The 207,341-nt window shown below is 39.5% G+C and overlaps 1 protein-coding gene and 1 non-coding gene across 4 annotated transcripts; both read left to right on the top strand.

The window, feature by feature from the left end:
* Positions 1-29,245: 29,245 nt before the first annotated feature.
* Positions 29,246-175,490, top strand: PPP2R5E (protein phosphatase 2 regulatory subunit B'epsilon). 3 transcript variants are annotated; one of them, XM_046647464.1, is made up of 14 exons: positions 29,246-29,834; positions 32,243-32,403; positions 108,524-108,720; positions 131,871-131,972; positions 138,293-138,385; positions 154,868-154,998; positions 155,117-155,176; positions 156,180-156,288; positions 157,688-157,741; positions 157,846-157,896; positions 159,671-159,790; positions 163,495-163,622; positions 165,693-165,794; positions 170,723-175,490. In XM_046647464.1, the coding sequence occupies exons 2-14, from the start codon at positions 32,247-32,249 to the stop codon at positions 170,820-170,822; spliced, it is 1,404 nt and encodes a 467-aa protein (XP_046503420.1). In that variant the 5' UTR covers positions 29,246-29,834; positions 32,243-32,246; the 3' UTR covers positions 170,823-175,490. The 3 variants fall into 3 exon arrangements, with proteins under 3 accessions (XP_046503420.1, XP_046503421.1, XP_046503419.1); XM_046647465.1 differs by having other exon boundaries at positions 32,240-32,403; positions 165,693-165,779; XM_046647463.1 differs by having other exon boundaries at positions 32,240-32,403.
* On the top strand, positions 40,669-40,730 carry LOC124231195 (U7 small nuclear RNA). Its single transcript, XR_006886420.1, has one exon. It is a non-coding gene; the product is annotated as a U7 small nuclear RNA (small nuclear RNA).
* Positions 175,491-207,341: the final 31,851 nt, after the last annotated feature.

Below are 207,341 nucleotides of genomic sequence, written 5' to 3'. Positions count from 1 at the left end.
CTAGGGATTGCCGGAGATCTCGGAGAGGACCGGGGCGGGGGGAACTTTCAAAAGGCCGGTCCTGCGACCCGGAGGGGAAATGCCGGAGCTCCGCCCGGGCAGCAGACAAAACTCTCTGTCTGCCATTAGCAGAGGGGCCACTCCCAGCATTCACGGCTCCGGCAGAGGCCCGGAGAGAAGCCCTGAGGGCGGGGTGACCCCCAGCTGCCGTTGCCCACCCCATGAGGCTAGGGATTGCTGGAGATCTCAGAGAGGACTGGGGCTGGAGAGAGTTCCAGAGACCCAGCTTAGTAGCCTAGGGGGAAACCCTACAGGCTCACAGCAGCCTTAGGGAAAGCCTCTGCACAGCACCAGTAGAAGGCACCCAGCCGCCAGCCACAAGGCTGGAAGACCCCAGGGCAAAAGCAGCATAGCTAGGTGTACTAACCACAGACTGTAGAAGATGCCAATAGCTCTCCTGGGACCTATAGAGGACAAGTGAGATTTGGTGGGTGCCGACAGCAACGGAGCGACAAATATAAGTGATCCCACCCCTGGCTGCTGGAAAAGCCCATAACACCGTTGCAGACCCCAAGGAGAGAGCACATCTAGGTGGGCTGCAACAGTAGGCACCTGCAGCCTGAAGCCCCCCTGTGACGGCCCCCACGGCAGAGGAGGGAATCCAAAGGGCCACTGTGGCTACGAAGAGGGGCCCAGGCCCAGTTAGCAACTACGGACAGGGTTCCTGGTTGGTGAAATATAAACAGCTGCTCCTCCCACTGCAGCAGCTGAAACAAGTGAAAGGAGCAACTAAACTCTATTTCCATGCGGAGGCACAAATCAACAACATCAAGCAATATGAAAAAATACATTAAATCTCCAGAACAGAAAGAAAGCAACAAATACACAGAAAACAATCCCAAAGAAAATGAGATGTATAACCTAAATGACGATGACTTCAAAACAGCCATCATTAAGATTCTCAATGAGTTAAGAGAGAATTCTGACCGACAACTCAACGAGTTCAGGAGCTATGTCACAAAAGAGTTTGATACGATAAAGAAGAACCAAACAGAAATATTGGAAATGAAGAACACAATAGAGGAGATTAAGAAAAATCTAGATGCTCTGAACAGTAGGGCCGATAATATGGAGGAAAGAATTAGCAATTTGGAAGATGGCAATATAGAATTGTTGCAGGCAGAGGAGGAGAGAGAAGCAAGACTTAAAAGAAATGAAGAAACTCTCTGAGAATTATCAGACACAATTAGGAGATGCAACGTAAGGATTATAGGTATACCAGAGGGAGAAGAGAAGGAGAAAGGGGCAGAAAACCTATTCAAAGAAATAATGGCTGAGAACTTCCCAAATCTGGTGAGGGAGATGGATCTTCAGGTGACAGAAGCCAATAGATCTCCAAACTTTATCAATGCAAGAAGACCAACTCCACAGCATATAGTAGTGAAGCTAGCAAAAGTCAACGACAAGGAGAAAATATTAAGGACAGCCAGGCAAAAGAAACTAACCTACAAAGGAACCCCCATCAGGCTATCAGCAGATTTCTCAGCAGAAACTTTACAGGCTAGAAGAGAGTGGAATGATATATTCAAAAATCTGAAGGACAAAAATCTACAGCCGAGAATTCTCTACCCAGCGAAAATATCCTTCAAATACGATGGAGAAATAAAAACTTTCCCAGATAAACAAAAATTAAGGGAGTTCATTGCCACAAAACCTCCTCTTCAGGAAATCCTCAGGAAAACCCTCATTCCTGAAAAATCCAAAAAAGGAAAGGGGCTACAAAACCAAGAGCAGAGGAGATAAGTAGAAGGACAACAACAGAGAGTAGCAGCTCTACATCAGAACAGATTAAACCATGGGACGAGAAACAAAGGAAACTGAAGAAAACCGGAAAACAAGACACAAAATGGGAGTGGTAGGCCCCCACGTCTCAATAATCACTCTAAATGTAAATGGATTGAACTCCCCAATCAAAAGACACAGAGTGGCAGGATGGATCAAAGAACAAGATCCAACAATATGCTGCCTCCAGGAAACACACCTCAGCCCCAAAGACAAACACAGACTCAGAGTGAAGGGATGGAGAACAATACTCCAAGCTAATAATGAACAAAAGAAAGCAGGTGTCGCTATACTAATATCAGACAAGGTAGATTTCAAAGCAAAACAGATAAAGAAAGATAAAGAGGGACAGTATATAATGATAAAAGGGACTCTCCACCAAGAAGACATAACACTTATAAATATATACGCACCCAACACAGGAGCACCAAAATTTGTAAAGCAACTCTTAATAGAACTAAAAGAAGACATCAACAACAATACAATAATAGTAGGGGACCTCAACACACCATTAACACCAATGGACAGAACATCCAGACAGAAAATCAACAAGGAAATAATAGAATTAAATGAAAAATTAGACCAGATGGACTTAATAGATATATATAGAACACTTCATCCAAAAACAGCAGGTTACACATTCTTCTCAAGTGCACATGGAACATTCTCAAGGATTGACCATATTTTGGGAACCAAAGCAAACATCAATAAATACAAGAGAGTTGAAATAATATCAAGCATCTTTTCTGATCATAACGCTATTAAACTAGAAATCAACTACAAGAAAAAAGCAGAGAAAGGTGCAAAAATGTGGAGACTAAACAACACGCTTCTCAACAAACAATGGATCATTGAAGAAATTAAAGAAGAAATCAAATATTATCTGGAGACAAATGAAAATGAGAACACGACATACCAAATCATTTGGGATGCAGCAAAAGCAGTCCTAAGAGGGAAATTCATCGCAATACAGGCTCACCTCACTAAACAAGAAAAAGCTCACGTAAGCAACCTCAAACGACACCTAACGGAACTAGAAAAAGAAGAACAAACAAAGCCCAGAGTCAGTAGAAGGAGGGAAATAATAAAAATGAGAGCAGAAATAAACGATATTGAAACAAAAAAGACAATAGAAAGGATCAATGAAACAAAGAGTTGGTTCTTCGAAAGAATTAACAAAATTGACAAACCCCTAGCCAGACTCACCAAGAAAAGAAGAGAGAAAGCGCAAATTAATAAAATCAGGAATGACAGAGGAGAAATCACAACAGATACCAATGAAATACAAGAGATCATAAGAGAATACTATGAAAAACTATATGCCAACAAATTGAACAACTTGGAAGAAATGGACAAATTCCTAGACTCCTACAATCTCCCCAAACTGAATCAGGAAGAAATGGAGAATCTGAATAGACCAATCACAAGTAAGGAAATAGAAACGGTAATCAAAAACCTCCCCAAAAACAAGAGTCCAGGACCAGACGGCTTCTCTGGAGAATTCTACCAAACATTCAAAGAAGACTTAATACCTATTCTCCTCAAACTGTTCCAGAAAATTGAGAAAGATGGAGAACTCCCTAACACATTCTATGAAGCCAACATCACTCTGATCCCCAAACCTGACAAGGACAGCACAAAGAAGGAGAACTACAGGCCGATATCACTGATGAACATAGATGCAAAAATCCTCAACAAAATTTTGGCAAACCGATTACAGCAATACATCAAAAAGATTATACACCATGATCAAGTGGGATTTATACCAGGGACACAGGGATGGTTCAACATCCGCAAGTCAATCAACGTGATACACTACATCAACAAAATGAAAAATAAAAACCACATGATCATCTCAATAGACGCAGAGAAAGCATTCGACAAGATCCAACACCCATTTATGATAAAAACCCTCAGTAAAATGGGTATAGAAGGAAAATACCTCAACATAATAAAGGCCATATATGATAGACCCACAGCCAACATCATACTCAATGGACAAAAGCTGAAAGCCATCCCTCTGAGGACAGGAACAAGACAAGGGTGCCCACTTTCACCACTCCTATTCAACATAGTACTGGAGGTGCTGGCCAGAGCAATTCGGCAGGAAAAAAAAATAAAAGGAATCCAAATAGGTAACGAAGAAGTAAAACTCGCGTTGTTTGCAGACGACATGATCTTATACATAGAAAACCCCAAAGAATCCACAGAAAAACTATTAGAAATAATCAACAACTACAGCAAAGTAGCAGGGTATAAAATTAACGTGCATAAATCAGTAGCATTTCTATACACTAACAATAAACTAACAGAAAAAGAACTCAAGAACTCTATCCCATTCACAATCGCAACGAAAAGAATAAAATACCTTGGGATAAACTTAACCAAGGAAGTGAAGGATCTATACAATGAAAACTACAAGACTTTCTTGAAAGAAATTGACAATGACATAAAGAGATGGAAAGACATTCCTTGAACATGGATTGGAAGAATAAACATAGTTAAAATGTCCATACTACCTAAAGCAATATACAGATTCAATGCTATCCCAATCAGAATCCCCAGAACATTCTTCACAGAAATTGAACAAACAATCCTAAAATTCATATGGGGGAACAAAAGACCACGAATTGCTAAAGCAATCTTGAGCAAGAAAAACAAAGCCGGCGGAATCACAATCCCCGATTTCAAAACATACTACAAAGCTACAGTGATCAAAACAGCATGGTACTGGTACAAAAACAGGTCCACAGATCAATGGAACAGAATTGAAAGCCCAGAGATAAAACCACACATCTATGGACAGCTAATCTTCGACAAAGGAGCAGAGGGCCTACAATGGAGAAAAGAAAGTCTCTTCAACAAATGGTGCTGGGAAAACTGGACAGCCACATGCAAAAGATTGAAAATCGACCATTCTTTTTCACCACACACCAAAATAAACTCAAAATGGATCAAAGACCTAAAGATTAGGCCTGAGACAATAAGTCTTTTGGAAGAGAATATAGGCAGTACACTCTTTGACATCAGTTTCAAAAGAATCTTCTCGGACACTGTAACTCCTCAGTTGAGGGAAACAATAGAAAGAATAAACAAATGGGACTTCATCAGACTAAAGAGCTTCTTCAAGGCAAGGGAAAACAGAATTGAAACAAAAAAACAGCTCACTAATTGGGAAAAAATATTTACAAGCCACTTATCCGACAAAGGGTTAATCTCCATAATATACAAAGAACTCACACTGCTTAACAACAAAAAAACAAACAACCCGATCAAAAAATGGGCAGAGGACATGAACAGACATTTCTCAAAAGAAGATATGAATATGGCCAATAGACACAGGAAAAGATGTTCATCATCGCTAATCATCAGGGAAATGCAAATCAAAACTACACTAAGATATCACCTTACCCCCGTTAGATTGGCAAAAACATCCAAAACCAAGAACGACAAATGTTGGAGAGGTTGTGGAGAAAGAGGAACCCTCATACACTGTTGGTGGGAATGCAAACTGGTACAGCCACTATGGAAAACAGTATGGAGATTTCTCAAAAAGTTAAAAATAGAAATACCCTATGACCCAGCCATCCCATTACTGGGTATCTATCCTAAGAACCTGATATCAGATATCTCAAGAGTCCGTTGCACCCCTATGTTCATCGCAGCATTATTTACAATAGCCAAGACGTGGAACCAGCCTACATGCCCAGAAACTGATGATTGGATAAAGAAGATGTGGTATATATACACAATGGAATACTACTCAGCCATAAAAAAAGACGAAATTGGCCCATTCACAACAATGTGGATGGACCTCGAGGGCATTATGTTAAGCGAAATAAGTCAGTCAGAGAAAGACGAACTCTATATGACTCCACTCATAGGTGGAAATTAGTATATTGAGAAAGAGATCTGATCGGTGGTTACCAGGGAAAAGGGGGGGTGGGGGGAGGGTACGGAGGGGGAAGTGGTGTACCCACAACATGACTAACAAAAATGTACAACTGAAATTTCACAAGCTTGTAATCCATCATAACATTAATAAAAAAAAAAAAAAAAAGAATGGGGAGCAGAAGAAGAAAAAAAAAAAATCACCAATTAAAAGAGACCCTTGCATTGAAAATAATTTAAAAATGAAATCTTTAAAAAGATTAAAAAGTAAATAAGATTGACTTAAAGACATAGGTTAAAAAATAAAAGGATGAGAAAAAGTATACCAACCCACAGAAAGGGAGAAAATATTTGCAAGTAATATATCAGATAAGAACTTGTATCCAGAATATAAAAAACCTTACTGCTCAAGAATAAAAAGACAACCCAGTTTTTTAAATGGTCAAAAGATCTGACTAGACATTTATCCAAAGAAGATATACGAATGGTCAATAAACACAAAAAAAGATGCTCAGCATCACTAATCATTAAGGAAATGCAAATCAAAACCACAATGAGATACTACTTCACACCCACTAGGATGGCTATAATCAAAAAAATGTCGAGGGGAGCGGGCCCCATGGCCAAGTGGTTAAGTTTGTGTGCTCCACTTCATCCGCCCAGGGTTTTGCTGGTTCGAATCCTGGGCCTGGATATGGCACCACTCATCAAGCCGTGCTGAGGTGGCATCCCACATAGCACAACCAGAAGGACCTACAACTAGAATATACAACTATGTCCTCAGGGGCTTTGGGGAGAAGAAGAAGAAGGAAAAAAGAAGATCAGCAACATATTAGCTCAGGCCAATCTAAAAAAAACAAAAGAAATATATCAGGAGCCGTCCCATGGCCAAGTGGGTAAGTTCACGTGCCCCACTTTGGTGGTCCAGAGCTTCACCGGTTTGGATCCTGGGCACAAACATGGCACTGCTCATCAGGCCATGATGAGGTGGCATCCCACATAGCACAGCCAGAGGGACCTACAACCAAGAAGATACGATGTACTGGGGGGCTTTGGGGAGGAGAAGGAAAAGAAAAGATGAAAAAATGTTGGCGAGGATGTGGAGAAATTGAAAGCTTCACACACTGCTGGTGGGAATGTAAAATGGTACAGCTGCAGTCTGGCAGTTCCTCAAACAATTAAACAGAGTTGCCATTTGACCCAGCAATTCCACTCCTGAAGAGAATTGAAAACATATCCACACAAAAACCTGTACATGAATGTTTCTAACAGCATTATTCATAATAGCCAAAAGGTGCAAACAACCCAAATGTCCATCAGTTAATGAATGGGTGAAATATGTTATATCCATACAATGGAATATTATTCAGCCATAAAAATGAATAAAGTATTAATACATGCTACAACTTGGATGAATCTTGAAAACACGCTAAGTAAAAATAGCCACAAAAGAGTGTGTATTGTATAATTCCATTTACATCAAATGTACTGAATAGTCAAATCTTTAAAGAAAGAAAGTATATTAGTGGTCACCTGGGGCTGGGAGGTGAGGGGAAATGGGAGAGTTGGTGGATGATAGCTAAAGGGTATGGGATTTCTTTTTAGGGGTGATGAAGATATTCTCTTTTTTTTCTGCTTTTTCCCCCCAAGCCCCCCGGTACATAGTTGCATATTTTACTTGTGGGTCCTTCTAGTTGTGGTATATGGGGTGCTGCCTCAGCATGGCCTGATGAGCGGTGCAGTGTCCATGCCCAGGATCTGAACCGGTGAAACCCTGTGCCGCCAAAGCAGAGTGTGCGAACTTAATCACTCGGCCATGGGGCCAGCCCCGATAAAAATATTCTAAAGTTGGTTGTGATTATGGTTGCACAACTCTCTGAATACATAAAAACCATTGAATTGTACACTTTAAATAGATGATTTGTATAGTATGTGAATTATATCTGAATAAAGCTGTTACAAACAAAAAAAGATATGCCAGACAAATAGGAACTCAAAAGTCAGAACGGCAATTTTAATAGATAACAAAAAGAAATTTAAGGCTAATGTAATGTTGATTCCAAAACCAGATGAAAATGAAAATCAAAAAAGTTAGGTCCATTTTCTTTATGAATATATATTCACAGTTAAGAGTATTAAGCTAAGTGAATGCAATGGTGTATTTAAAAAAAGACAAGACCACATAAAGTTTATCTCAAGAATACCAAGATATATCGACATAAGAAAATCTATCACAGTGATGGACAAAAAGGAAAAAAATCATCATGATTATTTTAATTGATAAAGAAAACATGGTAAGGTTTCACACCTACTTATGAAAAATGTAAACATCAAGCTATGGATAGAATAATTTTTTAAACTTGGTTGAGGTTTATATATCAAAAATTTACAGAAAATGTTATTCTTAGTGGAGAAATGTTAGATTAAATACATCCCTTTAATACCAAGGCTCAATGAGGAAGCCCATTGCAGTCATAGGGATTCTGGCACGTACTACAAGGAAAGAAAAAACTATAATGTGTAAGAATTGAAAGAGAAGAGGGAAAAAGTCTCCTTTGCAAATGATGTATACCTAGAAAATCCAACGACCAACATACTATTTGAACTATTAAGATTCAGCAAAATTACCAGAATAAGGTCAGCCTGTGAAAATCTAAAGAATATCATTTCACAATAGCAAAAGTTTAAAAGTAGCAAGGAATTAACCCAGAATATACAAGATCTATTTGGAGAAAACTTTAAAATTCCAATAAAGGCAGAAAATGATCCAAGAAACATTTCATGCTTGCAATGAGATGACGATATTACAAAAGCGAACGTTCTAAATTTAATCTGAAAAATCAACATAATCCCAACCAAATTCCACTTGGGTTTTTTGGGGAACCCAAACTTACTTTAAAATTTGTTTGGAAGAATAAGATTCACAAGTAACTAAGTAATCTTTAAAAAGATAAGGATTTTCCCTAACAGGTATTAAGACATTTCACAAAATCATTGTAGTGAAAACTGATATGACCTCAGAGTAATGCAAATGAACAGAGCTCAGAGACAGAGCATGGATATATGGCAACTTAATATTTTATAAAGGTGACATAATGAAAAAGGGAGCATCTATTAGATGGTATTGAGGATACTAGCTCACTGATACAGAGAAAAATGGCACTAGATTCCTTAAATGATAAAAGATTAAAACTATAAATTTAGTGTAAGGAAGTGTGGGAGAATCTCTCTGTGACCTAGAGGTGGAAATGACTTGCTAAACTTCAAAAGTATGAAGCCTAAGGCAAAACAAAATGAATTTGATTATATCAAACTTGAGCATTTCTGGTCACAAAAGATCAATAGGTAAATGACAGAATGGGAGAAAAGATATTTGAAATCAACAAGTGATTAAGTTTAGACCATAGAAGGAACTCCTGCAAATCAATAAGGCAAGCACCACCAATGGAAAAAATGAGCAAAGACCATGAAAAGGCAAATTGCAGAAGAAAGCGAAAAGGTTGTTAAATTCTGTAGTAACTAGAGAAACGGAGACTTAAAACCATCACTTCATACCTTTTAGAATCACGGAAATTAGAAACTTAAACGACATCAAACCTTGAGGGCAGGCGGGCGTCTCGGAACCCTCGTGCACTGCTGATGGGAGTGGAGACACACACTCTGGAGAGCAAAAGCATCTGTGTGCGTGTCACATCTGACCTAGCAACAGCACTGCTTGGTGTAATATCCCAAAGATATTTTCATACAGGTCCATACCGGGCACGATTTGTGATGTTGTGAAGCTGGAGACCACCTGGATATCCATCCCTGGGAGACAAGGTAGGTAAAAATGTGGGGGAGGTACACCATGACGTATTCTGCAATGTGTGCAAGCCACAGACTAGAGGTACACTTAGCCATATGGCTTGATCATAAACATAGAGTACCCAATGAAAACAGTAAGAAACAATGCCTCACTGGGGAAACCATTTATATAAATTTAAGATATACCAAAAACAATTCACATTTTCAAGAACATACAAACAGTTATCCATATTAATCACCATAGAATGGTTGCCTGGTACACCGGCAGGCGGGGAGGGGAGAAGGGAATGAAAGTGGGTTTAAAAATAAAAGAGGGAGGGAGAAAGAGAGGGAGGAGGCAAAGAGAAAAGACAAGAAATGTTAATAGGAAAGACAAAAAAATCACTTTGAAAGGATGCTACAACTCTGTTGGAGAGTTTGATGACTAATATTAGGCACCTGGAATACCATGTGTCGGTGTCGCAATCCAATGTACACATCAGGATAGATGCGGAGAGGGCTGATGGCCACTCTGAGTTTATTGTAACCAGCGTTTCAATATATACATAGCTTACATCTGTTAGACATACACAGGTGTTCTGGATGAAATAATTAGCGAATGCCAAGAATTCTTAGTGATTTCTCAAGGAGCCCTCCCTCGGCGTCTGTTTTGATATTATCATGTTATTGCTGTGCTTGTATATTTTTATCTCGGAGCAGGCAAGGTCTCTTAGGCAACGGTCCCTCCTGCTCCCGATATCGATATTGTTTCTCCATCTGTGCCCCCGGGCGGCCGCCCCCTGTCTTAGTTTGCCCCCCGCCCCGGGGCGGGGGGGGGTCTTACCCGTCATTGGCTAACTGGCCTTCTCACCGCCGGGTCACAGTTTGTTGGCAAGCTTTTTCCAGTGATTATCAACCCTTCCTGTGTCAGGGGCGGTTACACCATGGGAATGAAAAGGGGTGGGGGATAACTTTCAGCTCCAAGGAGTGAAAAATTGTCTAAGAAAAGAAATGCAGTCATAGTACACTACTTGACCCAGGGGTGAATGATATTTATGTAGTCATAATAATGTAAGCACAATATTGATTTAATCAAAAGTTGTAAAACTATATTGGGAGCTGGGAAGGGCAGTGGAGGGGTGTGCAAATGCTTAGTTTTCCTCTTCCATAGTAGGAAGTTAACACTCTTTCTATGGGTAAATCAAGAAAATAGCAGTATATGCATATTATTTAGAAGCTTGTAAGTTAATACCAAACAGCTAAGCGTTGAAAGTGGTTCCCTCTGGAGAAGAGAGAGGCAGAAGAGGAGGGACACGGAGTTGCTGTTTTTGCTGTTGTCCTTTGGCTTTTGTTATATACACACCTTTGGGTAGAATATTAGGATATTTTGGCTGCAAATAACAGCTCAACTCAAATTAGCCAAATGAACATATCACCTCACCTAAGTTCAGGAGTGGAGTATTTCCAGGATTGGTTGTTAGCATGAATGCAAATTCTTTCCATTTTTCTGCTCTGCCAATCTTCCTCTTGTCAGCTTCGAGTCCACAAGATGACTACCATCAGCCAATGATCACATCCACACTCAACAACGTCCGATGGAAAAGGGACTGTTTCTTTGCCTGTGATTCTTTTTATTAATGATCACACACATGCATTTTCTGAGAAGCCTCACAGCAGTGTCATTGGCTGGAAATTCATTATGTGCCCATGGCTACAAGAGCCACTAGTAATGCTGATGACCACCGACTGGCCCAGTCATGATTCGCTGCCTGTGGGGCTGGAGATGACATGCGCCTCTGAAGCACACGGGTTCATAGAAGGGTACACAATTAGGTTGGAGCTGATGACTAGCTGTCGAGAAGTTGGCCAACAGTGTGTTCTACGGGTACTACTTGACTTCAATTGTGTGTAGTGTTACTTCAAAATATTTTTCATTTTGACATTGAATCAGAGAAATAAATTTAAGATATTTGTGAAGTAATAATTAACTTGCATTGTTTTACTTTTCTTTAGTAAATACGCATTAAGTGCAAACAAACTATTCTGCCTTTGTTGGACTATTGTTTAGAGGAGAGGTTGACATTAAAAAAAATTAAAAGGAGAAGCTAAAAATGTATCAAATGATTTTTGTTGTCCTTTTGGCAAATTTTCTGTAATCTTCTGCCACTGCAATCAGCAATGTCATAGTAAATCAATTTACTATTCAATTACCGACCCATTAGTAAATCCGTCTCTTGGATCCACAGACCAACTCTCAGTTGTCTAGCTTTGAGATTATTCATACATTATGTCTTTTGCACTTTTGGTGCTACCTGGGTTGTGTGCGTTTCACTACCCATTATCTTTTTGATCACATAAAGTGTCAGAATTAAAATCATATAAGTTTGTAGTCCCATCACCTTTCATTCCTCCCACTTTGCACTTTATGTATAAGCCAGAAGAAACTACTTGAAAGCCCTGAATGCACCATGAATATAATGCAATCACGCATTGCATTGTTTTCATTATCTGAAAACATGGAGACCAGAGTATGTGACAGAAACTGCTAACTGTCTCCCATTATCTGTTCTCCTTTCCATAGTTATAGAACCTAAAAAAAGGGGGTGGGGTTGTGATGCCCAGAATAAAGACTGTATTTCCCAGAGTATTTTACAACTGTTTGTGGTTTGAAGACTATGATGGGGTGATGAAATGTATATGGAAACTTCTAAGAACCTACATAAAATGACAGTTGTTGAGTTCCCTGTGCTCCCTCTCCTACTGTCCAGAATGTGGATGTGATGGCTGGAGCTCTAACCAATATCTTGAACCACGAGGTTGAAGGCTTAGCTTCTAGAGTCCTTGGCTAAAAGTCTGGGCTTTTAGAGGTCTTCTAGAGAAAGAAACAAACTGCTCTATTGTTTAAGCCACTGTTATATTAGGTCTCTGTTACAAGCAGTGGATAACGTTGTATAAACTTTTTAAGATTGTTGGCAACATTACATAAGCTGATACATTTAAAAGCCCTTAGAACAGTGTCTGAGAATAAAGTAAGCACAAAGTGTACATTTATAATTATATATATATATACTTATATTTAAAATTTTATACTCTAGCCATGCTTTGGTAAGATTGTTCCCTCTGCCTGGTGATTTGTTTGGCAAACTCTTATCTCTCCGTAAGACCCCAATCAACCATTTTCTCCCCTGTGAACCTTTTTCTGTTCCCCACCTGGGGAGTTAATTCTTCTTTTGCTTTATACGTGTTCTTAATCTTGTGTCTATTTCATAGCAACTTGCACATTTTTGTTACACATTTGACTCCCTACTAAACCATTCTTTCTCATTTAAAAAAAAATGGAATTCTCTTTCAATAAACATAAAAATCTCATGGCTCATATAGATGCCAATACTGTCTCTAAACCTATTACAATATTCAGCATGACAATCCTGCAGCCCACCTCCTGCATTCAAAGATCCTGATGCACCACTCCTGGAAGAGAGGTATGCTTCCTCCCCTCCCCTGGGCCGCTCAGCTGACCAGCCGAGACAATATCGATTGGGCTGGGCACTGTAGTAGATGATGCTGGAGAAAGAGGTTTGGTCTCTGCCCTCAAAGGGCCTGCAATGTGCTAAGTGAGATAGAGTCTCAAATGATAATAAGATGTACAGAGTGCACAAGTAGGAGGCATGCGGAAATGATTCGCTTTGTTCTCAAGCACAGGTTAAGAAAAGATGCCTGGAATGGATTTTGAAAGAAAAATATTTCACCCAATCTTTCACCAGAGAAAAGGGAGAAAAGAGCAACAAAAGATAAAACAGCCAGAAGGAATAACATGTGCAAAGGCGCAGAGGCATAAAATACGTGGTTGATTTTAGCCATGAGCATTGACCCAGGTATCCCCAAGTTTCTCTGCAAACACATTCACGAAACATTTCTTAGGGTGAGTGACCACTGCAGATGGCTCATCGCATTGCTCATGTCTTGATTTTTCACTGTTTTAATTATGAAGACAATGTTTCCCTGAGCCTGTTTTCTAGACTCAGTCCCACTAGGTAGTGACTGAATTGTTAATATCACTGTTCTGGAGAAACGCTCCTTGGTGCCAGTGCAAGGCCCCGCCGCTGAGTCGTCCTGCAGTTGTGTGCGTTCAGGAGCTCTTCCTTCTAAAGGCTGATTCTTTTCTCTGACATTCAGAGCATCTGCAAGACTGCCTGGTAAAAACTTCTAGCCATTCAGCTCTTGTTAACAGCAGATATGTCAGTTTCCTACCTTCTGTCTTTCGTCCCTAGCCTAGGGGCAATGCTGCATTCATTTAACAGGAGTCTGGTTTTTTCAGTTCCAGTAACTTCCCCATTGATTATATTAGACTATCTGTGTGAACCAGCTGCCTCTGCCTTCTCTTCTCGAGGACAGAATAAAGGCTCTATATTTCCTTAAGGGCTTTACAAATAATGTAGCTTGGCCCAGGAGTTGAATGAGATCCTAATAGGAGGTTGAACCAAGTGCTCTTTCCTGAGACCCTCAGTAGCTGTGACTCCCACAGGGTCCTAATAAGCGTGGTGTGGCTGTGCTGTCATTTGGCTGGATAGAGCTGCAGCACTCTGCCTGGCAACTCCTTTTAAGGTTGGATTGAATTTTCTACAGCCTTGAAGGCTGTTCCAGGTCCAAGCACCATCTGTGAACACCTGCCAGTGCAGTTTTCTCTCTGCTTCCGTTGTACTTGACTCACATACCTCTACTGTTACATGTATGACAAGCTGTAGATTTTTGTTTCCATTTCTGGCTGTTCTATCAGGTGTATGTAGCCATCAACCATTATTAGTATTGACCAGTGCCAAAGAATTGAATTAGTAAGAAGTGAGTGTACTGTCTTGTGAATACTCATTCTCTTCACGGAGCCGGCTTACTTGACCGTGGAACCTTTGATGGATAAGACCCAGGTTAGAGCGCTGGTTCTCAGCATCAATCTGGCCATGCAAATATCCTCATTAATAGATGCTTAGCTCCTCCTTGATGAGGATGGCTCGTTCTCTGCACCAGTGTGTCCTTTTGTTCTTTACTGCTGCAGCTATTTTAATGCAGTCAGTCACGGCCTCTAGGCTCGAATTTTGCCTCTAGGTTTGATCCCCTTCCAGGCATTGCTACCTGAGGCAGTGTTAGAGTAATCCTCACCAACAACTTTGTGAGATGGGGACCATTAATATCCCCATTTTACCTAAGAGGAGACAGAGGTAAAAATATTTATGACTCCGAAGCTGCATCAAGAAGCAGTGTAAGAATGGGAAGCATTTGGCTCCTGTTATGACCTGAGCACATCCTCAGGGTTGTATAGAGGCGGTAACGTGATGAGGTTAGGAGGGTGGACACAGAAGCCACATTGCCTGTGTTGAATCCTGGCTGTGTTACTTATTCCCTCCGTGATTTTGGAGGGCAAGTTACATAACCTCTCTGTGCCTTGGCTTCCTCATCTGAAAAAAATGAGGAAATTAATAGTCTTTACCTTTTAGGTTGTTATAGGAATTAAAAGAGTTAATACAGGTGATGCACTTAGCATAGTGCTTGGGCCATGAAAAGTGCTCAATAAGTATTAGCCATTATTATTATTATTATTATTATTATTAAAACCAAGTTTGCCAGGTAGTAGAAGTGAGGTAAAATGAGGTCTAGGGTCATTAGTCACTGATCACATGATTTCGTACTTGCACAATCCTTTCCAGTGTTCAAAGAACTTTCATATCCCTTACCCTCCGTGATTCCATCACCACAGCACACTGTTGGCTGGTACAGTCAATTGTGCCATCTTCATTTCGTAGATTCATTCATTCAGCTCTATTTATTGAGGCCTCTTATGTGCCAGACACTGCTATGATCTGAGAATTCAAAGATGGAAACTTATGGTTCCTGCTCTTGTGTTAACAAGAACTGTCTTTGGGAGTTGCTTTTGAAGAGACATTTTACTTTCTACACTTTGTTTGAATTTATGTGATAAAAATATATCATTTTTATGATCAGAAAAGAAAAAGTTGTGGTGGCTGGAAGTCTAATGGGGAGGCAGGCATGCAAATTATGATAGAATTGTCATTGTGGGGTATAGACAAGTGTCAGCGGACATATAGGAGTTCCAGGAGGAAGGTCAAAGTAGTGGCATTTAAGGCATCTTGAGTAGGAGTTTGCCAAGTAAATGAAGGGAGAAGGGTGTTCAAGTAGAGGAAGCATGAATGAGAGTGGTGTGTCTTGAGGAAACTACATAACTTTCAGTATTGCTGGACATGAAATGAGGGACAAATTATGTCAGTTAAGGCTGGTTAGGTAAGCAGGAGTCAGATAATGAAGAAATGTACTAGAAAGAGGTGTTCCGAATTTGCCTTACACGTAATAGGTGCCCATGGTCAGATCTGTATCATTCAGTTGGCAGTGTGGACAAAGGGAACTGATAATTTTCTAAAAGGCTAATGCAGTCAAAGCAATACCAATACCAGAACTCAAGTCTTTTGAGCTGAGTTTAGCGGGTTTTCCATTAAACTGTGCTGACTCCTCTACAGAGGAGCAAGATATAGAAGGTCCCACTATTTACTATATTGATCTGCCAGTGTGAATGTAAATTCATGACTAAGACAATGGGAAAAGATTTCACATAATCACTAAGCAACCTAACCTTGTCTTTCACCTCTTTTGGGGGATGTGCCTACTAGTAGATACTTTTCTCTTGAATTCCATCTCCACATCCGAATGGAAGAGAGTTTACCATTCATTTATTCTTCAGATATGTGCAGAGCATAATTTCCACTGAACAATTTGTTCTCGGGCCCATATCCTTTAAAAATTCATGCAGTTTTTGTTAAGTCGAGATTTAATTTCTGTTGATACAGTGTAATCCCATTTCCTCCAGTTCCTTTCATAAGATTAAATATCGAGTCCAAAGATGTCTGGACTGCAGGCTTTAGCAGGAGAGCTTGCTTTCTCTATGGGACAATAACTACCCTCAGCTTGAATACGCCTCTCTTTGCTTCCACACCACTGGCCTCATCAAAGGGCATCAGTCAGCCTAATGTGCAGCAAGCCGGCCCGCAGGGAATCTGCCACTGCCAAAGACAATGCTTTTTCTTCCAATGCTCTCTGCCCAGGGTCCACGCTGTGTGGCAGAAGAGAAGGGAAATAGAGTCCTGCACTATTAGGCCCCTCGCGTGGCTTTTCCTCCCTAAAGCACTGTCCCATTAATCTGGTAGGACCTTATTAGCATTCCCAGGGTTCCCCTAAGCTACCCAAATCCTCATGGTTATGATTCTGTGTTATCATCAGAGCTTTCATCTGAATTCATCCTGGGGATGGTATCATCATTCTGGCAAAATTCATGTCATTGAATGTCTCTTTGCCATCTGTGTTCTACTTCCTGCTTACTGGAACAAGAAGTGCTAAACTATTCTCTCTCATCAATGACAACACCCACTTCTGGGGTTAAGTTCAATTTTTTAAACTATACCCAGCAACATGGTCTTTTATTCATGCGCTTAGTGATTCATTTATCCATTTTTTCCAAGAGTTTATTATATGCCAGCCACTGCGCTAGTTGCTTTAGGCACAGTATGGAACGAAACAGATAGATCCTTCATCATGAATCTTTTGATCTAGTGACCCTGATATTTGAGGAGGGGAGTGTGTTAAAAGTGAAGAACAGCTTGTTAACTAAGACTGGGAGGAAATGTAAGCGTCTACAGTTGCCAACATTGTAATTGATGCATCTTAAGGAAGAAGTTTAAACATATTTTAATGGTTATATATGAGCATGATTGCTATTTTCAGTTTAATTAGAGGGAAGGCAATATGCCGCCTCTTAACATATTGCAGTAGAGTCCATGAGAGTGGGGCTATTTGTTTAAAAGTTAACATGGTTCCTAAAAAACTAAATATAGAATTACCATATGATCCAGCAATCCCACTTCTGGGTATAGATCAAAAGAATTGAAAGCAGGATCTCGAAGAGGTATTTGCACATCCACATTCATTGCAGAATTACACAATTGCCAAGAGGTGGAAGCAACCCAAATGTCCATGTACAGATGAATGGATAAAGAAAATGTGGCACATACATACAATGGAATATTATTCAGCCTTAAAAAAAGAAGGAAATCCTGTCACATGCTACAACATGAGTGAAGCTTCAGGATGTTATGCTTGGTGAAATAGGCCAGTCACAAAAGGACAAATACTGTATGATTCCACTTACATGAGATATCTAGAATGGTCAGATCATGGAAATGGAAAGTAGGACGGTGGTTACCAGGGGCTGGGGGAGGGAGAAATGGGGAATAGTTGTTTGATGGCTATAGAATTTCACTTTTGCAAGATAAAAAAATTCTAGAGATCTGTTACAGAACAATGTGAATATAGTTAACACTGTTGAACTGTACACTTAAAAATGGTTGAGGGAAATTTTTATTTTATGTGGGTTTTTAATTTTTGCCACAATTAAAATAAAGATAAAATAAAAAGTTTTAAAAAATTAACATGGTTAACATGGAAGCAACTGTGAGTATGATAGAATGGCTGGTGAATTGGGGTCAATTAGAAGGTCGAGGTTGCAGAACAGGCACCAACTTCTTACTGTGTGACCTTGGGCTTGCATTGAACTTCTAAGCCTCAGTGTCCTCACTGGTAAAATGGAGATCATGTCACCTACTTCAAAGAGTTTTGCAAGGATTACACGAGGTGATGTGTGTGTGAGCTGGCAGACCCTGAAGCACTGTTCAAATGGACGGCATTTTGATGATGATGGGGGTGGATTTCTCTGTTGTCTGGCTTCACCACTGTTGTGTCCGCCATGTCTGGGCATGGTGGGATGTGAGGCACCAGCTCCACCTTCTTTCTTCCATTTGTTCTGCTATTTTCTCCACTTCAAGGTTGCAGATGTTAAAAGTGGGATGCCTAAACTGGTTGCTGACCTTCTCACCAGCAACTCTTCTTACTGACTTCTCTCCAGGAAAGTTCTGCTTGTCTCCCTTTTCTTATTTTAGTTAATCATAGAATTGGACAGATTAAATACAGACAGATGAGAAAATTGAGTCGCAACACAAGATAGTGGGCTAACTCCTAACGAGGGCACTTAGAGTAGCTAGGACCCCAGCTGGCTCTTGAGGGAAGGAGAAGGTTAGAATAAACAAAACAAGGGGAATGGAAGGAAGGGTTGACATTCCAGGTGGGAGGGAACCTCATGAGCAAAGTTTGTAGGAAAAAATAAATAAGGAAAACTTAGGGCACAAGGAGACACAGGCCTGCTTGAATTGATGAGCCTGAAAGATGAGAAGGGAAGAGATAATGGGGGGTGGGGGGTGGGGGGGGGTTCAGTAGCAGGCCGAAGGTACTGGATTTTATGCAGGGAGGGCTCCAGTCACTTCAGTTTGAGAGTAGAGGAATGGGCTGTTGAAGGTGGGTTTTAGACAAAAATAATGCATGGGCTTAATGAAATTACAATACGATCTCAATGGGTTATTTAGGAGAACTCTACAAAATCATGCTGAAATTCAACCAGACAAATCATCGAATGAGAATAAGTAAAAAAAAGATTTAAAAGTGTAATGAAAAAGGACTTGCCTTCTCAATAAATGATGGGGGAAAATTGGTTATTCATAAAAAAATAAACTTGGGTTCCCACTTCACACCATATGTCAAAATTAATTCAAGCTTGATTTTTTTTTTTAAAGATTACCTGAGCTAACACGCGTTGCCAATCTTCTTTCTCTTCCTCTTCTTCTTCTTCTCCCCAAAGGCCCCCGGTACATAGTCGTATATTCTAGTTGTGAGTGCCTCTGGTTGTGGCATGTGGGACGCCGCCTCAGCATGGCCTAACAAGCGGCGCCATGTCCGCCCCCAGGATCTGAACTGGCTAAACCCTGGGCTGCCCAAGTGAAATGCGCGAACTTAGCCACTCCGCACGGGGCCAACCCCTCAAGCTTGATTAAAGAGTGTAGTGTAAGAGAAAAATAAAGCAAAAATTGGAAAATAATATAGATAAGTGTCTGCTCTCAGGATGGGTAGGATCTTTTGGAGCAACAGAATCTCTTACACACTGCTGGGGGGATTGTGAATGGCCACAATCATTTAGGAAAGCAATTTGTCCCTATCTTGTAAAGTTGAAGAAGCATATACCTTACAACATGATTCCACTTCTAGATGCACACATGAACTTGAGAAACCATAGTACACAAGGAGATGTGCCCATGAATGACCACAGCACCATTGTTCAAAATAGTAAAATGCTGGAAACAATCTAAACATCACAAAACAAGAGGATGAGTAAACTGCAGAGCATTTATAAATGGAATGCCAGATAGCAGTGAAAGGGAAGGCTCTAAAGGATTCGTATCAACACATCTAAGTTAAAAGCACATCAAGTTAAGTGAAAAATTAAGCTACAGAAGATAACATACAGTATAATACCAATTATATACAATTCTAAAACATGAAAAAAGTTCTTCATGCCGTTTAGGAATATGTACATATTTAGTAAAAGTTTGACATCATGGGAATAAAAAGCACCAGATTTAGGGCCACTGGAACTTCTGAGAAAGAAAGGATGTGACAGGAGAAAGTTACACAGGAGGCTTCCACTGTGTTGGTATGTATTTCTAGAGCTGTGTGGTAGGTACATGGGTATTTATTATATTAGTCACTGTGGTGCTCTGTAAGTCTAAAATGTTTTGTGAAATAAACTTTAAAGGTAATACATATTCCTTATAAAAAATTAAAACAATATTTAAGTATACTATTTAATATTTACCACTTACCTCCAACCCATGCCCAAAGGTATTCCCTGTTAACAGTTCCAAGTATATTCTTCCAGACCTTTTCTGGATATCCACATATTTCATACATCAGGTTTTTCCTAACACAGTAAAGCACTACTTGACCTATAATTCTGTAGTTCTTGCTTTTTTTCCTCTTAATATCACAGACACCTTTCCATGTGTGTACATGTACATCTCCCTTATATTCAATGGCTGCATGGTATTCCATAGTGTGAATGTGCCATAATTTACCTATCCCCCAACTGATACATATTTATGTTGTTTCTATTTTTTGTTATTGAAATTCTGCATTGAATATCCCTAGTGAACCTGAGAAGTATTTTTGTTCTAAAGATTTCTAGGGGGAGAAATTTTTACAGGAAAGCGTTTCTAAGAATTTATGCTTAGCAACGAAAGAAACCCCAAAGGAAATATGGTCTATTCCTTTACGTAAAGTCAATATATAAAAAATTCATATCAGTAAATCACAAAAGCACAAACTATAACAGAAAAATAAGCAAAGAGCACCAATAGACAATTTGCAGAAAAAGAAATATAAATGACTACTAAAGACATAGAAAATATTTTAACTCTTCTAGCTCTGTAGTTAAATAGATGAAAGTTATAATTCATTTCAAATTTTTGGCCTATAAAGTTAGACAAGATGCAAAAGGGTGTAATGGTGTCGGCAAGCAGGACTTAATCAAGAGATTAAAAACATTCATCTCCTTAACCTATTAATTCCACTATTATAAATGTAATTTGAAGAAATAATCAAAGATGTTGTCAGTGGACAATCCTTGTGTGTGTTCTGGGGCAACTGTTCCTTCTCTTCTTTTTCTTGCTCAACACACAGAGACAGCAGAGAGCCCTCAAAATTTATTTTGAGCAACGTGACTCTGATATCCTGACAACCGATTGGACCAGGCAGGGGTACCTGACCTAAGCTGGGCCAGGAATCGTTTTCTAGGAATTTCTAGCCTCACTTTTGGCTGCTTGCTTAAATGCAGACAATGCAAACGTGAGAGCTTGGTCTGCCATTTTGCGCCACGTAGCCTGACCCTCAGAGAAAGACCTTCTTTAGTACGAGAAAAAAATGGAGCACAAACTCAGCAAGGGACGGAGACAAAAAAGACTCGAGGGCTTTCCCGTCCTGTTGCTGAGGCTCAGTGCCTTCCTGCCCAGAATTCTTTTTGCTGAGGAAGGTTAGCCCTGAGCTAACACCTGTGCCAATCTTCCTCTGCTTTATACGTGGGTTGCCACCACAGCATGGCTGACGAGTGGTGTAGGTCCACCTTGGGATCTGAACCCATGAACCTGGGCCGCCAAAGCAGAGTGCACTGGACTTAACCACAACACCAGGGGGCTGGCCCCCCAGAATTCTAATAACAGTTCTCCTCTTTGCTTATTCTGGCTCCATTAAGTCGCTGGTAAGGCTCCTCTGCTCTGACTCCAGAGAGAGAACCGCAGATTCTACCCTTAAACCTCAACACCCTCAATATCCGCAGAGAGTGATGGGAAGAGAGGATCCTAACTTCCAACTCAGAAGGTCTACCGGGGTGGATGAGAAGGAATGGAGGAAGGACTTAATACTGGTTGAGCACTTATTAATAAGATGAAAATAATCTATGTGACTCACTTTGGATAGTTCCTGGCCAGTAGTAAAGAACACCATACACAAACACACAAACAAACCAAAAAACAGGGTACCAAGCTAGGAGTGAATGAAAGTTCTGAGTGTCACAAGGTTCTGCTTAAATATCACCTCCTTTTTTTCTTTTTAATTTTTTTCCATTTTCCCCTCCTGGTCACGAGGTAACACACTGGGCTCTGGGTTTCCATAACAATTAGCCCGTGATCATGACATCTTGTAGTACACCAGAGTGATAGTACTTATCATGTCTTATTCAGATTTGAGTTTCCCCAGAGCACACAGTAGTTACTTAAATGTTTAGAATGAATTCATGAGGGAATGATTAAATAAAATAACAAAAATTTAGTTAGGAAAGTTCTCTGATTTAAGTGTTTGAAAGGCTTATTGAAATGTACTGGCCGTCATGATGGTGAGGACTTCTCATGAAGTTGAGCACTTGCCATAGTTTGCCGACAAAGTCAGTGAATTTCAGTTAATTATAACTTTTTTCCTCTAAAGGGTCAAGACAGAATTTTATACGTTGATGGAGTCTCTTCCAATACTTGTCTTTCAAAAATACTTTTTCATAAATACCTTGTTCCAGTGGCCAACTGGTTTGTCAACTGGGTCACTTACCTTCCAAATCTGAGAGCATAAGCTTTCTTGACTTAGAAAAACTGTCACCAGAACATTTTAAAAAATGGGAAGTGATTACTGCCATTATCCTTGTTTTCAAAGCTCTGTAAACCTAAATTCTCCAAAAAAAAAAAAAACACTCTTCACTAAGAAGGTTGATTTGGATCCACAGTGCACCCTAACTCTACAGCAAAGTGCGCTTCTCACCAAAGACAGAATAGGGGTTCTTTCTTATTTTGGGAAGAGAGAAATATTAAGGGAAATGAGCAGGAAAGGCTTTATGTTTTCTAAATATTTTTCACAGCACTATATACAAACCAGATTGCGGAGAACATTTCCAGGGGTAAAATACACAATAAAACAGATCAGAATTGCAGAGCGTGTGTTCTAATCTTGACTTTGGCCCAAGTTCTGCACTTATGACATGTATGACTTGGAAAAGAAACTGAAGCTATCCGTATCTTAGTTTCTGCATCTGTGAAGGGGATAAAAGCACCTACATCAGTGGGTTGTTTTGAGGATTAAACAAGATAACACATGGAAAATGTCTGCCACGGTTCCTGGCTCATAGTGTTCAATGAGTGGGGAGATCATAGTGATGGTGATGGAAGGCTTGGCCCATTGTTTCTATTTTCTTTATGACCTTGTATAAGACATTTAACCTCTTACTAGTTAATTAATAAGTTAATCTTATTAGTCTTCTGTAACATGGAGAAAATAGTAATCTTATATTCAGTTACTTGTACATATCATTAGCAAACAAAGACTGAAAGACAGAGGTAACTTCGTACAGCGTGAATTGGAAGAACTGGGTTCAAATTGTGGCTCTACTAGTTACTAGCTACGTGACACTGGACAACTTCCCTGATCCTCACTTTTCTTATTTATAAATTGGGAATAATACATCTCTACAGAATTAAGGTTCAGATGAAATAATGCATCTGAAAGTGACCTAAATTGCCCTGCGCATGTTTGTAGTTATTACCACCAGCATAAGATTGTATATGTTGTCCCTACTGGTTTATTTTGTTGTAGTAACACTGTGCTCAGATTTAAGTTTTCACCCATTTTGGGTTTTCTTCCCCCTTTAGGACATTTTAGCAGTGATTTACCCTATGTTCATAGATTTTACCCAATTTCATTGATACTTTAAAAACAGTGTTCTCCCTCTACGATAGATAAGAACCCTAGATAACAACATTCAACCATAGACTGCATTTTCTAAAATATGGCCTTAGTGTTTGGAGAGACACAGTAAAAATAACCTATTGAAGAGTGCTGCAGCATGCTAAGAATAAAGCTTATTTTCATGTTTGGTAGGTCACTGCCCTCTCTTTCCTCACGTAGGTGTGTTCCGGGGCACTTAACTCTGCAAGTGTAATTCTCAAGAACGTCTGCTTCACGTCTTAAAAAAAACCCAACAAATAAATTCGACTTGATGAATTACATTAGGAAAGAATTCTTGGCAGGGTCTCTTTAAATGACTTTCTTTCATGCTTAAGATTAGATTTCATCTAAAGATTTCATTTCGTTCAACCCTTAGGAAACCCCAGACTCACAGCCTAAGAGTAACTGAGGCCTGGGGAGGTAAGTGACTTGTCTGTGTATTATTAGTCAGGATTCTTTTGGGTGTAAGTTATCGAAATTCAACTTCAAAGTAGCTGAAACAAAAAACGGAATTTACTGGCACATATAACTAAAACTAGCCTTGGACATAGCTGAAGCCAGTAGCTCCAATCATGTTGTTAAAACTTGGCATTTGCCAAAGTTTCTTCCACCCTACTGGCTTCCTCCATGATGGAGGAGTGGGAGGGAGACGGTCATAAGTAGCTCCAGCTGACATCACTCCTATGGTTTATGATCCAAGGGGAAGAAAGGCACCCTCTCCCAGCATTCGCAGAGCAAATCTTGGGGAAGGTCCAACTGACCCCTTGGGGTCACGTGCCCTTCTCTTTTGGGGGATGGAAAAGGCAAGCAGCATGGTTAACAGTCCCACCAGGATCTCATAAAGTGAGGGGTGTGGTCCTCAAAGGAAAAGGGCATGGGTGGGAAGCATATGTGCACCGCCCCAGGCTAGGCCAGTACCAAAGGCAGGGCAAGGCCTCGAACTCAGGGCCTCAGTCCTACTGCAGTTCTGGAGGTTACAGTGAGGAAGAGAAATAGGTCAGCTTAGAGCAAAAATAGAGTCTCTTTTAAAGGAATACAAATTAGAAGCGAAGATAAAGCTCTGAAATGTTGTCAGATGACCTTTTTTTTTTTTACTTTCAGAAGTATATGAATATTGTAGAATGCAAATCCTTGTTGTTGCTAATCAATGCTGCCACACACATCCCATAATTTAGTGTGGAGGTGGATTGAAAGACATGCTTCTCGTGTCCTTGCTCCTTGTTTTCTTCCTGTCACAGTGGGGTATGCCAGAATAAAATTTCAAGGAAAAAAAGGCAGAGAACGTCTTAAAGAAAAGTTTCTAGATGGATAAAAACTATTAAAATAAGAAGCAAGTGGATGATTGTGGTAATAACTAGTATTTATGGAGCAGTTGACATGAGCCAGACATCGTAGTAAAGCATAGCCTCATTTCAATCTGATGACATCCTGAGGAAGTGTCGGTGGGCTTATTGACGGGCCAGGAGACCACGGCTGTGATGGGGGAGTACTTGCCCCAACTCCTGCTGTCAGAGCTGGGATTCCACCTGCAGTATATCTGATTCCAGAGTCTGTGTTCTCCTCATTGAGCTTAAGTACGATGAATGATAGCTTTAGTTCACTTAATGGTGTAATTTGACTATTTTACAAGCAAAATTATTGCTTGTGGTACATTATTGTGTGTTTTATCCTGGGTGAAATAAAATGCACTTGAAGCTGGCTTTCTCCTTCCTCTGTTTTTTGTTTTCTGTTTTCAATTCTCCTTCCCCATGAGTGACATAGGGCCCCTCTTCCTACCTTGACCCATCAGTGACCTGGGGCCACTCACTGGTAGGTAGAGAGCTGGAGCACCTAAAACTTTTAACTCTCAAGCAGTCATTATACACATTAATAACATGGAAAGCCATGAATAACCTATTACCCTTGAGGCGCCTCTGAAAATGTAACTGCACCTTTAAATTGTGACCCAAGAAAATGTCACTTCTCAGGGTGTTTCCTGTGTTGATAAATGTGGCCCAAAGAAATGTTACACCAAAGTCCTTTGTCCACATTAGCTGAGTGTATACTCCCTTTATTGTTTTTCCTAAGAGAGCAGCTGTCATTCAGGTTCTTTCACTGTTCTTCCCTCTTGGTACACAACCAGCTCCGCGTCCCCTCTACCTCCCACCCACAAGTTGGGCTGGTCTACCGCTGAGGATGATGTCTTATTAGCATAGGTCTTTTCCTCCTCTATTGGTAATTGGTTTGATGATGCTTCTGCTTATTTTCTTAGCCCTTCTCCTTTCACCAGTCAGGCACCATTCGATAGTCTATGTCTTGTAGTCTGATCACATGGCCAGCCTGCCAGTAGATTCATAATAAGCGCACTCTTGATACCTGGGAAGTGAATGCTATCAGTGCTGTCCATTGATAGCAACGGACAGTGTTTTGTCACTAAAATGGCTTCCCAGAAGGCTATAATGTATTTCTTTTCGTATTATCTAGAGTAGTGGTCTCTGAAATTTTTGATTATTCATTCCCATCAGTATACTTTTTAGGAGCAATTCTTAACCAAATATGTGTATATTTATTTATAAAGCTTATACACAAGCTACCATGATAAGCTTATAACAATCACAATACATACCTAGGGTGAAGTTCATAGTTAATGACAGTGGATATAAATCCACATTCAAATAATCTTCTTGATTAAATTGATTATTTTTTAGGCAAAATTTAGTTGATTAGATTATGTTAACTTTGAAATGTGGCTGTCAAAGATCTGATACCACGAGAAGCATCAGTTCAGTCATTTGCTTGTTTTCCTGTGGTTTCTTTGCAAAGGACTCTGGCAAAGTCACTTGTCCCTTTTCTATGAGTTAGTTTAATTAAACCTAGATAATATAATCAGTAAATCCACTTAATTGAACCCAGCAATTGCAATAAGTCACTACATGTTGATAGGACTGGCACCACTGCCAACTCCTGGAAATATGTAACTCCCACTTTTCCTTGAGGACATCTCCTATGCTGTTCTAGGCCAAGGGATCATTCCATGTTCTGAGTGCAGGATCACTCATTCCGTATATAAATTATTAGTTGACCTTAATGCCTTTCTTTTTTGATTAGAATTAAGCATAAATAGATGTCCTCAAATTTTCTTCTCTTACGTCCCAACTGGGTTGCCTTGCACTATTCCTGGAATATAAATACCCTTGGGATGCATGGAGGTCCTATAGAAACTATTGGTCCCAGGAATAATTTCTCACAAAGGCAAGGATGTTTCCATTTAAGAAGACCTGCTCATTTCAGTTACTCAGCCATTTTATAGAAAGTGAAATAGTTTTGAAATGAATTGTCCTTATAGAGATGCATAATTTGCAAGCAAAATCCCCACTCTACAAAATGTGAAATGTTCTAAGCAACAGCTGTGAGCATTTCAAATGTGCACTACTCTTTAACGGTTCAACTGTTGCCAAGGGAAATTGAGTTGGCTTTAAAATCTTCCTTGGTTTTAATTCTGCATTTACTGTCAATTAAGATTGAGCAAACAATTTCTGCACGGCTGGGGCACTGAACTTTTCATGAAGACTGGTATGGGAAATTGAGATGTGTAAATGTAAGTTTCTTTTTTTCTTGCTGGGAAAAATTCACCCCGAGCTAACATCTGTTGCCAGTCTTCCTCTCTCTTGTTTTCTCCCTCCCCAAAGCCCCAGTACATAGTTGTATGTTCTAGTTGCAGGTCCTTCTAGTGATTCTATGTGAGCCATCACCACAGCACGGCTACTGACAGACGCGTGGCATGGTTCCCAACTGGGGAACCTAACCCAGGCTGCTGACGAAGCAGAGTGTGCCAAACTTTAACCAGTAGGCCATCAGAGCTGCACCATAAGTTTCTTGAAGGTAGGAAATAGATGGGTATTCTAGCCAGTTTTACAGGTGATAAACTTTTCAGAGCAAAAATGGGTACTATCTGTACAGTGGCCAATCATCTTGAGTCAGTAGGGGGAGCCTGCTACCATCTAAGAAAGCCACCTTTTCCTGTTTTCCATTTCAGTTCAAAACAAGAATATTTTTTTATCTTTCATGACATCAAAAAATTTTTTCCCATTTAAGAACCATTTCTGGTAGTGCACACAGAAATTTGCAATACTTGAGTGTTACCACAAACAGGAAAAATGCAATGCATTTTTTTGTTGTCGCTTGTACATATGGTAATTAGTTTTATTTATATATAGTTCTATTTCCTAACTGTATAGAAAACATGATATAATGCTGATGGCAAAAACTAGGCCACAGAATGACATACATAATATTAAAAAACAAAACGTTAGAGGGAAGTGCACCAAAATACTAACAGTGACTCTCTTTGAGTTAAGGGATTATGAATGTTAATTTTTTGTCTTTTTTGTTTCATTTTCCAAGTTTTGAACAATTGGTATTCTTGACTTTTGTAGTTAGCATTAAGAATTTCTTTCCTCCTTTTTTTCCCCCTTCAAAAGGACCACCACTGTTCTAGGCCAAGTAGCGTGCTTTCAAACAGAGCAACAGTCCAGGAATATTCTCTGGAAATGCACCATTTGGACTAGTGCTCACCAAGGACGCAAACACACCTCTAAATATTTGATCAATTCTAGCTACAGTTAAGTGAGGTCTTTTCCATAAACTCTTTCGTATCCAACTTGCAAATTAAAAGCTGCCAAGCTCGCAGTTCGGAGTTGGGCCTCCCTGAGCTCCGTGGAGAGGAGAGCGGATGCGGTTGATCTCAATAGCTGATTGAGCAGCGCAGACAGCGTTCCCACCCGCATTAGCCACACTGAGCTGGCCTCAGCCAAGGCTTGCAGGAGCTTCAGGGAGCTGATACTCAAAACAGAGGTTGAGGGAAACGGAGACGAGGTGACAGAGAATTCGAAGCGACACCCAGCCCTTGGCCGGGCCCCAAGGGTTCAGATTTCGGTGCCAGGCCTCCCACGAGGTTGAGCGGAGAGCGGCTGCTGGGCTTGCACAGCGGGCTGCAGAGCCCGTCTGCACACGCAGTGGCGCCCGGGTGCGGGCGGGGGCGCTGGTTCCGGACCTGAGCTGGACTCCTCCGGTCCAGAAGGGCCGCCCTAGCAGCCGAGCGGAGCGGCATCAGGGCCCAGGGGGCGCCCCCACCCCTAGCCGACCCTTGCCCTTGCAATCCTCTAGCTGAAGACGACCGACGCCCAGAGAATCCGCACTGCGCGGGAACCCAGCCCAACGATCTGCCAGTGGCACACACTCCGGATTTCAGGAGCTCCTCTCGGGCCTGCCGGCTCCGGCGGCTCTCCTCTCTAGCCCACCTAGGCGCCCGGCGGAAGCGGCAGTATCGCGGCCAGAGAGCGCGGCTGCATCCGGGTCCCTCTCGCCTCAGCCCAATCCTCGGCCTCCTCTCTTCCCACCCTCCTGTTTCTCCGCCCCCCCGCCGCCAATCCCTGATCGGCTCTCAGCCGAACATGCTGGCATGGGAGTGAAGGCGGGCACCGGCCAATGAGGCCTCGCTTCCCGTTTGAAGCCGCCAGTGAGTGGGCGCCGGGGGCGGGCGCTGCTGGCCAGAAGGTTCGGTTGCGCGTGTGCCATGGACTCAGCCGCCCGGTGATATTGACAATAGGAGAGAGAAAGGGGCATTGACGGAAACCCACCGCGGGTACCGAACGGCGGCTCTGGCAGCGGCGGTTTCAGCTCCAGCGGCTCCTCCTCCTTCTCCTTCCTTCTCCTCCTGCTGCCGCTGCAGATCCAGTCTTCCTCCCTCCCTTCCCCCCCTCCCCACGTCGTCGCCGTCGCCGCCGGGTCCGGGGCTACGAGCAGAGGCGCCGCCCGCCGGGAATGTGAGCGAGGAGCCACCGGCGGAGCCGCAGCGGGGTCGGTGCCGATTTGATGGGACGGGCCCGCGGGGGAGGATCGTGAGGACGCCGCCGCCGCAGCGCTGAGGTTCAGGTCCGGCCGTGAGGCCTAGAGGCGCCGCCGCCGCGGAACCGGAGGGACGCCGCGCCGGACAGCCGTCGCCCCGGGCTCCCTACCGCTGTCCGGACCTCCCCCCGCACGTCCCAGTCCCGCCACCCGCCCCCGCTGCGGCCCTGTCTCTGGCCTCCCGCCCCTCGAAACCACAGATCATCTTCGGATTTTTCCCCAGAAGCTTCAAGGTAACTTCGTCCCTCCAGCACCACGGCTCGCCCGCTTCCCTCCTCCTCCCCATTCTCCTGGGGAACCTGCAGGGCACCGGCCCTGGGAAGGCCTGGCCCGGGCAGGCGAGGGGTGCGGTGGGGTGGGGTGCAGGAGAGGGAGCGCCCGTCCCACTTGTCTGATTTACCTGCAAATGCTTCTGATGATGCCTCTCGTTCACTCTGTCCCCCTCCCCCCTTTTTCTCCACCTTCCAGCATTGGAGGCCTATTCTTGTCCCCCTTTATCCACTGACGGGGGCGGGGGAAAAAGGGGGATTGGTGTAGTGAGGAGGATTCTTTAGCGGCTTATCTTCTCCAGGGCTTGGGGTGGGGGCTGGGGTGGAGGCAAAGGGAGTATCTGAGCATCCCTACAGACAAACCGCTTCCCTGCCTTTCTCCTCCACCCCAGTACCCTCTTTGGATTATCCTGAGCCTTGGAAATGCCCCGTGCCCGCTGCTCAGAGGATGATAAAGCTTCGGGCGCCCTGGTTCAGGGCGAAACCTGTTTCCCCGGGCTTTGCACGGACCCGCTGCTCCTGCACGTTCAGTTCTGCAGCGCTTTGGGGTTGAGATCCTTGACGTTTGTTCTGGGCCGCGGGCATAAGGGGCAAATGATTTTTTTTTTAAAAGTTAGTACCGATAAATCATCTTTAGAAATGGGAGATGGGGAATAAAGAAGAGACAGAAAGTGTGATGGAGGAATAGGACTTACTGAAATCTTGTGTTGTTAGGGTTAAATGAAATCTGAATAATTCACATACCAAATTGGAAAAGCAGCCCCTAAATTTACAACATACAAATGTGATGTGGAGCTGCTTGCTGATGCAGCCTTATGAAAAATTTTAAGTGATCTTACTTCTTCTATAGCTATTCATAGTTTGCAATTTCATTTTGAATCTGTCACATTTTAAGGCTAAATTAGGTATATTTCTAAAAACTTTTTTTCAAAAAAAGAAGCAAGGAAGACTTCAAAATTCCAAACCTCAACATCATGTGGTGTTGTTTGTTTTTTGTTTATGTTTTTTGTTATTTTTACTTTGTTAGAATTCAGGTAATCCAGGTAACTTTTTGTTCTTACACGTTCAGAAAGAAACTCTTACTCTTTTATTTAGAGATTGAAAAACACTTGTCTTATGTATTGGAATGACAGGTGAGTAATTGCATTTCAGCGTTTCCCCCATATGCATTATTTCTATTTGAGTCTGCCATTAATCTTGCCTGGAGCCTCAATGCCATGAAAATGATGGCATCTGTTTAAATTGGTGAATGAATTTGAGCTTAGTGCTTCTTACTTTTAGGAAGTAGCCTTCATTTCAATAATTTGAGAGGGTTAAAAAAATCCAAAAGAACTGTTCAGTTCCATCAGTTTGATGGAATGAAAGTTAATTTTTGATGATGAACTTCAAGGGAACTCAACTTGGTTGTCTAAGTAGGCTGTGAATTTATGTTTTCATTTCAACTTTGGTGCACGATTTCATCACAGTTTTGTTTATTAAAGATTTAATAACTTAAGATGGCTCCATTCAAAAAGGAGACTTCTTTGAAATGATTTTAATTATGCCTTTTATGTGTTCTGTTTAAAGTAATCTACCCTGTCCTCATTTGCGGTGTGGTGTGGTTTATCATAACTAACACAGCCCATTGCATTAAAAGTCATGTCTAGATAGTTTCAGTAATTGTAGATTTCACCTTGCTGTGATACACTGGTGTAGATTCTTGAAGTACAGTAAGGGTTTCAACTCCAGAGCCATTCATAATATTAAATATCTTGGGAAAATGTATCAATGGAACTTTTCCAGCAGCAGGATAGCTCCAAAATTACTTTAGGAATCTCAAGTTGAGAAGAGCTTTGCAGTTAGAAAATAAGTAGATGGCTTAAAAGAGTTCTTCAAGTCTAAATGAGCATCTTTAATGCTTCTCATAGCAAGAGCAGTACAATACATTAGAATTACAATATTGCTTATATGGTAGTTATATTCTATTTTTCACCAAATTTTTGTGTTTTCCCATTGAACATATGATTTTTTTTTCTTTCTTTCTTTCTTATTTTTTGATGAGGAAGATTGACCCTGGGCTAACATCTGTGCCAACCTTCCCCTATTTTGTATGTGTGATCCACCACAGCATGGCTTGATGAGTGGTGTGTAGGTCTGTGCCTGGGGTTCCGAACCTGCGAACCCTGGGCTGCCGAAGCAGAGCGCGCAAACTTAGCAGCTCCACCACCAGGCTGGCCCTAAGATGTGGCTTTTCTTGACTGACTTTTATTTGCTTTCTTTATCACATATTCCGTCTTCATGAATGTTGTATATAGGAAATTTAGAATTTGTGTAACTCACACGTATGCTTCCAGCTGGGGACTGTGTTTATGATACCTCTTTCTCTTCAGTAGGGATATGTCCTCAGCACCAACTACTCCTCCATCAGTGGATAAAGTAGACGGATTTTCTCGGAAGTCCGTCAGAAAAGCCAGACAGAAGAGGTCACAGAGTTCCTCACAGTTTAGGTCTCAAGGCAAGCCTATTGAGTTAACACCTCTGCCGCTGCTAAAAGGTAAGGCTCGTAACCAGGTGACAGATTCCTTTTCAGTTGATCTTTTTATATCTCTATATAAGTTCCTTTTCGTAGAGTTTCCTATTTGTTAAAATTCTGTATTGCAAATTGAAAGGATGGGAGATTTCAGACATGTTGATGTTAGAGGTGTGTGACCAGATACACCCACTTTTCCTTTTTAAAGGGCTCAGTTTAATATAAGTTGCTGTGGACGAATGAAGAGAAACTTAGTATCAAGAGAATCTCTCACACTGATAAGTAGAAAAACTGAATGCTAGAGAAACTTTAAGATGTGTGGGTCTGTTTTTCATTTTTCCTCCTGTTGTCGTTTCGATATATACTTTGTATGCAACAACCACCACAAATTGTACAGACTTAGTCACAGGAAGTAGAGCTAGTCGAAGCGATGGTGCCATTAACTTACATATGGAAAATGATGTTTGAAAGAATTCATTTTTAAAAATCAAGAAAAAATAGTGAGTTAGTAATTGATTACATGCATCCTTGTTTTCAGATAGTACAAATAGAAAACATATATGATTATACATGTTTAATACTACTCTTCTCTTTCCTTTGGACTGAATTAAGGACAAGGTCTTAATATAAGAACTTTTTTCTAAATTAGACCTTTCAACTTTGTTTGGGTATGTAGATACTTTTTGTTCCTTTTAATTTTCATCTATTTTGCTCTATGAACAGGCATTTTTTGAAATGTATCGGATCATAGCATTTGTAGCATGGAAACTGTGAGGGTAGATTTTTGTCTGCTAAATACTTTAGAGTAAGGAGAATGGGGGCTTGAACAACACAATGCACTTTAGTGGCTCAGAGGAAATTGGAAAACCTGGTTTACTAGTTCGTTAATGAACATTTCTTTCTGTGACAGTTTATGAAATAAAAAGACATTATAAGAAAAACTGGAGCTTGACTAGAAAAGATCCTCAAAATTTAACCTAGGATATTTCAAGCTTTTATTTTTCCCATGTGAACTTTTTTCGTTTTAGGGGAGAGAGATTCATAAATGAGATTCCAATGTTTATACTTGAAATTAGTGGAAACTAAGTGAATACTGATTACTGTAAGGATGGTATATCTACTGGTTAGTAAAGATTAGCTCTTATGATTTGGGGGGAGAAAATTTTGGCTAAAGCTATTTTTCTGGTAAAAATGAAAATAGTCTTTATGAGGCTTTGAAAGAATAATGAAGGAAAAACTCTAGGGATAAAACTAACCATGCTTGAAATACAAAGTTGGGAGGCATATTGAGTTTTTTAGTAATTTATTTAATCTGAACTAGACATATAATAGCTATTAGCATCTATATCTGGCAAAGGACTTTATTCTGAGTAAGCAGATTAAACTTTTTTAGAGTTAGAAAGAATTTTAAACTTTTTTGTTATATTAATTTCTTGGTGCTCATGGTAAACATTTAAATTAGAACTTAACTGACCACTCATCGCCAGGGTATTGGTTTTGTGGGTAGTAAAAGAGGCATGCATGAGAAGAATTTGGCACATGTTTTAATATTTTGTTTTTCCTTATCTCATTTTTTTTATTGTGATAAAATATGCATAACAAAAAATTGACCATTTTAACCATTTTTAAGTGTGCATTAAGTGTAGCATTAAGTACATTCACAATGTTGTGCATCCATTACCACCACCCATCTCCAGAACTTTTTAATCTTCCCCAGCTGAAACTCTCTTCGTTAAACACCAATTCCCCATTGCCCCCTACCACAGCCCCTTGACAGCTACCCTTCTACTTGCCGTCTCTGTGAATTTGACTGCTCTAGGTACTGCATATAAGTGGAATCTTACAATATTTGCCCTTTTGTGACTTGCATATTTCACTTAGCATGATGTCCTCAAGGTTCATCTATGTTGTAGCATGTGTCAGAATTTCTTTCCTTTTTTTAGGTTGAATAATATTCTGCTGTATGTATGTATCACATACTGTTTGTCTGTCAATGGGCACTTGAGTCGCTTCTACCTTTTGATTATTGTGAATAATGGTGCTGTGAACATAGGTGTACAAATTATATGTTCAAGTCCCTGCTTTCACTTCTTTTGGGTGTATACCCAGCAGTGGATTTGCTGGATCATATGTTTAATTTTTTGAAGAATTGCCATACTGTTTGCCACAGCAGCAGCACCATTTTTTACGTTCCTGCCAGCAGTGCACAGGGGTTCCAGTTTTTCCCCATCTTCACCAGCACTTGTTCTTTTCTGTTTTTTTGGTAATAGCCATCATCATAATGTATGTGAAGTGGTATTTCATTGTAGTTTTGATTTGCATTTCCCTAATGATTAGTGATGTTGAGCATCTTTTCACATGCTTATTGGCCATTTGTATATCCTTTTCTCATTTTTTAGTGAAGTGTGGTAGTATTGAAAAATTTCCAAGAATTCTGGTCTCCAAGAATACGATATTTGTGAACTTGTGTATTTTGCCAGCATGGGAGAATTGGAGAGCAACAGGACCATATAATACTACATATATACACAAGCTTAATTCCAGACGGACTAAAGTGATTCTTGTGTAGTAAGCACGTTCTGGAAAAATATTCTGCAAAGTATTCCATAAATTAGGTTTCTAAATCTGTAGAATAACAAGTACAATCAGTTATAAACTTCAGAAGTGTGTATTTGCTCTTGATTTTTCTAGTGAATGGGAAGAGTTTGTTGAATGACACCTGTTTTCCTTATAATGGGTTGACTTTTAGTTGTATGTTGCCTCTCACCAACTTTAGGAAGTAATTTATGGAATGTGAAGAACATACAGGAGCAAGTTCTTGTTTTTCTTTTTGTCATTTCCTTGGGAGAAACCAGAATCAATTATATATACATGATAATGGATATTGATTGAACTTCTGTAGTATTTCTTTGACTAAATGGGAAGGTTTGAGTTAATTTTATTTGGGGGGTACAATATAAATTGTAGTTGAATTTTGTGGGTTGCTTTAAAGAATAAAGTAAAAGATATGTCCTCAAGATCTTTAATTTTAGAGGAGTTTGAAAATGGAAATTGTATAACCTTTGTGATTATGTAACTCCTCTTTTTAATCTGGAAGTAGGTATTCATTAATGATCACTTATTTTCTGTGTGTGCACGATCAAAATGTTTATTATAGGCATCGTCATATTTGACTGACTTATAAGTAATACTTAGCATTTTAAAAGTGTCTTCACTTGCAGAACTGTAATAAAGTGAAAGGAAAATTTCATCTATTTTGACCTTTTTCTAATAGGTGGGGTTTTGAGATTTGTACCAATGTTATTTTCTGTAGAAAGCAACACCAGCGGGTAGTTCTGTGTAAATATACGGTGAGTGACCTGGCTTTTCCTCAGCTGTGTATGTATATGAAATTGCAGGATAAACCTTGAAATATAGACGTTGAAATCTTCTCCATCTTTATATACTTCTGAAAATGTTTTCAAAGAGTCCTAAAGTTTTTGAGCTTAAAAGACTCGTACTCGTTTTACTGATGAACAAAATCCAGTAGAAGTTTAGCGCCTTCTGTGCTTGGTCACAAGCTAAAGACGTGGGTGCTTGCCTTGTGCCCACACAGCGGGACACGAGCCGACTGCGGCAGTGATGTGGGTGAGGCCCGAATCAGGACCATCGAACTAAACACTTAGGCAAATAGACACACATTTATTATAATACTAATAATACTACTAATAGTGAGTGGTGGTGGTAGTAGTAGTAGTAGTGTAGTAGTGGTAGTAGTGGTGGTAGTAGTGGTGGTAGTGGTAGTAGTAGTGGTGTAGTAGTGGTAGTAGTGATAGTAGTTGTGGTGTAGTAGTGGTAGTAATGGTGTCTGGTTAGGTGGTTTATGTTCTCTCCGCACCCCACCCTCCTGTGCCATATTTCCTTCTTTCTTTAACTTTAAAAGATTCTATACGTTTAGGTTTCAGTGATATGTTTTTGAAAATGACCAGCTGTTTGAAGATGGGATTATAGTGAAAGTGGCATCATTATCTTTAGCCTCACAATTCCTTACATATTTCTGAGGCATTTTGCCGATAGTGTAGACATTTGGTACTAAACAGTCCCTAGACTCTGGTGACTGGAGGTACCTGCCATTCAGCAGAAAGACACTGCCTCGTGGTGTTGAAACCTTTAGATCAGTAACATTGTGTTTCTATCACATGCCTTCTCTAAGGAAAACATTTGTTTTTTAAGCTCTAGGCTTATGATTCAACTTACATTTTTATTTTTTAGGATGACAGTGTGTGAGAACTTTAAAAATTCCAATTTAAAACTAGTTTTTGTGCTTTTCTAATTACCGGATGGGATAATTCTTCTCTTTCATCTGTATCCGTTTTGTGTAGTGTAAAGAAGAAATATACAGATATAATTGCCAATTTTTATAATGGCCTAGTGCTCTAAAGTGTGTTTCTAATGATGCTAGTCTCTTAAGGAATGATCTTCTCTATTTTACTGCTTACCATCCTCCTTGTAGGTTGTGATGAAGTGTCGCGTGGGGCAAGTACATGGACTTTGTTGCCTGCAGGAGACCTAGCTCACTCACTAGCTGTGGTTCCCAGGGGCAAGTGAGCTAAGGTCAGAAGGCCTTGGTTTCCTTGTCTATCACATGAGGATGATAATAATAATCAATAGGTGTGGCAGTGCCACATTCAGTAAATACTGGCTATTGCTATTTAACTGGGATTTCAGAAGTTAGAATGTGAGTAATGTGGAATTATTCACTTTTATATTTTCTCAGCAAAAAGTTGAAATTGGAAATTTCTCTGAAAATTATGAAACAAGCCTAGTTTTGCAGTCATGAACCTTTTTCAACCAAAAATTCAAAGAAACAGTTTGCAAATGTATTGAGTTTAGTAGACTCTTCGACATCTTTATTTAAAGGAGATTTTCACCTACTGCATTGGTATCCTGCCACATTTTTTAGTGTAGTGCTTTTTATTTTTAACATTTTTTTTTTTTTTTTTTAAAGATTTTATTTTTTCCTTTTTCTCCCCAAAGCCCCCCGGTACATAGTTGTATATTTCGTTGTGGGTCCTTCTAGTTGTGGCACGTGGGACGCTGCCTCAGCGTGGTCTGATGAGCAGTGCCATGTTCGCGCCCAGGATTCAAACCAACGAAACACTGGGCCGCCTGCAGCGGAGCGCGAGAACTCAACCACTCGGCCACGGGGCCAGCCCCTTAACATTTGTTTTTTGAATAGCGAATGCAGTTATATTGTTTAAATTTCGAAAGATGTGAAAGGACGTATAGTGAAAAATCTTCCTCCCGACCCAGTTCCCCTAGTTCCCCTTCCTGGAAGCAACTGGTCAGAATCATCTTATATAGAAGATAGAGACATTCTTAAGTCCTTGATTGAACTTGAGATGCATTGAGCAGCCTGAAATTAAGTGTACATTTTGTATGTGTATGTTCATTTTTTAAATGGGAGAATTTTCATAGCGTTTTTCAGATTCTCTAAGGGGTGTCTGAATCAAAAAAAGTTAAGAACCATCGATCTAGTTTGTAGCTTAGATTCATGATGTATGTTCTTTAGACAACTAAATTGTAATCTGAGTGTGTGTGTGTAGTTTTATTTGTATTTATTTATTGTTTTTGTGGTTTTAAAAATTAATCATAAGCTTTGCTTTTGAACTGGAAGAACACCCCTAAGTTAATAGTTGTGAACATTCAGCTTCACAGCCTTTGAAACAATGTGGCAGTATTTTTCTTTATGGAAGGAAATTATAAGATCTTGCACAAAACCAAGTGTCAAGTTACAGCATTTTCATGTGTGAAAGATTATACTCAGTTGTAGTGAAGAGGTATTTCATTCACTTTTAGGCGGGAATATTTTTCCTTTATATAGCCTAATAGTTTGTCTCTATAGCAGAGAGAAAATTTCCATACAGAGTCTTATGTGGGCCAAAAGATGTTGAGAGTCTGCGTTCCTGATTTTTTTAATCATTTAAAGTAGGGTAGCCATGTGTATTCGTATCCCATCCCGTCTGAGTGTGATAATTCCTGCTTAGTTCTTCACCAAGGTTCACGGATTTCTGATTGGGGATAGGGTGTGTGCATCGTGGGTGGACTGCAGGCTTCTCAGAACCTCCTAAAATTATGTTATGTTTCTGTATATGTGGGTTTGGTTTTGTTTTTTGAGTTCATTGCTTTCATCGGATTCTCAGAGATTTAGCCCTGCCATTCCTGTTCTTTCCCCATGGTTAAGAGTGTTTGGCTTGGAGTGAGAGACTGGGAATGGTTATTGCTATTATTATTTTCTGAGTAGCATGTTAGCCGTGTGTGTGCACATATGTGTTGGACACTTCACGGTGAACACTGTCAGCTATAAACAGAAGTCATCATAGTGTGGGTCTCAGCAGGATGTCACCCAACCAGGGCGTACAAATGTCAAAGTGCCAGGTGAATCTTCTCATAAGGTGAGGTCCTTTCCTACCTAGAACTTTCTTCCTCTGACTTCGTATTATTCTTCAAGTTTCAGCTCAAATGGGCCCTTCTTAGGGACCATCCCTCATGACTTTTAAAAATAGCCTTCTTTGAAGTTCACTGTCACTCGTTTCTTGCGTTGTATTTATAATCTGAAACAGTTCTATCTTTGTTTACCTGTATGTTATCTGTTTCTCCTCCTCCTTTAGAATGTAGTCTTCAGTGTAGAGACCTTGTTCTCTTATCTTTAGGGCCTCCATCAGTGTCTTGTACTTAGTAGGCTTTCAATAGATATTTGTTAGTAAATTAATGCACATTGTTAGTTAACCTCTAGGTTATTAGTAATAGTAGTATAGGCGCTTATTTTTTCTTTCTAAATATTAAAAATTTTTTCCCCCCAAATCCAGACTATGCAAATTTTAACTTTAATTTACACAAAATTATAAGCTTGTTTAATGACGATTTTATTTTTAAAGGATCAAATTGCTGAGTGTTCACTTAACATCTTGAGAGTAGCTTTGTGTTCTGGGAACTCTGCGCGTTTCCGGTTAGCAGGAGCCCTGTCCTGCGGAGGGAGGATGGAGTGGGTTTTGTGTGTGACATACTAAGAGGGATTCCTTTTACTTGGGGGATTCATCACTTTCGCTTTGCAGAAGTTAAGATGTTAAGTCAGTGAAATCCCTTTTTTCTGCTGTTTGGGGACTGAATCATGGGCTCTTCCGATCGTCAGATTTCTTTCTTTTTATAGTTGAAGAGAGGAGAGCATATCTGAATATTTTAATGGGCTTTCAGAGCAGGGTTTTTATGGTCAAATTTTCTCTTGTCTTTAAAACTTTTATAATAATGTTTTCTCTGAATTAGATTTTGCAGTGCTTGAAAAAGAACAGTAAAGTTTCTAGATATTTCAAATGTGCTAACTAAGGTAGTTCTTTGTTTTGTATGCAAATAATGACATCCTCTTTTACTACTTAAAAATACTTTTCTACCCTTTATGCTTGAAGATTTTATGAGAACAAATATGGGATCTTATTTTTATGTTACAGTAAAATTAAGCAATAACAAATGTATTAATTGAACAATATTATTATGGTTATTATATTATTACCTAATATACAACAGTATATACCTCATGTATATGACATATGTTACTTAAGGGAGGTAGGTGGCCTCCCTGCAGTAAGAGTGGAGGCCCTGGGGTCACACACACTTGTGTTTGAATTCTGGATTCACTCACATCTGTGTGACTGCTAAGCATTTTGGGTTTTTGTCTCCAAAATTGGACGAGTATTAGAACCCACCTCCCAGAGTCAGAGTAAGTGCCACAGAGCAGGTAAAGCATTTAGCTCAGTGCTGAGTATATTTAGGAGTTGAAGAATATTAACTCTTAATTATAGGAAAAAAACTGTATAATGGAAAATGCTTACCAGTGTTTTTCAGTTGATTTTTATTCCTTTAATACATTACATGGATTATTTCCATTTAAGGAAGAAAAATATGGAGTATGTGGAGCTTTGAGAATTAAACTTTTAGAGCAAAAAGGAGAACTAGTTCCTAGAGAACAATCTCAGCCCTACTGTTTAGTTAACGTCAGTTGCAAACTGACTTCTCATTTCAGGTATAAGAGCTTCAAGTGGCTAAGTTAATTATTTTCAAGGGATATTTCATTTGTGGAGAGTTACCAGGTAAAATTATGGTTAGATAAACTTATTTTGGAAGTCGTCTACTAGGACAGGATCTCCATTTTTTGTAATTTACTCCAGTCTGTAAAAGTAACATACATATCTGTGTATACATTGTATACATGTGCAATTATACAAATATATAATGCACATTAAGAACATACACAGAGAGTGTTACAGCTCTTTTAGAATTTGTCTAGTAGGTCTTCCGGTTTTTTCCGGAAGGCCACCGTAAAAAAAAAAAAAAAAAAGAACATACACAGAGAAAGTTAAAAAGGGTGACTGAAAAACAAAATGTCTAGATATCCTAATGCTTAATTTTTGTACCTCCTTTTGCCTTGCCCATGCTCCCAACGCATGCATTGGCGCTGAGCACATCTTTATTTTCAGATTTTGCTTCCAAGAGAGAACCTTCTCTTCAGGTTTTGAGCCGTGTTAGTTTTTGTAGCATTTTGTATCAAGGCAGAGAGAGGTGTGAAGAGTTGAATGAGAAAACTTTCTTTACCTTCTTGAGTTTTTGTCCAGGCTTTTTAATGTATTGCTCCTTAAAGAAGCAAAATCTGAATTGAGAATTTTGCCGGTTTGAGGAGTATCTAGATGGTTCTTGGTTGAGGTGTCTTATCTTACTGTCGATGGGTGGGTTTCAGAGGGCCCTTGACCCTCTTGAGATTCCAGGCAGTGTTTTGTGTCTCTGTGAGATTGCCATTTTTCTGGGCGGGGCATTTAGAGCCTTCATCAGGTTCTCAAAGTGGTGTCCGCACAGGCTAGGAACCGCTGCCTTGGGTTGTGGGCGTCAGTTCCGTCACTCATAGCAGGGCGAGAAAATTTGTCATACATTCCCTTTCTGTAGAAGGGAGAGCTCATGGCAAGAGGTTTCTTCTGCATGTCTCTCCTGATTTTTAGTTCTTTTTGATACCAAACAGAGTTTTAAGAGGCATTTGACGGTAGAAGTTACTACATGACTCCAGTGTGGTGGTTTGGAAGTTTTTGATCAGTATCATTTGAAAAATTAAGCTAGGGGAATAGGACTACCAGTGGTAAAACTGAGCATGCCTATCAAAAAGCTTTTTTTCTGGAATAGCTATGGACCTGGAAGAAGTCAGGAGGAGAATCTTAGGTTATCTTTGCTCGTGAAGAAATAATTTAGCAACTAATGAAGGAGAAGAGAAGCGGCGTCTGTTGGTTTTGCTGTGTGCCAGGCGATGGACTACATGGTGTCATGTTGAAGCTTCTTAATAACACCAAGGGCAAAGGATGTTTGCTGTTAACTGACGGCCAAGTTACTCTCCCACTCCAGCAGAGAGAGCCGGGGTTGGGACCCCAGGCGCAGCTGGTTCTGAAGCCAGCGTCTTCCCTGTCATGCGCGTTAGCAGTAGATGAATACAGGGGAGCGCTGGAGCTAATGGCCATCTTGCTCGTGGTGTGCTGGGATGATTTACTAAATCTTACTGCCTCTTGTAGGAACTCTGAAAACTGTGAGGAGACTGAAGTGATGAGAAAGAGAAGAGGGGGAGCCACCAGGCTGGCAGCAGCGCTCTGGGTGGTGATGGGGAGAGGCCTGGCCGAGCGGCACGCCTCGGACTCAGCTCCTCTTTGGGGCCAGGCGGTGCCTCCAGCAGCAGGCAGGAGGGGGAGCAGGCACCTCACGACGGTAGGGCGGGGCAAGATGCAGCTCTGGACTCCTGTGGGACTCAGATGCTGTCATAGTAAAGGCACGGCCGCCCTGGGGGAGTTAGGGTTTGGTAAAGTGGTGGTGTTCTGGCAGTGGTGTCCTTTCCCATTCGTCTTTCCAACTCGGGAACTCTCTTATTGTAGGAAAGCTTATTCAAGTCTGGGTGACAGTGTTAGCTTTGTGAGCTGAGGTCGGTTATTTATCCTCTTTGGAGCTTCAGTTCCCGCTTTTGTAAAGTGGGACTTGTGCTTCGCAAGGTGGTGGTGAGGAGTGAGATTCTGTGGGTGAGCTGCTTAACGTGTGGTCGGTTGCTTAATAAATATTCCTTTCCGTATCTTTCTGTCATTGGTCTTTCTCTCAGTCACTCCTGTGGACCTGTTTCAGATTACATACACAGTGTTGTGAGGGACAAGGTCTGGCAAGAGTTCATCCAGTTGTGTAGGCACCATGGAAGACTTTCATCTTACGGTGATGTTACGTTTTAATTTAATTAATTCGTGGTTGCTCGTGCCTGGAACACTGTTAAAGTAAAATGTTAAAACATTAAAAAGAACATGGAGAAAATTGGGACTTGGCACCATTTCAGGAAAAGCACTGTTTTCTAAGAAGGAAGATATAGGCTTGGGAATTAGCCTTTGACTGAAGTGCCCCCAGGAGACAATGTGTGGAGACGGAAGGGATGCTCCTCTGCCATGCCTTATAAGGAAGCACAGTGAGGATCCAGGGAGTTCAGGCCCTACGCAGCTCTCTTCCATTATCAGTTTGGACACCACAGCTTTTGCATGCCTTGCACATTGTGGACGTAGAACACTTTTCTTTTTGAATGAATGAGTATTTTGAAATCAGGGACATTTGTAGCAAAAATGAAGTTTCTTTTGAGGGTCAGAAGGCTACTTCAACCTTTGTTTCATGAAGTTAATTTTTCAGAAAGATAGCAATCCATCAAAAGGGCTGGTGTTTTTCCCTAATTTGTGAGCAAAAGTCAAAGGGACTTGAAAGCAGATTGATACAAGGGACTTTTCAAAAGTAAAAGGAAGGTACTCTAGTCTTCCCTGTCTTCTGTGCATCCATCTACATTTGCTTCTTCAACTCCGTCTGCAAGTGATATGACTGACTGGTGTTTCTAATGGTAGCCTGTCATCTGGAGATAATGTTCATTTCCCTTTAAGAAAGCCTAAAGTCGTTTTAATCAAAAACAGTTAAGATGAAGTTCTAAAACTTACCTGCGATGTGGCTGGATCTAGGGGAGATCCGTCTGTAAGGTTTCAGGTCTGAGAAACTTCGACATAAGCTTGGGCTGCTGAGAAAGCTTTGCACTTTACTACCTAGATTTAGTTATTCCTTAAAGATTTTTGCACAGAGCCATATTTTGTTGTATTTAGATTTCTATCTTAACATTGTAGAAGGAATTTCAATTAATGGTGGACTTGATTTAGGCTTTCTGGTTTGGTGGGATGTTCTAGAAATGGTGTATGCTTTAGACACGCTTGGGCCTTGGAGTGGTAGACCTTGTACTCGCACTCCTGAATTATGGTGAGGCTTGAATGAAATAAATTGTGTGCAAATGTTTTTCAGCATTTGTATGTAGAAAGCAAACAGCTATGAAAGGAGTCTGCATATGACCTACCTGAATAGTCTCCTCCAAGGGCCTTAAATTCTCATTTTTGTAATTGTTCTGTGGGCTGTGTAATTCAGTCCATTCATTCGTCAGATTTGTACTGAGCAGTATGATGCACCAGGCGCTGCCCTGGAAACACAGTGATGAGCAAAACAAAAAGGTGGACGAGGTTCTTCTGCTCAAAAGGCTGTTGTCGTTGGAGGTCAGAGCCTGATGGGGCTGTTTAGGTTGTTGGGGCCAAGTCATTCAGGCGGGGTTCAAGTCTGACCTTGATCCCTAGGCATTTGTACATCTCCATAATATACTGTATAAATCACCCATCGCCCCTACATAGTCATGAGGAATGATATTTTCCCTCATGTTTATATATATTTTTGTGTTATGCTTAAACTTTTTTTCTCTGTGATGATTAATAGCTTTAAAATTACTTTGAGATAGTCTTATGATTAGAGTTGGAATTTAAAAAAGTTCTCTTGTCCTGGTAACATGGTACTTGTCATTTCATGATACTGAGCTTTCTTTGAAGATTACTGGGAGATTACCTTGAGATAGTCTTATTGTTGGAGTTGGAGTTTTTTAAAAAGTTCTTCTTTCTTTTCAGGGTAACATCGTTCTTGTTATTTTATGATACTGAGGTTTCTTTGAAGACAAATCACTTAATCATTGCTTGCTTTAAAAAAAAAATTACCAGTTTACTTTCAGACTATACATGAAATGTGCAAAATGTAAAAAACATCAAGTCCTTTTAAAACTAAGTGAAATCTGTCTGTTGGTCTAGCTGTATGCTCTATAGATGGCGCTGTGATGATAAAGTGCGTGGTCTTAAGTTTTCATATGTTTTAATTCACTGTTCATGAACTGCTGCTTGGAATAGTGGGGGACGTAATACAATAGATTTAATTCATTAAGAGAATAAAGGTTTAGAAGATTAGAGCTAGAATTACTGTGAGTACCAACTGAAGTTGATTAAATGGGAATGCAAGCAACAGTAAAACCACAGTTAGGCAAAGCAATTAACATTGGCGATGTTATGGTTACTGTGAAGATTAGAAAAATAAATAATTGAAAGTATTTTAAATTTGACAAATTGAATGAAGTTAAAAATTGAATCCACCTCCTTGTCACTTGCTAATTTTAAAATTTCTCGAGCTATTATGATTTAAATTACTGAGCGTTATCTGTGTTGCATTCTGTGGGTGGTGAAAATTGAGTGGAGTGAGTGCTTTTCAGTACCAGTGCTTGAAGCAGAACTGGATTTGTGATGGTTTACAGAAGGAGAAGAGTATCATCTATGATTATCTCAGACTCTGACTTGTAGGAAGAGTCCAGCATAATAAATAAAAGGACTATAGAGTTTGGAGTTTTTGACAGTCAGTTCTTAAATGACCATTCTTGTACCTCAATGGTTAATGAACTTCAGAATCATTTTAGAATCATTTCATTGTTAGTCAAATAATGTGCATTCCTGTGAGTACAAATCTATATTTAATATTAACATAATCTTGGCGAAATTGTCATTCTTTACAGTTTTACTTAATGGAATATTAATTTTCTTTTGTTTGTTAACGTAGGTAGGACACTACACCTGCATTTCTTGGCTACAAAGACATGCCCTTCCTTTTTCCTTTGAGCAAGGCTGTTTATAATTCTGTATTTCAGAAGAGAATAATTTCTTCACATTAGTGTATGATAGGTAATAATTGGTTCTCATTTCTCTCCATACATGCAAGGATAATTGAGCAGTTATTTTCCTTTTTCTCAGTGAGGTAGCTGTGAAGTTTTGCTTGACTCATTTGGAGAAGATGAGAGATCAAGAAGCTTTCCACAGGGCGATTTTGAGGATTAAATGAGTTAATATGTAGCTAACGCTTAGGGCAGGGCCTAGATCGTGGTGTTATGTAAATGTTAGCTGTCTTTGTCATTGTTGCTGCTGTTATTATTACTTATCTATAAATACTACTTATTGTCTGTATTTTAAGACTTGGGTTTCAAGCGGATCCTGTAAAGATGATCTATTTTTTGTGTACTGTGTTTATGGAAGTGGGTGTTTGTGTTTGAAAATCCGTTAAGTCTGTCCACAGACTAAATTGTTTAAGTAAAACAATATATTCTCTGTAGTACATTTGCTAATGAACTTTAAAAAGCACTTAAAAAGAATTTTTGCAAGAGTAACATTTGGAAGCTGTCAAAGTCAGTACTTACTGAACCCAAGAACTAGTCCAACCAAGTCTGAGCTGCATTGCTTTGTGACAGCTGTTAAGGCATTGTGTTCGCCTGGCTCCCCCAGCTGGTGTGTGTGCTGCACTGGGGGAGACTGGGGAGTCGGATGTGTGTGGTGACACTGAATGCTGTCACTGTGAAACATCGGGAGGGACTGGTGGTGGTTGATAAACATAGTTAAGAGATTGGTAGATGCTACCTGGACAGAGAGGAAATAGCTGTCAACCTAACAATCTTTCATTAAATGGGAGCATTGAAAAATCTTAAAAAAAAAAATCCAAAGAGGTTGCCAGGAATTTTATGAAAGTATCTTTCAACCAGGTGGCTTAGAATATGAATTTCATATGTTAGAAATTTTTTCTTTGTGAGTTTTTACCTAAAGCTATTTTTACAAAGTGAAATTATGGATTTGTTGTGCACATGTCATTTTGATTAATAGTGAAACCGGTAGTCTTTGTTCCGACCTAGAAAGGTTTTATTTTTCCTTTTTGTCCCTCATGCGAAGTTATGGTTATTACAATGTCCAAACTACTCATTTCTCATACTTACCTCAAGATAATGAGTGTCGTTATTGCCATGTCTTCAGTTTCTATCGCGACAAGAAAATGTATTCAACCCTAGTGGATTTTTTCCTTTCATAATGAAATCAAATAAAATAAGTGACCGTGAGTGAAAATACTCACAAACGCAGCATGTCTGTGTATTTGAAGTAGGTGTATGATGAGGGGAGGGAGCCAAGGTGCCAAGAAATCACTGGCTGTGCAGAGTGCAGTAAGCGTGGTTGAATTGGTATGTCAATCAGAACTCTCTCTCCCAGCTTATCTCCTTGAGCTGGTGGATGCTGATGTTTCTGTTCTATCTCGAGTTCTTACTTTTTATCCTAAAGATTTTAAATACAGACTCAAAGACTGACCAATGAAAGCTTCAGTCAAGGCCGAGCGCTTTAGGTGTTTATACTGTTTGACTTCTGCTTTATTGAAGCATTCCCCTATGGTTCATCTTTTTTTCCTCTCCCATCTGTTCAAAATTTTTTTAAAAAACAATTTATTTTTTCTTCTCTCTGTATTTATCCTTCCCTTAGCTGTTTTGCAGGTGGGTTTACTTAGGGCCATATAGAGCTACGGCCAGGTCAGAAATCCAGAGGTGGTGTGAGACACTAGGGAGACTGACGATTATGCCACACAGATGTCGCACGTCCAGCAGGGTAGAGTTATGGGAAGATGATAGGTTTGTGAGTCAGCCAGCCAGTCTTAGAATTCCATCCAGTTTTCCTTGCAGGCCGGGTGACCTTAGACAAAAGACCTTCTCAGAGCCTCAGTTTGCCCATCTGTATAAGGGTGATAATATTGTCTGCCTTGCAGTATTGGCTTGAGAGGCAATGTCTGAATGCCTAGCTCAGTACTGACACATGGTGGGCGCTTGGTAATTGACGGTTGTCATAATATTTGCATCCTTATGGTCAGGGACCAAGTCCATTCCTGGTTGTATTCCCATTGTCTAGGTGCCCCCCTCGCCTCTTCTCTGCTTGGGGAGTACCTGTTGAGTGAAACCATCCTTTCAGGTGGGAAGGGAATTCTTCACGTATGTAAAGCAGGGCTGACTTAAATTATCACTTCTTACTCATTCTTTTTTCTTTTCTGATTTGTATCTTCAATGTTCTTTTAAGGAATTTTTTTTAAATGAAGAGAATTTGTGTCATGTCATTGTGTAATAAACTGAATGTAGCTTTAAAGACAAAGGTTTATGATTATCACTGCTCTGGTGAGCCAACAAGGTGCTGCCTTGGACAGGGCAAAGTATCTGAAAGGCCATCATTATCAAAGGTTGCCAAGCGGCATGAACGGCTCTGGGCCGAAGTTTTCTTTCCTTTATCCTCAGTCTCTTTAGCTGTGACCGAGAGCTGGCAATGGCTGGCGTGTAGACGTCCATTCCAGTGAGTACTTACTGAATGAATGAATGACTGAATGAATGAATATGGTGATTGTTCACATATCAGAATTTGAGTCTGTATTGGGTAGTATTTATTTGATCAGCTTTGGAGAGAGGAAATAGCGTGCAAACATTAAGTGAATTTTAGTGCAGTCTTGACAGTTAAACCAACTCAGTTTCCTGTCACATCTCGGGTTTAGAAGAGACAGATCTGCTGGTTCACAAGAGTTGCTGCTGGCACTAACCTGGAGCTTTGCTGCTCTCCTTGAAAATAAGAGAAACTTTTCACCAGGCTGGAAGCCAGGACGTGAAAAGCATTACCTTTGTCTAGTGTCCTCTGTGTGCATATGTGGACCTACATGAGTGGGAGAGGGAGCTGTGGGAGAGAGTGTGATGTTCTAGTCCTTTCTCCCGCTCTGGCCCCTCTGGCCTTGTAGGGATTTATGTCAGCTCAGAGGCGCTGGTTCCAGCTCATCATGATTAATGAAAGAGAAGTGCTGTAAAAGGTACTCCTCTGGTCCTCTGTAGTCTCTCTTTCCTCTTAGATGGACTCTTCTCTTCACCCAGTCTGTCTTTACTTTTGTTTGATGTGTGTTGCAGGAAATTTAAAAAGCTTATTTTAATTCTAGCCTTAAGCAAACATAATTAAAAAGGAAAAGTTTCTGTTTGCTGTTGCAGGAAGCCTTCCCCCGTCCCACTCCCATCTTCCACCCCTCCAATCGGTACTTTTTTTTAATACTCAGGAAGAAGTGAATTTTAGGTTATCCATTTTTCCGTCCCTTCATTAGTGAGTATAATTAAGAGGTGCAAGGATTTGATGTGGTTTGCTAAATTTTTAAGTAACATGAGAAACACGCTTAGTGGTTCATAGTTTTGAAAATCTTTGTGCAGTATTTGGGAAGATTTTCTTTTACTAGAAGCCTATTTTCTGGGCTCTTCATTTTACTGTGCATAATTTGATAAGACTCCATCTCTCTCTCTGTCCTTGTCCTTTGTACTTGGAGGAGACGCAGTGTATATTCTGGATAGACAGTGTGTGACCCTGGGGGCCTTTTGTACGGGAGCATATCTTCAGAAACAGAGGTAATCAGGATCTGTCTCCAGGAATTTTCTTTCTTCCCAAAGACTCATTTCCACATGTCAAATATAAACTAGGCCCATAAACTCTGGCCAGTGCTTTCATTTAACCATCCAAACAGTTTCTGTTTCAGTTCCAGAAAAGGTAATTTTTCCCCCACCCATTAAATGCTTAGGTTTTCTTTCGTTTTTTTTTTTTTGAGGGAGAGTGGGGTCATTCACTGCTGTTGAGTTCTCTTTGTTGATAATAGATGAGCTATTTCGTAAATCAAACCAGTTGGCATGTAATAAATCCTAATGTTAGATTTTTATAGAATTTGGAAAGCTCTGAGAACATGTATGTGGGGAGGATTCTGCTTAATTCATAGGGGTAGCTGGAAAGAATTATAAATGTTTTAGTTTTAAAAATTGCAGTGTCAGACATATAACTTTAAAAGAGAAATGGTCTAGAGGGATGTACAAAGAAACTGTAAACAGTGGTTGTCTTTGGGGCATAGGAATGGAGGGTTTCACTTTCTACCTTGATGTGAAAAAAAGTTAATTGAAAAATAGAAAGGTAGTCCTGTGTCTGTTTTCCAGACTAATAGAAGGTAAGCACTACTGGGAATAAAATGATCCGTTGAACATTGGTGATCATTAGGTTAACCTTTGCATAATCAGTTGTAACATGAGGAAATATATGTAGGACTCTTTCCATGTGGCATAAATGCTCATACTTCAAGTAATTAATAACCAAATTAGTAATCAGATTAATAATCAAAGTATTGTTTGCTGTATATATGTTTGTCCTTCTGTCCCTTCATCCACCTGTCATCCATCTACCCAACTGTCTGTATCAGCCAAGGAAGAGAAGTCCAACTTGTGATCGCTTCAGTATCATTGGGTTCTTTTCTGTGAAGAAAGAGCTTTAATTGCTCATCTGTCTAGATAACCTTGTAAAAGCATTATTTTTGATGTTCAGCAGGAGGGTAAAGTGCTGAGTAATTTTCAGAAATGGGGTGTGGGACATTGAAAAGATAAATTCTGTTGGTGTGAAATCTTTTATTCTCACTCTTTTCTGAGATTCTTATCATGGTGATTTCATTGCACAAAGAACTCAGCTCCCTGCCTGTCGTACCACACTTTAACGAGCCACAGTAATTTGTGACTTGGGCTCTCTCCTGTTCTAATCAGCTCATCAGCTCATCAATATCATGCCCATTCTGTATCAGTTTGCTTTAGAATTGAAATTTTGTATTTGTGTAATGCCATTAGAGAAACCAAGAGAGCTTAGTGGTTTGCATTCGATTTAGGGGATGAAAAGATATTGAATCAGCTTTTGCTGCTTAACAAACCATTCCAAAACTTGGGGGTTTAAAACAACAGCCGTTTATTTAGCTCACCATTCTGTGGTTTGGCAATTCACACTGGTTGCAGCTGTGTGGTGGTCCTGGTCTCCGGTGGACTCGCTCTTGCACCTGCAGTCAGCTGGCATTTGATGGTCTGACTGTCATTTGGCTGTGGCTGCAGGAGTGTCTGGGCTGTGTGAGTCCCATCCCCCAGCAGGTTAGCCTGGGCTTCTCTACGTGGTGGGTCGTGGGGTTCTCTAGAACAGAAAGAGATGGCAAGCGCAAATGCTTAAGTACTTTTCAAATCTGCTTGCAGTGTGCTTGCTGTTATCCCGTTGGCCAAAGCAAGTTACAAGGCTAGCTGAAATTCCAAGGGTGAAGAAAGACTCCACTTCTTTGTGGGAGGGGCTCTGAAATTATGCTACACTGGCATGAATTCAAGGAGGGAAAGAATTGAGGGCTATTTTTACAGTCTGCCGCAGATATTCTGAGGACTCCAAATATTGGCTCAATGGATGTTGTCTCTCTTTTGGAGTATATCTAGAGTCCAGCCACTGCTCACTGCTTCCTCCTTTGCCTCATAGTCCAAACCACTATTACCTTTGCCTCCTAATGGGTTCCCTGCTTACATGCTTGCCCCTGTGCTCTGTACACCAGCCAGAGCAAACTTCAAAACAGAAGTCAGATCATGGCCCTTCTCTGTTCAAAATCTTCCATTGGCTTCCAGTCTCATTCAGAATCAAATTTAAATTCCCTACTGAGACTGTAGGACTTTACGTGATACAGCCCCTCCTCTGGCCTTGTATCACTCTGCTCCTCGCTCACCTTGTTCCAGCTGCATTTCCCTCCTTCCTGTTTCTTGCACACACCAAGCATGCTGCTGCTTCGGGGCTTTGCATTTGTGGTTTTCTCTGCCAGATATTTAGCATGCCTCCCTCCTCCGCTTCTGTTCGGTCCCTCTTTGTATATCACCTTCTTAGAGAGGCCTTCATGGCAGTCTATACATAAAATAACCATCTTTCCTAGCAGTCTCTGGCTGCCTTTAGTTTGCTCCACAGTGCTAACCACTGCCTGACGTTTGTTTCTTTTCTGTTTCCTCGGGTTAGAACGTAAGCTCCCTGAGGGCAGTGACTCTGAGGGTTTATCTCCAGTGCCTGGAACGGTGCCTGCTGCAGCGTAGATGCTCCCTCAGCCTCAGGGGAGTGACTGCTCTGTGCAGTTCATCACCTGTTCTGAGTGGGGGCTCTTCCCGAGAGTCAGTGGGGCCTGTGTCCCATCACTGCTGCCTAGAGGCAGCCTGTCTCTGCCCTTTGCCTGATGCTCAGCTGGACTAGTGTGAGGATATTTAATGAAGTGTTCATCTTATTCCTCTTAAAAAAGTTTAAATGATTTTAATTCAATGATTTGGGGATCATTTTTCTTTTTAAATACCTATCTTCGGGGATTTAGAAATATAATCATTCTATCATATGCTGATGGTTTATGTAAATGCATCAATATGCGTACACGTTTTTCGCAGAGGGTGGCACACAGAGGAAACCGTCCAGGCTTGACATGGAGGCTCAGGTAGTTGCTGTGGTGGTAATACCTTCTTCTTGTACTCTTGAAATTCCTTCAGTCCCCCAGCCTCTTCTTCTCAGAACTGTGTACCCAGTTTCTCAGGTCCCACTGAGCAAGGCGTCCTCTGAGCTTCAGCTCACCTTGGTGTAGAGTTACTGTCCTCCAAGTGTAACTGGTCTCTCCAGTGGCTTTCCTATACCAGCTGCTTCTCAGGCTTTGAATCTGGATTCTCTTAGTCCACAGGAGTTTACCGTGTGCAGGTATGTGTTTGTAACATGTAGTCAAACCTCTAATTTGGAAGAATGAGCTGGGATGGGAGTGAGTAGGAGGAAGGGCAGTCTGGCTTAGTGAAACTTCTGAATCACGGAATATTTAAACATAGAGGCAATTATATGATTTTTAAATTATAGTGCATGTGATGGGCTAGGATGTAACTGGGACATAATGAGTCGTGTAAACTAAGGCAGCAGTAATGGAAATATTTACAATTCACAACAGGTCTACAGAATAAGCTACGAATTTTAAGCAGCAAAGTCTATGTAAGGATTATTTGACTCAGAATTTGGAGGCTAATCCAAAGAACCTAGGAATCAGTTTCTTGAAACTTTTGATTTGAAAATGTTAGTGACTTTTATATTAAATTCTCCCAGTTTGTAAGTACCTAAAAATGTGCAGGTGCAGATTGACTTGTACTTGGTTAGAGTCACATTCTTCAAGTTTAAAATGGAAATTTCAGGGCCTGCCTGGTGGTATAGTGGTTAAGTTCACATGCTCTGCTTTGGTGGCTGAGGGTCACAGGTTCGGATCCTGGGAGTGGACCTAGCACTGCTCGTCAAGCCGTGCTGTGGCGGCATCCCACATAAAGTAGAGAAAGATGGGCACAGATGTTAGCTCAGGGACAATATTCCTCATGCAAAAAGAGGAAGATCGGCAACAGCTGTTAGCTCAGGGCCACTCTTCCTCACACCCGCCCCCCAGCCCCCCCCCCCCAAAAAAAAAAGGAAAGGAGCTGAGATGTGAGGTTTTATCGCCCTGGCTTCCATCCTTCTGGCCCGTTCAGGTAATCCTCTTTGGAAACATCTTCTCCCATCCCAGAAAGTGGATGGATATGTGTTAATTTTTGTTACCCCAAAGCTGGTTGAGTTGGAAAGCTGGGAAGCAAAACATGAGGGGGTTTTAAATAATTGACTGGAAAGAGAGTGCTGATAAATGACAGCAGGGATTGTGGAACTGTTCTGGACTCTGGCTTCTTTTGGCAGGAAGAGGCAGGGTCAAGAACATGTACTTTGGAGGCAGACAGGCTACGATTTAAGTCTAGTTTTGGCCATTTACTGTTTGAGTGATCTTAAGTTATTTAACCTCACTACATCTCATCTTTGCGATTAAAGAAGAGGGTGCTGATAGAGTCTGTTTCTTAGGGTTGTTTTAAGGCAGAAATGAAGTTGTGTGTGGGAAAGCCTTAGTACTAGAAAAGGCACATAGTATATGCTCCTCAGATGTTAGGTAATACAGAGAGAAGGCACGCCTTCTCAAGAATCTAGAAAAATGATGGTACCAGAAGGGCTGAAATGGGCCCTGGGCACAGTCTTGTGTGACGTTTTGGCCCCTGTGAAAATGTTGAATACACGCAGTTGCTTTGTGAGAGGGACAGATGAAGGGTGACGGGCAGAGGGATGGAGATGCCATATAGCACTCACAAGGACTGCGGCTGGAGTGGTAGTGAGTGGGGTGGTTTGGCGAACGGTGGGCAGGGGCATTCACGTGTGCACAGTGGCTCCAAAGAGAGGAGTGTGAGGTGTGTGGGAGGGAGCAGCACGTAGCTGGTAGTGGGGCTGAGAGCCCCCGGGGCAGGAAGAGACCACTGGTGTGTATAGGAACCTGTGGGGGACACTGGAGCAGGGTGGAATGACGGCTGTCGGGCTTCACTTCGGCAGTCACATGTGATTCCGAAGGCAACTGGGAGCCACTCAAGCTACGCCTCGCCAAGGGGCCATGATACAAACGAAGGCTCTGGAAGAATAGAGATCTTCCTGTTGGTGTAGGACAGATCCCTGGGGTAATGCGCAGATTATCCACTCAGGTGCCCCTAGGCATGAGATAATTACCCTTGCCACAATCCTGCAGTTTCTTTGAAGTCTTGTTTTTTACTTTAAGAATTCAGAGATTTTTGCGTTTCTTAATATATTAACTTCTTTTCATTCTAAAAATTGATGTTTTTAGTAAAGTTAATGGCTCTTGGGAGGTGTGTCATATTTATTGTATGGCTTCTGGAAGGCACTTGCGCTGTCCTCCTTGGATTAATCTGGGAGCAGGGTGATTAGCAAGTAGGGTAATGGGACTGCCTCGGCAGAGGGGCTTGGGAAGGGGCTCCTAGCCACAGCCCGCAGGCAGCCTGCAGGAGCCCATGGTGCCCCTCATTACGCTTCTTCCAGGCCTTATAGGCCCCAATCCTTTCTGTGAGGCATCTTGGGAGTTTCTGAAAGCCCACTGACAGTCCTGTAGTGCTCACTGCTTCCCATCTTTTCTTTCTTTTCCCGTGGCCTAAGATCCCCAACTTCTGTTACTGCTTTTTCTTTAAACAGTTTTATTGAGGTGTAATTTATGTATCATACAATTCTCCCATTTAAAGTGTTCAATTCAGTGTTTAGTATAGTCACAGGTTGTGCAAACATTACCACTGTCAAATTTTAGAACATTTTCGTTCCTCCAAACTCTGTACCCGTTGTCCGTCATCTCTTATTCTCCTACTCCCCACCCCTGCCACCCCTAGCCCTAGGCAACTGTCATTTCCTTTCTGTGTATAGATTTGCCTATTCTGGACGTTTTTGTAAGTGGAACCATACAATATGTGGTCCTTTGTGACTGACTTCTTTCACTCAGCATGATGTGTTCAACATTTGCCAGTATTGTGGCATGAATCAGTGCTTCAATCTTTTTCATGGTCCAGTAGTATTCCATCGCAGCACTTGTTTTTTGTTTTTTTTTGTTTTTGCTGAGGGAGATTTGTCCTGAGCTAACATCTGTTGCCAATCTTCCTCTTTTTTTTGCTTTAGGAAGATTAACCCTGAGCTAACATCTGTGCCTATCTTCCTCCACTTTGTATGTGGGTTGCCACCATGGCATGGCTGACAAGTGGTGTAGGTCTACACTCAGGATCTGAACCCACAAACTCAGGCCGCCGAAGCAGAACATGCCAAACTTAACCGCTACATCACAGGGCTGGCCCCTGCACCACATTTTTGTTTATCCATTCAACAGTTGATTAACATTTGGGTTTTCACTTTTTGGCTATTATGAATAATGCTACTTTGTTTTTGTGTGGGCATGTTTTCAGTTTTCTTGGGTAAATACTTTCAGAGTGGAATTGCCAGGTCATATGATAACTCTATGTTTAACTTTTTAAGGAACTGCCAAACTGTTTTGCAAAGTGGCTGTACCGTTTTGTATTCCCACTAGTGATGTATAAGGAATCCAGTTTCTCTACATCTTTGCCAACACTTGTTATTTTTGTCTTTTTGATTGTAGACTTCCTATTGGGTGTGATTTGCATTTCCGTGATGGCTCATGATGTTGAGCATGTTTTCATGTGCTTATTGGCCATTTGGATATCTTCTTTGGGGAAATGTCTCTTCAAATCATTCGCCCATTTTTTTTTTTTTTTAATTAATGTTATGATAGATTACAACCTTGTGAGATTTCAGTTGTAGATTATTGTTAGTCATGTTGTGGGTACACCTCTTCCCCCTTTGTGCCCTCCCCCCACCCCCCCTTTTCCCTGGTAACCACCGATCAGATCTCCTTGTCAATATGTTAACTTCCACCTATGAGTGGAGTCATATAGAGTTCGTCTTTCTCTGACTGGCTTATTTCGCTTAACATAATACCCTCGAGGTCCATCCACGTTGCTGTGATGGGCCAATTTTGTCTTTTTTTATGGCTGAGTAGTATTCCATTGTGTATATATACCATATCTTCTTTATCCAGTCATCAGTTTCTGGGCATGTAGGTTGGTTCCACGTCTTGGCTATTGTAAATAATGCTGCAATGAACATAGGGGTGCAAGGGACTCTTGGGATTTCTGATTTCAGGTTCTTAGGGTAGATACCCAGTAATGGGATGGCTGGGTCATAGGGTATTTGTTCATTCGCCCATTTTTGATTTATCTTTTTGTTGAGTTACAAGGGTTCTTTTTAAATTCTTACTACAAGTCTCTTATCAGATATATGATTTGTAAATATTTTCTCCCATTCAGTGGGTTGCCTGAGTTTTCGCTTTCTTATAGTGTCCTTTGAAGGAGAATAGTTTTTGATCTCGATGAAGTCCCATTTATCTATTTTTTATTTTATTGCTTTTGCTTTTCTTACTGTGTTTTAATCCCTAGCTATTTTGCAGAATGCTAGGCTAGGAGCAAGAGAACCTGGGTTTTAGTCAGTTTCGCCACTAATGAACTGGTTGACAGTGGGCAAGTCACTGTCTCTTTGCCCCTCCTACACCAGTCTGTCCTCCACAAAAGAGATCTTGTCCTAGAAAATCCAAGCTGATCATGTCACTTCCCTCTTCGCAAATGACCATCCATCGGTTTCCTATTGTCCATAAAGGGTAAAATGTGAACACTTAAGTTTGGAATTTGAAGCTGTCTCGCGAGCTGGCCCACTTGATTTCTTTAGCACCTCCCCTCTAGACATGCGGAGTATCTCAGCAATGTCTAAACCTGTGCTGACTCTCTTGCCTCCTTTCAATCTGTCATACCCTTTTCCTACTTCATGACTCTCGTGGGCTTTGCCTTGACTAAGAATGCCTTCTCCATCCCCTGCTCTTCTTTATGTAGTAAACTCCCTGCTTCCTCTTTGAAGATCTAGGCAAATGTTCCTTGTTGTGCCCATGCAGTGCCTGGCACACAGTACATGCTCAATAAATATTTATTAAATGAATAAATGAATGAAACACTACCTTTTGTTGAAAGCCTTGCTGGGCTTTTTATACAAAGTTCTTGTCTCCTCTCTTGGCTTCCTAGAGTGTGTACTCTTCGAATCTGTCATAAAACTCCTATACTGTTTTGTAATTTATTTGTAATATCTTTCTCCCTCACCCAGTGATACCCTAGGAGGCAGGTGCTGTGTCCACTGTGTTCCAAGCTGAGTTTCTGGCATGTGCAGTAGGGTAGTAGTATGGGGTCAGTGAATGTTGCCTGTGAATGGATGAATTTCTTGAGAGGGTCTGTAAGGTGAAAGAGGGGATGTGTCAGGTCTGGATTGCTGGTTCTCAGCTTTCCTGAGCCACTTTAGGTTAAGATTGTAGCGTGTATGCAGAAGGACATGAGGAGTTAAGTCCTCAGAGAAAGTTATCGTCCACCTTGCAGTCCAAACTGACAGAGACTCTTCAGAGACAGGCTGGCTCCACGAACACAGCCTCCCTTGCCCTATTTTTTTCTTTTAAATTTTGGGAAGATTAGCCCTGAGTTAACATCTGCCAATCCTCCTCTTTTTGGTGAGGAAGACTGGCCCTGAGCTAACATCCATGCCCATCTTCCTCTACTTTATATGTGGGACGCCTCCCACAGCATGGCTTGATAAGTGCTGCGTAAGTCCGCACCCGGGATCTGAACTGGCGATCCCCAGGCCGCTGAAGTGGAACATGTGAACTTAACCACTGCGCCACCGGGCTGGCCCCCCTTCCCTGTGTTTTGAGTGTGGGGAAGGAGTCGGGAGAGCAGAGCGAATGGCGCAGGGTTGAGTGTGTGAGCAGGTCGTGATTATTACTATTCCATAATACCCACGGTTTATGTGGATTTCCTCAATTTTAAAGTCATTGCTACCAAGTTTAATTGTCTCCTTTATCTTAGAGGTGTACAGCTCCTTTTGGTATCTTTGGGAACTTCCTTGAGCGTTACCCGATTACATGATCCTACTAATGCTATAGGATTTCTTCCACCTCTAAGATTTCATGGTTTAAGACTTTGTCTTCCCCATGAAATATTTCCTGATTACTTTAGTCCTCAATAATCTTGATCTTCTTAACCTAAGTCGTGAGAGACATATTTATGTGTACCGCAGCATATCATTCATTCATTCAGCAAACACTGTACTAGGAACTTGCTAGATGCTGAAGTGACAAAGATGACTCAAACAGCATTTCTTGAACACCTGTTTTGTGCTACGCCCGGGGGATGAAGTGTGACTAACACAGGCAAGGCTCTTGCGTTAGACAGGTTCTTGCTTTTCAAGGGGTGTTGGTTTTCTCTCCCTAATTAGTCTGTAAGGTATGCTTTTTGTATTTCATTCCCCCGTCATCTTAATACAGCAAATAAATAGTTCTCAAGAATTACTTGATTGACTTCTTGCATGGGGTTCTTTTGATTGCCAAGAAAACATGAGGGCTGTTTGGTGAAGTCAGAACTTCGAAGTTTATAATCTACACAATGTGTGCCGGTCTCAGGTAGTGTGGTAGGAATAATCTGTGCCTGTGGCTAATTTGGTTTTTTTTTTTTTAAAGATTGGCACCTGAGCTAACAACCATTGCCAATCTTTTTTTTTTTCTTTCTGCTTTTTCTCCCCAAATCCACCCAGTACATCGTTGTGTATTTTAGTTGTGGGTCCTGCTAGTTGTGGCATGTGGGACACTGCCTCAGCATGGCCTTATGAGTGGTCCCATGTCTGTGCCCAGGATCCGAACCTGTGAAACCCTGGGTCATCAAAGTGGAGCGCGCGAACTTAACTGCTCGGCCACAGGGCTGGCCCGCTGTGGCTGATTTTTCATTTGGAGGAAAAATTTGGAAGAGTTTTTCAGAACTTCTCATACTCTCTAGCTCTTTAAACAGATTTTATTTTGAATAATGAATTTATGTATTCAAATTTTGGACTCAGGACACTGGCATGTGATTTTGGTACTGCATGCTTAATCAGAACTTCAAAGAGTTTTTCTGTTTTGTTTTGCTTTGCTTTTAAAACCAGGGCTATGCCCTTCTTAGTAAAGCAGATTTTTGTTTGTTTGTTTGAGTTGATTGGGTTTTTTTCCAAAGGGTTTTTCTCACATTCTGCTGTCTGAACCTTTTTAATAAGGGCTTTCAAAGCCCTTATGCAATTCTTATGGTTTCATTATACCTGAGAGGAGAGAGACAATTTATGATTTTCAGCTGTGAAACTCATTAAAATATGTAATGCATTAAAACACTTTTGGGGAAGAATAGTAGTAGGGAGTATTGAAACAGAACATCGTGTAAAACAATTGTCTTCCTTGCATCGTTTCAAATGTGATTTAAATGTGCTGTTTTTTGCCTTAAGTACTTTCACGATGTCCCCTCCTTGCTCTGGAACAGTTGTTTTCAAACTTCGCTGTGCCTGAGAATCACCTGAGGAGCTGGCTCCACCGTCGATTCTCGTCTGCACACCCCAGTGGTTCTGATCAGTGGATCTTGCCTGGGGATGTGCAGGCCAGATGATTTGGATGCCGTGAGCCGCAGACCGGACATTGATTTGGAAGCTTCACAATGTTCCTTTCTAACCTCTTTTCTGAGCACTCCCCCAGCACAGGCCAGCTGGCCTCTTCCCAGCCTCCTGCCTCGTACCGCATGGTCTTCAGTGGCCTCAGCAACGCTGCTCTGCTCATTCCCTCAACATGGAAATGCATCTCCTGTCTCTTTAGGGCTCAGCTCAAGAGGTGGGCTTCCCGAGAGGCTGTCTCTGCTAGTCTCGCCCACCCTGATGGTGCCTTCCTCTATACTCCTCTGTATATGTGGAAGTTTTTCCAAAAAATTGCCAATATTTGAATATCAGGAGCTGCTCATAAAAATCTGGGTTTCTAACAAACTGGGCCACTATTCCTTCATGATAACTATTGGTTGGAACTGATTAGCAGCATTTGTTACTTTCTAGTTTGCAAGTCTCTCCCATTCCTGTTATTTCCTTAATTCTGGACAAGGGTCATTTTATCTTCACGTTTGTGCTACTGCCTTATTTTCATTGAGCTGGTTTTACTTGTAAACTTTACCTATTTGGCTCTTGTGGGTATTGAGTATATAGTTCTTGATTTATGGTTCATATTGTTCGTTGGACCATTCTCGTATGTTTCCCTGCTTCACTAGTATATCTTTCAAGGCCCCCATGTACAGCTTCACAGCTACCTGCATAATATTATGGGCTAGCCCTCTCTCTGTCTTTTAATGTAAAAAACAATTCATTTCTCTCAATAAGATTTTAAGTGCCTTGAAAGTAGAAATAATGTTAGGTGTTTGTGTTCTCCTTAACACCAAGTAACTATTTATATTCAACTTATGTCTTCTAATTTTTTTATCAATTTCATATAATAGAAAAATATAGTGTACTATTTTATCTTCTTTTTTTTCTGCTTTTTCTCCCCAAATCCCCCCCAGTACATAGTTGTATGTTTTAGTTGTGGGTCCTTCTAGTTCTGGCATGTGGGATGCTGCCTCAGTGTGGCCTGATGAGCTGTGCCGTGTCTGCGCCCGGGATCTGAACCAGCGAAACCCTGGGCCACCGAAGTGGAGCGCATGAACTTAACTACTCGGCCATGGGGCCGGTCCCCTATTTCATCTTTTATTAGGAAAAGATCTATACCAGCAGAAATGATTTAAGATTAGCTACAGTCTTAAGTTTAATGAATGTTCTTTTCTAATTTTTAGAGTTCTTTTTCTACTAGTGCTTTATTTACATTATACTTTAGTAAGTTTGTGACAAGTAATGTTTTAATAACCATTGAAATTAAAGTACTACTGGTTGAATATCATCTTATGGAATATATGGTTGCTAAAGGAGATTTTCATGTAAAGATTCCAGTTAGAAACCTTGGGCTAAGTTTTTCTGAATCTTGCCCCCAAAAATGTATAGATTGTTCACATCTGAATAGTTGAATGTGTTTTTTAGTCTTTTTCTAAAAAAAGAGGCCAGGAAACTTTTTTAAAGTTTCAAAAGTCATGTATTTATTGTTGTAGAAAATACAGATGAACGATTACAAAAGGACATAAATATCATCCCTCCTCTCAGCTCCAGAGGTGATTACCGTTTCCAACATTTTGGGGTGTATTCTTCAAGCTTTTTTTTTCCCGTGAGGTGATGGTGGCTATATTTGTATGGGCTCATGGTCTTGAAAATAATTCTAAATTTATTGGTAAATAGACCAAAAAAACTTTTTTTGGAAGGGTTTCTAAGGACTAATTCTATTCTATCTAATCTATTATTATTGTAACTAATCTAGTAAAAGTTTAACAAGTCATCACTATGAAAAATTTATATTAACTTGCCTTTTTATCAAGTCAAATTGAGTTACTGGCTTATCCAGTTCGGAGTGCTTCTCCTGGTCGGATCAGTGCTTGTCAAACCACAAGACAGAAATATAAAGAATACAGAGCAGAGCTACTAGGGTATCAGGTAGTACTGCTTCTGCTTCAGGAAACCACATATCCATTTTTGGAACCACTTTTTTTTTCCTTTATGTTGAAAACTGAGCCAGAACATTTTTGCTTGTAGTTTGAGGAAGGAGAGTGTTCATGTTCAGCTTCTTTGCGTTTTGGAGAAGGATGGTGTGTGATGTAACGTGTACATTTCTCCAGTTCCTGTCTCATCCTTCCAGGCAGAAAATCCAGATAACTGCTGGCTCTTGCCAATACAAAGACTGCTTGTGTTCACAGAAGGAGGATGCTGGAGTGGCAGAGAACAGGCCTTGGAGACTGGCTGCTTTCTACCTGTGTGTGTCACTTAATGAGACTTCAGCCCCTTTGAGTCACAGTTCATCTGTAAAAATGTGAAGAAACCCAGACAGGAAAGATTAATTTGACAGATAAATGAGATAACCACTTTCTCCTCCAGTCCCCAGGCCACCCGGTTTCATTCCCTACTTCTCCATGCCCCACCATGAAGGTGCCTCCTTAGTGATGGCCACAGGCAGGAATCATCCTGAGCTTCCTGCCCCGTCTCTCATCTTGTATGCATCCCTGTACATTTCACTCTTAGTTTTTCGGAGAAGCTGTTCGTCTTCCTGTTCAGCAAATTCATTTTTCTGTCTGTGTCCTGGATTTATCTCTGGTGCTCCTAGTCCCTGCTCCATTGGTCATCCCTTCTGTTATCCTGGGTCTCTTCTTCCTCTTCCTTTTCTTGGTGAACTGACAAGGTGTGGCTCAGATGTCACCTGCAGGGAGCCTCCGACTTCCCTGGCCTCAGGGAGGTGCCCCTCCTCTGTACTCTCACAGTATCCGTGGCACTCTGATGGCACTCTTCTCACAGTGGCGTTTGGGGTTTATTTTCCTGGTTTCCTCACTACAGGGTAAGCTCCCCCAGGGCCAGGACTGTATCTTGTTTGCCTTGCTTAGGGCCCAGGTGAATGAGTTGAATGAGTGGGATGAGTGGTGAGTGAATAGCTTTAAAAAAATGTTAGTCATTTTCATTTTAGAAACAGTATCTAAAGTGGATTAAGATTATGGACTCTGGGGCCAGACTGCTCAAATTCATACTCAGCCACTTGTTAAGCATGTGCCCTCTGGCAAGTGCCTCAGTCGTTTCTTCTCTCAAATGGGGCTAATAATAATAGTATTTATTTTTTAGGGTTGTTGTGAGAATTAAGTGACCCAGTAGATGAGTAGTGCTATGAACCTTGTGGCGCACAGTGATTGCTCACTGTGAATTAGCTCTTTATTATTATTACTGTTACTATATTTCATAAGCATCAGGTGCCTTCTGCTGATAATCTTCTACTGATAATTTTGATTTTATAAAATCTCAACATGGTAACGTTTATCCTTCCTCCAGATGGTATTTGATTGTTTTAGAAGCATTTTTGTTACATCACATTTCACTTGGTCCTCATGGCAAGTGAGGGAGTGAGGAGGATGTTTTATCACCCTCATTATTTACATGAGGGAAGATATGGGTGGTGGGAGGTGGGCCAGTACTTCCTGTCTCTGGATCCTGTGGCCTCTACTTTATGTTGTGTTGATGGTTCCATTAAAAATAAAGCAAAACTTAAAAAAAATAATTTTAGACTTACAGTTGCAAAAATAGTCAGAGAATTCAAACTGCTTCCCCTAATACTAACAATTTACATAACCACCACCTCCATTTTTTTTTTCTGTTGAGTATGGTTCAGTTTTGAATATTGTTCGCCACCATCCTTTTTTAAAAACATATTTCTTGAGATATAATTCACATACCATGCAGTTCACCCACTTAAAGTGTACAATTCATTAGTTTTTAGTATATTCACAGATTTGTGTAGTCATCACCATAGTCTAATTTTAGAACACTTTTCTCACCTCAAAAAGAAACCCCATACCTGTTAGTAGTCACTCCCTCGTTCCTCTCTGTACCCCTTTCCCCCAGGCCCAGGCAACCACTAATCTACTTTCTGTCTCTCTGGATTTGATTATTCTGGACATTTCTTGTAAATTTCCCACCATCTTTGTATCTCGTTAGCATTTTCTATGCAGACCTGGAGCCACACTGCCTGGGTTTACATCCTGGCTCTCCCCCTTACAAGGGTCTGACTGTGCACTTGTCGTTTATTTGTCTCTGCCTTGGTTTCCTAGTTTGTAAAGTGGGGGATAATAATGGTATCTACATTTGGGGTTGTAAGAATTAAATGAGTTAACGGGTGGAAAGCGCTTAAAATTGTATCTGTCCCTGATAAGTGCTGTCTAAATTTTAGCTGTTACTGTACCAGGATCTGTCATAGTCTAATTAATTCATTTTGTAGTTTTCCATATTGGGGTATTTATTGTTTCTGCATTGTTAACAGCTAACCTTATAAGTTTCTAAACGTTACTCAGGTCACTGTTAGTATTGTGTCCTAAATCCTGAATTTAGAATTTAGTCTTGTAAACTATTTCCTGTCACAATGACTTGGTGAAAGATAACTGCAGCATTTGGCAGTGTAATTATGCATCTTCGTTTGGTACCTGGGTTTATTTATTTGAATGAGAGATAGTGCAGCTATCTTATTTAGTTAAAGAGAAATCTGAGACGTTGATTTCTGAAAACCAAGTTATACTTTCATTAAAGTCAGTTTGTTTTTTAAAAAGTTGCATTTGAAACTGATTTTTTTTAACACCTTTATTTCTCATAGCCTTCCAAGATCAAAGAGGGGATATGTGCCTATAAGAAAAATTCAGTGCCCAAAACATGTTCACCACCACCACCTCCATAAATGGGAAAACTCTGAGGGTCTATTTAAATGATCTGCAGGATAGCAAAGTGAAGCGTGAGAAATGTCTGTTTCAAAGAGTTATCATTGTCAAAACAATTTTCTACATAAATGCAAATCAAATCTAGATTAGGCCATATGAGAAGGTTGTGAAATACCAAGTAAGACACTGGAGACGCTGGGCGAGGAACCAGAAGTTCTGGGACCAGGACTTGCAGCCAGTCAGTTGGATGATCTGGAACGTGCCACTTCTGTTCTTTGGGCCACAGTTTCCTCATCTGTAAAATGAGACTATGGGACTAGAACTGTTAGTCTCTTAAGGCTTATCCAGAGTGAAAATTCTTTATGTCTCATAACAACAAACGAGGTACTAGCAAACGTGGATCAATTCTCTGTGCGTTACTAAGGGAAGGAAATGGAAGAGAAATCTCTAAATTTGTGTTTTTGCTGCTCTTTTTCCCATTCTTCTTATTATTGCCATTGCCCTTCTAGTTTCACAGTGAGGTGGCTATTTTATGATTTGTATTTTTGCATTTCTGCTACATGTATTCATCTCTTTTAAAGGCAGCTCTGACCTGTGATACCTTCAAAATCTTATTAAGATTTTAGTTACAGGTGCTTGGCTGGGCAGTGGAGCTCAGGACTAAAATCAGCGTTCCCTCTGTGGTGGTGGAAATGGAAGCTGGCATGTCCTGTGTTCCAGTGTGTCCTGAGGCCTTTTTATGAGTAATTGCATTTCTTAACAAATTGCCTATGAAGATAAATGCTTGTTTATAAATTATTTTTGTGACTAACTTTGATTTTAAATTTAGAATTGTAGTTTTATAGGGGAAAAACATTGGTATCTGACACACAATAAATTTTTGCTTAAGATTCCAAATATTTACTTTAAAGAGCCATTCTATTTGTAACTAGGCAGTTTTATATTTCGTATTCTCTATCAGTGGTTCCCAATTGTGGGCTCCAAAAGCTGGAGACATATATGAAATTATTATAAGGGGTTCAGTCAATTTATGAACCCCTAAGCTGCAGACTAAATAAATAATAGGCTTTGGATGTAAATGTACTAAGGTTTTTCAAATGTATGTTGGTTCTTGTGATTAATAAAGCACAGATTTATTTAAAAGCATTTACTGAGTTCATAAAAATCTTTTGTCGTTATATTTTAAAAAATGATATCAATGATACAATTACTACCATGTAAAGGTCCAAGAACACTTACCTTCCAAAGGTTCGTGTATGTGAAGCTTAGAAAACATTCTCTACGACTATGCCAAGAGGTTAGCGATATGGTCAGAGAAGCTACTTGATAGTATACATTTGTTTAGAAGCAGGAATATATTAAGTATTTTCTGTTTTAAGTAAAACTTAAGGAATTTAAGCAATCTTTGTGTTTTCACTTAATAAAAACCACATTATTTGTCTCTTTAATGGATTTAGGGCAGTGAGTCTTAAGACAAAAAGACAGTCAAAAAAGCCCTCAAGATTTGGTTGATTCTAACTTAAAAAGTGATCTAACTTGTAAGGAAGATACTAACCTTCATTCCTGACAAGATGATTAGTTTTGTTGACTGAATTGCCATCATGCTTAAAATAAACTACAGAAACTGAATTCATTTATTGGCAAACATTCACTGAATGTATTATCTTCTCCTAAGTGAATAAGAAAATGAGATGGATTGATATTTGTGACTAAAGAAATATTGAACAAGAGAAGTGTGGTCCGAGGTGACGGTGCTGACGTGAGTGCGTTTCTGGCTGTGGCAGGAGCCGGGTTCTAGGACAGCCTTAGCTGCCAGCCAGTTACCTTTCCAGTTTCCAGGTAAACTTGGAGCAGGCTTATGTGTTTATGCCCAGGTACTTAGCCCGTATCCTCTTAGTTACCTTTGCCGGGGAGGGATGTGGGTTATCCGGAGATGGTGTTTGTCGAGATAGAAAAGGCTTGTGGCCTTTTGATGTGGAGCCAAGCTTTCTGAAATCCCATGGAGCTGGTCTTCAGATCCAGGGTTCTAACTGAATGAAGACCAAGGTTCTTTAGTCTTATTCTTCTTTCAAGGGAAAGGAACTACTGTTACACTCGCATTTATGCATCTCTGTATAAAATGTTTGGAAATGGTATCTTCTGTGTGTTGTATATTTGCGATAACTGCCTTGAATAAAGGTTAAAATGTCATGGAAAAATGGGAAAACTTAAGCAGGAGGAAATAGATATAGTTTGTATTTAGTAATTTAGAATGTTCCGTTTAAAAGCAGTTAAACTGGCTGGAGCTGCGGGCGGGGGAGGGGTGCTGGGGTGGTGAAAGGCTGCAGCCACTATGGTGAGTGCCAGACATTTGATTTTGAAGTGTTTGCTCATTTATTTTAGAACCAGAAAAAATTTCTTGGAAAACTACCTTTTTTACTGTGCACCCAGATAGGATAGTTTGTTCTTCCAAATCTAGAATTGAGATTTTAATTTTTATTGTCAGTCTGTCAGCTTTTCAGACGTTGACTTCTTTGGTTATTCATTCAAGATTTAAGTGGGAGAGGAAGAGCTGTAGCAGTAGGTTTGACCATTCAGATCAATAAATTGAAAAGGAAAATTAGAATCATTTAAATTTGACTGCATATGATCAGATACTAATAAACCTTCTACTACATTAAACCACTTTTCTCTGGCTATGTTCTTGGTTGTTGATTGGTTAATGGTTCAGGGGACAGCTGGGTGAGGTTTCCCGCCCCTTTGAAGTTGGTTTGGCAAATCAAACTAAGCCTTAAGTGACTGGCTCAAAGTCTCAGCAATGTCGGTATAATGCTGGTGGACATGTGGTACACACCAGTAATTCCCAGTGTGTGCTGTAGAAGTAGCCACACAGCTTGATTTACGGAAAAGGTGACATTTACAAAAGAAAGATTGGAAGCCTGAAATTGGGAAAATGAAGCCAGCCCAAGTCTAAATTTAGGTCTGTGTCTTAACTGCTTAAAAAAAACGTGCCTGTCGAAAGAATGAAAACAAGCCGTTGTATGTTCTTCCACACTTTTTTCTTTGTCTGCATCTACATATGTATATACGTGTTTATTTTTACAAAAATGGGATCATACTCTCTCACTATATATATATGTATATTTGAACATTTATGTCCCACTTTTGTCATACTGTTACTTTTTTTAATGGCTGTACAGTCTTCCAAGGTGTGAATGTACAGTAACTTACTTGAAAGCATTTCCTTATTGATAACATTTGAAGTATTTCCAGTTTGTTGCCGTTGTAAATATGCCATGGGAACTGCTTAACATATCTCTCTCCTTGCGCATAGGTGAGTGTATCTGTGGGATAGATTCCTAGCAGTGGAATTTTGAGTAAAAAGTAAGAAGTTTGGTAGATGCTGCCAAATTGCTTTACAAGTAACAATGTACATTCCTAGCGAGGGTATTGGAGAATATCTGTTTCCCCACAGTCCCTGAATGTTCTCAGTCCTGTTAATTTTTTGCTAATTATGTGAGTCAGAAAGTGGTATCTTATTTTTCTTTTTAAAACTATAGTTTTTAAAAATAACAACCTGAGTTTAGGAGTTGGAACCTCATGTCTTCTGAATAGTTGACCATCATTTTTGGTTAATCTGATAGAGGAAAATTAAAAAAAAAGCCACATTAGTTAGTGAGACCATAAGCTTTGCTTTCACCATAGTTGAAGAACCTTATGTCATGCTTGGCTGGTTCAGATCCCTAGAGGACTTTATGATGTTGTTACCCTTCATGTTTGGTGATGGCATAAGTATTTCTTTCTTTCTTTTTTTTAATTGTGGTGACATTGGTTTATAACATTATGTAAATCTCAGGTGTACATTGTTATATATTTTGATTTCTGTGTATATTACATCATGTTCACCACCCAGAGACTAATTACCATCCATCACCACACACAGGTGCTTAGTCACCCCTTTCGCTCTCCCCTCTCCCCCCTTCCCCTCTGGTAACCATCAATCCAATCTCTGTTTCTCTGTGTTTGTTTATCATTGTTTTTATCTTCTACTTATGAGTGAGATCATATGGTATTTGACTTTCTCCCTCTGACTTATTTCACTTAGCGTAATACCCTCAAGACCCATCCATGTTGTCACAAATGGCCAGATTTCATCCTTTCTTATGGCTGAGTAGTATTTCAATGTGTATATATACCACATCTTCTTTATCCATTCGTCCCTTCATAGTTGCTTCCAAGCCTTGGCTATTGTGAATAATGCTGCGATGAACATAGGGGTGCATATATCTTTATGCGTTCGTGTTTTCATATTCTTTGGATAAATACCCAGCAGTAGAATAGCTGGATCAGATGGTAGATCTATTCTTAATTTTTTGGGGAATCTCCATACTGTTTTCCATAGTAGCTGCACCAGTTTGCATTCCCACCAGCAGTGTATGAAGGTTCCCTTCTCTCTGCATTCTCTCCAACACTTACTGTTTCCTGTCTTGTTAATTATAGCCATTCTGATGGGAGTGAGGTGATATCTCATTATGTTTTGATTTGCATTTCTCTGTTAGTTAATGATGTTGAGCATCTTTTTATGTGCCTATTGGCCATCTGTATATCTTCTCTGGAGAAATGTCTGCTCAGATCTTTTGCCCATTTTTTAATTGGGTTAAATTTTTTCTTGTTGAGCTGTATGAGTTCTTTGTATATTTTGGATATTAACCCCTTATCAGATATATGGTTTGTGAATATCTTCTCCCAATTGTTAGGTTGTCTTTTTGTTTTGTTGATGGTTTGCTTTGCTGTGCAGAAGCTTTTTAGTTTGATGTAGTCCACTTGTTTATTTTTTCTATTGTTTCCCTTGGTCAGACATGGTACTTGAAGATATGCTGCTAAGACCCATGTTGAAGTGTGTATTGCCTGTTTTCTTCCAGAAGTTTAATGGTTCCAGGTCTTACATTCAAGTCTTTAATCCATTTTGAGTTAATTTTTGTGTATGGTCTAAGATAACCATACTTGGTCTACTTTCATTCTTTTGTGTGTGGCTGTCCAGTTTTCCCAACACCCTTTATTGAGGAGACTCTCCTTTCTCCATTGTAATCTCTTGGCTGCCTTGTTGAAAATTAGCTGTCCATGGATGTGTGGGTTTATTTCTGGACTCTTGATTCTGTTTCGTTGATCTGTGTGTCTGTTTTTGTGCCAGTACCGTGCTGTTTTTGTTACCATAGCTTTGTAGTATATTTTGAAATCAGGGAGTGTGATACCTCCAGCTTTGTTCTTTTTTCTCAGGATTCCTTTGGCTATTTGGCGTCTTTTGTTGTACCATATAAATTTTAGGATTCTTTGTTCTGTTTCGTAAAAAATGTTGTTGGAACTTTGAGAGGGGTTGCATTGAATCTGTAGATTGCTTTAGGAAGTATGGACATTTTAACTATGTTAATTCTTCCAATCCAAGAGCAGGGAATATCTTTCCATTTCTTTGTGTCTTCTTCAGTTTCTTTCAACAGTGTTTTATAGTTTTCAGTGTACAGATCTTTCGCCTCTTTGGTTAAGTTTATTCCTATATATTTTATTCTTTTTGTTGCAATTGTAAATGGGATTGTATTCTTAATTTCTCTTTCTGCTACTTCATTGTTAGCAGTATTTCTTTCCAGCGAGCAAGGCCAGCTGCTTGCGTACAACTTGCCACCCTGCATACAGAGAAAGCTGACTTTGAGTTGGCTGCCGCTGCAACTTTTTTCAGGTGCTTTTTCTCTGAATACCAGTGATTCTCCACCAGAGGCATTTTTTTGCGCTCCCCACTGGGACATTTGGCAATGTCTGGAGACCTTTTTAGTTGTCACAACTCTGGGGGGGAGGGCAGGAATGGAGGTGGTTACTACTGGCATCTAGTGGTCAGAGAGGCCAAGGATGCTGCTAAGTATCCTGCAATTCACAGAACATCTGCCCACAGCAAAGAATTACCTGGCCCCACATATCAGTAATGCTGAGGTTGAGAAACCCAGCTCTACACAAAGAAGTCAGGGTGTTCAGCCTTACAGCTATCTAATTCTTTTACTTAAACCGATTCTGCTTCACTTCTTGCAGCTACATGGCAGGCCTATCTTTAATATAGAAGGATTCCTTACCTAGAGTGGCTGGCAGGTGATTCTGGCTAATTTCGGCTACCTTTGAGAACTGTGTTGTTACAATTTCCAACTTTTCTCATGTTTTGCTCACAGGTAGAGACAGGCAGAGTTAGGTAGAGCTTGGGAAAGTAAAGCCTGGTGTAAAGACCCAACTTCCAAGTTCTGGTAAGGATTCTGGTAATTTCTGGCCCACAAGAAGTGGCTATTATTATTTTGCTAGTAAGTACGTTCCCACTCAAATAGAGAAGTAAAACAAACACTTACCTCCTTCCCCCCAAAACAAACAAACAAAAACAAACCACCTGGTGAAGAGGAGAGTCCACGGTAGTTATCCTTCTTCCCCGCGTCAGCTTTGCGCCTGACCTGGGCTGGCATGAAAGGAAACTGACGGGTCTGTCCTGAGCGCATTTCCAGTGAAGAGGCTGGGAGAGTCCAAAAGAACATTTTGAGTCATCAGATACTTTTAAAATGCCAGATTCTTTCCGTGGGGCTAATTTAAACCTATTGTGACCCTTCAGAAATCTTCACAGGAGGCCTCAGAGCCATCATAACGTGGCATCCCGCTTGTTTAGTGGAAGCCTTTCTAAAGGGCACCTTTCTGTTTGGCTACATTTCTTATATTATCAACCATCATGTCAGAGAAAAAGAGACAGAAATTTTTGGGTCCTTAACAGGGAAGCACAGCTGCTTGGGGCAGAGAGTCTCGTGAAGTAAGTTTCCCTTTGAGTAAGAAGGAATTCTCCCATTGGAAAACAAGGTATATTCTTCTTCTTTCTTCCTTTTCCCTGACAATTTAGGTTTAGGCTAAGCCGACGAAGTGTATATCAAGATGTAAAAATTTAGTGTGCTCTTTAAGATACACTTGTACTTCTTGTTCAGAGGTAGTAGGTTGTAAGTTGATCCTGAAGAATAGAGAATGATGGAGTTTCTTTTATGACCACAGAGTAGATCGTCTGCACTAGTCCAGGTCTGAGGGAATGGGAAGTCTCCCCTTTGTGTTCTGTTGTCTTCCTTTTTCTCCTTTGTTTCTTTCGTTGTCTTAGGTTAGTGCTCCTCCCAATATGTGATGCAAACCTCAGTGTAAGCCACATGTGTAATTTAAAGTTTTCTAGTAGCCAGAATAAAAAAAAGTAAAAAGAAACAGATAAAATTAATTTTAATAATGTTTTATTTAACTTCATATATCTAAAATATTATAATTTCAATATGTAACCAATATAAAAATGAGTTATTTTACATTCTTTTTTTTATACTAAGTCTCTGAAATCTCATGTGTATTTTGTATATATAGAACATCTCAGTTAAGACTAATCATATTTCAAGTGCTCAATGGCCCCATGGGGGCTGGTGGCTACCATGTTGGACAGCACAGTGTTATTTTCCTTAGCTTTATTAAAGTATGATTGGAAACTAAAAATTGTATATATTTAAAGTATACAACGTGATGTTTTGATATACGTCTTCTTTGTGAAATTTCCACAATCAAACTAATTAACGTATCTGTCACCTTACATGGTTACCATTTTTTTTGGTGATGAGAACACTTGCGATCTACTTTCTTAGCAAATTTCAGGTATACCTTATTTTTAATTATAGTCAGCATACTGTACATTAGGTCTCCAGAAATTACTCGTTTTATAGCTGAAAGTTTGTTTTCTTTGACCAACGTCTCCCCATTTCCTCCATCCCCCCTGGACAGCACGGTCTTAATTGGTCTGTTGTAATTCTGCAAGAATTTTTACTATTTAACTAGTTATAGGACATTCAGACAAAGGTGTTCATACACTAATACATATAATTTAAGAAAAAATATTTTCGTGGTTGATAACCTCAACCATTGTTGTTTAAGATAGTCAAAATCTGTTGTGTTTCAGCATTGTAGTTGTAAATTGGCCTGAACTTCACTGTATTTGTGGCTGTGCACATGCCAGTTTTCCACTGACATGTATTCCGTAAAAAACAGTCATATAGCTGAGAAAAGGTCATCCAAGGACAAAGAAAATGACTTTTACTTGAGTTAAATTTTTATATACTCTAATGGAAACATTCTAAACTTCACTGTCATCAGGAAGCTTGTTGATAATTGAAATGAAGAATTTTGGCATTTGGTGACCAATGTGGCGCGTGCTGCTGTATGAATCCATGAAGAAGAAAATGGGCTCTACTTTAAGACTTTACAGATTGAAGATAGGATTAAGTTGGATTTAAACTTAAACTTCAGTAAATGAAACTCTGAGTTTTGAGACAAATATAGTCTGGGTGAGGGTATCTGAGAGGCAGTGACACTTTAAAAGAGAATCAACAATATTTTATGCTAATTTTTTACGTTCTTTTTTTAAAGATTGGCACCTGGGCTAACAAGTGTTGCCAATCTTTCTTTTTTTTTTAAGGATTGGCACCTGGCCTAACAAGTGTTGCCAATCTTTTTTTTTTTTCCTGCTTTATTTCCCAACACCTCCCCGCCTCCCCACATAGTTGTATTTCCTAGTTGCAGGTCCTTCTAGTTGTGGGATGTGGGACGCCGCCTCAACGTGGCCTGACAAGCTGTGCTGTGTCCGTGCCCAGGATCCGAACCCTGGGCCGCTGCAGCGGAGCGCGCGAACTTAACCACTCGGCCACAGAGCCGGCCCCAATTTTTTACTTTCTAAATATTCTGCAGTGAGCCTATACTATTTTTATAATCAGAAATAAACTCACCCTCAAAAATTAAAGAAAAAAACTAAAAGAAAAAAGAAGCACAACATCAAAAAACCACCAGTTGTACACAAAAGTGAAGAGGTTTGAAAACCTGGATTCTAATCCTGGTTCTGTCATTAACCATCTACATGATTTTGGGCAAGTCAGTTAACATCTCTGGGTCTCCATTTCTTCAACTGTAACACCAGAAATTAAAGTTGTTTAGGTTCTTTAGGTCTTTTTGGTTCTAGAATTCCATGACAGTTTTCCTGTAGGACTTTGGGGAAGCTTTTAGAAGGCATATGTAGCCTGAAGAGAGTCTAGGAGCTTCTCCTGAAATCATACTCTGATGAGTATCTAGTAATCGCCTGCTAAGTGCCAGGCAGTGTCCTTTATTTAGTTCTAAAGGGTTTGGAAAAAATTGTCCTAAAAAGGAGTGGGGATTGAGATGGGGGTGGAAAGAAGGAATGAAGCAAAAAGATGAGAATGAATAATAGAAATTAAGTGAGTATGTACATGGTGCTGTGTAATTTGAAAGATGTTTTCCTGTTTAGTATCCCATTTACTGCCATTTAATATTTTGGAGACATGAGGGAGTATATAAGGGGGTAGTTGGGAGCCTATGAAAGACAAATGATTGTAACAAAACCCTGAGAGTACTGTAATAAAGCAGTATTTGGGATAATCTAAGAAAAGAATATTTGGGCTGAATTTGTGAGAAGAATTAAGAAAAAGTGATTGTGTTGAGATAACCAATGTGCGGATGGAACCCTGAAATTAAGCTTGAGTTTTAGAAATAACAGGAAGGATTCTTTGACATAGTAAATATATAGAGGGTATGCAGTTAAGTTTATTACTGGGTTTAGAGATGTTTTGAAAGCTGAATGACCAATTTGTGAAGTAAAAAGGATTAAAATGAGGAATTTGTTAAGACTCTGGAAACATAGATATTTCTCCCAGGTTTATATAGCAGTCTCTGAAATGCTTTTCAGAAACCGTTGGATTGATTTCCAAATGCCCACATCGTTGGCACCAGTCCTGTCCGTTTATGCACACTCACCACTGTGCTTCCCTTGTGCTTTTTCATCATTTTCAAGCTCCTTTTTTTCTTCAAACGACTAAGCTGAAGAAGAAAAACATCTGTTGCTCTGGAGAAAGACCAGACAGAGGAATTTAAAAGAAGGGCAGGATAAATTGTTTTAATTCCAAGTCTGATTTCCTAGTGGAATATGTCACTTTTCTCTTATTTTAAAATATCTTTTAACAACTTGAGTTAACATTTATTTTCACTTTCAAGTAATGTGTTTAGTTGGTGGCATGATGGAAACTGAGGCAGTGTGTTAAAATTCTAGGATACTGGTTTTGTATTACTTTTCTGGACAAATGGCTTTCGCTGATTCTTCCTAAGGTAGAAACTGTGCTTCTTAAAGGGTCTGGGTACAGGTGTGGCTTACTGGGCAGCTGTATTTAAAATCAATTATTTGTTACAGAAACACGTGGGTTTGAGACAGCTCGGCTCTATTCATGTTATGTACTGGTCTCAGAGGTGCTACAGGGACACAAATATAATTAAATATAATTCCAAGAAGGCAGATATTATTGCATCATGTAATCTAGTTAAGTGCAGTAAGAGAGGTACGAGCGAGGGGCCCTTGCAGTTCAAAGAAAGGGAGAGATCACATCAGGCTGAGAGAATCACCAGGAAAGGCTTCATGAAAGAAGTGACATTTGAGAGGGACCTCTGAGGATGGACGGAGATAGAGGCTGGAGGGCAAGGGATGTTTGAGGAGGCCAGATCTGAGGGAGTGAAGGCTTATGTGGAGTCCTTTAGCTGAAACACAGGTAACAATTTGATGGGGCTTAGAGTTTATATGGGATGGTGGGGAAGGAGGAGCCAGGAAATCAGAAATAGGATAGGAAGGAAGATGGGAGGACAGGGAATTGGAGTACTGTGGATCTCAGATATTCTTTGCAGTTTTATATTTTGATATAACCCAAACAATGGTGTTGGTAAATACTTTGTGATGAGATTTTGCAGTGTGTAATTTAGTATACATCTCAAAATAGGAATATTGGCTTATATCGATCTTTATGTATGAGTGTGTGTGTGTAACTCATGCTCGAAAAGAGTGTTTCTTCTGGCATTTCTTAGAGAACCTATCATTTGTGCAAATGTTTCCACTTACGAGCGTCATGGAAAAAAATTGCTTCCTGGTGGAAACGTTTAAAGAATCGGTGTGTGTGTTTGTATGTGTGTGTGTGAGAGAGAGGGTGAGAGAGCGAGGAGAGGGCGAGGAGGAGAAAGGTGAAGAGGAGAGGAGAAAAGTGAAAAGTGGGTTGGGACGAGTAGGGCTGGAACTAAATGTAATTAGGGCCCGTTTTTCAGAGGAAATGCCTTTGAGGGGGTTCGCCACCACAGAGGTTTGTCAGTGTGTGTACAACCACACAGACTGCAACAAATTAATTCCAAGTTATACATTACTAAAAATGAAAACACCTGTAGGTTATATTTTTTTCCTACCTTAAAAAAAGGTAAGAAAAACATGGAAAAGAGCATTTGTGTTTCATAGTTCATCTTGTTGCCTGTATATTTTTATTTGAATGCCATAACAGTCCCAGCTTTTCTGTGAATCAGAGAGATAATCAGGCCAAAATTGTACAAAAGGAATTGATGCTTCATTTGGATGGAACATTTACTTTTATAAAAACAAGGCAGGTGAAAAGGCTATTTAAAGAAACGAACTGTTGAGTTTGGACATAATAATTGCTTCAGGAGAAAGGTTTTTTTCCATTCTCTTAAAGTTCTGAAAGGTTATTTATTTTTAAAATAAGTGCTTTTGCATCGTTCCTTCATATGGGAGTGCTGTCAAAGTGCACCCTCTGTGGAGAGATGAGCAAACGTGCTCAGTTTGCTGTGGGCAGCTCATCTTTGCTGCCTCGGTCTCCTGCAAATTTAAAAGAAATGATTGGCTTATATGGTTTCATTGTGCATTACTGAAATATTAGGATAAAAAAAAGTGAACTTCGTGGTGCCCTGGTCGTGTTTTTAAACCTCTTTTACTGGCCTGAGAAAATTGTGAAGGATTTAGCAAAAATACTTGGCTTAGATTTAGAACCTTGTTGTGTCTGGCCTTCTCCATCTTTTGAGTAGGTTCTGAATTCTTCTCTTTGGTTTGAATTATAACATTGTTTCTTGTGGTTCTGAAAACTATCTGTAATAGCCTCATTCTCGTCATTGCCTCATTCTTAAGAAGCTGCTTTTTGCTTTTGGGTAATTGTGGGTGTTTGACGCAGTACATGCTTAGGACAGGAGAAAAAATATTAATGGTTGTGTTGATGCAGGCTAGATCTTCCTGGAAAAGGGAATAATTAGAAGTTCTTGGTGTTCTTCTTTATACTTGTGTGTGTGTGTGTGTATGTGAAAGAGAGGGGAGGGGAGGGAGATCTTATCCCTTCGGATGCCTTCAGTTGTCCCTCGCAGACTCTTGAGGCAGTGTTTCCAGGCTAGGATTTCCTCCGATCTAGACCTGCATTTCTGGTTACTCCTTGGGCCCTTTCACAGGCACTTCAAATTCAGCGTGCCCCAAATCTCCAGGATCTCCTCTTTCAAGTTTCCCCATTTGGGCTCCGGAGTCTTTCTGCTTCTAGCTGCTTACTGGTTTTTTGAGTCTGTCCTGTCCTCTCCTTTCTCCATCACTGCTCTGCTCTTTCATTTCTTGCCTGGCGCCATGCGAAGCTGCCTTTCAGAGCTGCCTGTGTGAGCTTTCTGTATCACAGCCCTCTGTAGAAAGCTCCAGTGGCTCCCCTCATAGAAAATGGAAACCCTCTGATCTGACCCCTGCCTGCCTCCCCTTCACATACAGTGGGCGCTAGCCACGGGGAGCTGCCTGTCCCCAATGCTCAGGGTTGTTGCTCCTTGGTGCCCTGGCACATGCTGTTCTCTGGGCGTGAGGGGCTTCCGTCTTCTTGTGCTTCTGGCCCACTCTTCTTGCTCTCTCAACAGCTGGCTCAGATATTTTTCCTCGGGGAGGGAGAATTAAGTGCCTTCTCCTCCTTCCTGCTGAGCCTTGATCAAATCTCGTGTGGTACTTATCACATTGATGTCATAATTAGGTAAATGTCTGTCTTCTCCACAAGTCTGTGAGCTCACCCTATTCAAAATTGTAACCCTGCCCCCTCCCCTTTTCCCTTTCCTTGCTCTGCTTTTTCTTTTTCCTGTTGCGCTTGTCGCCTTTAACATCCTATATAATGTTCTTATTTATAATTTTGCCTGTGCCCTCATGCTAGGACATAAACTCCGCCAGAGAGGGGATCTTGGTCTCTTTGGTTCACTGCTGTATCGTCAGTGTGCGCAACAGTGTCTGATAGGTAGGGAATACTCAGAAATATTTATTGAAGGAATATGTACTTGTATGCCAGGGCCTAGCTCACAGCAGGCATTGGATAGACTGTTGATGAATAGTTTATTCTGGTAGACTTTCTAGGGGCTGTATTCCTGTGCCCTTGTCTGGTACTTAGAAGTAAATATAATTAAGTACTTTTTAGGATTTTTATGCACTCAAATAAGTTTGTCCCTTTGTAACGAATTATATTCTATATATCTCTATATTTATTACTCTCTCTGTTTATTAGTTTCAGATGTCCCAGTCAGCTAGCTGTGTTTTGTGCCCTCTTATATTACCCCCCTTTCTTATATAAACGATAACACAACAACAAAACAACTAAGAAAATATTTCACAAAGCTCATGCTTTCAGAATACCGTCAATATAGAGTCCCAAATCAGACATGTTGCATGGCAGCAGTTTTCAAACATTTTTGGTCATATTAGCTTGAAAGAATTTTGTGAAACCGTGAATTTTTGCATTGATTCTGAGAAGTTTTCCTTGTATGTTTAGATAATTACATAGTGGATAATTTCCAGGATATTGTAAATATTGACATTTAGAGAATGCTGGAAAGAAGCTGGGTGATGGGTACATGGGAGTTTATTATACTGTTCTTTCTACTTTTGAGTATATTTTAATATTTACATAACAAAAAGTAAACCAAGACAAAGCAAAAATTCTCTAAAAAGTATTCCCATATGTATATTCTGGTTTGAGACCACAGTTCTTTTTTTTTTTTTTTTTTTTAAAGATTTTACTTTTCCTTTTTCTCCCCAGTGCCCCCTGGTACATAGTTGTGTATTTTTAGTTGTGGGTCCTCCTGGTTGTGCTGTGTGGGATGCCGCCTCAGCATGGCCTGATGAGCAGTGCCATGTCCATGCCCAGGATTCGAACCGGTGAAACACTGGGCCACCAGAAACGGAGTGCGCGAACTTAACCACTCGGCGCCAGCCTTAACCACGGTGGCAGCCCTGAGACCACTGTTCTTTGATGCTACTAACACCATTAGCCGTAGTGCTCTTAACAAAATAAGGCATCCTCTCAGGTTGAACCAAATGAAATTGCCAATATATGTCCATTTTTGACCTATAAAAATGACAGTTTCATATGATTTAACCTATTTGACTGTATGTATTGGTTTTCCCTCCAAATCACTTTCATTTCACTAATTGGAAAAGACCTTGGTGGCTCAGGTAGAGTTTGTTTTAGGCTTTTTAATCCTTAAACACTATCTTTCGTAGGATTTGTCAAAAAGAATTTTCATTTGCTGTCAGTTTGGTGCTAGGTGCTATATAGGCTGAATTAAACATGCAGCCACTTGTTAGCTTATTGTACCAAAGACAGCAGTTATGCTTTGTTCAACTCTTTATTCCTAAGTGTGGGCAAACAGACTGGTCAGTTCATTTAGTGAGGTGCTAAGTGAAAAGAAGAGAATGTTGGGGCCCAGACACGTGGAGCTGTCACCTGAACAGTACTTGGCAAGTTGACTTTAGAGAGCAGTTAATCTTCTAAAGAGCCCAGAGTGTGTCTCTGTGTGTTTGTGTCTTTATTGTGAAGTATGAGAAGAACAGACTGGAGGCAGATACCGTTCTTAATGTTTTCTTTAGATCTAGAGAAGGGAAGAGGTTGAATCTGCCGTCATGGTAAATCAGCTGTGGAGACGAGTTCTCGTGGATTCTCAGTGACTGCTCAGTGCAGGCTACGTGCCCTAGACCAGTCCTTCTCAAAGGGTGCTGCCCGAGCCAGCGGGGCTGTCGTCACCCAGTTTCCTGGCCTTCTAGTTATATGTGTTAATTTTATATATTTTCATTTAACAGAGGATATTAAGCATTTAATGTATTTTTGTCTAGTTAGGTATCATATGCTATCAATTACCACTCTGGCTTTTGTGATATATCAAACTAGCCTCTGAATTTCCCTTTTGGACAGCTTAGTAAAGAGCTTTGCCCATGGTACAATTTGCTTTGATATACTTCTGCCTCACTATAGAGAATCTCAGAAATATGGTATGATTATTTTGTGGTAACTCACAAAAGAATTATGATGCTCAGAAGTGACCTTGAATTCATAGTAATTTTTATGTTTTGAATGGGAAAAAGAAAGCTTCCATGGTTTAGAACACTAAGCCTTATGATTTTAGTTTCACCTGAGCTTTGTGGATTGACTTCCTTGGTCACTTCTGGAGTGGGTTTCAAGCTATAGGTTTCATGTAGGTACCATGTTTGTGTTTTCCAAACTAATAGATGGAATTTGGGTTCTGGCAAAGATTTTTCTTTTTTCCTTCATGATTTGTGATACACATATGTATAAAACTCAGGTCCCATTTAGTTAATATATTAATTTTACCTTTATTGAAAAGTACAAGATTACACAAAAATAGAACTGTCCTGGAAAATCTAGGAGAGTATTTTTCTGATTTTTTTGCTACCTATAGTAAGGAATTCATTTCACATCCTGACCCCAGTACACACACACATACACACACATTAATGCAAGAGTGCATATGTAGCCAATATAAAAGTTAAATTAAGCAGAACTTATACTTACTGTGTTAGGTACTCTTGTTTCTATTATGTTCTAGTCTGTCTCATTTTAAAAAATCTGGTGTTAGAATCCTCTAAATTGAGTTTGAAAAAACAATGAAATAAGACTGTACATATGGCGTAAGTGCCTTCTAGAAGGAATTTTGGAGAAATATCACTTCTCCCATTAATGACTTGTATAATCTTTCTTTCTTTCCTCCATGCCTCCAGTATTTAAGGGTTACTCTCAGGGCCGGCCTGGTGGCGCAGCGGTTAAGTGCGCACGTTCTGCTTCTCGGCGGCTCAGGGTTTGCTGGTTCGGATCCTGGGTACGGACACGGCACCGCTTGGCAAAAGCCATGCTGTGGTAGGCGTCCCACATATAACGTAGAGGAAGATGGGCATGGATGTTAGCTCAGGGCCAGTCTTCCCCAGCAAAAAGAGGAGGGCCAGACCCTGTACTGACTGCCTCAGGCAGGTACAGTTCGTGCCCCCTAGAAGGTTATATTCATAATAACAACAATTAACAATAATAACTGTCACCGAGTCACCCACAGGAAGATTGTAGTAAAATGAATGCCAATAGCTACCACTTAACTGCACGCCTGTTACTTGGTAAGTGTTGCACATTCTGTTCTCTGTTTCTCATCACAGCTTGCTGGTAGAGTGGTATAATTTTCCCATTGGTTGAGGAAACTGAGACAACATTTAGTCAGTGAGGGAATCAGGATGCTACTCCAAATGTGTCTGATTCCAGTATGCATTTGCTTTCCATTGGACATTCTGCTTCCTTCTTCACCTTAACCTCTCTGGGTTCCAATTTCCTCATTCTTGAAAAGAAAAAAAGGTTGGATGTTGACTGTTCAGTGGCTGGGGATCAGCAGTTTTCATTTGATGTTGAGCAAGTTGTTTGAAAATGGTAGTCTTAGTGTTCAGTTCTACAAGATAGGTATCTACATCATAAAAACCTTCATTCAATTTGCCCTTTCTTTGGTTTTCTTATTAGTAGTTTCAACAGATGACCAAATGTTGAATGAACCAAATGTTAAATGAAACTGAGCTATGTCTTTTTTGTTGTTATTGTTTCCACATTTGAGGTGGGAAAGCAGCCTCAAGTGAATATTTGAAGGATCCCAAAGCTAAATCATATTGATTCTTTTGCCCAAGTTTTGCTTAAGAGCAGGATCAGTTGGAATTCGTTGTTTCTCTTGTGTAGACTTTTGGGCTTTAATTCCAGTGTACGTGTTTATTAAGCGCTTTTCAATGGGATTCGGTAGTGGATAGACAGAGACTCTTAGCCTTATGTCTACTCTACATTTATACTTTTCTTTGAAAGGGCCTGCCTTAAAATGACGATTTGCACTTATTTGGCATTGATTTTTTACAGATAATGCGTCTAACTTCTCTTTCCCTCTTTTTCCTCATTCCTTTTTCTCGCCTTCCCATCTCCATTTTCTGTCACTGCAGTTTTTTTCTTTTACGTAAATGAATCAGTAAAATGATAGAAAAGACATGTTATCACAAAGATTATAAAGCAAACCTTTGGGCAGCTATCATGTAACTAGACCATTCTTTCAGAAAGCTTCAACTTTCCTTTTCTTCTGGAGCTTTCATCTGTTGATCTATTTCCTTCTTTCTTCCTCTGTCCTCTTGCTTTCCTCATTCTTCTTTTCCTCATTCTTTTTCCTTGATTATTGTAAAGATTGAATAACAGTAATAACTGCCAGCATTTATGGAGTGTTTATCATGTGCCAGAGTTGTTCTAAGTGCTTTGCCTCGATTAGCCAATTTCGCCCACACACGATGAAGAAAGAGCAGGGGCTCTGGGGCTGGCTTTCTCCCTCACTGCCAGTGTGACCTTGGGCAAAATACTCAGTCTCTTTGCATCTTAGTTTCTCTATTTGTTAAGTGGGGAGTTGTGAGATGACTTCTGTAAACCACGTAGAACCGCCTAGCTCTCTATACAGGCTCAGTAAATATTAGCTGCTCTTTTTTTTGTTATCGTTAAAGCAGATTGGCAGTTCCTGGGATGTATTGAGTGCTCACTAAATGGTAGTTATTCATATTATTTAATATTATTGCATTGTGTATTTGCTTTTAGATGATGCATTGAGTTTGGCCGAGGCAGATGTGAAGTAGTAGTATTCTTACATGCGGCCTTAATTTCTAAATGAGAATGGTTTTCTTCTATGAAATGGTGCAGATGTTGGTACTCCATGGCTGTGATCCAGATATTTAGTAGATATTGTGGACCTCATAAAGGAGACTCCTGAGAGCAGCCCATGGAATTAAATGGGAAGTGGAGAGAAGATTTGGTGCTTGTAAATAAGCATTTAAAAATGGAGATGTATTGGATTTTTTTTGGTGTGTGTAGTAAAGTCATAAAACAGACTCTAATTTACAGTCTAAATGATTATCTTTGTTCTTTAATTTTCAGCTATTAGTGGACACTGATTAGGTATAACAAAGTAGCGTCTTATTCAGTTAGATTTGTGTTAAATATATGATCTTATTCATGAATACTTTATGACTACTAATTATTCATGAGTTTGAAATCAGTGGAACTTCTAAGAAAAGCTGGAAACACAGTGACCACCAGCACTGTTGTGTTGAGTTCTGTATGCTCATAAAGAAAAATAATACAGTGACGTAATGAATGAATTGTCAAAATTCGCTTTCTAGTAAATATACCAGTATAGGACATTGAATGCCTTAGAACTGATAATCATAACATGATTAATATTAATATTACTTGGGTGAATAGTTGAGTATGTTTTAGAAGTCAGAGTATGATATGTGATATTTGAATAAGTTCCAGCAGAGATTTGAAGCTCCCTTATCAAAGGATATTAATATAAGCTTTAGTGGGAGGAGCAGTGGGCTTCTTGTAGCCTACGAGACATAGATTTAAATGTGGTCCCTGTTCCTTACTATGTGTATAATTTTGATCAAATCATGCATCTTTGGTGCAACTCAGACTCCTCAATTGCAAAATGACTGTCAAACCTAGCCAGCCCAGCTCATAGGTTTGTTAGGATCATTAAGTGAGATAATACATTTTGAGAATGCCTTGAAAAACTTGAGTGCTGTACAAATGTAAACTACACTAGTTCTACTTTCAAATGCAAGGGCATTGTTTGGGGAGTGTTTTGGCTCCAGCTTGGGTTTATGGTTTTAATTTTATTGTTTAGGTTCATCAATGGCAAGTATAAGCTTTAAGTATCATAATCCTCTCTTTTTTTGACCACTAATTGAAGTGAAGAATGTGTGCATTTGTGTTTGACTCTATGGACATATGCATATGATAGCAGTGCTGTTCATGACGCTATACTTAAGCATTTGTCAGAGTTTCCACTGTAAACTTCTCTTTGGATGTTTTTTCATTGAGCTTGGCTTTCCTGTGGGATAAAATTATAGGGCCTGAATGTTTTTGGATGGAAACTTTTCTTCTTTTTTTAATAGGGAATGAATGTATGCTATTAAAAACTGTCTTTTCTTGCATTTTATAACATTTTATCATGAGTTTTAAAAAATACATGTATTTTTTCTTTCTTTAGTGATTAAAAAATGTATTAGATATTGTGAGTCCCTACTCATAAAGTTTTCCTTTGCTGTTGTAGTTTTTCCTCTTAAACTGATCCTTTTTTTTAAAATCTATTTTCCAAGTTAAAAGAATGTAAATCATTTTTATAAGCAAGTTATAAGACATAAAGAACAATGGTATCTTGAACATCTGGATACCTCTCCCAAATTAAGAAAAAGTAAACTGCTTATAATTTGTAAGCTTTCTTTGACCTTCATCAGTGAAACTATTCGTTGGTCTTTGTTTTGAATTTTGGTAAATTGTTTTAGAGACAGGCCAAGACTTAGGCTGACCCTTAGAGGATATCATGCAGAACCTTGTGTTCTGGTCTCAGATGACTGGATTGAGTGGCCACCTGACCCAAGACCATCCAGTCGATAGGCAGGCCTTTGGCCTAGGAGGTAATCTGGCCGAAAGGCTCTACCCAACAGAGATGATAGTGACTTGGTGTACCAATCAGAAGCTTTAAGCTTGAATTTGACGCAGAGCAGTTGAAGGCAGAAATGGAAACTGAAGACGCAAGAAAGAAAAAGAGTCATGTTAATGGTGGGGCCGTAGAGTAGGATTCCATAAATTCTTGCTGTTGTGTGGTTCTGCCTTTAACAATGCTTTACTCTTGTCAAGGCCACCTCCAAATCTGATGGACATGTGTTTATCAGCAGCATTTGATACTTGTCCACATTGCTCCTTTTGGAAACATACTCTTCTTTAGCTTGTGCACCACTCAGGTTTTCTTCCTACCTCTGGCTGTTTGTTCTCATTCTTTTTGCTGGTTCTTCCCCCTCTACTCAACCTTGTATTTGTTGGATGTTTTTTAGGGCTCCTTGTGCTTTACTTTCTGTACATTTGTCATTGGTAATCTCATCTATCCCATTGGCTTTAAGACCATTTATATGCTGTTGGCTCCCACATTTCTGTCTCCAATTCTGACTTTCTTGTAAACTTTGGTCTTGTATGTACAGTTGCTGACTGGACATCTCCAGGTGTGTGTCTCCCAAACATCTGTAAGTTACCACATTCTCAGTGGAATACTTGATTTCCCCCACCAAACTATTTCTTCTCTTTTACTTAATGACTCCTCTATTCACCTAGCTGTTCAAACCAGACAACCAGTAGTCATCTTTGATTCCTCTCTATTTCTTACTCTCTTTTCACCTTCATACCCTTCCCCCATAGTAGCTGCTATCAGTAAGTACTGTTGCTTCTGCCTCTAGTATATGTCTCTCATTTGTTCACTTTATCTCCAGTCATCACAGCAGTAGCCTCCTGTATAACAGTGGTCTCTTAACTGGTTTCCCCACTTCTTTTGCCTCTTTCCATTCATTCAACTCATAGTGACTAGAGTGATCTTTTAAAAACGCAAATCATATGCTACATCTCTCCCTCAGGCTCAACACTGCCATGGTTTCTCACTGCATCTGGGATTCAATCCAAATTCCTTACCTTTGCCTTTCAGTATTCTCTTCTCATCTTAGCTTTTTTCACGTAATCTTTCTGACATTACTACTTAAAATTTAATATTAAAATCAAATGGCTATGGGTTAAAACTCCCCTGCTTCTAAAAACTTGAATGGACTTGATTTCCCCCCCTTTATCTTGTTCCTTTTTCCTCTCATTCCTTCTCTTTATTTAATAAAATCTACACCAAAACCAAATCACAACTAGCTGTATCCCAGGCCCCCAAGTCTTTGGTTTCGTTAGAGACCTCTCAGACCTCTTTGAGAAAGAACTGTTTGGGTTGTTTCATTAGCATCGGGAGACTTCCTTTAAGGCTACAGGAGCGGTTTTTCCACTCATGTGTCTGTTGTACACAGCATTGGAAGTGGCTTAGAAGCTTTACTTCTTGTTTTTGGTGACACTTCACCTTCTTGGTTCTCTGTCCTGTCCCACACTGAGCTTTCTGCCTCATCGTTGAGTTTTCTTTATCTTGTCACCAGCTGCCCATGGTTCCATTTTTAACCTTCTGTTCTTAGTTCTCCATTTGCTCTGTCATTGAGCTTATCTTTTCCTCTGAGTTTCTCTTTTATGGGAAAATTCTGAAATCTCTATTCTCTAGGTTAGGCCGTGTTTCCAGTATTATCTCGAATCCATCCTCCCTTGGATGCCCTGGAGTTATCTCACTCTCCATTGTCCCCAACACTAAAATGTGTGATCTTCCTTGATAAACTAACTTCTGTCTGGTGATTCCATTTTTACCGGCAGTGTCATCATCTTCCCAACCTGGAAACATTAGTAATCTTTGACTGTCTTTCCTTTCCCTTACATCTAGTATGACAAAAAAATTCCTTTATTCCCGTCTTCTAAATGTATCTCAGACTTCTCTTCTTCCGTTCTACTGCCATCAGCTTAGTGTGGGCCCTCATAACTCTTCATGCTTGGTTTGGTGACAGTGTTTTGGCTGATTTGATTGCCTCCCTCCATACCTCTCTAAAATACTTAGTATGTTTGTTCCTACCCAACGTATCTCTTTTGTCAGCTACATGAAACCCAGATTACTTGCATTTTTTAAAGTCCTTCGTGGCTAGATTTGTTCCACTTCTTCACTCTGGTTTCCTACTTCTTGCAGCCAACTGTCTCCTCTGCCCAGCCGTGCATATCTTCTCATATTTCTCCTATAATGTGCTTACTCTTACTTCCATGCCATTTCTGTCTAAATGTCTCCTTATCTTTTCTTTGTTTATTACTTGTCCTATTCATGCTTTCCCAGGTCCCATTGCCACCTGGGAGTAGTTCAGCCCACTGGATGTCTTCTTGACCTTAGGCTGTGCCGGTGATAACATGAGGTTGAACAGTCAATTTAACTCATCAAAACATTTGAGGGAGCAGCCAATGTCAGGTGTTGCAGAACAAAATGAAACAGCGAGACCTCTGTGTCATTACATTTCCCTGAAAATTAAATTAAATCCAAACAGAAAAAATGTTGAAGTCTTTAAAGTGAGGCAGCTTACGTGTAAACGAGAATGTTGGAAGGTCAGAGAAGACTTGGAATCATCATTTTAGAGACTTGATACCAACATAATGGGGTCTTTTAAATATTAACAGAAGTAGCAAGCCAGTTAGAGAATCTGTGTAACCCCGGGTAGTTGCACTTTGCTTGGTACAAGGTGGAGATAGATGACTGAACTTGTGTCGGCCTCATTCTACATTAAATACTCTGTTAGGAAGATTAACCCTTCCAGGTGGTCCCTCTAGTGTATGTTGTAGGTATTGGATGAAAAAATAGAAGTGGTTAGTGATAAGCCAGTTCATATTACTCTTTAGCACAGGTGACACAGAGTACAGGTGCCAGATTGCCCAGGCCTGAAGCTCAGCAAGGCCCTGTTCTAGCTGTGTGACTGAGAGCAAGTTACTAAATATCTCTGGGACTCAATTTCCTGTATGTAAAATAAGGATAATAATGCCTAGTGCACAGCATTGTGGAGAGGATTAAATAAGTTCATACACGTAAACTGCTTAGATCAGTGACTGTCTCAGAGTTGGTGCTTACTAAGTTTTTAGTTTTATTATGTATGCATGATGTGACTGGGAAGGGATGACTCATTCCAGATTTTTCAGAAAGAACTAATTATTGTGAAACAGGAAATGGCGCTTCTGAATGTGTATCTTTTTCTTCATACCTGATCTATCCTTGGTTACTCTTGCTTATTTTGGTTTGTTTGTTCATTAACAGCTATCTTTTGACATTGTTTATAGTGTTGCAGATCCTAAAAGGGCAGATTGTCTCTGGGAGATCATGGTATTTTCAGTAGACAATAGATGGTGAAAAATACTCTGGTGAGGGTTGTGTGAATGAGGTTCTCTTGGCCCATCTGGATCTATGAACAATCTCTAGATAAGGTACCTGGTTTCATTGGAAGTTTGAAACATACACATTTTTATCTGTGCTCTCCATTCCCACAGAGAGTCTGGTGCATATTTTTCCAGGTTTATGTAATGGGAGAATTTCTGACATCTAGAGGAATGTTATTTAATACGGACTCTCCTGAGCTTGCTACCCTTGGCCCTTTTTGAAGAGACATTGTCATTCACATGCCATGCTTGGTAACTCTCAAGCCTTTGGACTTCAGGGAGGGTCAAGAAGTGGCTCAGAAACTATCGCTTGGTCAACTTTGTGGTATCAGGGTGCACTAATGGTACAAGCAAGCAATGTAAATAGTTGGAACTTCACAGTAAGGTATTTTCTCTTTTTATCAAGATGAGCTTTCTTTTTCAAGACCTGTTGATAAATGCTTGCCTTGTTATGCTGTGAAAATAGAATAAGATGTGGCTGAAGGGGCTCCAAATGATTTGCCCATTTTATGTCTGAAATTCCTGTTGTTAAAATTAGGCCGTTGAATGAAGCCATTTTGTTATTGTTTCTGCGAAGTCTTTGCAATAGTATACATATGCTTCTTCGTGGGGGTAAACTTAGCCCTTTAACAGCTAAGGTAATCGACCACCACATTTTCAGAGGGAAAGGCAGACTTTTGTGGGTCTGGAAAGGTCATGAGCACAAGATGTGATCATGGTGAAAATACTGTGTGCCTTGGAGATTGGAGGCGGGCAGTAAAAAAGGGAAGTAGAGGCTGAGGAGGACACATTCATTGCTCTGATCTCCACATTCCTGCTGCCGCATTCATCTCTCCAGGTTAATATCAAGTAAAGATTCCATTTTGTTGTAAAATTATCATACCTTCTGCTTCTGTGTAAGGAAGCTGTTTCTACACCATAGTTATTGAGCCATGCTAATAAAATGGAATATCTTACAGCCTCAATTTTCTTATCAGTAAAATAGGAATATTAATGCCTACCTTGCAGGATTTTTGCAAGGCTTTAATGAGAGAACATGTGGAAGGACCCTGGCTGAAATGTCGTAGGGCCTCACCAAGTGCTTTTTCCTTTCCTGTCTCTTAACTTGGTCCATGAAGCTTGGGTACTTAATTCCATTTTTCTTGAATTTTTTGCTTTTGTTTATATATGTTAGTCTTGCTTCCCACCAGACTAAATTTACGAACAAGTACCGTTTCTTTCATTCTCTGCAGTATCTGCTCTTATAGTACCTTATACCTTTTCTTCATAGTGCAACCTGTTTTACTTTTGTATTTATTTATATGACAAGTTAATTAGGTTTTCTTCCCTTTTGGTCTGAAGCTTCATGAAGGCTAGGATCTTGTTTGATTTTTCTCAGAAATGTATATTTAAGACCTAGACTAGTGCCTGCCATGTAAAAAGTGTTCTGTAAATATTTGTGGAATGAATGAATGAATGATTGATGGTTAAGTTAAACATAGTAGGTTCTAAGCAAACACTTGTTCTGGGAAGGTTGAAACTCCCTATCATATTCCTTCCAGACTTAGCCTGAAGCCTTGTAGGACGCTATAAAACGTTTGCAAAAATTTACCTAAGACCTTAGATCTTTAAATAGCAGGGTGTGTGGAAGAGAAAAAGGGTTCACGGAATACTTTGAAGTGGTTCAGCACTTAATGTTAGTTTAGTGGGAGGTCAATAGTGTTATGAATATGTTATTGTAAATAACTTTTTAAGTGTAAGTTACTATTGCTTTTAGCTAGTATTTATCAGTATTAACATCTGTGAATATAATTATTAATTTAAAATTTAGACTCGAAGGACAAAGTTGTCAAACATTGCTTCTTTTTCTTTCCTTTGCAAACTTTGCGTAAACCTGATGGTATCGGAAGGAACTTTGGGGACGGGTGAGATCTGGGTGTGTCCTGGTCTTGGCAGTTCCCGTCCAGATTGTTGAACTCTTCATAAATTCTTACCTTTCTGTCCCAAATACTCTGCTCTGTCACTCATTCCTCCAAATGCTCAGCCTCTTGGCCCTGCAGGGTTGTGTGTCTTAACGGCGGAGTCACTTTACGTGTTGAACCGAGGCAGCACCTTCCACCTTTCCCCTAATCACATTACAGTCTTATTTTGAACTAATCTCACTGGATATTAGTAGGCTAAGTTCAATATTATTTTATTCAAATATGGCCTATACAACTGGACACACACACAAATGGCACAAAAGGGAAGAAAAGAAACCCTATATGTGCCAGCTGTTTATGTTGTTCATTTGTTAAGTATTTGTTTAAAAGCTGACGTTTGTCGAACATTTTCCCTGTGCCAGCTGTTGTGTGAGACATTTTGTGTGTTATCTCATGAAATTCCCGAGCTATCACTGTGACAGAGCTATTCGTCGACTCATTTTGCAAAGGGTACTAAGGCCCAGCAATGCTTTTTAACAACAACAATTTAGCAGCTAAAGTTTGTTGAGCACCTGAAGTGTTCCAGACATTGTTCTGTGTGTTTTTATCCGCTCACTTAATCCTTAAGTCAACCATATGAAGTTGATACTGTTATTATGCTCCAATTTACCTATGAGAAGGCTGCGGCACAGACACTCACCTGTGCTTTCCCAACTAGGAAGTAGCAGAGCCAGGCGTGGAATCCAGGCAGTCTGATTCCGTAGCCCATTGTCTTGGCTGCCGCACCACAATGCCCCCGGTTGCCCAGCTGGTACACGGTGGAGCCTGCTAGGAACCCAGGCCCTTTGACTTCAACGTCTGGGCCTCTGTGGCCCAAAGGACACCCTCAGCCCCCTGGAAGAATGCCAAATGGGTTTACATTTTTTTCAAGTTCTCAATTGTGCTGAAAGAAATTGAATTTGGCATTGTAAGTGTTTCTGTGATGTTGCTCCAGAATTACAACTGACAGACTTTTGAGATAGTGGACTTAGTTGCCCAGCTTAGTTTTAATGTTATTGCTCTTATAACGCCAAATCTTATTTCTCAAATTTGGCTGGCTTTTTAAGTGGAAGATACAGTTATATAACATGTCTTCTGACAGGAAAAGTCATTTTTAGTATAACTGAAGAGAGGATGTTTGTACTACCCAGTGGCGGGTCTCCCTAAGCCCTAGGGTACCACATTGGGTGTAGAATGCTGAATTATGTCCAGATTCAGAAAAAAGGCTTGTGCTTAGAATTGCATCATTAGCACGCATATCTTTAGGTCTCAGTGATTCTTCCTGCCTTGATGACAGACGTTTGTGGCAGGAAATCAGTAGCAAAGAAGGGACTTATGTTGTAAATATTCTGACTCAAACTGCTATCATAGCTTACTATTCAGTGTTTTAAAATGCATTTCTGCTCTGAAGGTGTTAAGTTTTCCAGACACATTCTTTGTCTTTTTGAAAATCTTTGTATTACTGTTCTTTGTTTTAATTTTGAAGTCATGCGCTCACAATTGGACATACTTGTTTACATGCATACATAAATACACATGTAAGTTTCTGTTCTCTGTGGTTTTATGCTTGACAGTACTGTTTTTATACACACTAGGAAATAAGTTTTAGAGTGAATTTCATTCTTAGTATGGTGTTTCAAATTTGAATTTTGGATTTCCTCAACCCTTATATTTATATTTAGTTTATATCAAGTAGATAGTATCCTTTGTATGAAGCGTGGGCGAGTTCTACAATCACTGGGGTGTACTACATGCCATCACTGGATTTTCTAGCCCAGATTATGATTTTAATTATAAATGTACTTTCTTTATTACTCTTGGGATTAGAGGCTATTCCACTATACTCCCCCAGTCCTGTGTCACTCTCAGGAGCTTAAGGTCTCATATTTAAAACTCCCGACTGAGGTTCAGAAATAGCATCTCTAAGCTGGCATTGCAATGTTGGATTGACTCTTTTTTGTACTTTAAATCTTTAAAAAAAAAAACAGTTTAATGCTGTCTTTGGTGTCAACCGTGAGTTGTGAAGTAACAGACAGTGATGTTAATGTGATATCTATCTATCTAATTTGTTTTTAAACCTCATATCATGCTATTAAAATGGCTGCAGGTTCATCCCATTCTGAACTGATTCACATTGATGTTAATCCTCAAAACAAATGGAAAGTAGACAGGCCATTTTTATCCCTTGTAGAGGTAATCTCTGGAGGAGAGCAGAACCCTTAATTAACTGAAATACTTGAAAATAATGTGTTCTCTTATTGCAGGTTTTTTTTTTTGGTGGTGGGGGGGGTCAACCAGAGGGTAAGCGCTTGCTGAAAATCTGTAAGTCCATTAATTTATTTCTTTACCTTATAACCATTGCGTAAGTAAAAATAGTCTTTTTGAAGATTTTTGTTGTTCATACTTTTTGAACCTGGCTGAAAATTGGGCTTCAACAGTGCTGACTCTCGAGCACATCCTGGAAGTTTGTTCTATTAATTCTTTTTTATCAGATTATGATTTTATGGTTTACTTCTTGTCTTAAAAGCCAAGTACGGAAGAGAAGACAAATTATGGTTATTTGAGAGTTTTAAATAGATGGCCTTTGTTTAATTGGAGTTTGATATTATTAGAATAAAATTTCAACAAAAATTTAATGTTTCTAGAAACTTCAGAATTTATTTACTTATTTTTTGATGAGGAAGATTGACCCTGAGCAAACATCTGTTGCCAATCTTCTTCTTTTTTTGCTTGAAGAAAATTGGCCTTGAACCAGTCCTCCTCTCATTTTGTATGTGGGATGCCACCACAGCACGGCTTGGTAAGTGGTGTGTAGGTCTGTGCCCAGCATCCGAACCCGCGAAACCCTGGGCTGCCAAAGCGGAGCGGGTGAACTTAACCACTACGCAGCCAGGCTGGCCCTGAGAATTTATTTTTTAAATGGTTTTAAAATAATTTTTTAAAGGTGTGCCAAAAATAGTAAATGTAAGTATTTGCTACACAGAAAATAGTTTTAATAAGAGTATAAAATAGGGAACTGATTCCATACCATATCTTGTAGATACTTGATAGATGTTTGTCAAATGAGTGATAACTGTTGGTGAAAAGCAGTTTCCACCCTGCAAATGGCTTTCTTGTTTAATCCTCACTCAACCCTTTGAAGTACATTTTATCAGTTTCACAGGTAAGGAAACTAATGCTCAGAGGACTAAGTGGCTTGTCCAGTGTCACCCAGTAAAGGTGCAATTCTAGTTGAGAACCAAAATCAAAGCCAAAGTCCTTCCAAGTGTGTCACAAGGCCCAAGACGATCTCCTGCAGCTCCTCGTCCCTCGCCCTTCTGACCCATCTCCCCACTTTCCACTCAGCTTCCTGCCATGTTCGTGTCCTTGCTGATCCTCACATTCACCAGCACGCTCTCTGCTGCCACAGTACCATGGCACTTACTATCTACCCCTCTGCTCAGGCACTTTTCCCCCAGACACCCCTTGGCTGACTGCTTCACCTCCTTCAAGAATTTGCTCAAATTCCATCTTCCAGGTGAATACTCTGTTTGAAATCATACTTTCCAACCCCGGCATGCCTAGTCCTTGCCCTGCATACTGTTTTCCCCCATAGCACATAACATATAATGTATTTATTTATTATCTTTAGTTGCAATATTTGTCTCCTGCTAGAAGGAAAGCTCTGTGAGAGAAGAGATTTTTGTCTCTTTTCTTCATTGTGGTATCCCAGCAGTGCTTGGACCTCAGTGGGTGTTCAGTGACTAGTTGGTGAAGGAATGAATAAATGAATGCAGAGCCTTTGCCCTAGACTTGCCCACTTTTCATTTATTAATGGTATACTTGACAAAAGTATCAGGTTAGTTTTGCTGTGGAGGGCATTCCAAGTTAGACTGCTTCATCTTCATTTTGAATATTTTTCTCTGTTGTATTGTTCTCTCATTCTTGACTAGAAGCCATTTTATTTATTTATTTTATTATTTTTTTTTAAAGATCGACAGCTGAGCTAACATCTGTTGCCAATCTTCTCCATTTTTTTTTTCTTCCTCTTCTCCTCAAAGCCCCCCAGTACACAGTTGTGTATTCTAGTTGTGGTCCTTCTAGTTCTGCTACGTGGGACGCTGCCTCAGCGTGGCCTGACGAGTGGTGCCATGTCTGTGCCCAGGATCCAAACCAGCGAAACCCTGGGCCTCCAAAGTGGAGCGTATTAACTTAACCACTTCGCCGCGGGGCCGGCCCCATTTTATTTATTTTTAAAAGTCAGCTACATTTTTAAAATAAAGTCTTAGACAATAACGCATTGTTTTATTGGATATTAATGGGGGAAATAGTTCAAGGAACTAAGGAACTGTGCATTTTTAAGTTGGGTTTTTGTCAAGTAAGCTGGCCTTTTTTTTCTTTTTAAATTCATAAATGTATCATTAAAAACCATCCTAGTTTTTTATTTTTGTTTATTTATTTCCAGCTTTTTTGAGATTTAATTGCCATAGAACATTGTGTAGGTTTAAGGTGTACAAGGTGCTGATTTGATGTGTGTCTGTGTTGCAGAATGATTACCATGCAGCCTTAGCTTACACCGCCATCATGTCACGTAATTACCATTTCTTTTTTGTGGTGAGAACATTTAAGAGCTACTCTCTTAGCAACTTTCGAGTACATAAAATAGTAGTATGGACGTAATCACCATGCTGTACTTTAGATCCCCAAAACTTACTCGTCTTGTAACTGGAGGTTTATATTCTTTGACCATCATCTTTCTATTCCCCCCCCCGCCCCCCACTGCCAGCCCCTGGTAACCACCATTCCTGTCTCTGTTTCTATGAGTTCAGCTTTTTTAGATTTGACATAGAAGTGATAGCCCACGGTATCTCTCTTTCTCTCTCTGACTTATTTCCTTAGCCCATCCTACTTTTCTTCTCTTTTTTTTTTTTTGAGCAAGATTAGCCCTGAGCTAACGTCTGCTGCCAATCCTCCTCTTTTTGCTGAGAAAGACTGGCCCTGAGCTAACATCCATGCCCATCTTCCTCTACTTTATATGTGGGACGCCTGCCACAGCATGGTGTGCCAAGTGGTGCCATGTCCGCACCTGGGATCCAAACCTGCCAACCCCGGGCCGCTGAAGCAGAACGCGCACACTTAACCGGTGCACCACTGGGCCGGCCCCCCATCCTAGTTTTTTAATTTAGTTTTTCACTACGTGGTGCTGTAAAGTGAGATATTCCTCTACTATTGCAGGGTATGTGATTATCTTCTCAGCTTTAATGGTCATCTAAGTACAATTGGAACTAGTACTGTCTTTAAGGCTAGAATTCTGTTTTCTGTGCTAATGGAAAAATGTTGAAACAAAGGACTCATATGGCCCAGAGATTCCCAAATAGAGGCCCATGGAAAAGTTGTTACTGGTACTGGGCAAAGTGAAAAATAAGTAGAAGAGAAAGAATATCGAGGAAGAGAATGCATGACTCTGTGTGTGTATATGCACGCATGTGTGTGCGTGCGTGTGTATAGGACTGCCACGCTCCTTTTTAAGGAAGGATTGTCTGTTGTTCTGAGGCTACCGTTTCTCTTCTTTTATTATTCAGAAGATCCTTTTTTCTGTATGAAATTATGGTGAAAATAAATGATGGCTAGTTATTATTTTAGTGCCTTTACCTGAAGGAAAAAAAAGTCAACCTGTTCTTTTTTGTAGTTTTACTGGTATGTAAAATCCTCAAAAGAGGGAACCACTGACAGAGGTACTGTAGAACACTCTGTAAATCTTGCAGCCCCCTTTTTTGGTATAGTCCAGCATGCTTCAGGAATTAGTTGTATTCAAAAGGCCCTGGTCTCTATCCTCGTGGTGTCTCCATCTCTGGAAATAAGCCTTTAGGAAATGAATTAATAATAGAGAGATTGACTATGTCAGTCAGAGGCTTTGGTGGCTTCTGGCCTGGGGGTGAGTTTGGTGGCAGGAAAGTAATCTACACCTATAATTAGATCAATTATAAACTGATCAATTTTAAAATGTTTTATTTCTGGTCCCGACAAGTTTCAGTGACTGCCTTGGCATTAGAAGATAAAGCATGAGGGATAGCTAATGAAGGATTGGAAACAGAAATATTTATTAGATGTGTGTGGGGGGGGTGTTCACTTGCACGTGTTTCTGTTTATTCTGATTGGAACATTTTGTCAAAATAATGTGAAAGCCCTGATTCCTGTAATTTTGCTGCTTAGGCCACTAGTCTGCCTCAGTTTTGACCTTTGGGTTTTGCTTATAAATTGGAGAGCATGGGGGCTGGCCTCGTGGCAGAGTGGTTAAGTTAATGTGCTCTGGTTCCGTGGCCCAGGGTTTTGCCGGTTCAGTTCCTGGGCACAGACCTAGCGCTGTTCATCAAGCCATGCTGAGGTGGCATCCCACATGGCAGAACTGGAAGGACCTACAACTAGAATATACCACTATGTGCTGGGGGGGCTTTGGGGAGAAGCGAAAAAAAGGAAGAAGATTGGCAAGAGATGTTAGCTCAGGGCCAATCTTTTTTTTTTTTCTCCAATGGAGTTCATAATCGTTTACATCAATGTGAGATTTCAGTTGTACATTATTTCTTGACTGTCACCACATAAGTGCTCCCCTTCACCCCCTGTGCCCAACCCCCAACCCCCTTTCCCTGGTAACCTCTGAACTGTTTTTTTTGTCCAAGTACTTGTTTATGTTTCCACATGTGAGTGAAATCATCTGGTATTTGTCTTTCTCAGACTGGCTTATTTTGCTTAGCATAATTCCCTGTAGCTCCTTGCATGTTATTGCAAATGGGATGAATTTGTCTTTTTTTCTGACTGAGTAGTATTCCATTGTATGTATATACCACATCTTTATCCAGTCATCAGTTGATGTGCACTTGGATTGCTTCCATGTCTTGGCTATTGTGAATAGTGCTGCAGTGAACATAGGGGTGCATACGTTACTTTGGATTGTTGATTTCAAATTGTTTGGGTAGATACCCAGTAGTGGGATGGCTGGGTCATATGGTATTTCTATTTTTAGTCTTTTGAGGTATCTCCATACTGTTTTCCATAGTGGCTGCAGCAATTTGCATTCCCACCATCAGTGTATGAGGGTTCCCTTCTCTCCACACCCTCTCCAACATTTCTTATTTTTAGTCTTAGTCATTATAGCCATTTTAACAGGCGTAAGGTGGTATCTTGGTGTAGTTTTGACTTGCATTTCCCTGATGATTAGTGATGTTCAACGTCTTTTCATGTGCTTGTTGGCCACCTGTATATCTTCTTTGGAAAAATGTCTATTCATCTCCTCTGCCCACTTTTTGATCAGGTTGTTTGCTTTCTTATTGTTCAGATGTGTGAGTTCCTTATATATTATGGAGATTAACCCTTTGTCAGATATATGATTTGCATATATTTTCTCCCAGTTGGTGGGTTGTCTCTTTGTTTCGATCCTAATTTCTTTCGCCTTGCAGAAGCTTGTTAGTCTGATGAATTCCCACTTGTTTATTTTTGTTTTTGTTTCCTTTGTCTGAGAGGCCATAGTATTTGAAAAGATCCTTTTTAGTTCGATGTCAAAGAGTGTACTACCAATATTATCTTCCAGGAGTTATGTAGTTTCAGGACGTATCTTCAAGTCTTTGATCCATTTTGAGTTTATTTTTGTGTAAGGTGTGAGATAGTGGTCTACCTTCATTCTTTGGCATGTGGCTGTCCAGTTTTCCCAGCACCATTTATTGAAGAGACTATCTTTTCTCCATTGTATGTTCTTGGCATCTTTGTCGAAGATCAGCTGTCCATAGATGTGTGGTTTTATTTCTGGGCTTTCAGTTCTGTCCCATTGATCTGTGTGCCTGATTTGTACCAGTACCATGCCATTTTGGTCACTATGGCTTTGTAGTACATTTTGAAGTCAGGGATTGTGATACCTCCAGCTTTGTTCTGTTTTTCTCAGGATTGCTTTAGCAATTCAGGGTCTTTGATTGCCTCCTATGAATTTTAGTATTCTTTACTCTATTTCCATGAAGAATGTCATTGGGATTCTGATAGGGATTGCATTGAATCTGTAGATTGCTTTGGGTAGTATGAACATTTTAACTATGTCTGTTCTTCCAATCCATGAGCAAAGAATCTCTTTCCATCTCTTTAAGTCATTATCAATTTCTCTCAGTAATGTCTTATAGTTTTCATTGTATAAGTCCTTCACCTCCTTGGTTAAATTTATTTCTAGCTACTTGATTCTTTTAGTTGTGATTGCAAATGGAATTGTATTCTTGAGTTCTCTTTCTGTAAGTTCGGTATTGGGGTATAGAAAAGCAACTGATTTTTGTAAGTTGATTCTGTACCCTGCAACTTTACTGTAGTTGTTTATTATTTCTATTAGTTTTCCGAAGGACTTTCTGGGGTTTTCTATATATAAGATCATGTCGCCTGCAAACAGCGAGAGTTTCACTTCTTCACTCCCTATTTGGATTCCTTTTATTCCTTTCTCTTGCCTAATTGTTCTGGCCAAAACCTCCACTACTGTGTTGAATAAGAGTGGTGATAGTGGGCATCCTTATCTTGTTCCTGTTCTCAGGGGGCTGGTGTTCACTTTTTGCCCATTGAGTATGATGTTGGCTGTGGGTTTGTCATATGTGGCCTTTATTATGTTGAGGTAATTTCCTTCTATCCCCATTTTCTTAAGAGTTTTTATCACAAATGGCTGTTGGATCTTGTCAAATGCTTTCTCTACACCTATTGAGATGATTGTGTGGTTTTTATTCCTCAATTTGTTGATGTGGTATATCCCGTTGATTGATTTGTGGATGTTGAACCATCCCTGTGTCCCTGGTATGAATCCCATTTGATTGTGATGTATGATCCTTTTGATGTATTGCTGAATTCGGGTTGTCAAAATTTTGTTGAGAATTTTTGCATCTATGTTCATCAGCCATATTGGCCTTTAGTTCTCCTTTTTTTGTGTTGTCCTTGTCAGGCTTTGGTATCAGAGTGATGTTGGCCTTGTAGAATGTGTTAGGAAATGTTCCATCCTCCCTAATTGTTTGGAATAGCTTGAAAAGTATAGGTATTAAATCCTGTCTGTAAGTTTGGTAGAATTCCCCAGGAAAGCCATCTGGTCCTGGGGTTTTATTCTTTGGGATGCTTTTGATTGCTGTTTCAATCTCTTTCTTTGTGATTGGTCTATTCAGATTGTCTGTTTCTTCTTGACTCATCTTTGGGAGGTTGTAAGAGTATAAGAATTTATCCATTTCCTGTAGGTTATCCATTTTTTTGGCATATAGTTTTTCTTAGTATTCTCTTATAATCCATTGTATTTCTATGGAGTCTGTTGTTATTTCTCCTCTTTCATTTCTGATTTTGTTTATTTGAGCTTTCTTTTTTTCTTTGTAAGTCTGGCTAGGGGTTTGTCAATTTTATTTATCTTCTCAAAGCATCAGTTCTTTGTTTCTTTGATCCTTTCTACTGCCTTTTTTGTTTCAGTAGCACTTATTTCTGCTCTGATTTTTATTAATTCTCTCCTTCTGCTGACTTTGGGCTTTGTTCTTTTTCTAATTCAGTTAGGTGTAATTTGAGATTGCTTATTCGGGATTTTTCTTGTTGTTAAGGTGTGCATGTATTGCGATGAATTTCCCTCTTAATACAGATTTGCTGCATCCCATATGAGTTGGTATGGTATGTTATCATTTTCATTTTTCTGCAGATATTTTTTGATTTCTCCTTGAATTTCTTCAATGATCCATTGCTTGTTCAATAGCATATTGTTTAGTCTCTACATCTTTGTCCCTTTCTCAGCTTTTTCTTGTAATTAATTTCTAGCTTTATAGCATTATGATCAGAGAAGATGCCTGTTGTTATTTCAATTTTTTAAAATTTGTAGAGGCTTGCCTTGTTTCCCAACATATGGTCTATCCTTGAGAATGTTCTGTGCGCACTTGAGAAGAATGTGTATTCTGCTTTTTTGGATGGAGTGTTCTGTATATGTCTATTAAGTCCAACTGGTTTAGCTTTTTGTTTAGTTCCACTGTTTCCATGTTGATTTTCTGTCTGGATGATCTATCCATTGATGTGATTGCGGTGTTGAGGTCCCCTACTATTATTGTGGGTTTTTCTTTTAAAGATGTTATTTTTTTCCCTTTTTCTCCCCAAAGCCCTCAGTACATAGTTGTATATTCTTAGTCGTGGGTCCTTCTAGTTGTGGCATGTGGGACACCACCTCAGCGTGGCTTGATGAGTGGTACCATGTCCACGCCCAGGATCCGAAGTGACGAAACACTGGGCCACCTGCAGTGGAGCGCATGAATTTAACCACTCGGCCACGGGGCCGGCCCCTATTGTGTTATTTTTGATATCTTCTTTTAGGTTTGTTAATAGTTGCTTTATGAACTTTGGTGCTCCTGTGTTGGGTGCATAGATACTTATAAACATTATTTCTTCTTGATGGAGTGTCCCTTTGATCATTATATACTGCCCTTCTTTGTCTGTCTTTACCTGCCTTATTTTGAAGTCTACTTTGTCTAATATAAGTATTGCGACACCTGCTTTCTTTTGTTTGCCATTAGCTTGGAGTATCATCTTCCACCCCTTCACTCTGAGCCTGTGTTTGTCATTGGAGCTGAAATCTGTTTCCTGGAAGCAGCAAATTGTTGGATCTTGTTCTTTAATCCATCTTGTCACTCTGTGTCTTTTTATTGGAGAATTCAATCCCTTTAAATTGAGGGTGATTATTGATGTATAAGGGCTTAATGCTGTCATTATATCCTTGTTTTCCGGTTTTCCTGCATTTCCTTTGTTTCTCGTCCTTTGTGTTTTGGTCTACCCATTGAATTATGTAGTTTTTTATGATGTATTTCTTTGTTTTTTCCTTGTTTATTTTTTGTGTCTCTGTTCTGCTTTTTAGTTTAGTGGCTAATACAGTTTGTATTCAGAATCTCATGTATAAGATAGTCCATTTTCTGATGGCCTCTTATTTCCTTAGTCTAAACTGATTCAGTCCCTTCCCTCCTCCCCTTCTAAGTTGTATTTCTATCTTATTCCAACTTGTGTTGTGAGTTTGTGGTTAAAGTGACAAGATTGTCTTTGTTTTTGGTGTTTTCCTTCCTTTTGGCCTAATGCTTTAGTTGAATATTTGATATCCTATTCTGATTCTGTCTACCTATTTATCTCTTTACTCTGTGTTTTGTGACCCCTTCTTCCCTTTTTTTCTTTTTTCAGGTATGAGGGCCTTCTTGAGGATTTCTTGTTGGAGAGGGGGTGGTCTCATGGCTACGAAGTCCCTTAGCTTTTGTTTGTCTGGGAAAGATTTAATTTCTCCCTCATATCTAAAGGATATTTTTGCTGGATAGGTATTCTTTTTTTTTAAAGATTTTATTTTTTCCTTTTTCTCCCCAAAGCCCCCCCGGTACACAGTTGTGTGTTCTTCATTGTGGGTTCTTCTAGTTGTGGCATGTGGGACGCTGCCTCAGCGTGGTCTGACAAGCAGTGCCATGTCCGCACCCAGGATTCGAACCAACGAAACACTGGGCCGCCTGCAGCGGAGTGCGCGAACTTAACCACTCAGCCACGGGGCCAGCCCCTGGATAGGTATTCTTGGCTGAAGATTTTTATCTTTTACGGTTTTGAATATGTCGTTCCATTCTCTCCTAGCTTGTAAGGTTTCTGCAGAGAAATCTGCTGAAAGCCTAATAGGGGTTCCTTTGTAGGTTATTTTCTTCTGCTTTGCTGCCCTGAGTATTCTTTCTTTTTCTTTCCTTTTTGCCAGTTTTACTACTATATGCCTTGCAGTAGGTCTTTTGTTTTGTTTTTTTTTTAAAGATTTTATTTTTCCTTTTTCTCTCCAAAGCCTCCCGCCCCGGTACATAGTTGTATTTTAGTTGTGGGTCCTTCTAGTTGTGGCATGTGGGACACTCCCTCAGCATGGCTTGATGTGCGGTGCCATGTCCGTGCCCAGGATCTGAACCGGTGAAACCCTGGCTGCTGAAGCAGAGCATGTGAACTTAACCACTTGGCCATGGGGCCGGCCCTGCAGTAGGTCTTTTTACATTGACAAATCTAGGAGATCTGGAAGCTTTTTCCACACATATTTCCCTGTCTTTCCCTAGATTTGGGAAGTTCTCTGCTATTATTTCTTTGAACATGCTTTCTGCTTCATTCTCTTTCTCTTCACCTTCTTGAATACCTATAATTCTTACGTTGCATTTCCTCATTGAGTCAGATATTTCTCGGAGACGTTCTTCATTTCTTTTTAGTCTTAGTTCTCCTCCTCTGGAGCATTTTAACATGTCCATTTTCGATTATGCTGATTTGCTCCTTTGTGATGTCTACACACATTGATTCTTGTTTATAGTTTCAATCTCTTTTGTGAAGTAGCTCCTGAATGTGTTGAATAGTTTCTCTATATTCTCTTTTACCTCATTGAGTTTTTTGATGATAGCTATTTTGAATTCATTGTCGTTTAGCTTACATGTTTCTGTGTCCACAGGCTTTGGGGAGAAGAAAAAAGAAAAGGAGGAAGATTGGCAACAGATGTTAGTTCAGGGCCAATCTTTAAAAAAAAAAGAATTCCTCTTAAAAAAAAATCGGAAAGCATGTATTTATCCATTTTGGGGAAAGGAAAACTGGAGAGATCCATGAAAGAATATTAATAAATACATGTTGATTGTCCAAGCTGGGAAGAATAATTAATATGTTGATATTATTTAAAACTTTAATTTACCCAGCTACCATTGTTCAGTAGTTTAAGGCTGATTTTATGCTGTTTAAGTTTAAAACATGTAAATACTGGTAGAAAAGTCTGTCAAGTTTTCCTTTATCTTTAGATTACAGCTTTTCTTAAATAACTAACAATGACAGTTTATCCATAGCTCCAGTGGTGGCAGTGGTTATCAGTTGCTGTTGTTTATCACAATCATCATTGTTATTGGGTGGGCTCTGGACTAAGACTACCTGGGTTTGGATACCAGCTGTAGCCCTTTCTAGCAGGCGGTGTTGGCAAGTGACTTAGCTGTTCTGGGCCCCAGTTTTTTCATCTGAAAAACCGGGATGTTAATAGCGGCAACTCCTAAAGCCTTCTGAGGATTAAGCGGGATGATGTATGTCAGGAGCTTAGTGCAGTGCTCTCCAATAGTAAATGTTCATTATCATTGTCGTCCTTCTTTGTACCTTGAAATATCAGTGCTGGCCTTCTCTGCCTTTCAGTGTGTTGTTTAATTAATACTCACGCCTTGGTCTCATTCTTTTGATACACTATTTTATCTATGTTGCCATTCTATGAGACATGTTTTGCACCTATAAAAGATGTGTGTGCTAATCATCAATGAAGTGTATCTCGATCTTCCTGATAGATTGGAAGGAGTTCTGAATGCAGCCAACTGTACATTCTCTTATTTATAGCTGAGGCCAAGAGGAATGTTTGCAGTCTGGTGGCTGTTTCCAGGAACCTTCCTTTGCTTGGAAACGGAAAGGTTTCACTGTTAGCTTTAAATAAACTGAGAGAGAAAGAATTTGAAAGGTAGAGAAGATGAAAGAAGGATTTTACAGTTATTACTTTAAATACAGTGCTTTTCAACCATGGCCACACATTGAATTCACCTGAGATGCTTTATGAAATACCGATACCTAGTGGTGGAAGCAGCACGCCACCAGCAGCACCACCACCATCAACAACAAATGGTTTTGAACCCACGACTTTGAGTATAGTAATAAAGTAATTGGAATGGTCCAGTGTTTAATACTTCTTTCAGCTAACGTGGTTAGTCTTGGGTTAGTTTCTTAATATTTGTTTATTTACATTGAAGTATCTTGTGTAATCAGTGTGTTATACTTGGATGCAGTTCATATGATGTGAAACCTAATTATTTGATTCATCATAAAGATTTATGTTGTCTCCTTGTTTTGTTGAAATATTGGTTACATCTGTGATTTTTTGGGTGTCAAAAGCAATTCCTAATGGAAGCATAGTTCTACTAATAAAATAGGATTCTTTTTAGTTTTCCGGAAATATGTGCTACAAAAAGGGAATGCTGCCGATATCTGTGTTTAGAAGTAAAGTTGGTGGCCAGGATTTGGATAGACCCCATGGCCAAGAAGTTAGGCATTTTACCATATGTGCTTGCATACCATGCTTTAGTCCTTTGAGGCTAAGTCAACTTAATATTTTTGTACTAAGCTCCCCTTAGCACTGAGACTAGTTTTCTTTAAATCTAGGCTCATTGCCTTATGCAAGTAGAACTCTCACTGACTTTGCTGAAGTTCTGGAGGGTTGTGTGTGAGGGACTGACAGCATACGTGGTTGGGGATTTGTATACCTTAGTGAATGTTCTAAGGGATGAGGTAGAGGGGGTCAAAAACCACATTTACATCCTCAAACTATGGGTACCTTTATTTTTTGTGAGAATTGGAGAAATGGATAGAAAAGGGTAATATCTTAGGACTGTTTCAGGTGAAAAGCGTTACTTTAGAAAGATTTTATTTCAGATCTTTTGAATTGATGTAACTGGTTATAAATATTGTTCATTAGGAGCTCAAATAATGTTACTGCTTAGCTTTCAATGCAAACTTGAGGGTTTTATAGAAATATTTATTGACTGTATTTCCACATATGTTTTAACAGCATATGTGTAAATAAGTTACCAGCCCCATCTTTTTTTAAACCAATCTGCCTTCTTCCTGTGATATTGTGGCTAATAAATATCGTGATGTGGGCCTTCTTTATTTATTTGGTTGGCATATTTGCAAGTGTGAATTTAACATTCTGGTACAACTTCAATTGACTAGAGTCCCAGAGCACCAAATCCAAAGGGCACAGGGCTCGTGTTTTATTTTCTCTACCTTTGCTACTTTTTGCTTTGCAAAGTCTTGACTGAGTCAGGCCCCAAGGGAAGATGGGCTGATATTGGACCCATGATCCTGTGCCCCACACATCAGATGGGATGGAATAATGGAAGCTTTTGACTGGGGAGGAATCAGCTGCTTTGGCCAATTATAAACAAACAAATAAACAAATAATAAATAAAGAACCTGCCCTTGAGATCATAGTGATAGGGAGGGGAGTTTTGTGTGTGTGTGTGTGTGTGCATGTGTGCATGTGCATGTGATGGAGGGGCACTGTGGCTAAAATATATATACTTTCCATTGACTGTTCTTTAGATAGAATAAGAATCTTTTGTCTCTTAATCTGAACTTGCATCCTCCCTCTACTGTTGAATTTTTTTGCCCATTTTTCCATTACTTGTTACTCTTGTAAATTTTAAAATTATTTGGGTATGAACACCTTGGAGGTTGGGAGTAGTTATTTTCCCGAGCTTATTGATGAAAATGTATGGGAGGAGGCTGGGAGATGGTTATAGAAAAGACACATGGGAGAAAATGACTAATGCTCAAAAAGAAAGAGAAGGACAATGCAGAGAGAAGTATAGCTGCCAAGTGGATTCAGCACTTAGCTAGCTGGTCACTACGTTATTTTCTTGGGTGAGAAACAGTTCCAGAGCAATGGAATCTGACCTTATGGAATCTTATCAAGCTATGATAATTGGATCAGTTATTCTCTCTTTAAACAAATACTAACATTGGATGGTTTGGTGGTTGTGCTAATGACCTTCATGGTATTACATAACCACTTATTGATTCCTCATTTTTTATGGTTGTGATTCTGTGGGATCCCTCTCCTAGGGGCAGAGACAGCCTGTGCAGGCCAGAGGTTTCCATTAGAAGAGAGACGACACAAGCATCTGCTGCCTGGTCCACTTTGGGATTCAGAGATGATCTTTAATTTTTCTAGTTTAGATTTATTTCTAAATGTTTATAATTTGTTTTTTTTTTTCTTTAAGTTACTAAGTGCTTAGATTTTCAGGTGGCTTGGAATTTGGGAGGTGGGTAGCTTCGAGTTGTTAAAATCTGATGTTACTGCATTGTAGTCAAACTATTGCTTGTCTGATTTCTTCTTTGTGACATTTATGAGATTTTCTTTATGGTCTAGTACCTGATACTTTTTATAAATGTTTCTTTAAAAAGAATGTTTGTGTCTGCTTCTGGCACTGGTTCCATAGACATTATATTTATATCACTGAAACCTTCTCCACTACTCAGAGTGTGTTCCTTCTTTGATCCTGGCCTGTACTACGTTTTCATATTCTATCTTTTCATATCCCACGGGGACTAGGGAGATGAAGATGAGGAGGTTGGGAGCAGCATAGCTATGTGGGGCAGTCTGAGGGCTAGACATTAGAGGAAGAGCCCTTTGCTTGGACTGTTGCTAGTTAGGTGATCCTTCAGCATGAATGAAAAAAGTAATTTTTAAAAAATTGTTGCTATAAAGGAATTAGCTATTTGAGGACCCTCCCCCCCTTTTGGTTAGTCTTGACTACTTAAATTCTTTAATTTTAGGAAAGGAGATCATGTTAGAAGAATTTGGTCTGTGATAAAGGATAAAGCACAACTTGTTGCTCTATGTGTTAATCTCTGGGGAATGGGCTAGAAGGGTCCTGCATGATCCTTTATGAATGGGGTATGTTGGAAATTAATTTGTTGATTTATTTCTGTGTTCTTGCTCTTTTCTCTATGCACATACCCTGTTTTATGGGAAATGGTATTATTCTTGCCTTTCACTGAGTTGGAATGTTGCATGGTGGTGAAGAGTTCAGACTCTGAAGCCAGTCTGCCTGGGTTTGGATTCTGTCTCCACTACTTATTAGCTCTAAGACTCTGGGCAAGTCACTGAATCTCTCTGTGTCTTGGTTTCCTCATCTGTTAAATTAGAAATAGTACCTACCACATAGGCTTGTTGTCAGGATTAAATAAGACATAATATATGTAAAGTGCTTAGAATAGTACCCAATAAATGTACCCAGTAGTACTCAATAAATGTAAGCTATTGGCAGATGGATAGTCTGCTTCACATTTAGCTATGACATTATATCAATTTGGATAAATAAAGACTAAATTTCAATTGCCTAACATTAAAAAAAAAAAGGACTAAATGTTAACTGCCTGAATTTTTTTAAATAGCCAAATATATGGATCTCTTGAGTATTGTTGCAGTGACCACAAAGATTAATAGTTGTTGTCACTGCTTAAATGATTGTTTGCTTTTTGGAGGAAAGGCTGTCATTTATAGATGCTTTCATAATTCATATGTGCTGAATTAAGGCGTTCTCCGTGTAGATTGTCTGATTTTTAAGCTTTATTAAAGTTACTATATCAAAAATTGGATTAATTCAAATTTTTCCTGAAGATTTTAACTTTAATGTTACATTAACAAGCCTTTTCTGGTTCCCTGTGTAGCATCAAAACTCCCATTCAGCTTCAAGGTATGGGGTCTGATTTAGAACTTAGAAGACTTAAGTAATTAACCGTGGTGGTCCTGAGCATGTAATTAGCCGTTGGTTAAGGATACGTAGTCATATGCATAAGCAACCTTGTTTACTTTTCATTTGTTTATATATTTATTTTAAACACCTGAAGCAGGAAGCAATTAAAGAGAAAGCTTGGTCTGACTATAAGAAATTTAGTTCTTTTTTTTTTTTTTAAAGATTTTATTTTTTTCCTTTTTCTCCCCAAAGCCCCCCAGTACATAGTTCTATATTCCTCGTTGTGGGTCCTTCTAGTTGTGGCATGTGGGACGCTGCCTCAGGGTGGTTTGATGAGCAGTGCCATGGCTGCGCCCAGGATTCAAACCAACGAAACACTGGGCCGCCTGCAATGGAGCACGCGAACTTAACCACTCGGCCACGGGGCCAGCCCCAAGAAATTTAGTTCTTGTAGTCTAAAGCTGAATACTTTGAAAGTGATTAAGTCTAGGGGCATAGAATAAGACTTATCTCATGGCTTAACTCAAATCCCAAAGTCTTTGACTGTAAGATACATTAGGCCTTTGGGGACCTATGGGGGTGGTGGTGGGAGGGGAAACTCATTGGTTAAGAATAATTTCTAAATTTACAACTTGTTTTTGCTGAGAGTTGCAGTGATGCTATATACCTTCAAAAATACTGACTACTTCTTGACCCCTTATATCTGGCAGAGAAATCCTGTATTTTCAGATATCTTGTCCACTCTCCTCTAGGCTGACCCCAAAGTCGATGTCCGTAGGCAGTGTTCTGGGGGAATTATCCATGAGGCTCTGGGTGTTTGGGCTAGCACTTGGGTTGTGGGATATGAGGAGGAGAAGAGGGTTGTGGAGAGGAGTTGTGTGGATCCTGTGAATAGGAATCTAACCCTCATTCCCTTCTGCTGGGGCTGCTGGTGGCTATAAGGTGGGTGCCATTGGCTGTTGCACTTACCTCCAGGGAGCAGGTGGCCCACACTGTGAGGCTGCAGTAAAGCTTTTACTGGGAGTCAGGCAGCTGAGGCTGGTTGTGAGTGACTGGCCAAACATTGTTCAAGTCCCTCTTGAATAGTACAAAGGGAATATGGGAATGTGGTTAGAGACCCAGGAGCTGTTCCCAGCTCCATAACTTAATCACTGTGAGATCTCAATGATTGTCTCTAATTTTCCTGTTGAAAAATGGAGAATAACAATATAATGTCACCTGCTTACCTCTAAGAGTGTTCTGAGGATTAATGAGCTAATTGCCTTTGATGAAGGCAGCAGACCCTACTCTGGTCATAATCTCATTCCCTTTCCAGGAAAGCTCCAGTTTGGGGGAGTAAAAGAGTAGAAGGAAAATAGGAATGGAATGGGCTATCTCCAATTTAGTTGGCGTGTTTCAGGTCTAACTATAGATCAGATTTCTGTTGTAGCTGGGGAATTTTAACCTAAAATTTCTACATATTTTTTAGAAATGACACCAAACCAAATGTCTGATTTGCTGTTTGTGGGAAAAGAACAGGTGTTTATTCTGAGACCATATTAATGAAGATGTTAGTGGTTTTTTTTGCACTATAACGGAAGAAGATGGGTCAAAAGAGGGAACATAGATTTAAGTGGAGTTTGCTTTTATTGTCCATTACTGATGTGCTCTTTTTGAGAGAATTGGTATTGCTTTGTTTTGTTGATTTTCCAAGTTTCTTTGACAAAGAAACTTCATAGATATCAAGCCAAAACAAAACAAAAAATATAAACACATAGACACAACAGTTGCTTTAAATACCAAGGATGTCAGCATGAAATTAAAATGAATCGATTGACATTTCTGCTTCGAAATTTTTTAGTAAAACTAATTTAAACCAACAGTGAAAACTTCTGCCTTTACCTTGTAATGGACAGTGTGACCTTTTTCAGTGCTTTTGGCTTAAGGGTGTTGACATTGAGGTGGTTTTGGTTAAAATTGCTTCAACTCGCTAATGGCTCTTGGGATTTTGGTCAATCTTTGGTTGTGGACTAGCAAATGCTGTCAATTGTGTTGGTACCATGTAGTTTTCAAACACAAGGTCTCTAAAGTAGTGGATGTTGTATCCCCTCCCACCCATGTGTGACTGTTAAAAAGAACACTGTTGTCATGTGAATTCTTATTTTTTTGAGCTTGTTTTTGAAGTAAGTTTCACAGAGAATTCCTGTTACCTAGAAATTGATGACAGACTTACACCATTTCCTTTTTTTTTCTTAGACGTTCCATCCTCAGAGCAGCCTGAACTGTTCCTAAAGAAACTTCAGCAGTGCTGTGTCATTTTTGACTTCATGGACACGCTATCTGATCTTAAAATGAAAGAATACAAGCGCTCCACTCTTAATGAACTGGTGGACTACATTACAATAAGCAGAGGCTGTTTGACAGAGCAGACTTACCCTGAAGTAGTTAGAATGGTGAGTTTCTTTTTTTCGCCGCGGACACTTTTAAGCACCTTCCATAGCGACTCACAGGTGTATTTATTGCCGAGTCAGGTCACTGGAGGTCCCCTCCGCAAATAGGAGCCAACCTTCTGAGAGCTAAGCATAAGTAGTCGGCGCAATACGGAATGTGAAGAGCATGATTTCATGAGAATGAAATCCAGAACTTTTCACCTACGGCAGTACTGGAGGAATCAGTGACTTCAAAATGTGAAGCCAAGATTGCCAGGGTGTTACTGGATTTCTGGCATTGGGAAAAGAAAAGACACAGGAGAATCAACCAAAGTTTTAGATCTGTGTTCGAAAAATAATCAAGCCTGTTGGATATCTTGATTTTTTTTTCTCCCTATTCGTTGTGGTATATTAGAAATGGCTTTAAGCTTAATAAAATTGTGATTTGTAGAATCCAGTTAAAGCCTCTCGTGGCTTTATAAACTAATTATTATCTTTAGAATCTGAAAATCAGGGGTGATGTCTTTCGTTATTTTTGAACAGTGTCTTGCACTTTTTGCGGTTGTTAGGAGTTATGAGAAGAAATATTATTAGCATAATGTAAGCAATTATGTTCTTATTGTGTCAATAATTATATTAGTTTTTCAAAAGCCAAGCCAAAATATGATTTTCTGTTAGATTTCTGTGGGAGGGTTGCTTTCCTTGGCATCCTAGAAGATCTTGGATCTAGAGAGGGCATGCCATTCGAAGAGGCAGGGCTGGTCTGCGAACTCCTGCAATTGTGCTGCAGAGATCCAGAGGGCTCAGAGTGCTACTGGGAAGCCCGTTGGGGAATTTGGCCCACTCTCTGTGTACTGCTGAAAATATATCTAACTTTTCTATTTAACTCTTACCATTTGTATTCAACAAATAAAGAAAGGAGACCCCTGTGATGGAGTAGATATGGTTAAAAATGAATAGTTCATATTTGGGAAGAGACCTGAATTATCACAACTTGAGAAACTATGACTGATATATGAAGCTCATTTCAAAACAATGTCCAGTGGATTCCTCAGGTCCATATCTGAGCGTTGTTGCATTTGTTGTTAATTTACAGGGATGTAGTGTGCTAGAGTGTTTTGTAGATTAACTATTAACATTGTGGCTCTTGAGCAGTGGTTCTCAACGAGGGGCGATTTTGCCTCCCAGGGCACTTTAGCAATGTCTAGAGACGTTTTTGGTAGTCACAACCAGAAGTGGGAGCGGGGTGCTTACCACCGTCTGGCAAGTAGAGGCCAGGAATGCTGTTAAACATCTTATAATGCGCAGGACAACTCTCATAACAGAGTTACAGCCCCAGTGTCAATTGTGAATATCCCAAATGTGAATAATGCCACTGTTGAGAAACCCTGCTCTAGAGTTTGCATGCTGTCTAAACCTCTTAACCTGATACTTAGGATCTTCTCTAGTCCACCTGCCTTCTGCAGAGCACGGTCCTTTGGTGTTAGCCTACTCACGTCCTAAGCCAACAGAGGTATCCACTGTTAATAACTTTCTTCTGTATCTTTCCATGAATAGTCTATGAATATGTAAGCATATACAAGCATATACGTATAAATATTATTTTTTGTAAACACACAGATGCTGGCATACTGTACATACTCTCTGTACCTTGCTTTTTTCACTTAGCAATATATAATGTATATTGGTACATATAAAGCTGCCTTGTTAATTTTTATAGCTGCATAATATTTCATAATGTGGATGTACCATAATTTATTTAACCGATGCCCTGTGAATATCCTTGTACACACATCACTTTGCCCTTGTGTGAGAGCATCTGTGTATTTGTTGATTTATTTTTTAATAGCCTATATCTTTTCCCTGTTTCTGGACCTTCATGTATTCCCTGCCCCCAGCCTCTAATTCTGATTCTCCCATTCCTTTCAAGACCTGGCTTAAAAATGCTATCACTGTTTTCTGAAAAGCCCAGAGTTTTCTCCTTTCTTTAGTTTCCTCTGCTTCTTGGTAACCTACCCTTCTGGAATTTGTTCATTTGCTGCTTTTTTCTCCTTTCACACATTTATCTAATTTTTCTAATTAGACCATAAGCACCTCTAGGCGGGAGCTGTGCCCTGCACGTCTCTGAGGCCTCTCTGAGGCCTCCTAGCCCAGGCCTACCTGGAGATTGTTGAACGAGTGAATGGATTCCCACTTAAAATGTGGGCATTTCAGGCTCTCAAATTACAGTGAATGTATTGGATGTCATTGGGTTGTAGTCCGTTTTTAGACCCAGTATTTGGCTTAATCCAAAAGTTCTTTTATTCCTATGAACCAGCTTGGTCTTAAACCAGCTTTAGTCTCTTAAAGGAGACCGTTGTCTCTTCTCCCTTATCACCTTCCCTTATGTTCCCCCTCAACCAAAAAAATTAAAAAAGACTCCTGTTGTGTGTGTGTGAATGTGTGTTTGAAAATATACTTGAGTCCTACCTTAGGAGGTGTTGGGTCTGTAGCATGCATGCTATTCTAGGGTATTAGAAAATTAACTTTCTAGATGATAGTTTAGGGTTGTCAGAAGCGTAATTTATTTTTCATATCTTGTGATTTGTTAAATTGCTAACTACTGATTTTACATGGTTCTTAGACAATCTGGGGCATTTACAGAAAAGGAGGTAGTGTGGTAGAGTAGAAGGAGATAGGACTTTGGAACCACACACACCTGGGTTCAGGTGCCAGGTCTGGCCACTCTTCTTTGCTCCATCACCTTCCTGGAGCCCTCCATCTTTGGGGCCCTCAGTTTTCGTGTGGTGCTAAGAGGTACGTACAATCAGGGAAGGGTGGTCATAATGCCTCCTACCCTGCTCCATAAATAGTCCACCCAAGGACAATTGTTGTGCTTGTTTGTACATCAAGGTTCTTACCACCTCAGGTACACGTACGATCTAGTGACCGGGGTGCTAAGTGCTCTGTAAGAAGGGTTGGAACCAAGTCCCCACTTGGTGCCCTCTGCTCCCTTCCATTTTGCCACCTGTGAGCTCCTTGTATATAGAAATTCTGGTGCTACCACTGCTCACTTTTCTAATCTGTACTGTACTTGCCTTTTGGCTATTTTGTGAGGATTGGTGATGACGTGGATAAAGCTCTTAGACCAGTCCCTAACGCATATCAGGCAGTCAATAATATTATTATTGTATTTTGATGATTTTGTTATTAGATAGTTGATTTTACAGTCACTGGTAGAACCTGTTTGTGGACTTAAAATGCTCTATCAGCTAGATGTGTTGTGTCCATTGCCTCAGTCATTCTCAGATGCTATAATTTCAATCCTGCCTGTTGAACAGTCACTGTCTCCACCTGTTCCTCTTCCTTAATACTGCAAAATGAAACTGCCTCAGTAGGATTAGTGAGGGAAATGGTAATGCTTTCAATGATATTTCAATGAAATATCAATGAAGTGATAACTAGGTTTTACAAACCGAGATGAGTGATGACTTAGGATGGCATGTTCAGGTGTCAGCATTATTACCAAAAGCCTTTGATCCAACCTGATGGGACCTATACTTTGAGAGATGCTATTCCTGTTAGGGGAAGAAAAGAGTGACAGATGAAAGTAATCTATGAGTTGTGGAAACCATTTTTAGCATTTGGATGAAGTCTGGATACCCCCTCAGACTGCTAGAATTAAGAAAGAAAAACAACTTTTTATGTGTAAACAAAACAAAACAATACAGCACCTAACTTACCCGCAGAAGGGTAGTGTGGGGTGGTGGAAAGAGCCCCAGACAGAGAATGTGGAAGTCACCGTCCTCATTTCTCATCTTCCACTTAGCTAGTGGTGAGATCTTGGGTGAGTAATTTCCTCTCTAAGGCTGTTTCTCCTATTGTAAATGGAAGGAGTTGATGATCTCTCACAGCCTTCCAGTTGACCAACAGTTTTGGTCAACACAGTTTAAGAAATTTACAATGGATTCTGCCATTCTTAAAGTTTGCGAACCATTGTCCAAAGGAGTTGCTGAGCTCAGTGGTTTCTTTCATGTATTTCTCGTGGGGCCATATCTGATGGAAAAACGGGAATCAGCACTCTTACTTCTTTAGGCTTTGGCACATTCTGCTCTGTATTGTCTTGAGTGTCAGGCTTCTGTCCTTGAGGCAGTGTTTTTACCACATTATGCTAGTGTTTCCTTTTTGGTTCTGTTACCGTGCATCCATTTGAAAGATTTCTTAGAATTTCTGGCTTTCCCAGTGATCTTGTGCTAATGTTTTTTACCTGAACTTGATCTGTGCATATTTTCTATTCTTTATATTTGCACATCTTCCTTTGCAAAAATGTCTCTTGGGGATAGTTCAACGTGAGATGAAATCTCACTGGTGAAGACATTGTTTTAGTTAACTCCAGGTATTGTTTATTGAATGACTTACAACCACACTTTTACATCTTGATGATAAATAAAGACAGGGATCTGCTCTGTCAACAAACTCACAGTCAGGTAGAGAGGATACTCATGTGAACGAATAATAAAGATAATGTCATACATACATTAGTAAAAGTATGAACAAGGCAGAATAGAGAAAAAGAGTGATTAATCAGAGGTAGGGAGGGGTGGTCAAGGAAGGCTTTACAAAGTGAGTAAAGCCTCGGCAGGGTATTAAAAGGTGAATACGTGTTTTCTAGGTGGCTGAAATAGTGTTGAAATGAAAAAGAGAATTACATGATGCAAAGGAATCCCCAAACTCCATGATATATTCAGAGAAACACAAATAGTGCTGTGTTAGAGCATTAAGAGTGTGTGTGTGTGTGTGTTGGGGAGTGGGAGGAGGTGAATGGTGGCTGTTGAAGATGTAGATGTGGGCCAGATCCTCCAAGAAGCTCACAAACAATGGATAGCCGTTGAAAAGTTTTAAGCAGTTGAGTGTCACGGTTGGATTTATATTATCATGGCAGGGGGACAGATAGATTGGAGGGGACCGAAATTGAAGACAGAGAGGAATCACTTAGGGGACAGTTGTGTTAGAGAAGTTGTGGAGGGCCTAAACCAAGCACAGGTTGGGGAGTAGAAAAGGAGAGGAAAGGATGGGACTCACTTAGGAGGTAAAATTGAAGCCACTTAGGATTTGTGTGAAGGTTTGGAATGTGCGAGAGGAAGGGGTCTAGGATAGCTTTGGGAATTAGGTAGTTTGTGGTGCTGCCGTTTTGAGAAAGGTACAGTAGAAGGGAGAGTAGGTTTTGAATGGAAGCTGAGGAGTTGATTTTTGATGTGTTTACTTTGAGTTTATGGGAGCCCTAGTTGTGGAAAGCTGGAGATGGAGATTGGTAATTATCAGCATGGGAGCAGGACAGGGGAGAAAAAGAACAGTGATGGGCCTTCAGGCGATACCAGGGAATCATCACGCTTCAGTGCAGAGGTACAGGTGGGAGCTGGTAGGTTGACGGGTGCATGAAATATGAGGCAGTTGAGATACTGACTATAGATAATGATTGCATGTACCCTGTACTGTCTTCATTAGGGTAAAATCCTGTCACTTCTCTCCAGCAGAAAGTAGACCTTGTCGCCCTGCTTGTTTTCTGTTATGTTCATATTTTGTCTTTATGACTTGGCTTTTTTGGTTCCAAAGTCTGCCCCATTCCTAATATGTGGTTCAATCTCTGTGTACTTCAAATTATAGAATATGTGATTTTCCAAAGCTAAAGTAGTTTTAAGATAAAATATGTTGAACAATTTTTTCTTCTTTTCTATTGCAGTCTTTCCTTGAGTCCTTTATATTGTTTCTTGGCTACCGTTAGCTTTGTTTTTCCCCACTCTCAAATTATACCCTGTCATTTGGTTATCTAAGTGCGTTATCTTTCATACATTTTTTGATTTAACTGGAAGTCACAGCTCTTGTTAGCCTCTTAATAGAATAATATGGCTTTGTAGAAAATTATAAAATGGCAATGAAGGGCCTCAGAGTGTGCCTACACAGACTCTCAGGGGTGCTTTAACTCCACTACGTACTCTATTGGCTAAAGGACAGAGTTTCTTTTTATAAAATAACAGCTATCTAAAAGTAGCCTTGGGAATAATAACTACCGGGGGGAAATATGGAATTTCCATTTTTCGTCTTCCTTCATCTGATAAGGAATATAAGTACACATCCTGGCCAGAATTTGCCTTGGAGGTGACTTTTCAGACCCAAAGGAGTTAAGATCTGTAGGTATGAGGAGATAAGATCTATAGGAGGTGGGCTGCTTACGCAACTGGAAATATAAATAGAAGAGAATTGAGGGGTATCTGGGAAACGGCATTTAGGAACTGAAGTTATTGGTAAATTTTGATGGTAGGATAAGTCTGAAAGATAGGACTTGAGAGTTAATTGAATGTAAAGAATTCCTTAGTTCTTAGAAAAGAGTTTAAGCTTATGATAATGAAGCTTACCGGAAGACATTTTTAGAATGAGATCAAGAAGAGTCCACTGCTCAAGGTTAGGAGTAGATTGTACCATTTATAATATATCAAAGGAACTGGCAGGCACTTTCTTTCCTCAATTACCGTCTTAAACTATCACGTCATGCTTCTTTAGTTAATGCTCACTTAACAATATGCATTTAGCATCTCAGGGTGTCCATAGGTTGGTTTCATGGGGTCAATGAACCCTCTGATGTTGACTGCAAAATTTTGTGTGTTTTGTGGTAGAAGATCTGTAGCTTTTGATTAAATTTTCAAAGACATGTCTGACTTCAAAATGGTTTAAGCTTGATTTTACCACATGTGCAGTGTTCTGCTGGATGCTGCTCTGCTGGAAAATATGAGATTGGAAGGGAGTAGGATCTTCCCATTTATGCAGTAACTAAAGATGAAAGATGAAGTTGTTGGAATGATTTCACCAAGGAAACCATCTGGGCCTGGAGTTTTCTCTGTGGGAAGGTTTCTGGTAGTGAATTCAGTTTCCTAAAAACACATCTGACTCTTCAGATTTTTCTTTTTCATCTTGTGTCAGTTTGCTAGGTTGTTATAATAGTTATGTAGTTTAGAGTTGTAGTCAAATGCTTAATCCTTAGAGGTTCTTCACAAAGCTGTGCACTAATGAAAGAAGATCGCCCACACCTGTACGCCTTTCGTTGTTTGCAGCATAATAATCTGCAGCAACTACAACATCTGAGTTAATTCAGTCTTCACAGCAACGCTTTGAGGTGGGTAGCATTATTATGTGTGTTATTTTATAGATGATGTAAAGGAAGTGGAGAGAGGTTAAGAAACTTGCCCAAGAAACACCTGGGTCACTGGCAGAGCTGAGATTCGAATCCAGGCTGTCTGGCTCCAGAGCCATGTTCATAGCTGTTGTGCCTAATGCTTTCCAGGAATCATTCTTTCCAATGGGAGTGGGGACTAAACCCCCTAAGACTGGACTCTTGCCTCTGTCCTGTGTTCTTTTCCTTGAGCTCTTCTAATTAGGTAATAAGGCTTCTGATTAGCTCATCCCTGTCTCTTTTGCTGCCTCTGACAAGGCCTCAGGTTAAATGTTCATTTTTTGCTTAAGAAACAGCTTCCCTTTCACTCCCTCTCCCCCCACTACCTCACTCCCCTGTGTAATAACCACACTGCCTTTGTGTTATTCTTGAAGGAACAGTGCTTCTGAACCTTTTTTCCTGCCTACCACCCCTTCCCAGCATGTAAGAGTGCATGGTGACTGGGGGCGGGGAGGAGGGCTGTAGTTCAGAACTCTCCTCTGTTCCACCCAAACTACAGTCCTTGAGATGATCCTGTCCCCTGAGTCCATGTCCTCCCTGCATGCCGCTTCTCTCTGTCCCCCCACTGGAAGCAGGCAAGCTCTGGCGGCAGCCAAGGCATCCTGACATCGCGTGTTTAGCCTGGATTTGGAGCAAGGGAGTTAGATGATTGGAACGTCCCTCCGTCTCCATGATGGCCCCTAAGCCTTGGAAGCACTTAGGTGTGTACAGCCCACTTTCCCTTTTGGTTGTCCTTCCCAGGTCAGTGGTATAGACAGACAGACCTGGGCCCGGTCCTGCCGTTTACTTAGCTGTGTGATCTTGGACATACCTTAACCCTCTTAAGCTTGTTACCCCACTGTAACTTTGTAGGGTTGTTGTGATGTCATGGTTGTTATTATCATTCATGGCCCCACCTCTACAGCCTCTGCTAGACTTACCTGTTTCTTTAGATGAATTAATCACTTTTTCGGGTTGCAATGAAGTCTGCTAGCCTGAAAGCTGTTTATCTTTTTAAGGTGGCTTTCCATATCTTTTCTCTGATTGTTGACTTTCAACTTTACTTCTCTCTGGGAAATTTTAATTTCAGGTCTGTTTTTTTGGAGGACCGTGTAAATCTTCATGTGCCCGTGTGTGTGTAATTATATATTCATGTGTATGTATACTGCCCTTAGTCCACCTAAGTCAAATTTTTCCTCATATATTTCCATATTCATGTTTGTACTATATTAATAATTTACCATTTCTCTCCAGCAAACATTCTCTCTTAAGGAATCTGACAGGGATTTTAATGTACTTAGTTTTAATTTAAATGTGCTAAGGAGCAGATTTTTACTCAGGAAGCTTCTGAGCTACTCATGATTGCTATTTGCTTCATTTACAAGCTGTAGTCCTTTTGGCTTAACTGCTTTACAGATTTTTTGGAGTTTTCAATATACTTAAAATCGTTTGACAGCTGTGACTTGTCTAGCACGGAAGCATCCAGTACTATCATTTCACTGTAATGAGAACCCCCCTCCCCTCCCCCCAAGTTGGCCACAGGATTTTGCAGGGTAGATTACAGTACTGCATTCAAGTTTTGGTTTCTCTTTTCTCCCACCTTTTAATTTAACCTTGAAACTGAAAGTATGGTTAGAAGTATAAGCAATACTTCTGGAAAAATCTGCCAAGAAAATGAATGATGAAATGATTTAGAGCGGCCAGCCTGGTGGCATAGTGGTTAAGTTCATGTACTCTGCTTTGGTGGCCTGGGGTCTGTGGGTTTGGATCCCAGGCGTGGACCTACACTCTGCTCATCAAGCCGTGCTGTGGTGGCATCCCACATACAAAATTAGAGGAAGATTGGAAGAGATGTTAGCTCAGAGACAGTCTTCTTCAAGCAAAAATAGGAAGATTGGCCCTGAGCTAATATCTATTGCCAGTCTTCCTCACACACACAAAAAGATTCGAAATATAAGTGGGCCTTGGATAATTCTAGCACTTGGTGTTAGTTTATATGGTTCAGGCATCTCCACTGAGGAGAGAGAAATGAGAGGAAGGGATTTATTGGTTGATTCTCTAAGGAAAAAGCTGGTTTACACCACAGTGGTGTATTATTAGGAGGAAAAAATGGAGAAAATGAGTGTCCTCATTATGGAATTCTCAGAGACAGAAATACTTGAGACGAGAATTTGGCAAGAAAACAATGAACAGGTCATTTCCAGGAGGTAGTTGGCTACTGATCAATATTAAAAGCCAGACTTGATCTGTAGATGAAAACAAGAAGAAATATGCTATCCAGTGACTTCTGCAGAGGAAGTTGCCTCTGGAAAGTTCGGATAAGATAAGGGACTTGTAGAGTAAAAATGCAATTACAATGATGAATAGAGAAAGGTGGGGGTTGACTGGGCAGTGGAGAAGGGAAAACTGGAAAGACCAGGGCCTAAGGCCAGGAGCAGGTCCGGAGCAAGGAGGAGCATGGCTGGGAGGGCGAGGGGTGACTCAATAGAAGAGAGGATGTTGCTGAATAAAAATAGGACTGGTTGTAACTGGGAGGTTGGAGAGCAAGCTTATTTTTTAATAAAATAGGTAAGCAAGCTATATTGGAGAATCTGATGTTTCCTGACCCTTCAGAAATGTCGGAAACAAACAGGAGTGGGGGCAGGGCAGATAGTGTTAGGTACTAAATGGGCTGCTTTGAAATACGGTGGAATTTCCCTTCCTGAAAAAGTTAAAGCCAAAGGGTAGAACACTCTGGAATAATGCAAGCCTCTTCCTTTTGTGGAACTTTTGTTCTTTTCTCTTAGAAAAGTTAGAAAAATTTGTTAAGCTTAGACAGTAGAGAAGGTGCTGGAAAATTGAGTTTTGTATTTGTGCTGTCATCAGGTACACAGTGGGGAGTCTGTTATGCTCTGTTCTGGAAAGGAAGAGTAGTTATTTGCCGGGTGAAATGATTGGAAGGCGATGTTCTTTAACTGTACATTTAGGATGGAAACGAGCAGGGTTGAGGGGCAGTTCCTGCCCCTCGAGCCCTCTCTTGGTTTCCTTCTGAGGAACTTACACCCACACTCCTGTGTTCCACCCCCCACCCCCAGATGAGGCCCTTGAGGGAGGGCTGTCTGTGTGCCCCCCTTGGAGTGGCCTTACTCACTTCATGATGAAGCAGTAGTACTGGGGAGAGGGCGATACTGATCTGTGGTCAGCTGTGGTTCTGGTGTGTTTCTGTTTTCCTTACTCACCACCTAGCTCAGGGCTTTGTTCTGTTAATGAAGGGTCACAGAGACGGAGAGAGGCATACACACAGACACAGAGGAAGGGACAGTGACAGTTTGGGCAGTGTTTCCTGTTTATTTTTAGTGATTTCAAATCAGAGCACGTTGTCAGTAGCCAGAAATGTACATCAGGAGCCTCTGGTGTTTTGTGTTTTTTAAAATTTGGAATTCAACAGGTTTAATTTTTCTTTTAGCGTCAGCTGATTTTGAACCATAAAGTGTTCAAAGCAGATGTTAGAATGTATGTATCCTCAGAAAAGCCCCGTGTTGTTATTTTATAAACTTGTGTGCTTACAGAAATCACTTAATTTACCAGTTTTAGTACCTTCTTGGGATTTAGGACCCATAGTCCACACAGGAAAATGTAGCAAAACCCTGGAATCACATGGCCGGCCTGTGTGGGGCGAGAACAGCTGACTGCGAGAGCCAGCAGTAGGAGGGCGTGCTCCGCGTTTATACGCAGTAAGCACGATGACTGTTGCAGTGTTTACACCTCTATTTTTGGATTCCAAGATTTAATATCAACAATCTTTACTTTTGGATTCACTGTTACATTTCCAGTTTTGGAGACAGTGCAATATAATTGTCTGTGTGTGTGAAATATCGTTTCCCTGTGATGGTTTTGTATGGGGATAACACACCCTAGAGAAAGGTAGTTTAACATTACTGTCACCGTTTCAGCAGGTAAAACGTTGCCTCTTATTTTGAGCAGAGTTTAATCTTGAAATAGAAGCCGAATGGGAGCGGAGGATTCCTGTTTGGAATGTGTGGGTGATAAGGTGAGAGGCAGGGGTGGGTCTAGATTACAGAGGTCTTGGCAAGCTAGGTAGAGGAGGTTAGACAATCTTGTAGACAGCAAGCAGGGAGTTGCTAAGAGTTGTGAACAGGAGGTGAAATGTAAATGATATGCTTAGTTTTCTTTCTCCAGCCCCACAAAGAAAGTCTGTACCCTTCTGCCAGCTCCTTTAAGGAGGTTTGGGCTGGCAGGTTTAAGCCAGGATGGCTAATGGCAGAGGGCCATTGTCCTAATCTAGTCAGATAGTGACAAAAGAAGAGGAAATGGAGAATATGTAAGAGAACTCCCATCTCCTATATTTTTTCCCTGTGCTCATCAAAGGAAATTTGGAAATCAGAGAAAAAAATTACCCTTAGTTTCATTATTTAAATTCAGTTGTTGGTCACATTTTTGCCAATTTTCTCCTAGTCTATTTTTTATGATGTTTTTCCCTTAAATTAAAAAAAAATTAGATATACTTAACATGCAATACAATTTTAAGAACAGGTCTTAGGCAGTGAATGTTCAACAGATTTGACAATTATATGTATGCATGTAACCATAATCCCAGATCTAGAACCTTGCCGTCAATCAAGAAAATTTCCTTGTGCCTTTTCCTGTTTTTCCTTGTTAAATATATTTTTTGCAATCTCATTATATGTATAATTTTGAATTCTTTTTTAAAAAATTTCTTTAGCATTATGATATAAATGTGCTTTCATGTGATTAGATATCTTTCATTATTTTTATTTATTTATTTATTTGCTGAGGAAGATTTGCCCTGAGCTAACATCTGTGCCAATCTTCCTCTTTTCTTTTTCAGTCTGTGGGCCATCAGCACGGCATGGCCACTGACAGAACACTGTAGGTCTGTACCGGGAACCGAACCTGGGCCGCCAAAACGGAGCATGCTAACTTAACCACTAGACCACTGGGGCTTAGATATCTTCTAAAAACATCATTTTAATGGCTGCCTAACTTTCCATTATATGGATATATCATTGTTTACTTAGCTGTTTTCCATTTTGAGACATTTAAACTGTTTCCGTATTTCTACTATTAAAAGTAACACCACTATTAACACAAAGAGACCTTGTGAAGGAATTAATAAAATGACTTGTTGGTAAGTTGCATAAAGCAGATAAAGGAGAGGAAGAGTTAAAGAAAATTCCAAAGGGTTAGACAGAATGTAGAAGGTGAGCAGAGAATTCTGTTTTAGGGGGGGCAGAGGTCAATGAGGATGAGATTGGCTTTGTCCAGATTGAATTTGAGATCTAGTGAGATGTCAGAACTACTCTGTATGTAACTGGAAATAATGGAATTAAGACATCCTAGTGTCCTGGGAACAGAAGTCATAGTAGAAAGGGTGACCGAGAACTGAGTATTGAGAGAAGAGCATTGTGCCAAGGATTCAGCTTGGCTCTACCTTGAGCTCTAGTGCTGGTATTTTGTTTTTTTGAAATTTGTGTACTTGTTCACTGGATAAAATGATGACTTTGAGGCATTCATCTGACTTCTATATTCAAGTCGTTCCGAGATTCAGAATGTGTTTTACTTTCTGTTTCGCTTCACACGAAGACCTACCAAGGTGGTTGGTGCTAATTCTGAGAAAGAAAACTGGTGTGGGATCTCTAACTTGATCTTGGCTAACGTTAGAGCAGCTGCCATTTGGTTTTCTTGCAGTTCTGCTGGATTCTTTCCCACTAAAAGGGGGTTGACATTCGCGTAAGAAAGTTAAATTACTTGAATTAGCAGAAGTTACTGGAGAATGGAAAGAATAATTTAATAGGAAATAATCATTGGTTTTTGTGTAAATGAGGGAGTTAAACACGTTCACGTGTTTACTTCCTTTACCTCCTAAAATCACACAAAAATTACTGAAAAGAAATGAAACTCACATGGACAAAGTAAAATAGAGAGGAGAGCTCAGAATCAACACTTTGGAACCTAGAAAGCAAATGAACTGGTGGTCACTATCTTGGCTGGTCTGAGGTAGCTGAACCCCAAACAGCAGCAAGAAAAGTCTGGAAGTAGCCAGCTCACAGCACGTTAACTCCAGGAAGGTTCAGAAAGATACTTTTCAAAGTAAGGGTACATGGGGGCAAAAACAGGGGACTTGGTGGAAATCTGTATAAGTAGCTGGAACTCACAGTCCTACCCCACTCCGTCCAGACCAGGCAGCTAGGTGACTGCTTCTCCCCAAACCCAGCAACAGGCTGAAGGTTTACTCTCTAGCGAGGCTAAACTGAGGGGAACCTGGACTCCGGGATTAGGCACAGCTGGGAGCAGTGGGTACCTTTCTGAAAGCAGGGGAGCACGTTGAATGGAAAGATCCTCAACTCTCTTCACCACTCAGCTCCCAGGTTCCTTATGCCTTTGGTCAGGAGACAGGTGATTCTTCTCTGGAGAATCAGACAAGCCCAAGAGAAAAGACTGAAAGGCACCAATGTAAGGAGAGTTCTTAAAGGGTGAAAGGATGATGGTGGTAAGGAACTAGCCCAGCCACTCTCACGACAGGTGAATGCCCCACTCAGACAGAGCTCCCATTCTTAATACGACTGGAGGTGGCCTCTCTCTTGACACTATGCTGACATTAAGACTATCAATCAGCTTTCCATGGTTTTTGAACTTGATACAAATGTACCTGGAGGAGGCTCAGCTCAAATATCTTTCTCTTTCCCTTGCATCTTTCTCCTCCCACCCTCAATCTTCTTCTGCCTTTGTGGCATCTCTGTCATCTGATGGGCAAGTGATAGGTCAGAGAGGGTGGAAAAAAAACAAAGTCCTTTCCTTCACACACTTTCTCCCTTTTGTCTCCTTAGAACTAAATGTTGATGTATTCCTCAAAACTGTACCTTGTATTTGTATTTGATCTGTGTTCAAATTCTATTGATTCTCTGTTCTTGATCTCTCACGGACAGATTTCTTTTCTTCCATACAGTTGTCAATACTCTGATCCTTCTAGAAACTAAATATCTAAAAGGATCAAATTATTTTTAGAAACAATCAGTATGTGTTAAATCCAGTTTACACCAATTGATCATAACAATTATCGACTAAATATTGCTGTTGACAGCAGCAGCAGCAGCAGTAACAGCAATGAAAACAGATTTTTTTTTAGTCTATATAAATCTGAACAGTGTATACCTAATAGATTATGAAAGAAATGATTGACAAAGGAAATCTAAGTAAAAATGGTGACATTCTTGTGAGTTAGGAAAATAGTAGGTGCACGAGATTTCTGTTACTTTAATCTTGTCTTTTAAATTTGGCTACATATTAAAAATTTTAATTGGGCAATTTAACCTTTTAAACTTCCTTTTTTGTTCATTTGTTTGTTATTCCCTTTCTTTAACTGTTAAGCTTCTTTTATCATTTTAAGATGTTCCTTCTGCCTCATTTAGGAAATCAGGTTGCATAAAATAGCTGCTATGTCCTTGAAAGCCCTGCTAATACAGATTTAAAGTATGACCGGGAATGTGTAACAATAATAAGGTTGTAGTCAGCGACTTTAGAAATCTTTTAAATCCTCTTCCGGATTTCCGGATGCTCTAAAACAGACCTCACAACTGTCACAAGTGCGTGTTTCTTAGTCACAAGTAAACAGCGCACTCTCTTTGGTTCTGGTTCCGTGAATATTTTCTCAAAAGTATAGAGTTCTATCCATGAAGAAGGTTTTATGTTAAAAATGTGGACGACCTTGCTGGAGTGGCCTCACCCCTGTATGCCGTGGTTTTAGTCCCTCCTGCCTTGCTGAGACCTGTGCTTGTGACAGACAAGGGCACTGGGAGATTGCTTTGGCTCAAGGAATCACATTTAACTCAAGTGAACATGTTTGGAATAATAACTTCTGGAAATTCTTGTCTGAAAATTTTAATTGTATGGATGATATTATGTAGCAGTGACATTACATATTTAATATGATAGAGAATAAAGTTAGTCCTGCACGGGACTTCCTAGTGTAATCTAGTAAGTTGTCATACTGATTTAATTAAATTTTGCTCTCTAGAGTTGGTGCTAAGGACATGTCTTTATGTTAAAATAAGGGATTTTAATGGTTTCGCAAGTTCAGATAATTTTTAAACAGCCGTGTTCATTCACGTAGATGGCGAGGTTTAAAAAGAGACTTTATACCTAGTCTGAAGTGAAAACTATAGTAGGTTTATTGTGGTAATTAAAAGACGTAGTTTGGCTTTAGAAACAAATTACTGATTAAACAAATTGCCGGAAAATTAGATTAAGTGCTAATTGAAAGTTTAGAAGTTTTGCCATTTGTTTGCTAATCAGAGCATCAGTTTAAAAGATATTCGTCTGCTCTGATACTCAATCCCTTGAACATAATTCCAAATGCTTTGGGATTTTTCTCCTTGTTTTTGCTTATCGATAATTATTTATCCATAATTACTTTAAAAAGGGTCGAGAGTCAGGTTTGAAAGGTCTTTTATCATTGGGACCATTAAGAATTCTTAAATTTGGTGTTACCAAAAGTAACTTGACATTATATGTATGTTGTTTATTATTTATTACTTTTATGTTAGCAAATTTTGTTAGAATTTTAGTTCTTGTTCTTAGAGTTTGAATTTTTAATACAAATTCTAGTATGTTTAGAAGCAGTCTTCTCTGTTCAAATATCTGATTTAGAGATTTAAAGTAAATCTTGCTTAATGTTCACATTTTTTATTTTGAATGTAAATTTTTTAATTTATTTTTTTGGTGAGGAAGATTGGCTCTGAGCTAACATCAAGTGCCAGTCTTCCTGTATTTTGTATATGGGCTGCTGCCACAGCATGGCTTGATGAGCAGTGTGTAAATCCACACCTGGGATCTGAACCTGCTTACCCCTGGCCGCTGAAGTGGAGTGTGCAGACTTAACTGCTACGCCACTGGGCCAGCCCTGGATGTAATTATTTTTAAAAATTGTACTGGGCTAGGCCTGGATGTAATTATTTTAAAAAATTGCATCCGTGGTAAATGTTGATGAACTACTATGAGATGTTCTTATTTTCTTTCAAGATCCAGTTTTACCATATCCTTTTTTTTTTTTAAGATTTTATTTTTCCTTTTTCTCCCCCAAGTCTCCCAGTACATAGTTATATATTTTTAGTTGTGGGTCCTTCTAGTTGTGGCATGTGGGATGCCACCTCAGCATGGCTTGATGAGCGGGTGCCATGTCTGCGCCCAGGATCCGAACTGGTGAATTCCTGGGCCGCCGAAGTAGAGTGCGCGAACTTAACCACTCCGTCACGTGGCTGGCCCCATACCATATCTATTTAAATGCATCTTTTGGGCTAACGCAGAATACTATGGGAATAATGCATGATGACCTAGCTTCAAAATTGCATTTACTAGGTCCTCCCTCTGGTTCTAAATGCTTGATTAAATCATTTTGATTTCTTTTCAGTAAATGATTATGGAATGAATGAATGAATAAACTCGATGAAAAAACTCAGAGGTATCATTGAAATTGTTACTTGCATGAGGTCTTAATATAACTAGTGCTAGAGAAAAAAAAGATCCTTTTTAATTTGCTTGAATATTCTCTATTTAACATCATTCGTATAGTCCTTTTTTGTTAGAAAATTTACTTTTTAGGTAGAATATCAAGAAAGTTTATTCCATAGCTATGATGTCATTATTGCCATTTATAGTTGATATGCAGCTGTGTTACATAATTGTATGAAATTGTAGTTTCCCAGGTCAAAGAGGGAGAAACGTTCTTGAAGTCATTTAGTTTATTCTGCTTTTATCCAAGAAAGTTGATACCTAGTCATCTAGCAAGTATCTTGTCAAGCACAGAGAAGATGACGTAAGGTGACTTGTTATACTGTAGTAAAAGTGGTCCCTGATCACACTATGTGCCTGTTTTACCTGAGCCTTAAATATTAATAGTGCTGACAAATATATAACTAAAGGAAATTGAAAGTATTTGTTAAATAGTTATTTGTTTAATAACTCTCACTGCGTTGTCCTTACCTTCAGTTTTGTTCATGGTTAATCTTGGCAGGTATTTAGTGAGTAGCTACTAGCTAGCCACATTTTGCTCTTTTATAATGTGCCAGTCATTTTCATTCAACAACAACAAAATGTCAACCAGAATCGTGGTGTAAAATTAGTAGTTTCTATGGAGATAGAGAGTTTGGGGACATTGAGGGTTTTTTTGGTCTGCACTAATTTAAATAACTGTTTAAACATATTAATGGTTGCATTTTGATATTGCAAGTCAAGAAGTAAGAAGTTGTTTGTTTAATCAAAATCTGATGAAAATAAACCTAACCACTTCTTCCTCTTTTGCTTTTTGGGCCATGCACTTGGGAACCTTTTGGTCTCTTTCACATTTGGCCAACTTTGAAATTTATTTTTTTGTGCCATAGTTAACAGTGTTCAGCAGTAAACTAAAGAACAGGAAATTAAGAGAGCAGGCAGCCCCTCCCAGCAGGCAGCTGTTAGGTCCTCAGCCTTGCCTGCTGCGGTGTCCCCTTCCTCTCCCTCAGGATGCTGCACTGCCAGTTCTGAGTCACAATTGAGCTGGAACCATAGAGGTTCTTAACTAATATTAGTGTGATTTTAGGATTGTCAGATTTAGCAAATAAAAATATAGGGTGCTTCATTAAATTTGAATTTCAGAGAAGCAAGGAATAGTTTTCATTTATGTTCCATGCAATATATGGGACGTAATTGACCTAAAAGTTTTTTGTTTATGTGAAATTCAGATTAAACTGGTGTCCAGTATTTTGTCTGGCACCTGGGTTATTTCCATTTATTGTGTATTAGGTGCTAGGAATTCAGAAATTAGTAAGAAGTCCTTGAGGGGCTCAAAATCTAAATGGGAGAGATGTGAGGAAGGGATATGAAAAACAGGAACACCAGAGAGGAAACTGTTGCAGTAAGCGAAATGTTTGATGATGGGGGTCTGAACCAGACGGTGAGGATGAAGATTGTTGTATTTTACTTCTCTGTTAATGCTGAGCAATGTCATCAGCTTAGACCTGAATGCCCTCAGGAAGATAAACAGTTCCCATGGGTCCTGTTGAGAGCCACTGGCAGGCCAGAAACTTGGGAAGGAGTTGATGGGAAAGGAGAGATGGGAAAATGGGAAAGCAAGAAAATGATAAATGGTTGGGGGAAGCAGAGGAAAAAGAGAGATGTAAGAAGTCAGGTCTATCTGTGGTCTTCACGGGTGGAGGCGGAGGGGTGTGTCAGAGAAAGAACCTTGAGTACCCTCCGTGCATGTCATGGTGCTGTGTTGCCTTGAAAAACTCACAAGTTCTTTGGACCTCCCTTTTCTTATTTGTAAAATGAAGGAGCTGGATGAGCTAGTCTCTGACAACTCAGTGGAATCCCTAATCCCAGGTTTTTTATCTTTGAGAAGGGGTTGTCCAGATTTTAACACTTGTTCCTCCCATTCCCCCAGCCTTGCTTTCTGTCCTTATAGCCACTTTTCTGGAGGCCAGGCTAGTGCCTTCATGCCTTTAGTTTGATTCTCAACATTCAGTGTTTATTATAATACCTTTGGAATGAAAATGAATTGACTACCTCAAAGACACTTATTTCTTAAACTAATTTTACTTTGCATCGACACCAGCGTAGATTAAAATAAAATAGTTGAAAAATAAATCCTTCTTGTATACTTCAAAAATTCCTTTTGTTCATTTTTGATAATCCATTCCTGAATGAATAAAATAGAAGGCTTAGGGCTAGAGCCTCATATATTTAAATACATTATAGAGACAGTTTGTGACTTTATAAATACCTGGGTGCATTTTAATGTACCCCCATAGACGCTGTACACAACTGCTCTGTGGTGGGGAGTGATGCTCGTGGCTACTTGTGCTCGTGATGTATTTGCATAAGCATGCAACTGCCTTTACCTGTTTATTAATGTTACCTATTCAATAATCCGTTTAAAACCTGGGCTATAAATCAGAAGTGACTGCCAGTGATGAGGGAAGATTTAATGCAAGCAAATTTACCATTTTGGACAGTGATTTTTAACCGTTTTTAGATCTTGGAAGTCTTTTGAAAATCTGATGAAGACAACTGGATCTTTTCCCAAATTGGACTCACATCTACAAAATGTTGCAGAAAAACCAGGGGATTTAGAGACCCTCCTGGCCCCCAAGCCCATTCATGGATGATCCAGTTTTAAACTTTTGATTTTGGAGCTCAACTGTACAGCTAAACTGATCCATTCATTCAATCCTTCCACCATTCATTCATAAGCTACGCTATAGGCATTGTGCAAGGCTCTGATCAACTCTCTCCTGACAGGAATAATCTTGTTCAAACAAATTCAAGAGCCCATTTTCATCTTGAAATTAAAGGCATAACTCATAGAGTGTATTCTCTAACTTAGGCTTCTTACAGATTTAGGACTGATTTGGTGTGTCCCAAGAGGAGGGACAGCAGCTGCCTAGTTTATCATCTATATTCCTCTTGCTTCAGTACAGCTTTTCTTAATTTCCCTTTGGTTATCCATTTCCATTCTTATCTTTATAGTATAGTCACACCATTTTCGATTGTCTTTCTCCCTACGTCTTTATTTATAAACATTTCTTTGTGCTTCCATAAAGGCATCATCTTTAATGCCATACAATATTACACTAAGTTAATGTACCTCTCTGATATTGAACATAAAGGTTATTTCCAAGCTTGCACTTTTTGGAGAGTGTTGCAAATGACTGTTTTAATTAGTTTTTTCAGTCTTGTCTTGAATTAGTTTCTTAGGACAGATTCTCAAGGATGGGAGCAATGGTTCTTTCGTTTATGTCATTTTTATTAGGCACCTATTATGTGCCAGGCTGGGTCAGAGGCTTGACCATTTCCATGACACTTGATGTGCTTTGACATTTTCCCAAATGTACTAGAGAACTGCTTAACCAGTTGAGTCAGCTCTTAATTGTCCAGCCCAATAGATCCGCAATTCCTCATTGTTCATGTGGTGAATGTTTAGAAGTAAACTAAATAAAGCATTACAAGGAAGGCAAATCTGAAGAAATGGCAATGTGTAGCTAAGCGAGATGTACTCGCCTTTAGGACCGTTTGCTGTTTAGATTTACACAACTCCATGTTCTTTTGATATGGTAAGTGAGAGAGGAAACTTTGACCAAATCACAGGTGTAGAACACTGTACAGAGTTAAACATCTTAGGCTAAATAACCTAGATTTATAAATTTGGTTAAAGCAGAACCAAAATACACAGTTTTATGAATGTATTCAGACTTTGAGTTCGCGAACATTTACTGGTTGCCTCATACGTGCCGGGGAAACAGATGTGAACATGACATCACATATGCCTGATGGGTGGGGAGAGGTAAACACATAATTGCCGTAGCATATGATATACACTGTAAGAGAGTTTATACGACCAGGAGTATAGAGGACTAGAAGTTTCTGAGTCTTTTCACCCAGAGTTTTTACTATAGAGAAGCTGTTTTTTGTTTTTTTATTTTTAGCTTTCTTGGTTTACTTTCACGTCTTGGGGGAGAGAAAAGCTTGTTAGAGAGAACTGTAAATATAAATGACTTAGTTGGGATGAAATCTCAACCCAGTTTCTGAAATACATGTATAATTTAATGAAGAATCAAAAGCAAGTAATTAAAAGACTTTTGCCCTTTTGATTATAGTATGGCTGGCTGGTTGAAGAGAAGTCAGGTTGATGGTTATCTGAAAAGTCACAAGTTTCTTTGTGAACATAATTTCTGATAATCATTGGAAGGGACAAAAATAAAATAATAGAACTGTGTATGCTGTCATTAGCCATATCAAAAACATTCTAAAATGGTAATTTTTTTTAGTCATCTAAGCTAAATAGAGCAGAAGAGGTGCTCTACCTGCTTTTCTAGAACGCAGGGGTATAACCTGACAGCATGGGTTCAGTTGTAACTGCCGGTTACTAACTGTAATCACTGATGTTAACAAGCCTGTGCTGCTTTTGCCTCATTGGGGAATTGGAGATAATGGTACCCACTTGTTAGGGCTGCTGAATGCAATAGATACTGCTCTATGCTCCTCTTCATCAACCTCAGAGCAAGATTTGCTAGTGTTGACTTCTTCTTGCTTAAGACTCTGTTTGCTCCTGAGACCCCAAACTCTAGTTCTTTTCTTCTCCTACCTCCTACTCCTTTTCATTTGCCTTTCTTGGCTGTGCTTTTTCTATCTAATTTCTAAATGTTGGATGCCTGAGGGTCCTTTCCGAAACTTTTTTCTGTTTACTCCTTTCCAAGGTGATCCATGAGTCCCATGGCTTTAAATATCATCTATATGCCCACGAGTCCTTATGTGTCTCCAGTCCGGACCTGTCTAGCCCTGAACTCCAGATTCATATGTCAGGTTGCCTCCTAGGTGTTGCTGCTTTAACACATTCCTAACTGGATCTCCCCACCAAAACAAGCAAACAAAGGAAGCTTTTCCCTTTCCCAGTCATCTCTATCTTGGATAAATGACCTTACATCTATAACTCATCCTTGATTCTTTTCTTTCCTTCACCCCATAAGTCCAAGCCAGCAGCAAAACTACCTCTAGAGTATATTTTGAATCAGTCTATTTCTGTCTTCTCTGCTACCATCCTAGTACAAACCATCATCATCTCTTGCCACTTTCACAGGCTTCTGACTTGCCCCCTTCCTGTCCGTTCTGTACGTATCTGCCAGAATGATTTTTTTAAAAAGCAAAAATCGAATCATGTCACTTCTCTTTTAAGATCCACTGGTGACTTCCCATTGCACATAAGATAAAACCGAATTTCCTTTCCATAGCTTACACGTTTGGGCTCAGTTTCCATAGCTAGGAAATTTGGATAATTGTGATGTTAACTAGAATATAAGCTCCTGGAGGACACAGATTTTTATCTGCTTGTTCATTGCATGTTCCCAGTGCCTAGGACAGTGTGTGTACAGAATAGACACTTAATAGATATTTGTTGAATGAATAAACATGTTCACATTATGGGCCCCCAATAGCCTTCTTCCCTCTTTCAGAGCAGCATATTATAGCTTAGTATTTTCTGCGTTGTACAGAAAGTCCAGAAAGGGTTCTGGTGCAGTATCTCCTTTCCTTTCCCTTCTTGCCTTCTACACATATCCACCCCCTGCCCCCGCCCACTCCCCTTTTATTCTTCAGATCTGAGGATATGTTTGGGTAGTTAGGAGAGGATAGATGAGTAAGCAGGACAAGAAACAGAATAGAAATTGAAAAGGAACTCTGAGAATAGTAGCAACAGCATTTTAAAAATAAGCATTTTACTATAGAAATCTTGGAATACTTGCAGAAATAGTTGAATAGTGTAATGAATCCTCATCTCTTCATCACCCAGTTTCAACGGTTATCACCTCATGGCCATTCTTTGAACAACCAGCATTTAATTTGGAAATTGCCTGTGGCAAAGGAATACCTAGTTCAGAGAGGTTTGCCTCACAGAGAGATTTTACCCAGGGTGTTGTTACTATTTTGACATTTAGATATGATTTTAATCATATTTAGACATGATTTTAAGGATATTAGGTTCTGAAATATCTTTTCTGATTGGCTTTTTGTGAATGCCTGAAATTTCACTATTAGTTGAACTGTAAATTTGCAAATTGTGGATAGGCCTGAGAAGGGAACTACATGAAGCCCATTAGCAGTTATTTGTGTCTTAGTGTAAAGTGGTTAATCAGAAGCATGCTTAACTGGTAAGTAACCAAGAGCGGCCTTTGATGGAAGGTATGAAAGCACAGGACCCTGGGGTGTGGATGGCCATATGAGATCAAGGAGTACTGTTCCAGAGGGTAGAAGGTGCTGCTCTGCTACTTCCCAGCTTTGCCTAGAGGTGGTCCTGGTCGCAAAGCCTATAGAAAGAGGTCCCCGTTCCAGTTTGGTGATGTTCCTGTCATCTGTCACCTGGGTTTCCTTTGACTGCCTGCAAAGACCTTGTGTAAGGCTGCCCAGGAGGTGCTTCCAGCTAACTCTGCTGCTTGTTTATTTTTAGGTATCTTGCAATATATTCAGAACTCTCCCTCCTAGTGACAGCAATGAATTTGATCCAGAAGAAGATGAACCTACCCTCGAGGCATCGTGGCCACACTTACAGGTACTTTGAACTACCATTTGTTAGAAAAGAAAGCTCCATTAACTCATTAGCTGATTAGCATGGGAATTCCTTGAAGGGCCTATGTTCACCAAGAAATCAAATTAGTGTACATTAATGGAAAGCTGGAGAATGCTTTTTATGTTTCTTACTCTTGATAATTAGGATGCCAAAGGAATAAAATAATAAGTTTCAGTGTAATGCTTTAGTGGGGGCCCTCGTGGCTTGCAGGTCCAGCTAGCATTTCCTGTTCTTTTATTAGAGCTTCTATTTGATCCTCCCTACTGGAGCCTCAGACAAGAGCAGAACTATTTTCACATTAATATTAGTTAGATGTGATTAAGTCACAGAGTACGCATCTCCTTTTCAGCAGTAGGTACCCCGGGGACTTTGAATGCCTGTCTTCATGATAACCACAAATGTGTTTCTTTAGTCTGGAAAGGCAAAAACAAATTGCGAGAGCTGTTTCACAGTTTTGTGAGGAAGCGCAACAGCTGAGAGAAAGCTTGTGTGAAGGCCAGTTTTGTTCTCTTGCGCCGAGAGGCCATGTTTTCCAGTCATACTCATGTGCCGGGACAAATCAGGGCCACCCCTGCATCTCCTTTCTCAGCAGCAGGCCCATCTGTATTGCATTTACTTATCCATACCAGTCATTTTCCATCCTCCTTTCCTGGTTGCCTTCTTTCAAGGTCATCATTTCTCATAAGAATAGAACAAGGAAATTTGAATGTAATGATCCCCAAGGCCGTCTTTCCGTTGAGTCAGAATGTTCTCAGAGGCTGGATGACAGTGAGCATGGAAGGAAGGGGTGGAAGAGAAGGAATATAACCTTGTGCCTCTTCCCCCTGGGGCAGAAGCCACTGCATCTTTGCACAAGTGTGCTCGCGGTTGCCAGCTGACATTCTGAAGAGCAAAAAACTGTGCAGCGGGGAGATAAAGCCTCAAGATAATTCTAAGAGTTTCTTTTTTTCCTCTACTTTAGAATTTTTGACATAAATTTGCAACTTTCCCTGTCCTGCTTTGGCAACTCAAAGTTGCTGCAGATGTACGTGTGTGCTATTTCCCCTGGTTATGTAGAGAGCTTTCAGGGGCTCTGTTCTCAACTCTTACCCAGGCGTGTTATACATATGTATTCCTACTACCAAAGCCAAGTTTGAGTAAATTAGTTAAAACACTGTAATTGATTTACTATCTTAGATGCTTGATTTTACTTTTTAAGGTGCCAGACATACTATCTGCACTCTAAGAAATTTGCAGAACTATTTGTGCTTTTCATGGTATATCCCAGATTGTGACAGAAATCCAAAAAAAGAATTACTCTTTTGAGTGGGTGGACTTCTTGTCATGTCTTATTCTTAATGCTTGGCATCAGTTCATAGAAGTGCAATGTAGTCTAGAAGAAATTTGAAAAACAAAACAAACAAAAAAAGATAATCTGCTCAGGAGAGTTCCACATCTTACAGTGGAAAAGACAGGGAGAGAGATGTCTTCAGAGCTTCAACTTGTCTTTTCTACACCCCGGAGAAGAGACAGCAGACCACTCTTGCGATTTGCACAAGCTTTTTGAGTTCTCTAAATCGTGATCCCCATAGATGTGAATTTCTCCTAAAGTACAGTAAAGTTTAACTCAGAATTTTGGTTAATTCTTCCAAAGCTTAATGACTCTATAAAATATAGGACCAAATTAATTTCTAAAGCTCCTTTTTTTTGTTTTTGCTTTTTCTCCCCAAATCCCCCCAGTACGTAGCTGTATATTTTTAGTTGTGGGTTCTTCTAGTTGTGGCATGTGGGACGCCGCCTCAACATGGCCTGATGTGTCCCTCCATGTCTATGCCCAGGATCTGAACCGGTGAAACCCTGGGCCTCTGAAGCGAAGTGTGTGAACCCAACCACTCAGAAATGGGGCCAGCCCCTAAAGCTCTTAAACTAAATTCTGCCACCAAAAATCTCTAGCTTACACTGTGTCATTACTACAGGAACATTAACCATTAGTTCATCTGAAATTCTAAAACCAGAGCAACAGGCAGGAATGATGATGAGACCTCTACCCTTATGAATATAAAGTCACAAACTGTATTCCAAAATGGGCTGATTTCATCTGTGTAGACATCCTATTCGAACCTGTAAGCCTCTTGTCCTCTCTTTAGCTCAAGGGGAAATATGACTGATGCTGGATCAGGTAAAGGAAACCTACTCTTAAAATTCAGAAATCAGTCTTCCTTCATAGTAAAGGTCAAGTCAACCTACTCTTAAAATTCAGAAATCAGTCTTCCTTCATAGTAAAGGTCAAGTCAGTAGGCACACTGTTGCCTTCACCCTCTATTGCTTTACGGAAGTCTTTGTATAGGCTACTGACTTGTCTCAGGAATCCTGTCTTTCCGTTGTGTATTCTGACTCCACATGTTAGTCACTTTTCCGTTTTCACTGCTAGGTGGTTTTAGTATTGGCAAGAGCACTCATTGAATGTTTAAGAAATCTCCTTTTCAGTTCACGGTAAGTCTTTCTTGTCAGAGTGACCCATCGCTCAATTCAACACTTCCTTTTCTTTTTTTTTAAAGATTTTATTTTTCCTTTTTCTCCCCAAAGTCCCCCAATACATAGCTGTATGTTTTTAGTTGTGGATCCTTCTAGTTGTGGCATGTGGGATGCTGCCTCAGCATGGCCTGGTGAGTGGTGCCATGTCTGCACCCAGGATCCGAACCAGCTAAATCCTGGGCCACCAAAGCGGAGTGTGCAAACTTAACCACTTGGCCACGGGGCCAGCCCCAACACTTCCCTTTTTAATTGATGCAACAGTCTGTTTTTCTGACCGAAACGTAGCACTTTCTTAGACCTTTTCACTTTTTCTTCACTCCAGCATTAGCCATGCCCCTCCTCTTCTGGACCACATTTTACAAGGAAGCACAGGGGTTTTACCAAATATCTGACAATAGTGGTTGGCTAGGTGTGTTCCCTAGCTAATTGAGTACTCCTGCACACCTCTTCTTTGATTTAAATTTGTGGCCCATACAAAATTACTCATTATAACAAATCATGGCTCTTTGGGGATATTTAAAAATAGAAGAAGTATTAAATCCACAAATTTTTAGTTCAAATATGTCAAAGGGTCTACTGTATGTGTGTTACTTTGTCTCTTCTATTACCTGTATTGGTATCTTTTAAACTGGTATCCCATAATTACCATGGTTATTCTTTGTGTGTTTTCTGAAATTGGGTCTGTCTGTCCAGCAGAATACAACTTGCAGGACTTCCATTTGCAATTAAGGGATTGTCTGTAATACTTTACGCTTGAGACTGAGAACAGGAATGCTAAGGTCTTTTGACTCGTGTTCCATGGAGAACTCACTTCTGTGACCTTGGAAAGTGATTTATCCTCCCCAGTCCTCAGTCTTTCCTTTCAGAAACTCCAGGGAGATTTTTGATTCTGAGGTAAAATCTGTCTCTGAAGTGTAGAGAATATTTATGCTTATTAATAAATGTGTCTGAAGTGTTTCCACCAAACTGTTTTAAACCATAACTGCTTTCAAGGGATCAGAGGAGAGAGAGCAGTTTGCCAATTCCACTGGAAAACCTGCCAGCCCACAAGTCAGGCCTGAAAGATGAGAATCTCTCCACTTTGTGGGAATCAAAAGAGAGATGAAATCCCCTTTTATGGATTATTTGAATAAGGCTGACATTCTATTTGTAAAACTAAGAGTTGAAAGATTAGTGTATTGAAAAAAGAACAATTCTTCTAGGAGGTGTTGGGATGCAGGCATTATGACTGGAAGTACAGCTTGACAATGTTCAGATCATTGGGAAAGAAGTTTTTCTGATTTCAGAGAGTTTCAAAGAGAAAAACATAGTTTTATAAAGATGTAAAATCTTACTGTGAACGCCTATTCAAGTGTTAAGTTAGCATCTGAAGATGCGTTAGGTTAGTGCTGTCTGTAGACCCTCAGGGAGTTCCTGAGACCTGATTTTCAGTGGCCTGCAAGGTCAAATCTGGTTTTACAATAATACTAACTTGAGCTCTTTTCGTTGTGCTGAAATTTGCACTAATAGTTGTAACAGCAATGGTGGTTGAAACTGCTGTTGTGTTAGCACAAATCAAGGCAGTTGTGCCAAACCTGCCTAGTAGTTGTATTCTTCACTGTCATGCGCTTACAATTTAAAAAAAAAAGCCAATTTCAATTAAGAATGTTCTTGAAGAAGCAGCAAAAATTATCAGTTTTATTAAATCTTGACCTTAGGGTACACATTTTAAAAAGTATTCTTCATGACGCTATGGGAAGTAGGCATAAAGCGCGTCTGCTGCTTCCTGAAGTGGAAGGCTTGTCTTGTGCTGGAGCCCTGGTGTGACTCTTTGAGCTCTGAGCCAAACTAGCTGTCTTTTCGTGAAATGCCGTTTTTACTTGAAGGAATGCCTGACAAACTATGGTTGTTCCCACTTGGGTATTTGGTAGATGTTTTCTCTAAAACAAACGAAGAGAATAGTTGTTACCACTGATAAAATTACAGCATTCAAGCAAAACTTAGAATTTTGGAAAACATGTAACTGTCTTGTATCTGTCATCTTAAGCTTTATAGCTTCCCAAGGATTAAAGAGTTTTTTGGTAAAATTGGAGATATTAAGGAATGTGACTTTTTTTGATGTTGTATAATGAAATGTGTCCATATTTGAAAAATCTGCGTAACTCAGTGAACCAATATTTTCTAGCTGTCCAGTGAATGATGTTGGTAAACCACCTGGGTAAAAATCCATTCAAAGTGCGGGACAGGTGACTGGATTCAGTGTGACAGAGTATGACACATTCATTGATATGGTTTCAGATCCCACGTTGCATTTTTAAGAAATGGCTTTGAGTTTTGGTGTAGTATCAAAGAAGAATATCCACAATTAAGTAAAAAGTCTGTGAAAATACTCTCCATTTTTCATACTACTAGATCTTTGTGAGGCTTAGTTTTCTTTGTATGCGTCAACCAAAACAATATAGTGCAGCAGATTGAATACAGAAGCAGATAAAAATCTGTCTTCTAATATGTCATTAAAGAGATTTACAAAAATAAAAAACAATGCTCTTCTCAATAATTTTTTCGGAAATTATTTTTCACAAAAATATTTTTAACATGTATTCTATTGTTTAAAAATGAAATAAGTACATATTTAAATTTTCTCAGTTTTTATTTCTAATTATATGTGTCTCATATAAACAAAAGCTTTTCGGAGTATTCAATAATTTTTAAGTGTAGAGGCGTGAGACTAAAAAGCTTGAGAACGCAGTGTTAAGTAGTGGCAGTGGTGGTAGGTGTTAGTCGCTGTATAGAGGGGTTTATGTATATATTATCACATTTAATCTTAGGGATTACCAGCCCCATTAGACACTTGAAGAAACAGACCTTTAGAGAAATTAACTTGCCTGGAGTTACACAGTTAGTAAGGGACAGAGCTAGGCTTCCAGGCCAGTGTCTGTCTCTTAAAAGTTCTGGTTTTGGTACATTGTGGTAGACTACTCTGGGATCTAATGTATACTTTAACACAGATTTATTTTGCAAAGAACATAAACATGATCCCCCACTGCTTATCAGCACAGTTACTTGAGGTTGCTCTGCAGATGAGGATATTCTCCTCCACCATCACATATTGCTTAGAGGAATGTAAATTGCCATAAACTTTCTGAAAGCAGATTTGGCCCTGAGTGTGGAAAATCCTGAAATGTTTAGATATCTTTTGATTTAACAATTCCACTTCCAGAAATATTTCCTCATGAAATAATTGAGGACGTGCCCACTGATGTATGTTATATGAGGTACGTTGTGGCATCATTTGAGAGAGAAGTAATTCAGAAACTGCTTAAATGTCTAAGTATAGGAGATTGGTTAAATTAGTTATGAATAAATAATTATTCATTATAAATTATTATGGACTACTTGTAGCTACTAAGAATGATGGCTTAGATGTTAACATAATTGCTCACAATATATTGTTTATATGGTAAAAGTAGTTTGAAAACTATATAAAAATATAGTACATTGATATGCTGTAGAAGTATGGAGAGAAATTAGGAGGTTTATACATTAAAATGTTAACAGTAGTTATCTCTGAATGGTGAGATTATGGGGGATGTTTATATGCTTTGTAGCTGTATTTTCAGATTTTTAATTTAAAAAGTTTAAAAAACATACAGCTGTGAGCCACAGGAAAGGGTAGTATAGTCAGTCAATTGATATCAAAACCCAACTTTGTAAGCCCTGTCAGTTTTAGTGTTACAGGCTTTTTATGGTTTTGGATACTATTCTCAGTGAACTGTACTTTAAAATTAACTATAATCTGTTTGTTGCAGCTTGTATATGAATTTTTCATACGATTTTTGGAAAGCCAAGAATTCCAACCCAGCATTGCCAAAAAATACATAGATCAGAAATTTGTCTTACAGGTAAGCAAATTCTTCTGATTGTGTGTGTATTTGTTACTCAGTTGATAACACTTTATCTCATTTTCTCTTGATGTTTGTTGAAAAATCTTGCAATGACAGTTGTATCACCTTGTAAATAAATGTTTCTACATAAGTCAGTTTCCATTATTGCCCATTAATAGTAATAGGCACCTCTCTAATTTATTGTGCTGGAAATTAATTCCATTTTAAACAGTGAGGAATGCTAATGCCTAAATCCCTGCAGTTTTCTCTCCTAAAATTTCATTATAAAGGAATTTCATTTACATAAGCTTAGTTTGTGTGAATCTTTATGTAACTTGCAAACTTCTATTTCCGTAAGGATTCTTAAGGAACTGTTGCCTGGATCTGTTCAATCGAGTAAGTGTGGCCTAGAGCATAAGTGACCTTTGCCAGATAGTCACAGGCAGTCCTGGTGAGCTTTCACAGCTGGGATTAGCACAGCTTAACCCTTTAGAGTTCTCCCAAAGGGATTAGCTCTCACCTATCTGTATGAAACTACTCAGGGTATGTATTTTTCTTGATGTGTCATTTTACGTTTAAAACTATATACCACATCTTTCTTTTTATCTGCAACCTGGGTGCTTTTATGGCACTGAATGGATAGGTAACATCTCCTTGCTCTTGTTGTTAACATTCATCTATAAAAATGGGTACTTGAGCCAACTGGTGTCTGGACTGTTGTAGCTCCTTTGTAGGTGATTAATGGCACATCTCATGTAGAGAAGAATAAGAATCTATTTCCTAGTGAGCCAATAAGCAGAACTTCAAACTTAAAACAATATTTGGGCAGGAAACTGATCTCCTGTGCCTTACCTGAATAAAGGTTGACCTTCATGATGACGCCATTCCCTGTCCTTAATTAAATTAATCAATTTAGAATTCTGGATGTGTTAGATTGAGAGGGTTTGGAGAAGTGAGGTTGGAGGTATGGATAGAGAGGTGGCTACATGGATCACTGAGTAAATAGGTAGATTGATCCGGATCCTTATACTAAGGAGGCAAAATGCTTTTCAGACAAAACCAAAGCAAGACGTAACAGGTCTGTGTTTTCTATTGGAAAGTCCTTGCATTTATGTAGCACTGTATAGTTGTCAGAGCATCTTTACATATATTATTTAATTTGATTTGTACAACAATCTAGAATAGACATGGCTCAGTGTTATGCCCATTTTATGGATGAATAAACAGAAGTCTAAAAAGATTATCCAGTTTTCCCAAGCACATTTCCTATTCTGGTTTTCTGTCCATTATGCCATGATGCCTCCTTGTGATCCCCTCACTATAGCTTGGAATGATTTCAAGGCAGAAGTAGCCGTCGCTTCTTAACACTAATGAAATAACAAGGTTCTCTTATATTTACGGTAAATTAAATTGCCCAAGAGGATCAGATAATGATTCAGTAGTAAAGCCTGTGTTTAGTTGACATGGAAACAGTAAATCCTACGATCTTGCTATGAAGCCAGTGCTTTTCTTACGTGAAAAGCATGCAGGGCCCAGCTCAGTGTGCTCTCCATGGTAGATGGGTACTCTTGATAATAAAGCTCATAAGATTAAAACATCCGAGAAACCCAGACTTGGAAGGGACATTTTGGGTTCTCTGTTCTAGTTCTTTACCCAGTGAATCAGTCTCCTTTGCGACTCTGATAAGGGGTGACCTCTGCTTGCCCTTTTTCAGTGAGGAAGGGCCGTATACACAGGCAGATTGTTTCATTTTTGTTAGGAAGGTCGTTTTTATGTTGACCCTCCTTATACCTTGTACCCTTTGGCCTTATTTCCCCAGAATAGCCCCTTACTTAGTAAATCACTAGTCCAGACATAACCTTTCAGGTCTTATAAGACAGCTTTTGTGTTTACCTCTTGGTTCTTTTTCTCTAGCATAGTGGTTGCAATTCAGGTGCTTGTAGGCTCATTTTTAGAAAGTCTGGGGGTCAGACGATAGGAGGGAGACCAGCTGCTGCTGAAGGAGCTCTGGCTGCCCCTCTTCCTCCAGTTATTCCCAGACTGTTTTTCCCCCAAGAAAAACAGAAATCCAGATTTTTATGTGAAATTTTCTGATAGATCTAAAATCCTGTTCTGGATGCACTAAACCCATCTGCCTTCTGCACCTAGCCTACCAGCTGTCAATATGCGTTCTCTGCTCTAGACTGAGTCCTTGGTTCTGTCAACCTGGCTCATTTGTCACCTTTTGAAGTCTTCAACGTGTGTCCGTTTGTCTTCAAGGATGCCATCTATGAACACAGTGCCCTGAGCCCGGGCCGGCCAGCGCAGTGTACAGTTGAATTCTCTCTTCCCTTGTCTGGAGGCTGGATTTCTTAAAGGGGAAGTTTCATGAGCTTTTCTTTCTGTTCCATGACACTGCTAACTTATGTTAAGCTTGTGGTCTTAACTGACTTTTAATTTAGCTTTATATATGTCGTCGTAAAGCCATATTTTCCCTTGTTCTTGTTCTATATGCAGTTTGCTTTTTTACTTAGGATTTGACCTATATTCCTATGGAATATCATTTCTACCCAGCCTTTTGAAGTCTTTCTGGGTCTTGATTCTGTCAGTTACCTTATTCACTGTGTCTTCCATCTTTATCACATCTGTGACGTTCTTAAATGTTGGCCTAACTATTACTCATCTATGGCATTGATTAAAATTGTTAAAATAGCCAGGACTGAAGATAGAGGCCTGTGGCATGCTTTTAGCAACTTTCCTTTATTTAAACACAGATTCATTAATCAGTTTTTTTTTAAAGATTGGCACCTGAGCTAACAACTGTTGCCAGTCGTCTTCTTTTTTTTTGCTTTTTCTCCCCAAATCCCCCCAGTACATAGTCGTATATTTCAGTTGTGTATCCTTCTAGTTGTGGCATCTGGGATGCTGCCTCAACATGGCCTGACGAGCGGTGCCGTGTCCGCGCCCGGGATCTGAACCAGCCAAACCTTGGGCCACCGAAGCAGAGTGCGTGAACTTAACCACTCAGCCGCGGGGCCAACATGCAGTTTTTGAATTTCATCCTTGAGCCAGTTAGAAATTTACTTTAGAATGTTATCATCCTTCTCGCACGTTTAGATTTTGTTCATAAAGAGGGTGTAGAGACTCTGTCAGATGCTATGGTAAAAGCTAGGACTTCATGTTTACAGCATCCCCTCATCTACGGGCCTTGGAACTTTATCATAAAAAGGAATGCCATTTGTCTGCCACGGGGCAGTAGTGCTTCTGGGGGCTACTGCTATTTATTGGTAGTGTTTCTCTGAGTACTTACAAACCATGGGATTGATTGTCCCAAGTTTTGTAGGAGCTAAGAAGTAAAGTATGAATTGTGAAGTCCACTTACTGTATATTTTTAGCCCCTGCCTCATTTTTACAACTGTTGCCTTCTTTACCTTTCTTCTGCTGGTCTATTAATGAACTCGACTTTAAGACCAGGTCTCACCCTAGTTGCTGAGTCAGTCTTGAAAGGGACAGGCAGGGTATTGGCAGAATCAACAGCACCATTGAGCACTGAGTAGTGCTTGAATGTAATCATATGGCTAACCAGTGCATTAACTGTCATGTTGGGGATGAGCCCTGGGTACCAGTTAGCTGCCGTTTTCCAGAATACCTGTTTATTCAGGCTGGTAACCTATAAAGTTGGCCTCCTGTCCCTTTTCCTATCCTTTAGTCGGCTGATGATTTAACTGGGATCCCAGCACCTTCTAAGAGTGGGGCGCCCATCTCCTGTCTCCTTCTCCTGAGCTCCCTTCCTGGGAGGTTTGGTCCTGACTTGAGACCTGCTTGGACCTTTTGGAGCTTGAGGCATTATTGCTGAGATTCCACCCTGTTATCCCCGGTCCCACCCCACCCTCCTCCTCCTGCTGCCATGCCTTAAGTGTCCTGAGGGGGCAGATCCTTCACTTTTCTGTCCTGTGTAGTCAGCTCATTCATTTTTCACACCTGCTCTTTTGCCCTGCTTGTTTCTCTACCCCGCAGGCTCCCATGGTGCCACCTGGTGCTGGTGTGTTTTGTACTGAAGTCTGGTTCTCCTGTGACATGACAACCCTCATACTTTTCCCTTTTGCAAGTCAGGATGACATTTACCTCATTCCTTTTCTTTGAGCAGATTTCTTATTCTCTGTGGATTCTCAAAGATCTCAGAAAGGGTTTTTGTGATCTTAACAAAACATTTTTATTCAGTTAGGCATAATTTGTTCTAGCCATAAGATTTAAACTTATTTTCTATAGCTGCATTCTTTTTTTTCCTTCTTCTCCCCAAAGCCCCCTGGTACATAGTTGTATACTTTTAGTTGTGGGTCCTTCTAGTTGTGGCATGTGGAACGCCGCCTCAGTGTGGCCTGATGAGCGGTGCCATGTCTGCACCTGGGTTCTGAACCGGTGAAACCCTGGGCCGCTGAAGCAGGGCGCACAAACTTAACCACTCGGCGCTGGGACCATCCCCAGTAGCTGCATTCTTTACAGCCTATTCTGACTCTCATTCCCCTGTCAGTAAAGACAGGCAAAATAAGAATGGAGCTATTTTAACATGATATGGTGGAAAGAGTTAGAAAGCTCTAGATTTGAATCTTGATTCCCCTATGTACTCTAAGTATTGTAGGAGCTGAGAATATGAGCTGCGGGGTAAGAAGAAACTGCATTCAAACCCTGGCTTTTCTCCCTACTTGCAATATGGTTTTCAGCAAGTTAACACACTTGCTGCCCAAGCTCAAGTTTCCTCATTCATGACATGAGGATAACAAGATAAATGAAATACTGTTAAGTAAAATAGGATATACCCCGAAAGTAACAACTGTTAAATCTGCTTAATTGAGTTGGCACTATGGATACAAAGGCAGGCTCCCTACCTTCAGTCTTAAACAGGTACGGAAAACGTGGACAGGTTATTGGCTGTTCTGAGCTGCAGTGTTTTCTTCTGTAAAATGGCAATAACAGTCACCTCTCTTACAACAATTAGGCTTATTGTGATATGACATAAAAATTTCTGCTGGTATCATGCATGGGGCATAGTAGTTGCTCATTAAATATTAATTCCTCTTTTCATGCCCTCCTCATGTTATATTCTCTGCCGACATTAGTAGGGAGTCTTATTTTTCTTGATTCCAATATTAATTTTAAAATCTCCACCTTTTGAAACAATTTAAGAATTTATATGAAACATAAAATTTGGCAAAGGAATGCTTGAATAAATTTAGAAATGTAACACATTCCTAGATGGGAAGACTTGCCATCGTAAAGATATCCATAGAATCTCCAATTTAATTCATATATTTAATGTAATTCTAATTAAAATTTCAGTAGTTTGCTTGAAAATTTCAGAGTTCATAAAATAGAAATTTTTGAAAAATAAAACTAATGATATGATACTTTACCTATTAGATATTAAAACGTATTATATAGTTACTTTAAAACACTGTGTATAGGAGACTAGAACATAATAGAGGCTTGGGTGGAAAAAACTCTCCTACTGTGCCAAGAAACCCGTAAAAAATGTACCAATAAATAGGTAGGTGCATATATATATATAAAATTGTTACAATCCTCTGAAGAGGAAATCTGATAGTATTCTACCTAAATTTTGACTAAGCAATTCCAAGAGAACTATCAGATATGTCTATAAAGATAAATGTACAAGGATATTGAATGCATTATTGTCAATAATTATCAGAAAATTGGAAACAGTTTAGAAGTCCCTCAGTAGGGGATTGGTTGAATAAACTGTGGACATGCATGTAATGGGATATTCATCAGTTGGTGAAGAGAATGAGATAGAGCTACACGTGAACTGTTTGTAAGTGAAACATGAGCATCATAGAACAGTATGATTTTTTGAACCTGAGTCTGTTATTTTAGGGAAAAGGAGTGTTTGTGTATGCACTAAAAATTTTGGAAGGAGATACTGCAAATTGTTGTTAATTGTCTGGTGGAGGTGATTATGTGTTGTGATGATAGTCACGTTCTAATTTTATCTTTCTCTATTTTTTGCGTTAAAAAGTGAACGTGTATGTTAGAATCAATAAGAATAGTAAAAAATATTTCAGTTACAAGTACATTCTCGTTTTGTTGCCTTGAGTTTTTAATGAACCTCAGCTGATCCTGCGCATTAGCCTTCCGAAGACTGTTTTTGTAAGACTGTGCCATTCTGTTAGACTCAACATGTGCTGTGTTTCCTTCCTTTCATCGTTTGTATGATGATGTCCCTTTAAAACCTGAAGCTTGATGGAAAGCTTCTTGTGTTCCTTCAAGAGCCCTTTTCAGTGCCTCTCGTTTTTCTTCCTCATCAGGAAGTGGTATAGATTAGAGGTTAAGTGTCCTGACTGGTGTGAATTCAGGCTCTGCCGGTTTTTAGTGTGTGACTTTGGGAAAGTTATATAACCTTCTGTGCCTCAGTTTCCTCATCTGGAAAGTAGATGCAAACATCCATAATATAATAGTAATGCCATTGTAAAGTGGTTATGGAGATTTACGAAGTGAACACATATACAAACACTTAGAACAATTCCTGACACAGAGAGTAAGTGTTCAGTAAATGTTATGCTGCTCCTGTCACTATTGTTTTTATTAGAATCATATCTTGTTTTGAGAACCTTCTTTTGCTATATTTTCTAGAATAGGCTCAGTCCATGAAGTCATATGGTGTTAGTCTGTCATGTCTTACCTAGCATGTTATGAAGTTTTTGAAATTTTGACTTTTTGCATTCTAAAAATAACCTTTTGGACTCCACTCATATGGTTCTTCTCTGGCTGTTGGGATTTTTAAAAAAATTTTTTCTCATTAATTTCTTTTTATTGTGGTCATAAAAGCTTATAACATAGTGAGATTTCAGTTGTACATTATTGTTTGTCATACACCATAAAAGTACGCCCTTTGACCCCTTGTGCCCACCCTCCATCCCCTTTCCCCCAGTAACCACTAACTTATTCTCTTTGTCTGTAAGTTTTGTTTATATTCCACATATAAGTGAAATCATGTGGTGTTTGTCTTTCTCTGTCTGGCTTATTTCACTTAACATGATGCCCTCAGGGTTCACTCATGTTGTTGAAAAGGGACGATTTTGTCTTTTTTATGGCTGAGTAGTATTCCGTTGTATATATATATATATATATATATATATATATATATACCACATCTTCTTTATCCAATCATCTGTTGATAGGCACTTGGGTTGCTTCCACGTCTTGGCTATTGTGAATAATGCTGCAATGATCATAGGGGTGCATAAGTCTCTTTGAATTGTTGATTTGAAGTTCTTTGAGTAAATACCCAGTAGTGAGAGAGCTGGGTCATATGGTAGTTCTATTTTTAATTTTTTGAGAAATCTCCATACTGTTTTCCATAGTGGCTGCAGCAGTTTGCATTCCCACCAGTAATGGATGAGGGTTCCCTTTTGTCCACAACCTCTCCGACATTTGTTGGTTTTTGTCTTGGTGGTTATAGCCATTCTAACAGGTGTAAGGTGGTATCTAAGTGTAGTTTTGATTTGCATTTCTCTGATGATTGGTGATGTTGAGCATCTTTTCATGTGCCTGTTGGCCATCTGTATATCTTTTTTGGCAAAATGTCTGTTCATATCTTCTGCCCACTTTTTGATTGAGTTGTTTGTTTTTTTGTGGTTCATTTGTGTGAGCTCTTTATATATTATGGAAATTAACCCCTTATTGGATATATGGTTTGCAAATATTTTCTCCCAGTTGTTGGGTTGTTGTTTCATTTTGATCTTGGTTTCGTTTGCCTTCCAGAAGCTCTTTAGTCTGATGAAGTCCCACTTGTTTATTTTTTCTTTTGTTATGTTGGGATTGTTTTCAAATGTTAAATGTAGTACCTCATGTCCTTGAATTCTCATCAGTTCCCCTTCACCAGCTGCTTTCTTCCAGTCAGTGTGAGAAGTGAAAGTTCATTAGTGCCAGGAGCATGTACTTTTTGTTATGTGAGAACCAGGCTCGTTCACATCTTTACAGAGGCCAGACAAGTGGTACATAATGAAGTAGTCTGGATGTGACAAAAAGGAGCGATGGGAACAGCGGTGACCCAGAGAGCTGGGATCCTGCTGCCTCTGCTCCTGTTAACTGTTGGCCAGTAGGTATGTGGGCCCAGTGTTGCTAGATCTGCTTTTTCAAGAGAAGCTGGAAATTCAGAGTTTTGTATGGACCAGACAAAACAGTCTGTGATTTGTACCTGTGAAGGATTTGCTCTTTTATATTTAAGAATAGTCTGCCTGGCTTGTTTAAATCGCGTTGTAATTTTTATTAAATCTAGATTTACATAACTTTTAGCATTTCTTGTGTACTTAGTCTAAGTCTTTATACAAGAAAGCTGTCAGAGATTTATCAAAGATAGTCAGTTGATTACATAGTGCAGTTCTGTCTATGGTAGTGTAGTTGATTTCAGACTCAGGTAACTTGGTAACTGCCTTCTATAGCTTTGAGTGTATAGGCTTGCCCAGGCTTATGGAACATCTTTGTCTTTTCCCAGTAGAGATAATGTTCATCTGTATTAGGAGCGTTGAGAAAACGATTTCTTTATGATCTACCCTGCCTTGCCCAGACTAAAATGAATTGCCAAACCTTGAATTATTTCATTGGGTGCATGATTGTGGCAAGAGTTTAGCAGTGTATTTCTAGAGACTGCTTTCAACCACTCTGCAAATCTGAAAAGCAGTCAGTGGTTGCTAAGAGACATACTATTCAAGTATCCCCATAAACATATGTACTGCTAGAGATCGCTATTTAGTAATTTGTACCTCACATTTGCAGTTATATTTAGCTGAAAGGTGGCATAATTATATGCAGATTATTGAAATCAGTCAGCCTGTCCTTAAAAGTGACCTTTTGTTATTGTGTTTTTAAAGACTCAGGACAAAGTGGATATGACTCAGACCAACCTGTTAAAAAATTTTGTTTTAAGCTGAAATAAATTCGGTGAAGCCCTGAATCTCAGCTTCAATACAAAGAACTCTATTCTAAACAAGTTCCTTGAATGTGTCAGAATGTTTACATTTCTCTCTCAGAGTCTGTAGCAAATACGTTAGAGAATTTATTTCTACTAGGAATTTTATCCGATAGCCATCATGAATTAATCATGAATTAACAGTAAATCACTTCATCCTATCCTGTCCAACTTGTAACTCAAAAACCTTAAAGAAAGTCTTCATTGCTCTGACTCCTGCATCCAGAGCCAGCTTCGTGGGCATGCGGCTCGTGCAGTGGTGCAGGGCCCTCTGTTGAGAAGGGCCCTGTGCTTGATTTAACGCTTTGCTTTGCTGTCTTGAGATTCTTACTAATTTGTGACCAGGAAGCACTGCATTTTCATTTTGCACTGGGCCCTGCAAATTCTGTAGCCAGGCCCTGCCTGCATCCCGCTAAGTGCATCATCATGTAGCATAACTGCTTTCTCTTGAAATGCTGACCAAATTGGTTGTCTTAAAGATTTAAATTGCAAGGTTTTCTTGAATCAGATAGAATGAATGCTTGAGGGAGAAAAGAAGGGACTTCTGGTTTGTGAGAAGAATGCCTGAAATTAGGAAGAAAATAAAAGATTGTTGAGTTGGTAGAGTTGTCATATTTGTATGACTTACACCTCTGAAATTTTTATACTGAATTTCCATGGGAGTCTTGAAGTCAGAATTGCTAGAAGCTTATGATGTGCAACCTTTTGATCCCTCGGCCCCCCTGTGCTTTCTCAGTGGTTGCCCTTAGGTCGGCTCCTTTCGCATCCAGAGTGGTCCTCTTGAGTTGTTGGTTCACTGGAGTCCGACTGCCATTGGCTCTTGTTTCTTGATTCTGGGCTGTTTTCTCCATGTGCATTAGTTGGTCAAGGAGAAGGTATTAGGAAGATATAATTTTTCAGGTAGTAGAATAGCTAAGGTTAAAAACAAAGCCAGAAATGTAGAGATCTGATTAGAGTTTGGATGAAAGTGTTTAGAATACTGATTTCATTGATTGTCTACTTGAGGATTTCTGATATTCTTTAAGATCTTCTTGTATGTGGAATAGGGCAGGGCAACTGCTTCTTTGTTGTAGTAGAGGGCACTTGGGCTTTTTGTTTCAAGTCTTTTGCTTTTAATTTTTAAAAATAGTTTTTATTAACAAAGTAATTTCTATTTAAAAAATTCAAACATATTTATATGGTTTCTAACTAAAAATAGCAATCCCCTGCCTCTTCCTTTCCCAGCCAGAGTCTTATTCCACAGAAGTAACCACATTCAGGTCTTCTAGCTATTTGTAGTGTTTGTATTAGTATGACTGTGTACATGTTATTCACAGCTGAGGCACATATTATGCTACAATTGCATTTCTTCTGTGCCTTTTTTAAACCCCTGAAATTAATAGTTGCCTTATTTTTCACTTGCTTGCTTTCCTCTGTATTGGCCACTAGTTCATCTGTTAATCCTCTGAGAGCACCGTACAGCTCTTCTCAGTATGGCTGTGTGCATCAGCTAGACTCTCAGTTCCAGTGTTTTCTAGTAGGGCCTCCTTCCTTGAGCCCTGGCCATCCTACTCTGGTTGGCACCAGTTGCCTTATCTAGACTATGTCCACAGTGGTCATCCAGGGACTTCCTTTGCCACTCTACTGGACTCTGTCTTTACTTGCTTAGTTTCCTCTCTTTTATTTTGGAATACATCTTCTAGATGCTTCCTAAAAGAACGTGAATGGAATGTAAATTTGAAGGGGTTATAGACTCAATTTCTGTGTGGAGGAGGGTGCAGGGTGGGAGTTCCCACATACCAACAAGCAGTTCTCAGACACCAGCTGGGTGTCCTACAATTCAACTCAATTTTGACACTACGTACCTGAAGATAGTGTCAGATTGTCAGATGCATAGGTTAAGGGCTCAGTCCTGCAAGACTGACACTGCCGCTCTCCCCTGCGCCCCCCCCCCCGCGCCCCCCCCCCCCCCCGCCCCCGCCCCTATGCCAGGTTATCACCTGTGCTTCTGAGTGACTGGCTATAGATTGGAGGATCCAATGTCAGCCGCCTCCCCCCACCACCCCTGCTTGGGTGAATTAATTTGCTAAAGCAATTCACAGAACTCAGAGACAAATTTTACTTATTAGATTACTAGTTTATTATAAAAGGATATAACTCAGGAACAGCCAGGTGGAAGAGATGCATAGGACAAGGTATGGGGAAAGGGCACTTCCATGCCCTCTCCAAGCTCACCACTGTCCTGGAAATCTCCAACCTGGAAGCTCTCTAAACCCTTTTGGGTTTTTGTGTAGGCACCCCCACATAGGTGTGATTGATTAAATCATTGGCCAATGGTGATTGATTCAACCTCCAGCCCCTCTCCCCTCCCCAGAGGTCAAGGGGATGGGACTGAAAATTCCAAGCCTCTAATCACATGATTTATTCTCAGGCAGTTGGCCTCCATCCTTAGGTGCTCTCATTAACATAACAAAAGATATCTTTGCTGCTCTTACCACTCAGAAAATTCCAAGAGTTTTAGGAACTATGTGCCAGAAACAGTGGATGAAGGTTAAATATATGTTCTTTATTATAAATTACAAAGGTTTTTGAGACCTGCTTCTCTGAAAACATCTTTATTCTACCCACGTACTTGACTGACATTTTGGCTAGATATAGATTCATAGATTGGGACCCACACTCCCTCAGAAGTTTTAAGGAATTACTCCACTGTCTTCTAGCTTCCAGTGTTGGTATTGAGAGGGCCTGTGCCAGCTGAACCCCTTATCCTTTCTAGTGACGTGCTTTCTCTGTAAGCTTTTGAGATCTACTCTTTGTCCCCTGTGTCCAGAAACTTCAAAGGGATGTGCTTTGCTGTGGGTCTTTGTTCATTCATTGTACAGAGGAGATAATGGCCCTTGTCTACATTGAAACTCATGTCCTTTTTTCTGGAAAATTGGATTGAATTCTTCCTCAGATAGTTTCCTTCTCTTCATTTTTTCTGTTTTTCTATCTCCATACCTGTTTGGAATGCCTGTTAGTCATGTGTTGGACCTTCTGAATTGATCCTCAAATTTTTTAATCTTCTTTCTTCTATGTATTATCTTTGTCTTTTGGTTATACTTTCTGGGTAGATTTGCTCATTTTAATGTTCCAGCCCCTTCTGAAATTTTTGTTTCTGTTACATTTTGAATTTTCAAAAGCTCTTTTGTATTTTCTGAATATTCATCTGTAATAGCATTCTGTTTTTGTTTCAGAGATCCAGTATATTTATTTATTTCTGAGCATGTTATAGGGGTTTTTTTGCATTTTTTCCCTCCTCTTTCCGTTGTGGCCATTTCCTCTGAGTTCTTTATAGTTGTTTGTTTTGGTCTCTGTCTTTTATGTTAGAATATCTGGTGATCCTTGACTTCATATTTATAGTTACATGTCAGTTATCAAAAAGCCTCTTAGAACCTGTGTGTGTGTGTGTGTACATGCATGCGTGTGTGGGAGACACTTGGCACATTAGACCTTACTGTTTCATTGGATACCCTCAGATATTAGTATGTCTGTAGGTGTTTCCTCTTGAGGTTGTCAGTTTCCCTGAAAAGGGACCTTCTAATCTTCTGCCTCATCCAGAATGGGAAGCTTAGACACGGAAGGCGGCTGGCAAAGGTCTCACTCTTCATCATGCGGTTTTATTTAATCCCATTATTTTCAGTAAGTGCTTCACTTAGCTGTGTGTGATGTCTTCAAAACTAGAGACTTGCTCGTTTATTCTCTCCAGACTTTGACTGTAGATCTTTAGCACACCGCACGAGACAGGGATCTGGGAAGTCTTGTTACTCCTTCTACAAACTTTCAACCAGTCCTCCTGTGTTTCGCTCCTCACACCCTTGCCACCAAATATATCTGATGCCTTCAATTCGTAAGCCTTTTAAGGGTTCTCTGGTATGAATTGGCTTGCTTCTTGTTGGCTTCCCTCCCTGCAGGCAGAATGGAAAAACAGTTAGCAGAGTGGAGAAAGAGGAAACCTAAGACAATTACCCCTTGCCATCCACCTTCTGTCTTTGAAAAGTGTGCACCTTTGTCTAATCTGCCCTCCAATCCTCTCTGCCTTGGGGCTTCTTCCATTTTTATTCCTGTACCTTCATTTCGGTGAGGATTCTAGAGGATAGAGGGTCAATCCCTCATGTCTATCTGGAAGACCCCTGCTGTCTTTTTCATGTGCCCTTCTCATTTCACTGTAGGTTTGTTATGAGGTTCAAAGGAGGGTTCTTTGGCTAAATCGCTACACAGTTCCTCCCTGTTTGTTGGCTTCAGGAAGGCTGGTTTTGTAAACTAGGAGTCAGCACATTGCCAGGTCTGTCTTTGCTCTGTAATCACTTTGGAAACTCTCCAGCTTCTTTTTTAGACAACAAGTTGCCTGTCATATTGTAGGAGGCACCATGCGCCTAGGCATTTACAGATGCTGGATTAGATTTCTCATTGCTTTTTTGTGGGGAGTGTTTGACTAAGCATGCACATATTACTCTGTTTTGGAAATCAAAGCTCATCCTACTCCCCCTTATTTTGCCCTGTGCACTATTATACTGTTGTCTCATACATCATAAAATCATTGAGTGTGTTCTATAGAGCAGCAGAAAAGAATTTATACACTGTCATTCATCTTTCTTTCTCATAGAACATGATAGATATATAATGCTTGTGGCTTTGTAAATGACTCAAGTTAGATGCCTTGTAATGCATTTTCCTTGAGGGCCTAATGAAAACATTAGTTAAGTAATTTTTGTTTAATTATTATAGTTTCATTAAACTCTTGAAATTAACACTACGTAAGCATAGTTGATTCAAGTTTTGCTAACAGTACACCCCCTCAAACCTTTTATGTTGGTTGCAAATTACTCATTAAGCCGTTTTTTACATTTAAAAATAGAAGCCAAATAAAAAAAATAGAACTCAAAAGGTTAATTATTTCCATTAGCACGGAATGGTTAGCTGAGAGATCTGATGTCATTTTATGCACGTAGTAGATAAGAGAGACTGAGCCCCTGGGGCCTTTTTGGCCCATAGGAGTCACATATCTTTCTTAGACTCTTTCCTGTGGAAATTCCTAGTTGACTTGCTCATTACTTTCCCTGTGGACTCCAAGTTTGTTCACTACTGTGTGTGTGCCCAGCAATGAGGACAATCCTTGGCACATACAAAGATTGATTGGTTGGTTGATTGATTGCATGGCTAAGTGGGCAGAGAGATGGCAGGTATTTTAACAGCCTCTTCTGTTTGGATAGGCGGCTGGTGAAGGTGTGTGCTATTGAACACTGTATGTGCCATGAACACTTCCCCACCTCAGCTCCTAATTTCTTCATGTTCAGCCTGGATGTCACTTCCTCTAGAAGCCTTCCCTGATCACTCCACTTCTCCCAAATAGAGTAGATATGTCTGCTGTGTGTTTATATAACATCCTGAACCACTTATCATGCTATTTATTTATCAGTATCCTTCATTAGACTAGGCTCTGTGAAAGCAGACTGTGTCTGTCTTACTCATCATTGTATCCCTGACACCTTGCCCAGCAGTTGGCTCTTAATAGGTATACATACTTATTTGAAATATTTATTTTTTGAATGAATGAATGGATGGCATTGTGTTGCCAGAAATTGCTTGTGTCTCACTGCCTATTTTTGAAGACTGTCCTTCAGTTTGTGCTTCCTGCCATTATTCAAAGGGCGGTGTTTTTTTTCTCTGTAACTGTCTTTTATTCAAAGAAAAGCACCAAACAAAAGTACGTAATTTATTTAATTACTGCCCACTGAGTTATTCTTCTGCTGTCAGTCTCAAGCTCATGTCTTAATCACCTGAAATCGTGCTTAGGTGTGTCTTGATAGCTTTTTTTGATAATTAGGGTAGCCTGTGTGCATTTGTATGCTGTCTGTGTGCTCTTGAAATGTTTTGCTATAAGTCAACATTAGAACCATGAGTTTTGCTTTATTGTGATGATAATGAATGTTTGAAGAACTCAGTAAAATTCAAACCAGTCTCCAAGTTTGTTCTCCAGCCACAGGAACCTGCCTATTATCGTTTAAAAAAAGTTTTATTGAGATGTAATTTATATACCATAACATTCACATTTTTAAAGTTTACAATTCAGGGGCTGGCCCTATGGCACAGCGGTTAAGTGCGCCTGTTCCTTTTTGGTGGCCCAGGGTTCACTGGTTCGGATCCCGGGTGTGGACATGGCACCACTTGGCAAGCCATGCTGTGGTAGGCATCCCACATATAAAGTAGAGGAAGATGGGCATGAATGTTAGCTCAGGGCAGCCTTCCTCAGCAAAAAGAGGAGGATTGGCAGCAGATCTTAGCTTGGGGCTAATCTTACTCAAAAAAAAAAAGAAGTTTACAATTCAGTGTTTTTTAGTATATTCACAGAGTTGTGTAACCATCACTACTATAATTGCAGAACATTTTTATCATCCCCCAAAGAAATGGAGCAAATGGACATTTGGGTTGTTTCTACTTTTTGGCTATTATGAATCATGCTGCTATGAACATTAATGTACAAGTTTTTAGGTTGACATATTTTCTTTCTTTTTTTTTAAAGATTTTATTTTTTTCCTTTTTCTCCCCGAAGCCCCCCGGTACATAGTTGTATATCCTTCTAGTTGTGGCATGTGGGACGCTGCCTCAGCGTGGTTTGATGAGCAGTGCCATGTCCGCGCCCAGGATTCAAACCAACGAAACACTGGGCCGCCTGCAGCGGAGCGCTCGAACTTAACAACTCGGCCACGGGGCCAGCCCCTGGGTTGACATATTTTCACAGGATTCAGTTATTGACTTTAGATTACAAATGATTGGGAACTTAAAAAATATTATTCGTGTATAATATACATACAGAAATTGTAAATGTTCACCTCAATGAATATTGAGAAAATGAACACACTCATGTAACAAGAAGTAAGATGCAGAAGGAGAACATTGCCAGTATCATTGGGGACTTTGTGACGTTTGCTTTGGTTTAGGTTGTTTCATTTGCCTGTATGCTCTGGTAGAGCTGAAGGCTTATCTTAACTGTATGTTTGGAACATAAGCCCAGTAGGTAGCTTATGTTATAGTAGGGCAGTGGTTGAGATAATGGACTCTACGGCCTCAGCTGCTTGGGTTCAAATCCCAGCTCTACCACTTATTAGCTGTGAGACCATGGGCAAGTAGCTTAACATCTCTACACTGCGATTTCTCATTTGTAAAATGGGGATAAAACTACCTCATGGGAAATGTTAATGTAAAAGTAGATTGCTTAGAAAATTGCCTGATGGGAAAATTGCCTGATGATCATGCTAAGTGCTATATGTGTGTTACCTGTTATTATTATTGTTGTTCTGGTTGTTGTTATTACTGTGCATCTCTTCACTAGAATATAAGCCCCTTTTCTGACTTTGTCACTGTATTCCCAAAGACTAGCACTGTGCCTGGCGCATAATAGATACTCAGTAAATTTTTAAGGAAGGAAGGAAGGGGTTTTAAATAACGAGTGGCAGAATCCTAAATCCTTTCCTGAAACCACTTTTGACAGCTAATCTGTCTTTCTTTTATGACAGCTTTTGGAGCTATTTGACAGTGAAGACCCTCGGGAACGGGACTACTTAAAAACAGTCTTACACAGAATTTATGGCAAGTTTCTTGGTCTTAGAGCATTTATCCGAAAACAGATTAACAATATTTTCCTAAGGTAAGTGGAGGGTGGGGGAGAAGGAGAAGCAGAGTTGGAGGTTTTGTAGAAGTATTAAGTAAACCTCAGACATTTGAACAGAGTGTACTGACTTTATTCTTTCTGTCTTTTTTTAAAGGTTTGTTTATGAAACAGAACACTTCAATGGTGTAGCTGAACTGCTGGAAATATTAGGAAGGTAAGCACATTTTTATCTAATTGCTAATCTCAGGTGACTGTCATTCGGCAATTTAGGTTCAGGTGGCACAGGGTCACGCTGACCTAGATCTCTTGCTGTGTCTGCATCAGGGACTCTCATTTCTGTTTTCAGTGTGTTTCCCAACTGACTCTACGAGATGCAATTTCTTATTCCCCAATTGCGCAATTCTAACTTGACTGGAATGATGGAAAGAGCAAACAGTTTATGCATTGCTATAGAGACAGTACATCTAATTGCAGTCAGGCCATTTACTCCAAAACATCTTATTCTTATTAGTTTCTAGCTACTTGTCTTTTGGCATATCTTTTGAAAGTAAGTTTATAATAAATTGGAAAGATTGCCATTTCCAAGGCACTGTGTACCCAGGTGTAGTTCTTGAACAGCTGCTGCCTAGAGTAGTGGAATTAATTGGAAAGAGACAGCTGTTGTGTAGGTTTCTACACACAAGGGCGGCTAATGTAACTGGACATTGTGATTACTTGGTCTCTCCTCCTAATCTGAGGAGAAAAAGAAGGTGGAGTCACGTAGAGAGAGTCACACCTAGGGAGGTGTGACCTCTAGGCAGGCTCCATATCCATGGGTATTCTTGGTTTGAGCAGAGATTTCAGGATAGGAAGGAATGATGTCTGCAAATGGAAAGGGTTGTAAGTGAGCAGGGCAGGCAATTATTTGGGGAAGGAAAAAAGGAAAAGAAAAATAAAGAGTAGATACACAAGGTTTTGGAAACCGTCCAGCGAGGTGTGAGGTTACAGGAGCCTTTGCTGGGGCTTCACTAGCCAGTTTTCTTCTCTTAAACCTTCCCTTTACTTAAGTGTATTCTTCTGAGTAACTGTGAAGTCTTGAATGCCACTAGGGTGGCTTTTGGGTTGTTTTGGACCACATGTTAACTGATGAAGATTTAACGAGATCTCAAAAGAAGAGTTTGTCTCCGTTTAGCTTGTTGTGGTAACGTTGCTAATTCCTGTCTCTTTTCTTTTCCCAGTATTATCAATGGCTTCGCTTTACCTCTTAAGGCAGAACACAAACAGTTTCTGGTGAAAGTGTTGATCCCTTTACACACTGTCAGGAGCTTATCCCTCTTCCATGCCCAGGTAGAATTTTGTATAACTGCTTTTGGAAGTCAAGTTTGCAAACCCACTGTTTCTTGCTATTCGTATTTACTTAATTAAAAAAAAATAAAAGACTTGTTAAAGTTTAAAATACTCCCCAAGGAGGATAAAAAGGTGTATATTCTTTTCTATGCATAGGAGAACCACGGGAATATTTTTTAAGTGGGAGGAGCATTTGTGTAGTCATCTCGTTTTACACAGAACTTAGGTGACTCACCCTAGTTCACACCATTATCTATTGAACATGTTGCATATAATATAAAATGTATGTGTGCTTTTCAAATTTAGATCTTTGGACATGTGTAACCATTTTTGCCTGTTCTTAAATAATTTATGTCTTCCTCGTTTTGCATTAGTCTATCCACTGCCCTTTGCTCCCTCTTGTAGTTTATTCACAAATAAACACTCTCACGAGGAAATCAATCAGTATTTTCAGATCTTTTTATTATTATCCTCCGTTACTTTAAAAAGCCTACCCTGTCTTTTCCCCACTCTAATTTCCATACTAACACTGCCTCACATGTCACTACGGGGTACATAACTGATAGTGGCATTTGAATTTTAGTATTTCAAATTTCTGACTCTCCTCTCCCCTCAGTGAGAATGTTTTGAGTTTACATAAAAATGTAACACATTTTTCTGAGCAGTGTGTTCCTCTTTAAATGTGAAATTCTGTATTTCGAGGAAAAATTAGTCCATATGCTTGTAATTTAGAACACTATTAAGTGTTGTTTCACAAGAGTGGATTTCTTGTCCAAGAATCTTCATGAGCCCTTTTACAAATCTTGCCTCTAGTTTTTGAAATAGGATTTTCGTGATCACTTAAAAGAATCTTTACCTAGATGAGTTAGCATCTGATGCAGAACTCGTCATATTTCTCCAGCTTCTGACTGTGGCAGGTACAACGTTTTATCTCCATGAAGCTGCTTTAGTTTGCATGAGCCTTTTCAGGCACTCAGCACAGTTTTTAGAAAGTGCCATCATCTCATCTCGGATTCTTCTGGAACCACAGTAGAAGCCAGTACTGTTGATGTAGCAAAGAGAGAAAGGAGGCCCATGAGCTCTAGCTCACTGTGGATGAGATGCTTTCAATATGCTGAATGTGAGATTTCACCTCTGCTTTTCATTAGCTGGGTACTTCGTGTCCCAACATTATTTAAAAAAAAATTCCCCTGGAGCCTTATTAGTGTTAATCTTTGGCTTGAAAAAGTAGCTTTTTATTTTGCCTTATATATATTTTATTTTTAAAGTGAATTGAATGTGAAGTTACTAAGATTGGAGTCTGGAAGCTTTTTAGGACGTTTTAAAAATATGTCTTTTGAGCCCTTAGTATATAGAATTTCCAATTTTGTTTTTCATTTCTTATTTCTTATTTATCTAGTTGGCATATTGTATAGTACAGTTTCTGGAGAAAGATCCTTCACTCACAGAACCAGTAAGTATTTTTTCCATAATTTCAAAAAACTTCAGAAAAGACCACTTTTCCTGGAGTGTATATGAAAAATTAAGTACCATTTGTTTTTCTCCTTTATATTTTAGGTTATTAGGGGGTTAATGAAATTTTGGCCCAAAACATGTAGTCAAAAAGAGGTAAGTGCTTCATATCAGTATGTGAATAGCTTACTAAATACTCCGCTGAGGGCCTGGCACTGAGCTCATAAGCGTGTGTAAAAATGCATTATCTCGTCTAATCCTCATTGTAGCTCTCTAAGGCAGGACTGTAAATATTCTCATTTTACTAGTTAGGAGATTGGCACTTTGAGAGGGTAAATAGCCTGCCCACGCACACTGAGGATAGTCATTAGGCCGGAACCTGCCTCCCTGATTCCTGAACCCTGAACTTTTATCACACTGCTGCTCAGCCCCAGGGAAGCCCAAGTCAGGGCCTGGTCGTGTGTCCAACTGTCTAGCTCTCTTGATGTCACTTTCCTAGTGACCACCTTCCTAGTGTGGAAGTTTTGCTGTCACTATAACGGATGCTAGAGCAACTTGCCCAAATACCCACTTTACAGCGTCATGTAATTGGGAACTTAACTATGTGCAATCTTAAAATACGTTACAGACCTTTAGTTTCAGCTGTTCACAGTGGTCCTGGAAGTCTCCAACCTACCATCGTTTTTACTTTTGCCAAGACCTCCCTGGGCATGTGCGCTGTGAGGTTTTTGTGGAGGGGTGAGCTCTTAGCTTGGAGGTGAGCCTAGCTGGACCCCAGATCCATATCCGCTCTTCCCGCAAGGTCAGAAACCATGTGGAAAATGGCCCCAGGCAAAAAGGTCACCTGTTAGTTTTACATTTTGGGAGTAGTTTGGAAGAACTTCTGTATGTATCTTGACAAATGGCAAGAGTCTACTATATTTTGCTCTTAACAGAAACATCCTTCTTCTCAAATCAGCTTCAGTTCTCCAAAACCCTACAGTATGCAATTTCAGAAAATCGTCTAATTTCTTAATACCCGTTAGGTAAAATTAAAGTATGCATTGCCACCCAGTTGCATCTCAAGATAGGAAAACATTGTCATTTTTCATATTTTAATTGCATACCTAATTTTTTTCTAAGGTAGTTATTTTTTCATGCCTGAATGGGTACCTGGTTTTTGTTTCTCTGTCAGTTTTCCGTTATATTTAAAACAATTGACCATACAGTTGATTTGGCTCCATTTTGTCATCTAAAGGCTCTGCTTCTTGAGGCACATGGTGCTGAGGCCACAAGATTCACTGTGCTCGATAGTGAGCAATTGTGCGCACGTGCCTTGTCTATGTATGTAAGTGTGCGCAAGTGTGGAGATTGGGTCGGTGTGTGTTAGAGTGATACCTGCCTGTGGCTGAAGCTGCTCATTTGTGTCTCTCTGACTTTGTATGTTCTGTTAGCTGGCGTATCCTAGAGGAGCACTTTCCCCATAGCAGGGGCTGTAACTGTTGGCGATATCTGTGTGTGCCACGATGGACTTGCGTACGTCCATGCAGGAGGGCCACTCTCCTGTTGTTTAAAAAATACAGGTGGTGGGGAGATACCTAGGTTGGTCGCAAGAGAGAGGAGGCCCCACAGCTTCCTGTTTTCCCGGGGCCCGGCTGCACTGTGTGTCAGTGCCCGCTGTTTCATGTAATCGATGTACCACATAGAGTAATTTTTCCAAAGTAAATAGAATCGTATTTTCAATGCTGTAGGGAGTTTGTTGTTAGCAAGTACCCTCTGGTGAATTCCTTGTGAAACAAACATCTGTAATATGAATTAATGCCTGATTTGTTCATATTTGGTTTTATGTGTAAATTATTCTTAGAACACTGCAAACTCTGATGAATCCTCATTGTTCATTTGGATTTTTTAATGAAGTGCCTGACATTTTGTGTTTTCTGTGTACTTATAGGTCATGTTCCTTGGGGAGTTGGAGGAAATATTGGATGTGATTGAACCTTCACAATTTATTAAAATTCAAGAACCTTTGTTTAAGCAAATTGCCAAGTGTGTCTCCAGCCCCCATTTTCAGGTTAGTACTAAGGAAGGCATGGGCCAGAGTGGCTTATACAACATCTATTATTATGGTAAAGTTTTATTTGTATTGAAAGAAACGTAATGGATGCTAGCTACTTGTTTTTATTTGCTATTTTCTCACATGATAGCAATAATTTTGATAATAGCCACCTTTGACTTGAGCACCTACTTCATGACAGCCACTGTGACGGTGCTTTCTGTCCAGTAACTTAATTCTCATGACCACCCTGCAGGGAGAGTGGTAGGATTTTTACAGATGTGAACAGAGGCTCAAAGTGGTAAACTCGCTTGTCTCAAGTAATGTAGCTGAATCAGAGGTGGGCTGGTGGAGTTCGTGTAAGAGAAAATGCTAAGTAAAGCTTCAGAGAGAAAGAAAACATTCATGTTCTATACTGTGCTAGATGCTTTGCATACATTCCTACTTCAGGTTATCCTATGAGGCTTTTTCTTTTTTTTTTTTTGGCCATTTTCTAGAAAAAGAAAAAAGAGACTCAGAGAATGATTTGCTCGAGATCCCGAGTTAATAGGGAGTAGACGTAGTAGGTGTAGCTCCTTGCGAAAGCCCGTGACCTTCCCGTGGCCCCACTCTGCCTCCTTGTGGCCATTCCGGGAGAACACAGAGAAGCGAACCTGGACAGCCTTTTCTCAGCTGGGGCCATTGCTGCAGTGAAGTGGAAGCGACATGGGAGGGAAGAGGGTAATTTGGGGTGAAAACACATTGGGTTTTATCCTTTGGCTGTTTCGCCAAAGGTCCAGACCACAGACCTAGAGAAGTGACTCTATACTGCCCATCGATTTGAAGGGATCGTTCAGCTCGTAGTTGGCAGCACAGAACCACACTGCTGACCTGGTGGACTTGATGTGGACTTTTCCCTGAGCTGTCGTTAGGCCGCATAGTTAGAGATACTGGCTGTTGTTGTTGTTTTAATGTTTCACCTAAAGACATCTTAGTATGTCAAGTCAGTGATCTTATGACAGTTCTGTGATTATACCACAAAGCCAAAATAAAAGAGTAGAAACCTTAACATGAATCATTACATTCAGGTGATGTAGCACATGTCTAGATTTAAAAAAAAGAAACCCGTTGCAGGATACTATGTAGATGTTTTACATATCACACATGGCCTGTGCTGCTCAAACACCCAATTGTTTACCTTAGTTTTCAGTTTCTGTCAGGATGTTTGATGCAGTGGATAGCAAGGTGGCCGCCTTCTCACTGTCCTCACATGGCCTTTGCTTGGTGTGTGTGTGGAAAGAGAAAGTGATCTCATTCCTCTTCTTATAAGGCTACCAAGCCTATCGGATTAGGACCCCTTCCTTATGACCTCATTTAACCTTAAATACCTCTCATCTCCAAATACACTCATAATGGGGGGTTAGGGCTTCATATTAATTTAGCTGGGAAGGGGGGCAGAGCAGAACACAATTCAGTCCATAGCAGAAAGGAAAAAGAATTTAAAATTATTTGACAGAAGTAAAACTAAGAACAGAAGAAAGGAAGAGTGCAGAGGTTCTTTATTCATTTGGTGAGTGTTCATTGGTTCATTCAGCAAACATTTATCGAATGCCCCTCTGTAGCTAAATGCCTCTCACTACTTGGCCCAGGTGTGGCACTAGGGTCAGAAGGCTCCAAATTAGAGGCACTGCCACCATGTGTGCAGGAAGACAGTCAGTCCTGGGAAAGTAGTGGTTCTCTCCTAGTGTCAGACACGTTAATTTTTACTCTGCGTAAACAATGCCTTTCCTCTTTAAGGGGCTTTGCTGGATACTGACTTTGTTTCTGTAAGTGATTTTACATATTGACAGATAGACGCAGAGATTAGGAAACTTGTTAGCGTTAAGTAGCAGGTCAACATTAGACTCATAACTGGATGTAGGAAAAGCCCAGGTCCCTACGTCTTTGCTAGCATCCTCCTGTGGTCTAAGATTCCTCCTTTCAGTTGTAAGTTTCAGAGTAGCTTCATCCCCATTCCTCCTCTTCTTCCCTCCCTCTCCTTGCCTTGTGCTCTCCCTGCCGCAGCCACACCACGCGCTCCATGGTTTCTAGACACACTGCCCATGTTGGTGCCTCTGCCCTCCTCTCTGTAATTCCCTCAGCCTGGAATGCCCTTTCCTTCTTTCCTCCATCCTTCAGAGCCCAGCATAGATGCCACCTCCTGTGTAACATTCCTGCCACTCTTCCTCCCTGCCATGCTATCCAGGTTGTTCTTCCTATTCTTTCCTCTCGCACTTTATTATTTATCTGATAGAACAGATATGGAATGGAAATGTCTCAGTGGGGATAAGAGAGTAAAGAGGTGAAGAGCAGGACTGTGGAGCCTGCCACTTGCTAGGCTTGTCACCCTGAGGCAATGGCTTATCTACTCTGAGCCTCAGTTTCCTCATTTGCAAAATAGAAATAATGGTACCTACTCTGTAGGTTGGTTGTGAGGATTAAATGAGACACTATGTATGTGAAATACTTAGCACAGTGGCTGGCAGACAGGACGCACTGAATAATAATTCATTGTTTTCTTTGTACTCTCAGGGTCTAGTGCCTCACGAGTCCCAGGATTTTTTTGAACTAAGTTGAATAATGTAAATGAAAGGTTCTGATGTCTCAGAGTCTATTGGTGGGCACATCTTGTACCATTTTATTAAATTATTAAGTTTAAGTTTAATGTAAATTTAATTTATTAAGTTAAAACATAGTTTTTTCATCTGTATGAATGAAAGAGGCCACACTTTTTCCCTTTCCCCATCTATCTATATATATATGTATACCCATTTTAGAGATTTTAGATTACTTTTTTGAGATGTTGGTTTAATTTAATTGTTATTTTAGGTTACTTTTTAGAGATTTTAAATTACTCTTTTGAGGCCTTCCTTTGAATTCATAGAGTCAGTTGATAGCATGGTGGTCAGAGAAAGGGATCTGAGATAGCCAGCAGATGTATGTACAGCCAGTGTCCCTGAGTCCAGAGACCAAATGACTTTCTCCTGGTTTACCCAGTTCAAAGGAAGGGACCAGAAATGAAGTCTGGAAAGAGTCTGGGCAGTCGACTCGAGTCCCAGCTTTGACCATCTGCTAGCACTGTGACCTTGGCCAGGTTACCAGTCTCTCTCAGAGCCTCAGTGTCCTCATCTATGCGGCGAGCACAGTGATGCCTACCCCTTGGATGGTGGAGGGAATGGTACATTCTCTCTCAGTGTAGGCGCAGTGCCCGGCCGTAGGGGCTGCTTAGTGAATGTGACTTCTCTGCTGTGATGGGCAACTGGGTTTTCCTCAGCACCTCTTGACCGCATGCCAGCTGTGTGCTGAGCCCTGTGGTTGATCTGAAGTGTGAGATGAAAGAGGTGAGCCAGGAAGGAGGTTAAAGTGGTGGGAAAACAGTGTGGTATGTAGAAGTAGGTAAAGGTGTTTGGAGTTTGGCAAGCTGTGTAGGGAAAATATGGAGTGAGATAAAATGGGCAGTATTAAAGGAGAGTGTAAATAAATAGGTAGGAAAACTTCTTTTCCTTCCCCAAATTAATGAACCACTTTGGAACTTGCTGAAAGATTTTAAGCCACAAAAGTATAAAGTGTGATTAATGTGTAATTTTACATTTGATTAAATGATATAAAAATGGTCTTAAAATACTTTTGTTTGGAGAGATTATAATTTTGTTTTATCTTTGTCTTTTTCTCTCTCTTAACATTTTCTTTTTCTTTTCTCAAAGGTGGCAGAAAGGGCCCTCTATTATTGGAATAATGAATACATCATGAGTTTGATAGAAGAAAACTCTAATGTCATCCTTCCCATCATGTTTTCCAGTCTTTATAGGATTTCAAAAGAACATTGGAATCCGTAGGTTTTCAGTTTCTTTCCTCCATCCCTCCCTCCCTTCTTTCCTCTCTCCCTCTCTTCCTTTGACCTTCTCTTTTGCTTAATAAAATGTCTTCAATGCTTATTATGTGCCAGATGTTCTGCTTGGTGCTGGAGTCAGATATGTGAAAAGACAAAAATTCCTACCTTTTAGAAATTCACCAACTGATGGGGGACACCCACAAGTGAACAGGTGTTTTACAAGACAGTGTTTTAAGTGCTGTTGTGTTAAAATTTCTGTTGATTTGAGGGCGTCCTGACTTGTCTGTGATGTGGCAGACATTTTGGGGATGCTCTGGAACGAGAGGAGGGGTTTCTGGATATAGATGAGGTGGTGATGCTCAAACTGAATCTTGAAGGGATTTGGCAGGTGGATGGGATGGCTGAAGACCGTTCAGATTGTGAGTCTATTCATCATATAAAAAGGCCCAAAAATGTAAAAAGCACCCGTAAGTTCTGAGACCTGTGGGTTTGGGAGGACTAAAGCACCAAGTCTTTGGGGAGGTTCCTGGAAGATGAGGTTAGAAAGCGGTGTGTGGCCCACCTGAGTCTTCACTAAGTAGATGGAAAGGAAACACTGAAGAGCTGTAAGGAGCGAAGAGGTCTGAATTGATTTGCATTTTAGCAGGATTTGTTTCCTAAAAACCAGCTCAGTCATTATACGTGTTCTCTAGGAAAAAAAAAAGTTTAAAATTTTCAAAGAGAAGTTTAACATCTAGTCCTATGAAAGTTAAAGTATTCTGTATTTGAATGGCTCTATGCATTTCTCTATGGAATAGAAAGAAAATTTAATGTGGCATTAGTATTTAGTAGATGCAATTTAGTATTTTCATAGTATGTTTGTTTGAAAGTTTTGCATACAACTGTAAAATACCACATTTCTCATTTTTCAAATTTGCCAAATTTTATATCTAAAACTTGTAAAATTAAAGAGCTGGTAAGCAAGTACGTATCATCATGTAGATGGTTTCTTGAGGCCCTAGAGATTGGTTCTAACAAGTGTCTGTATCTGCTCAGTACACCGTATTTGGCCTTTCTCCATCACTGCCCATCATATTTGAGGTCATTCCCCTCTGCAGAAGAGAGCTTGAGTTCTCCTTTTAATGTGCGCAGGGCAGAAGCCACACAGCTAGTACACTTTCTTTTAAATGATTTGGAAACATCAAACCCATGACTTATTTAACATATGGCCTAACTTTTATCAATGCCTTTTTCAGTGGTATTTGGAACACATTAGTTGCAAAATGGAAGTAATGTATATTTTTGCAAAGGGCAATGCTCTTTAGACTCTAGTCTGAAGATATCAGGCTCATCATGGCAGACTCCTCACATTGGCCAAGAGCTTACCCTTGCATTTAATAAGTATGGGCTACCATTGTGGCTGTTTAGCTGTCTAGTGTTCCACAGCTCATAGCGGCCATCACCAGCTTGCCAGTTACCTTACAGGCATACGTATTGGATCAGCAAGGGGACTAAACAGGAGTGGATGGACTAATGCACATCACAACTAGAACCATAACTCTTATTAAGCTGCCCAACTGACAGGGGTTTGGTATCATACCTTCGAATATGAATTATATATTTACATTATTTGTTTCCCTGGGAACGCTTTTGATTTTGATGAATTATGCATATTATCTTAAAAATAAAATTCTATGCAAATTCAGGTCTCTAAGGTTAGTCCTACCACAGGTGCTCCTTTTCAGGGTGAAGTTGCTTTATATTTATACCTGCCTTTTTATTAAATGAAGTTGGCAAGTGTCCACAGGCAAGTCTATTCCGAGTACCAGTAATTAAAAGGGTGAAATTAGATTCTTATTTTTCTAATCCTGCCAACCCCTCAGAAAGATATCTTGCCTTGAACAGTAAAGAGTGTAACTTTCTTGCTGTGGAAATGAACTGTAGGTCATTTGTAGTTGTTCCAACAAGAAAGGGATGGCAACTGTGCAATATGAGGAGCTCATTCAGACAAAGGTTGTGCTTTTGCTTTCTTCATGCAGCATCCCATTTTTTAAGACTAACCACCATGTTTCCTTTTCTCTTGCTTCCCAGGGCTATCGTGGCATTAGTGTACAACGTGTTGAAGGCATTTATGGAAATGAACAGCGCCATGTTTGATGAGCTGACAGCCACATACAAGTCAGATCGTCAGCGGTAACTTTTTAAAGCTTTTTTGTCAGCTGTGCATAAAACTATTGAGTTCTTGCCCTGCTCTTTGCTGAAGTTGTCTAATTGCGTCCCAAATCATAAGCAGCATAACTTTATTTCCTTATATCTTCGTTTTTGCATGCTCATTAGCTGTGTCTTTCTTAGTGTGCCACTGGGTAACAAAGTGCCATTTGAGAAAGGCTGCTTTCCTCCTTCCCTTCAATGATGTTTCTCTTCTGCCTCAGGGTAAAGAGCCTGGCACATAACTGGTATTTCAGGCCCACTGGAGGGGACCATCAAGTAGTTTGCCATCTGGATTCTCTCTCATTCTGAACCTATCGGAGCTAGAATTGGGCTGATGTTGTTCTTCACTCCAGCAGCAAGAGGGATGAGGCACCATTTTGGTTTAGCTCTTTGGCCCAGAACTTACTTTGGGCTCTAGGACCCAACAAATTCATTACGATTTAAAGGGCAGTGAAAAGAACATGGAGGTGAAGAGTCTAATATTATACAAATCTTCAAATGTTTAAGACCAAAAGGGAGCAAAAGCCAGTTGAACTCTTTACAGTAAATGCTTATGGCTTAGTAAAGCCTTTCTTGATTTCATTTACGTGATTCTTCAATTTTGTTATTTCTCATTCAGTGTGTCTAACTTTCCAAAAGATGTTGTCTTAGTCCCTTTGGGCTGCTGTAAGAAAATACCACATGTGGGTATTTCATGGGTAGCTTATAGCAACAGGAATTTATTGCTCACAGTTCTGGAGGCAAGAAGTCCCAGATCATGGTGCCAGCATGGTTGGATGAGGGCCCTCTTTCTGCTTCGTAGCCGGTGCCTTGTCACTGTGTCCTCGCATGGCGGAAGGAGCAAGGAATCTCTGCGAGATCTCTTATAGGATCACTAATCCCATTTATGAGGGCTCCACCCTCTTGAACTAATCATCTCACAAAGACCCCAACAATTAATACCGTCACCTTTGGAGGTTTGGGGGGGCCCAAGCATTCAGACCATGACGTTGAAGTACTTAGAGAGATTGGGGAAAATCTAGAGAGCTTGTTAGTAGGTGGGCCCCTGGTTTGGCTTTGATCATCCAGAAGCACATGTCAGCTTTGTATATTATAAAACCATGGACCTTAGAGGATCCCAGAGGTGTGTGAGAGTATTCGTACCCAGGACCTTGCTGAACCTCCTGAGCAAGGCTATCTGTGGTTCCCCTGCTTCTTTGCTTTACCTGAATTTGAATGCTACTTGCATTTTACTGATAAAAAGCAATGAGGGGAAAGGTTTGGTGGCAGGGGGCAAAGGACCATCTCGATGATTTTTTTAAATTACCAGGATGTAGTATATTGAAAAGCCACTTAATTAGGGAATATTAAGTGTTTAACTGTAGACAGAAGAGGCTGAGACTTTTTATACAATATTGGAATAAATATCAATTATGGAATATGTTGGGCCACACTTCCAATTTAAAGAACTTTGTTTTTCAAAGATTTTATTTTTCATTTTTCTCCCCAAAGCCCCCCAGTACATAGTTGTATACTTTTAGTTGTGGGTCCTTCTAGTTTGGCATGTGGGATGCTGCCTCAGCATGGCTTGATGAGCAGTGCCAGGTCCATGCCCAGGATCTGAACTGGCAAAACCCTGGGCTGCCAAAGCAGAGCGCATGAACTTAACCACTCAGCCACAGGGCTGGCCATCCGATTTAAAGAACTTTTAATTTACTATATTTACAGTTGTTGCAGATCATTAAATTTGTAATAACACTCCTTGTCCTAAACTTAAATTAAAATCTTTTAACAGTTTTATTTTTGCAAGTAAAAGTGATAAAGGGCACATTTTCTTACTGTGACGTACCATTAAAGAGTGCATTGTACGTGATGTCCTTCCTTTCACAGCAACTGAAAGCCCATTATTATTATCCCAGTTGGATAAAGATTAAATCTGTGAAATGCCATTAAGAGTATTAAAAACCTTAGGGGCAGCCCAGTGGCATAGTCGTTAAGTTCTTGTGCTCTGCTTCGGCAGCCTGGGGTTCACGGGTTCGGATCCTGGGTGTGGACCTACACACTGCTCATTAAGCCGTGCTGTGGTGACATCCCACATACAAAATAGAGGAAGATTGGCACAGATGTTAGCTCAGGGACAATGTTCCTCAAGCAAAAAGAGGAAGATTGGCAACAGATGTTAGCTCAGGGCCAATCTTCCTAAAAAAAAGAGTATCAGAAAGACCTTATTTCTAAAATATTCAAATTGGTTGAATTAAATTAATGTTTATTGAACTTCAATAATAAAACTGTTTTCTGATCATTTATTATTTAAACTAAATAGACCAAACCCTTGAAAAAGATAAGAATTAGCCAAGGGGACCAGGAATAGATACTGTGAAGTTCATTCTGATGATCTGGTATATTAAAGTGACTTATAGCGAGTGGACTTTCTTAAGGAGAGAAGGATTTTTTTTCTTGTGAGGAAGATTTGCCCTGAGCTAACGTTCTTTGCCAATGCTCTGTTTTTTGCTTGAGGAATATTAGCCCTGAGCTAACATTTGTGCCAATCCTCCTCTATCTTTTTGTATGTGGGACATCTCCACAGCGTGGCTGGGATCTGAACCCACAAACCTGGCCACCAAAGTGGAGCGTGCAGAACTTTAACCACTCGGCCACGGGGCTGGGCTCTGACAAGGATTTTTTTAAAGCAAGGGTAATGTTTTGTCAAATGAGCAATAGAAAGTTGTACTGAATAGTTGGAAACATTGGTTTCTCCTTAGATATGGAAATAGGAAAAGAAAATAAAGAGATTTATTTGGTACTCTCAGAGAAGAACTGAATGGAGGGTTTCACTTCTGGATGGCAGGAAGTTAGTAACTGTTTCAGGTCAGATCACATTTTTCAGTATTAAAATCTGAAAATGGTGGGTGGAGTAAGTAACTGACACTGTTAGATACATACGCCAACATTAGTGCCATGTAAAATCGGAATTGGAAGAGAATTTGACAGTATCCTTAGCATGACAATGTGGTTAAGTTTTAAAATTCCCACCCACAGGGAGAGAGAAAAGTGGGAAAGAATGGGGGTGACAGTTACTATTTCAGAAATATTTAGAATTTTTGAAGATAAAGTTGTCAGTATAACAAATGTATGATAACTCAGCATAAAGTTCATCTGGCAGCAAAGCCCCACGGGACCCGGCACTGAATGCCAGAACACCCGCGATCAAAGGTGTGAGCGAAACGGTTCAGTAACAGGCTGATGAGTGTTTTAATGATGTCAGCACTTAATTTAAACTGCAGGTTAAGGGCAGTACGAGCCTAACGTGTGTTTGGGCTGTCTGTTAGTTGAGGAAAGTTTGTAAGCCCTTGCTTGCCACCTTCTTCCTCCAAATAAAAAGATCATGTGCCCTGAAACTGAGCAGGATCTATAGAATTTCTTTAAATGTACTCAAATCAAAGTTCTGTTATAACATATATTTTGACCTAATGTTATCCCCAAACTGTATTGAGAAAGCCAAAGTGATAATTTACCAAACAGCTTGCTTTACAGTTAAGAATCTGGAATCCATAATGATTGGTGAATTATCTCATCTCATCTGCGCTTATTACCCTGTAAATGTAATTTTTCCGGGTCAAAAGTACCAAATAGGTAATTGTTTGAAAAACTGTTGTGCCCACTGAAATTCGTTTTGTACAGATTGTATTTGAGATAGCTAAAAGTAGTTATAGTATAAACAAGGCTTAAATTACCAAAATATTAATTATGAAATGATAATATTCATTACCGTATTATATAATTGTTCCCTCAAGGTTCTAATGGAATGAGAATATAAAATTACTTAGATTTTTGGGGAGGGATGGAGATTAATTTCTGGTGCTATAGATATCGGTATAACAGAAAAAATTGATGATGACATTAAAAAAATGAGACACTGGAATTATATACAAATTTCACCTAACCTGTGTGGATTTCCCCGAGTAAATGTACTGTAACTGAAGTTCAGTCCTTACTAGGTAAGTAGCTCAGGGACCATGTCCCCCACGCCTGAGATGGCAGAGCCCCTGTTTTCAGGAATTATCTGAATTTATGGATTCACAAATGTCATCAGGGTCTGCAGTTTACTGGTTCATCACAACATGAGGAAACTAGGGGCAGTGCTGTGAATTATTTTCACTGTGAATTTGTTTAATTTACAGTATTGTCATGTATTCTTGGATTATGTATTTCATACTTGGTTGATGTTAAAATTAACATCCTTTATTTTATAAAAATATGGTGATATAAAAATGTCCTTGGCAAAATAAAATTTGTTGACCCTGTTTTGGGTATCTAGTTTTTTGGAAAATTTTACCAAAGAGGGAAATCTGTAAGTCTGGAAATCACTAGTCAGATTGATATTGAGATTAGATTCTGCTAAAGAGTTTACATATACCGTGTACATAATTTAGGAAAAATGTATAATAATGAAGAGGAAATATATTTTCTTGACTTACGACATTCTCCGTATCAGTGTCATCTCTGGCACCTCTTTGAGAAACTATTTGGAGACAAAGAGGAAATTAGATTTTAACTAGACTCCCAGTAAAAATTACTAGTGTGCCATTGATTTTAGGATAACAGATACGTAGAAAGGATCCCCATTTTTGTTTCTCAGTAATTTTGAAGTTAGTTTTCTTTATTAAGCTAAGTATAAAGGAATGTTAATGTGAAATCTTACAATATTCTTGTCATCTCCTACTCTGTTCATTAATACTACGTTTATGTCTATATATGTCAATAAGAAAAAGGAGCAAGAGAGAGAAAAACCAAAAAGAAAAACACCCATAAGCTTAATGCCAAACTTTTCAAAACCTACCTGGGGAAAAGTATGTCAAAGGGGCAATTATTGTTGGATAATATCTTTAAACCTTCTCAGTTGTTTACCTTGTATTCTATTTTTTCCCCAGTGAGAAAAAGAAAGAAAAGGAGCGTGAAGAGTTGTGGAAAAAACTGGAGGATCTGGAGTTAAAGAGAGGTCTTAGACCTGATGGGATAATTCCAACTTAACAGAAATAATGATGACAACGTTACTAACCTGTGGAGTCACGCATTTATGTAGTAGGAGATGGAGCAACAGTTTTCTGTATTGTGCAACTTTACAGTAGATTTCACGTTTGTTTCATTATTACAACAGCACTGTATATACCTGTCTCTAAGTAAAGGAAAAAGAATAAGGACTTCAATCCAAAGTTTGGACAGTAGATGAACTTCTCAGAACTTTGCAAACGTAATCATTGTTCTAACCCTCTTTAAAAAAAAAAAAAGGAAAGCAGTCTTCAAAGATCTGTTGATGAAGTTGCTATGTTAAAATTCCATTATTGAGAGTTCCTTATTTATCACTAGCAGAGAGTATGAAACAATTTTCAAATGTGAACAATCTTAAATTTAGCTTGTCTTTCTGCTAAGCTGTTAAATGTATTTATAGTAAAGGAAGAAAAAAAGACTGTCATTTCCTCATAAGTGTGTATAACATCCTCCTCTGGATAACTTGACTGTAATTTGACATCTTTTCCTTTTGCACATCTTCATGAGTTGAATGTCCACATGGAATGGGGCCATGAATTATAAAGGTCCCTGATAAGAAGTTTTGTTTGCTGGAGTGAACATCTCTCCAGTAACCAGGTAGTCCTGGTACTCCTTTAGTTTTAAAATTAGGAGTAAAAGAGATGAGGTGATAAACATAGTAGGGAAGGGAATGTTGGATTCATTTATCAGTTTATGGTGAATCCAAATCAATGTCTTGAATCCTTTGAAAACAGGCACTGGGACATCTTAGGCTTCAGTACCTGACCAGTATTAGTAGTGTACATCATTGAACACACGTACCAGAGATGTTTTAGAAATGTCAGAAAACATCCTTTTGGACCATTTTGAAATAAGAGAGAGAAACACTAAACACTACAACCATGAAATTGACGGCCAGGATTTTGGATCTGATTGGGAATAGAGTTGAGCAAACAGCTTGGACTGTTTGGAGTTGTTGCCTTACTTTTTAATACGTATTTATAAAGTATTCCAGCAAAAGAGGATGTAGCCTCTGGGAAAAAACAAACCTGTTACAGTGTTTTTTGTAGATTCTCGTTCTATATCTCGTCCCAGCGCCAGCCCTGTTTTTAGCCAGAAAGGATTCAGGATAAGCATTATGCATTCTGAATTGGATGCGTATTCCTAACTACTGTATTTGTTACCAAAAGTGGTTCTACAAATGCTACTGAAAAAAATCTGGAAATTCCTAATGTCCTGAGTATTAATAATAAAGTTTAAAAATGCTTTTATATCAAAGGTGCATTGTGACCAAATTGTTTAAGAAAAACACAAAAAACAAACAAAACAAAATCTAGGGCCGTATTATAAATATATTGTATTGGCGCTCTGCTTTGTATTTAAAGTTGGAGTGTTACATCTTGGGGAGATAAAATGCTGATAAATCTTGTGTACAGTGTGTACTTACCTAATGCGGTTGCATTATTATGTACTGAAAGATGTATGTTTTGGGATTTGTTTCCAGGATGCTTTTGCTCGTTATGGACATGGCAGCAGTGAGTTGATAATCCTAAACCATCACTTCCAGCAGTATTCGTGGTAGAGAGCTGATTCTGTGTTCATGTGTTGAATTGTGATAGTAGCCAACATGAACATAAGAACTGTTGTTGCTCTTAATAGAAATAATATATCAATATGGCTTGTATATTTTCTTCCTTCCGTTTAAATAGAAAGTAGAATATGCAGCTTTATTGTTTCCAAGAAAAAGGAAAAAAAAACCCGCGGACCTTTCTCCCCTATCAAGTGTTTCAGGATTATCAGGTCACAGTTTGTGTGTAAAGCCAGCTAATTATGGATATTGTCATCTCAATAACTTTGTAAAACAAAAGAAAAATTTGGCATTGTTAATTCTGAGAAAGAAACAGCAGTAAAAGAGTCATATGCAACGCCAAACACAACATGGTTTAATGGAATTAATAGATTTTTTAAAAAAAGAACAATAATGAGAATTCCATGTAAGGTTGGCAGAGGCTGCCACAGATGAGAGAACTTACTTTGAAAGTGCTGGAGCAAAGGTGCAAGTTCAAGTACCACAGACAAAAAATAAATTCGTAACAAATCATTTCCTCTAGCCCTTTTGATTTTAGCCTGTTAGTTTTGACTCTGTATTACATTTGTTTTTGACAATATAATCTGTTGTTTGCCATTAATTCATCTTTTTAGTTAGAGAACATTTAAATCATAGGTTTATGAAATCAGAATGAAATGCAGTCACTTGAAATGAGAAAGACCAGGATCCCTTCTTGCATCTTACCCTATCCTCAGAGTTAGGTGAGAACTACACAGATATCCTTGATGTCAATTTTGTATGTTGATCATTCCAAATCGAGAAGAATAAAGCCAAATTTTAGACATATTTAAAGAGGCGATTACAGCTATATGTCTAAAATTCATAGGGCAACTTCTGAGAAGAAACACTGTCTTTTCTTTTTTAACTGAAAGTGACAATGTGACATTTGTCATGTTGTGTCCGGTGACGCAGAGTAACTGAGGTGATCTGACTGTCGCACTATGTGACATATTTAAGGACGTACTTGCTGCATTTGCAGCAGCCCTCTCTGTCCCGTCCCACGTTTCTGCTGTTGCTGCAACTTGAGTTAATTGTGACAAAAGCATCTTTGTGTTATATTTTGTTTGCTTCATAATTTCCAGAACTATATATAAATATATTTTTTAAATAGCAAATATTGTAGTTAGTGAGTGATGATCACTCCAACCTTATCCCTACCATATTGGTTTCAGGGGTAGGATTCAGAGTGTCTTTGGAAGAAAAAACAAACAAAAACCCTGTGGTTTAGGATGATGCGAGGCCTTAGGCTGTGGGCCTGAACAACCATGTGAGTGAAATGACCCATCTCATCCTTTGAATCAAGCATGCATTCCTTTTCTCATTGTGCAAGTGTCCCCAGTTGTTTTCCTTCAGTGTCTAGTTTTTGTCCTCTTAAATTTTATTATATTTTGCTCTCCCTCACATCTGACTGTTTTTTATAAAATAAAAATAAAAAATAAAAAAAGTGAGAAATAAATAATACCCTCGATGCCGTTGGATACTCACAAGCAGGGTTATGCTCCTTCATCTTGGGCTTGCTTGCCTAAATGGAAGGGTTTAATTTATTTCGTACCTCCTTCTGTGCGTGGGACAGTCCAGGGTGCAGAGCCAGGATTTGCTTGTAGTTGCACCTGCTATACTTCAACGTGTAGCCGCAGGCTCAATCACACTATGGAAAGAAAAAAAAGTATATTTAGAGCTTTAAAAGCTTTTTTATTTTTTTGTGGGGGTCGGGGGGTGGGGAAGGGAAGATGTATGGATGTTATTGGCATTTTTAAGTGTTCAGAGTTTTTTGGGGTTTTTTTTTTTCCTCCTGTTTTGTTTTTTCCCTTTAATTGGATGCACTGACCTGGCCCAGGAAATGAAGAGATTCTCTCTTTTGATGCTATTACCAATGTTATCACAAAGTGACAGTCATCTATAGCAAAAAGACATGATCAGTGATGTTTTATTTGCACATCAATATTTTTATTTTTATATTCTGGCTCAGCTGCTTCTCTGAGTGGAGTTAAGAAATGAGCCACAAAGGAGTTTTGTAGTGGGTATATCGGCCATGCATTTTATATTTCTCAGTATTTAATTTTGAAAAGCTAAAAGGATTGTGCATCTTGAGAGAAAGTTGAGCAAGTTTTGATCTAGTGGAATGTTAATTTGTGCTGCTTCTTGTGCACGATAGCAGCAGTAGTATCTCTTTTGGAAATAAACATCCCATATTATGATGTCTATGAATATAGGTTTCCTTTTCTTCCCTCCCTCTTTGCCTCCTTCCCCTCTTCCCTTCTTCTCCTCCCTTCCTTCCTCCCTCCCTCCTGTCCTTCCTCCCTGCCTTCTTTCCTGCCTCCTTTCCTTCCTTCCTCCCTCCCTTCCTTCCTTCCTTCTTTCCTCCCTTCGTTCCCTTCTCTTTCTTTACTTTTTTTGAAATCACTTACTGTAAATAAGTTGTAATCCAAACCTCATGTATCAATGGGGAACTTTCAAATATAAATATTACCCATACATTTTCTGGTTGTCGTCTGATTTTTGATTGAGGTATAATGAGAATGACATGTCCATTGCTTTGGTTTGAGGATTTCGCTTTAGCTTCATGAATCTTTCGGTATTTTAGTATTTTGTTGTTTTAGCAGGAGAGGGCAGCAAAAGTTCATTTTCCCTGTTAGAAATGCTATGGTTCATGATGGGTTTTAAATTTAGCTGTGTGTGTGTTTTTTTTTAAACAGCATCTGTTTGTGGGTAGAGGTAAAAATGAAACATTTTTGATATGAAAAGTTGCATATGAAAATTATAAACTGGTTCAACCAGACATCGAAGACTTCTGATCCACATCAAAGTTAAAATGCCACAAAACAATCTTCCAGCTCTGGCTAAAATATGCTACTTCCTTTTCAAACACAACAAAATGCAAGCTGAGTCTTAAACACTTGGAATTTAAAATGTCTTTCTTTGAAAATGATTTACTTTCATCAAAGTGGTAACAGAAACAAAAATGACGGTGCTCCCAAAGAGAAATGTAACCTTCCCCTTTCACAGATGTGTGAGAGGCTCTGTACTGTGGGCGCATCCTAATAAAGAAGCAATGAAGAGTTTTCAGGTGCCTGGCTGTGTTTGTTTTGTTTGTTTCTTTCTGACCTTAATGGCCTTTTTGAACCATACAAATAACAGATTAGATCAACTTAGCTGTGAGGCAATGGGGCTGCTATGTTCCGGCCTTCATCTTGAGAAAATCAGCATATGATTAGGGGTTTTTAATGTTGGGGAGTGGTCCAGTGTCTATTCTGTGTAATAAACCACTCCAAAACTTACTAGCATAACCCAGTAATTTATTTTGTTCACAAATTTATAGTTTGTGCAGGACTTGGCAAGAACGTCTTGTCTCTGCTCCTTGAGTGTCCACTCGGGTTTATCAGGCGAGGCAGGAGAACCCATTTCCAAAATGGCTCATTCACATGGCTGGCAAGTTGGTGCTGGCTGTTGCTTGGGGTTCAGCCGGAGGCCTCAGTTCTTCGTGACATGGGCCTCCTTAATAGGGCTTCCTTACGGGGCTTCCGCACAGCATGACAACTGGATTCTAAGAATGATTGCTCTAAGAGACAGCAAGTGGCAACTGCCAATTCTTTGAGGCCTGGGCCCAGAAACTGTCATGGCATCACTTAAGTTATATTTTGTTGGTCAAGTGGTCACAGGGCCTGCTCAGAATCAGGTGGAGGGAACGTAGACCTCCCCGTGACATGAGGAGAGAGTGTCGTCTTTAATCAACCATGAGATACTTTCTTTGTAAAGCATTTGGGTCTCTCGGCTAAATCACATCAGATTTGGAACCATGTAGAGTTAACCAGTAATGTTTCATGTTCCGTTAAGCTGGGCTGGGGAGAGAAAAATCCTTGTAAATTCAGCATTTCTGAGTTTCAAAGCATAACCATTCGTAACGTCTGAGGATCACCCTCTTCGTAAGTTACAGGGAGAAGAAACTTGTAACAAAAAATTTTAGGGTTCAAAGAAATGTAAAAGTTGATTTCAACTGAATATCTAATCCTTTGTATAACATTGCCTCCTGCTCGTAAATAAATATTCATATTAATGGAGACAAAGTAAATGTACAGCCCAATTCCTGTTTCCCAGGTTTTTATATAATGGTGCATCCTGCTGGTTTCTATTAGATCTAATTCATATTAGATTTTTTTTTTTTTTTAACTGGGACTAAAGTATGGGATAGCTAAGGGGAATTAAAATTTGATTTTTTTTCTGATGATGATACATGTTCATTGTGTAGTTTATTCCTGAAAAGGAAGATTGAAAAAAAAAAAAAGTTGGATGATTCCCATGCTGCTCCTCATACTTAAAAGTCCAACGTAAGACATGAGTTCGTCCGTTGACTGGACCAGTGTTTATTGATTGGCTCTGTCTGTAGTCTTGCCCATTCCCTGATGTTGAGATTTTCTGTCTCTTCAATCTCTAATTTAGTTCACCTCTTTTGAAATCGTGGTTAGAATTGATCATACAATTTTGAGTCAAACTTTGCTGCTGCGAGATGACGTGAGGCCTCAGAACTGCGATGGATATCAGTCATGGCCCCCTTTGTCCTCACCAAAAGCACTTCAGGCAAGATGTCTCTCTCTGGCCAGAGTCCCCCAAGGTGAAGCTGTGGACTTAGAAATCAGAGACCCTTGGGATCGTTTGGGTTCTGCTATTCGTCAGCTGTGTGACTTTGGGAAAATTTCTTGATCTAAGCCTCAGTTTCATTGGTAAAATCAAGTAAAATGGTACTTATTTTATAGTGTTGTTCTGTTACATTAGATAATATATGTAAAGCAATTAGCACAAAAACTGGCACATGGTAACCTGCAATTAGTATTAATTATTACCTCCAATAAATGCTTATTTTATTAGCTATTACTTATGGTAGTGACTTAAATATGAATGAATAATTATAATTATCATTTATCAAGTACTCTATGCCTTGCGCTAAGAATTTTAGATCATCATTAAGTTTTCACAAGCATTATTATTATTATTATTAGTTGTTATTATCCCCATTTATGGATAAGGATAAGACAATCGAGGCTCAGAGACGTTAAGTAATCTTTCTGAGGTCACACAACTACCAAGGATTGAAGCAAGATTCTGACTCCAGCTTTGAACAGTGATCACTCTACAGTAGGATGACTGCTTCTGAGAGTACACATCAAATTTTGTGCCCCGTAACTTAGACTGAAATTTTCTCCCTTCTTTCAAGAAAGAACCTTATTTCATTCATCCTTGCATTCCCACTCACCAGCCTATTTATTCTCCTAGGAGCTACCCCAAACTTCTCTATCATGCTCTTCAAGTCCTTCATCCCAACCACATCCCAGTTTAACTTGAGCAGAAAATTAGAGCATCAGCTACAAACTCTTTCAGCTTTCTCCTCTGACTCATAAATTTAGCTGTCTTAGCACCTGTCCTTACAGGCTTTTCTCCAACACGCTGGGAAGAGGTCTCTTCTAATCTTGGTTAACACCTTACAGGGCCCTGCATCCCACTCCTTATTTTCTGGTGCACTATGAATTGTATTCTCTTAAGATTATATTAAAAAAAAGAGATGATATTCTCATGGAAAATAATTCAAACATTATCTAAAGGCATAAAATACAAATCTCTTTCCTTCTCTAAATCCTTAAATTCTCCCCTAAGGTAACCACTACTCGAATTCTTTTTTGTTCTTTTTTGTTGTTGTTGAAAAACCCAACTTTATTGAGATATGTAGTTCATATACCATAAAACTCACCTATTTAAACAATTCAATATTTTTTATTATATTCACATTTAGAAATCATTACTACTATGTAATTTTAGAACACTTTTCATCACTCTGAGAAAAACCCTCAAACTCATTAGTAGTCATTCCTCATTCCTCCTCCCTGGACCCCCTAACCCCAGGCAACTACTAATCTACTGTCTCAAGAGTTTTCCCTGTTCTGGGCTTTTCATATAAGTGGAGTCATACAATACATGGTTGTTTGTGACTGGCTTCAACTTGGCATAATGTTTTCAAGGTTCATCCATGTTGTAGTGTGTATCAGTAGTTCGTTTCTTTTATTACAGAACAATACTCCATTTTGTGGGTTTACCATATTTTGTTTTAAAGTTCTTTTTTGTAGCCTTCAAGAAAAATGTTAATGTATGTCTCTGCATATATATATTTGTTAAAATCTATAAAAGGATTTCATACTGATGGGATTACATACTGTTCTGCCTTTTTTCCCCCCCAACACTTTATTCTGAAGAATTTCAACCATAGAGCCATAGGTGAAAGAATATTACAGTGAACATCATTTATTCACCATTAGCATTTTACCATATTTGCATTTATCACATTTGTATCTGTTTATCCATCCCTCTACCCATTAATCCATTTTATTTTAAAAACATTTCAGGGGCCGGCCCGGTGGCCGAGTGGTTAAGTTCTCGCACTCTGCTGTGGCGGGCCAGGGTTTCGCCAGTTCAAATCCTGGGCTCGGACATGGCACCACTCATCAGGCCACGCTGAGGCGGCATCCCACATGCCACAACTACAAGGACCCACAACTAAGAATATACAACTATGTACCGTGGGGCTTTGGGGAGAAAAAGGAAAAAAATTTAAAAATCTTTAAAAATGCATTTCAAGGTAAATTACAGGCATAAGTAATTATCCTAAATACTTCATCATGTATATCAACCAGAATTCAATGTTTGTTTACAGTTGTCTTCTTTTGGGGTAAAGTTTACATACAATGAAACGAGTTTGGACAAATCCATACGCCTGTATAATCCAAATTCTTATCAAGATATAGAACATTACCATCATCCCAGAAAGTTTCTTAAGCACCTTCTCAGTTAATCTTTAACCTTCCCTGACCTGAGGGAGCAACTTTTCTGAATTTTTCTCACTGTTGATTAGTTGTGCGTGTTCAGAATATCATATAAGTGGAATTATGTGGCATGTACCCTTTTGTGTAAGGCTTCTTTCACACATTATGAGGTTTTTGGGATTGATCCATGTTGACGCATGTATCAGTTCTTCATTTCTTTTTATTGCTGAGTAAGCAGCATTCCATTATATGAATATACCGCAGTTTGCTTATCTAGTCTCCTGTTGATGAACACATGGGCTGTTTGTAATTTTTGGTTTCTGTGAATGAAGCTGCTATGAAGATTCTTGTACAAGTCTTTTTGTGGGCATATGTTTTCAGTTTTCTTGCAGAAATATCTAAGGTGGAATTTCAGGGTCAGATGACAGTGGACATTAGTTTTATAAGACACTAGGATTCTGGGAAGATGGAAGAGTAGGAAGCACCAGGAATCTGTCTCCCCACATAGACAACAATTGTATTGGCAAAATCTGTCTGATGTAACTATTTTGGAACTCTGAAGTCTATTGAAGGCTTGCAAATTCCAGGGAAAGGTTTGGAGGGTAAATTATGGTTAATTTTGTCAGTTTCAGCTCTTAGCACAATAGCAGTTACCCACCCTCCACCCCCAGGCACATGTCAGGCAGCTGTGTGCATGTTCCTGGAGCAGCTTGCACATAATATTTGGGAGCTAGTGTGGGAAAAGGGACCCTGTCCTCCAAATTTTGAGGACCTGTACTCTGATTGCAGCTTCTGATCACAGAGGTGCAGACAAGGAGGTGGGCAGCCATTGTTGCACCTCTCCCAAATGTTGCAAGTCCCTTTCCCTCTGGCTGAAGTGACTTCCAGGGCATTTAAAAGGCTGGGACCCAATTTATACCCCTTTCATGTTTTGCTTTTTCCCCTTTCAGGAGCCAGGCATTAGAGGCTAGGACATTAAAAAAAACCACTGCATATATGGGGAAATTAGAAAGTGACCACTAATGTCCAGGGAAAGGCTCAGAAAAGACCTAAGAAGACATTAAGTTTGCAAGTCAGGCTGATCCTTGGCACAGAGACTGCCTTCAACAATCAGGAAAGCAAAAATGACAAACCCTGGAGAAGGAGAATTTGATTTCCAGAGTTGCCATATTATTAGATTCAAGTGTCCCTGTTCAACAAAAAATCACAAAGCATACAAAGAAAGGAAAGTATAGCCCATTCAAAAGAAAATAATAAATCGACAGTTTCTGTTGATTTTTGTTGAACAGAAATAATAAGTTCACTAGAGGGATTCAAAGATAGATTTGAGTAGGCAAAAGAAACAGTGAACTTGAAGATAAGACAACAGAAATTATTGAGGCTGAGGAATAGAAAGAAAAAAGATTGAAGAAAAGTGAGCAGAACCTAAGGGAACTATGGGCGATCACCAAGTGGACCAACATATGCGTCACGGGTGTGCCAGAAAGAGAAGAGAGAGAGAAAGGGGAAGAGAGAATATTTGAAGAAATAGTGGCTGAAAACTTCCCAAATTTGTTGAAAGAAATGAATATAAATATCCAAGAAGCTCAACAAACTCAAAGTTAGATGAATGCAAAGGAATTCACATTGAGAGACATAATCAAACCATAAAAAGTCTAAGACAAAGAGGGAATCTTGAAAGCAGCAAAAGAGAAGTAAATCATCACATACAAATCATCCTCAATATGGTTATCAGTGGATTTCTCATCAGAAACTTTGGAGGCTGGAAAAGAGTGGACCAATATATTCAAAATGCTAAAAGAAAAACCCATCAACCAAGAATTCTATATCTGGCAGAACTATTCTTCAAAAGTGAGAGAGAAATTAAGACATTCCCAGATACACAAAAGCTGAGGGAGTTTACGACCACTAGACTTCTCCTCCAAGAAATGCTAAAGGAAGTCTTGCAAGGTGACATGAAAGATCGCTAGACAGTAACTGAAAGCTATATAGGGAAATAAAGATCTCAATAAAGATAAATACATGGCGATTATAAAAGCTAGTATTATTGTATCAATGCCTTGTAACTGTACTTTGTTTTCTACATGATTTAAGAGATTAATACATTTAAAGGAAAAAAAACCCAGTGTAAAATCCAGTATTACTGTAACTTTGGTTTGTAACTCCAAATCTTGTTTTCCTACATAACTTAGGAGACTAATGCATTTAAAAGAATTATTAGTTTATGGTTTTGGGCACACAGTATAAAGATGTAATTTTGTGATGTTAGCAACCAAAAGGGGTGAGGAGAGAGCTGTAAAGGAGCAGAGTTTTTGTATGTTATTGAAGTTAAGCTGGTATAATTTCAGATTAGAGTGTTATAACTTTAGGATTTTAAGTATAAACCCCATGGTAACCACAAAGAAAATAGCTATAGAATATACACAAAAAGAAAATGAGAAAAGAATGTAAACATTTCATTATAAAAATCAGCTAAACACAAAAGAAGACAATAATGCAGGAAATGAGGGACAAAATAACTATAGGGCATTTAGAAAACAAATAGAATAATGACAGAAGTAAGTCCCTCCTTATCAGTAATTACTTTAAATGTAAATGGATTGAATTCTCCAATCAAAAGACAGAAATTGTCAGAATGGATGAAAACACATGACTCAATTATATGCTATCTGCAAGAGACTCACTTGAGATCCAAAGACACAAACAGTTTAAAAGGGAAAGGATGGAAAAAGATATTCCATGCAAATAGGGAGAGCAGGAGTGGCTACCCTAACATCAGACAAAATAGACTTTAAATTTAAAAAAGTTTACAAGAGACAAAGAAGGGTATTATATATTAATAAAAGGCTCAATACCTCAAGAAGATATAACAATTATAAACATATCTGCACCTAATGACAGACCATCAAAATATATGGAGCAAAAACTGACAGAATTGAAGGCAGAAATAGACAATTCTAAGATACTTGTTGGAGACTTCAATACTCCACTCACAATAATGGGCAGAGCAACCAGACAGGAGATGAGTGAGGAAATGGAGGACTTAATAAATTCATCTAACAGACGGGCACATAACATTCTGCCCAACAACAAGAGTATACACATTCCTCTCAAGGGCACATGGTACATTTTCCAGGATGGACCATATGTTAGGCCACAAATTGTCTCAATAGATTAAAAAATAGATATCACACAAAGCAACCTCTCTGACCACACAGGGATGAAGTTAGAAATAAATAACAAGAGTAAAACTGGAAAATTCACAAAATTGTTGGAATTAAACAATATACTTTTAAACAACAAATGGATCAAAGAAGAAATCATAAGGAAAATTAGAAAATACTTAGAGATGCATGAAAACAAAAACACAACATACACAAACTTAAGGGACACAGCAAAAGCAGTGCTAAGGGGAAAATTTATAGCTATAAGCACTGACATTAAAAAACAAGAAAAATCTCAAGTCAGTAACCTAACTTTACAATAAGGAACTAGAAAAAGAACAAACAGAATCCAAAGCTACAGAAGGAGGAAATAATAAAGATTAGAGCAGAGATAAGTGAAATAGAGAATAGAAAAACAACAGAGAAAATCAATGAAATCAGAAGTTGGTTCTTCAAAAACTTCAACAAAATTAACAAACCTTTAGCCAGATGAACTAAGGGAAAAAGAAGACTCAATTACTACAATCAGAAGTGAAAGTGAGGATATTACTACAATTCTACAGACATAAAAAGGATTATAAGAGAGTACTATGAACAACTGTATGCCAAAAAATTGGATAACCCAGATAAAATTCACAAGTTCCTAGAAACACAAAATTTACCAAGACTAAATCACAAAGAACTAGAAACTCTGAATAGACCTATAACTAGTAAAGAGATTGAATCAGAAATAAAAAATCTCCCAACAAGGAAAAGTCCCCGTCCTGATGGCTTCACTGGTGAATTCTATGAAACATTTAAAGAAAAATTAATACCAATCCTTCTCAAATGTTTCCAAAAAATTGAAGAAATCATTCTATCAGGCCAGCATAGCCCTGATACCAAAGCCAGACAAAGATATTACAAGAAAGAAAACTGTAGACCAATATACTTTATGAATATGAATGCAAAAAATCCTCAACAAAATACAAGCAAACAGAATTCAGCAGCATATTAAAAGAATTATACACCATGATCAAGTGGGATTTAGTCCTAGAATGCAGGAATGGTTCAACATACAAAAGCAGTCAATGTAATATGCCACATCAACAAAATGAAGGGAAAAAACCCACACAGTCATCTCAATTAATGCAGAAAAAGCACTTGACAAAATTCAAGTGCTTTTATGATGAAAACACTGAATGAATTAGAAATAGAAGGAAACTACCTCAATATAATACATCATATATGAAAAATCCACAACGAACATCATATTCAGTGGTGAAAGACTGAAAGCTTTGCCTCTAAGATCATGAACAAGGCAAGGATGCCCACTTTCATTAATTATATTCATCAGAGTACTGGAAGTTCTAGCCAGAGAAATTAGGCAATAAAAAGAAATAAAAGGCAGCTAAACTGAAAAGGAAGAAGTAAAATTATCTGTTTGCAGATATGATTTTATAAGCAGAAAATCCTAAAGATTCCACAAAAAAGCTGTTATAACTAATAAATCAATTCAGCAAAGTATCAGAATACAAAGTCAACACCAAATCAGTTGCATTTCTATTCATAATGAACAATCTGAAAGGAAATTACGAAAACAATTTCATATACCAATGGCATCAAAAAGAATAAAATCCTTAGGAATTAATTGAGGAAGGAGGTGAAAGACTTATTCAATGAAAACTAAAAAACGCTGCTGAAAGAAATTAAAGAAGACATGGATAAATGGAGGCACTGGTCTGGTGGGGTGGTGGTTAAGTTCACGCTCTCCACTTTGGCGGCCCAGGGTTCACAGGTTTGGATCCTGTGAACCAAACCAGAGCCCAGAAATAAACCTTCATGGACCTGCCACGCTGTATGGCATCCCACATAAAACAGAGGAAGATTGGCACAGATGTTAACTCAGTGACAATCTTCCTCAAGCAAAAAGAGGAAGATTGGCAATAGATGTTAGCTCAGGCCCTATCTTCCTCACACATAAAAAAAGAAGACATAGATAAGTGGAAACACATTCCATGTTCAGGGATTGGAAGACTTACTATTGTTAAAATGTCAATACTGCCCAAAGCAATCTACAAATTCAGTGCAATAACTATGAAAATCCCAATAGAGTTTTTGCAGAAGTAGAAAAACCTATCCTAAAATTCACATGCAATCTCAAAACACCCCAAATATTTTTCAATCTTGAAAAATAAGAGTAAAACTGGAGGACTCACACTTCCTGATTTCAAAGCTTACTAAAAAGCTACAGTAATCAAACCAGTGTGGTGGTATTGGCATAAGGACAGATATATAGACCAATGGCATAGAATACAGAGCCCAGAAATAAACTCTCACATATATGTTCAAATGATTTTTGACAAGTGTGCCAAGACCATTTGATGGGGAGAGGACAATCTTTTCAACAAATGGTGTTGGAAAAACTGGATAGCCGCATGCCAAAGAATGAATTTGTACCCTTACCTAACACCGTATACAAAAATGAACTCAAAATGGATCAAGGACCTAAATGTAAGACCTAAACCAATAAAACTCTGAAAAGGAAACATATGACAAAAGGTTCAGAACTTTAGATTTGGCAATGGTTTGTTGGCTATGACATCAAAGTCACAGGTAACAAAAGAAAAAATAGACAAATTGAACTTCATGAAAATTTAAGAACTTTGTGAATCCAAAGACATTATCCACAGAGTAAAAAAGCAACCCGCAGAATGGGAGAAAATATTTTCACATTGTATATCTAATAAAGGGCTAATAACCAGAATATATAGAGAACTTCTAAAACTCAACAACAAAAACAACCAAACAACCCAATTCAAAACTGGACAAAGGAGTTGGATAGACATTTCTCCAAAGAAGATGTATGAAAGGCCAGTAAGCACATGAAAAGATGCTCAACATCACTAATCATTAGGAAAATGCAAATCAAAACTTCAGTGGGTTACTCCCTCACACCCATTCGAATGGCTACTGTCAAAAAAACCAGAAAGCAACAAGTGTTGACGAGTACGTGGAGAAACTGGATCTCCTGTGCACTGTTGGTAGGAATGTAAAATGGCACAGCTGTGGAAAACAGTACGGTAGTTCCACAAAAAATTAAAAATAGAGTTACCATATGATCTGACAATTCCACTTCTGGGTATATACCCAAAATAAGTGAAAGCAGGATCTCAAAGAGATATTTGTACTCCTATATTCGTAGCATAGTTATTTATAACAGCTGAAATGTGGAAGTGACCCAAGTGTCCATAGACCAATGAATGGATAAGTAAACCATGGTATATACATACAATGGAATATTATTCAGCTTCAAAAAGGCAGGAAATTCTGAAATATGCCACAACATGGATGGACCTTGAGGACATTATGTTAAGTGAAATAAGCCAGTAACAGACAAATACTGCATAATGCCACTTAGATGAGGTACTTAGAGTAGTCAGAATTATAGTGTCAGAAAGTGTAATGGTGGCTGCCAGGGGCTGAGGAGAGAAGAGAATGGGGAGTTATTGTTTAATAGGTATATAGTTTCAGTATTATAAGATGAAAAGAGTTATGAGGATGGATCGTGGTGATGGTTGCTCAACGGTGAGAATGTATTTAATACCACTGACCTGTACACTTAAAAATGGTTAAGATGGTAAATTTAATGTTATGTGTGTTTTGCCATAGTAATAAAAAAAAGACTACCGAACCATTTTCCACAGTGGATATAGCTTTTCACACTCTTACCAACAATGCATGTGAATTCCAGTTGCTGCACATTCTTGCCAATTTTTAGTGGTGTCATTCTTTATAATTTTAGCTATTCTGATGATTGTATATAGTGGTATTGTATTGTGGTTTTAAGTTGTATTCTCCTGATGATTAACTATATTGAAGACTTTTTCATATGTTTTTGATGATTTGTGTATGTTCTTTTGTGATGTCTGTTCAAATCATTTGCCCATTTTGCTTTATAGTGTTGTTGGCCTTTTTATTATTGAATTGTAGGGGCTCTTTGTTTATCCTGGATAATAGTTTTTTGTCAGATATATGTTTTGTGAGTATGTTCTCCCTGTCTGATAAGCAGAATAAAATCTACTTTAACATTTTTTTCTTTTACGATTATTTTTTTGGTGACCTGAGAAATCTTTCTCTCTCCTTGCTACCTCTTACGCCCCTGCCCCCCAGGCTGAAGTATACTCTCTTATGGTTTCCTGCATTTTTGCTTTTGTGTTTAGGTCAATGATTCACTTTGGATTATTTTGTGTGTGTGTGTAGGTTGTAAGATGGAAATTTAGATTCATTTTTTCCCTGTAGGGATATCAAGTTATTGCAGGACCAATTTTTGAAAAATCTCCCCAAAGAATTGCTTTGGTGTTTTTGTCAAAGATAAAGTTACCCTCTGGGGCTGGTGCCGTGGCGTAGTGGTTAAGATCATGTGCTCCGCTTTGGTGGCCCAGGGTTCACAGGTTTGGATCCTGGGCCTGGACATACATGCTCATCAAGCCGTGCTGTGGCAGCATCCCACATACAAAATAGAGGAAGATTGGCACAAATGTTAGCGCAGGGACAATCTTCCTCAAGCAAAAAGAGGAGGATTGGTAACGGATGTTAGCTCAAGGACAATATTCCTCACCAAGATAAATAAATAAATAAAATAAAGCTACTTTAAAAATGTGGATCTAAATGCGGGCTATTCTGCTTCAAATGTTGACTTGTTGATCATTAGGCCAGACCACACTGCCATTATTACTGTAGCTTTAAAATAGTCTTGAATTAAGTTAAATCCTTCAATTTTTTATTTCTTTTTCAAGATTTCTCTGCAATGTTATAGGTCTTTTGTATTCTCACATAAAATTTAGAAGAAGCCTGTCAATTTCTATGAAAGAAAAAATAACCCTGGTGGGATTATGATTGGCATTGCATTGAGTGTACAGATAATTTTGGGAAGAATTGGCATCTTCGTAATATTGAGACATAGTCCACGCACATGGTATAGCTCTTGTTGAGTCTTTAGTTCCTCTCAGCAACATTTTATAATTTTCAGTGTAGAGGTCTTGCACATCTTTTGTTAAGCTACTAAGTATTTTATGTTTTGTGAAGCTATTATAAATAGAATTGTTTTTTAATTTCCTTTTTCAATTGTTTGCTATTAGTATATAAAAACAATTGGGTTTTGTGGCATCCTTAACCTTGCCAAAAGCACTTAGTTCAATTAGTTGTTTTATAGATTCTTTAGAATTCTCTACATAAACAATCATGTTATCTGCAAATAGAAACAGTTTTACTTCTTTATTTCTGATGTCTAAATGTCTTTTTATTTCCTCATAGCAATGGTTAAGACTTCTAGTATAATACTGAACAGAAGTGGTGAGAGTGGGCATCCTTGCCTTTTCCTGATCTTAGAAGGAAAGTGTTCATTATTTCTCCATTAAATATGATGTTAGTTGTAGGTTTTTTGTAGATGCCCCTTATCAGATTGAGGAATTTCCCTTCTATTTCTACTTTGCTGAGAGTTTTTTTTATCATGAATGAGTGCTGACGTTTGTCATATTTTTTTGGCATCTTTTGAAATGATCATATAATTATTTGCCTTTATTCTGTTAACATGGTGAATTACATTGAGTTTCTGAGATAAATGATATATAACTATAGGAAAATATATAACATACACTATATATATAGATCATTATTTGTATTCTCCTATATTTATATCATTGTATATATAGTTTCTGCCGACAATACAGAGGCTTTTCAACTTGATATTCCCCTGAATATAATGTGACATTTCCCTCTGGCTATTTTCAATATTTTCCTTAGCTTTTGTGTTTTCAGTTTGCTTCTGATGTGCCTAATGGTTTTCTTCGTATTTATCATGCTTGGAGCTCATTGGGCTTTTTAAATCTCTAAATTTATATCTATCACCAGATTTGGTAAATTTCTGGTCATTCTTCCTCCAGATATGTTTTCCTGCCTGATTGTCTCTATTGTCTTCTTCTGTAACACTAATTACATGTACTTAAACTTTGGTTATTGTATCATAGATCACCGAGGTATTGTTCATTTTTTTTTAAATTATCTTTTTATTGAGAAAAATTCACATAAAATTAGCCATTTTAAAGTATACAATTGAGTGACGTTTAGTATATTCACAATATTGTACAGCTGTCATTTATATATAGTTTGAAAATATTTTCATCACCCCAAAAGGAAATGCCATGCTCATTAAACAGTCACTCCCCATTCCTCCCTCCCCAACCCCTGGTAACCACTAACCAGCTTTCTGTCTTCATGGATTTGCCTATTCTGGATATGTAACCTTTTGTGTCTGGCTTCTTTCACTTAGCATAACGCTTTTGAAGTTCATTCATGTTGTAGCATATATCAATACTTCTTTTCTTTTTATGGCTGAATAATATTCCATTGTATGATATACCACATTTTATTTATCCACTCATCAGTTGATGGACATTTAGGTTGTTTTCACCTATGGCTATTGTGAACAGTGCTGGAATGAACATTCATTGTAAGTTTTGGTTTAAATACCTATTTTCAATTATTTTGTTATATAGGTAGGAGTGGAATTGCTGGGTCATATGGTAATGCTATGTTTAAAATTTTGAGGCACTGTAAAACTGTTTCCCACAGCAGCTGCACTATTTTACATTCCTGCTAGCAAATGTACAAGGGTTCCAATTTCTCCACAACCTTACTAACACTTGTTATTTTCTGCTATTTTTTTTATTATAGTCATCCTAGTGGACGTGCTGTTCATTTTCTAATATTTTTTAAAAGTTTTTTTTAATATTCTTTAAATTGGATAACTTTTCTCGATCTACCTTCAAGTTCACTGGCTCTTTCCTCTATCACATGTATTAACTGTTATGCCTGTACAGTAAATATGTTTCTCTTGCATTTTTTGGTTTTAGAACTTCCACTTGGTTCATTTTATAGTTTCTCCTTCTCTGTTAAGATTTCCTATCTCTTTATTCATTATGACTATGTTTTTCTTAATATCATTGAACATAATTATAGTAGCTTTCATAAAATTTTTGTTTGCAAATTCCAACATCTGAGTCATCCCAGAATCTGTCTGTTTTAATGGTCTTTTTCTTGAGAACTTGTCACATCTTTCTTTTTTTTTTTTTTTTAAACATTGGCACCTCATCCAACATCTGTTGCCAACCTTATTTTTCTTTTTTCTTCTGCTTCTACGCAAAGCCCCCCAGTACATAGCTGTATATTCTAGTTGTGAGTGCCTCTAGTTGTGCTATGTGGGATACCACCTCAGCATGGCCTGTTGAGCAGTGCCATGTCTGCACCTGGGATCTGAACCGGTGAAACCCCGGGCTGTCAAAGCAGAGCATACAAACTTAACCACTTGGCCATGGGGACAGTCCTACATCTTTCTGTTTTTATCCTACCTTGAGTACATTTGGATTTTTGTCCTGGATATTTGGAATGTTATATTATGGGAACTCTGGATTATGTAACATTCCTCTAAAGAGTATTAATTATTCTGTTTTAGCAAAAAATAACTTGGAGGGATTCAAACTTCAAACTCCTTCTCTTGGTAATAATTCAAATCTCAGGCCAATTCTTTTATTCTTCCAAGGAGTTTGTTCCACGCATGTGAGGGTCATAGATTTGGGCTGAGTTATACACAAGATTTGGGTTCCTCCTCTCTGGTTCTCTCCTCTCTGTGATACTCGTTCACTTTCCATTGACTGTGGTTGCCCTCAACTCTATCCTCTGGTTTTTCAGTCCAGAAAGACAATCTTTCTATTTGTGTTCTCCTGCTTCACATAGTGTTAACCTTTAGCCTAAAGCTCGTAAACTTTCTGTGTCATTTTTTCCCCCAAGGATTGACTTCCCTCTGGAAAACGCCTTTTGGTACTTCCCAGTTGTCTTCCTTCCTTCCTTCCTCCCTTCTTTCCGTCCTTCCTTTCTCTCTCTCTCACTTTCTCTGTATTTTTTCTGGATTTCATCATTTTTATATGCAGGAGGAGGTCTAGTAGGATTTTAATCAGATATTCTGCCATGTCTCTGACATCACCCTGTTCAATCAGATATTCTGAAAGCACATCTTCCCTGAGGGCTATCTTGTGGAGACCCGCGATTCTCTCCCCCCAACCCCAAAGGACGTTTATTCTACGTATCAGGCATTGTGCTAAGTCAAGCTTAGTTTCCCACACATCAGTCATTTACATATCATTGTCATGAATTTTGCCACTTGTAATATTATGTGTAATTTTTTAGCTTATTTTTTAAATGACGTATTTTTGTCCAATTTTATTTATTTGCTTTTTAAAATTTTTATTTTGAGATTATTTTAGACTTATACAAGAGTTGAAAAATAGTACCACGTATTCCCAGGTACCCTTCTCCCAGTTTCTCTTTATGTTAACATCTTCTGTAACCATGGAACATTTATCCTTGCTATATTATCTTGGATACACTACTATCAACGAAAATAAAGAATTTATTCAGATTTCCTCAGTTTTTCCATCAATGTCCTTTTTCTCTTCCAGCATCTAATCCAGGTCTCCATATTATATTTACTTGTTACGTCTTCTTAGTCTTTTCCAGTATGTAATAATTGTTCCTCAATCTTTCCTTATCTTTCTTGACTGACACTTTTGAATAGCATTGGTCAGTTATTTTTTAGAATGTCCCTCAATTTGGGTTTTCTGATATTTTCTCATGATTAGACTGATGTTAGGCATCATTTGGAAGGGTGCTTCAGAGATGATCCTTCTCTCTCAGTGTATGACATCAGGGGGCACGTGATGGCCCTGTATATTATTAGTTTGCAGAGAATATCCACATAGTCGTATTAAGACAATCTCTGATTATTGATTTAATTAAAATGATGATAGAACTATGTTAGTAGGATGGGAGAGGGGAGCCATAGTTTGTGCAAAATTAAGCTAAATCCTTAATCGACAGTGTCTGTAGAGTTGCTAAATCAACAGATAACAGCATAAGTAATGGGAAATGTGGTAGCAACAACTGACAGCTCATGGAGCTAAAATTAGCTAAAAGTAGTCAAAAGGGGAGAGAAGGGAGTGATCATGCAAAGGAGGTATAACTATCTTTTACCAAGGTCTCAGTGCCTGAGAAATAGGTCAAATCAATAGTGTGCATTCTTTTTTCCAAAGCTCAGTGGAACAGACCTTAGCTGATCTCAGCAGCAGATTGAGACATGCCTGTTGGCATAAAAGAGGTTTTCTTTGAGCCCTGAGTGGTTACAAATATAAGGATAAAGCAGATCCAGTTCAAGCATTAGGAAGTAACAGGTCAAGCTGACGGCCCCCCAAATAAATAACTATGTTTTTGAGATTTTGAGGATGCAGGGGTCAAGGAATGGACCTGTGCCCCTGTTTATTGTATCCCAGATTAGAAAGAAACCTGGCGCAAATAGCGTTCTAGTTTGCTTGAATGAGGAAATGTGAACATCAGATGGTGTCAATTAGGCGTTTACAGGCTATTTCACGGACACAAAAAGGACATTATCACTGTTCCCCAGTGCTCTCCAGCACCTGGAGTGTCTCAGACAATGGTGGATTCACATTATGAGCAATCTGAAGTGTCAAATGAGTGTGATTAAACGAACCAAGCTTGTGGAATCTCAAAGGCAGGCCGACTTCCTTGTTAGAACTCTGGAGCAGCACTGTATCTTTAGAAAGCCCACTGCTGGCTGCAGGAGGTCCAGTGAGCCAGGAAGGGTCTGAGAGGAGCAGTCAGGACAGGGAGACAAGCCTTCACTGTTGTTTCTGCAGACCATGAAAACCTGAGGGCCCAGGTCACAAGGTATTCTTGTGCGGGTGTAGACCTGTGCTCTTCTTATTCGGAATTTGATGAGGAATTATCACAGAGAGAAAGCTCTGAAGATTCATACAACGCTGCATGCACAGTTTAGCTAGATTACAACAATGGAAGAGGAAAGAGAAGCGCTGGGGAGAATCGTTTAAAAATCTCCTGAATAAAAAGCACATCAATTTTGCAGGCTTTATTTTCATTATGAAATCGCATGTATCCTTTCCTTTTGCTGTTTATGGAAATATAATACTCTTGCAGAGAAGTGCACACGTCATACATGAACAGCTCACTGAGTGTTTACTGATTTCTTTTTAAAGATAAAAACAAGAAACCAGAGTGAGAAGTAGAAACAGTGGGAGAGGCTGTAGTCTGCTCTGTCACTACCTAGTGACAAGTGGCTTGATGTTCCGGTGTACACCTGATGGCCAGGTGTGGCTGCAAATCTCCCTGGAATTGTTTCCACTCCTGGAAGGACCAATCTGGGTTGCCTGAGGCCTGACCCCCTGTGGGGATGCCCACAGCATCCACCGTCCTGCCAGCTTCCTGGTTGCACCAAGCAACCTACTTTGTGGGAAGAAAGTAAAAGTCTTCAGGTGCAGGCTATAAAAGAAATAGGACTATGAGCAAGTAAGGAAATAAATACAAAGACCCTGCCACGGTTTTTCCGGGAAACTCATGGTTTGTTTTCAGTCCATGACTCACCACTGATTCAGATAAGTGAAAGGAAGCCTGAAGGAGAGGCAGTGGGTAGCTTTGAATATCAGATCACGTCACTTCTCTTCCAAAAGCCTTTCTGTCACTACTGGATACACTAGGAATAAAAACTAGACTCCCAACCATGGTCTACAAGGCACCAAGTTATCTGGCATTACCCAACTCTCAGACCTTCTCTCCTGCTGCTCCCCTCCTTTACTCAGTGATCATAACTCCACCAGCTGCCATCCTGTTCCTTGGCCATGCCTCAGGGCCTTTGTACTTGCTGTTTCCACTGCCCTAGGAACTTTGTATTGTTGGCTGCTTCTCACCTTTCAGTTCTCTACTTGGATGTCACCTCTTCAGTGGACTTCCCTGACTGGTCCTACCTAAATAGAAGAATCCCTTCTTCTGAATCACTCCCATCTTATCATCCTATTTATTCACTGAATAGCTTACCAGAGCTTGAAACTACCTTTCATTTGTTTGTTTATTTTTTCAGTTGTCTCTTGACTACCTCCCCTTTCTAGAATGTCAATTCTGTAAGGGCAAAGACTTTATCTGTCTCACTAATGGCTATATAAATCAGCCCCTAGAATAAGTGCTTGGCACATAGTTGATGCTCAGTTAAGTATGTACTGAATAAATGAGTAAATGAATGAGTGAATAATATGCATAATAAACACATCACTAGGCTAAGGTACCTGCAGGGAGTGAGCCCATTTCCTTCTTTGGAAGCCCCAGAGGGCCTTGAGCACAGAAGTCTGAGTGCCATGCTCAACATGGAGACTCCCGGAAAGCCCAGGCTAGGTTACTAAAATCTCTATTAGTTATCCATTGCTGCATAACAATTTACCACGAATTTAGCAACTTAAAACACGTTTATTATCTCACGGTTTCTGTGGACTAGGAGTCTGGGCGTAGCTGGGTCCTCTGTTCACGGTCTCTTCTGAGGCCATCCTCAGGGTGCAGGCCAGGGTTGTGGTCTGATCTCAAGGACTGATCAGGGAAAGATCTACTTCCAAGCTCACGTGGGTGCTGGTAGAACCCAGTTCCTTGCAATTGTAAGACGGAGGACCTCAGTTTCTGGCTGGCCGCCAGCTGGGTGCTGTCCTCAGTTTCTGGTTGATTGTTGGCGCGAAGATATCCTTAGTTCCTTGCTACGTGGACCTCCCCAACATGGCTGCTTGCTACAACAAAGAAGCAAGGGAGAGAGTCTGCTAGCAAGATGGACATTATCATCGTATGTAATGTCATCACAGAAGTGACATCTCATTACTTTTGCCTTATTCTAGTCTAAAGCTAGTCACGGATCCAGGCTGCACCCTGGGGGAGGAGATGACAGCACGGGGTGTGAATACCAGGAAACATGGATCTCTGGGGGCCATGTTAGAATCTGCTCACCGTTGTCCACTTTCTAGTTCCCAATGATTCACCCCCTCCCGCACGTCCCTCACACACACCAAATACATTCATCTCCTTCCAAAAGGAGCCAAGGATCTCATCCTGTTACAGCATCTGTTCAAAGTCCAGAACCTCACATAAATCAGAAAGTGTACTCTTTGGGTGAAATTCCTCTATATTTATCAATTTTTAAAACTAGAGAGACAAGTTGTCCATCCCTCGCCCCTGCAACCTGCAATTGTGGGGTAGGATAGAATAATAGCTATAGACATTTCAGTTCAAAAAGGGGGAAATGGGAGGTATAAATGAGTGCTGGGAATAATTCTCCTTGGCTCTGTCCTTTGGGTTCTTGGTTCCATCCTCTGAATGATTCTTCTTCTTTTTCTGCTGAGATGGCTGAGGGACAAGGCTCCTAAGCTTCCCACTGGCCCTGCCCTTTGCTTTGATTAAGACCTGTGAGACACGACATTACTGCCTTGAGAGGACCCTTTATGGGACTGAATACTGCTCTGCTCCTCTCATCTCTCTTGAGATTTTAACAAAAGGTTGTATAGCCACAATCTTGGCTTTTTCTCCATGCCACATTTTCCTGACTGTGAGGAAGCCATTTCTTAATTTTAGTGTATTTTGCCATCTGGGAAATCTAATAATTTTCAAAATCATTAAGTCCTGGTTTTCTGTTTAGAGTTTTCCCTCAATTTTTCTCTCTCCTTGTGCATTTTACTATAAGCAGCAAGAAGAAACCAAGTGGTGCCTTCCTCATTTTGCTTGGAAATTTCCTTAGCTAAATAACCAACGTCACTCCTTCCGTGTTCTGCTTTCCACATAACTGCAGGAGACAACTTTGCTAAGCTTTCTGCCACTACACAGCATGCATCTCCTTTTCTCCCTGGTTTCCAACATGTTCTTCGCTTCCTTCTGAGGCTTCACCAGCAGTGTCCTCAAAAATCTCTTCTACTAACAATCTGTTGGAGCCAATTTAGGTTTTCTCTCTATCATGCTCCTCAAAATTTGTCCAGTCTCCACACAGTTCCAAAGCCACTCTGATATTTTTGGGTATTTGCTACAGTAGCACCCACTTCCACATACCAAAATCTGTATTGACAGATTGTGTGTGTGCCTCCCACCACTTTGGCTCCCTAAGTGTTCAGTGAAAGCTAAGCACACTCCCAGCAGCATGATAGGCATAAGAAAAACTATTTGATGGCAGTTACCTTTTAGGCAAGGTCGATACTGTTGTTCTGACTCTGTTATTCCATCATCACGGACAGATTCCTTTGCTCTGCACATTTACATGTGTGTGGGGTTCAGTTTCTCTCTGCTGAGTAAGTAGGGCAAGTTTCCTTGAAGCCAAGCCACTGGGTGTGGATTCTATGTTCTGGGTTTTTGGGAAATATCAGCATCAAGGAGGACACCACTGAGTGAGGATGGCTTAGAAGAGCATTAGGGATGGAACATTTGGTGATGGGGGCTGTGCTTTGTGATCTGAAACCCCTCTGAAAACGTGGATTCCCCAGCAGACTGTTGGGCCACTGCCCATATGTTTCCTACAGCAGTCTGACCTTTGAGCAGGATGAGCAGTTCCCATGATGGCTGTCCCCTGGGGTGGCAGCTAGGGTACCCAAGCATCCTGACACATGACAAACAAGCTTCAGGCTAGAAAGCCCTCCTGGCAACCCTGTTCTGCTTCCAACAAGCCAAGTTGGCAGTGAGATTCCATGACTGTGTTCACTTCTGGGGTTACACCCTGAAGGTGAGCCTTGGGGTTCCATCTGGGGGCTCCCATAGCTTGAGTGCTGCTTGGCATTCATGCTTGATTCCTGCAACTCTGGAATGTTACTCTATAGCAAATACCAGAATGGCAAATCTATAGACATTTGAGTGCCCTAAGGATCATGCCTGTCTAACTTGGTATGTGTCACATGAGCTTAATTCAGCATGATCTCACGAATGCCACAGGCTTGTTCTTATATCTTGTTGTCCTTGCATCTCGGTTGACCGAGTGAATCATTCTTCTGCATGGGAAATTGCTACTGCATGTGCAGCATCATCCTTATAGGTGTTTCCATTTCATCTAGGTCAATATATTCCTCAGTTCTAGCCAGGATCCTGTTCTCCACTGTCAAGTAGACAGGTTCTCTTTCTTTTTTGAAAGATTTATTTTCACTTCTTCTCTATTAGGAAAGTTCTTTCAATCATGGGTGGCCCTGCCTTGTAATTACCCCCAAGAGCCTTTGTCCAACTTTCTCATCAACTTTAATTAAAACTTCTTATCTATTTTCCATGTTTTGGGTGGATAGAAAGTAGTGTTCCCAGGGACAAGGTTCTTTGGGTAACAATAATTTCAGCTGATGTGAGAAACAGGAAGTCTTAGAGTCTCTTGCTGAGTAGAAAATGTCAATTCTTTAAGAAAAAGGACTTACAAAGGTAATTCTTGTTTTATTAGCTATTTTGGAGAAGGTTCCTCTTCAGCTCAAGTTATATCACATTATTTTTGATCATCAAGCCTGGGGTGTAACTTGTCCAGAGGCAAAAGATAGGCTGGCTTAGCAGAGGCCAGTACACTGTTTCTTTATCCCTACCCACCTCTTCTCAAGAGCAGGTGGGCTCTTCTCTCTTTTCTTTTCCTTGGGTATAGTGAGCGGAATGACGGCCTCCCAAAAGATATGTCCCCCAGAATCTGTGAATGTGACCTTATTTGGAATAGGTCTTTGCTGGTGTAGTTAAATTAAAGACCTTGAGATGAGACATCCTGGATTTAAGGTGGGTTCTAAAACCATTGTCAGATGCCCTTAGAAGAGAAAGGTGGAAGGAGACGAGACACAGACACAAAGACACAGACTCATAGAGAAGGTGATGTGAAGACAGAGATGAAGGTTGGCATTATGTAGCTCCAAGCCAAGGAACACCATGGATTGCTGGCAGCCGCCAGAATCTAGGAGACGGGCATGGAATGGATTCTCTCTCAGAGCCTCCACAAGGGACTAATTCTGCCAACACCTTGATTTTGGACTTCTGGGCTCCAGAACTGTGAAAGAAGGAATTATTGGTTTCTGGTAATTCATTATAGCAGCCCTAGGAAACCAATGCATAGGGAATGCAGCAGGGATGTGAGATGTTACTATTTGCAGTATATTTTGGTATCATGAGATAATCTGGGTTCCCTTCAAGAGAGAGAATTGGGGACCAGAGGGTTATTTGGAGCTGGTGTCATGGTTCCAGAATGGCTATTGAAAGGCCTTTGAAATCAAAGGAGATTAAGACAGGGGATGGAGGTCTCCTTGATCCAATAACACCAGACAGTTGGCTGAGGGAGGATGAAAGGCTGTACGTCTCTTGTGTGAGACCGGTCCATGCTGTCTGGGTGGAAAATGAACACTTACTGGGACGAGAGTTTTTTGTGCTTAGATGATTTTTGAGGAAAACGATCACAGCCATTGCCAGTGGAAAGACTGAACTGGGATTGGAAACTACCATTTTCCTCTCACTCAGAGGGTTGGAATACACCCTTCTCCCCTTTGGAGCCCTCAAAGATCTGTGGAAAGGAAAATGTCTGTTAACATGTGACTAGACTTTGCCAGAAACAAATACGGACCGAAGCCTCAGCCTCATTTTTCACGTGATGAGGGGTGGGTTTTCCTAGAGGATAAGGGTACACCAGTTGGGAAGGAGAGAGACTGCATGTGTGTATATACAACAGAGAAGGGACATAATCCACTTCATGATCAAGAGCTTGCCCTCTGTGGTTCTCAGGTTGAGAAGGCTGAAGGTAAGTCCAGGACTCCCCAAGCATAAGGAGATTTGCACAGATTGTCTTGTCCTAGGCAATACTGCAGGTCAGAAAAGAGGTACCCAGGCTCATTCTGGGTGTATTTGTGTTAAGAAACACTGGCCTACACTGTGGAAACTAGTATAGTGGTTCCTCAAAATATTGCAAATATTACCATATGATCCAGCAATTCCACTTCTGGGTATATACTCAAAAGAATTGAAAGCAGGGTCTCAAAGACATATTTGTATGCCCATGTTCTTAGCAGCGTTAGTCACAATGCCTAAAATGTGGAAGCAACCCAAGTGTCCATTGACAGATGAATGGATGAGCAAAATGTGGTCTATACATACAGTGGAACAGTATTCAGCCTCAAAAAGGAAGGACATTCTGACGCATGCTACAATATAGATGAACTTCAAGGACGTTATGCTAAGTGAAATAAGCCATTCACAAAAAGATGAATACCGTATGATTCCACTTAGATGAGGTAGTTAGACTAGTCAAAATCATGGAGAGAGAAACTGTAATGGTGGTTGCCAGGGGCTGTGAAAGGAGGCAAAGGGAGTTATGGTTTGATGGATATAGAGTTTCAGTTTTACAAGACGAGTGGTTAAGTTCGTGTGCTCTGTTGCAGGAGGCCCAGTGTTTCGTTGGTTCGAATCCTTGGCGTGGACATGGCACTGCTCATCAAGCCACGCTGAGGCAGCGTCCCGCATGCCACAACTAGAAGGACCCACAATGAAGAATATACAACTATGTACCGGGGGGCTTTGGGGAGAAAAAGGAAAAAAATAAAATCTTTAAAAAAAATAGTTAAGATGGTAAATTTTATCTTCTGTGTTTTTTACCATAATGAAAAAAATTGGGCCAAAAAAAAGAAAAGAAAGACTGGCCTAAAGCCTTGGCAGAGTCCCTCTTAGCGCTGAGTTGCTACAACTTAATGAGAAAGAAGTTGAGAGCTGATTTATTTGACATTTTATCAGCCAGGGCTCCCTACAAACTCTGGCGCCTTTAGATTCTTACAGTGTAAAATTAATTGAAAACAGATAATCTTAATAGAGAAAAGAGAAAGAGTGGCCACTCTCCATTCCTGATCAGCTGTAACGGAGGATATATGGACTTTCACTAATGATATCATCAGAGCTGCTGGAGCGGGTACAGGATCTGAATTCTAGCCAGGGGCAAGTGTGTGGAGGTGCTGTCTTCAAGGCAATGGAACAACTTATTAAGGTGGAGGGGAGAATAACTTACTCATGTCCACATGACCTGGGTTCCAATCTCAGCTCTGCTAATTTGTGTTCGGCACACATTTGTTAGGGGTGTTTTTTTGTGAGGAAGATTGGCTCTGAGCTAATGTCTGTTGCCAATCTTCCTCTTTTTTTTTTTCCTCACCAAAGCCTCACAGTACATAGTTGTATATTCTAGTTGTAGTTTCTTCTACTTCTTCTTTGTGGGATGTGGCCTCAGCATGGCTTGATGAGCGGTGCTAGGTTCATGCCTAGGATCTGAACCAGTGAACCCTGGGCTGCCGAATGGGAGTGCATGAACTTAACCACTCGGACATGGGGCTGGCCCCCATTTGTTAGGTTTTTGACTGACAACATCTGAACCCCCTTCCTATGCATGGGAAAATCCACAGAGCTTATCTCCCACCCCTTTCTTGGGCTTTAGAATCTAGAGTGATGTTTCTAGAATATGCATCCTTTCATCATCTAGTGATGGGGGTTCCACTGGACACATCCAGTGTCCAGTGGAGGAGGCACAAGTAGAGCTGGTCAGTGTCGAGTGGCTGTGGTGCCAGTGGTGGCCTGTGACTAGTGTCACTCTAGCCAGGTTGTTCCTGCTTTGCTTGATATCTGAGCTTGGTCTTCAGTCTTTCTTCTCTTTTCTAAGTCTCTCAGAGTTGGTTTCTCTTGTTTGCACAATTGTGTAATTTTGTACAAATTAAACTTTCTGGCATTTAGTTTCAAATTAAGCTTCTTGGAGTTCTAGGATGAAAGACTATAAGATAAAGGGATTAATTTGTTGGTCATGGGGTTCGAATAAAAGCGTGCTTATACTTTCCTCCTGATCAAGAGGTGAAGGGCTAGTTTTAAGAAGCAGTCTTGTCTGTGTTCAGTTATTCATTACAGCTCGGTTTGTGGTGGCAGAAGATTGGAGACGACGAAGCAATAGGAGACTGATGGAATATTCTACAGCCTACCATACAGCGAGTAATAAAGGATGAGGGAGATGTTATGAACTGATAATCTGAGATCTCCAGGATATATTGTTGGGTGAAAAAAGTAGCATTAAAAAGAGTTTGTATAGTAAGTATGCTTACATTTTTTGTTAAAGAAAAGGAGGGAAAAGAATTTTTTTTTGGCATTCCCTTGTATTTGCCTAATGAAATACTGTAAGAAATTAATATAAATTGTTACTGTCGGGGGTGAGAGTAGAACAGGGTGGATGGGGTCAGAGTGGGAGTAAGACTTTAGCATTGCTTTGCTTTTAAATAATGTAAATATGTTACTTTTTAAAGAGAAGGAAAGAATTAATAAGATTTAGGTTCTCTTTCTCCAAATATAATGTAATATACAATATATATAAAATCTATCTATCTAGCATCATCATCATCACTTATCTATCAAGAAATTTTTATTTAGTCTGACAATTTAATCTTTTACTTAGAATAAAGGCCTTGAGAAGATGGATGTCCAGAGCCAAGAGAGCGCAAGGAGCAAGGCTGGTGAGGTAGGTGGAGGCTAGATCATACGCAGCTTTGCGGGCCATGTTAAAGTGTTTGGATTTTATTCCAAGAGCAATCCAAAGTTAATGAAGGGGTTTAAGAAGGGGAAGGACTAAGTACAATTTCTATATATCACTTTTTGCTACTCAATTGTTTTTTGCCATTTCACTGATAGAGTGAACTGAATTGATTTGCAACTCCCTATATCACAAATCATCATGAATTGACCATATTAGAGGGCAAAATAATTTTTGAAGCTTAAATGAAATACAACGCTGTTAACAGACTAATCACCTAATATAAAGACCATTCTTTCAATTAGGCTTTCCTAAAAACTATAGGAATTTGATTTTTGAGATTCAGGAAGAAATCTTCGTTATCAGTAGCAGTCAATATGTTACTGACTTCATGACCATTAGTGAAAGTTGGTGATTACCTTATTGAAAATGTATTGAGATTTATTTGTTTTAGTTCTATCATGGAAAAACTTTAGGTGAACAATGATAGTGAACACTAGAAATGAATTCACCAAACATCAGATTTCTCTCTCTCTTTCCCCTCCGGCCCTCTATCTTTCTAGTTTACATTTAGTCTATCTTTTTGGTAGAATGGTGCTTCTCAATGTGTGGCCTTTGGACCCCAAGAACTTTTTAGGAATTGGTAAGGTAAAAACTATTTTCCAAATAATATTAAAGTGTCATTTGTTCTTTTCACTGTATTGACATTTCCACCGGTGATGTAAAATCAATGGAAGATAAAAGTGTGGCACCATAGTGGGAATTAAGGCAGTGGCACCAAACCATAACAGTAGTCACTGAAATTTTCACCACCGCACATTCTTAGTTAAAAAATAATGCTAGTTTCAATTAAGAATGTCCTTGATAAAGCAGTAAAAATTATTAATTTTACTAAATCTCAATCCTTGAATTATTTTAATATTTGTATGATGATACGTGAAGTAGGCATAAAGCATTTCTTTTGCATATGGAAATATGATGGCTGTTTTGAGGAAAAGCACCTGTGTGGTTGAGTTGAGAGCTGACCATTTGTCACGGGAAAACATTTTTACTTGAAAGAATGACTGACAGACAAACTGTGGTTATTTAGAATTGGACATTTGGCAGATATCTTCTCTAGAAGATGAACCAAGTGAACCTGTCACTTCAAGGAAAGTAAACAACAGCATTGGTTGCCAAAATGAGATTTGAGATTTTAAGGGAAAGTTAGAATTTTGGGAAAACTTGTATCCACTACTGTGAGCTTGTCATCTTCTAAAAACTTAAATACTTTTCTGATGAGAATGCTGGTGAAATTAATACATTGTATGATAAAATGTGAGACCACATGGAAGATTTGCATAATTCAGTGAACTAATGTCTGCTAAATGATCAATGCAGGATGTTACAATATCATACATGAGTAAACAATCCATTAAAAGTGCAAGATAGAGCAACGGATTTTAGTTAACTCATGAAAAGTTTACTGACATGGTTTCAGATTCTATATTACAACCAACTTTTAATACACTACCACTTGTTGAGTTTTGGTTTAGTATCAAAGAACACACATGATCTGAAAAGAGTATTGAAATATTCCTCTTATTCCCAACTATGTCTCATTATGAGGCTGGATTTTCTTCATATACATCAACAAAAACAACATATCACAACAGATTGAACATAAAAATACCTATGAGAGGGGCTGGCCCCGTGGCCGAGTGGTTGAGTTCGTGCGCTCCGCTGCAGGCGGCCAGGTGTTTCGTTGGTTCGAATCCTGGGTGCGGACATGGCACTGCTCATTAAGCCACGCTGAGGCAGCGTCCCATATGCCGCAACTAGAAGGACCTACAACAAAGAATATACAACTATGTACTAGGGGGCTTTGGGGAGAAAAAGTAAAAAAAAATAAAATCTTTAAAAAAAAAATACCTATGAGAATCCAGACGTTTCTATATGCCAGATGTTATAGCAATTTGTAAATGTGTAATACAGAGCAGTTTCTCTTACTATTTTTTTGTAAAATATAGTTTTTTTTACATAAAAATGTTACTTACGTTAATGTGTAGTAAGCTTATTATTGTTACTTTAAAGTTAATACGTAGATGTTCAAAAAATTTTCAGTTTTAATTCCACTATGGTAAATATCTGTGGATAGAACCTACATAAACAAAGCTTTTGGGAGTCCTCAATAATTTTTAAGAAAATAAAGGGATCCTGAAACCAAAGAGTTTGAGAACCAGTGGTTTATGTTCATTTGTGTGAACATCCAATATTATTCTTGTGCTCAGTGATTTTGCATGATAAAGTCTTTAATTTCAAAGTCCTCAGTTGAGGTGAAGCACAAACTTATATGTACACAGGATAGACAATGTTCGAGATACTTAAAATTCTAAATATAACTCTTGGTAGTTTATTTTCTCTTTTCCTGTAAAATGAGGTTAACATCACCAATTTCAAGGAGTTGTTGCTGGAATTAGATGATGTCTGCAAAATGTGTGGCGTGATTCCACTTGTCTCTCAATGGTCTTGGCTATTGTTTTTCAAGTAGATGGATAAACGTGCTTATATATGTTGAGTTTATCTGGGTCTTATATTCCTCTCTGGTAGCTTTGCTACCACATTCCTATATGATATGTGCAGTCCTATGGCTTTCCTCCTCCTCATCAAATGAAAATTCCATGTAAGGAATATTTTAGATATTTTTCTTCATGCCCCATAAAGAGAATGAATTCAAGTGGTAACCCCTAAGCAATGACTTTTGTTGCTTTTCTAAACAGAAAAAGTGATGAAGACAGCTACAGAATGTTCCTTATGGAGAGCTGGAAAACCTGCTATGACATCACATTATCCTAAAGCTATCCTGGAACCTTAGTGAATTTGAGTGACAAGTTCCTAAGGGGAGAGATTACAGAATTGATACTGCATTGAAAAATTCCTACTCACAGCCTTTTCTTTTTTCTTCCACTTGACAAACTATTCGTAAAAACCATTACAATTACTACTATTTTCTGTTTCTTCAGACTCACTCACAGCCCCTCTCAAAAATCCTTGGCTGTGAAGTCTGAGATTTCGGAAAAGTCTGGCTCATTATTGTGACTAGAAACCAGGTAATGAAACTTATGTTTGGCTTAACTACTAGGGAAAAGAGCATGGAGAAATAAGCCACATGTAGTCCTTCTAGTGTTTTCCTTTGATCAAATGTCATGGTAATGAATAATAGAAATCCTGGTTTAGTTGGAGAGTTGACTAAATAGCACAGAGTTACTATGTTATTCTAAAGTAAACAAATATGTCTTTTGTTGCCTTTGTGGTTTCTTTTTACAGATGTGTTTTTAAAAGTTTTATATTGTAATGATATGGATTTCATTGCCATCGAGGACATCTGATCGACAGTTTATGAACATGAATTGGAAGAAGATAATTCTCTAAGGGAAACTTTGGAAATGGCTGGAGAATGTTTCCTTAACAGGTAGGTATCCTTTTTGAAGGAAACTTTCCCAGTATCTAGTCATGGGAGAAGTGAGATAGAAACCCACTGAGAGCCTGCGGGAGAGAAATTGAATAATGGAATTGGAAGAAACTCATGTAAAGCTGGTTTTTCCGTATTAGCTTATTCTAAGTTCTGAATAAGTTGGCTTTATTTGCCTTAGCCCTGACTCATTTATTCTAACATTGGATTATTGGAGTCCCTTGCTTTTCTGTCTCCTTTCTCTTTCTTCCTGATATTTGTGTATTTCATTACTCATTAACATTTACACCAAAGCATGAAGATTATAGCAGAGAAGAATTTATAGCGAGGTGGAAGTCCGATGGTTACTTTCAGCTTGCCTGTCCTCATTTATAAAATGAGAATGAGAATATTCCCTACTTCATAGAATTGGTCTGAGGATTAAAAGGGATAATATGTGTAAAGTGCTCAACACAGTGCCTGGTACAAAGTAAGATCAACGAATATGAATTGCAAACCATTTTATGTGAATTAGTTTTGTTGGTTGAGGGAAAAAGAGGGTCAAATTATTGGCTGAAATGAGGCTTAGATTTTATCTATGTTTCCATCAGTCTCTCCCGAATTAGTTGCTCAGAAATATTATCAACAATATACTCATGAATCCACCCAAGTAATCGGGCTTCTGAACTTCCTGACCTAAATACATGAATATTTCAATTTAAGTGAACTCAGTGCTCCCGACCCATCGCAGCAGCCTCGTGTGAGTTACAGCCTACGGGTGAGGGATTCCGCTCTGTTGGTCTCGTTGTGTCGGGTGGGATGGGGCTGCAACTAACAGAAAATTGGGCTAACAGTGGCTTAAATAATGCAAATATTTACAAGTCCACATAATAAGAAATCTGAAGGTTGGTTAATTTAGTGGAACAATGGAATCCAAGGACTTTCCGTTTTATCACGCTGCTGTCTTCATCACTTTGGCTTTTGTTTGCAGACTTGTCTCCTCCTACTTGCTAGATGGCTGCCACAGCTCCAGGCATCATGTCTCATGTTACTGCATCCAGAAGAAAGGAGAACAATTTGTCCTTATAGGTCTCTTCATCAGAGAGGAAATTCTTTCCTAGAAGCCTCCCTGGAGACTCGTCTGCCTTTGCTTGGATCGCCAGGGAATGCAGAGGCTGAGAGTCAGTCTTAGAACTGAAAGGGTGGAGCAAGAGAAGCAAAGAACTCAAATGAGGTAACAAGGACTAATAATAATGGTGAATTTTGTCTAATGACGACCCTGGTCTTCTAGTATATAAGGTGATTTCTCTCTCTCTCATTCTGTTTGTGTGTGTGTGTGTATACTCATGGTTGTGTATAATATCATTCATTCATACATAAATTCAATATGTGCTGAGCATCTACTGTGCTGGATGCTTGGATTCAAAGACGAATGTGACGTGACCCTTGCTGCAAGGACCCCATGGCCTGTCAGCTCTCCTTGGCCCCTACTCCCTCATCCATTTAGATCAGACCTCTGCTTCATCTTCACCCACTTTGTTGACGAGACTCTCAAACCCCTTATCTTTCAGCTAGTTTGGAAACCTCCTAATCTTGCCTCCACTCTCTGCTTTCTGCACTTTTGCTGACCTGGGTCACTGATAGCTGCTGAACAAAATCATGCAGGCCGAGAGGTTGTTTCACTGCTAATGTGTCGTTTCAGTCTCTTCTGAGTCCTTTTCGCAGCCTGACTGTCTATTTACTCAGTTTAAACCTCTCTGTCACCATTCTTAAAAAAAAAAAAAGAATACACAGTGAGAAATGGATACTTTCTTTAACAAATGGTGCTGGCAAAACTGGAGACTCACATACAAAAGAATGAAATTGGATCCTTACATCATACACAAAAGTCAACTCAAAATGGATTAAAGTCTTAAATGTAAGACCAGAAACTGTAAAACTTCTAGAAGAAAACGTAGAAGAAAAGCTTCTTGACATTGGTCTTGGCAAGGATTTCTTGGATATGACACCAAAAGCACAGGCAACAAAAACAGAAATCAACAAGTGGGACCAGATTAAATTAAAAAGCTTATGCACACCAAAAGAACCAACTAACAAAATGAAAAGGCAACCTACAGAATGGGGGAAAATATTTGCAAATTGTATGTTTGATAAAGGGTTAATATTCTAAATATAGGAGGAACTCCTACAACTCAATAGCAAAAACCAAGCAGCCCAACTAAAAAATGGACGAAGAACTTGAATAGACATTTCTCCAAAAAAGACATACAAATGACCAATGAGTACACAGAAAGGTGCTCAAGATCACTAACCATCAGGGAAATGCAAACCAAAACCACAATGAGATATCACCTCACACATGGTAGTATGGCTATTGTCAAAAAAACAAGATAGCAAGTGTTGGAGTGGATGTGGAGAAATTGCAACCCTTGTGCACTCTTTTTGGGAATGTAAAATGGTGCATCCACTATGGAAAACAGTATGGAGGTTCTTCAAAAAATTAAAAATAGAACTACCATATGATCTAGCAATTTCACTTCTGGGTGTATATTGAAAAGAATTGAAATCAAGATCTCAAAGAGATATTTATACTCCCATGTTCATTGCAGCGTTGTTTGCAATAGCTAAGACATGCAAACAACCTGAATGTCCACCAACAAGTGAATGGATAAAGAAAATGTGGTATATATGTACAACGGAATATTACTCACTCTTAAAAAAGAAGAAAATCCTGCCATACACAACAACATGGCTGAAGCCGGAGGACATTATGCAAGTAAAATAAGCCAGTTTCAGAGGGACAAATACTGCGTGATTCCACTTACATGATATATTTTAAATAGTCAAACTCATTGAAGCAGAGAGTACAATGATGATTGCCAGGGGATGAGGGGAGGGAGAAATAGGAAGTTGTTGTTCAATAGGTATAAAGTTTCAGTTATGTAAGATGAATAAGTTATGGAGATCTGCTGTACAACATAGTACCCGTAGATAATACTGTATTGTACACTTAAAAATTTGTTGAGAGGTTAGATCTCATGTTAAGTACTCTTACCACAAGAAGGAAAAGAAAGAAAGAAAGAAAGAAAGAAAGAAAGAAAGAAAGAAAGAAA

This window comes from Equus quagga, chromosome 20 (assembly GCF_021613505.1).
Source record: "Equus quagga isolate Etosha38 chromosome 20, UCLA_HA_Equagga_1.0, whole genome shotgun sequence".
NCBI lineage: Eukaryota > Metazoa > Chordata > Mammalia > Perissodactyla > Equidae > Equus > Equus quagga.
The sequence above is the reverse complement of the archived record's forward strand: the minus strand, read 5'-3'. Positions and strand labels throughout refer to the sequence as shown.

What these genes read in the sequence shown, in the direction of transcription:
- PPP2R5E (XM_046647464.1), top strand. Translation starts at nt 32,247, where the DNA reads ATGTCCTCAGCACCAACTACTCCTCCATCAGTGGATAAAGTAGACGGA. An exon ending in CTGCTGGAAATATTAGGAAG is followed by an intron (nt 155,177 to 156,179) that starts GTAAGCACATTT and finishes TTCTTTTCCCAG; the next exon opens with TATTATCAATGGCTTCGCTT. An exon ending in TATCCCTCTTCCATGCCCAG is followed by an intron (nt 156,289 to 157,687) that starts GTAGAATTTTGT and finishes TTATTTATCTAG; the next exon opens with TTGGCATATTGTATAGTACA.